At 42.2% G+C, this 237,788-nt stretch overlaps 1 protein-coding gene and 3 long non-coding RNA genes across 7 annotated transcripts; 3 read left to right on the top strand and 1 right to left on the bottom strand.

Annotated features, from left to right (window-relative positions):
• Nucleotides 1-68,198: 68,198 nt before the first annotated feature.
• VLDLR (very low density lipoprotein receptor) lies at nucleotides 68,199-90,579 on the bottom strand. Of its 2 annotated transcripts, XM_067568925.1 has the most exons (19): nucleotides 90,446-90,579; nucleotides 82,731-82,850; nucleotides 80,281-80,403; nucleotides 79,056-79,178; nucleotides 77,445-77,816; nucleotides 77,188-77,310; nucleotides 76,974-77,096; nucleotides 76,293-76,412; nucleotides 76,084-76,209; nucleotides 75,272-75,443; nucleotides 74,570-74,794; nucleotides 74,130-74,248; nucleotides 73,320-73,459; nucleotides 72,811-72,952; nucleotides 72,307-72,450; nucleotides 71,049-71,138; nucleotides 70,523-70,600; nucleotides 69,734-69,906; nucleotides 68,199-68,803 (listed from the first exon to the last, which is right to left on the bottom strand). In XM_067568925.1, exons 1-19 carry the CDS (start codon nucleotides 90,522-90,524, stop codon nucleotides 68,768-68,770), a joined length of 2,628 nt encoding a protein of 875 aa, XP_067425026.1. In that variant the 5' UTR covers nucleotides 90,525-90,579; the 3' UTR covers nucleotides 68,199-68,767. The 2 variants fall into 2 exon arrangements, with proteins under 2 accessions (XP_067425026.1, XP_067425025.1); XM_067568924.1 differs by lacking the exon at nucleotides 71,049-71,138.
• Nucleotides 90,580-90,821: 242 nt separating this feature from the next.
• Nucleotides 90,822-130,079, top strand: LOC137166992 (uncharacterized). 2 transcript variants are annotated; one of them, XR_010923910.1, is made up of 4 exons: nucleotides 90,822-91,059; nucleotides 115,255-115,493; nucleotides 116,791-118,398; nucleotides 129,593-130,079. It is a non-coding gene; the product is annotated as an uncharacterized lncRNA (long non-coding RNA). The 2 variants fall into 2 exon arrangements; XR_010923911.1 differs by lacking the exon at nucleotides 90,822-91,059 and adding an exon at nucleotides 105,709-105,973.
• A 6,107-nt stretch (nucleotides 130,080-136,186) lies between these two features.
• LOC137166993 (uncharacterized) lies at nucleotides 136,187-178,805 on the top strand. 2 transcript variants are annotated; one of them, XR_010923912.1, is made up of 6 exons: nucleotides 136,187-136,428; nucleotides 146,024-146,114; nucleotides 150,746-150,787; nucleotides 167,817-167,922; nucleotides 170,772-170,833; nucleotides 178,273-178,805. It is a non-coding gene; the product is annotated as an uncharacterized lncRNA (long non-coding RNA). The 2 variants fall into 2 exon arrangements; XR_010923913.1 differs by lacking the exon at nucleotides 150,746-150,787.
• Nucleotides 178,806-210,479: 31,674 nt separating this feature from the next.
• On the top strand, nucleotides 210,480-219,933 carry LOC137167046 (uncharacterized). The gene is made up of 3 exons (XR_010923945.1): nucleotides 210,480-210,613; nucleotides 218,706-218,783; nucleotides 218,964-219,933. It is a non-coding gene; the product is annotated as an uncharacterized lncRNA (long non-coding RNA).
• Nucleotides 219,934-237,788: the final 17,855 nt, after the last annotated feature.

Here is a 237,788-nt window from a genome sequence, read left to right on the forward strand (position 1 = left end):
TGAATGTTCCATAATAGTAATAAAAAAATAATTCACCATTAATGAGTTGATCTTACGTTGTGACTGTCACCAATAGTTCTTAAACCTCTTTACAAAGGGGGTGAGTACATTTATTCCCATTTTCCCTTGGCAAAACGGAGGTGTGGTTGGAGACTCAGCATACCCACCTGTTTGGTTAAGGGCTGAGAAAACTCACTGTACATACAAGCCCTTAATGAGTGCTCCAACAAGATTAGGGAAGCTCAGATTTGACACTCCTAATATTTCTAAGGTAAAACAGAAGGCAGAAAAAAAAATTACTTTTAACCTCCACCCCCAAAGCCCGCCCCCCCTCCAATATTCAGGTCTTTTTAATACATCATAGAGAAACAAAAGCGGTACAAGGTCATTTCTGTTTCCTGTACCAGTGACCTTTAAGTGTAAAATTAGGCTGGGTACCATTCAGGACAAAACATTCCATTATTCTGTACCTATTGAAATAGATCCTGGGCCAGATCATTGGCCCTGATCCAGCCCCTTCATATAGCTTCAGAAATGCTAACCATCCTTAATATCACATCCCCTGTTCTAATGAGGACACTCCCTGCTTTGAGGAATCCTCAGGTGGTGTGGAGCTGCTGTAATGCAGGGGGTTATGGGTGCGACTCTATATTCTGAGGGTATGGCTATACTGCTGGTGGCACTGTTGGTGCCGTGGGATCAGTGCCAGAGGATCAATCGAGCTGGCAGTTGAGACCCGCTCAATCAATCCCAGAAGTGCCCTCCAGTTGATGCCATAAATACACCTGTGTGAAAAGCATAAGGTGGCATCGACTGGAGGGCATTTCCTGTAGGCTCACAGCAGTAGAGATGCCACGGTAAGTAAAAGTTAGTAAGGCAACAGGAGATATGCAATCTACTCTACGTAACCTGCATATCTCCCATTGACTGCTGCCATCAGTGTGGACCAGGCTTGACACCTGGATGCCAGAATGGCCCTTAGGGCCTGTTAACAGTAAAGGGTTACAAGATAAGTAGATGTGATATACCTTGACTTTAGCAAAGCTTTTGATACTGTCTCTCACAGTATTCTTATCAGCAAGTTAAAGAAGTATGGGTTGGATGAATGGACTATAAAATGGATAGAGAACTGGCTAGAGCATAGGGCTCAATGAGTAGTGATCAATGGCTCCATGTCTAGCTGGCAGCCAGTCACAAGCGGAGTTCCCCAGGGGTCGGTCCTGGGGCCGGTTTTGTTCAACATCTTCATTAATGATCTGGAGGATGGGATAGATTGTACCCTCAGCAAGTTTGCGGATGACACTAAGCTGGGAGGAGTGGTAGATACCCTGGAAGGTAGGGATAGGATCCAGAGGGACCTAAACAAGCTGGAGGATTGGGCCAAAAGAAATCTAATGAGGTTCAACAAAGAAAAGTGCAGAGTCCTCCACTTAGGAAGGAAGAATCCCATGCACAGCTACAGACTGGGGACCGACGAGCTAGGCAGCAGTTCTGCAGAAAAGGACCTGGGGGTAACAGTGGATAAAAAGCTGGATATGAGTCAGCTGTGTGCCCTGGTTGTCAAGAAGGCTAATAGCATATTGGGCTGCATTAGGAGGAGCATTGCCAGCAGGTTGCGGAAAGTGATTATTCCCCTCTATTCAGCCTTGGTAAGGCCGCATTTAGAGTATTGTGTCCAGTTTTGGGCCCCCCACTACAAAAAGGATGTAGACAAGTTGGAGAGAGTCCAGCGGAAGGCAACAAAAATGATTAGGAGGCTAGAGCACAAGACTTATGAGGAGAGGCTAAGGAAACTGGGCTTTTTTAATCTGCAAAAGAGAAGAATGAGGGGGGGTTTGATAGCAGCCTTTAACTACCTGAAACGGGGTTCCAGGGAGGATGGGGCTAGGCTGTTCTCGGTGGTGGCAGATGACAACAAGGAGCAACGGTCTCAAGTTGCAGTTGGGGAGGTCTAGGTTGGACATCAGGAAAAAGTTTTTCACTAGGAGGGTGGTGAAGCACTGGAATGGGTTACCTAGGGAGGTGGTGGAATCTCCATCTTTAGAGGTTTTTCAAGCTGAGGCTTGACAAAGCCCTGGCTGGGATGATATAGCTGAGGTTAGTCCTGCTTTGATCAGGGGGTTGGACTAGATGACCTCCTGAGGTCCCTTTCAACTCTAATATTCTATGATTCTATGATTCTAAATAAATATAAAATTCTTCCAAGTACTAAAAGTTAACAAACTAGACTTGGTTCAAGGTGAAGTCCCTTACCACACGTTCCCAGTAACATTGCCGAACAAATTCTCAGGCCAGAATCTGCTCCCAAAGTCTGTTTCTTTTGTCTTCTTAGGTGAAGGAGAGAGATTGATCAGGAGCAATAACTTGCGGTGTTTTTGCCCCTCACATTTATAGTTCAGTCACCCTTTGAAATGCATTTTCTTGAAGGTTACCCTTAGATAAAGTTCATTCTTGCTGTGAGGACAGAGACAAGGTGTGGCATGGTCAACATTTCATGCTGTTTGTTCCTGCAACTTTTCCTTGCCAAAGAATGGGCACTAAACAAACACTAGCCCATAAGCTTTGATGAAACCTGGCTAGAGGTGTCAGCTTGTCCTTTGTCTTTGAGAAAACAGGTTTATCCACTCCCCAGACTTGTGTGGTAAACACACTTCAGTCATGCTGTCAGCTTATGTTTATAACTTTACATAAAATATTGCTACATACATCTCATCATGATATTATTGACCAGGAAATTATGAGTTTTCAAATGATATCTTACAAGCCATATTTTGTTCAAAGATTATTATCATAGGGTGTAGCAGAGTGTGAATACAGAGGTGCATTCAGTCACATTAATGATTTCCACCAGTTCCACAATTTTAGTTACTTTAAAATTTGGCAGCAAATATATACTGCTTAATATTATTTTTTGTATTTCATTTAAATGATGAATAGGTTATAAGTTTAGGTCTTAACATACATCATCATTGGCAAACTTAATTTTAAATAGTTTTTTGTTTTTTTTTTTAAATACCCAAAGCGTGTATTTAATTTAAATCCAAAACAAAATCCAGGGATTTTTAATTAAAAAAGAATTGATTTTTATCCACCCTCTGTGGCTGCCAGGGATCTCTCTGTTAGGGCCTTGGACCTTTGGAATTCATTTCATTCCTGAGTTTGTCAGACTTCAGGGTGTCCTTTTCTTCCTGTCTCATGAGGAGATGGATGTTAGGAAAGGCTGGGTATCGATGGCAGCAGACTTTGGGGATTGTGTTCAGGGTCAATTAATTATATTAATATTGGTGCTGTGTATTTGGTTGATGAGAGGGACCAGACAAATCTATTTATTTTAAAGAAACTATCAAGCGGGCCCAGAGCTTCACATCTCTTTCTTTTCTCTTTATCCTCTTGTACCTGCAAGTGCATAGCAGTTTCTGCCATTTATTTTGGTCTTATATGGTCTATTCTGGTTTCCAAGTGTCATGTTGATGGATTTAGCTTCTTTCTCTATTGTTCTTTGTAATGTTTCTCTAGGTCACCCTCTTTTTGTCTTTCCAGCTGGTGTCCATATTATCAGTTGACATGGAAGTCATGTTGGTGATATCCTTAAAGTATGTCCTAAATATGTCCGTTGTCTTCTTCTTGCAATGTTTGATGCTTTAAATTGGTGTGCTGTACTTAGAATTTCTAATGTAATAAACTCTTTCCAATGGACTTTGAAAATCTTCCACAGGCATTTATTTTGGGACGAGTTGACTTTCTTATCAGTTGCTGATGTGGATTTCCATGATCCTGCTCCACAAAGAACAGACTTGATGGTGTCAAAATTTTGTATCTTTGTGTCAGTGCTGATCATGTTACTTTTCTAAATCTTTTCAAGTGGATGGTCCCCAAAGATATTACCCGAATTCAGAGCTTTGGATGGGTGCTTTTTTATTACACTCTGTATAAATCTAAATATATTAATAAATACACTTATTCTGGTTTTACTGTACTGTAACTCCACTGACTTAACTGGGAGCTTCATGCATTCAGACCCACTGAAAAATTAGGTTGGTTTTATGTAGATGTCAGGATACAGATTTCAGTGCCTAACTCTAGGCATGCAAATTTAGACAATGTTGGCATTATTAATTATTGCTATTTGTTTAAAGTAGTGCTCGGTGTGCTAAAATAAAGTAAGCATGATTCGCTACTCTGACAGATTCACAACCTAGAAAGACAGATTGAACATTAAGGAAAAGGGACTTACAAAAGTTCATTATCTTAAGTTAAATCTTCACTTGTTCAAGGTTTCTTGCATCATTAGTATCTTACAGCTCTGAGATAAAATGCTCTAGAAAACACTGGGAAAAGGCAATGTTTCCCGCTGTTTCATTAGCAATAAGTGACGTAAGAGGCAGGCATAGTTGCAGGAAAGAGATCTGTATCGAGTATGCACAGAAGTTAATGTTACCTGCTGAGAGGCAGCATGGTCAGAATTTCCATTCCTCAGCCTCTGATGATGCACCCCAAACCATGTCCCTCCTAAACCTGACTGACTCCCTTTCTCCAGTTCTACTCTTCATAGCACATCTGTGATGTTATATGGGTTGCCATCACTCCGGGTTTTTCCAGGAATATCCCTTTTTGAAAGTAGCTGTCCCGGGAATTCTGTATGGGTGCTCAGTTTATAGGCTCAGGATCATCTCAGATATCCCATTTTTTTGTACTCAGATAATGTTATCCAGTGAGAGCTTTACAGCTATAAACAAGGACTCAAGTCTATGGTGTTGTTCATGGATGACCGGCAACAGTAAAAGGAGGAAGGAAGAAAACTTGAGCAGTGCTGGAGAAAAATTCAGTCTGACACAGATAGACTCAGGAACAGAATTCCTTGGAACCTCTGCCACTGCGCTGTGATGGAGGCAAAGGCAGCCTACTTCTCATCTGCCAGTCTTTCTGCTGAAAATAATTGTGTAAACTCAGTCTGCTTCTAGGCCTTTTGGGTCTCCTCCAACAGCAAATCATGCTCAGGACAATGTCATCTTTGAAATAATTGTAACCACCCTTACAAGAAACAGTGATGGCGGCACTATCCCCTGCAGCTACGATCCTGGCCACAGGCTTTTTAAAGAGTTCCAAATAAAAGTAGTATGGGTCAGATCCTCAGCTTGTGTCAAAGAAGCTACACCAATTTACACCATCTGAGGGTTTGGCTCTATAGGTCTGGGCATCTCAATCTACAGAAGCAGCTTTTTTTTGTCACACAAAGGAATTCAGGCTGGGTAACTGGAATCAAGTTCCTTCTTTTGATGCTCATTGGATATTTCATAGTCACAGTCTCATCAATAGTCATTCACTTTTATGACACTGGGAAGAAAGTCTGCAGTGAACTTCAAAGTTCTGAACCTTCATTCACATTCTTTGAAGATTCTGGGACGGATAAGAAAGATTTTTTGAAGATAGACTGCAAACCTTTGGGATCTATGTCCATGTATATGATCACATCCCAGGAGCGCATGCTATTCAAGGCATGCAAAAACAATGGCTAGGCATCCCTTCTCAGTTCAAGCATTGTTTTGTGTTGTCGGAGATGGCTCCCTACAGGAAAATGCTACAGGCTGACCTTTTTATAATACCACTGCTCCCAATCTGCATGCATGTGCATTGAACTGAATAGTTACAGTTTCCTTTACATCACAGTGTCAGGATTGGATTGTTAGCTCCTAATTTTTAGATCTGTATGAAAGCATTTTGCTGTTGGATTCTTCTTAGCTGCTAAAAAAGAGAGTAAGGCCTCTATTAACATGGACTGCCAACACCTCCTTTGTAGAAGTAAATCTACCTACCACTTTAAAACATACAGGACTCCATCACTTGACACCAGCAACCTTGCAAATAAATGCCCAGTTTCCAGGCTTATTGTTTCTAAGCCATCTGAGAAACTATCTAAAAATAGCCTACAGTGCCACCTTTCTGCTGCCAAAATCCTGCATCCTTCCTAATCAGGCTTCAGGCCAGGGCATACTACAGAGATAGCACTTATTGCCCTGATGAATGACCGCCTTTTGTCCATAGACAAAGAAAGCGCATCCATACTCATCCTGCCATTCCCCCCTGCAGCATTCAGTGCTGTTGATCATTGAACTCCCTATCCCAGCTTTAAAAGGCTGTAAGGGTGAATGGAAATGAAATGGCTCAGGGGTTTCCTCTCAGGGAAATGAGAGGAAAGGATTATTATGGGCATCTGCTCCTCCATCGCCGGGAGCCTTACAAAAGAGGCCCGAAAGGCTCTGTGCTTTGCATCATTTTATTCAATATCTATATGAATCTGTTAAGGGAGGTGGTGAGACAAGACAGGCTGTCATGCAGATTTTAAGATGATGACACACCACTCTATGCCTCCTTTACCACATCATAAACAGCACCACCACACAGCTTTCTAATTGCCTAACTGTGAGTAAGACCCAGGCAGACAGCAGCTGGCTGAAACCGAACTCAGACAAGAGTGGGGTAATGCTGATTGGGAGAGTAAGGGGAAAACACATGCTTCAAATGTTTTCATTTGTCATCACAACACCATGCAACAAGGGTATCTGCCCTCGACTTGTTAACTCAAGCCACAGACTGAGGGCTCTGGGAGCCCCTTAGATGCCATACAAGTAGGTATGATGGCAAAAAGTGCCCTTTCCCACCTGTGATTGTGCCCAACATCATCAGACACAGATCTGGCCATACTGATCTCAATATTTGTAATTCTCAGGCTTGACTACTTATCTTTATATATAGGAATGAAACCCCATGCCCTGGAAAAGCTCCAGCAGTGTACAGGCTAACAGGAAAGCATCGACCTAGGCTGCCACTTGGCTGTGGCTCCCAGGTCCAGATTTCTGTCCTGATTTTCAAAGCTGTGATAGGGATCAGATCTAGCTCTTGAGAGATCATCTCTCTCTAAAGTAACCTCACCGGGCAGCTATATCCCCGCAGAACAATGAAACTGTTGATTACTAGAGAGTGACATACTACACAGACTATAGTGAGATATTATGTCACACACTTTCAAAAAAACTACAGAACCACCTGTTCAGAACTCACCCATCCTTACCAAACTGAAGTTTCCACTTCATGCATACGATAAAGTGGGTTTCTGCCCACGAAAGCTTATGCCCAAATAAATTTGTTAGTCTTTAAGGTGCCACAGGACTCTCGCTGAATTAAAATGGACAAAGGCCATGGGAAGACAATGCTGAGCAAGCCATGAAATGTTCCTATTCCTCCCTGAAAAGTGACTCTATAAAAGTGGAATTTTTTTACTGAGCAGATCTGCTCCCTCTGTGTATTCAGAGCCAGACCTGCTTATTTTGTTGAAAGAAAGGATGATTTTGCTACTTTTTACTGCCCCTAACCCAGCACAACCAACACAGTTCTGTGAAAGTGAGTTAGATTATTTTCCAGCACATACATCACAGAAGGAATTGTTCATAGATTTTAAGGCCAAGAAGGACTGTTAAGATAATCAAGTCTGATGTCCTACCCAACGTGGACCATAGAATTTCATGTCATAATCCCTGCATTGCAGCCAATTAATTCTTGTTCAACTAGAGTTAACACAACTTCCATTAACATGAGCCATGGTGCAACTTTATGGGCTTCAAACTGTGTGCTCAGTTACACTTGCAGAGTGACATTGAAGGGCTGCTCAGGTGTAATGGAGAGCAGCATTTGGTCCACAGAACCTTTAAAATTACTGGTGGTGCCCAAACCAGAAAGACCTCAGCTTGGTTCTCAGATCCCAGGGTGACTCTGCTAGGTGGGAAGTTAGAAAAAACATTTTTACTTGTAAGTTAAACAAGGCACACAGGCATTTTTATAAAATATCACTGTTCAGAGAAGAATTGCACTTTTGAAACTGAATGTGGCAAGTAACTAAAAAGTTTAATCTGTCAAGGATTCAAGTGCCAAGAAAAGGACATCATTATCAAAATAGCTAGGGCCCCAAGTTTGCCCTCAGATATATGGTGCATTTCCTATTGATCTCAGTTGGATTTGTACCAGCATGTGAGGGCAAGAAATGGGCCTCTCGGCATAATTCTTAGTCACTATATGAGCAATCCCTCCGACTTAGTGAGTGGGAAATTCTTTGGAAAACTCACACTAAATAATGCTGCTGAACATGATACAGTGAAATTGTACATACACAGACTTTTCTGTAAGCAGTTTCCCCGCTGTCTCAGCACAGGATAATGTGCTTGGCGAGCTAGGCTGAAAGCCTGGCTCCACTGATGCCAATGGGAGTTTTGCCATTGACTTCAATAAGTCTGGATATCACCATTGGACTCCAGAGAGCATTAAGACTACAGAAATTCTACCTGCGCTATAAACACTCACCAGGCATATCAGGGAACAGGACTGGGTCTGAGCGTCTCAGGCTGATAAGACAGAGGGGTTGTGTGTGCGGTTGGGCCCTCCCCAGGGGGAGGATAAATGGTGTTCTGCTCATACTTGCTCTTTGCTTCCCCTCCTCCACAAACCAATCCTTTACAAAGAGTGCTTGTCAAAAATAAATCAATCCATCAATCAGTCCTCAACTAGAGCTATGCCAAGACTTGGACCTACTCAGTGCTGAGAACCTTCCCTGCATCCAGCTAAGTAAGGCATGAAAACAAGCAGCAGAGGGCAAGGGGACATCTGAAGCTCTGTGCTGGGGAAGGGTCAGTGTACATCCTTCCCTAGCTCCCTGCTGTCCTCAGCTGAAGACATTCTCTGCTCCCAGCCCTTTATGTTGCTGCTGACTTGGGGTTTCCTCTGTGGCCCTCCCACCTCCTGCTGCTTCCTCCTCCTCTACTCATTCTCCAGCTGCTACTGCCTCCAAATAGAGACGTCACACTCGTCCCCTCCTGGCTTCTTCACACTACACCCCCTGGAGACTTCCTCTGGGGCTTCTCTTCTCTTCCCCTCTCTGGGAACTTCCTCCTAAGCTCTACCCCGCTCCAGGTGCTTTATGTTTCTCTCACTTCGGAGCTTCATTGCTGTCTGCTGCTTCCTTTTTCTGTTCCAGCACCCACTCCCATCCGGCCAGCCCATCCGTGTCCTTATCTGTTTCCTCCTCCCTTCCCTCTCAGCCAGCCTGCTCTGTAGTGTCTCCTTCCCTGCCCCCATTCACCCTGTCCTGATCTATAGATGTTAATAAAATAAAACCACAACATACACTTTTAATCATAAAGTGGACTCCAGATGCACTTCAAACAGCCCAGTCAGGGACATATGCAGTCAATTGGTCCCTCTGCTCTGGAATATCATCCAAAAAGCATTTGTAGGTAAGACATTATCGGCAAAAGAGAAAGTGTGAGCTGGTCATTGGAAACGTGAGTAATATGAAGTTTGTTACAAGCAGAGTGCTATTGTTCTGTATTAGGCCTGGCTCATACACAGCTATGATGCAGGCTAGAGATTTGAGAAATGCTGTGAATTCTGACCAAAACAGGATGCTTGAAAATATCAGAAGGATATACGAATATTATTGTGCAGCTAGGGGAACAGAATAAAACAATTCTTTGGCAAATATATAAGAGGATTCAAAATAAGTGGGGGCAGGAAGAGATCAAACCTATGGGGAGTAGAAGCCATCAGGCTCACTGATTGATATGTGTGCTGTTGAATGTTGATCCAAACTGCATCCTGTTTGAGGGCTACATTCTGGCGATGGCAAAGCCATATGACCCCACTAAGGGGTGCTTCCCAGTGCAGGTAGACAGACACATGTTAGCTCTGCTTCAATTAGTACGCTAACAACAGCAGTGTGGCTGGGGTAGCATGGGCAGTTGCTTGTGCTAGTTGCCCAAGTACAAACCTGCTGGACCCATGGGTATATACTCAAGTGGCTCGCCTGAGCTGCCACTTGCATTACTGATATGTTTAGCAAGCAAGCTTGAGCACAGCTAGTGTGTGTTTGTCTACTCAAACAAGGAAGCATGCTTCCAGCTGCAATGTAGACATCCACTAAAACATACAGAGATGACTGTGGGAAAGATCCTCAGATTCTGGTTCACTCCTCTGAAACAGCCAGGCTGCATAAAGATGAGGGTGAAAAGATACTTTTTGTGGAAGGCCAGAAAGGGACAGAAACAATCAAAATCATAGTGGCTACAAAAATAGCCATAGTAGCTTTACGTAGACTTGGGTGAGGAGGGCTGCTTCTGTGCAAAGGATAATCAGATACGAAGGGCCACTCCATAAGCTGGATTGTCTTACCCTAAACTGGATCTCCTTCTGGCCATCCTTATACAGGCACTGCCAAAATGAAGATTTAAAAAAAGATTTAAAAAAGGTAATATGCATATGCTTGCTGTTCTTCCTCTAGTAGCCCAACAAGCCAGCCTCTGCACTAGACAGGGTTAGCCATGGGATAGCCAGTCAAGCAGTCAGGGTAGCCACCCACTAGCAATTATTGTGCACACACATTAGTATACAAGACATATCAAATCATGACACTGACAAAGCCAGTTAAGTTGGCTGCAATTGCCCAAAAATACCAAAACACCAAAAAGTACTCATGCAGCCAAAAAACGAAGCCATGAATCATGTCCCTGCAAACCACACACATCTGGACCTCAACTACACAGCAGTACAGAGAATAAGACACACATGATAATGCAAACCAGCAGAATAAATCTACATGGGATGCACTACAGAAAGGGCCATGTCAACCCCTGGGATAGTTGCAGTGATATCAGTGGGTTTACATTAGGGGCACTTACACCAGGGAAAAATCTGGTCCACAATGATTACTAAAATGCTCACATGCCTATAGCCATGAGTATTAGTTATCCAGACAACCAGTGTGAGCAGAAAAACCACTATTGAAATATATACTACATATTAAACATATGCCAGCACAAACAGGCACATGTAATTTAATGTGCTTAAGCAGCTGTGAAAGTCTGAACCCCATGTTCACCTTTTTACAAGACTATGATAAATTTTGCACAAAGTTTGCCTTCTGAGGTATCATTCAAAAACTGACAATTTGCTGATGATTATAAAACTCATAATTTGCTGTCCTGGTAAAATATGTGTGGCAATATTGCATGTAAAGTTATAAGATTACTAAGACATGTTCTATGTCTGGGGAGCAGCCACAAACTAGTTCCTCAGACATAAAAGGAAAACTGATGCGTCAGCCAGGTGTGAACAAAATCATCACCTGGTTAAGTGGCCACTCTTCCGCAGGAAAGAGGATATGAGCGAAAACTCTACAGCTTGACAAAGCAACATCTTGGGGCATCTTGTCCACACAAACTTTCTGTCTCCTGAACCTCAGCTGGAGATAATTCATGAAGAAGAAAAAGAATTATAAGAAGGGAGAGCAGACGCCCCAAAGTATCTCTCCCCATGGCATCGACAACACTTGAAAAACAAAGGAAGCAGCATTGGACTGGGGAGGGATCCTGACTGAAAGAAATTCAGACAGTAAGACTGCTGAAATACTCCAAATGCGGCCTCATCAATGCTGAATAGAGAGGAATAATCACTTATCTCGATCTGCTGGCAATGCTCCTGCTAATGCAGCCCAATATGGTATTAGCCTTATTGGCAACCAGGGCACACTGCTGACTTATATCCGCTGCTTATCCACTGTTACCCCCAGGTCCTTTTCTGCAGAACTGCTGCCTAGCTCATCAGTCCCCAGTCTGTAGCTGTGCATGGGATTCTTCCGTCCTAAGTGGAGGACTCTGCACTTGTCCTTGTTGAACATCATCAGATTTCTTTTGGCCCAATCCTCCAATTTGTCTAGATCCCTCTGGATCCTATCCCTACTTTCCAGGGTATCTACCACTCCCCCTAGCTTAGTGTCATCTGCAAACTTGCTGAGGCTGCAATCTACTCCTCCTCCAGATCATTAATGAAGAGGTTGAAAACAAAACCTGGCCCAGGACCGGCCTGGGGCACTCCACTTGTGACCGGCTGCCAGCTAGACATTGAGCCATTGATCACTACCAATTGCGCCCGATGATCTAGCCAGTTCTCTATCCATTTTATAGTCCATTTTTCCAACCCATACTTCTTTAACTTGTTGATAAGAATACTAGACTGTATCAAAAGCTTTGCTAAAGTCAAGGTATATCATGTCCACCGCTTTCCCCACATCCACAGAGCCAGTCACCTCTTCATAGAAGGCAATCAGGTTGGTCAGGCATGACTTTCCGTTGGTGAATCCATGTTGACTGTTCCTGATCACCTTCCTCTCTTCCAAGTGCCTTAAATGGATTCCTTGAGGACCTGCTCCATGATTTTTCCAGGGATTGAGGTGAGGCTGACCGGTCTGTAGCTCCCTGGATCCTCTTGTCTTCCCTTTCTTGAAGATGGGCACTATATTTGCCTTTTTCCTATCATCAGGGACGTCCCCCAATTGCCACGAGCTTTCAAAGATAATAGCCAATCGCTCTGAAATCACATTAGCCAACTCCCTTAGCACCCTCGGAGGCATTGCATCTGGCCCCATGGCTGTGTATGTCCAATCTTTCTAAATAGTCCTGAACCTGTTCCTTTGGCACTGAGGGATGTTCACTTCCTCCCCATTCTGTGCCGCCCAGTGCAGTAGTCTGGGAGCTGACCTTGTCTGTGAAGACAGAGGCAAAAAAGGCATTGAGTACCTCAGCTTTCTCCACATCCTCTGTCACTGGGTTGCTTCCTCCATTCTGTAAGGGGCGCACACTTTCCCTACTCTTCGTCTTCTTCTGTAAAAACCCTTCTTGTTCCCTTTCACGTGCCTTCCTAGCTGCAACTCCAATTACACTTTGGCCTTCCTGATTTCATTCCTGCATGCTCGAGCAATATTTTTGTAATCCTCCCTAGTCATCTGACCAAGCTTCCACTTCTTGTAAGCTTCTTTTTTGTGTTTAAACTCACCAAAGACTTCGTCATTAAGCCAAGCTGGGCACCTACCATATTTGCTATTCTTTCTGCATATCGGGATTCTTTCTGCATATCGGGATGGTTTGTTCCTGCGCCCTCAATGAGGCTTCTTTAAAATACAGCCAGCTCTCTTGGATTCCTTTCCCCCTCAAATTAGCCTCCCAGCGGATCCTGCCCATCAGCTCTTTGAGGGAGTCAAAGTCCGCTTTTCTGAAGTCCATGGTCTGTATCCTGCTGTTCTCCTTTCTTCCTTTTGTCAGGATCCTGAACTCTACCATCTCATGGTCACTGCTGCCTAGGTTGCCACCCACTTCTACTTCCCCTACCAAATCTTCCCTGTTTCTGAGTAGCAGGTCAAGAGAAGCATGGCCCCTAGTTGGTTGCTCCAGCACTTGCACCAGGAAGTTGTCTGCAACACTATCCAAAAACTTCCTGGATTGTTAGTGCTCTGCTGTATTGCTCTTCCAGCAGATGTCAGGGTGATTGAAGTCCCCCATGGGAACTGTGAACTGGAAACTTTCCCTAGTTGACTGAAGAAAACCTCATCTACCTCATCCTCCTGGTCTGGTGGTCTATAACAGACACCCACCACGACATCACACTTAGTGTTCTTGCTTCTAAGCTTAACCCAGAGACTCTCAACTAATGTAGTTAAGAAACTTGTTTTATTGTTTCATCTAAATCAGTGTGTTTGGATTGAAGTGTTTGGGAAACCCCATTTGGGATAATAGAAAATTATATACACAAATCCTATTAATAAAATGACAGACTTTATATAAACATGTATTGTCTGGGAGGGAGGTGGGCCGTACAAGACATACATTTCTGGGAAAAGTCTGGGACTGGGAATTGCTGGTATTGCTCTACAATATAATTCAGGAGTGGCTGACTATAGCAGACCAGAAATGGGTAACTCTCACACCAAAGCAGTGTAAAAGCACCCCAGGTTGAAGAACTGAGGGGACACAGCTGTTCATCAGTCCAGATTGTACCCTGGGTAATGTCTCCGAAGCCAAACAAATTGGGGAACAGAGAGGTGAAATGATATACCCAAAGCCACAGTGTAGGCAAATGACAGAGCTAGGAATAGACTCCAATCCTGAGTCTCAGTTGAGTGCTCTTTCCACTAGGAAACACTGCCTTTGCAAAATTGCTCAATGAAATACTTAAATATTCAGTGGGAAAGAGAACACTCTTTAGACTTGTAATTAGGACACTCACCTGGGAGGGTGGTGACCTGGGATGCAATTCCTGCTCCAATGAATATTTAAGTAGTTCATACAAAGTGGAACAGCTTCAACAGGAGAGACTTACCCCAGAATATCCTATAAACCAGCAGCTAAAGCACTCGCCTGCAACGTGGGGGATCTGGATTCACATTGCTGCTCCAAGTTAGGCAGAGCAGGAATTTAAACTTGGGTATCTCATCTGCGGGGTGAGTGCTCAGTATTGCAGTTCCTTTCAGGAGTTAGCCCTTTCCCTATTGGGAGAGTTAAGCAGCCACTTTTCTTCTTAGTGCTCAGAACAGACACAGACATACATACTGTGCTTTCTCATGGGGAATTTACATTTGTTCTTTCTTGTTTTGTTGCTCATTTGATATAACAAAAAGGTCAAACAGTATTTGTTTGTTTTTTGTAAATGGAAAAACATAAACACAAATAATCCTTGTGTACATAGTGAAAGCCCCTAGCAATCTTTAGCAATGATACAGACATAGTTACAGAACAAGTCAGTAGGCATATAGGGAAGGCCCTATAAAGAGAGGAAAGCAGTGCCTGTCAAATGTTAGTGTATCATTCCACAAAATGTTACCAGGCCCTTTCAAAAGGACACATCCACTTACAGGACTCTATGTTCCTATTGTGTGCTGGAGTGTTAGTATCTGGCCACCTCACCACTGTAACCCAATTTGAAAGAATCTCATGAATCCAGTCACCATATTTATCATACTGCTACTCTACATTTGCCTGCCAACAGCCCTGCCTACTCACAAACCCTGGTTTGTATCTCCTCCCACAACAGGAACTGCTCATCCTGATAACGGTCACTTGGGTATTGGCTGTAATACTGAGGACAACTGCGATAAATCCCAGGCACATTGATGAGTCATATTTTCAGGATCCAGTCCCCTGCATTCCTGCAAAGCAAACAACACAGTGGGACAGTGCATGTGATGTCAGAGGCTATGTGATGAAATGATGGCGTCATGTTGGACAGGAAACCTCAATGGTAGAGCCACATGGTACACACCTATGTGCTTTGGGTTGAATAGACATTCCATGAGTTCAGGATGCCTGTTCTCATTGTGATTTATTCCATTCTGCCTTAGCCAGAGACTAGAGGCACCAATACTCAATATAAGAGGCTGTCATCATGGAAGTTGGATAGTAATGGGAAGAAGGCAACTCATGTGGTCCGCAGTAGAACCCTCTAGGAATGGATAAAGCCTAAACAGGGCCTAGATTCACTAATATTGGGAAACTTGCTGGCAGCCTTTTCCTCCAAGTCTTGCCTCCCTTGACAGACACTTCCATCCCAGTTATGCCCCTAAGTAAGCCCTTCCTCTCAACTGCGAGGGATTGGCTCTTTCTCTCTTCAAGTGATTGCTCATATCCATTCCATTATAGGTGTGTGCGCGCCCCGTGCACAGATTCCTGGAACTTTTTTCCCCTTAGCAAGCCCCGTAGGGTCGGCTCAGGTGCCCCCTGGAGTACCGCGCTCATGCCGTGGTACATAGGGCGCTGCCAAACCCGCGGGCCCTCAGTTCCTTCTTTCCGCCCGTTGACGGTTGCTGGAACATTGCCTCTTGCTTTGCAAGTTGCAGCCCCTTAGTAGTTAGTGTTGTTTAGAAGCAGTTAAGTAATTAGGTAGTTAGGAAACCCTTAGGGGTTTTTCTTTGTGTCGGGCCATGGCTGGCTCAACGGGTTTCAAACCGTGCACCGAGTGTGCCAAACCTGTCCCTGTGAGCAACCCTCACGATCGCTGCCTGCGATGCCTCGGGGAGCAGCACCGCAGGGACAAATGTAAGATCTGCAGAGCCTTCAAGCCCCGCACCCAGAAGGAGAGAGAGGCGCGGCTGAAGGCTATCCTCATGGAGTCCGCCCTCTGTCCCGACTCTGAACCGGCGCGTTTCCCTGTGGCACCGAGTGTCTCCTCGGAGCGGAGCACTCCTCTGGCACCGGCGTTGTCGACCCAGGGCCCGGCACCGAAGCGCCACAAGGACTCCGCGTGCCGAGACTCCCCCGCACCGCCTACCCGGCCCCGGGGGAGTCAGGAGATGCCCCAGCCACGTGCCGTCGAGATTACTCCGGCACCGGCATCTCCACGCAGGGAGCCTTCCCCAACTCTGTGGAGTGGGGTAGTGCCCTTGCAAGGACCGTCGACGCCGGAAGCGTTCGCAGCGGCACGCGCCCTCATGGGCCTGCCCACACCTCCGTCCCCCCCTCGGCCAAGGGCTAGGGGACCTGCGTCTCGGGGTAAACCCATGCTGGGTGGCCCCGGTGGTTGGTGGAGACAGGAGTCCAAGTATCCCCCCAGACGGTCAAGGAGGGTAGAGAGTGCGGGCTCCCCTCCCAGCTCTGGCACCGAGTCCTCGAGCTCCTCAACACCGCGGCACCGAGGGCGGTCAAGGAGCTCACGGAGGGCTACCTCCCAGTCCTCTGTGGAGAGCCCATCTCGGCACCGCAGCTCACGGCACCGGTCTTGATCCCCGGCACCCAGCCCGACGTGGATCCTGGTGCCCTACATCTCAATACCGGCTCCACCGGTACCGACCCCTCCAGCACTGACGCCTCCGGCACCGGCTATGCCTCCGGCACCGACCCCTCTGACACCAGCTATGCCTCCGGCACCGACGCCTCTGGCACCGACTATGCCTCTGGCCCCGGCTCGTGCGACATCTCGCGGATGGTCCCGCACCTCAGGGTCCCGTTCCTCTGGTCGGCACCGATCTTCATGGTCCCGTTCTTCGCGTTGACACCGGCGGCACCGCTCCCGGCACCGCTCCTGCGGGGGGAAGTGTTGACGCAAGTCATCGAGAGGGGGACATTCCAGCTCCAGTAGCTCCTCTCCACGCCAGCACCGCACATGACAGCACCGGCATTCGCCTTCGTCGTCCTCCAGGAACCGCCCCCCCGCGAAGGGAAATAAGTGGAGGTCTAGCGGCTCCGGGTCCAGATCTTGGCACCGGGTGTCCCAGTCAGCACCGATGCCAACTTCAGCGTGGCCTCAGGGGCCTTGGCAGTGGCCATATTGGGGTCCCTGTGGTACACAGGTGGGCCAGGCTACTGCCTCACTCCACTCTTCAGTGGCCCCGCCACCACCTCCTCCTACGACCCAGCAGGACAAGGGCCACCCCTCTGAAGGGGGATCAGACCCAGAGGAAGGCCCCTCCATGTGGCCACTTCCTCAATCCTCCTCCTCATCCCCCGATGACATCACCTCCCGGGACCGTAAGACTCCATTGCCTGACTTCAGAGCGCATCAGGACATGCTAAAAAGAGTTGCTAGCAACCTGACTCTAGAACTAAAGGAGGTCTCAGAGGAGGAGGACCCCCTATTCGGGGTTTCTGGGATGGTAGGCCCATCTAGAGTAGCCCTCCCCGTCCACAAGAGGGTTCTCAGGTTGGCTAAATCCCTCTGGCAAACCCCTGCCTCGGTTCCCCCTACTGCCAAGGGAGCCGAGAAAAAGTACTTTGTACTCACTGAGGGGGTCGAGTACTTATATAATCACCCTGCGCCATGCTCCTTAGTGGTGGATGCGGTGCACCAGAGGGATAGACAGGGGGCCCAGGTAACACCCCCAAGAATAAAGAAGCCAAAAAACTAGACCTATTTGGCCGCAAGGTCTATACAACAGCGTCTCTGCAGCTGAGGATCGTGAACCACCAGGCGCTCCTCGGGAGGTACAACCTCAACCTCTGGTCCTCACTGCAGAGACTCGCTGAGATCCTCCTGCAGGTTTTACGGCAGGATAAAGCAGTGGACTTCTCGACTGTCATCGAGGAGGGCGCTGCGGTGGCAGGAGCGGCCTTGCATTCCTCCAGCGATGCGGCGGACGCTGCCAGCAGAGCGATGGCCTCAGCCATAGTCATGAGACGATCCTCGTGGCTCCAGTCATCAGGGTTGTCCCAAGAGGCCCCGCAGACCATACAAAACCTCCCATTTGATGGTGCTGGCCTCTTTTCGGACAAAACTGATGACAAGCTGCATGCCCTGAAAGATTCTAGGGCTACACTGAGGTCCCTAGGGCTCTACACCCCACACGCCTCAAGGCCTCAGTCTCAGCCTCAGGCCCAACGGCAGCCTCAGCTGCCTCCAAGGCAACCCCCCAGACCCGCTCAACCCGGGAGAGATTCCAAGGCCCCAACCGCCGTGACCGTTCAGGTTCTTCGGCGGGGGCCCAGCAAGGCCCTAATAAGGGCCAAAATAATAAAAAATCCTTTTGATGGTGCGCACGAGGGTGGCACTCTTCCTTTCCTCCTGGATCTCAACCGGCCCTTTGCCCACAGACTCAGGCCGTATTATGCCCACTGGCAAAGCATTACTTCGGACTGATGGGTCCTTGGTATAGTCCACAGGGGCTATGCCCTACAGCTGACGGCCTTCCCTACAGACTCCCCTACTACCCAGTCCCTCTTCAGGGACCCCTCTCACGAGCAGCTCCTCACTCAGGAAGTCTGCTCTCTCCTCCAGCTAGGAGCGGTGGAAAAGGTTCCTCCATGGGAAAGGGGAAGGGTTTTTTTCCCCCGATATTTCCTAATCCCCAAGGCCAAGGGGGGTCTGAGGCCTATTCTAAATCTCCGCCGTCTGAACAAGTTCATCAGACGCCTCAGGTTCCGGATGGTCTCCCTAGTCTCTATCATTCCTATCCTAGATCCAGGGGACTGGTATGCTGCCCTCGACTTAAAGGATGCATACTTTCACATTTCTATCTTCCCAGGACACAGAAGTTTCCTATGGTTTATGGTAGCTGGTGGCCACTACCAGTTTTCAGCCCTGCCCTTTGGCCTTTCATCCGTCCTCAGGGTATTTACAAAATGTATGGCGGTAGTAGCAGCCCACCTGCGCCGCAAGGGAGTTCAGATATTCCCATACCTGGACGACTGGCTGATCCGGGGCAGGTCCAGGGCCCATGTCAGGAACAGCCTGGAACTCACGTGTGCAGCGTGCACCAACCTGGGGCTGCTCATCAACAAGCAGAAATCCATTCTCACCCCGGTGCACCGCGTAGAGTTCATTGGGGCCACACTAGATGCCACCCAGGCCAGAGCCTTCCTCCCAAGGCCTCGCTTCGAGGCAATGGCTGCTATAATAGATGATCTCCACAGCTCTCCCACGACGACAGCCAGGTGGTGCCTCCAGCTGTAGGGACACATGGCAGCCTGCACGTACATGGTGAGGTTAGCCGCCTCAAACTCAGGCCTCTCCAGATGTGGCTAGCATCAGTGTATGCCCCAGTCAGGCACCCTCTGAACAGGATGGTCACATTGCCCACCCAGATATTGGCTTCCCTACTATGGTGGAAGGACCCAAGGGAGGTGTTGAAGGGAGTTCCCTTCAGGGAAGTAATACCGTCGGTGACTTTGATCACGGATGCCTCAGATGTGGGGTGGAGAGTGCACATCACTGGCAACCTGAGCACCCAAGGGCACTGGTCACCAGGCGAGATGTCCCTCCACATCAATGTCAGGGAACTCAGGGCAGTCCGCCTGGCATGCAAGGTCTTCCTCCGGTTCCTCAAGGGCAGAGTGGTACAGGTCCTAACAGACAATACAGCAGCCGTGTTCTATATGAACAGGCAGGGGGGAGCGCACTTCTCGGCCCTCTGCCAGGAGACCATACAATTTTGGGACTTGGCGGCGAGACACAACTTTCATATATCTGCCTCTGACCTTCCGGGGGTCAGGAACGACGAGGCGGACCGCCTCAGCAGATCGTTCCTTCCCCGACACGATTGGTCACTACACCGGAGGTGGTAGCTTCCGTCTTCCGCAAGTGGGGTGTTCCCCAACTGAACCTGTTCACGTTGTCCTGGAACAGGAAATGCCCGAGGTTCTGCTCGCTCCGGGGTTGCGAGCCGGGCTCCATCTCCGATGCGTTTCTTATAGACTGGATGGGGACCCTCATGTATGTGTTTCCCCCCTTCCCTTGCTACCCAGAATCCTCTTGAAGATCAAGAGAGACAAGGCGGATATCATACTGATCGCCCCAGCTTGGCTGAGACAGTACTGGTTCAGCATGTTGCTGGACCTGTCCATACCCACGCCCATGCCACTCCCGAGGCGTTACGACCTGCTCTCCCAGGACCAGGGTCGCCTGCTCCACCCGGACCTGGACTCCCTCCACCTGATGGCTTGGAGACTCTGTGGCTGACAGAGGGAGAGCGAGCCTGCTCCATGCAAGTACAGCAGGTCCTGCTTAGCAGCAGAAAACCTTCCACCCAGGTGGTGTACCGAGCCAAGTGGAAGCGTTTTACCTGTTGGGCTCAGTCCCGTGGCATCCTACCAAGCTCCTCACCAATACAGGTTATTTTGGAGTACCTCCTTCACTTGAAGCTGCAGGGCTTAGCCCTGGCCTCTCTCCGGGTGCACCTGGCAGCCATCTCGGCCTTCCACCAGCCGATGGAGGGCAGATCCTTATTTTCACACCCCGTGTCAGCTAGGTTCCTCAAAGGGGTGGAGAGGCTATATTCCCAGGTCCGTGACCCGGTGCCTCCCTGGGACTTGAACCTGGTCCTCACCATGTTGACAGGACCCCACTTCGAGCCTATGGCTACATGCCTGTTGCTCTTCCTCTCTTGGAAGGTATCCTTCCTAGTGGCCATTACATCGGCTAGGAGGGTCTCCGAGATAAGGGCTTTAACCTCGGAGCCCCCCTACATGGTCTTCTACAAGGATAAGGTCCGACTGAGGCCCCACCCGGCTTTCCTGCCTAAGGTGGTGTCTCAGTTTCATTATAACCAAGATATCTTCCTCCCCGTGTTTTTTCCTAAACCGCACGGTTCGGCGGACGAGCGGAGATGGCACTCCCTGGATGTCAGACGAGCCCTGGCCTACTACATCGAGCGGACCAGGCCATTTCAGAAGTCAATGCAGCTGTTCATGGCAGTGGCGGACTGGATGAAGGGCTCACCTGTCTCCACCCAATGCATCTCCACCTGGATCACCTGTATTAAAACCTGCTATGAGCGGGCGAAGGTGCCGCTTCCAGGAGCTGTGACAGCGCACTCAACCTCATCTGCGGCCTTCCTGGGAGGAGTGTCCCTGCAAGACAGCTGCAGAGCAGCGACCTGGTTGTCGGTCCACACCTTTACGTCCCACTACGCCATCGTACAGCAGGCAAGAGAGGATGCAGGATTCGGCAGGGCCGTCCTGGCAAGGGCGGCGCAACGCTGACTCCTACCCACCCCCAAGGTATGGCTATTTAATCACCTATAATGGAATGGATATGAGCAATCACTCAAAGAGAGAAAACAGGGTTACTTACCAGTAACTGTTGTTCTTCGAGATGTATTGCTCATATCCATTCCACACCCACCCTCCGTCCCCGCTGTCGGAGTTGGCAGAAAGAAGGGACTGAGGGCCCGCGGGGTCGGCAGTGCCCTATGTACCACGGCATGAGCGCAGTACTCCAGGGGGCGCCTGAGCCAACCCTACGGGGCTTGCTAAGGGGAAAAAAGTTCCGGGAATCTGTGCACGGGACGCGCACACACCTATATTGGAATGGATATGAGCAACACATCTCGAAGAACAACACTTACTGGTAAGTAACCCTGTTTTTTTTAATTCCCACTCTTTGATTTTCCTGCTGAGTGAGGCCCTTTCCCCCAGCAATTAGATGGCATCACTTGCCTGTGTTCTGCCCCATGGTCTGCCGCTTTGCTGTTGAATCATTCCTGTGTCCAGAACTCCTCTAACTGGAAGACACATATCCCAGGGATCCTGCCTTCGTGCCTCTGGGAGCTGCCAGCCCAACTTCCTTATTACGCTGGATGTCAAGGATACGTTTGCTTTTCCACCTCAACACCTTTGTAGACACTTTTGACTCCGCTTCAGAGCACTCTGGTGCTGCATACTTTTTATGTGGCATTTCTAAGCTCACATGGGGGATTGTGCAGTTGGTTTTTTTTTCATGCATCTGACGTATTTATTTGCAAAAACTACACGGCTTTGTGCCATTCTGTGGGCTCACACATCAGCGGCAACATAACTGCTTTTATACCATTTATTTCTGGAGTTGGTAATTAGCTTCTTATTCTGCACATAGCACACTTGTCTTATGCGGCCTGGAATCTCTCACTCCACTTGCTCTACCTTGCATATGTGCATGTGCAGCGGCAGCCAGGATTTGCCCCTTCATTTATAACCAATGATATGAGTGTATTTCAATTCCAGCTTGTCTGTATATGTATACATAAAATGAAATATACTCTATACACAGCACACTGAAGGGCTCTTCTCTCAGATTCATTAAAAGAACTGAATATGCTATCAGTGTGAAGTTCACTATGTTTAGTTTTAGCATACAAATTGAAATATTTGTCTGCAAAATTATTAGTGCTTCTTTACACAAATAAGGCTGGAACTTTTCAGAGAAAATGAATGGTATAAAAGAATTTGTGCTGCGGAAGAAGAGATTTCACTCCTGATGAAGATTCAATCAGTAATAAGCTTTGATTTAAATTGCAGGGATGATTTTCTGAGAGCAAGTAGAACAGTATACCAAAGCACTTCTGGTGACAGAGCTGGGTATTGAGGCATCCATGAGTCTATGCACAGAGAAGGGTTTTGCAACCTGGATTCCTGCCATATTTGGTGTGTGTGTGGGTTATCTGTCTCCCTCACATTCTCAGAACCATATGCCATTTGTAAATCACTTTAATAACTTGAACTCTCATCATGCATTTCATGGGTTTATAGGTGAGTGGTTTTAAAAGGTTATTTGCATTGTCTGTTATTCTCCCACACCCACTGAACACTATGTACTGCTTGTTTGATTTACAGTCTAAACCATTGTTTAAAGGATAAAAGTTCAATTTCTAATTCTGTACTCCTCTGCAGTCTCAAGGTACTGTAATTATCCAAGAGTTCAACTTCTGTTCCCTCTACTGCACTCAGAAATTGTTTCCTTACATTGTTCTGAGAGTGAGAGAAACAGAAAAGACCTTTTGCTTGTGCTGTCTCTGAAGGAAAGGAGAAGCATTAATATACCCTTTGGTAAACTTCCATTTTCTGTGTCATTTGGAAAAGGCAGTAGAACCCTTAGGATAGTCAGCAGGAAAGAGAGGCAGACCGAGCTGCAGCAGAGTGAGCTGCAGCAGGTCACTAAACGGGGAGGGAGCGTCAAATGCCTATTTAACCTCAATACTACCATCATAAAATACTATTTAGAAAAATCTTACTGAAAATTGTTCTTTTTAGAAAACACAATAGGCACCACTTTTTGGAAACAGGTCACGAATCCCGATTTATTAACTCTGAATGCTGATTTCTGAGGAAGGCTTAATGACAGGCTAATTGCATGATTCTTTCAGAGTTGCCAGGTTATCTATAACCTCCACACTGCAAGGTAATTATTCTCAGATTTACTTGGCAGACAGTATTTACCAAGTATTCTGTAGGACCATGTCATTGTTACTGCACAGAGTAATATCACTGATTCTCAGGCAGAAGCTCTGAGAGATAGGAAAACTTTGTGACCGTCCCCTAGCAGAGTTTCCTCTGAATCATACCACCACTCAAGTGGAGTTTGTCCCACTTCCTATGCCACCCCAGGCAGGGTCAACTTTATTGTATCCATACTGCCAGGACTTCTCCCAATGGGATATGTGGGGGGATTGATCCCCTCTCCCCTAAAGTGTTTATGCTCTACAAAAATAGGTGGGCTAGATCCTCAGCAGGTGTAAACAATCAGAGATCCATTAGCTTAAATAGAACTGTGACAATTTACTACTGGTGCTTTGACAGTTTATACCTGCTGAGGATCTGGCCTGGTGCCTTGAAGGCAAATATTCCCATTTTAACCTCTGTGAGGCACTACATCAACTTAAACATAGTGTTAAATATCAGGAACCAGGCAAATAGTGTCAGAAAGATAAGAGTTAACATAGAGTTTTCATCCTTCATTATGCATTTCCTTGCCTTTGGCTTCTTTTAAATATTTTATTCATTTATGTTGAAATCATGATAAAATCAAGAAAATATACCAGCTGTCTGCAAAACGAGGGTCGTGTGAGAATTCTTAGTAGATTATAAAGCTGCCAGATACAATATTAGCACATTATATGTTGCTTCCTGGACACTGGGTTAAAAGATATCAAAATTAGGGTGCCAGATACCCTAAACATACTGGAGATCTGCCACTGATCATAGTCCTAGTGGGAATAAGTGATACCAAAGAAAAACGATGTAATATAATCAATATAATCAAGTATGACTTCAGGAGCCTGGAAGGTAAGTAAAGACAAGCCAGGTCCAGGTGATCTTCTCAAATATCCTCTGGTGCCAAGTGCAGAGTGAAGAGAGAGAAAAATGACACTAGAGAGCAACTGACAGATGTGCAGATGGTGCAATCATGAGTCTATAGATTCACACAGCACTGGAATGTATTTTGTGATGGCAAATGATTGCTGGGACTAGACAGTCTCCACATAAGCAGATGGGGTACTGTCCTTTAGGATTAAAAACTGGGAGGACATGTTAGGTGGTCTTAAAACTGAGTAGGAAGGAAGGAGAGGGGAAGCTTTTGCTTAACTCAAATAATCTGGCATGTACTGCCCACACAGAAAATGCAACAGAGGTTGGAGTTGTTCTGTAACAGCAGATGAAGAATAAGAACAGCAGTAAAGTACCAAAGTGTGCAAGTTATTCACAAATGTAAGAGGGATTTGGAGGAAATAAGCCAGGCATACTAACAGTGTTAATAAATGAAAAAGACTACTGTATAATCAATTAGGCATAACTGAAACCTAGTGAAATTATTCTCCTAACTAGAATGTCAGCATGCAATCTGCATCAGGAGATAGAAAAGAAAGAAACAGTATAATTATTATTATTTGTAGAGATTATGGTATATTCAGCACTTTACAGAACATATTTATAAGCATTCCCTGCCTTGAAGACCTTACCAGTCCAATGTGGGACAAAGTGCAATAAAGGAGAACTATAGATAAGGCAGGCAAATAGGAGGATGGGTGGATGAGGTTTATAAATATAAAGTTGTGGTTATTTAGCTGTAATGCATGTGTCCTGTCACTCAATAAGTTCTACACTATGCATGTGACAAATGAAGGGTTTTTGTCTGTACCACTTCTGAATTTTGGATAATTTTATGAAATTGTATCATAAAATTAATGTGTCATGGAAAGCCTATGTATATGTAGATCCCCCATGTCATGAATGATCAGCATACAATGATCACCTATTCAAAGTAAAACACCTTGGGGCAAAAGATTTATTCTACCTGGAGGAAGACACATTCTCCTCTTGTCTGAAGCGGGTAGGGAGGGTTGGAAGTAATGTAAAATTACTCAAAGGCAAAACAAAAGAAGCCAGTGATCCCAGTAGGAGTCTATAAAGGGAATCACAGGTGGGAACTAGGGGAAAGTGTCATTTTGCACTGAATTAAGATGAGGGAGGCTGCTTCAGGGGAAGGGTAGGCAAGGGGTAGAGGACCCTGCCTGCTGGAACAAAGATCCCCCAAGGCCAAAGGCTCTGAAGAGAATCGTGAGTTAGTGAGGGACATTGTGTTTTGGATTTTTAATTGTTTTGCATGATCTGTACTCTCCTATGCTTTATGTGATTAAATATAAAGAGAATAAAATTGAAAGATTCTACGACGTGTGTATATGCTTCACAACTACCATGTGGCCCCCACTCCGCAGATGGGGCGTTAAACTGTAAACCAGAAGTTTCACATCTGTTGTGTGGAGTTCTGGGACAGGGGGATATTTAAGTAACCAGGGGTCTGCCCAGAGGGGGTAGGTGGTTCGACAGCAGGTTCCAACACTTGGAAGGGGGTGCCAGACAGAAGGTCTGCACCCTAAGAGTGTGCCTAGGGACCCTGAGACTGGGGCAGTTCAGGCTCCAGGAGCTTAAAACAGCACTGGGAATCCAGAGGTTTGTATTCCCCTTACAGCAATCCTAGTGAGTGGCCCGGAAGGGGCACTTGCTAGGATCTGTGACAACATACAAAACATTTTCACTCCCATAACCACTAGAATCCCTTTCTTGGGTAAAGTCATGGGTGGCAGGTATAAGAGATTTGGGGATGCTAAGCCTCCCCAAACAACTGCTGCAGGTGAAAGTTCCCGTTTGGCCTCACCCTTGCTCCGCCTCTTCCTGCCCCCGCTCCGCCTCCTCCCTTCTGCCCCCACTCCCCAGAGGAGCAAGCAGGAGGCTGGGGGTGGAACTTGGGACAGGGATGTGGAGCAGGGGTGAAAAAAAGTGGAGAGAGAGTGTGGGGGGGAGCTGAGAGGAGAGGGCAACGCGGGAAGGAGGGCCCTGTGGGAGGGAGCCAAGTGGGGGCGGGGCCTGAGGCCAAGTGGGGAAGGAGTGTGGGCAGGCACTCGGGTGGAGGAGGCAGAGTGGGGGTGGGGCCTCGGAGTGGAGCCAGCCTCCCCAAATTCAAGAGACGTGCCACCTATGGGTAAAGTGCTCCTTAAAAACAATCCCATGTCACCATTAGGTTGGCCACTCACACATTTCTAGACTAGTGGACATTCCGGTACTTCTGGGAATGTCTTGGGTCCACCCCTGCCAGTGTGACCTCACACACACAGTGCACCTGAGGTCATGCCACATGGGGGGCACCATTTTTAAGAGCTGGAGCGGGTGGAGTGGCATCCCCCATCCGATATCAGATGTCCTAGTACAGGACAGGGACAAACCTCTCAAAAAGAGAACAATCTGGTCTAATACCGGATGAATGGCCTTCCTAGTCACCATCTTCCTTCATGAGCCTGGCACCCTCCCCGCTCTGTTATAATGTTACAGACCAAATTCTCTGCTGGTGTAAATGAGTGCAGTTCCATTAACTTCAGTGGGGCTGTACAGTGTAGCTTATCTTTTAAAAAAACACCCAATCTTGATTTAAAAATTGCAGTTCTGCAATAAAAATGTCCTGTGATGAAAAATCCACCACAGCCCTTGATAAGTTGTTCCAATGGTTAATTACCCTCATTATTAAAAAATTGCATCTTACATTTGTCTAACTTCAGCTTCCACCCATTGGATCTGGTTATATCTTTGTCTGCTGGACTAAAGAGCCCATTATAAAATATTTTTTCCCCAAGAAGGTAGTTATAAACTGTGATCAAGTCACTCTTCTCTTTGTTTAACTGACTAGAATGATTGAGCTCCTTGAATCTATCACTATAAAGTATATTTTCTATGTGTTTATGGTTATATGTCTGTTTCTATAATTCTGTAGCTGTAAGCCTGACAGGAAGGAGACTAGGGAAGATTCTAGCTAAGCACTCTAAAGGGAAGGAGAACGACAGAGAGGAGTAGTTTTAAGAATAGCACTGTTTTCCTTATTCTAATAAAGATCCTCGTTCAATGTTAGAATAAAATAACTCTTTCCATGATTCTTTACCACAGACACATGACATAAACATGCAGAGTTTTAACTATCCAGATATTTGTTGAATATAGGCAAACATACCTCTTACTAGAGGGTCTTATGCTACACAAAAGGCAACTTTATAATCCCAAAAGCAGAGAGCAAAGCCGCAAAAGAAACCTTCTACAATTCACTTCCTTCCTGATAGGGCCAATGTGTTAAGAATAGGGAAACTTGGAACCAGTGACTGTGAACTACTTATATTCAGTATAGTTAAGGAATATGTTTACAAAATATAGCAATACAAGAGTATTAGATTTCAAGAAGACAGAGACTGAAGAATTAAAGAACGGTTGAATATGGAGCAGTGGGAGGAAGTATTGAAATCTATGTGTTTCAAAGGAGGCTGGGGAATACTAAAAAATGTCAAAATAAGGCTGCAGCCCAAAAGATACTAAAATCTATGTTTGAGACAGGTGGATATGACAAACAGATGAGGGAAGCACAAAGTAACACTGAAATAATTGTGATAACTCTGATAAGCAGCAGTCGGAGCTTACCAGCTGCTTAACCATTGTTGAGAGTTTTGTAGACGTTTCAGCAGAGGTGGGTTTTAAGGAGAAGAGAATTGTTTCCTTTCTTTTTAAAGGGAAGAATTCAAGAAACAACGACATGCGATAACAATCTGATTGCAATTTCTACTATCCCTGTCCCATAAATAGAGCGTGCATCTCTGTTGTCCTCTGAATGTTCTTTATGACCAAAATCTGGAAACCTTTAAAACATATATAGGCTCATTTAACCTATCCTTCCGAGCACAGCAAGTGTGATGGATTCCCTACCATCTTTTGTCCCTACTCAGTATAATTTTCAGACTGCCCAGCTATAGCAAAATTCTGCAATGTCTGTGTTGCAAACTGCTACAGGTCTAGTGCACCTCTGTCCCCTTTCTTGTTCCTCTGAGTGCACGTTTCAGGTCCTGTGCCTTTACCTCTTCTGGCATGGAATTTCACAAGCTCTCATTCTTAGACCAGGCCCTGAGCTACAGTACCCTGTGTATCAGTGGTACTTACCCTGAAGGTCTGGCTGAGTTCAGCCTTCTGTGGTTTTTCATAGAATCATAGAGTTGGAAGGGACCTCAGGAGGTCATCTAGTCCAACCCCCTGCTCAGAGCAGGACTAACCTCAGCTAAATAATCCCAGCGAGGGTTTTGTCAAGTCGCAGCTTAAAAACCTCTAAAGATGGAGATTCCACCACCTCCCTAGGTAACTCATTCCAGTGCTTCACCACCCTCCTAGTGAAAAACTTCTTCCTAATGTCCAACCTAGACCTCTCCATCTGCAATTTGAGACCGTTGCTCCTAGTTCTGTCATCTGCCACCACTGAGAACAGCCTAGCTCCATCCTCCCTGGAACCCCCTTTCAGGTAGTTGAAGGCTGCTATCAAATCCCCCCTCATTCTTCTCTTTTGCAGACTGAACAAGCCTAGTTCCTTCAGCATCTCCTCATAAATCTTGTGCTCCAGCCCCCTAATCATTTTTGTTGCCTTCCGCTGGACTCTCTCCAACTTCTCCACATCCTTTTTGTAGTAGGGGGCCCAAAACTGGACACAATACTCCAAATGCGGCCTCACCAATGCCGAATAGAGGGGAATGATCACTTCCCATGATCTGCTGGCAATGCTCCTACTAATGCAGCCCAATACGCTATTAGCTTTCTTGGCAACCAGGGCACACTGCTGACTCATATCCAGCTTTTTATCCACTGTTACCCCCAGGTCCTTTTCTGCAGAACTGCTGCCTAGCTCGTCAGTCCCCAGTCTGTAGCTGTGTATGGGATTCTTCCGTCCTAGGTGCAGGACTCTGCACTTGTCCTTGTTGAACCTCATCAGATTTCTTTTCGCCCAATCCTCCAGCTTGTTTAGGTCCTTCTGTATCCTATCCCTTCCTTCCAGGGTATTTACCACTCCCCCTAGCTTAGTGTCATCTGCAAACTTGCTGAGGGTGCAATCTACCCCATCCTCCAGATCATTGATGAAGATGTTGAACAAAACCAGCCCCAGGACCGACCCCTTTAGGGAGCCTCCAACCAGTGGTATCCAGTGATCAGACAGCCTACTTAAAACAAACAAAAAAAAATTGTTTATGTTTTATCAGCAGGAACAGAGAAGGATTTGAGAAAAAAGATCTTTAAAGAACAAATCATCCATACACATCTGTCTTACCTAAAGCCTTACCATCCTTTGATGGTGTCCTCAGCCAGCCTCGCTTCTCCCGACAACCCTAAAGGATTCCTGAGTCTCCCTCTGTTTTTTCCCTGAATGGCGCTCTTGAGAATGATTCTCTTTAAACCTTGCTATCATTCTTTGTTCTTCTGTGTTTGTTGGCCTTTTCTGTTCCTGATCTAAACCATTTTTGTAGCTTGGCTGGTTACAGACAAAAAAAATCATCAGAGCTAATAGTTCGGGCATTGTCTCTTAACAATCCTTAAGTGTTTGCTGAGAGGTGACTTATCTTGAGCCATTTTTTTTCTTTCCTGCCCGTTTTTCTAGACAGGTTAATATTGAGCTAAACCAACACATTCATATAGTAAACACCCCAATAACCCAGGCCAACATACAGGATTCAAACTTTGTCACAGGGCAGCTCCATTTCCATCACACCTACACTGCAAGTGAATATTTATTTATTTCACATAAATCATATCTATTGGAAAAAAATAATTCAAAGAAACAATTCTATTGACCTTAGATTTTTTTTAAACTATGCTTTTACAAAAGCTAAATTTTGATCTTAAATTGACCTGCCAATGTCAGTTTAATTTAGGAATTTATTTACTTTCCTTACCTTTTTTCACAGCTATATTTTCAGAAAATACAGGAAGAGCAAATAAATCAATAAATATCTATCCCATGAAGGCATGAACACTTACAGACTAAATGATAATGATTCTTAGAGAGATATTATCATCTATCAGTAACTGCAGAAGCTTAAAATGAATACTGTTTACTTGACTGCAGTCTAATTTCTAAATTCATAATTGAAGATACATATTATTTTCTAACAATAGTTGCTCTCATTGCAACAACAGTACTTAATACTTTTCAGGCTTGAGTCTTCTCTCATTTAAATGGGTGTAAATCATTATTCTATTATACATTATAAAAATAGCATGGACTTCAGTGGAGCTACAATAGCTCACATCATTTGAGGCTCTGGAGAAATATATTTACATCCCTTATTTAAATCAGAATTGAGGCATTCTATATATTGCATAATGTTATATGTATATTAATAGATGTGCAGAACAGATAATAAAGATAAATAATTATGAACCAGATCCCTTTCTTAGTTTTTTCTCAGGCATGATCCTATGGGAGTTTTGCTCAAGTAAAAATAGAATAAGAACCCTCAAGACTTGACTCTTCACGTGTCATTATTATGGGCCAATCCTGCTCATTTAAGTCACAGAAGTAGCCTACTTGAAGCCATTGGGACCACTGTATTTGAATAGGCAATGCAAGCATGAGCTGGCCCTGCAGGTGAAAGATAGCCCTACATATGTAGACGATGACAGAGAAAAAGAGAGGTTTTTGTTGTGACAAGATACCAGGGGGTGTGAGTGCAGAAAAAGACAGAAGGGTTAAACTGATAGTGCCTGTCTATGGCATAAAATGTCAGTTCAGCTAAGGGTTCCCCTTTCTCCCTACACTCTAGTGAGCACCAGCACAGCATGTCCAAGACACTGCCTGAGGGTTTTTCTGAGGATTCTAGGTGAAGATCCTTTAATGTCATAATCCAGATATATTTTATAGGGAAAAAGGCTCCTAATGAGATTCACAAAAAGGGGAATCTTTCTCTATGCAATTTGGAAGTGTGTAAGGGTTTGAGATTTGCTGATGGAATCTCAGCAATGTGCTGGATGGAAATATTACACTTGTCAGTTTTCATAAGTAACGCCCTGAAGGGAAGTGCCATCTATCGGGCCTGCTCATAGGATACGTTATGCCCTAACTAATTTACTGAAAAAAATGGATTTGTTTCTGTATTTTAATTTGCAGTGCTGGCTGTAAATTTAAATTATATTAATGGATTACTGTGTTTCTGAGAGCTGAGGTACTTTAGGTAATTAATCACCCTAGAGTTATATGCTGTGCACAGTGTGATGAATGTAATATTTAGTATGTTGATGAAACCAGACATAGTCTCACCTCTTGCCTGAATGAATATTGTGAAATATTTAAGGAGAATCACCTCACGATTTCCTTCTCTGTGAGCACAGTGTTAAGAAGTAAGCATAAATATGGTTACATTTGAGATAGCAGTGTATTAGAATTACATGGCCCAATGATATACGGGAAATTTCATAGCTCAAAAAGTGCAAGTGATATTATTGACTCATACATGTAGTCAATTGCTTGACTATACTTGTTGTTCATTCTTAAAAATGTTCAAGACACCAAATAACCAACCTTAGCCAAATTTATTATCTAAAGACAAAACAGTACAATATGGAAAAGAGATTTGCATACATCTGCCCCCTCCCCCCTTCCACGAAACAAACTGTTGCAGCGTGTTCATCTTACACAGTAGGCGTGCTTCAAAGATATGCATTTTCGCTAATAGAATTTATAGTATGATTTACAAAACCCTTTACAGTAAAATTAGTAATCAGAATTAATTAATGAATTTGTATAGAGAAAACTGTGTATCAGGTAGGGATCAGCTTTTCAAAAGTGTTTAGACACTTAAAGATGCAGATAGGCGTCTAGCAGGATTTTGAAAAGCACCTAAGATCCATTGATTTCAATTGAAGTTAGGCTCTTAATTTGCTTAGGCACTTTTGAAAATTCCTCTAGGTGCTTCTGCATCTTTGGGCACTGAAATACCTTTGAAAATCTGGCTCATGGTACTTAACAAAAAAGTGTGAAAACAAGCTCCCTGCCTGAAAAGTGACTAGAGCGCTGGATAAGCACTGAGAAAAGAAAAGGAAAGAAATCCTTGCAACCTCAGGTGACAACATACAGACCAAGGATAGCGGATGCAGCACAAGAAAGACCAAAGTGAGAGAATGGAAGAGTTAGCACAAGACTTGTTAGCTACGCTGTGATATTTGCTCAGATTTGTTCAGTATTGTTCTAACACTTCCCTGGACGAAGGGCAAGAGTTGACAGGCTTTCAGGAAGAAGTGCGTCTTAAGAAGGGACAGGAAGATGGCAAGTAGGGAGCTTGATGTAACTCATGAAAGAAGGAGTTCTAAGCATGCTGGAACTCATGAGATGAAGTGTGGAGATGTGTTTCAGAGGAGTACATGAAGTGTGGGTGGGTGGTTATCAAACAGTGTGGGCTAATCCAAATAAAAAACTTCCATAGTTTTAAGTTAAATTTTAGTTTCTCTGAGAAGGAAAATATCCAAGGACAGAACTAGAAATTAACATACTGTAGAGATCAAGCTTGCATTTATACAAGGCATTTATATTACAGTTCTTATTACTTAATTACTTTCCACATTTAAAACAAATGGGAAGGAAAGAAAGTGGGTAAATGTATGTGACCTGTGGGTTTGATTATTTAATCTTTGTCATTTACTCATCAGACGTTTCCATTCTTGCCATTATTTGATTTTTTTAAAAGACATCAGCCTCAGCTGCAAGATAGACATCTTGATCTGGATTTTTAACCCCCTCAGTGGTAAGGGGCATTTATATTCATGGTTTTATTTCAGTTCATTATAAAGGTGGAATATGAGTGCGACCTTTGGATTCACCCACCTAATCTGTGGTTCTGCTGTAAAAATGACACCATGGGGCTCCTTATTTTTTGTCTCACAGTGATTACCAGAGCAAAACTGCTCGGATGATAAGTAAAAGGGTATTTTCTAAACTGCCAGCCTTGCAAACTCATCCTGGGATCTGAAATCCTGAAATCCTGGGATCCCCCCTCTTGCACATCATCACCTGTAATAAAGGTTCTGCGGGTCAAATTATGCCTTCAGTAACACCCATGGCAACCCACTGCTTTTAGATTATGCACAAGGGGGCAAATCCAGCCTCAGAATTGGCTTGAACAATCATGGGTGATGCATGGGAAGGCAGGAGTGGAGGATGAGACCCTTTAAACATTCTAACCTGGAAAAATATAGAAGTTATGAGTATGTTATCCTATAACAAGTGCAAAGATGCAGCCTGTTTATTACATCATAGGACGAGGTGATCAGAATTGCATTGGATCTGCTGTATCTGATTTGATAAGGAGTCAATGATGCCAACAATATCATTCTGCACAAAGATTCAAACTGCTAATGTGAACATCAATCTGACTTTTGTTTTCATATTTATAGAGGATTCAGAAAATAAGAGAGAAAACAATAATTATCTCAGCAGTTATCCCAATGTCTGACTGTAATTATCTGGATGAGACAGTGCAAAGTTAGTAATTCTTCAGAAAAATGTTTCCAAATCATTTGTATAACTGAGAAAGGAGGTGGATCTGTTTTGTTTTGCTCTGTCAAGGCAAATAATGAAGGTAATAAAAAAAGATGGAAAAGCATGATTACTCTAATCAAGTTGCACTGATTTACACCAACTGAGGCTATGATCAAGTCGATTTAGGCCCCCACAATGTGAGCCACCCCCAGGAGCTGTGCAAATGAATTAGATGTAGACTCCTTGGTTTACTGCATAAATGAGATAGAGGTAGATACGTTTCCTTTACTGTTCTGATAATGGTATAGTACTGTTTAGCGTGGCATAAGTGGACTCCATCTTGTTAGTTTTTTGAAGTAAGCTCTTTCCTGAAACTTGTACCATTGAACCTAAAAATATCTTGATGAATTCTCTTTGTGTGTGAGTGAGGAATGTATGTGCAGGGCATAAAGGGACACCAACCTAAACTGCTCTAACAACAGAAAGGGGAGTAAAGACACCAACTACTATCCTAACCCTGAAGGCTGAAGAATACCTATCAACGACCCTAAAGTGCAAATAAATGACCCTAAAGTACAGAAGAAACCACCCTGGGAACAAACAAAGTACAGAAATAAAAGAATAGTCATGCTTGCAATTAGCTGGTGATTAACAACTATACTGAACCTAGAGACAGTATGACACAGCAAGACCCATAGACTTACATGAGAGCCAGCAAGTATAAAAGATGGGGTAAAAACATGGAAATTTTGGGTCTCATTCTACAATTGTCATCTGGAGCACCAAATTTGCGACCGACAGAAGCCCAGTTACCTCCTCGTGCCCAGTCTAGGTGGCCACTAAGCTTGCTCAAGCAATGCATAAAAGGACTGGTAATTATATCACACCGGTTTGCAGAACTTCTTGGGTATGAATGTGTGTGTGAATGTAACTGCTTTTTAATATATTTACAATAAACATGGCGTATTGCCTTGTCCCCCTGAATAAGATCCTGCTAATCTTTTCTTTTTCAAGTATAACAACAGTGCTATAGAAACTTACACAAATTATGTAAAGGGATTGCTTCACCCTCACTGAATCACAACTGCTTTCAGGTGGCTGAGAGAACTTATTTAGCTATTTAACAGTGGACAGTAACGCTATACAAATGGGTGGGATAGGACATGAAAAAGATTACAAACCACTGCACAAAGCCTTCTTTTCTTTCCTTAACTTGCAGATACTCTACAAGGAAGAACCTGCAATGAGAGAAAAACAGCATGTTGCTGACACCACTGCTAGCTCTTCCTCTGTCTGGACCCGCCCTCCACCAGACAGGACTCCTGACCCTGGAGGCTTACTCCTGGGTCCTGGTTTTGAGTTGCTGGGAGTGCGACCTACATGTGCCTGTTGACGAAAGCCAGATGGGGGGAACCACCCTGTGTGAGAGCTGTATGTTGGTGGAATCCTTCAGGAAGCAGGTAAAAGAGCTGAAAGAGAAGGTGGCTTATCTGCACAGCATAAGGTCTTCATTGATAGAATGTATGTGGAAACATCTGGGATGGAGGATGCTAGCCAACTGCAGATGACAACACTGTCACCAGAAGAGGAAGGAGAACCAGATGCTTTATGGGGAAGAGACTGGCTGATGGCCACCTGGGTGCTCCATCCTGCACCCAGCATTCAAGAACAGGTATGCTGTACTAGCAATAGGAGGTGAAGACTGTAGTAAGAAGTGAGAGCTTAAGGCCTGTAAAACAGGCTAAAGCATAAGGCCAAGTGGAAAAAGCCAAGAGAACTGGAGTATAAGTGGAAAAAAACCAAGTTAACAGAAACCAGCCTTTGAACTTATGACCTAATTGAAACTGGCATAGAGAAAGTGCTGATACTGCAAGCATAAAGATTTCCAAAATATTACTAATATTCAAATCTTACTAAAAATACACAGCAGGTGCAGAAGGCACCAAGACATCCTGTCACCAAAGAGATAACTGATTCCCTGAATGATACTTTGATGGATAGAAATGTCTAATAAGGTGACAAATAGAGTTGTTTTGCCCAAATTGTCCAATTAACGGCAAAGGGTGGTATTAGACTATGTCAAGAGGGTGGCAACTACCTACGTCGAAGGGGGCAGAATGAAATGGTCTGTAAACGGTGTATAAAAGCGGATGTCAGAGGGAACGACTTTGTCCAGCCTAGTGGATAACGGAAAGTCCCGCCGTTAAGTTGTGCCAAGTCCATTGTAACGGAGCACTCATATTTGACATGTACCAGTAGCTATTCTAAAGGTCGCTTCTCATTGTGCTTCAACTGCAATAAACCTGGCTCGGTTGTTGTTGCTCAGCTAATCCGTGATCGTGTTGATTCATTCGATCGTGAGAGCTGTCTTGGCTATCTGCAGAGCTAAGACAGTACCTGCACGGGGGGACACACTCACGCAACCTACACTGACAACCAAGCACATCAGTAATAACACCGACGACAGAGACTAGGTTGCAGGATTATTCGAGGATAAACGATGTTCACATCTGTCTGTGTATTTGTCTGATGCTGAATTTTCAGGTAATATTATAACCTTCTGGATGTGGTCGTCATGTGGTGTACCACTGGGTAAGTGTGTGGTGTTCAGTGATCTCTCAGTGGTTAAGGTGCTTGGCAGAGATCTCTTTATTCTATATCTGGTCCCAATTGGCTCAGCATAGCAATGATGACTTCACAGTGCCCTGCCTGGACTCTCTGTTGTCCCTTAAAGGCACAGCCCCTATCGCTACAATATATATGTCTGTGAATTCTGCAAGCTTGCTTAGTATTTTAGTTTATTTCCACCTATATTTTCATGCTTTTTGGAGTAAAGTTACTGTGGTACGGTGTGTTGGTCACCGATGTTTATCAGTGTAGGCTGCGTGCATGTGTCCCCATGTAGATGCTGTCCCAGCTCTGGCCAGGAAACCGAGACGGCTCTCACGATCAAATGAATCGACACGACCACGGATTAGCTGAGCAACGAAGGCACGCAGGCCAGGTTTATTGCGTGCGGCCCAATGAGAAACGACTTACAGAGTATCTCTGGGTCAGTTTCGTATAGGCGGCGTTACAATGGCCTCGGCTCAACGGTGGGACTTTCCATTATCCCCTAGACCGGGCGCCGGTATTTCCTCTGACACCCTCTTTTATACATTGTTACATACACTTTTGTTCTGCCCCCTTTGACGTAGGTAGTTGCCCCCCTCTTGATGAAGTCTAATACCACCTTTTTCCGTTGATTGGCTGATTTGGGCAAAACAACTCCATGTATCACATTTTGTCATTTCTATCCATAAAAGTGTTATTTTAGAGAGTTAGTATCTTGGTATCTCCTATACCTGCTACATATTTTAGTAATATTTTGGCAATCTTGCAATCTTGCAGTATCAGCACTTTCTTATGCCAATTTCAGTTAACTTGAGTGACCCCTTATACTTCTGTTCACTCGGCTTTTTCCATTTAGGCCTTAGCCTGTTTTACAGGCCTTAAGCTCTCACTTCTTACTACATTTACTAGTATGAAAATCTTAAAAGACTTTGCAGCTGATGCATGCATAAAACTATATTTGAAGGGCTGAAAAAGCACTGTAATTACTAATTCTGGATCAAGGCCCAGATGGCTAGGTACTGTGCAGTTTTCTGAAAATTAATATTTTTCTGTCTAATTAGAGATGAATCCATAAATTTGGGGGCAACTTCCATATGTGGATCTCTGTAAGATTATAACCTATAGGAAACTTAAGTTAAGAGGAATACAAATGGAATTCAGCATGTTCTACCTCTGGATTACTGCTTTAGGCTAAACTCTGGCCACAAGATGACTAAAAGTTATTACTGTTTGGTGATCTATGTGAAATTAGTTGGTGCTGCAGTCCATATTTTAGTGAGCTGGTATCTACAATAAAAAAAGCACTAATTGGCACTGTCAGTAGAGATGACAAAGGCTGTGTGGTCATGGAGACCAAACAACCATATTGCTAAAGAGATGAACCAGAAAGGCATATGGTATATAAAAGACGTCTGTTTTTAGGGTTACCAGGTCAGCAACTTTCACCCACACTAAATTCACTTAAAAAAAGTTTAATATAATCTCCTTAAATTAAAAATATAGCCTACAGACAATGTCTGATAACGAGTTGATTAACTAAAGACTGTCTTTCTGAAAGCAACTCTTCTATCAGTCAAGCTAAAAATGAGAGAATATGTAGAAGGGGGTGCCTGAGGGAGAGAAGTGTCTCTTGACAGGAGTTGACAATGAAGGACATTACGTGATAATTATAGATTTTCTTCCTGCCTTCCTGATTTACCTAAGGGACAACAAGGACATTAATGCAGTGTAAAGGTGGAATATAGAGGTTCCAATAATCAAGAAAAACACAAGTACGGTTACTCTAGTAACATTAACATCAGACACATTGCACATATTTTCTATTTCCTTGTTAAATGTAAATATTTGTTATTATCGTATACTATGACGTATACAGTATGTACAATGGAGAAGCATTAACGTTTTGGAAGTAGTATTAACATTTGTGATGAAAGATTAAAGACTGGGGCTTTTCAGCTTGGAAAAGAGACGACTAAGAGGGCATATCATAGAGGTCTATAAAATCATGACTGGTGTGGAGAAAGTGAATAAGGAAATGTTATGTACTCCTTCACATAATATAAGAACCTGGAATCACCCAATGAAATTAATAGGCAGAAGCTTTCAAACAAACAAAAGGAAGTACTACTTCACACAACACATAGTCAACCTGTGGAACTCATTGCCAGGGGATATTGTGAAGGCCAAAACTATAACGGGGTTCAAAAAAGAATTAGATAATTTCATGGAGGATAGGTTCATCAATGGCTATTAACCAAGATGGTCAGGAGATGCAACTCCATGCTCTGAGTGTCCCAAGCCTCTGATTGCTAGAAGCTGAGAGTGGATGACAGAGAATGAATCACTCATTAATCGTCTGTTCTGTTCATTCCCTCTGATGCACCTGGCATTGGCATGACACCCTATGTCTGAAAACAGCATCCCCAAAATCCCTTATTCACCAATGTCATATAATTATGATAAGTTCTGTGCCAAAGTACACCTTGTTTGGTATTAATTTAAAAGTCTTGATCTGTGTAGCCGGGAGGGGTGGTTCCCTTCTGAGAGGGACCCAGAGGGAGAACCAAACCCACCCTGCCTGCTACAGCCCAGAAGGGAATCACCCGGCTGGAAGCAGGGAGGCGGGGCCAGGCCTTTAGAAGCCGGACGGACCCCACCTGACCAGAAGCAGGGAGGCGGGGCCAGGCCTTTAAAACCCCGGCCTGTGAGCTCAGTCAGGCAGGGACGGCTGAGGGAGAAGGATGCCTCTTCCTGGAGGCTCCATGCTAGAACCAGGCCTGAGGCCCATGCCGAGGGGGAGCAGACAGCTTTAACCCCCGACTGGGGACTGGCAGAGAACCTACCTGACCCACCCACTTCCTGGGAGTCGGAGGGGAGCCCACCTGAGTCACCCACTTCCTGGGAGTCAGAGGAGGGCCCGTCCGGGCTACCCGCTGCCAGGAAACAGGAGGATAGCCCTGAGCAGTACAGAGCCTGGGACCCGGAGAACCTACCAGCCCTACCTGCAGCCTGGGGGCCGGAGGACCTAGAGGAGCTCCCCTCTGAGGAGGAACCCATGGAGTTGCCAGAGCTGCCGTGGGTGGACGAGGAGCGCCTGATGGGACTACCACACCCCGGCGACCCGGAGGAATCAGGTACCTGTGGGTACAGGGAGGAAGAAGCCCAGGGACAGCCCTAAACAGGGGCTGAGAACAGGGCAACCTGGTTGGCGTGTTGCGGCCGGAGCCCCGCCAACGCAGTGGCAGGCACCTCTGCCACTGCTAGGTCCCTGGGCTGGGACGCAGTGGAGATGGGTGGGCCTGCGTCCCCCTCCCCCCTTCCCGAGCCACCCTGGGAGAACCTTACCCTCCTTACCACCCCAGAGACTAGACTGCTTGTTACTTTGCCAGCCCCGCCTACGGGCCGGGCACTGGACTGCTTGTTACTTTGCCAGCCCCGCCTACGGGCCGGGCACTGGACTGCTTGTTACTTTGCCAGCCCCGCCTACGGGCCGGGCACTGGACTGCTTGTTACTTTGCCAGCCCCGCCTACGGGCCGGGCACTGGACTGCTTGTTACTTTGCCAGCCCCGCCTACGGGCCGGGCACTGGACTGCTTGTTACTTTGCCAGCCCCGCCTACGGGCCGGGCACTGGACTGCTTGTTACTTTGCCAGCCCCGCCTACGGGCCGGGCACTGGACTGCTTGTTACTTTGCCAGCCCCGCCTACGGGCCGGGCACTGGACTGCTTGTTACTTTGCCAGCCCCGCCTACGGGCCGGGCACTGGACTGCTTGTTCTTTTCCAGCCCCGCCTAAGGGCCGGGGCGAAAGACTGTTGGCTCGCCCGCCCTGCCAAGGGCTGGGGCGAAGGACTAGGCGACCTCCCGGCAGGGGAGAGCCAGGAAGACCGGTCTCCCTCTAGGAAGGACTCAGAGGGGAACCCCCCGACGCTGCCCCCAGAAGGGCACGTTCACAATCTGCTAAACAGTAATATCCTGTTAGAGTGTATGTGCTACCATAGTATGTGAAGTTATATAATATTGTTGTAAATACTACTAGAACATGTTGTGAGGTGGGAACCACCTAAACCAACTTTTCAGGTACAACTATGAAGTAGTCAGATGTGCTAATGGCCCATCAAGGAAAAATTCCACTACCAGGGATTGTTTACAGTGAAGGCTTCACTGTAGGATGCACATTCACAATGGGGTTGCTTAACCATAGGAAGCAGCTGCCATGTCACATGCATGGACTGTTCTAGCAAACTAAAACAGGCTATAAAAGGGGTAGAATGACATCATGACTTGGTTTCTCTGTCCCCCCAACTCAACACCTGAAAGAGCGACTGGAAGACAAAGAACTTTGGACTGGGGGAAGGGAGCCGCAGGCGGGGAAAGCACTCTCTGCCTGTGTGAATTGCAAGTCTGTAGCCTGCTTGTACTATCTCTCAGGGAGAGACATTGCTAATTCAAATCCTGTTAGTGTGTAGAACTTAGGCTGTGATTTTATGTTTATTTCTTTTGTTAACTACTTTTAATCTCTTTATACTTGCCACTTATAATCACTTAAAATCTATTTTCCTATAGTTAATAAACTTGTTTAATGTTTTATCTTAACCAGTGTGTTTTTGAGTGAAGTGTTTAGCCAAACTCTGCTCAGTAACAAAAGCTGATGCCTGTTCCTTCCACTTTGAGGGAGGAGTGGACTGGATAATAATCTTCACTCAAGCTTTTTGACCAGGGCAAGATGGTATAGTACTGGGGTCCTAAGCTGGGGAGCCAGCCGGAGCTTCTCTGTTGTTGGTTTGTGAGTGGCTGGAAAGCATTCATTGAACTAAACTGGGTGTGGTTCCTGCTTATGGATGGCTGTGTAAATGCAGTACCTGTCAGAGGTCTGTGGCTTGTCACAGCATCACAGTGTGAGAGGCAGCCCAAGCTGGTCAGACAGAGGGCTCAGTGGTATCCCAGTTCCCAGGTGGTACAACAGGGGATCTGCCTGATCCTGCAGTCTTAGCATTGTATTAACATAGGTTTTTTGTTTTTGTTTTTTGCATTTAATTTTCCAGTTATTTCCTAGGCAAAAGGTGGAGGCAGGTCAGAAAGGATACAATCATGGAGGTAGTTTTTGCACTTTCCTTTGTCTATCCTTTTTCAGTAATGAATATCACTGTCCTCTTTTGGATGGAAGCCAAGAGCTACTTTATTGTGTGTAATTTTGTTGGCCTCTAGCGACTGAATACAAGGAACAGTATTTTTATCTCAAAAGTGTACATGCGTCATCATTTCATCCTCTAGTGGCTGCAGCGCGGAGAAGATAAACGCCTTAATACTACTTTGCAAATGTGACAGCTTCTAGGTTACTGTTAGTAATTTATGTTATTATTTTAATTAATTATCCAGACTAGTTTATAATACCATTTAGTTAGATAAAAAAGGGGTTTTTAACCAATATTATGCTCTTTTATTTCATAAAACTTGAATTATATGTGTGTATTCTGTGCAGCAGAATTTAAGATTGCAGGTTTGGTTTATTTCTTCGTTTTCTCAGCCAACATCTTCACTGTCAGCTATGCCAGAAGGAGCACATGAACACAAAAAAATTTCTTTTAATGGGATCAGTTCATTTTAAAAAATCATGTGATAAAGATAGATAACTTTAGGCAGATATTTAAAAACTTGTAGATATGCCCTGTCATACTATTTCAAAGTAAGGCTGAATTTTGTGATGGCACCATTTAACTGTCTTGAGTCCTTTATAATATGATTTTATTAGCAGACATTCAAGTTTGGGATCCCCTATGCAGCAGAATGTCAGTGACACACATTATGCTAACAACAGATTGCTCAGCCCATAAACCAGACCAAACCTTTTTTTCTTAAAGGCAGATGGAAATTTACCTTTTATTTGTGGCATATTCCAATCTCACAGAGCATGACCTTAAAGCTTCAATAGTCTCCTTAAACGCATTAAATTATTACAAAACCCATTAAATCAAGCAGATTAAATTGTTACACAATAAGCACATGCTCCAGACCTTTACTGTATCATGTAAAGTTCCCTGTTGTACAAAGTTGTATTATATCCCACACAGAACATTCAACCAGATACCTTATAATTAAATAAGATGGCAAACTTTTTCTGGCGATTCAACTTATGTAAAACGTGTCCTATTGGACTTAATTTATCATTATGCGATGATTGTTACTGTTGTTAAGCAGCCATAGTGAGATAGCACCTAGAAGCCTCAACAAAGTTGGGGCCCCATTGTTTCAGGCACTATGCAAACATACAGGAAATGACCATTCCTGCCCCGAAGAGATATGTGTGATTTAGTATCCTATATGTTGTAACAAACTTATATGCCCTATCGTGACGGAATGCATTCCCATATTTACACCATACACACAATTGTAATAATCTTTCTACAAAATATGCCTTGTGAGGTACCATTTGAAAACTAATAACTCTTTGGTCAATAGCATCATGGTGAAATGTATGTAACAACATTGTGTGTAAAGTTATATAGTCCCCCCATATGATGTTAAAGGCACATGCTCAAACTCATTTAGCTTCACTTAGGTAGAAATGGTCAAGCAAGCCTGTTTTAAACAAAAGACTATGTGTTTACATATTAGCTGTAAACAGAGTCCTCAGACAGTGAGAGACAGCAAAGAAAGAAGACAATACAAATCCAAGTGAAAGGCAACAGCATAACACAATCAGACTCCATGTCTCCTTGCTCTCAGCTGGAAAGAACTTTATTTAGGGTCATTCTCAGGAAAATGCATTTCAAAATGGGATGGGCAAAAACACCCTAAGTTCTCTCTCCCTAAGCATCTCTTTTTTTCCACTTAAGATGACAAAAGAAACAGCCCATAGACTTTAGGTGCAGATCCTGCAGCAGCTTCCCATCCTGTTCCCACCCTTCTCAGCCTCCCCACCACCATATGGGGCTGCAGGGGAACAAGCCACACCAGCTGTTGATTCTGACCACCCAGCACTTGGACTGCTGGGCAGGTGTTCTGGGGCAGCTGGAGCCACTGGCTGCTGGGGCTACCCGGCAGGGATTCAGGGTAACATCAGAGTAGAGGACCTACCTCAGTCATGAAGCCATGGGAGATGTGAATTTCCCTAGACTCCATTACTTTAAAAAATGATACCATGTTGCTAGTTTTTTGTCGCTCTCCATTGACTCCAGTCAGGAGTGAGTTCAGGTTAGTTTACTTCTCCAAAAGTGGGATGGGAACTTGGAATGGGGACAGATTAGGTTGCTACTAGGTTTTGGGTTGCCTTTTTACAATAGCAAATTTATGCATTTTAGGGTTTTGAACTGTGACCTTACACGTGCTGAATACAGATGTAGTTTGGTATCTACATTTTAAAATGTGCATTCTAGATGGCTGAAAATTGAATATTTTGAAATGATTAATTAAATGTTTTTCAGGCAAACCAGATGCTTTAAACCCTTTGGGTTTTTTCTAGGTAGGTCTGACCAAAAATTATCCATTGAAACTTTTATCGATTAAAAAAAAGCCCTTTTTTCTATATGAATTTTTTCATGGAATTTTTTGCTTACTTTAAAATTTTCCAGTTTTTCCATGAAAAACCAAAACTTTAAAAAAAATTTTAAAAAACCCTAAAAATGTTCAGCATTTCAAAAACCAAAGATGTCTGTTTTCATAATTTTTTTTTAAACAAAAACTTAAAATTTTTACTGAAAACCAAAAAATGTTTCAGTTTTTGAACAGCAACAAATATTCTGAATTTTCCTTTTTAAAAATGAAAAATACACGTTTTTTTTTATTGAAAAACTGGCAAATTTTCATGAAAATTTGGGGGAATTTTTTTTATTTTGCTTTTCCCCCCAAAGTATTCCTTGAAAATACCATTTTCTGACACCCCTACAGAAGGTGCTCCCTCACGCTGATCTGTCTGGGCACAATTCTGCAAAGGCTTTATACATGTGAGTAACTTGAAGTGTGCCTCTTTATTTCTCTCCATCATTGGAGGGTATGCAGTAATTTTTAATAGTAGTTTCTTCAAAAAAAATTTCCCCTTGAAATAATTATTTAGTTAATAGATTATAATATGGATCTCTTTGGAGAAACTGTGACATTGTACATCAGGCACACTAAGGCCCTTATACACCATGCAAAGATACACTTCCTTCTTTTTGGATCTGAATCAATCTTGCGTTATGCACCTTGTATAGTCACTTATACCTGAAACAAAGCAAATGCAAAAGGTGAATTCTGGTTTGTTTTACCCCCACTTTTCAATCTCTTTATTAAATGAGTACTCAAAGTGCAAGACAGTGGAGAATCAGGCCCCAGATTCTGTATTTTGGCTGCATAAGTGAGTCTCCAGTTTAAAAACAACCAAACAAAACCCACTGAGTTACCTGGGTCCCTGGTGAACTGGAATGTAGTACAGAAAAAATGAACACAGAGGCTTTGATTCTTGAGTCTAGCCAGGCTGTGCTTGGCATGTGATCCAAGTGTGGGAAAAGGGACAAAGCAAATGTGACCTTTGTGCTCACTGATTCCTGGGGGCCAGTTAATCTTTCAGCATAAATCAGAACAGCCCTACCTAAACTGGTAATGCCCCAAGGGGCCATTATGCTGACCACAGTGCAGTCGTGCTCTGGTCAAATGTGGTCCCTAGCCACATGATCTTCCACACGACTCCAATTCTGGGGGACCCTTGAGCTGCCCTGTTAGAGCAGATATATGTCTCTTTTGCACAACTGGAGAAGAGCAAAGGGACCTGATATAGGCCAGGACCTGCTCACTGTCTGCAAAATGGTAGCTAATTGTAAACTTTTCATTTCCAGAATATGGTTTAACTGAAATTATTACCAAAACAACTAGAAAGCCCATGGTTGTTTTCATTAGACGGTTTACTAGTTACAGCAATTTTTGGTTATTTTAAGCAGTGCATGCTTGAAATAACCTCTGGTAGGAGGTTGCCTCCTGTTTCATATATCATTAATTATCCCAGAATGTTCACTATTCTTAATGATCTAAGAGGACTGTTGAGAGGTGAAGTGGCACTCGGGAAATTAAAAATGAAAGAGTCATGGAGGCAATGCAAACACAAGAGCAAACAAACCATTTCCATTGTGCTTGATTCTAATTTAACAATTAGAGCCCAAATCTTATGTGACCTCAGTGGGACTCTAATAGTGTGAGAAAGTCAGGGCAGGATTTGGTCTGTGACTGGCACAGTGAAAGTTAGAGCCTTCCTGAATCAGAAAGTCAGGCATGTATTCAATAGTGCAGCATTAGCCAGGGTCTAGCAAATTGCCGCTGGTTTTTAAATACCATCAAACAGTTTTCTGACATCAGATTTTACTCTATTTGTCACTTTTAACATAGCAACAGATGGTCAGGTGGATACAGTTCATCCAGCTTCAGTGCCTATGTCCTTTGTTAATAAGACAAAATGGTTCAGTAATGCAAACCATAATCATTTGGTTTCACTAGCTGTCCTCTGTGGTGAATGAGCTGACTAGCCCATCATGCAGTTTCTTGTTCCATCATCCCCTACATTTTTGCAAAGTTCCTTTCTCTGTTTAAAGACCTAGACTCTCTGTTCCTGAAGGACAAGAGGTTTTTGCACTGTGACCATAGAGAGTCATGACCCCGGGAATACTGTGTGCATCTTTATATTTTGGAAGGATTGTTGAGGTCTTCCAAAGGCTGTGTTATTTTGCTGTTTTAAATTTTCTTCTCTCAGATTGCTCCATGGAATAGAACATGAACATCTAGAGATCATCAGCTCTACTGGTTTATGCCGTTCTTGGCTGGCTGCTTTGGGAACTGCTCAAAAGCTGTAAGAGGTCAATCTATAATAAATCAAATGGGTATATATGAGTTACTTTCAGTCAACACAAGGAAAGTCTATTATTTTTGAGCTTCCTACTTATCCTGAAGAAATTTAGCAAGTTATGGAACTATTGACCATGGCTCTGATTCAGCAAAGCACTTAAGTCAATGGGACTTAAGCATATGCTATTAAGCATATATTAAGCATATACAGTTTACTGAATAAGGATGGACTTAAGGACATAAGAGCATTGGTCCTGAGGTTTTATTTACAAGGTTAGAGGCATAAAATCAACAGTCAAAATCAAAAGACGTCCCCATTTTAATTAATAAATGGTCACTCTACACAGGTTCCACACTTAAATTAAAAACCAATTTAACAGCATAATCATATGCTTTTTATGGCACTTTAAATAAACAGAGAATACTAATATTCATCATTTGGAAAAGATTTTCATTTGAGTTTAAAAATAGAAGGCAGATTAAAAATTACATGCTCAAAAAAATTTCTTTCAGACGCACATAGAGTAGCATATTCCCTACAACAAGATTTTGCTTTCCTGTAATCAAATTATTCTCTTAAAAATAAGCTGCTAGAGTATGAAGTAATAAAGCAATAGACTAGCTATTTGTAAGCTACAAAGTATCGAGGTAGAACTACTGTGGTATAATTGAGCTCAAGAAAATATATGCAATTTTTCCTATAGATAAAGTCCTCATTCACCATAATTCTTGTAAATTTCAGTTTTCTCCAGTTTAGCTCTTTGCATCTCAGAGTGGTGAAATGCCATTTCTAAGAGGCAAAAAAGTAATACAGTGTACAGAGTTTTGTTTTTTGCCGTGCAGCTTTCCAGAAAGCATATATTTTAAATAACATATATGATTAATAATGAAGAAAATGTCCAGATGGTGCACATCAAATACACTACTGCTAGGGAGGAGCAGAGCTAAATGCTAAAAGAACTCATTTAACCCTTTTCACTGAAACAATTTAATCGGAGCCACAGACGTGTTAATACTATATATATATATATATATATATAGTATTGCACAATGTGTGTATCTATATATATATATACACATGCATATACACATATATTATACTATACTAGGATATATTATCCTTTTATATATCCACATAACCTAAACAGGTATCTATATATCTAAGGATCTTGTATTCCACCTGACAACCTTAAAGTGCTTTACAAATGCTAATTAAATCATAATCACAATGCTCCTTGGAATTAATTATAATACAATTTACAGATGTGGAAACTGAGCCACAGAGAAGTTAAATGATTTGCCTAAGATTACACAGGAAGTCTGTGGCAAAATAAGGAGAAGAACACAGATGACATGACTCTCACTCCTTTAACCATAAGAGCAATCTATTGTTTCTTCCCATTTTAGAGACTAGAAATCAAAAATAATCTTAAATAAGAAGCTTGAACTAAGAAAATCCAGACTGCTACACTATCCTTAATATCTCTATTCTCCATAAGTATTGGAGCTCACAAAACAATACACAATACTAGGAGGAATATCTGTCCTACAATGCAAAATCAGGGTCAGACGAGTTAACAATTTTGTGGCAGTCTCTCCTCAGGTTTTAAGGAAATCAGATTTGTTCTGCTCTGCCATCTACATTACGAGTTTCACTGGTCATATTTTAAAGCTATAAATAACATACAGAATCTCTTCTTCCCCTATAGTTCCAGATCCCCTTGTGTCAACTGAGATGGCCTCAAAAGCCTGCTTCTCTGGAATTTTCTTTCCCTCAGTATACACCAAAGCACATCACTGGCAGGCAGTATAGAAACCTTCCAGAAGTTGATTCCCGTTTTTAGGTATCATGTTGTTTGCATAGACTATGTTGCAAAGTTTGGTATAGTTACTCGGGCAGTTGAATGTCAGGGTTTTCCATGCCTTGCTCGTACTCTACAAGTTATCCAGACAATGGCTTTGGGTCACTGCTGATGAAGGTTTAACTTGTATGCGAGATCTATGGTGGATGTGAAAGACATGGAAAGAATATCTAGTTTACTTAAAAGTGTCAAAGCCTAAAGACCCCAGGGGTAGAGAGTCAATGTACTTGGGCTCACTTTGTGCAGATGAACATAGCAGTGTAGATATTCCTGTTCGGGCTGGAGTCCAGGCTTTGAAACCTGGTGAGGGGACGGGTCTCAAAGTCCAGGCTCCACCCTGAGCAGGAATGTTTATCCTGATATTTTCAGCTCCGTGGAACAAGCCCCACGAGCCCAAGTCAGTTGACCCGGACTCTGAGACTCACCATACTTTTTTTTTTTTTTTTTTTTTTTTGAAAGTGTAAACGTACTCTCAGAATTCATGGAGGGAGTCGGAGGTAAAAAGCAAGTCATTGGGAAGTCTTAGATACCAAGTCCCAGCACTGGGGTATAATAACCTGGCCCTTCTCAACTAGTGAATTTCTGTTCTCTTCCAAAAAACGCATTGAATAGTCTCTATCGGCTCCCCTCTTCTGAGCCCACATCACCATCTCATCCCAGAAGCAGACGGCACTGACCCCCTCAAAGCTTCCACACCTGCCTAGAACCTTCCTTTCTCCCCAAGAAGCAAATGGAACTGACCATCAACCACCATCTTCTGAATCTGCCAACAGAGAAAGCAAGGTCCTTCTCTAAGACAAACTTTGGAATGGCTATTTAAAAAAAAAAAAAAAAAAAAAATCAGTGCAAGATCCAATGGCTGCAAAAATTGGAGGGAATGATGGTATCTGTGTCTCCCAGAGACAATCATAGAGTAAATTCGTATTCTTATAGGATTACCAATCTTTTACACCATCCAGATGCTATAAAATACTTTGGGCCTCATTCTTATTTACACTAAAGCCATTTTACACCACACTGGCAGTATAAAAGGCCTTAAAGTGGGTAATGCCGCTTACACTGCCAAAGTGGCATAAAGCCTAACTGTAAATAAGAATTAGGACATCTAGTTTTGATTTTTGATTGAATATGACTGTGATTTGTAAAAAGAATACAAAGGAAGAGAAAAAAGGATCTGTTATTCTAAGCCCAAACTGATTTATACAAACCATGCTGAATTCAACTTTCTATAGACCAGTTAATGTGATTATAAAATTCTCAATGACCTAGACTGTCTGCCTGCCTTCCTTCCATTTTGGAATAATGATTTAAATGCACATTCCTTTTCTAAACAGTTCCTACTATACTGCATAATAAAAGTGCAGTTTATTTGCAACAGCAAAACAGTAGAAACATTCTTTATGGATATCACAAAATGTTAAATGCAATAGCGCTATTAATATAATATTAGGGTTGCACAGTGGAAATGAAGAGAGACTGGGCATGCCACAGCTAAAGGCACAAAGAAACATAGATGTAGTGAGGATGAGCATTCTAGGCGCCTAGAAATCACTGGGATTCACAAAGCCTGAGTTAGGCACCTAGGCTTCCTATGCAATGAATAGGGGAGACAGGTGCCATAGAACAGGACTCACAAAAGCCACTGTAGTAGGTGGCTCCTCACCTAAACCAGCCAACAGGACGTGCCAAGGCCAGGGGTGTGTGCTAAATTCTGCCCCTCCCTCAAAGATAGGTGCCTAAGTCCAGGTTGCAGGAAGGAGCCTTGCTCTATTTAGGTTTCTCGACTGCAAACCCTCTCATGGCGTTAGGCACTCATCCCATTTTTTGGGAAAATCCAGTAGATAGGGTACTCAGCTGGGCTGTGAAAGACCCCTGATTCAAGTCCATCTACGTCCGAGGAGAAGAGATTTGAACAGAGCTCTGCCCCTCTCCGGTGAGTGCCCTAGCCCCTGGGCTATAGAATATTCTGATGTGGGGCTCCCTCAGTCTGGCTTGTTCAAGCTGTTCCACTGTGGATATATAATCAAACACTGCACTGGAATAGGATCCTGGGGAGTGCTCTAACCACCCGCTATGGAGTCATTCTCAGGCTTGCTTGTTCTCCTGGCCCAGTGTCGAAGCAGCTCCACTGTGGATAAATAATGAAAGAACCATTGGGACAGAAAAAGAGAGCAAGAGTATGAGAATGACTCTGTTGTCTGGTAGTTAGTGCACTCAGCTGAGAGGTGGTAGATGACTGTTCAAATCTTTTCTCCCCCTCACGCAGAGGGGAGATTTGAACTAGGTGTCTCCCACATCCCAGCTGAGTGCCCTAACTACTGGGCTAAAAGTTAGGAAGGTCCTCAGCCTTCTCCTCCTTTCCAATCTCTCATCCAGTCATTTTGTGTAATCTCATCTCTAGGGGCTTGATCCAGGAGACGAGCTCTGAGCACACTTATCAGATCAGGCCCCGCAGGTGAGCTAGGTGGAGTGCCTAACTTCCCTGCTTCACACACTGTTCTGGGGCATTCAGACATCTACTGTAGGGCTGCAGTGTACATGCCCAGAGGCAGAAATTTAGGATCCCAGGGAACTTTTACTGCAAATTCGTAGTTGTCGAGATTAGGAGACAACAAAATGTAGTGACAACTGAGTGGGACCTTTGTGAATTCCAGTGGGGTCTGCTTCTGGGATTTAGGCACCTATAGCGGCAGTTAGGCATCTAAGTACATTTGCGAATCCAGCCCAAAGTTCCTATTGACTGATGTTGCATGTATGGAGTATTTTCCTCTTCCTGTTTTTTTGTTAAATTTGGAATTTAGCATATTAATTTCTGTTTTAAAATCTTTACTACAAAGTACTCAGGGTATGCCCAAAATGACCATGCTGTCGATAAGGAGTTAAGTAGCCTCAACTTTAAACCGTACTGACCAATAAAATGAAAATAATTCTGTTATCTTAAAATTGCATTAAAGATTGTACTGCTGCAGCTGTCTGTAAACAGTTTTTTACAAAGCTATATTGCTCACATTCTGACAATGGAAAAGATGGAAGCTATCCAGCCCAACATCCCAAAACAGAGGATTTCCTCAGCTTGGAGGAACATTAGCCAGAGAAGGAGGCATTGCACTGTGGCAATCCCTAACTGGTGTAAGGGTCCCTTGGGGACTACTGCAACTGGTACAACTCAGTTGTAGCCCTGACACAGCTCCCACAAAGCATCAAGATCCGGAAGCTGCAAAAGTGGCTTTGAGATATCTTTTGTCCCAGTCCACTGAGCATTTCCACTGACCTCAATGGCTGTCACACAAAGGCTCAAAGTCTGCACAACATTGAACAGGACAGCAAAAATTGCAGTGAATGTAAAATCCTGGGTCTGCTGTTTCTTTTTTTGGTTGTATGCAAACATGGTGGGTGGATAAGCACACATCTGAGACTAGCAGTGTTTGTTAGGTTAGCCAACTGCAGCTGAAGAGTAAGGCAATGAAGGGCAGATTATATGAAACCTTGTTTATGCTCATATTCTAACTACAGTAGTTCCCAGAAGGGCCTCTCAGTGCTGGGTGGGTGCTGTACAAACATACCGGTATAGGTTCCTAGATAAAATACTGTTAAAATAAGCTCCAAGTGTGCCTAAAGTGCTGAAACAATTTTCTTTGAAAGATTCTGGTAAGTCAACAACAAGCCTCATCTGGTATCACACAACTGTACATGCCTATTGCTGCAAATTAGCCTGTGATTGTCAAAACTGCTACATAAATGTTAGTTTGTGTCAGTAGGTTGCTATTTTCACTTGGCACCTGAGTGGAGGGCAGTGGTCTTTAGGTACTATTCTTTCTCTTTGAAGTAGAAGCAATATATCAAATATTTTAAAAATCAGTGACACTATTCTGGGCTGTGTGTAAATAAACAGCTAAAAAGCGGATCTTTCTCAGTGCTCATTTAACATAAGTTACACCAGCACTGGAAGCTGGTGAAAAGGAAAAGGGGTTAGGAATTGCTAACTTTCCTGATGGCAGATTATTCCATAAATTTCAACTATGCACTTCCTTTGAAGCATCCAGTACTAGCTACTCACTATCCTATTGTTAGACAAGATATTGGCTATCTTATGTTCATGGTTTGCACCACATTCTAAATCTTAGGGGTCAGTTTGTAAGTAAGTTTTATTTACTCATTCCATTCTTTAACAAAAGAAGATTGTGGTTTTCTTGACACTTGCGTAATTAAGAATAACCAGCCCTCTTCTGACAACCCTCTGGGAATGTCAAGGTGACAGAGATGCTCCAGCACCGCAGTAAATCAGCATAATCTTAATGCATGGACAGAAATATTCATCAGTATCAGGATTTGAAGAAGGGGAATGGTGAACCTCCATCTCCATTAAAAGATAAGGGGAAAAGTCAGAAGCCTTCTCACCTTTTCTAGGATTAGGAAACAAACTTCTGGAGAGAAAATCTGAATCCTCTGAGGTCTGAACCAAAGTGAGCCTTTTTTAGGAAAGACAAATGGATACAAGCTTCAGTTTACCCTATAGCAGGGGTGGGGAATCTTTTCCCTGCCAAGGGCCATTTTGATATTGCTACCTCCATTCGCGGGCCATGTCACCGATTCCGCCGCCGAATTCCCCCCGCCGCCGCCGAAAAGGCGCAAACGGCGGCAGGGTTTCGGCGGTGGGAACTGCCCGACCCCCCACGGAACCGCGCCGCCGCCGACTCCACCCCCCGCCGCCGCCTTTTCCGTCTTTTCGGCGGCGCGGTTTTACAGTGTCCGCGGGGTGCCGTGGGCCAGTAACCACCTCCGAGCTCCCGCCGCCGCCGAAAATGGGCAGACGGCGGCAGGGTTTCGGCAGCGCACACTTCCCGCCCGCCCGCCCGCGGGCCGGATCCGGCCCGCGGGCCGGAGGTTCCCCACCCCTGCCCTATAGATTGCAGCAGCCTTAGACAAACATATACATATAAATACAAAGATTCTAACCCATCCATTTCAGCTGAGCTAACAGAACCAGGAAAGAGATCTTCTATTATCCACCTGCCCCTCATAGTCCTTTGCAGGGAGTGAGGTTCCCAGTGAATATATTCCTGTCAGCTGCGGATGTGCTACAAAGTTTTGAACAAGTTACTGGCTGTGGTGCAACACCAGACCACGTTGCAGAACTGGGTTTATTTCCCTGAGGTCCAGAAAGTGACCCTGTGAAGCACACTGGTGAGCAATTATTATTATTAACCTGTTGAGGTTCAACAAAGACAAGTGCAGAGTCCTCCACTTAGGACGGAAGAATCCCATGCACAGCTACAGACTGGGGACCGATGAGCTAGGCAGCAGTTCTGCAGAAAAGGACCTGGGGGTTACAGTGGATAAGAAGCTGGATATGAGTCAGCAGTTTGCCCTGGTTGCCAAGAAGGCTAATAGCATATTGAGCTGCATGAGTAGGAGCATTGCCAGCAGATCGTGGGAAGTGATCATTCCCCTCTATTCGGCATTGGTGAGGCCGCATTTGGAGTATTGTGTCCAGTTTTGGGCCCCCCACTACAAAAAGGATGTGGACAAGTTGGAGAGAGTCCAGTGGAGGGCAACAAAAGTGATTAGGGGGCTAGAGCACAAGACTTATGAGGAGAGGCTGAGGGAACTAGGCTTATTTAGTCTGCAGAAGAGAAGAATGAGGGGGGATTTGATAGCAGCCTTTAACTACCTGAAAGGGGGTTTGAGGGAGGATGGAGCTAGGCTGTTCTCAGTGGTGGCAGATGACAGAACAAGGAGCAATGGTCTCAAGTTGCAGTGGGGGAAGTCTAGGTTGGATATTAGGAAAAAGTTTTTCACTAGGAGGGTGGTGAAGCACTGGAATGGGTTATCTAGGGAGGTGGTGGAATCTCCATCTTTAGAGGTTTTTAAGCTGCAGCTTGAAAAGCCCTGGCTGGGATGATTTAGCTGAGGTTAGTGCTGCTTTAAGCAGGGGGTTGGACTAGATGACCTCCTGAGGTTCTTTCCAATTCTAATATTCTAAAATATTCTAGATCATTCTAAGATAATATTCTAGATAATTCTAAGATATTTTAGATTCTAAGATATTCTAGATAATATCTAATATTCTAAGATTCTATTCACTGAAGTCAATGGGACCAGTGACTCATCAATGTGAATAAGGATCATAACCTGGCTTTAAGTAAAGCAAGGTAACAGTGGAGAAGACATCAGCCGGCACTACTGGAGACTTCTAAACTGCTGCTGCAAACATTGCACCTACTGCATCTTTCTAAACAAACAGTTCTCTTTACGATCTATGTGATATGCTTTCTTGATTAATAAGAGAGGCATAACGACAAGAAAAACACAGACTCCCACTGTAGACTAGCACCACAAGAAAATAAGCATAACATTAGCTGTCATGCCAGGGAATGTGTGGGATCTGTCACAGGCTCACCTGAACCGGTGACAGCCAAGAAAACTATTGAGAAGTGGGGGAAAAAGCTCCCAGGAGACTGGGTAGTATGGAAAAGCATGTTTTGGGTTTGACCATCCCTTTTGATTGCCAGAATGAGAGCTAACCCAGTCTTGCAAAATTACCATGAAAATTTGTCAGTCCAGTAACAGTCAACTCATCCATTCTGATAATATTTTACTAACTCATGAAACAAATACAGTTGATGGATTCAATGGGGAGAGCAGACTTTCGCAAAACCGGATCAAACCCTTGTGGGCCCAATTTTCAAACTCAGGTGACTCAATATGACAATCAGATCTCACCTTGAATGCTTAGTCAGCACTTTGGAACTTGCATGTGGAAGTGAAATTGCTAAGTGCTAGTGTGAGTGTCCATATATGGGCCTCCAATTTAGGCCCATGTTCAATCACTGTGTTCATAGGCTGAGGTTTTCAATCCTGCTGAAGGGATATGGAAGCCCAGGTCCCATTAATTGGGTGTCCAAATCCCCTATGTGGCTTTGAAAATCTCATCCACAGTACATAAATGATGGCACCCAAATCACAGGTTAACTTTGTTGTATTAGAAAAGACACTTCAAGATATACAAAAACTCACTTGTCTTACTAACACATAACATGAAAACACAGAAATGAGAAACAAGTTTACATCATCTGTTCATGTTTATACAATGTGCACAGTGACAGTTCATGTGTTCAAAGGCTCAGAAGGCTTGCTTGCACTCTGCCTTTGATTGTTATATTGTTCTCTATAGCCAACATCATAAGACACTGTATGAGGCAGTTTCAACAATACGGTACACTGGAAAAAATACCATTTTTAGTTTTCATTGTATACTTTCTCAACCTCCCTTGCCACTGTGAAAGTGTTAAAACTGATAAGATGAAATCTACACACTGACAGTACAGTAAAACCTTTCCATTCCCACATTCATGAAGGGTAAGCCCAGCAAACTACGCACAGGAAAAATCCTTCAGACAGGTTTTATTAAACCTCATGAGCAATTTTCCTTTGAAGATTCTTCTACTGAAGCCTTGATTTTGCTAACCATTTGTCTCGTGCTATTGCTACACTTCCACAACATACACGAGATATTGATAAATGCCACTGATCTTAATTCAGACTTCTGGATTTAGGTTAATCTGGATTCTGTGGGTCTTACTCTCTACAACCATGCATTTTATACCCACTATGCACTGGTGTAAATGACAACACAAGGTGCAAGGCAGTGGAGGAACAGGCCTCCTAGAAAAGATGTTTTTTTAGCTACATCTGGAGTAAGTCTAAAGAAAACTATTAACCTCCACTGTTTGTTCGTTTTTTGGTAAAATTATCTTTAAACAACTACCCTCCTTCCTAAACATGATACACAGAAGATGTTTTCAGGTTCAGGACGGGGCTCCAGAATTCACAGCACATGAGATGGAATGGTGTAACTGTCTGGTGCTATCATATTGGAAACTGTAGGACTGCATCCAGTCCGGCCTGGGCGTTGCAGCCCTTCCTTGGGCCCAGGCTCTGAGGAAGGCCACTGCACCTTCCAACAAGGGGAATGTTAGTGTCTCGCACGAGCCTTAGTTCTGGCCCTCCGGCGGGGCGGGCGAGCCAGCAGTCTAGTGCCCCGGCCCTCCGGCGGGGCGGGCGAGCCAGCAGTCAGTAGTGGCAGGGGGAGAGCACATTTTCCCAAGGTGGCTAGGGAATGGGGGGAAGGGGACGCAGGCCCACCTGTCTCCACTGCGTCCCAGCCCAGGGCCCTAGCAGTGGCAAAGGCATTGCCATTGAGTCAGTAGGGCTCCCGCCGCAACACGCCAACGGAGCTTGCCCCGTCTCAGCCACTGGTTATGGCTGTCCCTGGGCCACTTCTTCCCCGTATCCCCAGGTACCTGTATCCGCCAGATCCTCAGGGTCACTGGGGTACACGGCCCGTGGCAGGCTCGCCAGTCGCTCTTCGTCCACCGGTGGCAAGGCGGGGAGCTCCTCAGTGGAGGGCAGCTCCTCTAGGTAGCAGGGTTCCTGGGGTTCCTCTGCAGAGGGCAACTCCTCCAGGTCACAGGGCTCCGGGGTTTCAGTGCTAGGCAGCTCCTCCAGGTCAGGGCCGGCCTCCGAGGCTATCCCCCAGCCCTCAGGCTCGGGGGTCTCAGTCCAGTCACTGAGGCCCGGAGGACCTGTCCAGTCCTTGGGGCCTGGTGGCTCAGGCCAGTCTCTGGGGCCTGGAGGCCTGATCCAGTCTGTAAGGCCTGGTCACGTGGGCCTTTCCCGGCGCCTCTGCTCCAGGAGGCTCTTGTTCGGTGCAACGGCCCGGCTAGGGTCAGGCCTACACGGCAGCCGGCGAGACGGCACATCTGCCCCCGGTGGCCATCTTTTCTTCACTGAGCTGCGGGGCCTGTCTTTTATACCTCCTGCCCCGGCGGAAGCTCCGCCTCTCTGCTGCCGGATAGGCCAGTCGGGGGAACCTATCCCGGTCCAACTCCCCAGTTGCCAGGCAGACTGGTCTGCTGGCCCTTTCCCTGTCTTCCTCAGGCCCAGGCTCTGAGGAAGGCCACTGCACCTTCCTACACAAACACATTTCTGCGTGTACCTCTGGAGGCACCAGACAGTTACACCAACTCCTTTTGTCCATCCTCAACTCCAGGTTCAGCAATATCTGAAGTCCCAAAGATACATGGGAGGGATGGGGGAAAGGCAATAAGTGTTACATGACTACAGCAGAACTCTACAACACAAAAAATGGGTAGATACCTTTATGGCTTAGCGAACACGCAGAAAATTGAAACGATTTCAGTAACCATATAGGCAAAGACAGCATCAGCCACTACCCTGTGATTAAATGTGCCATCCTTCACCCTCCTCCCCACTCCCAAAACCTTGACCAGTTCCAGCTCGAGTAGGACCAGTTCCAAAAACAGCATTCAAGTGCAGTTAGCACAGCTGACAATGAATGGTTAAAGAAAAGAATGGCTGCATCCTTCCCACCACACCTCAAAAAAGCAAATACTGACGATGTTGTTAAGAGATTGATAGCTCTGGATAGCAGAGGTTTGTAAATAGATGTGAACAGTGAAGACAAAAGCATTGCATAATGACCACATTACAACTCGGCTGTCACCCTCCACAGCATAACCCCAACTCTCAGGTGATAACCCAGTGGAGGCACAGTGTGTGCAGTGTCACAGGAGCAAACAGCTAATGACCTTTGGCTACTGGGAAACAAAACCATCACGCAGCTATGTAAAGTTATAAGCAACTGAAAACATCCTTATACTGTAATAGGCAGAGCTACCCCCTACCCCCTATAATCTCCTCTCCCTTCCCCACTAATTTCTCTTTTTATTCTTTCCCAGTTCCACTCCTTCTACTGGAGTAAGTAATAATTAAGGTGCATTGTGTTTCAGAAGAACATTAGAAGAGAATGGAGTTCTCCTATTATAAACACAAATGAGTTATTCTGCAAATGTCAGGAGGGATCAGAGAAAAAGACAGGAACTTGGTACCTTAAAAAAAAACAAAACCCTTTACACATTTTATTTTCTATTTCAAATTGTTTTGGCAGGTTTTTTGCTTCAGCTTAATCAAGAGAAAAGTAGGAGGTAGCATCTTTGTTGCTGGAAACCAGCTTGAATACTCTGAGTGGAGTGGGGAATTGGAGCAAAGGGATAGTAATCAGAGTGGAGCGATTTGTATATTTATAGTATACTTGAGAAATAACCAATGAATATGCAAATCTCTGTATTCTTATTGGTTTATAGCTGTTAGCCAGAATACAGGGATTTACACACTGTACAGTCAGACACATAAGCAGTGATTATGCAAATAAGCATTCAGAACCAGAAAGTTCAGAATGTAACAGGAAAACTTGTTACACGTCACTAATTCTACAGCATCCCTACAATGACTGGCTGAAACCAATCCCACTTCAGTATAACAAACTAAAATAAAATCATAAGGAAGGATGGGGAAATGAAAGCATCAAATACTATCCAAGGAGGAAGTTACTTGGTGGGGACTAACTTGTTGCTCAGGAAGCATATGCTGGTGGTAGAGAAAAGGAAAGCGATGAGTTCTGAGAACCAGAATGATGCTAAATTCCAAGGATTTGCAAAATAATTCTTGTGAAAGGGAACAGCACAGTTATGTCTGCACTTTGTGTTTTCTGCAATCCTTCATTCTTGCTCTATTACTGCTGCTCATAATAGTGTAGAGTAGATTTGTTGCCAGTAATTTTAATTAGTATATCTAAGCCTGCACAGATGAGGTCATGATGAGAAGGTTAAGGAAATCAGCATTCTTGCCATTGATAGCAGCAGAGCTTCTCTAGAGGTAGATTTTCAGGAGGTGGTTCCATGTAGACAGCTCTGAAGCAGAGGATTACAGATGAATGACTAGTTTTTCAACCTAGTTATCTATTTCCCTGCCCTCTGAGTGTCTAGTTTTCATAATGACTGTACTGTTTTATCAGTTGTATGGAAGGTAAGTTTCTCTGCTTTGACTAACAGGCATAGAATTGCAAGGTGTTTACATACGGAGGAAGTTACTCACCTTGTGCGACAACGATCATTCCTTGAGATGTGTGTTCCTATGGGTGCTCTACTGTAGGTGTGTCTGCACCCCCACACTGCGGATCGGGGAACTTTGGTAGCAGTCTGTCCCGCCTGTGCATGTGCTGCTCCTCGCCTGCCACAAGGCCAGCCAGCATGCATGGCCATTCCCTCCTCTACCACAGAATCAACTACTAGAACTCCAAAGTAGAGGAGAGGGGGGAGCATTGTGGAGCACCCATAGGGAGACGCACCTCTTCTTCAAGTAGTGTCCCATATGGGTGCTCCACTGTAGATGACTCCTGAGCAGTACCCACCACTGGAGGCCAGGACTTCAGAGACGAATCTGATACAGATAATAGTACTGTGGCACCGAATTTGGCATAGTGCTGTGCAAAGGTATGTGCAGATGCCCAGGTAGCTCCTCTACAGATTTCTGATATAGGGATACCCTTGGGGAAGGTGAGGACAAGGAGACCAACTTCACAGAATGCATGCATATTGAAGGTGAAGGAGCTATCTTACAAAATAGATAGCAGAGCCTAAGACAACCAAACAGCCACTTAGTAAGTCTCTGAGTTGACCTATGTTCAATAGAGAGGAAAAGTCTCGGAGATTTCCTGAAAGTCCTTGTCCTGTCCAAACAGAAGGTCAAGGCTCTTCTCACGTCGAGCATATGGAGGATGGCTTCCCTATTATCCTCAGAAGGGTTGGGATAACAGACCGGAAGCTGAATAAGCTGATTAATGTGAAATGCAGAAGTGATCTTGGGAATGAACGTTGGATGTGGTTTAAGTGTGACCTTGTCCAGGAAGAACACAGTAAAAGAAGGATGCACCATCAAAGCTGCTATCTCCCCTATCCTTCTAGAAGAGGTGATGGCAATGAGAAATGCTGTCTTCATGGAAAAGTAAGTTAGTGAACAACTGGCCATAGATTCCAACTGCAGTCTAGTCAGTCCTTTTAACACTAGGTTGAGATCCCATTGGGGAGTGAAGAGCCTGGGTTGTGGGAAGAGGTTTCTTATGCCTTGAGAAACCTCTTTGTAGTCAGGTGGGAGAAGATTCAGTATCCTACTTGCTGGTGAAAGGTAGCAATTGCTGCCAGATTAACCTTCGGCAAACTAACAGAGTCCCGATATCTTTAAAGTCAACAGGTAGTCTAGGACAACAACCGGCAGGATGGCTGCAGTAAGGGAGACACTCTTTGGGCTGGCAATAGATCTGGAACCTCTTCCATTCTGAAGGTAGGTACGATGAGTAGTTCCTTTCCTACTGTGTAACTGCACCTCCTAAACCTTCTCAGAGGAAGATGTTTCTGTGTGCTGGAATCATGAAGGAGCCAGGCTTTGAGTCTCAGAGTCCGCAAATTGGGATGGACAGCGCGTGTCTTGTTCTGCAACAGGAGGTAAGGACCTAGCAGGAAAACTTTAAAGGCACAAAGAAAGCCCTTGCCCTAAGAAAGGAAGAGAGCATCTCCCATCTCCATGTGTCCGATCCCTGCTCTGGAGCAGTACTGTGGACATTTCTCATTCTGGTAAGTGGCAAACAGATCTATTACTGGTGTCCCCCATTGTTGGAATAAGTTGTGTAGTAACACGGACTAGCTCACATTTGTGCTTGTGTGGGAATTTGCAGCTGAGACTGTCGGCTGTTGTGTTATGTATTCCTGGTAGGTAGCCCGCTGACATTAGGACATTGTGGGAGATGCACATAGTTTTAGTGCCTATACACACAGGGAATGAGACCTGGCACCTATCAATTGATTTATGTAATACATGCAGGCCATGTTGTTCATCAAGACCCTTATGTGCGTGTCTTTAATCAGTGGGAGGAAGTGAGCACGTTTCTGATCAATCTGAGCTCGAGCAGGTTGATGTGGAGGTGTGTCACTGTTGGGGACCATTTGACCTGTGTTGTGCAACCATAGAGATACACACCCTATCCTATAAGGGATGCTTCGGAGGTCAGGAGTAGAAATGGTGAAGACTGAGCATCGATAGAAGTTGTTTATGTTGTCTCCGTTCGGCCTGTAAATCGAATTGAACCATGCTTGAAGGCATCTCATGTGTAATTTGGCATGAGCAATAACTGATGTGCCTGCGGTCAGGTGCCCCAGAAGCTGGAGGCAATGTCTGGTTGAAATGTGTTGATTGTACTGTCGCTATCAAATGAGAGACTGAGAAATCTGTGATGTGGTAGGAGCGCCTTTGCCTGAATAGAGTTGAGGCTGGCTCCTATGAATTCTAGCCTCCGTACTAGTGTTAAGGTTGATTTTTGTTCATTGATCTGTAGGCCCAGATTCAGAAACAGGTCCCATGTGGCTGAGTGACTTGTTGGGCTTCTGTGAAGGACCATGCCCTGAAAAGGCATTTGTCCCATTAAGAATAAATCACGATGCCTGAAAGTGTAAGTAGGCTGCCACAAACAACAAAAGCCATCTACGGACCAAATTCAAATGTTATAACTCCTTTGCGATCCCAGCTCAGCTCCATCCCTCTTAAGGACAATGTAGCCTTCAAGCAACATTGGAAGCAGCATTTCGAGACTCTACTGAACTCCGAATCTGAAGTCTCAGCTACCACCATCGACTCCATTCCTCAGCCTCCAGTAATAGAACCTCTCGCCGACTCCCCATGTTCTGGGGAAATTTGGCATGCCATCACTCAGACTAGAAACAAGGCACCAGAACCAGATGGCATTCCTGTGAGGAGGTCTTCAAAGCTGGTGGAACAGCACGTGTGCAAAAATGTCATCAACTTCTTGTTAAATTTGAGTTAACGAGGCAATTCCACCTGACCCAAAGAATGCCAATATTGTGACCATTTTTAAGAAAGGGAACAAGTCAATGCGTGGGAATTACTGAGGTATTGCCCTCCTCTCCATTGCCAGGAAGATCCTTTTGAACCACCTCCTCCCTCTTGCCAAAGATGTCCTTCTGGAATGCCAATGTGTTTTCAGACCATCTCGGGGCACCCCCAACATGATTTTTGTTGCATGAAAAATCCAAAAGAAGTGTAGAAGTTTATGGCATTTGTTGACCTAATTAAGGCCTTTGATTCCAATTGTGAAATGTGGAAGTATGCAGCTTGAAGGTCAAGGGCTGAGAACCAATCTCCTTCCTCTAATGCTGGAATGATCATTGATAGGGGGACCATATTGAATTTCTGAGTTTTGATGTATCTGTTGAGCGCTGAGAGGTCCAGTATGGGTCTCCAACCTCCCTTTTTCTTTGGTATCAGGAAGTAGCAAGAGTAAAAGCCTTTGCCTCTGAGATATATGGGCACAGGTTCTATAACTCCTATGCTGAGGGGTCTGCCATATGGACTTTGGTGGGGTCCAGGAGTGCCTCGTTAACCGGGAGGGCCACTCTGGCAGAGGTGGCAGAGTGTAAAATATCCACTAATGTGTGATGAGGTTCAGTCACTTCCTGCAACTGTATTTGCAGGGTTTTTGCCACCCTCTGAGCTAGGTCCTGGAATGATTTAAAATCATCAGCCATGGATGGCAGAGGGGGCATCACCACCTCATCTGGTAAGGAAGAAGAGAAATGGGCTTGAGGAGTGTCTTCCTCCTCTGCCTCTGTCCCAACTTCCTCCTGCAGCTGTTCAGGAGGTTCTGAAGCCGCAACTGTTGATATGCTACGCTAGGGGCCTGGGAGGCTTGCTACCTCTGAGCTTACCAAGGATCCAAGTTGTGAAGGGAAAAGAAGATGGGGTCTCTGTTTCTTATCAGAACTGATCAATAGAAATGGCTGCAAAGGCCTGAGATTGAAAGTGCCTAACTAGCAGAAGTTTAAATCTTAGAATGTTAAGGGTTAACAAGATAGTTATGGAACATAGACGCCAGCAGGGATGGAATGCAGAGAAAGACCTTGTAACTTGGATAAGGAAAGTTGAAAATACTGAACTAAGAAAATTCCTAGATAAGTAATTTTTTTAGTATGTATGGCCATGGAAATTGTGACGTAAAAAGACTTGTTTGTGTGAGCCTATAAAAGCTTTTAGAATTTTATGTTTATTGAAGGGACCACCTTCTTTACGTAAAGAATAAACTTTGACTTTGCTAATCTGTTGTTTGTCTTATTCTGGACTATCCGCTGGGCAACAGACTTGTAAGTAAGGACCCCTGAGTTTGGGTTCTTCCACAAATATGGCAACCCAGATGGGACTGCCTGGAGTGCATCCTCCTTGTCCCGGCTCCACTGAACTACCCAGCCGGCACCAGGTGAATTCACCTATTGGGGTTACTTCTGGGGAGCTGAGGTGGCAGGGAGGCGATAAGGTAAGGTCTCTTGTTTATTTTATTAGCAAAGTCTACTGTTATAATTCCAATCTGTAATTCCCTGTGTGGGTGAGAGTTGGTGAGAAATTCTATAATTCCAATCTGTAATCCCCTGTGTGGGTGAGAGTTGGTGAGCAACTTCTGATCAGAAACTGCAGTTATGGGTGCAGGGCAATTTTCTCCCACCCCTGGGAGTCCTTTGGACTATATGGTTAAAAATGTTAAGTCTATTCCAGGTTTTAAGGGTTTGTCTGTAAAGTGTTTAATTTTGTTGTGTAAAATTATATGGACATAATTATAAATAAAAATAATAATATATATTATATATATTTTTTGGAGATTTTAGTAAATAATGGCCACAGGAAGGTACCTTTGACTTAGATAAACTGCAGTATTTGAAGGGGTTAATAGAAGATCCACATCCCAAGCAAATGGAATATTGGTATCTGTGGAATAAAGTAGCTTTTAAACGCTGTATGGAACGTCAGCTAGCTAGCTATAAATCAACTGTGAAGAATTTAGAAAGGAAATTGGCAACTGTTGCGCCGTTATTTGCACTGCCGATTTCTAACACCGGTGAATTTATTTAAAAAAATCTATCCTTCTCTTACTAATCCTCTGCCTTACAATGAAAAGAGTTTACAAGCAGGGAAAGCAGAGGAGGAGGATTGGCCACCACCTCCTTGCTGTGTGTTTGAGGGAGAGTCTAAGACACGGCAGGCGGCATTCTGGAGTGGAGTTAAGTTTACTTAAAAATTCTGAGGTCTCCCTGGACCCTAAGCATTCTATTCCGGTAGTGGGGGTGTCAGGAAAAATACACCATGTTTCCTAGACTAAACCTACACTTGTTTGTATAGGACCTCTTACAGAACAATATGCTTTTTTGATTTTTTCAGATTGCCCTCATCATTTGTTTGGGACAGACTTATGTATCTGTTTTTTGGCTTATTCTGGACTATCTGCTGGGTAACGGACTTGTAAGTAAGGACCCCTGAGTTTGGGTTCTTCCACAAAGTACAGCCACTGAGGGTAGGCGGCTGGTACCACAGATGGTCAAAGCATGGAAGCTGAGGGTTGGTGGATGAGATGCCTGGTGCCCATAGTGAAATTGGGTCCCATATGGCAGGTAAGAAGAGTGGTGGAACTCAAGTTCTCTCACTCACTTTCTGACTCCAATGATGAGAAAGGTGGTGCATGGCAGGGAGATGTTCGTGAGTCCAATGATCTGGGAGAGTTTGGTGCTAGGGACCCTGTACTAAGTAGGGACAAGTTTGGTGCATTGGACAGATTCATTGTGCACCGAAAATTTGGCGGTGCAGATAGTGTTAGTACTGGTAGTGAATGTCGGTACTAAGAGGCTTGCACTGCTGGAGTCAGAGATGTGGATTTGGCTGTACAGTCCAGTGGTGCCTGCGCTGACGTAGCCTTCCCCGGTGTGGATCTTCTACCGTCTCTGCTGTACTGATACTTCTTTGCCTGTGCCCAGTGGGTCTTTAGGCAGACCCACTTGCTCTGTCAGCTGGGTACCGTGCATGCCCTGCGTACCAGCATTAGGTGGCTTTGGTGCTGTTGGTACTGACACTGATGGAGCGGGAGATAGTTTCCAGTTTGATCTGGGCTTGCTACAGGGACTCTAAGATCTTTTCTTAAAGGTTTTAAGTGAGGACTCATCTCTTTGATAGTCGCTTGTCTTCAGCGTAGAAGGTTACAGTGAGAGTTCTCACTAGGACTCAATGAGCAAAAGTTTGAACTTTACCTCTGTATTTCCTGACGTGGGACCAACACCACCTTTGTGATTGTACTTTTCTCCAATGCAGTGAATGCACTGCAGCTGAGATAGATTCCTTGCAACTGAGGTACTTTTTGAAGCCTGGAGAGCTGGGTACACCCTTAACTGGGGGAGGAGGGGAAGGGGAAGGAGCGGGATGTCCCCCAAGCACTTTCTTCTTTCCTTTGTCTTGCACGGCTAACAAAAAACAAAATGAGGTAACAAAGGAAAAGGCTAAAATTTACAAAACTAAAAGGAGTTGATCTGGGACTAGACAGCTCTTAGCTCTCTCTAGCCAGGGGCCGTTGAGAAGGAACTGAGACAGGAATCCCTTGCACCTTGACTAGCCTCATGGCAGGAGAGGAGCAGTGCATACATGGATGGGACGGACTATTCCCAAAGTTCTGATAAGCAGCGGGGTGGTGCAGACACATCTACAGTGGAGTACCCAGAGGAACATGACAAACAAAATTTCTGCAAAATCTATTGTGACCAGTCCTAGTCAATGGACTCCCTCCCATGTATCATTTAAGTGGTTTACCAACTAAAAACCCATTCCTTGAGTGCAAGGCAAACTATGGCCAAATTTATATGAAAACAGAAATACCAAAGAGCAAAGAATGCTGGACTGCAGCAAGGAAGTTATTCAAAAGGAAGCAGTCCTTGGTCATGTGAAAAATACTATCATGCTGGTTTTTATAGTAGAGGAATCCCAGCTACATTCAAGTCTGTTCTGAAACAGAACATAAAAAGTAACTTTTTAACAAGAGACATTACAGCTGGGTGGAAGAGCTGCGAAAGGAAAAATGGAGTTGAATTGTACTTTAACAGCAGTGTTAGTCTAGTTTCTTAAGGTTTGAATAGAGAGGTTGTGTCAAGTTACAAGTTCCTGTGATTAAATTAGGCTCAAACCATGTTTATGTGGATCTCCAATTCAGTGTGAAGTATCCATGAACTAAGTGGGACAAGTCAGTTTGGTAGGTCTATAGAACTCCATAACATTGAAAGAACGGCTCTGTTTTGAAGAAGCCTGAACTTCCAACCATGTTTTCCAGTATTACCCATGCCATTTTTTCCAGATTAGAAGTTCCTGTTTAAGGAGGCTAGTCAAGGGACTAGATGTTATAAGTCATTCTAATCATGGGCCTATGCTCCCTGTATGATATGGTAAAGCAGGTTTTGGGTAAAAAATATGGAGTGGGTAAGGAGCCTCTCATCTAGAAGTTAGATGATTCCTTCATTATCTCATCCTTGGCTAGTAGATGACTATTTGTTAATGTTATTACCTACTGTGATAGTCCTACTTTGAGACTGTAGGACCATCACTGATGATAAGTCCCTGCTCTCTCTTGTTGAAATCTGTATTCTTTAAACTGAATTAGCTGACTGAGTACTCATTCTGGAGAAAGAATGGGATTGTCTTAAACTAAAGTAGTGGTCTGGAAAGAGTAGCTAGGCTGTTATTTGGCCTAGGCAGATCTGAAGCCATGGATCAGTTAGTCTATTTGAGTTTGCTTACTTGCCACAGTAGTAAACTTTAGGCCAAGTGTTTGCTAGAGGGGTATTATTTGTGACTAAACACAGTTAACCCAACACTAACAGCTTCTGGCATTTCTAAGTGAAGACAGATTAAAATACCATTAAGATTTGTGCCCAACAAGAGCATAATGTTCCATTTCAGAACAGGTTACAAAACACTAGTTTGAATTTTATTTTGAGTATTAAGAGAAACTATTTAGAATTTTGCAGACAATGCAAAAAGGTTATTTTGCATAGAGAGTCCACTTTGTTGAGAGGTATGGTCTCACTAGATGGAGCAGGTTTAGTTTAAGACTGTTACAGGACACCTTTCATTCAGCTCCACTCCCTGTCCAAATCTCAGAGCAGACAAGATTTGGAGCTTACTGCTAGATACCTCCTTATACAGTAGGATGCCTGTCTAGAGATAGTTCAAGGTGACTAGCCTACTTCTGCAGCTATAGATGCATGCTGGTGCTGTAGATGCCTCTCAGGCCTTATAGGCAACGTTTCCAAGGCTAGTTGCCTGGAGACAATTGAAATACACATGGCCTTGCCAAGATAGCACATAGCCTCCATTAAAACTGGCTTCTATTCAGTGCCTTTTGGAGGTCAAGTCACTTCAGAGTTTCAGGTTCACTATTCAGTAATGTAGTTATTGAATTCAGTAGCATCAAGAGATTAGCCCACATTTTCAGCAATTTTAGAGATGTGATCCATCTTATAGCTAACTGCACCACATCAGTTTAGACAGACTATGGCAAAAGACATGGAGTCCAAATTTAGGGACAAGTGGAGTTAATACTGCCATAGGATCTCATATGAATGACTGGCCTGAATCAGAAGTTGTAATGGGGCAACTTAAACAGAATTAGTGCTTTCCCTACAAGCCAGTTCAGCAGTTGGGACTGTTTAATCTAATAGTAAGAACTGGATTTAAATACAAGTAGTAAAGCATCTTTCCATCTAGCCAGATCCAAATAAAGGCTAAGCAAGCCAAAATAGGACTTGGCACAAGTCCCACTGTGCCTTAGGTCTTTAGATCTTTTTGTACAACTCTACTACAGGCTGCAATATGAACACACCAGGTTTGCTACATTCCTACAGCTTTAGAGATACCGTCGCTATGTTGCCAGAATTAGCAACAGCAGCAGCAGAACAGCAATGGAAGGCTGCCCCATGACAGATTTAGATAACTAAAACTGATTTCTGGGGATGTCCTGTAGTTTAAACAGCTTCATCTTGAACTGTGCCCTTCTGATTGATTGCTTACATTGCAGCATTAGTCCAGAGCATAAATTGCAGACATCTGGCAGGTCAGCTACAGTTTGGGGTACTGTCAAAACAGATAGTACAAAAATACACTAGGAAACTATTCCCATTTAGAGTAGCAAGAACCAATAAGTCTCACGTAAGGAAGTATTCTCATACAAGAAAAGGTACACAAATTTAAGTGACAGATCTAGGAGCCCTCCAAAATGCTGAATTCTATTGTGTTAAGTAACAAAGTCCACTGAACATGACTAGAGTCAGCTTATTTTTAATTTTAGCATTTAACTTTACAGTAGTTTTAACAAACATTCATCCTCTGCATACCCCTAGAGGGGTCAAAGGCAGGATTCACAATTCATACAAAATTACTCATGTTTACAAATTTTTGGCAATTTATCTGAATAACCCGTTTTCTCCTATTGCCATTGACCCAACCCTTGAAAAAAGAGTGTACAATAATTTACATTTGAAATATATTTCAAAGTGCTTAATGATTGTTCAGGATATTTACAAGTGGCCTATACACATATGTACAGGTGTTACACTGTAGCACAAGTTGTTGCTGGAATATGGCTTTCTATGGAAAGTGCATTATATAGCTGGTCAGTGGTACTGAAGTTCAAGGGCTACAGATAAACAGTAACCTTCAAAAGCTGACTTGTGGACAGATATTTACAGAGTTTTGATAAACTATACAAGATCTTTACACAAGCTTGTTCCACATACACAGGTTTCTTCATTCTTCCATCTAGGAAGACTCTTCAGCCACGATGTTCAATCCAAAAAAGTGTACGACACAAGTAGATTGCCAACTAGAGTATTCAAGCTAGATCGTCATCTGTGCTTACAACAGATATCTGTATGGAAGGAGCAAATGTGTATTAAAAGCAAGTCTTGTGTTGCAAGAAAAAAAGTCTAGTCACTGTGCAAGTCTGCTCACATGCCATCATTTGCAAGATATGATCTGTCCAGAGTTTGTGCCTCTGCAAGATTTAGTTTTAAATTGGCCTTTGAAAAAGACAAACCAGTGCTACATTAATATAACACAAGACTTTAGTCAGTGACAACTTAAGCTATAGTTAACTCAAGTGCAACATGCTTTACTTAAATAAAAAACCACACACCATAAACTAGGTTGAGATTTTAGTAGCAGAAGTGATGAAGCCAGGCTTACAGCTCTGCACACTGCTAGAGCCACTAGACATGGACAGCTCATCATTTCTTATAGCACCTGCCCTCCCATACCCTCAAATTCATGGGCATGGTTCTCACTTCACCTGCCAATTAATACTAGTAGATGTTTTAGAGGGACTGCTGCTTATTGTAACTAGCTTGTTGAGAAGCCATTGCCACACATTTGAAATATCCTGTTGCAGCCTTAGATTTTTCAAGGCTCATCTGGTAGCAGGCCCAATGTCTTACAACTCTATGCACCAAGTACCTGCTAGAAATGCTACATGCCAACTGGCCATGGTGACAATGCTAGTCTCAGCTACCTAAAATTTAAGTGGCATATCATAACCAGTGGTATTAATCGGTCTTGTTCAGCCCAATGATTTTGCTATGGAAATTCCTTTGGTCTCCTACTGAAGGATAGAGGAAGATTGTCAGGTTTGAAGTGCAGATCATGGCTTCCAATTGGTATAGAAAAGGTTAGCCAAGTTTGTCAGGAGTGGCTACCTTGGAAACCAAGTCAATATTTTGGCACCTTGAGACTTGGTAGTTAAAGAGCATGATCGTCAGCTGCCATTTTGACTCCCACCTAGAAACCAACTATCTGTACTTACTGCAGGGTAAGTGTGTCCTACTGAACTGCTGTGCCTCCCAATATCTATATTGAGGTCTTCTTCAGTTGTTTTCAAGTAGACAGGATTGTCAAAATTCATGCTTTTCATGTTCTTATGTTGCCAGTTACGCCACATGAAGTAGCCACCTGCTGCCGCCGCTGCTGCCAGTAATACTTCAATAAAAGACAAGTTATGAGTTTTGACATTAAGCTATATTAGAAAGCACTCTTTGCTGACATGTCATGTGGTAGTTAATTCTTCCTATAGGAAGAATTAGGCCTATTGCCAGCTAGAAGCTAGCGTCCACCTACATTTTTACTTCAGAACAAATATAGTAGTGGGGCCTGTCCTACCACTCCCCCCACCCCACAATAAGGCAAAGTGTCATGCAATGAGCATTCATTTTAGGGCTGGTGGAACATGGTTGTAGCAGCAGATTAAGTAGGTAGAACTCAAGCTACCACTCAAGAATCCAATGTCAAGATTTCACGGACTAAGCCATCATTATAAGTTCTTTTGTATTGCAAATCAGGAATAGAGAGTTTTAAATGGGCCGATTTAGTGCCCAGGTTCTTGTTGAAGTGAGCCTAAAAAAATTGACAGTGCCCCTAGTGTTGACATTAGGATAGAATGTCATGTTCTGCCTTTAGAACCCTGTTTGGCTAGTCTTATTTTAGGTTAGACTTACTCAGACTTGTCAATCCCTTGGAATGACATTCGTTGAGTTGTACCCAGCCACTAGAGGTAGGGCCTGACTCTTGTCAGACTACTGCACTCAAGTATACTTACACAGAGGAATAATAGCCCATGCAGCTGAAGTTCCTTTGGCAGAACTGACTTCTGACACCGAACTGCTGAAATTGTGTCCTAGAAAAAACACCAAATGAGATTACTACTAGGTTGGTAGAGTTTAGTCAGAGGCTAGCAGCTTCCTCATACCATTGCTAAGAGAAACCTCTTTCCACTCTTTAGTGGAAGAATGCATTCTAGAGCATGTAGGCCACTAAGTATTCTTCCTTCCACTTGCTGCAGTTGCCTGAATTTGCATGTCCTAGGAGAGTCTCACTAGTAATTTTCATAGCCTAGCATCTAATGCTCACCATTATAAGCAGATCCATACTAGAATGGGCTAGCTGTCTTGTAATGCATCACAACAGGCTTTGTCTCACTCATCATTGTCAAAGACATGAAATCTGACCAACACGTCCCCAGGTTGCACACAGGTTTAGCATGTTGTGTTAGTTATTGAGGAGAATGTGTACCCTGCTCATTGTTTGAAATGCAATGATTGAAAGTGAGTTATTAGGACCAATACCTCCAGGAACTGGTCCAACAGTTGGTGGTTTTTCTGTTGTGCTGGTATCTTTTGTCTCAATGTAAGCCACAGTAGTTCCAGTACCTGAAACTGGTTATAAAATCAAGAACCCAGTTAATCCTGAAGTTCTGAAATAGCTTGCTATTGGATGTGGTTGTTAGTGTTTAGTAGATGGCAGAATGATCATGCAAGCTTTTAGTTTTACCGGACCAACTTCTTGACTGCACAAGATTTGATGTTAGGTCTACTCTGCCAGGAAGTTGCAATCTCAGCTGATAGTGTTCTGTTTAGGGAAGTATGTTTGTACAATTAAATGTTTTTTTAGGTAGTAGCCAATAGCTTGTATCAGAAGTTTAGTATTCCTATGCATTTTTAGAATCCATCAATTTTCACTGTTAAGTGCTTTGATAGTAGAAGTGAGCCAGATTTAGTTTCACTTAGTAGTGAGACTAGTTCAAGTTTTTCCAGGGGCCAGCTGGTAGCTATGCAGAGCTAAGCTGTAAGCAAAGTAGGCACTTCAATTTGACAGCACATTTAGAGTTTGCTCATTCCCCACAGCAGTTACTTCTGAAACAATAGTCACACGTAGGGATGTGTTTTCTGGAGTGCTAATCATGAACTCCAGTGGAATGTTACACTAAGTAGCCATGTTATGAAGTGAGGCTTAGTGCCTCCCATTGTACAGTATGCACTTGAACTAGTTTAAGTTCCTCTGGTCATTTAAGGAGCTCCTACAGGAACTGTATTACATGGCAAGCAAAGCTCTTGTATGATAACTGCAGTCTGAAGGCCACCCAAGTGTATGAGCCTTGTCATCAAGATGAGCACTGCCTCCTGTTTAAATCAAACATGGAGTCATGTCCAGCTAACAATGCTAGACCTCTGCACCTGAGTCAATATGCATTACGTTTGCTAGTTTTGAGCAGTTAAGTTTGGCAAGGTGTGTGACTGTCTGAAGTACCATCTGTCTGACACTAGTAGCTGAGTCAGCTGCATCCCACCCTGACAGAATGCACAAGGTCTGGTCATAGTCTATGGTGATGACGCCTGCAGAAGCCAGGCACAGACTTGCAATGATATTTGTTGCATTACCTGCAGAGTTTGCATTTTAGTTAGAATTCCACCCTTTAAGTCCCCATAATTCTATTCATGCAGCAACAGTAAAACTAAGTCTGTCAGCTTAGCACATTACTATTAGTCTTGTTAGTGCAAGACTCCCTTAAGTTACTCTAGAGGGAACCTAACAGGGTCACTATACCTTGACACCTTAGGCCATCAGCTTGTAGTTTGTATCCAGTAGGACAGGCACAGGTGTACTTTGGAGAATGTTCATTTATCTGGGGAGCAGGTAGGCACAGGTACTCACAGCCTCCATTCTTCGTGTTATCACACCAGTTCTTGCCTGTTGGCACAAGTCAGTTTCAAAGTAGTCCAGTGCTTTAGTATTTGTACATGGTCGAGAATGTACTGACCATCCATACACAACTATTAAGTTTAGGCCATTGAAGGTAATCGGAACAGTGTACAGCTTCTCAGGGGACCTCTGAACAGAAAGTAGCAGCCCTGAAAACTCCACTTGAACCACTACCCCTACTATAGGGATACTTCTGCTTAAGTGTGCTTTTTGGCAAGTCAGATTTGAGCTCTTCCCTCACCTTACTCATCCAGAGAGCCCATTTTCTAGGTTTCCCCCATACCTACCTGATTAGTCAAATGGCAGAAGAGATTTACAGCAAGCAACATTGGAGTTTACATATGGTACCTGATGGCTGAACAAGCTCATGATACACAATGATATCCTGAGCATCGTTGAGGTTGTTCACTAGTGTAGCCAATTCAGATCCAGTAAATTTATTGGCACCATAGACTGCTTCATTCTCCCCATCAATCCAGTAGACACGATCCTAGGAGACAAGTTATTGCATCTCATTATGGTTGGAACCAGTTTGGTTTATCTAGCCCCAGGGATAGTTAAGTAGCCTACTGTAATCACTAAATCAGACTTGGCATGTACAAGTATCAGTGCAGTTCAGCAAAGTTAGGATCAATGTCATTACAGCTGAGGAAGCAATGAAGCTCTATAAAAACCTTGATGCTAGTGTAGCATGGAGGTAGTCATGTCTATTTGCTGTGCTTTGTCTTAGTATAGATGCTACAATAATCCCATTGCAATGGCTTTTCTGCACTCTTATATTAAGAATCTTTTGCTCCCTTCAAAGCCAGCCTAGAGCCAGTTTCCCTACTGGATGCTTTGAGGAACTTTATTCTTACCTCAAATATTGTTAGAGCAAGAGGATGAGCAAGGAACTCGTGTGATTTTAACACAATCCTACGATCCTGGCCATTCAGATCCACACTGGACAGCATATGCAGCTTTGAATCAAGCCAGTAGAGACGGCTTTTCACAAGATCTAGGAGGAGAGAAGTTGCATTTTAGTACATTGAATCCGAAGTGCCCATGTTAAGTTACCTGGGAAAACCCACCATCCATATTCCCTTTGGGGTACTTAACGTGCCTTTAGTAAGAGCTGGCAAATGCCATCTAGACTGCTTGTGAACTTTGTTCAGAGGGAACTCTACCACTGGAAGCAATGTACACATTTACAGATCAAGAGGCCAGTTGCAGCACCACACAATAGGAACTAAAGTGGTATATTCTCTGGTTGGAGTTTGTAGTCCTATAAATAGGACTGTTTGGTATTCCATGTGTTGAAGCTACTTCATAGATGGTGTGCTAGTCTCTTGACATAACAGATGCTGTCAGTCAGCTACAACAAGCAAGCTGTCATTAACGGAGGCCATTTGGAAAGACTGCCAGTGCTGATATCTTTATAGTTGGAAGAAGCTTGACAGCAGAGTGCCTAGAAGACACTGCTGAACAATAATGGCCACAGCCACATCCAAGTGTGTGATGCCTTCTCACTGTTACCATGTTATGTGACTTTTTTTGGAGGGGGGGGGGGGGGGAGAGAGGCATGTCTAGCCTTACAGAATTTAAGTTTGGAAGTCATCTAGTGAGTTAGTATTTCTGAAAGGCATTGTGGGCTCTCAGGGCGATAGCTTTGTAAGAACATGAAATACCTAGTGCAATTCCATTAGGCCACTGGATATCTGTTGTCACCAGATGCTGTCTGCCAAATCCATTCATTCCTGCCTTCTCTATTTTGGCTGGTTCACCCCAGTCAGACCAGTACATAAAGCTGTAAAAAGTCAAGTTGTTAGCTAAACTGTGCAGGATGCTTATATTGTAGTTTAGTGTACTTTAATATGTCAGAAACAATACTAGCTTGTATGCATGGTAGTTAAAGCTTAGAATAAATCTATATGCTATGGCTTGAGATTCCCAGAGCTCAGTCTTGGGTTACTCTTGGCTCAACTCACCCCCCTCAAACAGGTATGTTCTACAAGCCTGTTTATCACTAGCTTTTAGCTTACTGCTTTGTGATTTGATACCAATCTCTAGATTGGTATAGTACCAATCTGACTTGGCATTTTGGTCTGTTGTACAGTGTAATGCTCACCCAGAGAGAGGATCCACAGCTATGGAGGCTGGCTCTCTTAAGTCTGTATTGAACAGGATCTTCCTTTTGGCACCATCAAGACTAGCCACTGAGACACTCTTTAAAGTTGAATCAGTCCAGTAGATGTTCTTGTAGATCCAGTCAACAGCAATTGCTGCAGGACTGTGTACGTTGCTTATGATTTTTAAGTGTTTGCCCACTTTGTCACGTGTATCAAGTGAGGCACTGGAAGAGAAAAGTTAAGGTTAAGATTGGAGAATCTCCTTTTAACATGCAGAGGTTGAAGTAAAAACTGACCTCTGAGGTACACTTAGAATCCTTGTTCAAGATTTGAGGTAGCTAGCCTCATTAAAAGTGTGCTTTTAAAAACATTGAGAATTTTTGCTGCCCTTTGTTCAAAATTCTAGTTCAACTGAAGGTTAGTCAAAAAAACCACTTTGTGCTCCTACTTTGGCTACAACTCCAACTTCAATGGAGGTATATGAACAGCTTAAGAGTACCACACTGCATAGGCATGTTGATTGCAAGGCTGTGGTTATAGATATTAGGAATTACTCCTAGAGATTCAAGTTGTATGAATAAATGCTTGTATGATTTCACTTTATTTTGTAATCATGGAGTCTTTAGCCATTCACTTTGAGAACTACAACTTCAGGAAGACAAGCACTTATGCTGAAAGTTTGAACCAGGCAGGTTGTTTACCTGAAAATTGCTTTTTGGCTAAAGTCAGCCCAAAAGAGTTTTTGCTCAGCAATGTCAGCATCCAGAGCTATGGTGTTTCTTAACTGCTCTACTAGCTGGATGTATTCTCTCCTTTCCAGACCAATCTTCCTGATGTCCCGACGATTAGTAAAAATCAGACATGGTTCTTTTCCTGCAAGAGGATTTAGAAGTTACTTGCAGTTCTAGTTGGCAAGTCATTCTTACTATATAGAATCATCCCAGAAGCTTTGAGTGCCATTTGCTACTAGAACAGAAGTCTAGAAGCTGCCATGTGCTGAGATCTACAAATCTTACAGCTTCAGCCTCCATTGGGTCTCCCATGCCTTCTACACTAGCAGCACCAAAGGCTTAGAGGGGCATGCTTCTCTCATACAGTTTATAGCTCAACCTGAAAAAACTACCAGCTGTGTCCTTTTGCTCCCCCTAGACATTTAGTCTCAATATCCCAGCTTACTGAAGTGGAATAAAAGCAGGTACTCCGCTCAATTAAATGCCACTGAAAGATCCTTTACCATGTAGAGAATGATGCTACAGATGACCTGTAGCACATGGAGGTCTTCAGCCTCTGCACTTAACAGCAGAGGCCAGTTTGGCAAATCCTTGAACTCCCTAGTAAGTTGAGCAAAATTTAATTGGTCCTCTAATGTATTTGCTATGTGGCAACATCTACTATAGATCACACCAGTTACTGACATCTCATGCTCTAGTATCTTAGTCAGCCTCTTCAGAGGTAACCTTTTCTAAGACTTTTGTGCTCTTGATTGAGAGAGTGTATTCCTAGTTGTGCTTACCTACTGCCTTGCACACTCCAGTAGCTAGATCCATTTGATAGCCACGACTACATTCACATTTGTAGCCTCCTTTTAAGTTAATACAGATTTGACTGCAGATCCCAGGATTCTGGCATTCATCAATATCTAGGAAAGAATTGAAAGTTAGTCTTATTGTTCTTGTTTCAGTGCTACCTTATTTCGAGATCAAGGTGGTAGTAGATACTTGCCTCCACATGTTTTCCGGTCTACGAGTTCAAACCCAGCAGGGCAATCACATTCATACCCGATAATTAGGTCTCTGCAGATATGGGAGCAGCCACCATTGTTCACCAGGCATTCATTCAAGTCTGGAATAGAGTTAGAAGAGAGCCAGAAACAGCTGAAGCAACTTTGACAGGCATGTGTGGCATGGCATTTCTAAGTCAGAAAGCTACCAGTTCTAGAATACAGTAGAAATTGAAGTCTTAGCCAAGCTGGATTCTATTTGCAATGGACACTCGTTACAGTCTGTAGGGCACATTAGTGCTCAATTTATTGACATGGAGATATTCTGCTGTAGTTTTGCAACTACATCAAATGAGCCAGTTGCAGGCTACAGGTAATAGAAGCTTATTGCTCTCTAGAGCTAGAGACTCTGTACTATGATGTTTTATACCCAGTTCTGACCAAGCATAAAACTGCACACTAGTCATTGGAGTTGCATGCTAGCTTAAAGAGTTCCTAAAAATACAAAAAACCACACAGAAGTAAACTACTGGAGGAGACCTGGAAACAAGATTTAGTCTAACTGGTGTCACCCAACCATGGAAAGTTGCATACTGCAAATATCTTACAGCCCGATTCTTGCTAACAAAGACTCATTAACCTGAAGCCTGTTGAGTGACATTCCAAGTAGATGGCTCACTTACTGCATTCCTTGAGGGGTTCATCACTCCAGTCCTGGCAGTCCTGCTGCTGATTACACACTTTGCTGATGTCTATGCATTCCCCATTTCGGCACTTGAATTTGCCAGATCCAGAGCACTGATTGACTGTCAAGATAACCAAGATTATGGGATGGAAAGGGCCATTAGATAGAATCTCGAAAGCCCTGTTGGTTTCACCACTTTGTTCTGTACCTACCATTTTTACAGTTGACTTCATCAGTTCCATCTAGGCAGTCTCTTATGCCATTACATTGCCTGCTACCATGGATACAATTCCCATCTTCACATTTGAACTGGTCTGGTCTACAAGTCCAGGAAGCTGAAGAGAGAAGTGCTGCAGTTAGAATCATGAAGGTCTTTGACTCAGATACAGAGATAAAGCCTTCAGATGTTTTAGGGGAAGTCAGTGACTGAGGTAGGACAAAGGTAAGGGATTGTACAGCAGTTACTTACGGCAGTTTCTCTCATCACTTCCGTCCTTGCAGTCTGAGTCTCCATCACAACGCCACTTCTTGTGAATACATTCTCCTGAGCCACATTGTATTTCACTAGAAGAACACTTCACAAGAGGGGCAGGCTGGCGGCCACACTGCTCTAGAGATTCATCTGACTGGTCTGAACAATCTGCATCATCATCACATACCCAGCTAATAGGGATACAGGTAGAACTTTTACATTGAAATTCATGTGCTCCACAAGTAGGTGGTGTGCAGTCCACTTCATCACTGCCATCACTGCAGTCATCTTGGCCATTACAAACAAAGTTTTTGGAGATGCATTGCCCACTGGAGCAAGTGAACTCTGCTGGGCTACAAGTTACATTACCTAATAACAGAGTGGGAATTCAGTTAGACAGAATTTTAGAACGATGATTACTGCACCATATGATTTTATAGAGTAGGTTCTTAACTCAAGCTAAGTCAGTGAAGTTCACACACCACCTTTTTGTAGCATAGTTGATCTTAGTCTGCAAGAATTTCATAAATTCTAGTCAGCCACCACAGCTCATTAAAGCTACTGGCATTCTATTTGTCAGGCTAATTTCTCAAATTTGGATATTCTATTAATATATACTTGCATGAGCCCTTTGAGATTTGAGCACAATATACAGCTTCAAAGCTTTAGGAGACCTACTTTTTCAGGAGCAAATCAGACAGCATTTGTTTTAGAATTTGAGCCTCTGGCATTTGGTTATTTCCACTTGCATGTCCTCTGTGCATTTTACTGGGTTGAAAGTGTATTCAGAGATGCCAGTGTTACATAGATGTGATGGTTCTTGCACATCTGATTGGAGGGCACTGGGGAAGAGCAGTAAAGTTCTGATCTACACACTTTCTTTGAAAGTGCAGGCTCAGGGAAAGCTAGATTTTAGTACTATTTTCTTAATGTAGATGTTACTGAAGACTGTAAGCTGCTATCTAAATCTAGGGATAGCAGAGCCCTTTTAGTACAGTACATGTTTAGGATGTTTAAAGTCTGAATGACAGCAAATAGTGCTTTCATTCAAATGTAGCTGAGTGACCATCATTAAGCAAGTGACATTTAGTTTTGCTCTGAGCAGTATTTTAGTTATGTTGCTCCAACAGCTTAGCTTAGCCTTTTTATTGAGCCATGATAGTTTCCAAAGCTACTTTAATTCCATTGCTTGGAAAGCATCCATGTGCAGAGAGAATGAGCTACTACTTAGTGTCTTTTTATACTGGCTAGGTACTCAAAAAAGTTCAGATTTCATGTTGGGAGGTAGTGTCCTTGCTTAAACACACTTCTAAAGTTTGTCTGATCTTTGACCTGTATTAGCACTTTAATCTAGTGCCGATTGTACAAACTGAATAAGTTTGAAGATCACTTATTGTATATCCAGCTAGAAACCAGCTTCAAACAGGATTGGGAAGAGCAGTTTGAGCATACTATGTGACTATACAATTAGACACTCAAGTTGAGTTTACATATGTTATGGTTCTAAGAGCACCAGTATCATTTAGGCTATTCTACACCACTAGTTTACCTTCAGGCCAAGTAGGTTTAAAAGAAAAATACACGGCCACTATGTATTTCTTCCCTTACCACAATTCTCTTCATCTTCACCACTGTCACAGTCGTTTTCGCCATCACATTTCCAGGACAGAGGGATACATTGAGTTGATCGAGGACCACAGCTGACTTCATTTACCCGGCATGTTCTCATATCTATTGAGAGGTCAGTTTTAAGAGCTACTTAAGAAGGCTAGAGCTTAGGTTTTGAAGATTCTACTGAAAGCAAGATAAACACTTGTCTGAAGCCTAACTTCAGACACTGCAGCTATACACACTTTTATGGAAGAGCAATAAGTGGACAGTGAAAACAGCAAAGTGAAATGCAGAAGCAGTTCTATTAGAAATGGTCATTACACTAAGAAGAATTTCAGATCTCTAGGAGAGCTTGTATCTGGGCTATGACATTAGAGGCTGATATACTGCCTAATTCATAAGGTACGTCATGTCTACAGCTACACAAATGCCATACATAGTTTACTGTTTCAGTCTCATGGGAGGAGTAACAGGATAGGGTGCTAGTTTGGCTACCTGTATGCTGGATGTTTAGAAGGCAGTCAAGCATGTAAATACACATACAAACTTATACTGAAGTTCTTGCTGCAATATTAACCAAGGGAAAGACTGAGTAGTAGCTTTAAGGTTCACAAGATGACTTTCAGGTGCAGCCAAGGCCATGCTGGTTCCCTTTAAAGGGCTATTCACAATCAAGAGGGCTAGAAACTGAGTTAAGGTCTTCTGCCCCTGATCATTCTGTAGACTCCAATTTAGTTATGGGAACCAGAGTAGGAGGACAAGGTAATCCTTGGACATGCATCTAAAGGTCTTCTATTGTAGACATCACCTCTTCTTGTGAGGTTTCCACAGGAAAGGAATCTTGAGCAGCCTTAATAGCCCTTAAATTGGGCTAGGATTACCAAGATAATGGGGACTTTATCTGCATGAAGAAATATAGATATTAGAGTGTTTGATCAATTAATCTCCTATTCCTGATGGGATAATCTCCAGGAGTTAGATTATTCTTTGAAGGGGCTTGCAAGGGGAGGCTGAGAGCATCTTGTGACTTTAGAAGACTACTTCAGTTACTAGGGTAACTTGGGAAAAGAGCTCAAGTATAAGCAACAGTTACATACAAAGCTAGTTTTAAACCTTAGGAGTTATGGTGATTGGCTACAAGATGGACAGTTTTTAGTTGAGAGTTTTCAGTTTCCTGTCCAGATGTATTTAGTTGGACTATCAGCATGACCAGCTCACTTACGGCAGAGTTCAGGGCTTTCATCAGATCCATCTTCACAGTCTGGGTCCCCATCACACTGCCACCTGTTAGGGACACACTGGCCACTGTTGCACACAAAATCAGATTCAGCACATGTCTTCTTCACTGCAAAGGAAGAGTTCCAGTATGTTGGACTACAAACTAGATCTTGCAACAAGTACAATTTTAGCATCTGATAGAGAACAGCTATATCTTAGCTAATCTGACTGTCAAGAACCCTAGTCCCTAGATGCTTATGAGGGTTTTCTACTATAAGCCTAATGGATGTTTAGGAGACTGGAGAGTTGTACTAATTAATACTTTGGCTATGAGCTGTGAGATATTATGGCTCTTTCACATCTTTCAAACAGTTGAAACATTGAGCATTATCTTCACTCCTCCCACCAGAGCTACCAGATAAAAACACTAGTACTCTGAATATGCTGGACGCAAAGTAAATAGTCTTCTCAAAAAAGTCTGAGCTATTAAAGCAAGATTGGGTACAAGCAGATGTTGGTTTGTCTTGCATGTGTAAGATAAGGTGTAGATAGCAAACATGGGCAGGATTGTTGCAACAATGTGAGTTTTGAATTGCTAATCACAGTGGACATTTTAGGTTTAAATCTGAAATTTGAGTCTAGATTAGACTGAGGTACTAACAGGCAAGAATTCCAAGTTGCACACAAGAGGCACTTCAATAAGGTGTGACTGGTTCAGTGGTTTCCACCACTGAACTGCAAATTGCAGTTTAAAATGGGTACAAGCCATTTTAAGTACTTAGTTGCTTGAGTGAAAAGGAACAGCTCTTGGTATTTTTGGACTTCTCAAATTTGAGTTCAAGAGGTCAGCCTCGGCCCCATAAGAGAAGTCTACAGTTTGTTAGCTGATGTTACCTCTGCACATTAGTTCTCATCTGAAGAGATGGGGAAGGTGAAGGGAGTTGTGTGCCATATCTGAATGGCAGACAAGTGAGAGGGGCATGGTACTTATGACCTAAGAAAAATCCATGCTTATAACAAGAATTTATGTTTTGCAGCCATTCTGATCAAGATGTTAGCTGAAAAACAGCAGATTTAGTAGAGATATATAGGCACTGTAGGTTATAGTTGTTTCACAACCAGTGGGTCACAGCACACAGATGTGCTGTCAGGCCTGACCAGGTATGCCATGGAATTCTGAAAAACCCCTTGAAGAGTTCTGAATCAGCTCATGAATGTTCATGAGTTCATTTGGAGACTATATGGGGGTGTGCCTCAAAATAATTAAAGGTATCAAGGTATGCCACAGCACAGAAGAGTTTGGGAACCACTGTGCAGACTCATGTTTGCTAGCAGGTGAAATTTTATTCTAGCTCATGTGCTACTCAGATTTAAACTGTCAACTCTTGCTTTTGAAGAGCAAGGTCTGTAATAGATTAGCATGTTCCTGTTTTTGCAGAGGAAATTCAATTCAGTCCATAAAATACAATACTTGCATTTGTTAATTAGGGATTAGTCAGCATATGATTAGACATAATGGAAATTGGACACCAGGGGAATTTACTACTACCTGATTTGCTAAAAGAAAGGAAATGAAGGCTGTAATCCAGGATTACTTCACCAGCAAATATTAATCTGATATTTGTTATTTTAGAAGATACTAAAGTATTAGATCTAAGATTCTAGAAGGCAAGTTGCACTATGGTGGTAAACTGGTTTTAAGCAGAAAATTTGTAGCTAGTTAGAGGGATACTGCAGGGGAAAGGAAAAAACCATGTTCTAGCTAGTTTTCCCTTGACACATGGAGCTGAAAAGGGAGTGGTGAAGATGTCTAGACTGCACATGCAGTCATAAGGAGTTCAGGACAGAAGGAAGCTAACTAGTTCTTGTTTGTAAAGAGAAACTGACCTCTTCTAAAGGATTAGATTGTCCCTGGACAAAGCAAAAGGGCTATGGACCACCACTGAAGACAGAGCGTATTTGGAAAGATGGATGTTCCTAAAGATAGCCTAATGGGGCAGCCAATGAAGTACTTTGCTTGTTGATATTTTAGCTGTCCAACCATGTTGGTAGGTAGTTCAATCTGTCACATGAGGGCAGACAGCTTTATGCCTGAATTCGTCACCATCTTAGGGGATGTCTTATAGTGATGTGAGGGGTCAATTAATGTGGACAAGAGAACAGGTTGCTTTGAGCTTGAGTTGGAAGGGTAGTCTATAGCTGCCTGACTCAGTCCTGCAGAAGCCTGAAAGCAAGCTTTGAAGCTACATCTGTGAGAGAATATATTGTTCTTGACCAAGACCCAGAGATGAGGATTTTTCTATCCATCCTATAAACCCTGGTTTGTGACCCTGTTGACTACCTGGTTTACTCACCACTAGCCAGATATTAGCTTAATAGAAGAGTCCCACTAATGCTACACTTTCTTAACTCCATTGGTGGGGAATAAGATTTTGCATTTGCTCAAGAGCTTACCACAGGAGCGCTCATCACTGCCATCAGAACAGTCTTCATCTCCATCACATTTCCATAACAGTGTTATACAACGTCCATTACTGCACTGGAATTGAGATTCTTCACATTTTGCTCTTGCACCTTGAATTAAGAAAGTCAGTTTAGTCAAGCTACTGTAACTATGTTTCATTGATGTGTAACTCATACTTCAGTGTTGAAAGCTTTGATCAAGGCAATAGGACAAGGACTTGTTTCACAAAGGCTGAAGAATGACTACATGTTCATTGGTTTAGATCACTATCATTCATGTCTGTTGCTGTAGTCATGTTTCAGGTCAGTGAAGTGTCATGAGACAATGTTATCACCACCACACTTAAACTTCTCCACTAAATTCCTGATTCAGCTGAGTAGCCAAAAAAGCTACAAACAGACTTAATGATGCAGTTTGCTGAAGGACTGCAGTCTGCTTTACAGTTTGCAAGACCATCCTTGATATTAAGGCTCTTCTAATGTATTATAGAGTTGTTTTAGATTTACAAACTCTAGTGGTGGGATAAAGGCAATTTGTTTGTGATTTTAAGTGACAGCTTCTGAAGTATAACTGTCTTGCTTGTTTCTCAGGTCCAGGTACAGACCAAAACATAATAGCTAGTTTAAAAACAGCATAATGCACAGTAGACCTTAACACTACAGGATAATGCGTTTCCTTTTGACAGCATTTTGAACCCTCATACTAGAATCACTCATGCTAGTGTATCTAGAGTACTAGAAACTATGTGTTTCCCCTTGAAAATAGTCAGCCAAGCAGCATTAAATATCACTTACTCCAAGTTAAGCACAATTATGCCACAGATTTGGATGCTATGTGGGTAAAGGCATCTTTGCAGGTCACTTTGTTAGATCGGAGTAGAGGAGAGCCTGGCTACTAAGCCAAACAGCTTAGTTTTCTTCATTAAAGATAGAGACCAACTGTCACTTCAATACTCAAGAAGTTTCTCAAATACTTTGTGGCATGCAGCTGGATTATACCTACTTAATTACACTAACACATGTAGTAAGTGGTCAGAAATGTTTATCTAAAACATCCCTAAAATTATGTAGAATTAGAGCCTGCGTGTTTTACTCAGATGAAATAAAGCCTCATTTCATGTGCCATTTCTACTTAGAAGCAAAAGTAGGTAGAGTGTGGGAAAGACTGCCTGCTCCCTGACTTCAAGTGCAGGAATGTCTGACTCTGCATCCTGAACTATACAAGTTTCTTTTCTGACAGTTCTTCATAAATATTTATTGTCAAGGGATTATTTGGTCAAGTGTGGTATGGTCACGATTAGTGGGCTGAAACCCATGAGTCTAGGAAGCTGCAAGGACGACTTGTCATGTCCACTTATGTTCCCTATGCCAGTATCTCATATTACCTCACTCTAAGGCAGAAATAGACACTGTCTCCAACATACCACATTTGCCCTTGCAGTGACACTGACAGCTGTGGCAATTCATAGACTTGTTTCCAACTCCGTTAAGTGCTTTGGAAAAAGCCCAACCTGTTTTAAAACTGATGCATATGGGGAAGGCTAGCTTATGTTGAGACAAACACCAGATCGGAAGCTTTTGACTAGTTTCTACTGTATGGAAGTTAGAGTCTAGCAATAGTATACAAGTCATGTACTCTGCCAATCAATAGGACTGCAAATCCAGGGCAGCAGAACAAAGTCTAAAAAAAGATCACTAGGTCTCAACCATTGAGCCAAGGTAACCCCATGATGCTTTAGTGAAAGACAGACAAGGCATTAACACCAATTACAGAGGTGAGCTTCTTTACCAGGTCTCCAAGTTCAATCAAGTTTAGAGGACCACATCCTCACTATGTTAGGCTGTACTCCAGCAGCTAGGACAAGAGCCCCGAAGAAACCTTGAAGATCCAAGTTTAGTTTTAGCATGTGTTGATGAGGAAAGGTGCAAGTCCTTCTCTCAAGGAGACTCAATGCTTAAGGTGGGGAGGGCACATATGGTCTTAGTACTAAATTACAGTAGTCTTGAATTAATAGTTAGGAGTTCAAGGAAAAGTGTTGCCTCATGCAGACCTTGTCTGTGCCTGGGTAGCTCAGCTAAGTTTCCTTTGTTTCCCTAAATGTCTGGGGTTATTTTAGTTTGAAGCCTGTAGTATTTGTCAAGAGATTTGAGAGCAGTATTTCAAAGTCACTGAGTGAGAGACTATTACAGTTTAGTTTTCTCCACTGAAGTTGTTTGCCAAGTCATGTGTCTATACGAAATAGACTCGTGTGTTTGAGTTAGAGAGATGGGTGCAATGTTTACAGCTCTGTTGCACTATAGAGTATCAGTGTTAAGATTACAAATCAGCTACAGCTTTCTGTACATTTCATATTTAAAGTTCAGTTGGTTTTCCACTACAACTTGAGTTCTATTGAAGCTGAATGAACTGAAGCCTATTCCTCATGGGAGGGTTAAATCAAGCCATAACTACACTGTAGGATAGCAAGCCAGTATCAGCTTCAGAGAGGCAGACTGCTGCTGTACTAGCAGTTGCACAAGAACAAGGCTGGTCTTGTGTGCTTACATGCATTATGTTTGTCTTAAGGTCTAGAGGCGTGACTATTGCATGATGCAAGACTCCTGCTCCTCCCTTATTTTTTGCATCATTGATGAATTACATTGTCTTGGCACTGAGGCTAATAGAAAGCATCTACTTTTAGCTTTTACTAAAATACCATTTGTTTGGTATCTACTCTGATAAGTAGAAAATGCAAGCCAGTATACCAATGGTCTTGTGGTATAATTGGAGATGTAGCAGCTTGCTGGTTTAGTCTTCAGTAACTCCACTGTAGAACACTTGGTGGCCATCTACTTGCCACCAGGTGGTCCCAGAAGTACTGGTAGAACAAAGTTGGTGAGGGCAAGTGCACTCACACATGCAAAACATCCAATATAATCAATACCTGCTGTGCAGCCCAATAGAGTATTTTAAGAAGCTGTTGTATTTCAAGTTGTCTAACATTTTAAATATCTTTAACTGCTACAATATTTGGCAAGTAGACAAAACAGCTAGATTAGTTTGACTAGATCTGTCAAGACATAACATCTCATTTTATAGGAGTGTTACAGTAAAGAAATACCAGCTAAACTGAAGTATTGATTTAGTATGCAGATCTTTTGCTATGATTATCTACTCCAGTCATGTGTTGTGCAGATGTTCAACCACGCAGTCTGTTCACCCACCATTCTCATGGTGAAGATTAAGGATCTTTGACATGCCTGGAGCTAGATTTTTTGCAAGGTTGACCTATTCCATCATGCATTAAAGCAATATAGTCTAGAGATCAACACTATCACTTTGATTAGTCAAATGCTATCTTTAAAGCAAGTTTAGATGCACAGGCAGAGTCCATTGCCAGTAGTTTAGTTTGTGATTGTAGGTATCAAGCTACTGCAGAGCATTCTTTATTGCTAGATTTCAGATTCTGAAGCCTGAGGTTTATTTCTAAACCTCCATCAGGCCATTCCTAATTTGAGGAATCTCTTTTCCTCACTATTGCTTCACTAGGCTGTTTTGATTGCAAGGAAACTATATAAATCAGTGACACTTATGCCTTGTCTACACTTGGGTATGGTAGTATAGCAATGCCAACAAGCCTTTACTGTAGAGGAAAAGAGGTCCTTGTGGTGACAGCTCGTTTTACTAGGAAGAACTGATATCAGCTATAGTGGCCAAAGGCTCTTATGCCGTTACCACACTTGTTGTAGGGCTTTGGCCTGCACAGCTAAGTCAGACCTTCACTGCCCCACAAATGTGGGATGGCATGCCAGCAAGACTTAGGCCTGGTCTAAACTCACACAAGACACCTACAGATTCAAAGATTAAGGATGCTCACTCCCAAAGAAGTTTAGGGAGATTGTACAATAGTTTTAGAAGTGAAGTGTGACTATAGTTAGATTCAGGTAACATGATATTCAGTTCCTACTGGAAGTATACAAGCTATGAAGCTGCTTTCTAGTTGGTGCATCATGTTAATCTTTAGTTTTAATTTAAGATTTCATGTATTTCAGTCTTGAGTCAATACCATCTTAAGCCTTAGTTTATCACTCTCAAGAGTGGAGAGGGCAGGTAGTCAGAAGCTGCCTTCTTGTTTGGGGCAGATGCTAGATTAGAGTGATGTTCCAAAACAGTACTATGGACTAGTCATTCCCATGCCAAAATGGGGATCATTCAAGGAGAAACAAAGTTTTAAATACCACATTCAGAAAGCATATTAGTACTGTGTATTCTATTTAGATGTTGCATCTAAATCATTGCAACTCTAGTGACATCTGCATTATTCTGTGTAAGTCTGCATTTAAGTATTTAATTCCAAGGGAATTGACTGCAGCAGTGATTAAAGTTCAGGGCTGCAAGAGCATGATTTAAGTAACAGTACTTCCAATCTGTAGGAATTAATAGTTTTCCTTAAAAAAGTAAAGGTTGTGTTTTGTTCCAAAGGATTTCCAATTTTAGGGCTCTGAAACAGTTATGCTAAACAACTGCACTTTGAGTAGTTTTACCTATAGTCATTTTGGCACCAACAGACCAGAATAGAAATGGCTACACCCCATATAAGCACATTCAAATTAAGTGCCAGTATCTATAGAAACTATAGACATCTTTAGAATCAGAAGTGTTTGTCCTTAGCTCTGTCACTGACCCCGTGTGTAGGGATTTTTACCCTCTCACTTGTTGCAGATGAGATACTGCTAGCTAATACTTAGAGCTTGCATAGTACTTTGAGACCAGTTCTTCAAAATGCTATAAGTAGTTAGCTAGCAATAGTAGAAGCAGAAGTTATTGTTTTGGGGCATGTGGGTATGAGGATAAGATCATACCTTGATTGCAGCGTTTTGAGTTTAAGTTTAAATATCCAATCATTACCATTTGATGGAATCTGGATGCATGAGCCCCCTTTCATAAGGTTTGTCCATTAGTGTACATCAATACAGAAAGCATTCACACCTCTTCCCTCAAGGGAAGAGTGGCTCTCTACATGCTTGTAGCAAGATGCTCAGTGAGAAATTTTATGTACTGTTGATTTGCCTATTCCTGAGACAACTTGCAAAATGAAAATACATGATGCAACTAAGTCAGTCAAGTTAGACTATTGGCAACATCTAGCCCTATACCGCCACTCAGGAGAGTTCTTGATAGTTTCACAATCCATGTAGTAGCAGCATAAACTGTTCTGGGCAAGTCACTGCCTCTGTTCCTATCGAAGGGTCTGTATGACCAGAGACCAAGTTGTTAGATTTTTCAGATAGATAAAACTTGCTCTGCTCTTCCAAACTGAGGCTGTGATGTTGCTGTGTGGTCATACAGCTGACACCAGTGTTACTTTGATACTAGCTTGCAGTACATATTGGGAAATGCTATGGAGGCCAGAGCTCAAGTACCACTCCAGAAGAATAGCCTGTTCTCAGAAGTGAGAGAAATGAGGGCCAAATAACTTGATTAAAGGAAGAACCAGCATTGGAATACATGCACATCTTTTTAAAGGCTGCTTTGATTACCTTCAGAACTGTTTTATGCAGTTGCTCGAGTTATTTTCAGCATAAGCCACTTTGAAGGGGCTTAGCAAAGTAAAACTATACTTTTTGTATTTACCAGCTCTCTGAACAATTCCCAGGTTTTCCACTTTTGGCTTTTACTGATTTTCACCCAAGTTGTGTTTTTTTCCAGGACCCAGCTTGCCTACCAACAGAATCCCCCTCCCTGCCAGACTTCCACATGGCAATATCTGTTTCCTCTGCATAGCCAGCCCTTCAGCACAACCCCAGGCAGAGGAAGATGACAGGGTGGAGCTGATGGGCCTCCCAAACTTCTGCACCTCTCTTGACCCTTTAGCACAGCTCCATCTGCTTCCTCAGCATAGTGGGGGAGCAAGATGGCTTCCAGATTCTGCTCCCTGCCCAAGGCCTGTTGCTGCAGCATTTGGGAAGCCCAAAGGAAGCAGAAGGTCTCCTTATCTACTATCTTGAGTATTCCCTCCCTCCCCCCCATGATTATCAGGCATTCCCTTCTTTCAAGGGAAAACTATGACCCACATAGGGAGCCTGATAGGAGCAGAGGGAGAGGGCTCTGTTTGTTAGCATCATACTTTGTTATATTGCTGGTTACCCCACTCAAGATTAGTAGTTTCTTTTCACTTTGTATATGGTAGGGGGGGGAGGGGGACTATAACATGCTCTTCCCTTTATCCCTGGACACTGGGCATAGTTGTAGCTACTTATGCAGTCTCTTTGGCAAGGAGTGTTGACCCAAGAGCTGATACTGATTAAGGAGATCTGTTCTGAGATGTTGATTATGCCCCTTTTCTGAAGTGAGGAATAGTTATTGTCAGAGGCCTTGTTGACAGTGGCAGAGTGCATTTTAGAAATGCCATTCTCCCCCAACTAGCCCACCATTTCCAGATCCTGAAACTATCTCAAGGTGTTCGTTGCTATCCGGCAACTGCTGCACTTACAAACACATCATAATAGGTCTGGAGAACCCTACTTGAAGGCTGTCAGAGTCTTGACTCTATACCTATTGGTCAGTCATCTAGACAAGAGGTCATTAGACATGTTAATGTTTTGGTTTAGACAACTAAACCATGAGGTTTAGTGGCTGTAGGGGGAACAGTTCCCCCCCACTGTTTTTTTCAAGTCAGAGGCTTACCTACATGTCCCAAGTGTTTAAGCCCATAATTAAATCTAAATTGTTCTTCCAGGTTCATGACTATAAACTTGCAAGGTTCATCCCCTCCCTCATAAAAAACATTTATGCAGTAATAGAAGCTAATCAGCCAAGAGCTACAGCCACTTGAGAACAACCAGCCACCTCCTGAAAGTTCCCTATTTTATACCTGACTATTAGATAGGTGACAAGCACACCTACACTACACCCTGCCTCCCATTATACAAGACATTCAGCCCCTTTCCCCACACCCAAACATCCTCCTATAACTGGAATTAGGAGACATCCAAGTATGAAGTGTGTTGAGTACTAGGTACTTGATCCTGCTTTTCATAGGACAGAGTGAAAGTCTGGCATGGGCTCTCACCAAAACCTTCGAGTCATTGCTTCTCCCTCCAGACAGCAGATGTTAAGACAATAAAGCCCTTATCAGCCCACCACCGAGTCACTGCATGTTTCGAGGCCCAGGCTTATTAGAGAGGCATTAATTCCTCCCAGGTAGAGGGTGAAGGGATGGTCAGTTCCTCAATAAGCCAGTCCCCTGCCCCAGGACACCGACTTCCCCATGCTCTGCCATGCTCAGGAGTGTGAGCTGGTTACTAGCCATGGAGGAGCAGCTACTCCTCGTCCCCTACGTGGAGGCGCCCCAACAAGGCTCACCAAGAGCCTTCAGCAGAAAGCGTGTTCGCTGCCTTGCTCCAGCGGGAGCCTTGGGATGCAGCTGCTCAGTAACCCACATTCAGCTGACGGCAGGCGCGATTCCCGGGGAGGGGGGGAGAAGGATAATTCCCATTGTCCCCAGAGGTGCCTCCCCATAAACCCGGGATCAGGCGATACAGCAGCAGCAGGCTCCCCCCTTGTCGTCCCCTCCTCCGGCTGCGAGGCCGAGGCACACAAGGCAGGCGGGGGGGCGGGGGGGGGGGGGGGAAGCACCCACACGCGGGGGGGGGGGGGGGGGAAGCAGCCACAGACGGGAAGGGAAGAGGTGCCCATGCCCCTGGAGCCCCGCGTTGTTACTCACCGTGCACCGGGCCGCGCTCGCCGAGCAGCCAGCACAGCGCCGCAAGGAGCCAGAGCCCCCGGAACGACGACGTGCTCATCGTGCGGCAGCTACTGCGCGCACAACAAGTTAGCAGCCTCCACGGGTGGGGGGGAAGACGGGGGGAATCTCCCCTTGCCCGGCCGCCTGCAGGGGAGGCGGCTCCGGTAGGCAGGAGGAAGGGAGGAGCGCGCCGCGCACACACCGGCGGGGCTGGTGGGTGGGGAGCTAGCCAGAGACATGCACAAGGGGGAGGGCGCCCCCGCGACGCTCTTATACGAACCGCCCAGCTCCTGTGTGCGGCGGCGGTGGCTGCCTGCTGCCTACCGCCGGTGACTCACGGGGGCCCCGGCGGCCGCTGGTTGGCTCCCGAGCGCCTCCAATCCCCGCCGCCTGCCCTAATTTCCTGATCCACGCAACCTGCCCGCCGCAGCTGTGCGCGATCCAGCCCGCCCGCCGGGCGCGGCTGGGCAAGGCAATGGCACGGCACGGATTGGATCGGATCGGCCGCACAGGTGAAGCTGCTGCGAGCGGCTGAGTGCAGGGCGCTTGGCATCACCTGTGCGTGAGTGGCTGCTGCTGCTCCTGCTGCTGCAGTGAGTAGTGACTTCCCCAAAGGGGGCTCCTGGGGGGCGGGGAAAGGTATTGGGCGGCAGGGACACCTGTTCTTCTGCCCATTAAAATAGACTTTATGGAAAGTGACGGGTGTGGAATTTATGCCCCTTTGATTGTTTTGGTGCATGCCTGCGCCTTGCCCCGTGACAGAATGATTTAGAGTTATGACTGTGAATGATTATTATGTTATTATCTTAAAAAAGCATCATTAGAGACCGCTCAGCGAGGTTGCTAGTTTGTATATTTAAACGCATGCATATAAACTCTAGTGAAAACAGATTTTTCTGAAAATACAAATCCCTTGAATGTTTTTATTTGCATGCATGTGGTTTATCCTCTGCCACAGAAAACCACCCAAAATAACATATTACAGAGGAAAATTACTGCTTTTGCATCCTATCATCCACCATTCTAGTTTGCATATTAATAACATTGCATATTGAAATTCACTTTGCAAAGGGGTTTCTCAAAATAAATGTCTTTTAGACTTCTATTCATGCATCCCTGTATGCATACATGTGGGTTTCTTCTGTAATAGAATCTAACTTAAAATAACACATTCCCACTATTAAGAAAGAAAATAGCTACTTCTGCATTTTCTCATCAAGGATTATAGTTAATTGCTAATTATACAAAATTATATGTTGAAGTCCTAGAATTAAAATCTTAACCTTTTATTTAAGGGGGAGAATTGGTAGTTTTATTCTTCTTTTGTAGACTTTCCAACATTCAAATAAGTCTTTGTAAAAGAAAGGAAAGAAAAGATAGAGTCTTATAAAATATATTTTTATGGTACTTTTAGGATTTATAATTAAGTGTTAGTGCTTCTCTGTTTTCTCATCCACTTATTTTAGTAGATCTGTTATTTTATGTTAATAATACATACCAGGCTATTAATACTTTGGTGTAGGCAGAAAGCTCCTCAAGCTGCTGCACCCTAAAAACAATGGAAGGAGGTGGTTGCTATTTCAGTCTTTTGACATTAAATGCCATGCTAAACCTTTCTTAGCCTACATTTAAAAAATACATGTTTTTAGAGATGTGCCTATGAGTCCATTGATGAAAGAACATCTTTTAGTTTCTAGACTTCCTGGATTTTGTACCATTTCCCTGTGCACTGTTTTCAGAGTGATGCTCTTCTTGGATCTTATCAACTTGTGCCATCTTGCATGTTTCCCATGAAAGATACTGTACTACCACATTGGAATGGACCCTGTTCTTTCAATTGATGTAATGAGCTTATCTCCAGGCCGCAAATGGGCAGATAGTCACTGGGCTGGGTACTTGCTATAAGAGGCAATGTTTAATTTCATATATCTGGAATGAATCTAGGGATCACATCTCTAATACCCATGTGTGTGTGAGGAATGAACGCACATTGTCCACTTCCCAACACCCATGTCATTTTATGCCTTATTTAGGGTTCTGTGCTCCCAACACAGCCCATATGCTGCATTAACAGATGCTACAGAGCAATCTTAGATAAATACATATTTTATTGAGGGTTTTCATAAGACTGTACTGGCAAATTCACACAACTTCATATAAGAGGGGGATTTGGGTTTTCAGGAGGGCTGATTAGTTGCAGACAATTTAAGTGGCTATAGTAAAAACACTGCCGCTCCTTGTAGATTTTGAGTGTGCAGTATTTTCTTGGGTTAGCTGCATGATGGTGTATGATCTGCTGTGTTAAAATTGAACAACCACGTAAATATTTTATTCTCTTTCTAGACACAGTTTATATATAGTGGAAGAAACAAAGCTTCACTCTGCGTTTTAGTTGAGATCTGAGACTTTTTTATTATTTTAAAAACACAAGCATATGCAAGGGGAGAGCCACTGACAGGGTTGTCTCTGGTCAGTAAAGGGTCTCTGCCCTCAGGCAGATTTTAACATATATTTATAACAGTGTTAGAATTACAGCATTCATTCTTCTTATCATTAGTCAAGGTTACAGACATAAGCAAACTGCAATACAAGCATTTTCAGCTAAGGCAGTTGATATTTTTCAGCACTGTTTACATTCTTTTTTTCTGCACTGTCTCACTCTCTGTTTTATCCCCTCACTTTACCCATAAGACATGCTTTTCTTGATCAAAGTTTAAGGCCTAAGCATTTTACTTCAACAATACTATACACTCAATGATGTGACACAATATTAGACCCTGATCCTGCAAAGACTCAAGAACGTGCGTAACTTAATTTATGTGAGCAATCCCATTGAAGCCAAAGGGCCTGCTCACATGTATTAATTTAAGCAGCCTTAGAGTCCAAAATGTATCTTTAGTTTAAACAAACAAGCAAGCAAGCAAACAAACAGTAATTCACCTAGACTAAAACACAGGAAAGAATTAATTACAGAAAATAGTCTAGATCATCCCCTCCTGTGTTGATACCCACAGGAAAGGCTCTCAGAGAGAGATCATCTTCATGAGGACACCCTGATGGAGACCCCTCTATCACCCAAACATCATCCTGTCAGGGTTTGCCCTTTACAAAAAAAGATTGTATGGCCTGCCCCCAAAACTGGGATTCTTGGAGGTCCATGGGAGTCCAGGGCAATCTGCATGGGTGTCTTGTGCCTTTGCACCAGTTCTGGTCTCTGGTGGCCCCATTCCATGTGGAAGTGGGGAGATCCACAAGCTAAGGGTCCTCTGTGCATGGGGAACTAGGGGTTATGATCTGAGCCAACTATCTTCTGCATTAAAATATTAATGTTATATGTAAACCATAAAATACGCAGAATGTATGGAGTGCTGAGCTGCAGTTTCTTGTAGCATTTGGGCTTGATTGGCTTCTGAGAGATCACAAGATTAGAGACCTGGGGAAATGAATTCTAATCCTGGTTCTACCACTGACACCTTCTGCAGAATTTGTATAGGTCACAATATGAGTGTAGTTACACCAGGTATGAATTTGACTCTCTCTGTTTTAGATTCCTCATTTGTAAATTGGGTCAGAAAATACTTACCTTCCTCATATGTGTATTGTGATGATTAATTAGTTTATCTGTGCATAGTGCTTTAAAATCTGAAGTGGTATATAATGTAAAGTATATAGTGTAAAGTAATATGAAATAATAATTAGGGTTATAATTATGTCTTACTTATTTTTATTATTAGTGAAACTCTCCAAGGGAAGTCCTGTTTTAAACATGTTTTCAGTGGATGTTTGGGTTTTCTTCTGGAATGTTTAGTGAAATTCTATTGGATAAGCTGGAAGAGATGCCAAGAAGAAAGATGAAAATGTCAACCAGAGCCCCTGTCTTGGAAAGAGATGCAGGGAAGAACAAATGGCATCACCAGGGACATAGCCTCAGCATTAACTTTGCCATCGGGATTTGTAGTGGATCGTGGGCTTTCACATATCCTCTACCTGACAATGAGGTTTTTAACAATTTACCTGAACAAAATCTTGAGACTGTTACTCTTAGGATTTCAGTTTTGGAGGATAAAGTCTCAAAATTAGAGGCTTGATTTAGTATTTACTGAAGTTATGAAAGAAAATAAAGAAGTAAAGAACAGGCTGGATCTTTTGGAGTACAAACAATGCACAAGAAATCTGAGTAGGGTTGGTATTCCTGGCTTCTTTTGGCTTGAAAGATCCTATAGCATCCTTTTCCCAAATGGGTGCCTGCAGCACTGGGATTAACTCCCCCTGAGGTTTTTCTTCTAGAATCAGTAAGATTTTTGCCTCTCTTGTACCACTGACAGCCTACTGTGAGGATAATTCTCATTATACATTCTGCGCTTAACACAAGAAGTAGGATTTTGAAAGCCTCCAGGATCTTGGGTGAACTAAGGTGTCAAGGAAGGAAGGCAAGGATATATCCATAGTATGCAACTAATCTAGTAAAGAAAAGAAACGCCTTTGTGGCTCTGAAGAAAAAAACTGCACAGCACAGGCTAGCCCTGTGCCTTATTGTCACCTGCAAAACTGAGGGGTCCCCATGGCTGCAATAAATGTTCATTTGGACCCGTGGCTGCTATTAACTATTTCACAGATCAGTGTATGGCTAAATTGACACAATAGATGAAAGAGGTGGATTCAGATGCTTGTGCACTGAAGATTTAGGACCATATTCTGCTCTGACTTAACCCAGTGAAATGCCATTGACATTCAGTGGAGTTGCACAGCGCACGAGTCAGAACAGAATTTGTCTCTTTAGAATAATTACGTAGGTGTGCAACAACTACTGAAGTCAGTGGCGTGTATATGTGTATCTGAGGAATGAATTTGCCCCCTAGACTTTTTGCTCTGAAAAACATATGACTTAATTCAAAAGCTTCCCCTTTCAGATTGTTTGGAAGTTTCTGTATTTGTTGATGCATGTAGCATGATTCACACACTCATACAGCCCTCATTTGCTTTCTAGACATCTTCTAATATACTAATCATGCCTTACATGCATACAGCCCCTTTAATGTAAGGTTCTCAAAGTACTTTACAAACCATTAATTAAGCCTCACAAAACCTCTGTGGACTAGCTGTTATCAGCTTCATTTTACACATGGAGAAGTTGAGGCAAGGGACCCCATCAACTTAAATCAAACTTTTCTCTGAATTTTCTTTACCTATTATTGTTACAAAAACCATTGATTGTTACTATATCTGAAAGAGATTGGAGAACATTTTCTCTTTTTTGGTATGCTTTGCACATTTGACAACACTTTGGCTGACATTTTAGCCCCACTGAATTCAATAGGAATTTTGTCATTGACTTCAGTGTGGCCAGGATTTCACCTTTTGTGCATAAATCAGATAGTCATGGTTTCCTATGTCTAGTCAGTTACTTAGTCAGTTTCCACTATTTGTGTGGTTCTCTCAAGCAGTGATAGGAGAGAGCAAAATGTTTTTTAAAAGCAACCCAGGAAGATGTGAAGAAACCACAGTAATCGGAAGAGGGACTCGGGAAAGTGTAGGACCTGAAAGTATTTTTAATTTTTTTTTTAAACGTTCAAGTTGATGGAATGTGTGTGTGTGTGTGTGTGTGTGTGAGAGAGAGAGAGACTGACCAGGCCCAGTGGGAAAGAAGGTACTTTCTCTGAAATTTTCAGAAGTTCATGACTGTCTATGTGCAGATTAGGACTATAGAAAAGTGCATGCATGCGTTTTGGAAAATCTGAGACCAAGTACCCAAAATTGTGTGTATTATAATGTATTTTATTCCCCTGCAATAATGTAAGACTTATTTTGTTGTTGTTGAAAAAGTATTAATTAAAAATGTTAAAAGGTCAAAGACTAGGCTACTTTGATAGTAGAACATAGGGAGCATGTTGGAGAACAGAGAGAAATGTGATTGAGGAGTTAGGAAGAGTCCATAAAGTTCCTTATAGATCAGGAGAAAGATCTGATGTTGCATGCTGAAGTGGACAGAGAGCCACTAAAGATTTATGTGAAGAGAGTGATATGTTCCAGTTCATATGAATGGGTGGGCAGATGAGTTGCAACATGGATAGATTCAGGTGTAGAGAGTAGTATGGGAAACATAATAAGTTACATTAGTTAAGATGCAGAACATTTTGAATAGCCTTCTGTGTCCATGTAAGGCCACAAATTCAGTGGAAAGTCATGTTTCTATTGTGAAGGACGGTTAAGCAGCAGAGAACCAAAACAGGAGGACTGTGCCTCTTTCTTCTGTATGTTCCAGAGTACAGAGGTTTTTGGTGGGTCCATGCATGGAACCAGAGAGTGGTGGAATGTGGTCAGATGGGGTTGTGCACAGTATAGATGCAATGGGCCAACCTGCCATACTAAGGAACAGTGGATTGTGCTTGCTGTGTCCCACACCATCTGCAATAGTGACTGTGGCTTGCCCACATGTTGCTTACTGCATATTTGAGATGAGTATTCCATCTCTGAGTTCCAGGACATGTCTGCCATTTTCATTAGCTCGTGTCCAGTTTACTTGGGCTGCACATTCTTTTTCAGTATTTTGTTCAATGAAAGTAAATGAAGGCCTACTGTACAAGAGATTGGCAGAGGAATCATCAAGTGCAGGTGATGTTTTGAAAGAAATAGTAGGCAGATTTACAGACCTAGGTAATGCAGTTGAACAGCACTTTTTTAACTTTTAAATTACATTAAAATTGATCAGTGCTGTCTGAATATATTTGGGAGTTACTCTTTTTTATGGGTGTTCTATTGAAGTGCTATTATGCTTTGCTTACAAAGGGATTCTTCTGGGTAGGATAAAATAACCTAATAAAATTCAATTCCTTTGTCTGTTTTCAAGTACATAATATAAAAAACAGCTATTTATTTAAACAAATCATATATCTCCAACATTTCATTTTCCTGGTGTATAAAAGAAGCTTGTGTAAGGTTTGGGGTGTGTTGAGCTATACATATATGCTGTAGATATAAATATAATTATGTTCTTAAAGTGCTGTAATCTTTTTCTCTCTCAGTTTTCATGGAGAAGAGCATCTTGTTGTGGCACTTGTTAATGTTACTTGTTTAACTGCTTATACAGCACCTTGAGGCCAACAGATAAATCTAATTTGTGCATTAAGAGTAATGCTGTAAGTTCTACAAATATACATGCAATTACAACAGTTTGCGTTCTAAACAGACAAGTACTATGTCTTCATATGAAAGGATGGCCTTGTAGGGGAGAAGGATGGTCTTACAGTTCAGATACTAGACAAGGGTTCAGGAGATCTAGGTTCAATTCATGGCTCTGCCAAAGACTTTCTGCACATTCTTGGGCAAGTCACTTAATTTTTCTATGCTTCAGTTCCCTGGCCAGTCAGGGTAATAATATTTCCCTACTTCATAGGGCTCTTTGTGAGGATATATTTATTAATGACTTTCAAGTGCTCAAATACTTTCTTTGATGGGTGCTGTATAAATAATCTGGATAGAAAGTATGTAGCTTGTAATTAGATTTGGTCTAATTAAAAATCAGTTATTTGACACATTTTGACCTTTATATTTTCATAAATAATTCTCAAACCAATCCTAACATTACACACACAAATTTCATGCTATGGGTCGTTTGCAAATTATTAATTGTCTCTTTTGCTTGGGAATGTATTTGTTATGGGTGGTGTGGGATTGGTCATATAAGGATTCATCGACACAGCAACTAGACATCCACAGCTGCCTTTGGCCTCACGGGGCTTAGGCTGCGGGGCTGTTATGTTGCAGTGCAGACTTCGGGGCTCATGCTGGAGCCTGAGCTCTGGAACCATCCCACCTTGCGGGGTTCTAAAGCCTGGGCTCTAGCCCAAGTTGGGAAGTCTACACAGCAAAGAAACAGCCATGTGAGCCTTAGTTGGCTGGCACAGACATACCCTTTGTAAACATACCCTTAGTCACATGTTGTTATTCTGGCTCAGTGATTGAATGACTGACTCAAACAGGAGAATACAAATAGAGGTTTAGGAATAAGTTTGAGTATTAGATGTTGGACACATAATTGTTGATGCTAAAATGTTGTGAAGCTTTTGGGATTGGCAAACATTTTTATGAATAAGTCAGCAGTCATTAATGACTACCAATACCCCATAGATCACAGCAGAGCAAACTCAGCATGTTTATTCATGAAAATAATTGCAAATCTTTGTTTGTGTTATTCAGCCAGTTCTAACCATGTCATTCCTAATGTTTTTCTTTAAAAAATTCATATTAATTATGCATCTTCCAGGGAATAGGCAAATCAGTTTATTACTCAACCACTTACGGCCATGACATTCCTAATATTTTCATTTTTTAAAATTTATTTATTCAAGTTGAATTTGCATCTTTCAGAGAAGTATGCACCAGGATGTAATATTACATTACATTCTAGTGCTTCACACTTTGGAACAGAGTCTTGAAATCTGCCTGCAGATTGCTTTGGTGTTGGAATGTTCCCATAAAAATACACCCAAATTTGGCCAAGTTATAATCAGGGTGCATTGATGATTTAAAATCACTGATTTTAATCAGGATTTAAATCAGCAAGCAGGAATGCTTAATTTAAATAATCAATTTTAATCTTGTTTTGTATTTGTACTTTTAAGCTATTTTCCTAAAGAAAAGTTGATTCTCATTGGTCGATAACCATTAAAACATGTTGATTTGTAACTAAATATAGGCTTTACACTAAATGCTGATACTATATCTGTACATATTTCTTTAAGCTTTACTTATATTTATTTGGATTCTTAATTTTTAGGTTTTGTTATGGTAGAAAATGGTGAATAATGCATTTCTGATCTACTAGATTAATTTTTTTACTCATGATTTGTATGGAACTCTGTTTAGATGGAAACTGAAATTCAATTAAAAATGCAAAAAACCCAACATTTATTATTTTCATTAAATAAAAGGACCTTAAATGTTTATTAAAAAACGTTTTGCATTGAAAACTGATTACTAAAAAAAAAAGTATTATATACTGTCCATGACCCAAGCTCCTAGGTGCTATGATAATATAAATAAATAATAATAATCTGTAATTATAGAATTAAACTAATGTTTCTGGTCTCCATATCATTCAAGATTTAGAACTAGTAGATCTCCTCCTCTCTTACTTTGTTTTATTAAGAGATTAGAAGAGGAAAACCAACCTTTCTCTTTTTTCCAACTACCAGTCAGTTTCTTAACTTTGAATGAACTAGTCATGGAACTAGCTGAATAAACTGAAACAAAGAAAATTCTCTTATCTTCCGAAAAAGCATTTGTAGTCAAAAGTTGGATTAGTACTTCAACAGCTCAGGTTTCAGCTGCTTAGTCAGTGGCTTCCACCAGTTCAGTGATTTGAATTTCTTTAAAATTTTGGCAGCAATCATGCATTGCTTAATGTTTTTTTTATTTAATTTCAAATATTTTAATAGATTGTAGTAAATTTAGGCCTTAAAAAAGTTTGTCCTAATTTCAATTTAATTTTAAATAGATTTATTTTTAAAAAGAAAAGTATATTTAATTTAAATAAAAAATCCAATTTAAGAAACTGATTTTTTTGAAAACTATTGATTTTTATCCACCTGGATAATAATATAAAACTATGGAGGTAATAATTCTGCTTTGTATAGCCCTGATGCAGCCACACATGGAATACTGGACACAGTTCTGGGCTTCACAGTTTCGGGATGGTATAAAAAGACTAGAGATGATACAAAACTGGTAACAGGTAGTGAAGATGAAGAGATATGGTATGAAGAGAAACAAAAGTAACACTATTAAAGAGAAGACACAGAGGATTTATGATCACAGACTATAAATACTTTCAAGGTAATGGTATAAATGAAGGAAGGGAATTATTCACACTTTTGGATGATGGAAGGACAAGGTGCAATGGCCTGTAGCTAAAGAAGGAAAATAATAGTCATTAGGAAAGGTTTCTTAACAATCAGAGCAATTGGGCAGTGAAACAGACAACTGAGTAACCCTCATTGCAGATATGTTAGATATGATGTCAATGAGAATAATGTACTTCTTGCAAAGTGCAGTTGGTCAGAATAGATGACCTATGTGGCCTTTTCCATCTATCTATGATTTTATAAACTTATCTAATAACACTAATAGAAGTCAGGGGGTGAGAGTTGCCAAAAATACTCAATATCCTTTCATTACGATGAGATACATTAAAAATTGTAACATTATTTCACCCATAGGTGTCTGAAATGCTGCTTTATATAATAAAATGGATTATATCGAGCAAGATATTAGAGATGTAGCAAATTAATATTTAATTTGGGCACTGTATACAAAGACCACTTGTGGAATAATAATGTCCTAAGGAAGAATATCAATTATTTCAGAGAAAATACCAATACTTCTTGTCCTGTAACTGTTAGAAACTATAAAAGTACAATATTTATGTAAGTTTCTCATCTTATTTTTCATTACAGCAAGAAATGCAACTGTAATTTGTACTTTTACTTTTATTAATGACATTTTCATAATATAGACATTACTGTGATTACAGTAATTACTGTAACTGTGGAATGTGTTCTCATGTGGTGAGAGGCCAGTGCCTTCCTAGCTGGAATGCGTGGCATTGGCCTGGGACCAGACCGCTTTCTAAATGTCATTGTAATAAGGGACAAATACAATAAAGTACAGTAATTACAATAAAGGCTGCAAACAGAGAATGTCTGGTACAATAAGTAACATTTTACGTTTCTGATATGCCAGAATTTACAGCAAAATATTACTCTGAACCACTGAGATTGCTCTTTTTTTAATTGCCAGCCAGCCTCAGCAAATTGTCATTGTTAGTTGAAACTATTTTCTGAAATAAATCCTTACAGCTGAATTTTGACAGTCTGCAAGATTCATTAGAATTATGCCTACACAATTATGGAATATTTCAAAAGTTTCAGTTTTTAAGGTGCTGTTTGCCTAATGTCCATAACTTAGTACAAAAAATTGCTTCCCTATTTCTTACTAGGCTGAGGTCTATTCTCATGGTGCGGGTGGGTATCCGGTACCCAGTGCTCTCGGTGCTGTCATGCAAGAGGGGCATATGCACACAACAGCCCTTATATTACTACTGGGCAACACAAGGCAACTGTGATATTAGTTACCTTCATCTTGTTGTGGATGGTAGTGATTTACTGTAATTGAATAATAGGTCGTGATATTTCATAATATTTCTCCTTATCTGACTTGTTTTTTAATTTTTATGTGAATTGATTGATGGTAAAGGGTGGCAGATTGACAGCACTGACAACGGACTTTGTCTATTTAACTACAGAATAGGTACATACAGGCATACTCCCCCCACACTATATTACAGCATGATCTAAAAGGACCATCTTCAGTGGTGAAGAGTAGTGCACTGTTACTCAGTCTTCAGGCTCCCTGCTGGTAAGGATGGCAGTTAGTGTCCATTGGGATGTTTGTATTTGTTATTAATCTTGTGTAGGGTCATTTCTGTGGTGCTCATGACCATATTATACCTCACCAGCATTATGAATTAGAATCAGAGAATCAGAGAATATTAGAGTTGGAAGGGACCTCAGGAGGTCATCTAGTCCAACCCCCTGCTCAAAGCAGGACTAACCTCAGCTATATCATCCCAGCCAGAGCTTTGTCAAGCCTCAGCTTAAAAACCTCTAAAGATGGAGATTCCACCACCTCTCTAGGTAACCCATTCCAGTGCTTCACCACCCTCCTATTGAAAAACCTTTTCCTAATGTCCAACCTAGACCTCCCACCCTGCAACTTGAGACCGTTGCTCCTTGTTCTGTCATCTGCCACCACCGAGAACAGCCTAGCCCCATCCTCCCTGGAACCCCCTTTCAGGTAGTTAAAGGCCGCTATCAAATCCCCCCTCATTCTTCTCTTTTGCAGACTAAACAAGCCCAGTTCCCTCAGCCTCTCCTCATAAGTCCTGTGCTCCAGCCCCCTAATCATTTTTGTTGCCCTCCTCTGGACTCCCTCCAACTTGTCCACATCCTTTTTGTAGTGGGGGGCCCAAAACTGGACACAATATTCTAAATGCGGCCTCACCAATGCCAAATAGAGGGGAATAATCACTTCCCGCGACCTGCTGGCAATGCCCCTCCTAATGCAGCCCAATATGCTATTAGCCTTCTTGACAACCAGGGCACACTGCTGACTCATATCCATCTTTTTATCCACTGTTACCCCCAGGTCCTTTTCTGCAGAGCTGCTGCCTAGCTCGTCGGTCCCCAGTCTATAGCTGTGCATGGGATTCTTCCTTCCTAAGTGGAGGACTCTGCACTTTTCTTTGTTGAACCTCATTAGATTTCTTTTGGCCCAATCCTCCAGTTTGTTTAGGTCACTCTGTATCCTATTCCTACCTTCCAGGGTATCTACCACTCCCCCCAGCTTAGTGTCATCCGCAAACTTCCTGAGGGTGCAATCTACCCCATCCTCCAGATCATTAATAAAGATGTTGAACAAAACCGGCCCCAGGACCAACCCCTGGGGAACTCCGCTTGTGACCAGTTGCCAGCTAGACATGGAGCCATTGATCACTACTCACTGAGCCCTATGCTCTAGCCAGTTCTCTATCCATTTTATAGTCCATTCATCCAACCCATACTTCTTTAACTTGCTGATAAGAATACCGTACAAGTCTCTTGTGGAATACAGAACTATGTCTAGACAGGGAACTGAGGAACAGACACATCACCGAAGATGTGTTGGTTTTGAGGGAGCAGGGTATTGGCACTGGGCTAGGCTGGGGGGGGGGGGGGGGCACTTTCTGCTGTATCACTGCCTGTCAAAATCCCCAGCATTATCTTATGTGTCCCATCCCCCCCACCCATACCCTGTGGAAACATCTTCAGGGTGAAACTGGGGCAGCTGCTGTCAGAGTCTCCTGAAGGAGCAGGCCTCAGAAACAGAATGAAGAAATGGACCTTTCTACAAGCATCCCAGGTCTCTGTGGACTCCCTGAAATTTGTGATGTTTCCCTACCAGTTTCAGGACATCTACAGTTTTTGAGGATCAAGTCCTATCCCTGCTTTGGGCGGGGGTGAGGTGGTGAACTCCACACACAGATGGCACAATCTGAAAGAAACTCAGAGTTAATATCCCTTATGTAAATTTTTCCTGGCCCTATTTAAAACCTTGTTAAGAAACCATGCTGGTATGTTTGTTAACAAAAATAAAAACACCTCCCCCCACGCAAAAAAACCCCAACCAAACAACAAATAAACCACACAAAAAAAACCCAACAACCCCAAAGTGGTCAGAATTTTCAAACCCAGGTGCTTAAAGATAGGCTTTGAACTTCAAATTCAGAATTCTACATAAAAAAGTGTCCTGCAACTCACATTGAAGGCTGAATAGGTTTAGTATACTAACTCCAGGCAGCTGGGTTGATAAACATGTCCATATTCCCAATCCACCTAACAGTAACTCAGCTAGCGACAACTCTATTCAAAATTGATTGTCAAATACTATTTTGCCAGAATCATGCTTGGCAACTGTTTGAATGGAGCTTGCAAGCATAGTTCTGCTCCCAGTTTGGGCAAGCTTAAGTGGCTGAAGGCTTTCTTCACTTATTTGCCAAAGGCATTTGCCAGGAAGCTTCACTTATTTGCCAAAGGCATTCTGTTCAGCTCTGAGTTAGTAACTGGGGAAATAATCAAGTTAAGAGTTTGTTAGCCGATTACAATAAACTTTAGAGGAGGGTAGCCATGGCTTCCGTCCATTATTTTAACAACAAACATGTAAATATCTGTAAGTTGAATCTTTGTGTAGGAGTACAGCAAACAGGCTGGTTGGTAATAGTCTGAATAAATAGTTATCCAGAATAAATAGTTGGTAAATGCCTGAAATCAGGAAGCACAGAAACACAAAAAAGCTACTGAAACTTTTTGACCCTAAAAGAAAAAAAGATTCATTTGTGGGGAGGGGGGGGGGAAGAGTATTGTTACAAATTCAGGTGAAGTTTCCGATTTTAGTAGCACCAATTTGCCGTTCACAAATATAGATTATAGGATAAATTCAAAACTCTTAACTCCATTTTTAGTCAACTCCAGTGGCAATTTTACCAGAGTGAGGAATGAATAGAAACTGATGTGGACTCCAAAACTTGGCCTTACATTTGAACTCTTGGCTCAGTGCACCCTGAGTTGAGCTCTTTGGGACACAGACTCTGTCCTCTCCTATGCAGACAGTACCTAACGCCTGGTGGGCTCTGCTGGCATTAACAATATGCGGTAGACACAATTTTTGTTGTATTAGTTGTATAAGTACAAGGTACACCCTTGTCAGGATGCATTGGGTGTAGTTTGCAAATTTAAATTACAGTTCTATTCATGGTTAAACAAGCCTGCTGCTGCTGCTGCTTAAAGCTCTTATCTTTCTGTATGGGAACTCTTTCAAGGACACTTACAGAGTTCAAATCTTCAGTCTTAGCTGTTTTGTGAGGCAGAAGAAACAAGAATTATACACCGATTCCTCTTATGCATCAAAGTTCTTCTCTGAAAAGTGACTGTGCAAAAAAGAGTCTCTCATTAGCTCAACAGATCTACTCCCTCTGGGTGGAATACACTGCATCATGCAGGTAAAATGCACAGGGGGTAGAGGAGTGTGAAATCTACCACCCGTACTCATTCTGGGGCCAGGGTACAGTGCTTCTGGGATCGCAATCTGGCTTATGGGCTGGAATAGCAGCTTCTATCTGCCCATGCTATGTGTGCATAGGGTTGCCAGGTGTCCGATTTTTTGACCGGATGTTGGGAACCTGGCCATGGCCAGTGACTGGTTGCTAAAAGTCCGGCTATTTGCAGTAACCGGCTTCCACCACTTTCGGATGGGAAGAGCAGTAGCTGCTGCTGGAACGTGGAGCAGTAGCTCCGCTTAGCAGCTGCTGCTCTTCCAGCCTCCCAGCCTGACAGAGAGAACTGATTGACTCCCAGACCGGACTGCAAAGTAGGCACTGCTGCTGTCTGGGGTGGGGGGTGAACATGGAGTATCTCTGGAAGGTTTTTCAGTGTGGCCAAAACTCTTCAAGGCATGGTCTAAACCTGGTAAGTAGCTGCCCTTGGTCTTTTTTCCAAGCTCACTGTTATTTTCAGGTGCCTTTCTCTCAGTGATTGCAGCTGCTATAGGCTGAGGCTGAGCCCTTGGCTGCGTGTATGTAGCTGAAATACAAGATGCATTTGTCTGGAATTAACTTGTCTCCTTTTTTCTCTAGAGCATGGACATATGGAGTGGTGTCCAATGTGAGAGTACTGAAAAACCACACTGCTATCACAGTCTTCCTTGGCAGCAGATATCTGCACTCCATGCAGTGGTTGCAATCCCACACGGCCTGATGATTTCATGTTTCATTCACTTTCTTTTGAGGCTCTTAAAGGGGTGAATGAAAGACCATCTAGCACCATCTGGTGATGGCAATGTTACACTCCCTGAGTTCAGGGTCTTATGCAAGTACACAAGAGCTCTTTGAGGAAGTCAAGAAGCACATGGACAAAGGTGATTCAGTTTATATAATACTTGGAATTTCAGAAAGTCTTTGACAACGACCTTCACTAAAGGCGCATAAGCAAAGTAAACAATCATAGGATAAGAGGCATGGATCAGTAACTGGTTAAAATCAGTAACTGCCATCCCCCATTTCGCTGTGCCCTGATTTCCCAGCCTCTCGCTCCAAGGACAGACCCCCTCCTTTCCATGTGCCCTGATTTCCCCACCCCAATCCCTTGGTCCGGAGACCGACGCCCTCTCTGCCCCGGCCCCTTCCTCCAAGGATTGCTCTCCCATCCCTCTATGCCCCAATTTCCCCACCCCAGCCCCTTGCTCCAGGGACTGACCCCTGCTGTGCCCCTATTGGGCGAGCAGGCAGACAAGCTCCATGTCAGTTCCCCCCTCCCAGGCCAGCTCTACAGGTGGCAGGTGAGTCCTGCGGGATGGGGGTGCAAACGACAAGGGCAGGGATGGAGAGTGAGCGACAGGGGAAGAGGTGGGGCAAGGGCGGGGCCTCGGGGATGAGGTGAGGCAGGCCTGTTTGGTTTTCAGCAATTAGAAAGTTGGCAACCCTATGTGTACATGGTATTAGGCCCCTCTCCACACTTCCTTCACCTGTAGCTCCCAACACAGCAGGGAGAGAGTGAGCTGAATTCTATTTAATTGTTAACAGGTTTAAATTACAGGGTAAAATTCTCCGCTCCATTACAGCCTTGTAATTCTAGCAGCAGACACAATGAAGTCATATGACAATTGCTGTTGCAGGATACTTGTCAGCTGCTACATCATCATTTTTGGGGAGGCCGGGGGACCTACATAATCACAGATATACTGCCCCCCTCTCTACTCCACCATAAATCTCCTGCTACACAGGACACCCCCAGGTGAGGTGCAGAAATCCCCAAATCCTTCCTGCCCCAGTTCCAATGCGTTCAGGTCCTTGTGGAGACAGGAATTTTTGTTAGCATTCTTAAACTTGCTCAAACTTGTGTATCCAAAACTGCACGTGCAGTTACTTGTTTGCACAATTTTAAAGGCTAGATGCAGAGATCTCTAAAATGTAGTCCAATATGTTCTCATATTTTTTTCCAGGAGTCCCAAGTCTTTATTTTGGATGGGTAGGTGTGAGAGTGGTGGTAAGCTAGGTCCTGGGTGTATACACATCTGTCCAAAGTTTTGCTTATCAAACTCACCCCCAAGACAGTAGATTCACCAGTTAATGTGAATATTTTTATATTAAGGAACACTTGACATTTTAAAAATGTGTGCTGTATTTATGCTTTCCTTTATTAGATAATTTCACATAACAGTATTTCAACTTGAATTTCACAGACTGCGTTGTTATCAATAGTAGAATTGCACTGGAATGTACATGGTATGAGAACAATAGCTCCATTATGACCTACTAACATGCTAATCTAATTTGAGCTAAAAAAAAAAGCTTCTGAAATGCAGCACAGTGACATAGTTGAATTAGTTTCTGTAATACCAGAAACTGTGATCTGTGACATCTTTCTTTAAAAAGAAATTTAATTAAATAGTATTTATATTGCCATTTCTAATTAGTGCAGAGTTTCAGTATCTTACAAAATTATTTTTTAACATGCATTGCTTAGCTTTCACTTTTTAAAATAGCCAGTTAAAAATATTTCCCTACCCCTTCCTTGAACATTGAGAACAAACAGAAAAGTCTTATGACATACTGGTAACATGTTAAGAAAATTTGGTGTACAATGATCTGTGGGCTGTCATCACAGGGGTGGCTATCTCACTATCTGGCTATCTCACTACCGAAGGTAAATTACTTTGCTCACCCATTCTCACCTCCTACTCAATGGTCGTCATTAGGTCTTAAGTACCGGACTCCACCTCCCCCATTGCTCTCAGTGCACCTGGATATCTATAAGATGCCTCTGTGTTACCTATTTTCTGTATTACTGCATCTGAAGAAGAGAGCTGAAGTCTCTCGAAAGCTTATGTCTGCAAATATTAAATTTGTTAGTCTTTAAAGTGCCACAGGACTCCCGTTGTTTTTGCTGTATACAGATTAACATGGCTATCCCTCAGGAACTAATCTTTAGTGCATTTATCCTATCCTCTGAGGTAGGGAAATGCTATTATTTGCATTTTGCAGAGGGAACTGAAGCATTGAGAGGCTAAGTGACTTGCCCAAGATAACACAGGAAGTCTGTGGCAAGGCAGGGAGTCCCAGGTTCAATGCCTAAGTCCTAGGCTAGTGTCCTAACTGCTGGACTAGTCTTCCTCTGTCAATGATATAGCTGAAATGGCAAACAGTAGGGTTTATGTGGATGCAATTTATTTTGGTATGTTACCAGATTAACTACACCAGCATAAGTCCTGCTTTGTGCTAATGCAGCACATCCACACTGGGGATATGCACTATATTCTATATATATATGTGTAACTATATTGATGTACTTGCACTGATGTGAATTTCCTTAAAGTAGACAAGACCTAAGAGTACTTCTCAGTAAAAAAATGCAATGGTACTGTGTGAATCTTGCAAGCAGCATAAAGGATACAATGTAGCATACATACACACTCAGGACTTGATCAGGAGTTCATTGACTTCAGTGGGTCTTGGATTAGGTTTACACTGTCTCAAGGCTTGATCCTTCTCTCATTGAAGTCATTGCCTCTTTACAGCCAATTTTCAAAGGTATTTAGGTGCCTAAAGATGCACATAGATGCATAGTAGGATCTTCAAAAGTGTCTTAGCAGGTTAGTTTAGCTCCTATTTGAAATTAGGGTGGCCAACTTTCTAATGTGTGAAAACTGGACACTAAGTGCCAGAACCTCCCCTGCTCCCTGTCCACTTCTTCCCCCCAAAACACTCCCCATTTCTCACTGCTCTCTCCACCCTCCCCTCCCAGCTGAGCAGGGCTCTCAGGGTGGAGGGGTGACTGGGGCAGGATGTTCAAGGGAGAGCCAGACTCCAGGGCTGAGTGACTGAGGCAGGCGAGGGAGGAAGAGCTGTGCTCCAGGGGTGGGGGTGGGGTGACTGGGACAGGATGGGGGAGGGATTGTTGTGCTCTGGAAGTGGAGAGGCGACTGGGGCAGGATGGAGGGCAGCACCCCAGGGGCAGGGAACAAAGGAGGCTAAGAAGGCGACACGAGTGGCAAACTCAGCCACTGGCCCTGCTTCTCAAATGTGGCGTGCTTCAGGATCCCTCCCCTGAGTGCTGGCACCTCTCTCTACTGGAGCCGGGCAGTTCCTGAGTGCTCTTCCCAGTTCCTGCCCTCCCCGTGGCAGAATGGAAGCCAATTGCAGACAGTTACTCGGGTATCCGGACTTCAGGTCCCCTTTTTGACCAGACTTTTCAGTCAAAAATAGGACAACCCTAACTGAAATCAGTGTAGGCTCATAAGTCACTTAGGCACTTTTAAAAATTTACTTCTTGTCAGTTTTAATGAAAACTCAATACCTTCTCTTGATAATTTAATGTAAACAGATTCAGTTGTACATCTAATATAATGTTGTTAGCTTATATGTTATTTCCACTGTCAGAGAGAAGAAGATATTGATTGTTTCCTTCCCTATACTGGATCCTGGGTATTCAGCTGTCTCCTTCACTGCAAGCAAACCACATTTACTCATTAATTTCAGCCGCTTAATTAAATCAGTTGAAGGTTTCTAATTTCATTATGTCCATTCAAATGCTTAAAAACATTTATTGTGCTCGTACAGCTTTTCCAGCTGTTTAACGACACATTAGTAATGGCATCTCTTAAAATAGTTTTTGCTTAGTATATCTGGTTTATGAGTCACATTTTCTAACTCACTTTAAAAGAATCTGTTATTATTGTTATTATTTATTAGGAAGGTTGCAAGATACATAGCAGCATGTAATATACATGCAATATAAAAAGAAGCAGCAGCTACATAGTATATAGGCAATGAAATAGGTACTGGCATCATATTAAAAAAACAAGCATCTCTTAATACTGTATAGCTGCTGTATAGTATATGTAAGCGTACCATAAATCAAATGGAAATGTTGAGCTTCATGAGGGTATATTGGATATGTGTCTGTTTAATGTATTTTCCATTTAAGAACAAAGATATCATGTGTGGGAGTTGCCAAATAGATATAAGTTGACAAGAGCGCCTCTATAATTATAAGACATTGTATCATAGATAGATGCTACGTTGGTATACCCATGTTCAGGTTTGTACCCAGCCTATAAAACAATGGGCCTATTTCATCACTGCCTTGCATGTTCTGTTGTCATTTAACACCTGTGAACAATAGGTGTAAAATGTTTTGCATCCACATTGCTCTCAGTTTGCACAAGAACAAATGACTGCACAGGCAGTGAAGAATAAAGGCCTTATCAATAGTGCTTGGTGGTAGACAGGGAGGCTAAATTCCAATCATATATAAAGAAATATAAGTAATAAAAATACCATTAGAGTCTTGAAGATCAAGAAACCCTAGGTTAAGAATAAAGTTTTAAAAATACATAGTAGAAAGTATAGTAATGCAGGTTTTAGGTTCTTCTAACCTTCCATGGACTCTGTAAGGGAATTACAGATTGTCAAAGATTCAAAAAACAATCCTGTCAGATAACTCCATCTCTACTTTCCCAAAACATGCTCAGAGGAGAATATGAGTTATCACTCAGAACAAATGAAAAAACTAAACTTGGAGTTGACCAATCCATTTTTGACACGACATTCTAAAATAATTAGAATCACTTCACTTCAGTCAAAATTCTCTAAATTTCCTTACTCTCATGTCTCACAAATGCCTTTTCTGATAACCCTCAAACTTACACCCCAAAAATTCCTTTGGCAGAAGACCAAGTATGAGAAATATCAGTCAGCTGGATTTTGTTCTGAAGAAAAGGGAGTGTCTGTCAAAATCAGCTACAGCTTTAACTGTGAGCTACTTCTGTGTCATCATAAATGGCTAGAAACTTTTGTTTGTCTGTTCCCTAGTTCATAGGTATGTTAAGTGGTATGCAAATCCGGCATTATATATGTTAAAAATAATCAAACGGGTTGTCCCGGGGGTGGTTTGGGGAGACAGAACCCTTTATTGCCTGCTCGTTCCACCTCAGCACCGCGAGTGAGCAACGAGGGGTTACTTTACAATCCTTTTATCCATAACAGTATGTAAAAGTATACATTTCCAGCAACTCCCCATAGACCCTTATTTGGTTACATTGACACCTATAAAATGAATATTAACAACTACATAATGAATATAATCATACCTGCCCCTGTTTGTTGTTTACAGGATTACCATACAGAGGTCAGGCACATCACCTTAAATCCTATAAATTTTACACTAACATTCTTTGAAGTAAAGGCATGCCAGAGGGGAAGGAAAATAATGCTTTCTTCCCACCAAGGCCTTGTGCAGGAGTGGTGACAGACTCAACCCCTGCGCAGATGGCCAGGAAGGGAGGAGAAGAAGAGAGATAACAGACTCTAACTAGAATTCATACCAATTAACAGAAACAAGGTTTGCCTGTGCCTTGATCCTGTTCCCTGTAGCTTAGGCCTGACCACTTGTCCAGCTTTTAACTCTTTACTCTCCTACAATATATTGTTACAATTACTATTACAATTGACAGAATACGATTTAGTTCAATTAAAATACCGCTTGAGAAGTAGGAGATGGAGCAAAACTAGAATTTTTGTAGATTTTTAGCTATGGTTTTATCTGTAAATAGACAAGCAATTAAAATGAAAAAAGCATTCATTGAAGCTGCCATCGATGTCAGTGAAAAGAGAAATGGATCATAGGTCTGCATAAACTCAAAAAGAATGAAATTTGCAACACATAGTAGCATCAGAGCAGTGCTCCAGATTCCACATCAGGTTTTTTTCCAAACTAGATTTGAGTTTCTACTGTGATTTTTAATCTAATGTCATGTATATTATAATACATGGAAGCAAAAAGACATGATTAGTCGTGTATATGGATATTGATTGGCCTCAGATAGCAAATCTGATTGACTCTGATTACCCAGGACATGACCACATACATAAAAATACATGGAGCCTGATTTTCATTTAAATTAAGGATATGTCTACACTGCAAAGAAAAATCTGTGGTGCCGAGTCTCAGAGCCTGGATCAATTAACTCGGGCTTTTGTGGCTTGTGCTGTGGGGCTAAAAATAGCAGCGTAGATGTTCCTTGCTTTGGCCGAAACCCAGGCTCTGATACTCAGTGCCATGGGTTTTTCTTTGGGGTGTAGACATACCCTTAGGCCTCTTTACACCACTGTGGCTGTGTAAAGTGTGTGTACATTATATTTAAAGTTAATTACATGACATTTACACCCACTTTAAGGCCCATTTACATTGCCAGAGCAGTGTAAAGAGGACTTGGTGTGAAGAAGAGTCAGGCTTTGTTTACACTACAGACCTTACAGCGGCACAGCTATTCTGCTGCAGCTGTGCTGCTGTAAGGTTTCCCATGTAGCCGCTCTATGCCGACGGGAGAGAGCTCTCCTGCTGGCACAATTAAACCACCCCCAACAAGCGTCGGTAGCTATGTCGGTGGGATAGCGTCTCCTGCGGACTTAGCGCTGTGCACACTGGTGCTTTTGTCAGTGAAACTTAGGCAGGGGTGTGTTTTTTCATACCCCTGACTGACAAAAGTTTTACCAACAGAAGTGCTAATGTAGACAAAGCCTTAAGCTCACTGAGAAGAAATAAAATCCCCTAAGGAAGGGGTGGAGAATGGGAGGGATATTAGCAATTGCCCACAGCAACTAAAAATCTGAATAACCTAGCAACTAGACATTCGGTTAACATTTGGAACATGGACTGCATTAAGGTGCATACTGATAGTGAGCTCATATCAAACTAAAACCAGTAAACCTTAACTCTAGTATCAAACACTTAGTGAAATATCAGAAGGGAGAAAGTAAAAGACTTTTTTTTTTTTTAAACTAAAGGCCTGATCCTATAAAGTGGTAAGCTTTGTTGTTAGTTTCAGTGCAGTGTACTTTTATTGCCACAACATTTTGTTCCAGGATGGAATACTCAGAAAATATTTTTTGCCTACCAAAAGTGCAGGTTATGCTTCCTATACAAACAAATCAGTGTTGAAAATACATGTAACCTACACTTTTGATTAGGAAAAAGAAATGATTAAAGGCCAAAATGCTGACATTCTCTATTGGCTGAACATGCACAATTTCCATTACGATTAATGAGAGTTATGAAAGACTATCATGAATGATGAGGAGGTACTAGATCCTATAGAAGGATTTTGTAAATATACGTAACTCCAGGGCAGGAAAAGGCCATCTATATGACTAAACTCAGAGAATGCACAACAAAAACTTTATATTATCAAAAGCTTTGAAAAATAACTATTTAGAATCAGCAGATGAGATATAATCTTACTAGCATATATAGAGGCATGTCACTCATAATGTGGTCTTCAAAATCCAATATAAAGTTTGAAATATAACAACTGATGGTTTGATGTTCCATATTAGAATATTGGTCCAAATCTAGTGTCCAGCATTCAGCAATACTCAATATCTGATGCTTTTGAGAAAGATAACCATACTGGCCTGCCAAAATGCATCTAGTTAATTGTGCAATGTGTATATATAGGAGGGAAAATTCCTTACTGAGCCACATGATCAGTTTATTCTGTGAAGCAAATAATTTTGTCATCCTTATCATCATTTTAGCTTGCATGAACAATTTAGAGATTACAATTTGGTATTACCGCTCTGGACTGTAGAGAGATGTCTTAACAGCTTAATTCCCTGGAAGGAGAAGTGTAAGCTAAATAAAAACTACAGCTAGCTTTATCGCTATTTTTTAGTATCCATATAGAAACAGAAAAAAACCACAACACTAAATAAAGGGCCTAATTCAAGCTGAGTTAAAGTCAGTGGGAATCTTTCTATTGCAATATTGTATTAAACGTTTACCCAGCAGGTATTAAATTGTCCACCATCTCTGGAATAGACAATTAGATTGAGTTGGATAACTAAAATAATGATCAATATTTTAATAGACAAACGTAAATTACATTATTTTTGTACATGAGAACTCCACACAGTTCCCTCCCACAGCCACCCTCACTACCACTCTCACACATGAAAAATAGAGAGAATTTTCTCATGTCTGTTATTTTTAATTCATGATCCCTTTTTTCTTTTTTGTTATAATCAGATTCCATATTAGTTTTTAATTGTTCAAGGGCTAGGGATATTAATAAAGAGACGAGAATTTAATGAATAGATCATTTTTCCCAGTTGTGAATGGTTTGAGTAATGAAAATACACCAGCACTAGGAAACACTACAAAAATGTAGATTGAGTAGTTTTACTAATTAGGACTCAAAGGAGTGAAAACAAACACTGGTTTCCTTACTTTGTCTTTCAACCTTCAATGTGGTGACCGTCTTGGTAGATGGAGCCCACAGTTAGTTGGGTGGTTAGCTTAGTGGCCTAAGCATCACATTTGAAATATTTGCATTTAAAGAAAGCCCATATTGGAATGTTCCATAGTCTTCCATCCTCCCAAGGTGATAAACTGAGTACCACAACGTTTACTTCGTTAAGTCTTTTGAACAAGACTTTATTAATTGGGTTTTTGCCTGCTATCTCTGGACATTAAAGACTCCAAGGTATTTTTGGTAAAAGCAGTGGCTTATCCTTAATGTCCTCGCTCAAGAATTTCCCTTTCAACTTGTTATCTGTTCGTCTTGGTGGGCACTGGATGTTCACTCAGCTCCCTCTCCCCATCCCAAAGGTGGCTCCATTTTAATCATGTCATGTTTCCTTCATGTATACGAAGGACCAAATTCTGGCAGGTTGACTGCCTGAAAATCCATGTACTTTGAGGGAGGGTTAGGGTAAAGATTTCCATCCCATTTTGGACTCCCATCAAAACTTACAGAGAGGCTGCTCTGTAGGTCATCTACCACAGGAAGTAAGGAAGTGCATATGTGGTAGGGTTCTAGGATATAGGGTGTTGTCCATATGTCAGTGTATAAACTTCCCATGGTGTGGCAATAAAACTGATGCATACTGCCACTCAAGCAGATTATTCCTTCTCAGGGCAGGAATAATCTGCACATGAGGACCCATCTGCCCAGAATCCATTCACAGTTTATGGCTACTTTTGCAGTATATGGTGGCATTGATGCATTAAGCCGAAACTTGGTTCATGGTTTGTAAAATGTTTGTTATTTTTGCAGTAAAGGATGTTATGTACATTTAAGATACTATCAGTACTGTTTATTACCTGTAACTTGAATTCTCTGAATTTTTTCTTATACAGGTCTTCTGTCTTCACTGTGTCTCAAAGATCCAGAAGCTATTAAGACAGTTGACACTAAAAAAGGGGTTGCAAACACTGCTATGCTGCGATTCTATCAGTATGTGAGGGGGGAGTAATGGACTCAGCCTCAGATTCTATTCCCTGGACCTGCTTAGTATTAGGGAGTTACGAAAGCCCATGGAGAGAAGAGAGAGGGAGAGTGTAACCATCCAGAAGAGAAATTCAGAGCCTACTTGCAGGTGAGTAATAATAGTTTCTGTCACAAGCTGCTGTGGGCACAGTGTATGACAAAGCAACATAAAATATTGGTGCATGTTATGAATGCGTGTGATGCTCTAGTCAAGTTTTCCTGAAGGATACCATCCCTGGTATCCTTACAATGATGTAAAATAATAATTAGTCGTGTCCTAGGCTCACTGAATAGGCAGTGTATATACCATCCACTTAGCAGACTTATAGCCATTATGACCTATGAAGTGAATGCTAGTGACAATTGAATCAAAGTTTTCCTGATGTCAGACTACAGCATGGCTAAAATCTTGGTTCTAAATCCAGCGCAGACCTATGCAAGCTGAAAGCAAATGTACATTACTTAAATGTAATTCTCAGATAGCAGTATACATGGTGTTTGGGTGAATATAGGTTGTTCACTCTGCAGAAATATTTACGCATGGGCTGAAAGACAGAAGGTGAAATCCTGGCCCCCATGGAAGTCAATGGGAGCTTTGCCATCAACTTCAAAAGGGCCAGTAGTTCACTTCTGGTCACATGGAAAAGGGGAATAATTACCCTAAAATATGACCAGCAGCCACACCAATCGCACGTATGTTGCCATGAGAGAAGCTGCAGGGACTAGCACCCTGCTAAGTGATGTGATGAGCTAGCCTAACTGATGTGATCTTGGCCTATGACAACAGGATTTCTATTGCACTGGATACAGCTCATACAAAATAAAAGTACATATTGCTGTCTGCACCAAACAGGCTTTGTGGGATATTGCCAGGATTTGGTGAGTGCCTGAGACAGTTGCATAATCAGTAAGTGACTTCATATTTAGAGAGGTACCTGGTGCTCACATCTCCTTCATTTAGGCCTGATTCAGCAAAGCACTTAAGCACAGACTTAACTTTTACCTTTGTTGAACAGGGATGAGATTACTCAAGTGATTAAAGTCATGTATATGCCTAAATTTACCTAGATTATAAAGTCTTTGGGGCAATGACTATCTTTTTGTTCTGTGTTTGTATAGCACCTAGCACAATGGGGTGCTGGTCCATGATTATCATTAGGGCTCCTCGGCACTATGACACCATGGTAATAAAATAATGAATAATAATAATAAATAATAATAATAAGTGCTGAATCAGGGCACTATGAAGATCTATCTGATCTATCTGAAGCATTCCACAGGGCTAGAATCTCCAAGCAACATCCGCCACATCAAGGGATAGGAGAGTCATCAGGATTGCCATAATTGAAATTAACTGTGTGTTGTTTCAGTTAATTGTTCCAATTAGTCTCTCTGTTTCTTTTCAGTTATGCCTTTCTACAACGTCACCTGGGATGCTGCTAGAAATTGAAAATGCTCTAATGGCCAAGCGCTCTTACTCTTACTATTTCTAATTAGCTCCCTGCCATGTTTTCATTGTAACACTGAACATTTTTATAGGTGGAAGGGATGGGGAGTTGTCATCATTACAAGAATGACATTGCATTTAGTGATTCCATTATTCCAGTGGCAAAAATGAAAATTAAATATAAAAAAAGAACTAAACTGGTCTGTTTTAGCTGGTGAAACTTTCTGATTCTCTCATATTATGTCAGTACAATGATATGATGTTTGGGCTGCAAACAAGGCAGTAGAACTTTTAGCCCCCTGGTCCCTCCACCCACCCATCCATCACCAGCCATTCATGCACATACCTCTACGAGACAACTAGCCAAACAAAGTCCAAAACCTCTTTTCTGACGACAAGATCCATCTCAGGTTTTTACTCAGACTTCGCCTGAATAAGGATTGAGTAAATATTGAGTAGAGACCTCAGGGTCTTCACCCAGTTAAAACATTTCAGTGTTTACTAGATACTTATTTTTGTTCGTTTATGTACAAAACCTAAATATAAGCGTTAATTTCAAATTTAACTTTTTTTCTGCAACTCAGAGCAAATGTACATAGGAAATGGATACACTTATGAAACAGTTTTTAGCAAAGGGTCCCCCTGAGTTGATGCTGAAAATGGAAAAGAACTGAAAAAAACTGCCTCATGGTGTGGAAGCATGTGGTTGAAACTAGATGCTTTGAACCAAAACTTACAAGTGTCCATGAATCCTGGTATCCATACCCACACTGTCATTTACATTGCAAGGCTGAGAAGCACCAACATTTCAAGAGAATCTGACTTGTCGCTACCTCTCATATTCAAGTTCAGGAGACCGCTCAGAACTAAGTTTAGTTCTTGGAAGAATGTGTCCTCCTGAATGACAAGAGGTTGCTTTCAACCACTAGCACTGTGCAAGAAGCAGACATTTTTCTCCATCCTCTCCACTAGGACCCCAGACCCAGATTCTTGAAGATAGTTAGGCATTTATCTCCCATTGAAATCAGGAGGAGTTAGTCGTCTAAATACCTTTGAGGACCTGGACTCCTGTGCTTTGGTTTCTGTTCCTGCCCCTTGATATGAAATAGTCCCGTATCCATTGACTTTCAGGGCACACTATGAAAGTCGTCTCTATTCCTATGCTTTTGGGCAGTTTAGGATGCAAAAGGGCTGGGATCAGTGGTTTGGATGTCTCTTTTCCCCATCCTGGTTTTGAGAAGGCTGCTGCATTTGATATGTGTTTTAATTTCATTGTATTTTTTTAAATACTGGCAAAGGCACAGAGATGTTTAATGTTTTATATAAATGTAAATAAATAACATTATTACAACCTGTACATCCTGGGGATGAATGCATGGCTATGCATACAATGTCGACAGGTGGGCTTCCTCAACCATGGGATGCTGTTCTGGGAAGGAGGACAACTGAGAAGAGACGGGGTCCACCTCACGAAGAAAGGGAAGAGCGTCTTCACATACCGACTCACCAACCTAGTGAGGAGTGCTTTAACCTAAGATCAAAGGAGGCAAGTGACAAAAGTCCACAGGTAAGCATAAAAAAGATGACCTTAACAGAGTGCTAAATATTGGGGAGAACATGGAAATTACAGTCGGGTCGTAGGAGCAACAAGAGAGAAGTCAATGGGGGAATCTGTTCAACATATTAGATGTCTATGCACAGTATAGTGGTCCCATCAATAATTAGTGATAAGGAAAACAAAATGAGAGCCCCACCAGTACAGAGAACCAAATCTTCACTCAATTATTGTATTTGCAATGTCTCCCTTCTCCCGCAGAGTTGGCGAATAGGCTTTACAAAAAACAAGTTGTACCTGAGGTATCATGTCACCAGATCCAGTTGTTCACTTCCCATTCCGTTTCCTTCCCTCACAATTCCTTAATATATCCCATTGCCAGTGCTACTCCCATTCCCACTTGGTTCAGAGGTTCCTCAACTGATCCTGCTCCTCATTTCCTCTGCAGTATTCTATTCATATCCTCAAGCTCCGATGGCTTCCATTACTCCAGGCTTCCATTATTTCCTTCCTTCCTTCCTTGCCTGAAATTCCTTAAGTTTCCACTTCATTTGCAGCTTCCATTCCTAACTGATTCTATTGCATGAAATGGGACTTGCCTAGCAGTTGTTATCAGGGATGGAGAAAAAGAGGGGTAAAACTTTTACCAGTCAGCATTCTATGGTAAATATGTTCAGGTGGGGGGATGAGAAACAACAACAAGGCCAAAACCTTAGATCTCTGCAAATATTATAAATCAATGGCCAAAATGCACACTGGGACTAGAGAGAAAGGGCAGAGACAACATCCTTTATCATGATAGTTTCTAGGTACTTTGTTATATTTATTTACCATTAGGGTCTCTTTCAGGGAGTTTAAAGAATTAAAAATAAGACATTTCTCAAGGTAAGGTTGTTTGCTCTGTTTTGTACGTGAGCCAGAAACCTTACAACATGCACATTTTGATAAATCATTATGTAAATACTATACATTTTCAAAAAGAGAAGTACCCATTACTTGCAAAATGTTTAGTGTTGTGTGTCCTGATCCAAAATATTATAGACTAAAGCATAGATCCTCAAAAGTATTTAGGTATCTAACTCTCATTTAAATCACTGGGAGTTAGATGCCTAAATATCTTTCATGATCTGGGCCTAAAATATCAAAGGACCCTCCTAAACTCCACCTGTAATACCCACACCCATAGAACAGTTCACTGCATGCATAATGCTTGTTTGTATGTACCAAGGTGATCTTTTGTGCATGCAGAAACAGTACCATACATGCCTTTCTCACAGCTCTTTGTCCCTTGTTGCTGTTGATCTTGGTGTGCTGAAACCCACTCATCACTTTTAAAATTCGAGGTTATATGGCCTCCCTTTGAAGCTCTGAATTGAGTAAGAGCCTTAAGGGGACATGATTCTTCCTTGAAACCCCTGGGGCACAGAATGGTTGTGTAGGTTGAACCGCTTTCATGTTCAGTGGGGCCATGGCTCTGCCTCCTAAACCCCTTTGGGGTGATCTAGAGCTCCTGTAGGGAACAGTCCCTGTGCTCCCCTGGGTCAGACATTGCAATTGTGACTAGTCTTGGTGCAGAGCATACAAAAACAAGAGGTTCCAAGCACTCTCCTATACACACGCTACCCAGCAGACGTGAGCTGGACGATGATAAGAATCGCAATTTTATAAAAATTAAAGGGAATTAAATTGTAGTACACTTTAATGGCTGTGAGAGTGTGGGATAAAACCCCAACACACAATTAGCAACATGCATTAATAATTGAATTCAATAAGGGTTAAGAAAGAAGTTTACTCTTACAGACACGCCGTGCAGAGACAATGAGTAACTTGATGGTGGGAGGGCACAATTTAAAGCTTCTGGGGGCATGTAACTGCCCCCATACCTCGCCCCCATACCTACCTTGGGCGGAGGAGCAGCAGCAGAGCCAGGATTGCCAGGGCAGTGGCAAGCGAGCATCTCGGGGAGCATCTCATGGCAGCTGGGCAGGCTTCATGGATGGGGGGCGGCACCAAGTGGCACCAGGCTCCTTCAGGAGAGGGAAGAGCACATCAGGTGCAGCTTGGACCAGGGCTGCCCACCCTGCCTGGGGAGTGCCTAGCCGTGCAGAGGTGGCCTCACTCAGGGAACAGGCAGGGCAGTCAGCCAGCACCCCAACTCTCACTGTACGGAGAACCAGGGGCCAGGAGGCTCATCCAGCTTCCAATCCCAGGGGGCACGCCCCACAGCTTGAAAACCTCTGTGCTCAATGGAAGGCATAAATCTGGGGGGAGGGCATATGACCCCCACATTCCGCCCCACCCCTCACACGTGTCACCTCTGACTCTGTGCTTTTACAGTGAAAGGGCCAAAGCCACTAGGTGCCACCCAAAAGCTTTTGCTGAGTGGCAGCACAACATGGGGGAAACTGGCTTCCTATTCCAAAGCACATGGAGCCAAATTCTGCTCTCAGTTACACTGGTAACATTGAGATCAGTCTGCATTGCAGAAAAGCCACTCTGCAGACCTTCTGCAACAGGAGTCTTAGTTCTCGGGGGCCTTCAGGTGAGGGCCTTAAGGGAATGTCTTTGGACTAAGCAACAATCTGTGCCTGTGTCCAGGCATAGATTATTGCTGTGTGTGTGGTGGGAAGAGACTGGGCTCTGTGGGGGCTACTGCTGGCCAGAATACGGGATACACACTAATGCTGCTTTTCACCATATACTGTTTGTGTGCCTGTTTTGGGCACCACTTCTTGTAGTTTCAGAATCTGGCCCTTGATTTAAAATATGAAAGTTGGAAACTGACCCTTGATTTAAAATAGGAAATTGGCAAGTGATTATCATGTACTCTAATGGCTTTGAATATTTCAGCGGGAAGCAGCAGCCAAGTTTGGTTTCTTTTTAAAAAAAAATTATTTACCCATAATCTCGAGAACAGTACATCATTACAGTGAGTGCCCGATAATGCCTGGCACAGCTAAACCAGGTGTTTCATTACAGTCTTCTCTTGTCACATCATCACTTTTTGAAAAACTCTCCTTCCTGGTTGGAATTTTGCATGCTTGGTGTCAGCCCAAAGGAGAACTTTTTTGTTTCCTTTTGTTAACTTACAGTAAATAAACTAAAATATCTGCAGCTGACCCTTTTGGAATAAGTTTTTAAGAATTTCAAGTCAGAAGACTTGGTATGGAGAAACACGGATATTCATTGTACATGCTAGGCTTCAGCTAGCTCAAAGTTGCAAGATCAGCAATTCTTTGTTCAAGAAGTGGCTAAATAAGGATTTGAGTGCAAAGAGTAAGGCAGAAAGCAAAGATTCTTATTAAATTTTACAGAAGAGGTACTTAAAGAACTAGTATTGTAGACACAACGTGGCTGAAATGGGTTACTGTATACCTACCTCAAAACAGAGCAAAGGGACCTGCATCAATGACATTTTATCCTGCATTTCAGACTATAAACATAGGTTGCCTGCACATCCAGTTTGGTCAAACTGGCTACAGGCTCAGTGTTTCTCCTGAATTTGTTGATCTTTTTAGGAGTCCTGTAAAAAAGTCTTGGGCCCTTCAGCCCAAGACTGAAATCACACCCCTTTTTTAAACTGAATCGTCCATTCACATCTCCAGCTGAGGAGGAAGGGATGCCTCAACTGCAGAAGCCAGAACTGCCTGGGTTCTATTAGCAGTTGTAGAACAGCTCTGCTGAACCAAGCCCCAACCTTCTTGCATCAAAACCTGCCCATCTTCCACTGTCCCAAATGCACATAGTGCATGTACTCAGTGTGTGTGCAGAGATTAGGATTTGGCCCTGATTGAAGACTCCAGATCTTTCTAAAATGAGAAAAGGCGGAAGAGGATGTACCTTTGTAGAGGTTGTGGCGAAGCCAGAGCTGGCTGGAGAACATACTGTTGTGTGTGATCCTAGAGGCAGAGGTGGGACTGCTCTAAAGTCATTGAACACACTGGGTTATCTCAGCCATTAGTTTTGCTGTTTTAGTATTGGTTACAACTGTAGCAGGCTGCTGAGAGCAAACTGGCCACTTTTTCAAACTAGAGGGGTAGCCGTGTTAGTCTGTTTTTAGCAAAACAGCGAGAGTTTTGTGGCACCTTAAAGACAAACACATTTATTTGGGCACAAGCTTTTGTGGGCAGAAACGCATCTGATGAAGTGGGTTTCTGCCCATGAAAGCTTGTGCCCAAATAAATTTGTTAGTCTTTAAGGTGCCACAGAACGCTCACTTTTTTTCAAACTAGTAACTGAAGAAGAGCATGTACCCCCTCCTAATGAGTTTGTTTAAATAGTCTTATCTCCCTCAGACAACCCTTTGCAAGAGTTCAGCACGAAGTACGATAAATCATTAAATTGTGAAAAATACTGGAAGAGAGCCATCTAAAACGGTTGGCCAAGAGTGAAACTACACACAGTGCTCTCATAGGCCATTAGCTAGAGATCATTAGTTCTTTTGCAGATTCACATTGTTAATGTATCCATGGTGTATCTAAACATTTTGGGCCAGTCCCTCAGCACCCGCTCCATGCCCTTTGTACTATTCCCATGAAGCTGGGATGTAGAAAGATGACTAAATAGAAGTAGGGACTCTCCTTGCACAGGAGAATCTCTGGATGGGGTAGGGCTGATGACCAAGCTCTACACACCATGTACTTTTTAACCCCTCTGGATTATAGGATGTTCTTGGGTTTGCCATGAGTGGGAGAGGGCATGTCCAGAACACGCTGCGCTCTAGCTATCCTGGGCCTGTGGAATAGCACAAGTTAGGGAAGCCCTCAGGCTGCTTTAACTTGTTTTTGGGGATGGTACAAAGTGGGCCCAAGCTGCCCTCATCATAGGGGCAGGGGGGGAAAGAGTTGAGGAAAAGCCAGCTGTACTGTCTCCTCTGGTGTTTCCAGTGGAGCATGGGTGCATTGGAGGACCTGGTCAATAGGACCTGATTGTCCTACATCTGCTGGCCTAAATCCAGAGTAAATCCATTTATATCAACTGAGTTACAGTGGCATAAAATTATTTTGTATGAAAGGAGAATCAGACCCAGACTTCACACTATATTAAATATACTACTCTGTCTGTGTGTGTGAATATATGATAGTGGTGCTATTGCATCTATCCATTATAAACTGCTTTCATGGGTTTATATGCCACTCAAAATATTATTTCAGCTTGGAAATTATTGGTCCTGCAAGTTTTAGCTCCAGAATTTTGGTTTTAATTTTCTTTAAGTCAGATTGGTATCGTTTTTGTTTTATTTTGCTTTTAGTTAGAAATATTCTTTAAAATTAAAATATTAAAAGTGTTTAAAAGAACTCTGCTATCAAGCTGTGAAAATCAGAGGCTGCATGAATACTCACGTTTTCATGACTTACTTATTCTGTGCATATTAACATCTCGATGGCTGTGCAACGTTTTATGCCTTGATTTAATACACTGTATGGGCTACAGTGCTTGCTAGAAAAGGAGATGGGCAGGAAGGGAAAGTTTATAAGACACAATACTGGAAGCCCAAAGGCTAAGAATAACACAAGGAAGTATACAGTACAAAGTAAAAATATAAGGAAATATTTTTTAAAAATTTTGCTGAAGGGAGGGTGACTTGAAATAATTGAAACACAGAAAAATTACATTGGAAACAGAAGAGAGAGGATATTGAAAGGAGCCAATCACCCAGGAATGCATAAGGAAATAGTGCTGGCTAAGGCGTGAAAGGCAACAAGAAAGGTAAAGTGTTCAGCTCCTGATCACTCTGCTTTGGGAAGTGCCCTTTTTCACATGAGACATAAAACCAAGGTCCTAACCATTCATGACCATCAAAAATGCTACATTTTGTAAGAATAGGGGTCTGGTGCAATATGAAATGCTTTTGTGACTTTTTCTTTAAGTGTATCTAAAATGAGAAATTAAATTTTACATCTAATTTGATTTCTGATCTCAGATAAAGATAAAAGGCTGGATATAGGCTTTGGATGGGATGTTTGGCTCCACAATTGTGAAGGGGTTTCAGCACTACCTCCACAGACCTTTGACCAAGAAGATAATGCTCTCAAGAAGTCTTGCGTTATCTCAGTCTCAATCTATTGTGGGGCACTGAGTTTGTAGCTTGCAGACAGAAGGACAAGGACTCCCTTAATGACGGGTCCCTGCCAAGGGCTTGAGATCAAAATTCTTTGTAGAGTTCCTGGATGTAGGGAGGAGACTGGCTATGATGTTACTTTCCTCAAGATCATGGATAAGACAGCGGCAGACTTCCTCATAAAACTATATGCCAGGTGAGGAATTTAAAGTCTGCCAGAGTAGCCAGTGAGGGGTTTGGACAATCTTATCCTCAAGAGAACATAGGGAATAGCTTTGTAGAGTTAAGAATCTGAGTTGAGGAAAAGCCAGCTGTGCTCTCTCCTCTGGTATTTCCAGTGGAGCATGGGTGCATTGGAGGGTAACACACCTGAGCACACCCCTTCGTGGCCATGCAGGTACACGGTCCTCAGCCCCCACTTGATGTTTACAATCATTTACTTAGACCCACATACTGAGAACAAGATACTCTCTTTGGGGTGGTGGGAGGGTGTCTCATTAACTCTTTACAGAGTATAAAAAATTCTCCTCATTAGCCCCTGAAGTCATCCCTTCTTCTGGTCCTGGGCTAAGGCCAACAGATATCCTCTTCTGAGTTCAGGAGTCGCCAACCTCCATCCAGTGCTATAATTCAAACTAACAATCTTATTCTCCTTAGATCAGGAGTCCACAACCTTCCTCCTGGAGCTGGGTAATAGTTCAAAAGAGTCACTTTCCTGATGCCTGCAGCTGGGTTATAATTCAGACCAGCTGCACCCCTGCTGGCCCCTTTTAATTTATTCCTTTCACCTGCCCACTTAGCAAGACACCAGTCTTCCTCCTGCTGCTAGTGTCTCTCTGTTATAAGGGAGAAGGCAGCACATATGCTGCCCTCCACCCCAGGATTTGTCTCAGCTGGCTGGTAGAGAGAGGAGCACTGCCCCCGCCCTGCACTAAAAGGCTCCTGGTCCCAGGCCTGTAAAGCAACAGTATCATGGTTTCCCCTAAGCACTAATTATTCCCCTGGGACCACTTCCTCTCTTCCAGGATGTGCCTCTGCCCCTTCCTACAACTCATGTACATCCAAACTCTCAAAACTTGAAAGTGCCATGCCACAGAACAGGGGTGGCTGACCCTTAGCCCCTACTACTCTTAAAGGGGATGGACCACCCCTGTCACAGTGAGATAAAAGGGTCAGAGTCAGTCACTGTGAGTTTCTCTCACAGACTCCTGCATGACTGCAAGCTCCTAAGGCTAGGATCGCTAAGAATCCTAGTTTTTTTTGTGAAGAATAGCCAGTGTTTTGAAAATACATCAATTGTAAGGGTGTATCCACTCAGAACATCTCATAAAGCATATTAGCCAAGCAACAATCTGCATTTTATGGACAAACTGTTCCAACCCACTTAGCTGTGCAGATAGTAACATATTTGAATCATAGATCCTGGCATATAGCTAAACTCTTGGTCTCAAGAAACTGGAAAGACTGTAGCACCAGGGTACTGTTGTCAGTGTCTCAAAGTTTTAGACTGCATTATAGGGCTGATCCTGGATGATACTGAGTGCCTTCAAGGCCAGTGCTCAATACCTAACACCTCACAGGATTGGCCCATAGATTGCTAGCCCTCGATGTTCATACCATTGAGTTATCGGGGCAAGGCGACTGTAGCAAGGAGCATTTAACCACAATACCCTGGATATATCCCAATGTAGATAATTATATCCTGTCCACCTAAAGTTGATTCAACCTTTCTAAAATTGTCCATGAAGTTTCAACTAGTGAGGTTTCCTTCCTGAAAAAACCCAGTAGTATTACTAGTACAAAATAGCTGCCACTTTCCATCTCACAGGTGACTGCATTTTGGGGGTGAACTGATACTAAACTGTAAAGGGCTTTGGGATGTTTCTGAATGAAGGGTAATATATAAATATACTAGGTCTGATTCTCATTTACACTAAGCCTGTTTTACACCACTCTAGCAGTGAAGGTTTTGAAATGTTGCCTAAAAATAGTCAGTCTCTGGATTCACCTGGCTTTTTCTGGCAATTTATTCCATAGCCAGATCGCCTCAGCTGAGAATGCTTTTTTCCCAGCTCTCATAGACTTTGTCCTGGCCTTTGTGATCTGAATCATCCCAGAGAAGTGTAGCTGTCTCAGAAGTTCAGAAACTTAAATTTGTTCTTTAATGAAGCTGGGGCTGATCTATTAATTGCTTTGAGGTATAGGACTAAGGTCTTAAACTGGCACCTGAAACTGATTGGGATCCAGCGGAGGGACTTGAGCACTGATGTGTTATGCTCACCGCAGCCTAGAGACCATAGAGAAAGTGGGCAACCACACTCTGTACCAGGTTGAACCAGTGCATCATCTTCATATTTTGCTTTAGATAGTGAATTACAGTAATCAGTCTGAGTAAGATTGAATGAATTGTTGTGGGCAGGTCCTTGTCTGGGAGGAAGGAATGATATTTCCTAGTGTTAGACTTGAAGCCGTTTTCAGCCCAACCAAAACCCACAATAATTAACAAGCATGCATAACAAAACTTCAAGGCTGTCTTTCCATGAGAACAGCACATTCCATACCCCCTCCCCTTGTGGTATATTCTCTTATCTGTAAAGATTCCACCCATCCCCGCCCCCAAAGATAGTCAAAAATTCTGTTCAGTCTCTGTCTTTATCACCCCTGTTCTTTCTGAGAAGAACAAGGTCTGTATTTGTAAGTAAATAGATAAATAATTCATTTACATTTCTTTTAAGTGATAAAAAAAACTGTACATAAGTGATCTTTGTAACACCATAAAGTTGAAGCTGATTTTTCAGACTTCCCGATATCATAAATAAACCTCTTCAGTATTGTCTGTGTTGCCTGATTCTTAAGAAAGAATCCTTCTTGCTTTACAATTTGGCGCAGCGAGCAGGGTGCAACTGGGATCCTCGGAGTGTTTCCCACAACCAAGCACAGAGGTGAGTACATTTTATACTTACCACCTCTGGTGCGCACCTTGGTCTGGGAATCTCTGAGATACCCCTTTGCACCCTTTTTTTAATAAAACGAACCAGGCATAAGGCACATAGACAAGAGGACTGAAGAGGGATTGTGTTTTGGGGTTGTAGTTTTGGCAACGTTTTCAGAGTGCAGGGATCACTTCGGTGAAGACTGCATTGCCAAGTACTGAGCACCAGAGTGTGCTTTAGTAAGTGCTGAGTACAAGGTGTGCTTGGTTAATTCCCCTGAAACACCATTTAAGTGGGTTTTAGGAAGCTGGGTGACAATGTTGTACGAATTGCTTCAATGATGTCCTCAACGGGAGGAAAAATCGTTGAATTTCTAAAAGAAAAACATGCAAAGGTTCAAAAATCTATGGTAAAAGATGGCTGGACTGGTATAAGTGTGAAAGACAGTTTGTTATGATAGTCTGGTCAGACAAAAGGAAAGCTAGAGAAAGGAGTGGTGATACTTTACTGTGAATATGCAAGAAAGGTAAAGGAGTTAGAGGAACTTAGCTTTCACATCAGTGCAGAGCCAAAAGGCAGATCTGAACCATAAATTAAATGAACTCCAAACAGAGAATAGTGCTTTAAAGGTTAAAATGAAGAAATGTAACTCCTCTGCACATCGTATTACTGCTATCATGCAACAGAAGGATTACAACGATTTTGGTTCAGATAATAATAATAAAATAACCAAAAGAAATTAAATGGAAGTTGGCAGACACGGAGGGAACTCAGGATAATTGGCCTCTTCCTCCTCCTCCATTTAACCCAGAACCTGATGCCAGCGCTCCCTTGGCCCCATTCCAAGTAACCACGTGATGGACGGGACAGGGAGATGACAGAACAGCTCGGCATACTTATAAGTATACTCCTCTCAGTACCAGGGAAATGAAGGGCTTATTAAAGGATCTCCCGGATCTAAAGCCCAAATCCCTAGTCAGGGACAGGACCACGGCCAATTGAACCCCCACAGTACTCTGCCTTTTCAGTCCGGTCCTGGCCCCGCTCCTATCCCCCCTCCCCCCGCTTTGCCATGTTTTATCTGTGGAGGGACTGGACATTGGGCAACTAAATGTCCAATCCGGACAGCCCTGGGTTGATAGAACGGTGAGTAAAACTCTCAGATAGGTTTGGTTTGGGATATAGGAAGTCAGTGAGGCAGTGATGATTCTCGAGTTTTGCTTAACCAATAAACTCTTTATTCTATAATAAACAATGATAGCAAAAGGAACTCCATGCGCGAAAGGACAAAGTGCGCCACCCAAGACTTCTGCATTTGTGATCTCTCCAGATGAACGCATGGCTGCCAGCTTGTGACACTAGGGTGCCCGGTTTTGGAGTTCCCCGAAGGAGTTACAGCACAGACGCAACAAAAATAGTTACTTTATACTTACAAACACCATGTAAAAATATACCATGTTGGCCAAATTCAGTTTGCCGTTTGCTTTAATTCCTGGAGACGGGAGAGAGCCGCTCCGAGTGATCAGTTCGCAGCGAAGCTGGCCGGGGAAAATGCGTCAGCCTGCCGAACCGACACGACTAGGGGATTCGCGCAGTGCCGGGTAAATCCAATTCCTCTCTGGCCTCTGCTACCTGATTTTAAACTTTTATAGTTTCCCGCGGCTAACAGAGGCTAAGCCCCATTGGCTGTTATTTGCTGCATGACCTTTTAAGGTCATGCCTTGGCTATCAGCCAACCAGGTGCTTGCACTTTGCCAGGCAGTCGCTGACCACGCACCGGCAAGGCGAGGTTCCTTCATCCCCTTATAAGGTGGTAAGTACATGTGGGTCGTGCAGTTCATGCCGCTGAGGCAACCCTCCCCAGGCTGCTTCTTTATCCACGTGGGGGGGAGGTGCGGTGCTCGTGGCGCTGCGGACGCCACTATGCAATTTTGTCTCCACACAGGTAACCAACCCCAGCTGGCAGCTCAGCCCACTGCCAACCCCTACTCACACCTGAGCAGGAAAGAAATGGCTAGACTTTTGAACTCCATGACCTACTAGGATTCAGCAGCCCCCTTATCCGTCAGTGCTATGAAGGCAGATATAAACCTCTCGAGACCACATTTGCAAGCATGGATAAGGGGCCGGCCATGCACAATTCTTGTGGACATGGGAGCGTCTGTTTCTCTTACTGACCTCCCCATTACTAAACAACACATTATTATTTCAGGGGTAGAAGGCACACGCATCACTGACTACAGAAGCCACCCCAGAGCAACAAGGAAAAAAAAATTAAGAAAACATGTTGTGAGCCCAGAGGGACATTGTGGCAGGAGCCAGGAGAGGAGTAAGTGCAGCACCTGTGGATTCAGATCCCTGGGACAGTACTTAAAATAACAACATCTGGGCTAATAAAAATGTTGTTTTGGAAACTTAAAAAATGATTAAAGGAAAAAGAGTGAGAAATTAACACTACAGAAGCTGGAGGGAATTGAATTCAAATGATTCTTGGTTTCTTTGCAGCCATTCTGAAGGAAAAATGGGCCCTTTTCCCAAAGGAATGGTCTGTAAATAATCCTGACTAAAAATAATTTGAATATGGATGATTTAAGTTTAAATCACTAGCTGGAAAAAGGAGGTTTCCATTGGAACTTAACTGCCTCCAAATGCATAAAAGGGAATGTAATTTGTGTACAGCTGAGTGAAAATAATTAGAGCAGTGCAAGAAAAAAATTTAAAAAAAAATTTGTGTGTGTGCAAATATGTTGTGTAAATCTGTATGGTTTTAAAAATCTAAACCAATACTCTTGGTTTGTAAAAACCCTGTTTTGTAGGTTTCAAATAAATTGGTTTGGTTAGCATTTAACCCTTTGGGTACATCCAGGTTTTATAAAGTTCAGCATCTTCTAAGACCAAAATTGTGGCTGTCGGAGAGGCAGCCAGAACCAGAAGAATGGGGAAAGATTCTGGATCCTTTTTTGGTGATAAAGTAGCACAAAGGAACTGCAAATAATGGACATACCTAGGCGATAAACAAACTACTTGAAACCAAAAAGCTCAAAATTCAACCATCCAAGAAAGAAGTATTTTAAGCAATAATCTGCCACCCCCAAAAGGGGGTAAAAATGTTATTTTTGTCTTTCAGAACTTCAAGAAAAGCGAGTGCCAGCAAAACAGCTAAAAAACAATACCATGAATTTATTATTGCAAGAAAAATTGTTTTGTGTTTTGTGCAGTTTGTCTTGTTACTAACATTGTGTATATATATATATATTAAGCAGGAAAAAAAATCAATAAGCACTGTAAACAAATACATATATATTAATGTGGACTTAGTCCAAATAGGGTTGGGAAACCTTAAAGCTATATAAAATATGTGGTAACAAGTTAAACACTGTGACATGAAATGTATTGGGTTATATCTGGGAATATTAAGGTACTAGCCCACTTGTTAAGGCAAAAGAAAAGATCCTTGTCTGATACATATGAACTATTCCCCTTCGCAGCAACAAGTCTTTTTCTTCTATTGCCAAGGCTAAATTTGTGACTCTCATCTGGAATACCGCTAACCCTTTTCAAGAATTATGTTCCAGGTTTCCTTCCATCTGAGGACAAGTTATCTTGCGGCTTAGTGCCTGCTCATCTCTGCCCACCCATCCAGGTTACTGGTCAACTTCCCCCACCTATCAAACAATAACCTCTCAAGCCTGAGGCCTTAAATGTAGTAGGTGACATTATTCATTCTTTACACCAATGAGGCATACTTGTTCCCTGTCCCCCCCACCAACTCTCCTATCTGGCCAGTTAAAAAACCTGATGGCTCCTGGCACCTTACCATCGACTACCACACCATTAATCAATATGCAGATAAACTTGCCCCCATTGTAGCTGACCCATCAGTCACCCTTTCGGGCCTTAATCATTCTTACTGCATCTGAGACATTGCAAACGGCTTTTGGAGCCTCCCCATGCATCCAGAGTCACAACGCTGGTTTGCGTTTACCTTTGGCCCCACCCAGTTCAGCTGGACTCGTTTGCCCCATGGACATCATAATTCTCCCACCCTCTTTCACCGGGTTATGGCAAAAGCTCTCTCTTCGGTAGACTGGGCTTCTGCCAATTCTACTTGTTTGCAATATGTTAATGATTTATTGCTTGCTTCCTCCACTGTCTTTGATCACCTTCGTGCCCTTCAGATGCTACTCCAGGCCTTAGCCAATGCAGGCTTAAAGGCCAACCCACGAAAAGCTCAGATAGCTCTACCTACGGTTCAATATCTGGGTTACATGGTCTCCCAGGACTCCAAAGCCCTCACTTCAGATCGCCGGATCGCAATTGCTGCAGCCCCAGGCCGACAACAGTTAAAAAATTACATAAGTTAATGGGCCTCCTTAACTTTTATAAACAATATATCCCATCATTTTACACCTTAGCACAACCCCTCAATGACCTTCTTAAAGGGGCCCAAGCCTCCTCAGACCCCATCTCTTGGTCAGCAGAGCATGACCACTGCTTAACGCAGCTTAAAACAGCCCTCCTTTCGGCTCCAGCACTGAGGTTCCCCCTCCCGTCAGTACCATTCAAGCTCTGGACCCATGTACAGAATGGCCATGCTATCGCTATACTTACTCAAAATCACGGTGACAGGCACCACCCTGTGGCCTACTATTCCACCTGCCTTGATCCAGTAGCGCTGGCTTTTAACCACTGTCTTCAAGCCATAGAGGCAGCCTCCTGGGCCGTTACTGTTCCTCACATTTGGTTTCTGAAGCTCCCCCTTACAATTTTCATGCCTCATGCAGTTCACAAAATCTTGGACGGGGCTGCTTCTCAAAGGTCACCTCAGCACGATGGTCCAAGTGGGAGTGCACCCTTCTAAGCCCCCACATTACAATTGCACATTCTTATCTTCTAAGATGGCTGTGATTAAGATCAAGACACTCACCAAAAACAATGACCCCCCTCTCTCTTGCAAATGCAGCTGTAGACAAGGCTGCAACGATTCCACAGAAAAATCTCCAAGTGGCAGCCACTCCAAACTCCTAATGGTATTATTCATTTGGGATTTAATAGACACTTCTACATGATGTAATTATGGTTTCTGTTAAAGTTAAATATGATTTGTCTAAGTTTACTGTACCATTAAAAAATGTATGTTTTGACCACCCTAATTCTTTACAATGGCTACAAGAACAGTTAAAGTTACTAGTGCACCAATATACTGTCCGCACCCACTCAGTAAAAAGACAAAAGCAAGGCATCCTAGGTGACATTGGGGGAATATTTGAAAACTCAGATTCCATAATAAACTCGCTTAATGCCAATGCAAATAAATCTTACAATGCCTGGGTTAAAAGCCAGACTACCCAGGCCCTAAAATACACTGATGCTGGCTTATTATACTCTTTCACTGCTATTAATGCAGCCATGGATAAATCCTATATAGCAATTAAAATATCCTCTGATATCATAATCAATATGACTATATCCCAATTTAAGGGATGTGCTTGTGATATGTTAGCTCATGATTTGTTCAGTATGTTAAAAGAAGATATGTTAGATATATGCCTTGGTTTTCCCCCACTCCCACACCCTCTCTTCCTCTGCCCTTGCAAACTTGGCAAATATATCTGCTCAGTTCATTGTTGCCTTCCCCCCACCCCCTGAAACCTCTTCCACCCCCTCTTCTGATTTTCTTCTTACATAGCCTTTTGTTATCCCCACCCATGTTTTTCCTTCCTCTCTTCATTTTAAATCTATCATGTGTGGTCTAACAACACTGCCTATCGGATAGGACTTTCTGGCTTTATGTTTCCTTCTCCCAGTGGCGGCATGCTCATAACAACTTCGGATTGTTGTACAGAAACTGCTGACTATATTTACTTTTGTCCTACCCTCTGACCTTGAATACTTCTTCTTCTACAACTATGGCCCACTACAATGTCCAGCCAACTCCTCCATGTGTCTACAGACTACAGACTCCTTCACTCTGGGTGGCATTTATTTGCCTGGTTGTATCTTCACTGGAATGACAACACTTCCTTGGTGGCATGGCAATCTATATCCGGACAATATCCCTGTCCAAGTAGCAAAGGAGTTGCTGGCTAAAGTGGTCCTTGCTGCTGCCTCTGTGTCTGCCACCATTCATAAAAACACTGCTAAAGGCCGTGTGAAGGTCCAACTCTCCACCCAGATTGTAACCCGCTTGGAAGATTCAACTTCTGGCCCATCGTACAACCTCATTACCTGGTGGACTATCCTGCATATAGCTGCCGCTGCTGTTTCTCTTTTTGTCCTGTGTTCATCTTTGTGAATGTGTTCTTACTTTAAGCACATAATTAATAACTTCACTATGCTTTTTACTCTTGCCTCCACTCCCCGTTTTCTTCCCCCCTCCATAACCCTTCTTCCCTATAATCCTAAGGTAGATCACAAATATCAAAGTATTTAGGTGTTGACTATATTTTACTTATAGGTTCAATTTGTCAAACAGGAGGGAACTGTTTTCAGCCCAACCGAAACCCACAATAATTAACAAGCATGCATAACAAAACCTCAAGGCTGCCTTTCCATGAGAACAGGACATTCCATACCCCTCTACCCCTGTGGTATATTCTCTTATCTGTAAAGATTCCACCCATTCCCATTCCCCCCCACCCCCCACCCCGCCCCAAGAATAGTCAGAAATTCTGTTCAGTCTCTGTCTTTATCACCCCTGTTCTTTCTGAGAAGAACAAGGTCTGTATTTGTAAGTAAATAGATAAAAGAAATGTAAATGAATTATTTAAGTGATAAAAAACTGTATATAAGTGATCTTTGTAACACCCATAAAGTTGAAGCTGATTTTTCAGACTTCCTGATATTGCAAATAAATCTCTTCAGTATTGTCTGTGTTGCCTGATTCTTAAGAAAGAATCCTTCTTGCTTTACACTAGTGAGCTGGAGGTGAAAGAGGGCATTTTTAGAAATTGATGCTACCTGGTCATCCAAGCATAATGAGGAGTCTAACAGGGCTCCTTGGCTTCGCTCCACTTTGATGAATGGCAGCTTCATGTCATCAGTGGAACAGTAACTTGGTTAGTTTTTTTTAAAGTAGTACCCCTTTTCACTGTTCCAGATGTCTACCACATACATGCACACGCACTACAGTCTTATCACAGGTTAGAGTTAACACTCAGCCATTATATCAGGGGACAATACAAATTATCAGGATTTCTTATTACATTTGCTTATGATCATCACTTCTCCATTCTTTAGTATCTATCACATTTAACACACTTCCAAGGATACACTTGTCTTCAAGGCACTTAGAAGAGTATGGTTAGTACAGTGTGAATGGATTGGTCCAAAAGGGACAGGTTTATTATTATATTATATATTATATGTATTATATAATTATATTATATATATTATATATTATTTATTTATTATATTTATTATAGAATATTAAAAGCAAGTGGTTAAAATAATTTTCAATCTCTTGTAGACCAATTTTCTTGGAGTTATAAAGGAGTTAAAATCTAAAATTCATTATTTGAGGTCTCCCTAGAGAGCGTAGACTCAGCAAGATAACCTACCATTATTTATATTAAAGAATAGAAGGGGAAATACAATCTTTGAACTTAAATCTCACCACTTCTTCTTGTCCTCTTAACCCTTGGATGGGGGAAAGTCCTTTCCACAGAGTTGGTCCTGGCATCAGTCACACTTAGGATTCTTCAACTTCTTGGTGGGTTCAGTCAATGAACTCTACTGAACACATGTTAACTTCAGTTTATATTCCTTAGTTTCAGGGCTTGTAGGAGGGGGGCCACCCTCTTATTTCCATTAGTTTCAGTTCTTTCATTTTCACTACTGCTTCCACTGGTAGATGATATTGGTGTATAACAAATTTCTTCAATCCTTTTCTTATTGGAGGCTTTTAAAGTTTGATTCATTTCAAGGATTGTATTTCATTATTTGCCCCTACTCTCAAGTGGGATTCCCTGTTTTAAACCATTTTTTTTATATCTGAAAGTTATACCCTAGTTTATATCTTTTAACATTTCTTCTTCCTTGTGCCAGACAATTCCTATTATTTCTAGAGTGCAACCATTATTTACAATGAAAACCAATAAAAATCCTTAGAATCTTTTAAAATTGGAAGATATACTCCATACATTCTTTTATCATACATAAGGAAAAATGCTTATTTAGGACTTAAAATAGAACAAGAGACATTTTTTCATATATAGAAGTGTGTAGATCGGACTCAGAAGGCAAACAAATGTGCAGATTCTAATTTAGGGTGAAAGATTACACACAGTATATTTGATTTACAGGAACATAATGTATAGTTTATACTTCGGGGTGAAAACACTGTGCATAGGAAAGCAAGGTGTGACCCTTGCCTGGTAATTTGGAGTTCTTTTTTAGCTGGGTTGGGAGGGAGAAAGAGGTTTTGTCCATATGCAAATTATGAGAGATACTTGCCAAGGTGATTAAAAATACCCTCATTTAGCCATTTTAGTTTCTATAGTTTCTATTCTTGGGGAACTCCCATCCTTAGCAGATCTGTAGTTCCTTAGACAAAAAGTGCCTCATGTGATGTGAATGTTTTTATTGTCTTTATTTCTTAGATGGATCCTATTTTGGGATAAACAGAGGTGAATAGCTTTTCTAATTTTACCTGGGCCAGAAGGAATCAGCAGTTATTAATCATGCAAGGCATATCTGTTTCATATATCACTTACAAAGGGGTGTCATGTGTCATAAACATTTCAACATTCACCACTCCATGTACTACAGCGATGGGGGCGGGGTGCCATCCTGTACTTAGGAAAGACACAAATGCAGGACGGTGATCATGGCAAATGTTGAGTTTTTAACAGTCCACTGTACAGTTCACATCACAGGCATTCTGCAGTTGTTTCAGCATGTGTTCTGATAGCTTGTATTTCAATGTATTATCTTTCAGCATATTTTAGTAGTGATCTTCATAGCACTGTTTTCTATTTTGGAGGTGGAGATCTAGAAATGAAAATCCCAGATTTCCCCAATGAATGTGGCAGATTTCCTCATTTCCAGGTAATATCATTTTTATTGTCATAGACCTGCATGGCTGCTGGACAAAGAGAACTGATTCTAGCATGCAGAAAATAAATGCTCTGAATGAAATATTAGATATGGGAATGAAAGAATTATTCACCTAATCAAATCTGGTTTTGTTTAAATCCTGTCTTTAAAAGTTCATGTAGCAAACATGTTCTGTAGCAAGTGGATGCCCTTTAATTAAATATATAAAATTCTTTCTGAAGCATTTAACAAATCCCTAAAATATGCAATGAATATGTTTTAGAGAAACACTTTCTTTTTTACTAAGAAAGTGGCATTTACTCATGTCTTTCAGCTGTAACCAGTGAATCAAATACATGAAACAAATTTGCTGGTTTCAGCACAATTTTATTGATTCCTGCAGTTCCTGTACAATTGGAAAAAGTGCATTGTTTCATTCTGCATACAGATACTTCCTATTCCATATTAGTGTAAGTCAGCACAAGCATCCTATGTATACGGTGTGACTGCACTGCAGAAAATGGCTCAGGGGTTTAAAAAGGAGGAGAGGCTTTCTGTTTTTTCCAAATATGGAAAAATAACTAGGTCTCAAAATGTTTACATGTTTTGACTCCACAGCAAATGGAGTCAAAAAGAAAACTGGACAAAAGTATCTTTTCTATTTTGTAAAAGAATTATTACAGTCAGGTGCCTTGTAGGTAACATTCTCTATGTTATATCTCTCTATCAATGTCACATACAAAACATACAATCTGTGGTCCCTCTCTTTATATAACATGGCATGTTTGGTAAGAATTGGACCCCATACAAAGGAATCCAAAGATACTGAAAAATAACACAGAAATAAAAGGGTATAAACATTTCAAATACACTTCAATCCTGGACTTTCTCCCTTCATTTATGGTGGTTTATTTTGTAGAGGAGAGTCTTCATTATTGTTCCACAGCTATTATCAATGCATTCCCCATCTACCCAATGGGATGGAATCACCACAGAGATTTCTTCACAGAAAGACCCTCTGGCAGCTTTTAATACAGGAGGAGACATCGTAAATAATTGTCCTCCTGTTACGTTTTTTTCAACTGAAACTCCCAATTAAAAGGAAAAATAGGTCTCAAGGGAGTTGAATTTGAGTAATTCTTTATATAACAGAGGTTACTTGCTGGATTATTATAAAGCTCCACCAAATATGTAAGAAGATACCAATATTAACACAATTACTCCATCATTTATTGGAGGTCAAATCATATATATTCTGAATAGAGTCAAATGCATAGATACCTAAATGTATAGTAGCTTTCTGGGACTTAAGAAGAGATTGCTTTTCTCCATACAACTCTCCATTGTATATATATGAATGGGGTTTCTAACTGTGTATCCCATATATTAATATTTTTATCTTTGTAAATAATAAAACCTATAGTGGACATGACAGTAACATATTGTATCTTTGGGAAATTATTTTCTGCTAACTGAATTGAGGATCAAAAAAGTTGCTGATTATGATGAAGGATTTTGTCTTAACTTTTGCAAGTAATTGTGGGTGCCCAATTTTGGACACCTTAAACTGGGATTTTCAGATGGCAGGTAATTCGTATTTTTGGAAAACCAGGTCTCCTGAGATTGTCTCAGGTTGGGCATCCAAAAATTGAGGCATCCAAAATCACTAGTCACTGTTGTTGATTATTTATTTACATCTTTATATCCAGTGAGAGAAATATAATTTTAATAATTTCCTGAGATGCAGGAAATCATGAATTTACTATAAAAGTTTCCACTGATTTAGTCCTACCTTTTCCCAGGGTTTTTATTTTAATATTCAATTCCTTGATTTAAAACAGGAAGTAAGGGAGAGGAGGAGCATGGCACCATCCCATAATATTCTTGGTAATCCAGTTAGCCTTATTATGATCAGTTTACTACATAGAGTGTATTCTGAAAACTCTTAGGCCTGGTCTAGGCACACCTTCTGTTCCAATATAATTATTTAAGTCAGCTGTGTGATTTAAAAAAAAAAAAAAAAAATCAAAATAGTTATATTGTACAAAATAAGTTATATTGGCTTAAGGCATTTTAAATTATATTATATGGCACCTTAAGTTATATTGGCTTATGGCATTTTAGGAGCTCAAATCAAAGAATTTAAAGAAAAATCTGCTAAAACATTATATTCCATCTAAACCCAGGGAGTGGTGGGAGTTTTACCTCCTGCCATAGAAAATCTTGTAGGATTAAGTCCTAGGGGAAGGAAACTCTGAAAGTTCCATTTGGTGGATGGATTCTTTGTGCAAAAGTGCCCATGGATTCTTTGTGGAAAAGTGTGCAAAAGTGAGGTGTGGATCTGTGCACTGGGATGCAGGGACATAGCTGGCCTCTCCATGTCTGGTTTGCTCTTCTGGCCTAGCCAGTCTATTCCTCTCTGACCTGTTTATTGCCTACCTGAGCCAGGCGGTTCTCTAAGGCCCCCACTTCTGAAGCTGAATGAACTTACTGAATAAAAAAGAATTGGCTTGAACTTTTGCCTGATATTGACCTGATATTGACCTCAATTTTGTTTCAGCATTGAAAAACTGAGTGTAACTTTTAGTTCTTTCAGTTTTCATGCATTGAGAACATATTGCACGTAAATGGAAATCTCAAATTATGGTGGGATTTGCAGCTGCTTAGGTTCTTTAAAGGATGAATAGGCCAGTTGGTGATTATGTAAATATTACTCACTGAAGTAAAACATATTTAAGGCATTATAACAGAGTGAAACTGTGTATTGAAGGGGTGGGGAATGTCAGGTCTGTAAAATAAATGATGAATTATGCATCCTTTTGAAGTCTGGTGATATGACCCAGGATATGAACCAAATGATTACATCAAGTTGCTTCTCACTAGAATGGAAATTGAAAATAAAATATATTGGCTCAGATCAACCACTCCTATGGAAAGAAATGCAGAAGGGAAACCTCCACAATCATGAGTTTCCCACATAGCTTCCTGTCAGGGGCTGCAGAGCTGTACTCTCAAAGAATTGGCCTCAGGGTCCACCCACTACACTGGCAGTTCCCCTGAGATCTGTGGGATCCCAGGGACATCCATATGGAGGCTTTGTGTGTTTGCAGCAGTTCTGGCATCCAGTAGGCCGCCAATCCTAGGCACTACCGTTCCTGGGGCTACCTCTTGGACACCAGGGGGCTCTTTGGAGAAGATAGCAAAGGCTGAGAGCTGGGGGTGGCTACTCAGGCTGTCGCCTGACTTCTTTTTGGTTTGGGCCAAACCTGAGCTGTGCTGTGACTCCTTGTGCCAGGTCGCATCACCACGCACTCAATTTTTAAGGGGGTGGATGTAGGGGCTCATGGGCTAAGGGGGGGTCAGGCTGCAGCTGGGATGTGTGGTGCAGCTGACAGGGTAAGAGGAGGGTCAAGGTGCTTCTGGGGCAAATCTGTGCCCCACAGCCCACTTTAAATGGCACTTTGCAGCCCTTGGACAGTATTGTCTCTGGCTGCGTTATCTTTGGTGGGGGGATTCTCCAGAGGCACAGAGGGAGAACAATGTGCACCAGCTTCTTCCATTCCGGCCCAATATTTGCCCCCTCCCCATGCATGGGCAAAACTCAGCTTATCTCACAAAGCAAGGTGTTGTATTTCCTAATTAATTCTCTAAGTGCTTTAGTGAAGTCTGGCTGAGTACAGTGATAAGCACAGATGAGGAATAGAGTGGAAATGTACCTATAACAAAAGGGTGGTAGGGCTGGTCTACATACAGATTTAGTACCAGTAGTTATTTCAGTTAGCAGTGTGATTTTTTTTTAAACTGAAATAGTTATACTGGTAGAACCCATACTGTAAATTCCAGAGAGGTAGTCGTGTTAGTCTATTTTTAGCAAAACAACAAGAGTCCTGAGGCACCTTAAATACCAACAAATTTATCTGGGCATAAGCTTTCGTGGGCAGAAACTCAACTTCGTCAGATGCATGAAGTGGAAACTTCAGTTTGGTAGGTATCTATACACATGCAAGATGGGTGAGTTACATTACAGTGAGGAGTGCGAGTGTTAACGAGGTTAATACAATCAGGGTGGATGAGGTCATTCACAACAGTTGATGAAAAGATGTGAATGTCAAAAGAGGGAATATTATTTTTTGTAGTGGGCTAGCCACTCCCGATCTCTATTCAGACCTAGTCTGATAGTGTCAAGTTTGCATATGAGTTCCAGCTCTGCAGTTTCACCCTGGAGTTTGTTTTTGAAGATTTTTGTTGAAGTATGGCAACTTTCAAGTCTGTTACTGAGTGTCCAGGGAGATTGAAGTGCTCTCCTACTGGTTTTTGAATGTTACCATTCCTGATGTCTGATTTGTGTCCATTTATTCTTTTGTGTAGAGACAGTCCGGTTTGGCCAATGTACATGGCAGAGGGGCATTGCTGGCACATGATGGCATATATCATATTAGTAGATGTGCAGATGAATGAGCTCCTGATGGTGTGGCTGATGTGGTTAGGACCTGTGATAGTGTCACTTGAGTAGATATGCGGGCAGAGTTGGCAACAGGGTTTGTTGCAAGGATACGTTCCTGGTTTAGTGTTTCTATTGTATGGTGTGCAGTTGCTGGTGAGTATTTGCTTCAGGTTGGGAGCCTGTCTTTAAGTGAGGACTGGCCTGCCTCCCAGGGTTTGTGAAAGTGAGGGATTGTCTTCCAGGATAGCTTGTAGATCCTTGATGATGTGCTGGAGAAGTTTTAACTGGGGCTGTAGGTGATGGCCAGTGGCGCTCTGTTGTTTTCCTTGTTGGGTCTGTCCTATAGTAGATGACTTCTGGGTACCCATCTGGCTCTGTCAATTTGTTTCTTCATTTCTCTAAGTGGGTATTGTAGTTTTAAGAATGCTTGATAGAGATCCTGTAAGTGTTTGTCTCTAAGAGATTGGAGCAAATGCGGTTGTATCTTAGGGCTTGACTGTAGATAGAGGATTGTGTGGTGTGTCCTGGGTGGAAGCTGGAGGCATGAAGGTACGTATAGTGGTCGGTGGGTTTTCGGCACAAGGTGGTGTTTATGTGGCCATCACTTATTTGCACTGCAGTGTTCAGGAAGTGGATTTCTTGTGTGGACTGGTCCAGGCTAAGGTTGATGGTGTGGTGAAAATTGTTGAAATCTCAGTAGAATTCTTCGAGGGACTCTTTTCTGTGGGTCCAGATGATGAAAATGTCATCAATGTAGCGTAGGTAGAGGAGGGGCACTTTGGGATGAGAGTTGAGGAAGCGTTGTTCCAAGTCAGCCATGAAAATGTTGGCATACTGTGTGGCCATGCAGGTACCCATAGCCGTGTCACTGATTGAAGGTATAAATCATCTCCAAATCTGAAATGGCTGTGGGAGAGGACAAAGTCCCAAAATTCAGCTATCAGTTGTTCCATGGCATTATCAGGGGATACTGTTCCTCAGGGCTTGTAGTCCATCTTTGTGTGGAATGTTGGTGTAGAGAGCTTCTACATCTATAGTGGCCAGGATGGTGTTTTCTGGAAGATCACCAATGGATTGTAGTTTTCTCGGGAAGTCAGTGGTTTCCCGAAGAAAGCTAGGAGTAATAGTACTGTAGGGCCTGAGGAGAGAATCCACATAGCCTGATAACCCTGCTGTAAGAGTGCCAATGCCCGAGATGATGGGGCATCCAGGATTCTTGGGTTTGTGGATTTTGGGTAGCAGATAGAATATCCCTGGTTGGGACTCTAGGGGTCTGTCTGTGTAGATTTGTTCCTGTGCTTCTTCAGGGAGTTTCATGAGCAGATGGTGTAGTTTCTTTTGGTATTCCTCAGTGGGATGAAAGGACAATGGCCTGTAGAATGTGGTGTTGGAGAGTTGTTTTGTGGCTTCCTGCTCATAATCCGACCTATTCATGACGACTGTCACACCTCCTTTTGTCAGCCTTTTTTATTATAATGTCAGAGTTGTTTTTGAGGGTGTGGATGGAGTTGCATTCTGCATGGCTGAGGCTATGGGGCAAGTGATGCTGCTTGTCTACAATTTCAGCTTGTGCACGTCAGTGGAAGCATTCTATGTAAAAGTCTAGTCTGTGATTTCAACCATCCAGAGGAGTCCATGCAGAGTTCTTCTTGTAGCATTGGTGGGAAGGTATCTGAGGGTTAGTGTGCTGTTCAGTGGTGTGGTGGAAATATTCCTTGGGTCACAGACTGCGAAAGTAGACTTCCAGGTCACGGCAGAACTGTATCATGTGCATGGGGGTGGTAGGGCAGAAAGAGAGTCCCCGAGATAGAACAGACTCTTCTGTCAGGTTAAGTGTGTAGCTGGTTAGATTTACAATATTGTTGGGTGAGTTAAGGGTATCACTGTTGTGGTCCCTTGTAGCATATAGGAGTTTAGATAGTTTAGTGTCCTTTTTCTACTGTAGAGAAGCAAAGTGTGTGTTGTAAATGGTCTGTCTTGTCTTAGTAAAGATAAACCACGTGGAAGTTTGTGTGGAGGTTTGGTTTTTTATAAGAGTCTCCAGTATTGAGAGCTCTTTCTTGATCTTCTTCGGTTTACTGTACAGGATGCTGATCAGGTGGTTTCGTAGTGGTTCATACTGTGAATGCAATTATAAGGGTATAAAGGTATTTTTTCACTATATCTTATTCCCTTTCCCATTTGGGAATAGCTATATCAATGCGAAGCACTTTTATACAGTATATCTGCATCCACTTGAGGGGGTGTTGTACCACTTTAACTATATTGGTATAATTAAAGTGATACAACTTTTGGGTGTAGACAAAGCCTGAGTTAGCGCAGCTGTACTTCCTGGTTATGGGCAGGTTTTGGTTTGGAAGTGGACAGATAACCATATTAGCACAAGCAGAGAGCAAGTGGAATGGTGTTAATATTAAGTGAAACAGGAAGAACAAAAATTCTGGTACACAAGCAAAATTATAATGCAATTGCCATCACATAGACTTGGTGGAATATATCTCATGACTGAAATATTGGTATAGAGTGATATAGCTTGTTCAGGAAGGACATTCAGGGAAAAAAGGGAGGAAATGTTGCACATCAAAAATGTCAACATTTATTGTGAGATTCAGAAGGAGGTTTGAGGCAGACCATTGAAAGTCTCTGGGTAAAGATAAGAACAGAAAAAATACAGAGATTAAATCACAGTAGGGTTCTACAATAGACCACTAAACCACAAGGAGAATGTGGAGAAGGCATTTCTAGGACAAATAACAGAAAAATCCAAAACACAAAATGAGCAGCAGGGTACTTTAATTATCCAGACATCTGTTAGAAAAATAATAGGGCAAAACACAAAATATCCAGTAAGTTCTGGGAATGTGTTGGGGACAACTTCATGTTTCAAATAGTGGTGGAAGCAACCAAGGGAGCAGCCATTTTAGACTTTATTTTGACTAACAGGAATTTGAAGGTTGAAGGCAATTTGGGTGAAAGTGATCATGAAATGATAGATTTCATTATTCTAAGGAAAGGAAGGAGTGAGAGCAGCAGAATTAGGAAAATGGACTTCAAAGAAGCAGACTTTAACAAACGCAGATAACTGGTAGGTAAGGTTCCATGGGAAGAAAATCTAAGGGGAAAAGGAGTTCCAGACAACTGGCAGTTTCTCAAAGTGACAATATTAAAAGCACAACAGCAAACTATCCCATTATGAAGAAGAATAAGGGGCTGATATGGCTTCATCAGGAGCTCTTTAATAATCTGAAAATCAAAAAGGAACCCTACAAAAAACGGAAACATGGATACATTGCTAAGAACGAGAACAAAAGAATAGCGCAAGCATGAAGGGACAAAATCAGAAATGCTAAAGAGTCAACTAAGAGGAGATATGATAGAGTTCTATAAACTCATGAGTGGCATGGAGAAAGTGAAGTGTTATTTACTTCTTCACATAAAACAAAAACTAGGGGTCTCCCAATTAAATTAATAGGCAACTGGTTTCAAACACAAACAAAAGGAAGTACTTGTTGACACAACACAGCTTATGGAAATGATTGGCATGGGATGTTGTAAAGACCAAAAGTATAACTGGGTTCCAAAAGAATGAGATAAGTCTACGAAGGGTAGGTCCATCAGTGGCTATTAGCCAAGATGGTCAGGAGAGCAACTCCATGCTCTAGGTGTCCCTAAGCTTCCAATTGCCAGAAGCCATGATTGGACGACAGGGGACGGATCACTTGAAATTACCTTGTTCTATTAATTTCCTCTGAAGCATCTGGCACAGGCCAATATCGGAGGACAGAATACTGGGCTAGATGGATCATTGGTCTGACCTAGGATGGCTGTTCTTATGTTCTTACAAAATGCGTTACAACTAGGAAGGAACATAAAGGGCAATAAGATGATGTTCTTTAAATACAGTAGGAGCAAGAGAAAGACAAAGGAAAGTGTAAGTCCATTACCTAGGGGGAAATGATATCTAATAACAGATGACACCAAGAAGGCCAAAGTGTTTAACACCTTTTTTTTTCAGTCTTCACCATTAAAGTTACTTGTGACTGAATACTTAACAGCAAGGAGGAAGGAACACAAGCGGAATAAGAAAAGAAGTGGTTAAATACTATGCTGTATAGTTGTAACCATGTTAATCCCAGGATATTAGAGAAACAAGGTGGGTGATGTAATATCTTTTATCTATTATCTCACCCACCTTGTCTCTCAGGTTAAATAATATGTAGATAAGTTAAATGTACTCTAGTTGGCAGGAACTGATGAAATTCAGCCTAGGATACTTGAGGAATGAGCTGAAGCAATCCAATAGCAATTATCTCTGAGAACTCATGGAAGATGGGTGAGGTCCCAGAGGACTGAAGAAGGGTAAGCATTGTATCTTTTAAAGGCAGCTATCTTTGAAAAGGCAGACATTATATAGGGAATTATAGATCAATCAGCCTAACTTTGCTTCCTGGAAAGATATTGGAACAAATTATGAAACTATTAATTTGTAAGCATTTAGAAGGTGCATCTAGAGGGTGATAAGTCGGGCTGCAGATTTATCACATCATTTTTTAATTAAAAAACATGTAATAGTCACATTAAATTTAATAAAAGTCACAGGTTTCATGATTTTTGATAAAAAATGCTGTGACAAATAAAATTCAACTATACCTCATTAAAATCATAGACCAGTGTCATCGTCATCCTCTGCTGCTGATATGTCCTTGCCCTGCCAAAGGGGCACAGACCACGTGCTCTGGTGCACAACCCTAATTCCAGCCTGATGAGGGGGAGAGGCCCTGGGAAGGAGTGGGGCTGCAAGCCCATCTCACACTCACCTCACAGCAGCGGTTCCTTTGTCCCATGGGGTTGGGCCCAGCTCTCCCACTCCAGGCATTGCAACCTGGCACACCAACTTGCAGGGTTGCTGAGGGTGGCTGAGCCAAATTGAAATGAGTGGCACTGTGATCCCATGTACCAGGTCACAACACTACTCCCTCAAATTTGTCGTGGCTGCTCCCTGAAAGTCTTCTGGCATGGAAGTCCTGGACAAACAAAGAAGTCACAGTATCCATGACATTTTCACTTCTGTGACAAACTTGCAGCCTTAGTGACAAGTAATAGTCAACATGGAATTGTCGAGAATAAATCATGCCTAACCAACATAATTTCCTTCTTTGACAGAGTTACTGGCCTAATGGATAGAGGGGAACCTGCCTTACAAGAGAAGACTTAAGGAGCATGGCTTGTTTAGCCTAATAAAACAAAGGTTGAGGTGAGATATGATTGCTTTCTATAAATATATCAGTAGAGGGAGAGGGGTTATTTAAGTTAAGGGCCAATGTTGGCACAAGAACAAATGGATATAAACTGGCCATCAACACGTTTAGGCTTGAAATTAGATAAAGATTTGTAATGATCAGAGGTGTGAAGTTCTGGAACAGCTGTCCAAGGTGAATAGTGAGGAGCAAAAGACTTAATTTGTTGTAAGACTGAGTGATAAGTTTATGGAGGGGATGGTATGATGAGGTTGCCTACAATGGCATATGGCCCATCCGTGACTGCTATTAGCAAATATCTCCACTGGCTAGAGGTTGGTCACTAGAGGGGAGGACTCTGAACTACTACAGAGAATTCTTTCCAAGGTGTCTAGCTGGTGGACCTTACCCACGTGCTCAAGGTCTAATTGATGACCATATTTGGGGTCAGGAAGGAATTTTCTCTCAGGTCAGATTGGCAGAGACCCTGGTGGTTTTTTTGTCCTTTTTCTGCAGTGTGTGGCACAGGTCACTTGCTGATTTGAACTAGAATAAAGGGTGGATTCTCTGTAACTTGAAGTCTTTAAATCAGGATTTGAGGACTTCAGTAACTCAGCCAAAGGTTGTGGGTCTATTGCAGGAGTGAGTGAGTGAAATTCTATGGCCTGCAACATGCAGGAGGTCAGACTAGATAAACATAGTCTCTTCTGGCCTTAAAGTCTGTGAGTCTTCATGATTAATTGTTATTTTAGTGAAGCTTTTGTTACTGTCCCAAACTACAGAAATGTGGCTAAAATGAAATTTTTATAAGGTGGTACAAAACTGATTTCCCAAAGAGTAGTTATCAGTGTTTCACTGTCAGACTGGCAGAACATATCTAGAGAAGTTCTACAGGAATATGTTCTGGCTCCAGGACTATTCAATATTTTCATTTATTTCATAAGAGTATGCTTATAAAATTTGCTGATAACCACAAACTGTGAGGGGTTATAAGCACTTTGGAAGACTGCATTAGAATACAAAATGACTGACAAATTGGAGAATTGGTCTGAAATCAAGAAGATGAAATTCAATAAAGACAAGTGAAAAGTACTTCACTTAGGATGGAAAAATCAAATGCACAACTACAAAATGGGGTATAACTGGCTAGGTGATAGTGTTGCAGAAAAGGATCTAGGGATTATAATGGATCACAAATTCAATATGAACCAACAATGTTAATTAGTTGCAAAAAGGCTAATATTCTGGGGTAAGACACGGGAGGTGATTGTTCTGCTCTACATGGCACTGGTAAGGCCTCAACTGGACTATTATGTCCAGTTTTGGACACCACACTTTCAAAGATGTGGACAAATTGGAAAAAGTCCAGAGGAGAGCAACTAAAATGATAAAAAATTTATAAAACCTGACCTATGAGGAAAAGTTAAAAAAACTGTATATGTAGAGTCTTGAGAAAAGACGACTAAGGAGGGACCTGATAATAGTCTGTAAGTAGGATTGACAGAATTAGATTGATGTTTATTTTTAAGTATTTTTAAAATTTGTATTTATTTAAATTTTCACAGTTGTGCAAAATTATGGGGGGAGAAAAAGTCAGAAAACTATTTAATGACAGTTGTTTAATGACAGTAATTTCTTAGCCCTTAAAACACAAATTGTCAACATCACATTAAAATATGTTTTATACACATTAAGGTTGGACTCTAAGTTCTCAAGCGGCATTTTTCTTACTTTGCCTGTCTGTAAATGTTTATTATCAGTGGAAATATTTTTTCATCAATTTGTGTGTGTACAGTGAAATCAACATTTACCAGTGAAAATCAAATCCTTCTAAGCCTATCTTTAAATATGTTAATTGCTGTTATAAAAAGGATAGTGATCAATTGTTCTCCATGTCTAATGAAGATTACACGGTCTTAATCTACAGCATGGGAGATTTAGGTTAGATATTAGGAAAAACTTTCTAACTAAAATAATTAAGTGATGGAATAGGTTACCAAGAGAAGTTGCATAATCCCTGTTATTGGAAGTTTTTAAGACCAGGGTTAGACAAACACTAGCAAGGGATGGTTTTGGTCCTGCCACAGTGCAGTGAAATGGACTAGATGTCCTCGAGGTCCTGTCCAGTCCTACATTTCTATTATTCTGTGATTCCACCAAACACATCAGGCCTACTTTACAGATCAAAGTGAAGATGCAATTACTGACGGGCAAGTGGTGAGAGATACTCATATTGTAAAGGCAAGTGGAGGACCAAAATCCCAAGGCATATCCATATGGTGTAAGGCTTCCATATCCAGCTATATTAAGAGGGATCCCAGTGTAAAAAAGCAAACAAAAAACTAAAAGAATCAGAACATTTTTCTGGGGGGAATGAGGGGAGACCAGCCAGAGAGAGTCCTGAGAAATGGAAACAAGGAGCTGTGGGAGCAGTCAAACTACTTGTAAATCAGAAGATCATGGGGTGGTACGAAAACATGAGACCAATTGGCTGCAAAAGGAAGAAGAGTGCATTAAAACCATATTTGACTTACATATGCACTCATCTTAATTGCTAAAAAAGGATATTTTGTTTTAATGTACAATAGGGTAATTTCATGAAGGAGAATTTTTTTAAATATCTGAAGAAGAAAAAAACAACAGTGGAGAGTAAAAATTATAGAAGGAAAACTACAAAAGGAGAAAAATCTTAAAAAGGGACAAATTGAAAAATCAAATGTTTAAAAAAAATTCCATATCTGTGTAATTAAAAATAACTGAGATTATTATAATGGAAAACTTAAAAAAAAAAATTAATTTATTTTTCATCAGTAATGCAGTTTGATTACTTTTTGCCTTTTACTCAGTTCAGAAAAGGAAAATAGATTAACCATTTTCACTTTTCTATGCAACTGTTTTCAGTTTCACTTTCCAGATCTTATGTGTTAGCAGAGTCCTGCCATGTTTGGATTGTAAGCTTTTGCTTTGATTGTAACTCTTGGGGTGTGGACAGTCTTTTTATTGGGACTTGTTCAGGACCTAGTACACTGGGGCCATCAATTCCTTATTAGGGCCTGTAAGCACTATTGTAATGCAAAAATAATGATTAATAATACACAGGAGAATGTTTCAATCCAAAACAAAAACTGTTTTCATTTAATTTTTTTTACTTAAATGTTAGGAAAACATTGTTTTAATATTTAGGATTTGGACTCCCCCACCAACACTGAAATTTTGGTGCAAAACTACCTGACATTCTTCCTTTATCAGTCTATGAAGTGTTCTTTATCAATACCTTTGTACATGTGAAACCCAAATTTGTTTACGCTAAATGGGCAGCCATACTTGAACCGACTAGATTTGCATTCACAGAAAAAAGACAAGCTGAAAAATGGGCCCCAGAGTTTTATGTATTGTGGCTAAATGGAAGCAAATAATCCCGTTCAAAAATAAAATTTCATCAACCTTATGGGAAATTGTAAAATAAACATAGCATACCAGAGTTGAAACAAATGCACTATCCTCTTTTCATCTTGCTGTGTTGCCTTCTGGACTTGCATATCACTAACACATACCGAGCCCAACTTTCAAAAGTAGGGTGACCAGATTTCCTGATTTTATAGGGACAATCCCGATATTCGGGGCTTTGTCTTATATAGGCCCGTATTACTCCCCACCCCCGTCCCAATTTTTCACACTTGCTATCTGATCACCCTATTTAAAAATGACTGTCTAATTTGATTATATTTTCACATACAGCTTGGCACTTTAAGAAGCTAAAACCAGTAATTACTTGGCTGAGTGCCCAGTTGCATATATAAATGCTAAATTTGCATTATATAGACATTTGCTTTGGAAAATTGGGCCAATTATGTATATCCCAAAAACTTATCTAAAAAATCTAAATGGCTGGGTATCAGTTTGGGGGCATGATATGGTACAGACTGGAGGATGGCACAAGAAGCCTCCATACTCCGTGCAATCTATGGAAGGGCTGTGTAACTGGGGGAGTGCACAGACTGCTCCTTCCATGCACACCTAGGTATACACATCAGCCCATTGAGGGCAGGGTGGAAATGAGGAACCATTCCTCCTCTCTCTCTTTTGGGTACACTCAGCACTGGGAGGAATAGGTGGCATCTTAAAAGTTGTACATCCCCAAACTCCTAATGGCACAAACCAGGTCCATGTGAACAGCAGTTGGATTTAGCTTCTGGCACTCTTTTTATGAGACTCAGACATATGGAAGGGGTATCGGCACACAAAAAAGGGCACTTGATGCTTGAAACCTTTTCGGATACTTCTTATCACTCAGTCCTGCCATTGTTGTGTGTGCAAAATTAGGGAACTAGGGCCAAATTCTGCAGGGTAGTGAGCATCCTAAGTTCCCATTACCTTTAATGGGAGTTGCAGGTGGTGTGTAATATTTTACAGGATCATGCCCCTAATATGTTCAGTGGGGATTGTGGCTATGGATTGATGGTAGAATCAGGATCAAATATTTCTGCAGTAGGAAACCACCAAGGATTTCCCACTTGCATCAGATTCAGCGCTGGTGCCAGCAGCTCTGATTCCAATCACTAACCCCAAAGGCAGAATGATTGCCTCTTTCAGCTCCTGCTTCATTTGATAAGAGATTTGTTTATTCAATTTAATATCATTGTTACAGAGCTGTTACTGTGGTTTGGATTACAATTGTTCTCCAAGATTGGTAAGTGAATACATTTTCTTCAAGTGTTTACTGCTCTCTGTGCTTTGTACTATGTTCACATCTCCTGGGGCCTTGCACAAAAATAACTATCACAAATGAAGCTGAAGAATATTGGCTTTTAATTGGGCTAGGCACTTTGTTTCCAGGACCAGTTTTGACCAGCTGTCTTCCTCCCTCCCGACTCTGTTTGCACTATCACAGTTCGCATAGCTCATGTAAACAAATCCTTCCAGTAGTTTTATATTAACAATACATTGAAAGGCACAGCCACATCTGATATACCCTTCTCTTCTTGAGGAATAGGATTATTATAAACTTTGAGCATCCCTTTGATTCCTTCAGTTTTTGTAGTGATCATGGACCCTTGAGATGTACAACCAAGACTTACAGGAATGGAATAGTGCTTCTTTGAGACAAGTGCTTCTAGTTCTTCTATGAATCCCAAAGGAGTCTAGAAAATATTTCTTCTGTCTACAAAGCAAGCTCTACTTAAAAATAAAGTGTCCAGAATAACATGCTAGTCAGTGAATTAAAGAGGTAAATGTCCTGTTAGGTCAAGTAATTTAGACCAATGCAGGGTTATCCACAATATATTTTTCAGGTTTTTTTTCTAGTCCAAATGTAAATAATTCATGGGATGGAGCTCCTACATTTCTTTTGGGAAACTATCTGACAGTCTAGGAGATCTCATCTTTGTGGATATCAACCCCTGTAGACAGACTCCTAACCATTTGTGTTTTTCTTTGAAGTCCATCCCACAGTTTGTGAACATCTTTCTGGCACTGGAGTGCTTAGAAGTAAACACAATATTCTAGATTTGTGCTTCCTAAGCCTGTATACAAGGAGGGACCCTGATGTGTGAAGGAAGATGCTCAGCCTATGCATTCCCAGATTGCACAGGCTTTTGCTGTTGTTGTTGTTGCCAAATCCCATTGGGAACTTGCATCTTATTCACTGCAATCACACTTAAATCTCTTTCAGTATTATTGCTATCTAGCTTTCTCCCTGTTAAACACAGTATCTGTATTCCAGATAGTACACATCATGATAAAAGCAATTAGCTTTCATTTTTCCAAACTGGATCTCATTTTACTTCCTGCTGTATTTCTAATCTCTCTTGGTCCCTTTGTATTATTTTCTCTATCCTCAGTGGTGTTCACAACACCTGCCAATTTAGCATCAGGTATGAACTCCCCCCTCCCTTTTCCAATCTATTAATGCAAATGTTAAATGAGACAACTGGCTCTAATATTATCCCTAAGCATAAGCTTTCATGGGCTGCAACCCACTTCGTCAGATGAGAGAAATAGAAATCAGATAGGGGGTATATATATACATCCAAGGGTAAGGAACAGCAATGGGGAGGGTAGATGTAAATAAAGTCCATTCAGTTAGAGTAGATGAGGCCTATTCACAACCATTGATTAGAAGGTGAGAATGTGTGAACAGTGACAATTACTTCTTGTAATGAGAGAACCATTCCAAATCCCTGCTCAGACCCAGTTTGATTGTGTCAAGTTTGCATATGAGTTCCAGCTCTGCAGTTTCTCACTGAAGTCTGTTTTTGAAGTTTTTTTGTAGAACTATGGCAACTTTCAAGTCAGCTACAGAGTGTCCTGGGAGATTGAAGTGCTCTCCTACTGGTTTATGGATGTTACCATTTTTTATGTCTGGTTTGTGTCCGTTTATTCTTTTGCATAGTGACAGTCCGGTTTGGCCAATGTACATGGCAGAGGGGCATTGCTGGCACATGATGGCATATATTACATTAGTAGATGTGCAGGTGAATGAGCTCCTTATGGTGTGGCTGATGTGGTTAGGACTTGTGATGGTATCATTTGAGTCGATGTGTGGACAGAGCTGACAACGGGGTTTCTTGCAGGGATAGGTTCTTGGGTTAGTGTTCTTGTTGTATGGTGTATGGTTGCTGGGGAGTATTTGCTTCAGGTTGGGGGGCTGTCTGTAAGCAAGGATAGGTCTGCCTCCCACAGCTTGAGCGAGTGAGGGATCATCTGCTAGGATAGGCTGTACATCCTTATTGATGTTTTGGAGAGATTTTAGCTGGGGGCTGTAGGTGATGGCCAGTGCTGTTCTGTTGTTTTCTTTGTTGGGTCTGTCCTGTAATAGGTGACTTAGTTCCTTAGCCATTTCTTCAGAGAATAAGTGAGGTGCCTGCCTTGCTCCACACAAAATGGCCACCAGGGGAAGCGATGGTAATGGTGGAAGTGATGCCAGTGTCTATCTTATAACTTTTAGTACAATAGTTAGAGCACTCACTTGGAGTGTGAGTGACCCAGGTTCAATTCCTCCCTCTCAGCCACAGGGCAAGAAAGGATTTGAACAGGGGTCTCCCACTTCTCAGGAGAGTGCTCTAACCACTGCACCATGGGATATTTGGAGGTGGGGCTCTCTCAGTCTCTTCTCTTGAAGCTGTTCCATGGTGAATTAAAAAATGAAAGTGATAGGAGCAGGAATACTAGACCTGGGGTCTCTCAGCTCCCATATAATCCAGAGGCAATTTCACACACTCTGTGTCTCTCTCTCTGACCCAATGATTGTTCATAAGAACATAAGAGCTGCCTACTGGCTTAGATCATGGTTCATCTTGCCCAGTACCCTGTCTCCAACTGTGGCCCATGCCAGAGCTTCATAGAGAATGTACAGAACAGGGCAATTATGGAGTGATCTCTCTCTGTCTTCCACACCTGGTTTCTGGTAGTCAGAGGTTTAGGGTCACCCCACGCATTGGGTAGTATTTCTGCGATCTTAGCTAATATTTATCCAGTGTTGATAAACACTTAAATATTCATTGGGCGGAGAGAGAGAGAGAAAAAGAGAGAGAGACTCTGTACACTGGTGGTTAGGGCACCTATCTGAACGGTGGGAGACTCAGATCCAGTCCCCCTACTCCAATCACTCTTTCATTTCTGGGTGCCTAAAGGGAGGCAGCAGAGTACATGCCCCCCAACCTAAAATTTAGGGAGTACGTCGGGAACTTTTATGAAGGAAAGTTAGGCGCTGAGTGAATGTAGGCACCTACAGGGTTAGATGGTAGCCAAGTGGGAGTTTCGTGGATCGCATGGTGCTGCATGTGGCTACTTAGTCTAAGTGGAGTTTAGGCACCTAAATTGCTTTGTGGGTTGCACCCAGTGGGTTTAACTGAATTATTTACTTTCCTGCCTAAGGAATTTTGAAGTAAGTCTGTTTAGGAGAGCATCTAACACATCTGTTGTTCCACTCTAGACAATTTACTTGTGTACACAATGATTAAAGAAACAGTAAGTTATATCAATTCTGTCTAAAACTTGTAGTGTCAAAAAAAATGTAGTGTGGGGTTCTACATAGGACAGAAAAATGCTTTGGCAGAGGGTCACAGGACTGAAAGGGACCGCCTGCATCACTGTGTCCAGTCCTCTACTTTCACAGGTAACCCTGTCATATAATTCCATTAATAAATGTATCATGATTCTGATTTCTAAGGTGCTAAAGCTGTTGTCTATTTCTTATCTTGATTTCTTGTTCTATCTTCTTTCATGATTAGACCTACTCTAGAAAGAGTTCTATTTATGTGATTATGCACTGCTTGTTTTTCCCCTTGCATGTATATGATTGAAACAGGTTATTACTTGTCATTATTTATGGAAGGGTGTGGCTAGGGTGGACAAGGAGGGAAAGTGGGGATGGCAGAGGCTCTCGGGATGGAGGGTGGAGCTAGGAGGAATGAAGGAGGGGGCAAACAGATTAGGGGCAAACAGAGATTATAACAGTGAAGCTAGTGGGACAAGGGACAGAGGCAGGATGGGGGTAGCAGAGACTAAGGGGAGATAAGGGAGGGAGCAGCATGAGCAGGTTTTGATGTAAGGGAAAGAGACCTCAGAGTGAAGGGATTTGGGGAGGTAGAGAAGAGTGAGAGGAGAGAGGAAATGGGTTGGGACAGGGAGTTTAGGGAGATGAGGTGGTTACCAGGGGAGAGGTAGGAAATCCTGGGCTCTTGGTGGGCAGGAAGGAGAGTGAGATAGTTTGTGGAGGAGAAAGACACTGTAGGACTTGGTGGGGGAGAAGAGAGTGACGGGATGTGGAGGAGGCATGGGAAGGAAGGTAGTGACTGTGTTTTGGAGAGTGAGAGGTTTCTGAGGGGAAGGAGAACAGCATGAAGGGAATTTAATAGATGTATTTATGAATGAGAAGCAAGGCTCTTGGAGACTAGAAGCACCAGACAAATTCTGCTGCTGGGGAAGCGTGGGGGAGTTCCTGGGCGAGCACAGAAGAGGATTTGTCCAGAGAGATCTGGGGAGCCTGAAGGGGGCCAAAGCCAAACTAACCCTACATTCAGATACAAATGACTCCCGTGATCTCCCCCAAAAGTTTCTTAGTGACTGTGCCAATGGAGCTTTACTCCTACCATGGCTGGCAGAAATATAATGATTTGGCTAAATTAATAGAAACTATCATAGGTACCCATCAGATAAATGGGTTTATTACTAATGTACAAATCATTGGACTTTGAGGTCATAAATCAAATAAAAAATCTTACTTCAATGCTAGGAAAAATTACATTTCAAATGACATACCAGAGGTATGAACTTGCAGAAGAGTTCAACCATTCACACATTCAGAGCCCCCCTGTCAATACTGTAAATACTCTGAATAATCTGACAGGTTCTGGATTTCTATTTTATTTGGATTTTTAAGCTTGTTAGTATATTACATTCCACTGATATGATAATGAAAATTGATTTCTAGAAACAACTGTTTAACTGTAGATGCTTCTCGCCGTGTAAATGCAATTTTTAATGGTGTCAAAATAGTTTTTTCGGGGGGAATAGGGACTAAATGAAAATACAATAGATTTCACTAAGAAAAACAACATAAGCAATTGTTCTGAAGGGAACATTACATCAGTTTGCCACAATGAAAACTCTTCATATGTAGTGAAATTCATCCTTGTGCAGAGAAAGAGAATAAGCATCCAACGAAGTGGGTTTCTGCCCACGTTAGCTTATGCCCAAATAAATTTGTTAGTTTTTAAGGTGCCACAGAACTCTTGCTGTTTTGCTATAAGCAGACTAACATGGAACTCATAAGCCAATGTACCATTTCAATTCCATTTATGCCCTACTTTGAAGATTTAAGTTGTGCTGTACCACTGCACAGAGCTGAACTTTACCCTAAGGGCTTAATTGCACTTGAGTGATGTCTAGGGATTGAAGCTGGCCTTTTGCACAGGGATGAATATCACCTACTGATTTCTAGTGACCACAGCAAGGAGTTTCCAAGAGCCTGGGGATTCCACTGATAAACCTTGTGTAAAGTTCACCCATTTGGCCACACCTCTGCATTGCTGATGAGATTGTTTCTGCAACAGCATAAAAAGGGTTTTAACTCAGGCAAAATTTGATTTTGTTTTAATTTCTATAAGGCACTTAGGAAGCAAGACAACAAATGTCATTTCTAACCCTTTAAATAAATAGAACGTGTACATTTCTCAGACAGCCTTTGGGAAGACAAAAATGTAGAACTAGAAGATTTAAGTTCTTTTGACACTTGCTCTCTATTAGCTGCAACGTAGATTATGCAAGTTGGTGCCAAACTCATTAGCTAATAAGAAGGCATTAGTTTTCTGGCTGGTACCTTTTGCTGACTGTGTTCAGTGTGACTCTGTATGGCATTCCAGAGAGATTTCCCAGCCTCTCTTGAAATGAAAAACTGGATCTGATAAGATTAATGTAGACTCTGACTACATAATCCACCATGATTTATCCCTCCTGAGACTTCTAATCCTTTTTAATAACAAATTATTGTTAATTTTGTTAAAAAAGGCAATCCATCGTTAATAGTAACAATAGGAGAGCAAGAAACAGAAAAAAATGACAAACACAAAAAAACAGCCCGGAAAAAAATTCCAGATAATTAAACGATAGCAAATGGGGCACTGCTTCTGCAATTTGTTGCAGGTTGGTGGACTGTTGCACTTGTGCAGAGACCTGTTGCAGTTGGTGGGGCTTGGTGTGGGTGCAGCTCTCTGCAAGCATGCAAAAATTTTCAAGATGGAGGCCTAGGTTTGGTTCATGGAGACCGAATTAATGTTTTTGGTCTAAGAAATGTGGGAAGTTCCTTTTGCTGTGGGAGTGGGGGTATTCTTCCTAGATATGAACTTAAAGGACTTTAATCAAGAACCTGACTTGTGTTTTTCAAGCCAGAATACCTGTGAGCAGACTGGCAGAGATGCATAGCGTTGCCTCAAGTCTTTCCCTCTATTTTCAATGTTCTGATCTCATCAATGGTATTTTAAGAGACAGATGCAATCCTTCGATTATTTGGGAGGTTAAACTATAGTTATCAAAACCCACCCTGTATCACGTGCATGAGTATTTGTATACAGACTCATTATTTCCAATAGTCTACTGACTATTTCAAAAGAGAAAGAGAAAGATGGTTAATATTATTTCATCAAAATGAACATGTTTTGAAAAACACAGAACAGGGAACTCCCATTGTGCATGCAGCATGTCAGAATCTGTAGATGATTGCTACAAAATAAAATGAAGCTGGTTCCCCATGGTTACAGGTGGACTAAAATATTGTTAGAGAGTTGGCAACGACAGCAGATCTTTCTCTCAAAACCAACTTACTCTTCTCCTTTCCTCTCCATCTGCTCATTAATCTGCAGTAAAATCAGGGAAGGGCACAGTGAGATTCATCTGCCACTGCTAGGTATTTCAGCAAGGAAATACAGGCAAAAATATATTCAGTGCAAAATCTATATTAATGCAATGCTATGACTGAGGATTTAAACACACAAGGCCTGATTCTCACTTACCCCAAGGTCCCTTTACACTAACCAGAATGGTATAAAAAATCTTAGTGTGAATAAGAATCAGGATGTCAAAAGTAAGGGAACTGACGGTTATGATTCCCATTGCAATTCTATCACATTGTGTTTATAGGAAACTAAGAATGGCCATAGTGGATCAGACCTGTGGTCCATCTAGCCCAATATACTGTCTTCTGACAGTGGCCAGTGCCAGATGCTTCAGAGGCAATGATCAGAATAGGGCAATTATCAAGTGATCCGTCTCCTGTCATCCAGTCCCAGCTTCTGGCAGTCAGAGGTTTAGGGACACCCAGAGCATAGGTTTATATCCCTGATGACCTTGGGTGATACTCATTGATGGACCTGTCCTCCATAAACGTATATCATATTCTTTTTCATAGCCCAGTTATATTTTTGGCCTTCACAACATCCTCTGGCAACAAGGTCCACAGGTTGACTGTGTGTTGTATGAAGAAATATTTCTTCTGTTTGTTTTAAACCTGCTGCCTATTCTTTTTATTTGGTACCCCCTGGTTCTTGTGTTAAGTGGTAACATTTCCTTATTCACACTCTCCACACCAGTCATGATTTTATAGACCTCTATTACATCTCCCCTTAGTCGTCTCTTTTCTAAGATGAACAGCCCCAAGTCTTTTTAATTTCTCCTCATATGGAAGCGGTTCCATGCCCCCTAATAATTTTTGTTACCTTTCTCTGTACCTCTCCCAATTCTAATATTTTTTTTCTGCGATAGCCTGACCAGAACTGCATGCAACATTCAAAGTGTGGGTATACCAGGGATTTATATAGTGGCATTATGATATTTTCTGTCTTATTATCTATCCTTTTCCTAATGGTTCCTAACATGCTGTTAGCTTTTTTAACTGCCGTTGCACACTGAGCAGATGTTTCCATAGAACTATCCATAATGACTGCAAATTCACTTTCTTGAGTGGGAACAGCTAATTTAGACCCCATCATTCTGCATGTATAGTTGGGATTCTGTTTTCCAATGTGCATTACTTTGCATTTATCAGCACTGAATTTCCTCTGCCATTTTGTTGGTGAATCACCAATTTTGTGAGATCTCTTTGTAAATCTTCTCAGCCAGCTATCAACTCATCTTGAATAATTTAGTATCATCTGCAAACTTTGCCACCTCACTTTTTCCAGATCTTTTATGAATATGGTGAACAGCACAGGTCCCAGTACAGATCCTTGTGGAGCCCCGATATGTATCACTTTTCACTGTGAAAACTGACCATTTATTCCTACCCTTTTTTTTTCTGTCTTTTAACTATTACTGATCCATGACAGAACCTTCACCCTTATCCCATGAGTGCTTACTTTGCTGAAGAGCCATTGGTAAGGGACCTTGTCAAAGGCTTTTTGAAAGTCCAAGTACACTACATCCATTATATTACCCTTGTCCACATGCTTGTTGACAACCTCAGTGAATTCTAATAGATTAGTTGGAAGGATCACCTTTGGACTCTTTTTAAAAAAAATCAACTACCTTCTAGTCATCTGGTACCAAGGCTGTTTTAAATGACAGGTTACATACCACAGTTAATAGTTCTGCAATTTCATATTTGAGTTCCTTCAGAATTCTTGGTTCCTGGTGACTTATTACTGTTAAATTTACCAATTTGTTCCAAAACCTCCTCTACTGACACCTCAATCTGGGACAGTTCCTCAGATTTGTCACCTAAAAAGAATGTCTCACATGTGGGAATATCCCTTACATCCTCTGCAATGAAGACTGATGCAAAGAATCTATTAGCTTCTCTACAACCGCCTTATCTTCCTTGAGTGCTCTTTTAGCACCTTGATCGTCCACTGACCCCACTGATCGTTTGGCAGGCTTCCTGATATACTTAAAACTTTTTTTCTGTTCATTTTTGTCTTTTGCTAGTTGCTCTTCAAATTCTTTTTTGGCCTGCCTAATTATATCTTTACACTTGACTTGCCGAAGTTTATGGTCCTTTTTAGTTTCCTCAGTAGCACTGACTAATATATGCTGGCTAACACATGAACACACACACACAATCATATTAATAATGTGTATTATCCTCACCATATATATTAGTATGCATTAAGTACAACTAATATTAAGCACAAGTGCTGTAACAGTGATATAGCCTAAACTAGTTTATACCATAATCCTGTTCACTTGTGGTAAGTACCCCATAACATTTTGCATTTTTTGAAGTAAACATTTGCCATAAGGAGATAGGAAACTTGTCAAAATCAAGATACATTCATTCTATGTCTTAGTACAAGCTAGGGAAATATCTTCATAGACCAGTACCTGAAATGCTAGTAACCAAAACAAAGATAAGAAAGGAACAGAACCACAATTTAGGGACCTGGGACAAATGGGTTGGGTATCAGTGACATGTAAAGAGATGTGTAACTTGTAAAACCATTATATAAGCAATACCTGCTGAAATGTATAACTTTGGGAGCACACCTTCTTCATAATGTGACTGGAACATTGCTGCCTGAGATGGCTTCCTGGACAATGGTATCATCTGGAACCTTTTTCCTGTACTATATTATTGTTGGCTTACAGCAATTAACCTGACTGAGATTCGTTATTTGGTCTCTTGAATATATTTCATAAGTAACCACAGTGTGGCCAAGCAATTGACTATGCAATTTATCAACAGTAGGATTTGACTTTCAATTTTTAAAGGATGACTTTTTGCCTCTAACCACTTCTTTTACTCTGCTGTTTAACCATGACAAAAATTTCTTTTGGTCCTCTTGCTGTTTTTTATTTATATGGGGGTATACATTTAGTTTGAGACCCTGTTATGCTGTTTTTAAAATACTTTCCATGCAGCTTGTGGGCATTTCACTCTTGTGACTGTTTCTTTTGATTTCTGTTTAACTAGCTTCCTCGAGATAAATGCTACTGTGGTGGGTTTCTTAGGTATTTTCTTCCCTATAAGGATATTAAATTTAATTACATTATGGTCGTTATTACTGAGCAGTTCAGCTATATTCACTTCATGTATCGGATCCTGTGCTCGACTTAGGACTAAATCAAGTATTGCCTTTCCCCTTGGGGGTTCTGGGACTAGCTGTTCCGAGAAGCAGTCTTTAATCGTCTCTAGAAATTTTATCTTTGCGTCCCCTCTTGAGATGAAATGTACCCAGTTAATATGGGGATAGTTGAAATCCTCTTTTGTTACTGGGTTTTCTGGTTTTGTAGCCTCTCTAATGTCCCTGACTATTTCACAGTCACCTTCACCATCCTTGTTAAGTAGTCGGTAGTATATTCCTACTGCTATACACTTATTCAAGCATGGAATTTCTATCCATAGAAATTCTATGGTGCAGTTTGATTTATTTAAGATTGTTAGACTTCTGCCTGCATTATTTTTATTCTTGCAGGTTTATTTTTTGTTTGTTCTCATGGGGGAAGGGAAAGGGGGGGTGTTATTGGCCTAAGTTTAGAGTATGTTTGCTAGGCATATCTGCCTCTTATACTCATTCTCTAAACTCCCTTGCAAAACTCCCATGTTCACTAGCTCCTCTGATTGCTTAGGAGTTGGTGTTTTAAACCCCCGTTCTCCTTGAGTTAGCCCTCCCCCTTATCCAGGAACCATAAAAGGATTGGAGATCTAAAGATAGCAGGCTAGAACCTTGTTAATAAACTCAGCCTTGAGTAGGCTGTATGCTTAGCACACAGCCCTCAGAACAGACAACAGTATAAACTTCAAGCAAGCAAGCACACAACAAACAAACTAACAGACAGCAAACTCACCCCAGTGGTCATATAGTCTCTCCTCCTTCACTTGGAGAATTCCCTTGCAAAACTCTCCTTTACTGTTGATGTTCACTATACATAGCTTATGTATACAGAGAGATCACTCATTATTCACTGAAATGCTTTGAAGGTGGAAGTTGGTGGCAGCTTTGCAAAGCAACACTACACATCAGTCCAGTTTAAAGCACATGTAACAACTTATCCAAATTAAACTAGAGGAAATTTTAAGTAAGTAGCTAGCAATCTGCTATCTTTAGCCAGGACACTGGGGCTGTCACTAATATCCAAACAGTGCAAGGAACAGCAATGCAGGTATCACTATATGCATGTGACAGTATCATGTAGTAATAGTACTGTAATATGAACACTGCTAGATGTAAGTGATAACTACTGTAAACAAATGACCGCATAGCTGGGTTTGAAAAATGAACAGGCAGGGAAAGAATGAATACTAGTTGAATTGCAGGTGCAAGTTTATATGCAAAGTTATTTACTGTAAAAATAAACAAATAAATAAATAGAATATATATATATATAAGAGAGAGAGAGAGACACACACACAGAGAGAGCTACGCATACATTCCTGACTTAGGCTATATTGAAATCCACTTGATTAAGGTTAAGATTTTGTCACGGTTATTTTTAGTAATAGTCAGGGACAAGTCACAGGCAATAAAAAAAATTCACGGAAGTCGTGACCTCCCCCTGACTTTTATTAAAAATAACTATCTATGACAAAATGGGGTGACTGGAGGGTATGATGGGGTGTGGGTGGAATGAGAGCTGTGGGGCAGAGTGTCACACACTCCTGCCCTGCCTGCACAGCAGGGAGCTGAGGACCATGGCTGGGAACTCTAGGTCTGTAGGCCCCCCACTGCCCTGTGGGGTCTGTGGCTCAGCACTATGGCAGCAGCTTGGAGCTGCAGGGGTCCACCCACTCCCCTGTGATGGCTCTGAGCTCTGGGTCCCCCACAGCAGCTCAGCGCTTTGTGGGCTCCCAGCCACCTGCGGCAGCTGGGAGCTGCAGGGGCCACCAGCAGCAGCTGGAAGCCTTGACTGCTTGCAGTGGCGGGGAGCTGCAGGTGCCATGGGCAGCAGCAGGGAGCTCCAGGGATCCCCCACTGCTTGCTGTGGATTGGAGTTCCGGGTCAACTTTTCTTCCCACTCCTGAGGGCAGGAAGCCACCCGGCTCCCCGCTGGCAGACAGCTTTTGCCCTCCCCCCAGCTGCACGCACACAGTCTGAGGGTTTCCTGACAACTAAAAATTTACTAACTTTTTATCTGAACAGTGAGAGTAATTCACTATTGGAACAATTTACCAAGGATCATGGTGGATTCTCCATCAGTGACCATATTTAAATCAAGATGGGCCTTTTTTTTCTTTTTTCTTTTTACAAGCTCTGCTCTAGAAATTATTTTGGGGGAAGTTCTATGGCCTGCATTATACAGGAGGTCAGACGAGATGATCCTTTCTGGTCCCTTCTGGCCTTGGAATCTAAAAAAACCAGGGGCAGATCTTGAGCTGGTGTAAATGGTCAGAGCTCCATATCTGGATCTGCCCCAGAGTACTGGAGAGTGCATGAGCTAATTATGAGACCTGCCTTGCACAATATGTTCACCTCACAGCCCATTAGCATTTGTCAGTGTGGCCATTTGCTCATGCAAATACAATCTGAGATCTCAAGAACACTGTTCTCATAGAGTTTAGTGAGAGTTGACAGAAGAAAACACATAGCAACCATGGAAGAACTTGCTTGTCAAACTCTGTTTTGCAAAGAAATGCTAACCAAAGACTGAGCTTTTAAGATCAGTCCTCAATAAAGACACAGAGATAATAGGTTCTGGGTATTTAGTTTTAGCTGAATAAATCAGTGTTCAATTGCTACCATACTTTAGTAAAATATTGAGCATTATAATGCAAACAGAATTCAAATTATGATGGAGATTTTCAAAGGCGGAAAGGATAGGTAGGTGTCCAGTTCCCACTGAAAGTTTCTGTGCCTTTGACAATCCACATCCTCCATCCTTCCTTCCTTAACCTTTTCTGCTTGAAATGGAAGGAATAAAACAGAAGATAATTTTATGGCTCACCTTGTTTCTTAAGGGTTTCCCAACGCATTTTACAAACCAGTAAGTTGCATACTAGGATCATAATAAGTAAATATGTAAGACAATATTGCTACTGATGATGTGCTCAGCAATGGCTTTCAAACACAGCCACTGATTTTTTTGTGTGTGTTGCAATAGTAGATGCTAAACATATCAACATTCATCCTCCTGATAAGAAATAAAATTGAGGTCACGTCTGATTATCTCTAACTACACGCGAAAGCTAAAGAGTCAATGATGCAATCTGTAAAGAGGAAAGGGATTTTTAACTTCCACCTGGAAAACTACAGCCTGACATTATGAAGAAACAAAAAACAGCATTAATACACTTAGGAAAAACAATTTATTTGAATCCTTTGTAAATTACTGATACAGGATGGCCCTGAAATTTTTTCTGCCTTGAGTGTAATTTAGTTTTCAAACACTTTGGCACCTCTATAGTTATTGTTATTTATTGCTTATTTCTCTTGGTGCTCATAGTGTGCTACTTGCAGGTGCTTTCACTCAGAGAAGGGGGCCCTGCCCTTTCACTACAAAACTCAAAATCTAAAGATTTGTACTGTCTGGCTATGTCAGCATTGAGTATAAAACCAAGGTTTGAAACAGGCTCTGACCCCTACAGGATTTCCTGGCCCACAGGTAATAATGCTATCAAATAAATAATAATATTTACAAAAAAAAAAGTGAACCTTTTTCTGTGCTCTCCCACTCCTAGCTGGAAACAGACAGACATGTCAGTCCAAGATTCCGTACGGAAATCTAATATTTCCCAGTACTTCTTTCAAGTTGAGTGCTGCTCCTTTATCTCTTTCTCTTTAACTAACTTTTTCTGAGCGTGACCGGGAGCAAATTGGAATGCTTAGTGATGATGAACCTAGACGACTCCCCCTCTCTCCCCGCCCCCCCACAAGAGGGGAGTAAATCAAAAGAACTCTAGCAAGTCAAAAGTCTCATTTGCTAGATTCTAAGTCTCTGAGAAGCAACTCATTGAAGTTGTCAATAGCTTGCGTTTAAGGAGACTGGAAGACTACGGGGATTAAAGTTGGCATGCAGAGTCTTTGACCTCCATGATTCAACTCCAGCCTTTGTCAATAGTTGAAGTCAGATGGCTGCTCAGTGGCTCGTGTGAAAAAATTGGTAATTTTATTCCAATTCCTAGTAGACAAGGGTCCACATTACAAAACCTGCCTTCACTATTAGCATCTGTGTTAAGAGGCCAAGGAGGGAATGGGAATGGAAAATGAACTACCCTGTCCCTCTAAAGGGGATTCTTTCAGGTCAGGATTGAAATTTGTTGGCAAGATAGTGTCGGGAACTGCTTGTAAAACTGCTTGCATTTTACTTCTTCCCTGGTTGAATAAAGGAATTTAGGTTCCAGATCTGTAAATCCAGCACTTTTCAGACACACTAAATTCACCGAAAACAATAATAAAATTTCCAACCCAAGTCTTAGCTTACATGTGATTCACAGAACCCATGAAGGATCATGTGCATGGGAAAGCACAACATCAGAAAACAGACAGCAGCCTGAGCTGTTAATTGCTGTTTCTATATAAATAAAAATAGGCAGAGATGGCAGTGACACACATTTGCACAAGATGACAGCCATGGTGCAACAATAGTCACATAACAAGAAGCATTAAGAGACAAATTGAGTTCTTACTTGAAGTAGCACTTCCTGGTTTGTACTATACACCCTGGCGACATCCCTACCTACTCACAAGTTACAGTACAATTTTTAATTTGTATTTCAGTAGTGCCAGCCAAAATCAGTGCCTTGTTGTGCTAGGAGCTCTATGTACACAAAGTAAGATTGTAAACTCTTTGGAACAGGGGCTATTTTAATAGACAAGATAGACAAATGTTGTGAGAAAAGCATTATTCCCATTTTACACATGAGGAATTGAGGCAGAGAGAGATTAAGGCCAAGATTTTTTAAAAATAGGTGCCTAAAGTTTGGCTATAAATCCTTTTTCAGGTAACTAAATAAATGGCCTAATTTTCAAAAGTGCTGAGCTCCCAGCTGCTCCTATTCAAGTCAATAGCACAATAGTACTTTTGAAAAGCTGGCCATTTATTTAGGTGTCCAAATAAGAACTAACTTAGTAGCCTGATTTTAAGTATCCAGTTTTGAATATCTAAGCCTAAACTGACACAGGAAGTCCATGCTGGAATTAGAATTGAGCTCAGGTCTCCCGTGCTGCAGACCAGCATGTTAAATACAAGACCATCCTGCCATCTATTTAATCTATGTGATGTTCATGGTGAACAACAATATGGTGTTTCCAAGAGTGATACACTCAAGTGGTCAGTCATAAGGTCAGAGGAAGTACTCTTGGGAGCGAATCGGAGACAATGCTGGGTGTCTTTCGGTATCAGGATGGGTAACCTACAAAGCAATTAATTTCTAGCTTAGCACTTGCTATCAAAACCTGTGTCCTTTTTACATTCCCCCACACAAATGGCCTTTAAAAACCTGGAATTTAAATAATAATAAAAAAATCTCTCCATCCTGCACCAAAAAGCAGTTGCTGTCATTGAATCTGGCGGGGAAGCTGCACAGAAGACAGCACTTGTGTACGTCAGCAGAAGATCTGACAATAAAACATTTTTTTTTCAATTTTTGCTTCCTGCTCTGAAGATGGTTGCAGTCCAGATGGTTTATTTTCACTCTTGTATGAGTGAATTTTATGTTCTGGGACTCAGACAATGTCCCCAATTAAGGCCAGGGCTTACAGGAAATGGAAATGAAAGTGCTTTCTTGTGCTGTCTTCTCCTTTACCCTGTTGAAAATGTAATCATTTAATTCTTTGCAGCAGCAAGAATCTTTTCTTCTTGCTGTTAGGCTAGCAGCAGTCAGAGTTGTAATAAGTTTCGCTAAGGTAATAATATATTGACTGTTATGTCCGTAGACATCACTCAGAGGGGTTCTTGGGATTGTATTCTGCAGCTAAACTGGGGGGAAAAATATCAGTCAATCAATCCATTACATAAACTTATATCTCATCTCTAAACTACACAGATAGTGGCTACTATTTCCCTCTTTTTATTCATATTAAATCTCTTTTTGACATGCTATCTTATGCTATTTCTGCACTAGCAACTTAGGGAGATAGGTGCCAGCCAGGAGCCAATCATCAGGGATGAAAGTAGGTGTGTACATATGCAGAGTTGAGTTGTAGGTGCTATGAATCCCATAGCCATGAGCCTCCCCTGATATGGGGGACTAAAATGTTAAGGCAAAGCTTAGCTTTCATCAGATGAAAAATCAGTTTCTAGTATCCCCACCCTTGAGGAGACAATCTTATAAATGTAAACTGATGTAACCTAATTCTAGGGTTGAAAGTTTGTCATGGATTGAATTTTGCTGATTGAGTTTCTCATCTTCCCCTTCCCTCATACAGCCTTTAGGGACCCACATAAACCCATCAATTGATTTTGAGAGTTCCCCAGATCAATCTGAACCTGTGTAGGGGACACTGCTACCAAGGCTGCTGAAGTTCCTTCTCAGATGAATCTGAGTTGGCTCCTTAGCTGAGCAAGGCGTGACTTCAGGTCACAAGGAGGGACTGCTCAATAGAATGAGAGGCAGCATGGACTAGTTAACTAGACATGGGATAGAGAACAATGGACTCCCATTCTTATCCTGACTCTGACACTCCTTCCTTGGCCTTGGGCAAGACACTTAACCTCTCTCTAATTACTTTATATAGCTGTACAGTTACCACTGACATCAGTATTGCCCTTGCCTCAGAAATTAACTCTTTTGTGCTCTGTGGTTCAAAGGGAACTGCCAAAGAAGTTCAGGGAAATATCCAAACTCTTCTGTGCTTAAGCTGGTTTCTACACCCTTTGCAATTCACTCATCACTACTGTGGGTAGCGGTTCGAATTTGGGAGAACTGAAAATAGAATTCAGGTCCCCATTGTTCACATTTTACTAGATAAGGATGCACAGTCAAGAGTTATGCTCAAAAAGACTGTGAGAGTGGAGCATGATGTACATATGACTGCCTTCCTGATAACCATTTTCAGCAGCATCTGCTCTGTCAGAAATAGGAAGAGTCAACTTAAATGCACACTGGTCACATAAGGACATGATTAAGGCTGTCTGAAAATTTTCCATCAAAGAACTTTCAGTGGAAAATTGGGGTTTTGATTAAATCTTTTTCCCCCAAAAGGTGTCTGCTTTCCATGGAAAATTTCAATATTTTAATGAAAAAATCAAATGTCCCCAAAATAATGTTTTGTTTTCATCCAAAACCCAAAATATTTCCATTCAGATATGCTTCTGTGGTGCTTCATGTCCCCATTCTTTTCTATCCACAGCTCATCCCACCATCTCTGATGATGATGCTCATCCCACCCCTCATCTCTGATAATGCACCACAACCAAGCATGGAGACCATGATGCATCACTGTAGATGTGTTCCAGGTAGGGAGCTCATTCTTTATAGGAGAATGGGAGCATGAGGTACCCAAAACCTTGAGGCACCACAGTGGCATGGTAAATCCAGAATAGGGAGACTTGGGTGAAGTGTCAGAATCTGGGGAAAACATGGGTACTCATAGCAGGGACAAAGGAGAAATAAGAGAATATAGAGGGGAAATCTAATGAACATCTTAGATGGCTGTATACTAATGCAAGAAGTATGGGAAATAAACAGGAAGAACTAGAAATACTAGTGAATAATCACAGTTATGACATAACTGGCATCACAGAGACTTGGTGGCATAATTCACATGGCTGGAATATTGGTATAGGAGGGTACAGCTTGTTCACGAAGGACAGGAGGGGAAAAAAGGAGGCGGTATTGCCTTGTATATCAAAGATGTATAAGCTTGCACTGAGGTTGAGATAGAAGTAGGAGCTGACCTGTTGAAAATCTCTGGGTAAGGATTGTGATAGGGTGTTCACCTCACACTAGCCAAGGAGGGGTTAATGAAGCTGAGACAGGCCAAATTAAGCGGATAGGCCACAGCTGGGGGGGGGGGAATTAGGTGACCTAGGTAACCCCTGAATGATGATGGAGCCCAGCTGAGAAGGAACAGGCAGAGCTTGTAGAGAGCCGGGAAATTGGCAGAAGAAGGGAGCTGCGATGAAGGAGCCTGTAGCCATATTTTAGACATTAGAGAGGGAAGAAAGGAAATCTAGGAGACAGCGTGTAGGGAAAATCCTCAGGGAAATAGCAGCAAGCTATAAAATGGTGCAAACCTTGGCTACTGAATCCTTGAGCTGGAATCCAGGGTAGAAGATTGGGATTGAGGTTCCCCTACCAGTCACTGAGATTGTGGCACAAGCTGGGCAGTGGAGCAGAACCAATAGGACTTTGCTCCCCGGAAGGGTAGTGACCTGGCTGGAGGGTCAAGCCATAGAGAGAGAAGTGGTGGGGCATGCAAACCAGCTGCAGGAGAGACTGTTATGCACCCGCCTTATGGTAGCTCCATTAAGGTTGTATTTCCCTAATTTGTTTATTAGGCTACCCCATGAAGTTTTAAATATAATCCTTGTAATTTAGTCTGGCTACTGCAACTGCAAATATTCTCATTTGTATGTGTATTTCTTTTTTGAATCTTGTTAAATTGCTTTTACACAACATCTTGCAGAAGTGAGTTCCACAAGTATTTATGCATGTGTAAGCGGGGGAATGGGCCCGCTATTGTGGGGAACTTTCCTTGCTTGTACAATACCCCGGTAGAGTTGGTTAGCAAAAGGATCTGAGTCCCTGCTCCCACTCCCTTTACCCAGAGGCCCCACTTGACCTCGAGGGCTCCCCTACCACTTCGCTGTGTGGTGGGGTGCCTGTAACCCTGACAAGGCTGGGCCCAGGATTCCTGGGGCTCCACCCCCAATCTTGCCGTGGTCCCTTAGGGCAGGGGCTAGGGTGTCCCCACTTTAACTCTGCACTGAGCACGTCCCTGACCCACTGATCAGTGCATACAATACAAAGCAATACAATTTATTACACAAACAGCAATCAAATCAATTCAAAATTAAGAAAAGAGTAAAAAGGTTAAAGTAAAACATCCCAGGGCACCATGCACAGTGTCTCTGGGGTTCACAGTCTGTCACACGTTGCAGGCCCACTGTCCAGGCCCTGGCTATGCTGCAGGAATGCAGAGTCAGCCCCCTGCTCTGCCAGTAGCCACACACTCCCAAAGTCCCTTTTGTTCTCCCCAGCTGCTCACCACACCCAGCTCCAGACGGCTCCAGTCCCAGCTCGCTCTGCTCCATGCAGCTGTGCTTCGCTTTCTGGGATGCCCCTCTGCTCTGCTGCTGAAGGTTGGTCAGCTTGGCTCCATTCAGCTTTCTGTGCACCTCTTCCAGCCTTCCAGCTGCTGGCTGCTTTCTCCTTAGCTCGGTCAGTTCTGCCTTGCATGCCCCAGCAGGCAGCCCCAGCTCACAAGGGCTGGGCTCCCCCCACCCTCCTGGCTCTCCCATTAGCCTGCCCGCCCTGTCAATCAGGCTGACCTGAGTTGGCCTCTCTCCACTGGCCCTGGGGACTGTCCGTTCCAGGGTCCTGCTTTCTCCAGAGATGGCCAATCAAAAAGACCCACTAAGTTTCAGGGGCTAACAGACCCCTTACACATGCATTAAAAAAGTATTTAATTTTAAAAGTACTTGCCTTTTAATCTGATTGAGTGCACATATAAACTGGCATACAGGGTCAGACCATAGTCCTTTTGCCCAGTGTTTCGTCTGTGACGGTGGTTGGTATCAGAGCTTCACTGGGAGTATACAGAACAGGGTAATTATGGAATGATCCACTCCTGTCTTCCAATCTCAGATTCTGGTAGCCAGGTCGCGACCCTGACCATCACAGCTAATAGCCATTGATGCATCCTTATTCTTGAATCATGGAATGCTATTCTCCATTGCCAAACTGACACCCTCAGCATTACCAGTTGTGACTACAGTCCTGGAATATTTTCATTTGAAGATATCCTGCAATAATACAGTACTGAACCCAATCTTAATAACTCAGCCACCAGAGAAGAAATCCTTTTCCAATGACACTGAGGAGGAAATGGCCTTTATAGGTGGCTATAGAGGGACCAGATCCCTGGCTGTACTGGAGTCAATGGAGTTAAGATGACTATATGAGCTGAGGGTGTGGCCTGCGAAATAGGTCTAATTTTTACTATCAAAGAACCACCAACATGTATAAGATTAATGCCTGTGAATATGAACTTTGCGTTTGAGTTTTTGTATGCTGCACTGGGCTGTAGGTCACAAGAAATGTTCAACAGCTTTGTTTGCACAGACTGATTAATGTTTTATAGAATCTGCAAGAACCCGTGTCTTCTCCCAATGAAGTGAAGTGTTCTGACTCAGGTTCCAGCTGGTAAGTGTGACTGAAACTCCTCACCAGAATTAGAAGAATTATTCAGGGCATTTATCTTCACAAGCAATAAGCATGGTCCTGTAACATATACAAAGCAATACAGTATGTCTGCCTTCTGGGACAGGAGCTGAAGATAAACCATGTCACTTGTAATGCATTTGGAATTTTCTCTAATCGTTTTGGGAAAAATGCTGATTAAAACCAAAATGTAAATATTAGCGGTTGAACACAGATTATTGCCTGTTTAAGAAACAGGCATCTTCTCCTAGAGGGCTCGGACAAGTCAGCACAATGTGGCTTTCAATATATGTGCATTCAGCTACCCTAGCTTCCACTCTTGGCTGATATCTATCATAGAAATCTCCTCCTTTAACCATCAGGGCTTGTCCCCAGCTATACGTAGTGTAATTCCAACACCAGTAATTATAAATATGTTAAAAGCAAGTGTAGGCAACCCACTCCGGTTTCGTGAAAACCTTGGTTAAAAGATCATGAAACCTTCCTGGTTTTGAATGGTGTTCTTCCATTTTTTACAAGCTCTGATTTATCATAAACTAGTTTGTTTTGGTGTTAAATCTCCCAACATCTATATCTCTGATGTTTGCTGTGTAGAGGATTATATCAGCAGCCCTATGTCTTGGATAGGTTTCACTTTTAGATGACATACTGAGCAATCTAGCACTTGTTTTAGGTTCATCGTTTCAGATCCAGGTCAAAAAAGCATTCAAGCATGTGGTCCCACTGCCAATGAGAGTTTTGCCATTGACATTAATGGGACCAGGATTGGACCTTAAGAATTCAGTCCTGCAAACATTATGCACGTGAGTACAGTTACTCACATAAGCTGTTGAACGGGACAGCTCATGTGAATAAGATTATGTGCATAAAGGTTTTACAGTGTCCGTGCTTCATGTACCTTCACTCTGCTCTCTACAGCAGAGAGGCTCTGGCCTTCTTCCATTTGGTTGCCAGCCTGAAGAGCAGCAAACTCTGTAAAAGCTTGTTTTTATATTAACATAAATTCAATATGCATCAAGGCTTAGCCTTTTGCTGAATGACCAGTTCTTATAAATGCCATTCAAACTTCTTTGACTTCTCATGGGACAGAGGCCAGGTTAGTTCCAGAGTGGTCCATGGTACTACATTACTATAAGTGCCACTGTAGGACGGGAAGAGGGTGTTCCCTTTTACCACCCCACCTCCTTCCCCAAATAACTGGGTTCCTAAATTGATTGGTTTACTTCTCCAGCTCTATGATATATTCTACCATATATGTATATGTCTATAGAAGATGTTGAGCAAACGCAGCCCAACCATATTTCTGATATAGTATTTAATTAATTATACTCTATGAACTAAAAGACCTCCCTAGCAGAAACTCCTGGATAATCTCTCTCAGACAAGTTCATTGCCATCATTTGGTTAGGGTGAATGTGGGACTAATAAAGCATTAAAATGAAAGTAATGAAGAAAATGGGAAATCCAAATTGAAAGCCAATATGTTTGTTTGTAGTCTCTTAGGCCAGATCTACCCATATCTATGCCTCTGTAACCCTGTAGCACAGACACAGACTACAGTGACAGAAAGGGTTTTTCCATTGCTATAGGAATTCCACCTCCTTAACTGACTATCTAGGTTGACAGAAGCATTCTTCCAGTAGCCTAGCTGTGTCTACACCAGAGCTTAGGTCAGCATAGCTACAGCATTCTGGGGTATGGAATTCTCACACCCGTGAGCATAAATTTCAAGGGTAGACCAGGCCTTATACCTTATTTAATTACATTTTAATTAGTTCCTATGATACAATAATGCTTCAATTAAATGATAGGCGTGCTCTTCAAGCACACACACTAATCCAAACAATGTGTTTGGATCTTTCTAATCTTATGGTTAAAGGGGGAAGGATGTTCTTGTGACTAAGGTACTGGGCTCAGGTGATTTAGGTTCAGTTCCAGACTCTGTCACAGACTTCTTGTGAGAGCTTGGACAAATCTCTTAATATCTCCATGCCTCAGTGTCCTACCTCTAAAATGGGGATAAGACTTTCACTCTCCCACCACTTTAAAGGTGCCCCTTTTAAAGGATATTCCTCTAATAATGGAAGGAGAGATGAGGTGGGTTTCTCTGTCTCCAATGGATTCCAGGTCGTTCTCTGGATACTACTTAAGCATCCCTGCCAGAACTTACTCTTACCTCTGGCTCACAGAGATACTGGACTTCTAAAGAGCAAAGGTTTGTACTTTAAGTGCACAGATTGGGCAAATGGCTTTAAAAAAAAAAAAAACAACAGCAAATATTCCCCATGGAAGCCTTTTTTCCTGAGTAATGAATGCAAAATGGGTAAAGGGGCTTAGGATCCTTCAAGGTGATAGGCATTAAAAATTCTGCGTTTACCAGCAGTGAGACAAACGTCAAGACATTTTTCATAAATATTCAATCATAACTAAAACTGCATTCCCTGCATTCTCACTTTTTAGGTTTTCCAAATAATATTGTAACTAATGAGTTCCCTGGAAGAAATTCATGGCAACAGCAAATTTTAACTGATTATATGGAAATTGATTTTTGAACTTGTAAATGTATTTGTACCAGAAACTGCGTCCAGCAAGGGAACAGAAATAATACCATGCAATCCATATATGCAGTTAAAACTCAAACTTTTCGTTTTGGATTTCCAGTACAGTAATTGCAATCAACTGCTGCAGAACAATTTACCCATCAATAAATATTTGAAGAAATTATTCAATAGATAATTTCAAAATTACCAGAGACAAATATCTGAAGATAGCCTCTCATTCTACTGACAAGTTAGTTCTTTCATTTATATCATTTATTTGCTCAGCTCTGGGTACCACACAGTAGTATCTGAGAACCCAATGAGAATTTTGTATGAATAAGGACTGCAGAATTTGGCCTTTAATATGTAGGAATCAGTTATTCGCACTAAAATGCAGCCATTCCTGGAGTGAAGTACAGCAACTGTTTAACAGCACTCAGCAACGGATTAGGACAGAAAGTAAAGAACACTGGGCTTGATTCTGATCTCATTTACTCTGGTGTGAATCAACAGTAGCTCAACTGAAGTTGTACCACTGTAAAAGTAGAAGTGAGATCAGAATAAGACATAGGGTGTCCAGTAGAAACTACATATGGAATTATGGTGAATAGGTTCCAGCCTGCCTCTATTATTGGAGCTAACACTGATTCTCTTGCAAAAAGCTTCAGATCTTTAATTACCAAAAGTAGTTTAGACCACAGCTTTATAGCTCACTCTGATGATGAAGGAACCATCTGTTTGGTATCTCCTAACATGAGACTGAATCACAGGTTACGTACTAATTTAGAGGGAAGAGTGCCACCTACTGAGTCAACAATACAAATAGATTCAATATATACACATAATTATATACTGAAACAGAATAATATAGTGATGTGAATTGTGCCCTTAGAAATGTATCTGCAGACCCTGTGGCAGTAAAAGCTATGCTTGTATATCGGAGGGATGGATTTAGACTATACACCATGGCATTTGCTAAAGCATGCAGTTTATTACATAAGGGATGTAATTTCCATATTCTCTCAGTTGTGTGCCTCCTTTCAGTTTCATAACTAATATTAGACATTTAGAGGCAAATTTTAAAAGGCTCAGACCCATTTGTTGGTGCAATAATTGCATGGGTACACTTTCACCAGCAAATGTGGATTAATAGATGTGAATCATGCATATTCATGGATTAAGTGCATATGCAAATAAGTACATGGGCACCTACCTATTGATTTGTACACACAGTTACCTCATTTCCACATATAAAGGTGGTAAACCTGTGTGCAGTTGCAGGGACACTTATACATGTGGACCCCAACGTCCTTTTTTTTAATTGTGGTCTCTTGATTCTGTGGTTTATCAACAATAGAATATTTTAAACATGGATGCTAAATTACATTCTCCTTCCATCAGATAAAAATATAATAGGCACTTATGCTTCAACCCTTACACTTGTGAATAGTCTCCCTGTGTCAGTAAGGATTATTGATTAGTAAGGGTTGCCTCGTGGAGTTGGAAGCTTAATACAACACACTACAAAACTGGAGAGAAAGTCTTCCATCCTTCTTTAATTCTTGTGGGAGAAGGGGATGGGGAGGCAGGAAATCTAGACAGATTTTAAAAAATCCATTAAATTATTCAATCCCACTTCTTTACACCTAGAATACCAAGGTGACTTTGGTGTCATTTTAAAACAGAGCATCTAAACTTTAAAATGGCACCAACCTGTTACAAGTGGCAGAGAGGAAAATGGGCACTGGTGCAAGGCCAGCATAGTAGGTCTGAGGGTGCAATTTGCTTTCTCAACATGTTTGGGCTGTACCCTGTACACTATACATTAGGAGAGCTCATAGGGTACATAAATCAAGCATATTGAGAAACTCCAGCAGAGATTACTTGTGCCTCTTGAGACACTATCCCTCCAGACCTCTCACCCAGGGGTCATGCTGTTCCATGCTACCTTCTAATTAGAGCTGTGCATAAATTGCACAATCTAGCCCATCACTATCAAACTTATTGCTCTTTGAAAAGTGATTTTACAAAGGTTAATAAAAATAACCATTAGGGTTCAGTGATGAAACATTTTTTATTAATATTTCTATTCATTCTGAAAGTTTCTAGCTAGTTAATCTACCTAGTCCTATCTTCTGCATTTTATATACAGCCTATCCCTGTGGTATGTAGGCCAAAATTAATGAGTACAAAAGCCCAGAACAAAGAGGTATCTTTCTCTTTCCATTCTTTCAGGGCACAAGTATGCATCTGTGTGTGTTTCAGCTTTTAAGATCATCATTTCTGATAAAGGCTTTATTGAAAAGATGCATTGGACACACTGAACTGAATGCTATAAGACTTGAAGAATTAATTATCAATTTTTTGTTTCAGGCCTGCTGAGTCTATTTTTCTGTTAATATATAATTAGGAAAATGTTTAGATTATATATGAAGAAATATGTAAATGCAAGGCAATGCAAGTGACTCAGGATCCTATGCCATGCTTAGTCATACCACCCCCAACTACACATTTTGTTCAATGAAGAAACACAGGAAATTGGGCCTGAGAAATAAATGGAGGAATAGAGGGAAAAACCAAGAATGATTTTACAAGAAGGTAAACAGCATGAAGGAGGGAGAAGGGACTAGATGGAAAGAAAGAGAGAAGACTGGGATAAGGAAGTCTAAGAAGTCTTAATTTCTCCTGTGGTTAGAAGTGTTCACAACAACCCTGTTCATGTTTAAATCATGTTTTTTCATCTGGATGTTTATACCGAGGCTTACAATATGCCTAATCCCTTTACCCTATGGGAGCAAAGGATTAGCTCTTCAGATCTAGCAAAGATTGATCCCTTCTGACAGACACATCGCAATCCCTCCAGCAGAAGTAAACCCACCTCCCCTGCATAGACAGATGCCCAGCCTGTGTGAATAAAAATGGATCTGAGATTGTGGCTGGGTGGCATGAGTGGAGCAAAAGAAAGCTGGCTGTGGTGCTGTTAACTTTTAACCTGGCACCAAGAATTTGAAGATTATAGCACAGGACATCTTAATGACGTTGTATCTTTGGTGCAATTAAATAAGACAATAACATATTTGAAGAGAAATTCTGTGTGTGTGAAATCACTGAAAAATTTGCACTTTCAGTCCATCCCTCTCTAAACTGGGATTGGGAGAATGTACCATACATTTTAGACTTGAAGGAAATAAAAAAAAAAAAACATGTACATAGGGAGGGAGGGAGGGTTGTAGAACCTTGAGCCAAACAAGGATTCTATCTTCCTCATTTTACAGGTCTTCACTTCGTAGCAGTGTGCGTGCTGTGACATCCTCCTACCTGGAAATCTGTTCCAGATGTAGTTGTCCAATGCACTACAACATTCAAAAATTGTATTAAAGATCTGCATGCTTTAGTGATTGGATTAAACTTATGAATGGCAGAGTTTTGGAAATATAGTTTTAACAGAAAATGTTAACTGAAGAAGAGCTCAGTATAAACTTGAAAGTTGATCCAAGAAAAGACAGTACCTCAACCATCTTGTCTTACTGTCACACAAGATCACAGTCTAAGGTGGTTTGGCAAGAAAAATACGTTAAAAATGCAAACTGTAAGATAAACATTATAAACAAGCTTCTGGATAATGCTTAGAATTTTAATGCAATAAATGTGGTTTTTCAGCAATCAAACTACATTTACTAATCCTCTTGTGAACTGGTGAGCATCCTCTTTCTGAAAGAAGTTTTCAAACTATTTAGTCTTAAAACTTTAAGATCTTTATGTACATATATATACATACACATAGTATCAAGAATAATGGGGGATTTTGCTATGAAGATGGCACAACCTCGTTGGACCAGTTCCTGCCAATGCTGGAACTGAAAGGGGAGGACATCAAAATAACAGAGAATTGAAACATTGAAAATGAACTGTTTAGGAACATATCTTTATGTCATCTTAATCAGTTCAAGCTGGCATCATGGCATTGAGAAGAAACAAAAATACTAAAATGTAGCAACAGCAGCATCAGGGTTTGTCTACACTACAGAAACTATAGCTGCTCTCAGTATAGTTATATAATTGTAGCTTTGCCACCATAACCCCCCAGTGTAGACACAGACTACACCAATGGCAGGGGTTTTTCCCATCAGTGCAGGACCACCACCACCCCAAGCAATGCAAACTATGTTGATATATTCTGTCAACATAGCAGTGTCTACGTGGGAGTTAGGTCAGAATAGCTGTGTCTTTCAGGGGTGTGGTTTTTTCACACCCCCGACTGATGTACCTATGTCAACCTAACTTTTAAATCTGGACCGAGCCTCAGGCAGGCCAGTGCTCTAAATGCATTAAGATTTTATCTTATCTATTTATTTTAGTGCCTAATCCCGCACATACAATTTAGCATCGTGCTTACCATCATGAGTCCTGCCAAAGAGTTAAAAAACAGTAGTTCTGATAGTAAGAATTATGCCTGGTAATATTTACTGGATTGGACCCACTGATATTTATAAAGTGCCTATAAACATGGCACCTAAGCACTAGTCCCACTGAAGTGAATGAGATTTTGCAATTGACTTGAGTCAGTCCAGGATTTGGCTCATTGTATGTATTTAAATGCTATACAAGTACAGTTGTGCTGACTTGTATAAGTAGTAACTTTTCAGAGATATAAATTAATTTCACTATCCCCTGTGAAAACATGCTTACTACACTTACAGTCTCATTACAATTATTCAGCTGGGATGAGTAGACCTTGAACAGAGAGAAACAACGAAAATGAAATTATGCTGAAAAATTAAAAATTGCTCATGGCACACAGATTTGATGACTGGGGCACGCAGAGTTATGATGTCAATATCTTACCTCAGGTAGCCTTTAAATTTATTTCTACATCTGCAGATTCCTTACTGGGATTACAAGTCAGCTGGGAAATGGACTCCAGTACTATTTTATCTCAAGAGGCCTAGAACAACATTTGAAGGAACTTTTTCCATCGATATCCATCTGTATCAATGCTCCAGTCACTTTTCTCTACTGAATGAAGCACTAACTACTGCAGTCAGGATGTACAAAGCTGATGTTTAATATTGACTGTAGCCGGTCTTATTGAGTGGCAAGTGGTACCCTTTATTGTACCATTGTAGGTCCTAATTCAGGAAAATCTCTCTATTTAGGACAGCATTTAACTACCTGCTTAAGTTCCTCTGAAGCTAATAGAACTTAAACACATATTTCATCTTTCCTGAGTCACAGACTTCATGTCTTTTAGCCTGATCATTCTGGTATCAAGTTATTGACAAATCTAAAAAATGACTAGGCTAAAACTAATTTTAACCACGCCATTAATACTTTTTAAATTTAGCAACTTTATCTCAGCATTTTCTGTGTGTATGTGCCAAAAAAAACCTATTGGATATTAAATTTGAACTTCAAAATAATCTTTCAGCATTAGAACAATATTTTGGAAATTGTATAGCCCATTGGATTGATTTCATCTTAATTTGTGAATATTGGAGACAATAAGGTTCCATGCATGACAAAAATAGAATTGTTCTTCAACATCTGGAATCTTATAGTATAGGTAGGTCCCTTATTTAGGGCCTTGTCCTGCTTCCATTGATTTCAGTAAAAGTTTTGCCACTGACTTCATTGTGAGCAGGAATGGGTCCTTTATAAGCATGTGTAACAGAAAACCTCTGTCTTATATTCCATTGGGACACTGTGCATTATGAAGTAGTTCTTGGACATTATAAGTTGCAGAAGCTAACCCATGATCACACTAAGTAGTAACTTACTCCATGAATGGTACTATTTACCCCAACAGGACAGCTCAGAGTGAGTTAATACTCAACATGAGTGAAGTTGGAAGAATCATCTGGCCTGACGTATCTTGGTGCTAGATTGTGTCTTGGACATCATGCCCACAGATGGAAGTTAACCCCCCATTTTATACCTCTGTGGAGCATAGTATTAATTTCAATGGAATATATTGGCCCAAAGAGCCAAATATATTAACTTTGTTACTGTCATCCATTAAACAGTATTAGACAAGGTTCCGGGTTCGGTATTCAGAGACCTCAGTCTGTTTAGTATCATGGCAAACACCATTAAACATTCTTTTAGCCTTTTATTAAAAAGAGAGTAAAAGAAAGAAAAACAGTTAAATACCATACATTTCAAATGCTTGTAAGTAAGACCTTTATTTTAACACACCTTGTTCCCTTTAACTGGAGAGAATCTTTTGAAAGAACCCCTCTCCCTATTTGACAGTCTCTTAGCTGGTAATAACTGCCTTTTTGGAGAACAGAGAAGAAGTTGGTTGAAATGGGCTAGAATTGTTGCTGTTAAAGTCCACTCTCATTTCCTAGAACACACATCAACAGAGAGAGAGAGAAGAACAGCAAAGTCAGAAAATATGACCTCTGTCTTTGATGTTGACTTTTACTTGCCACCTCACTGCTGGAAAAACACATGCATGGCACTTAGGCCTTGTCTACACCACAAAAATTTGTCAACGTAAGATATGTTGACTTTCAGCCACCATTATAATTATAGCAGTGGCTGATGTCCACACTGCTGTCCTTGGGTCGGTGGAGTGCGTCCTCACAAGGACCACCCCCATTGAACTAAGGGGAAGTGTGGGGGGAGCTGAGAGGCTCATTTCAGGCTCTCTGTGGGCTGCCCCCCACCACTCCCGATCGCAGCTGGGGCATGGGGACTTTCCCACTCCCAGGCTGGGAGCCAGCTGTGGCCCCCTGCGGCTTGCCCGGTCCCAGCTTGCAGCCAGGAGCTGGGAGGCAGCCGCCTACACCCTGGGTCACAGCCAGGTGGCAGCTGCCTGTGGCTTGCCAGCGTCCCAGGCTGCCAGCAGGGCTGGAGCTGCCTGTGGCTTGCCGGTGTCCCCAGCTACCAGCGGGGCTGGAGCCACCTGCGCCCTGGCTTGCAGCAGGCGGCAGCTGCCCATGGCTTGCCCAGTCCCAGCTCGCAGATGGGAGCCGGGCAGCAGCCTTCCCAACTCCGGGTCACAGTGAACAGCAGCTTCCCGTGCCCCAGCTGGCAGTGGCTTGCTGGGTCTGCTTGTCAAGTATGATAGCCCCTCCACTGCTCTAAGGGGACGCGGTGTCTACACTGACACTGTGTCGCCTTAGCTCTGCTGACAAAAGCTTTACGCCTCTCGTAGAGGTGGTTTTATTTTGTCGGAAAAACAGGGCAGTTTTGTCAGCCGGGAGGTGACTGCAGTTGTGTACACTAGCTCTGTTTTGTCGATAAAAGCTGACCTTTGTTGACAAAACTCTCTAGTATAGACCAGATCTGAATCTTATCAGCCACTGGGAGACCTGGCAAACTTGTACCAGCATTGGGCTGTTTAAGGCATTGCTTTTCATTGCCTCTCATGGCTGACAGCCATGTTGCAAAATATACCATATTGCCCAACTAAGCCAGGCTCTTATTAAGCAAAAGGAGAGGGATAGGAAAGAAAAGAAATAAAGTGCAGGGGGAATTGGAGAAGGACACACAAGGAGGGTGGGGCAGCAAAAATCTCACATCCCAGATGGTATTTGGGATTTAGTCAGAGCCAATGGAGATGGAGGCATTATTTGGGTCCCTCTCTCTGGCCTGGTCAGAACACTGAAGGCATAATGGTGTCATGCTGGATTCTGAGGTCTCAGGAGAGGGTGGGGGTGGCAGCTCTGGTGGTGAAGCTTGCTCCTTCCCCTTTTTTCAGTTAGCCAGTATGGTGATAGCCAGCTTCCCCCCCACTCCCACCCCCAGTATCTTTCTGAGAGCCTCAAAAGGGAGTAACGGACAGAATAGCCGGTCCTCTCATCATTTTGCCCACATTAGGCATAATTTCTGACATGCCAATTTTGGTTTACTGAGTTCCACTCTGTAGAAAGGCGCTGTGGCCTTCCTCGGAACCTGGGCCTGAGGAAGGGTCACGACGCCCCTGCTGGGCAGAACAGGGACCTACAGGCCAAACTGCCCGGCAACACAGGGGCGGAGTCAAAGCAGGAAAGGGAAGTATAAAAGGATGGCTTAGCAGCTCAGTAGGGGGGAAGCTGTTGCTGGAGGCACATGTGTCTTCCTGGAGGCTGCGGTCTGATTCTGACCGAGCAGCTGTTTGGAGCAACTGCCCCACCGAACAGAAAATCCAAAACCTGCCCGGATTGCTGGGCCCTAGTGATTGGACCAGGCCACTGGGCCCTGGTAGCTGGAATGAGCCACCGAGACTCCTGGATGGGAAATACCTCTGAGGCTGGCCCTGACCTGGAGGAGCTGCCTGATGCCAGGGGACCCTGGGAGCTGATGGAACCCTGTGGATTGGAGGAACTCCTAGGACTCTGTGACCTGGAGGAGCTGCCCTCTGCTGACGATGCTGAGGAGTTCCTGGACCTGCCACCAATTAACGGGGAGGGACTTGTGGGCCTGCCACTTGCAGGGTACCCCAGTGACCCAGGGGGAAAACTGAGGCATACAGGGACCAGGGAGAGGAAGTGGCCCAGGGACAGCTGGCTAGCAAGCAGCTGAGTCAGGGGCTAACCCCCATCAGCGTGTTGCGGCTGGAGCCCCACTGATTCAGTGGCAAAGCAGTTTGCCACTGATATGGCCCTGAGCTGGGATGCAGTGGAGATGGGTGGGCCTGTGTCCTCCTCCCCTAACCACACCAGGAGCTATCCTCTGTGGTTGCAGACGGAGGATCCCGAGCTCTACTGGCCCTACCTGCCTGCCAGGCCGGGGGCCCCAGAGTATTGCACAAGCCCTGCCTGTGGGAAGGCCAGGGGCTGCTGACTACCCAACCAGCTCTGCCCAGCTTGCGGACTAGGGACTGCAAACTGCTTTAACTGCCCTGCCTGTGGGAAGGCTGGAGGCTATAGATTGCTTGTCTGCCCCACCCTGCCTGAGGGCCGGGGGCAGCAGACCGCTTGTCAGCCCGCCCTGCTGGGGGCCGGGGCTAAAGACTTGTGAATGGGCACTGATTATTCCTCCTAAAGGGAGACGCTGTGGCCTTCCTCGGAGCCTGGGCCCGGGGAAGGGTTGCGACGCCCCGGCTGGACGGTGCGATCGGCTTACACACTCCCACACTTCTCTTGTTTACCCAGCATGATCTTCACACAGTCCTTGAATTATATCAATAAGCCTTTCTGTTTGGACTAATTTAGTCTGTCTCCCTTTTGCATCTTCCCCTCCCCCCCATCAGTATTTGTCATTATATGTGATTGGAGCATGTCATATACTTTTATTTACTTTCCCACAGTTGAGCTGATGATTGGGGTACATTTGTAGGCCCAACGATTGCAGCAGGGGGATACCCACACTTTGGATCTAGCCACACAGCAGTAAGTTGGAGTTTGTGCACATGCTTACTCCCATTTTTGGCATAAAGTCAATGGATGAATGGCTCCCAGACGCATTGGTCAGAACAGCTAAGCTGACAGGGAAGGTATAGGCTACAGCAAAATGCTGACCTGCTCCCCAGCTTTTCATGTTGTGCTGAAGCAAGGAGGAAGCAGAGAAGGAATTGTGCTTCAGATGTGGGCTTCTAAAGGTACATCTACTTTTCATCCGGGAGGCGTGATTCCGAGCTTGCATAGACATAGCCACCTTAGCGATGCGCAAGCTAGCATCTAAATATAGCACTGTGTCCATGGCAGTATGGCTGGCGTCTTGGGCTAGCCACTCGAGGATGTACCTGGCAGTTAGCCTGAGTGACCACCTGTGCCACTGCAGACAAACTTAGTTTTTAGGCCTTAGCCCAAGCAGAGCTAGAGCAGGTACATCTCTGAGTGAGAACCACATCTCCCAGCTCGAATGTAGACATACCATAGTCACAATTCCTCCCTGAGTTATTCTTAGGTTGGTGGAACTCATTCACCATCCTATGCTCAGGACTGGCCCATAAGCACAATCTAGCCCCTGTCATCTCCTTTTGTGTGTTTAATTTTGTATATTTGCATTACACAAATCATTTTAAAAATAAAAAATAGGAATTATTCAGAAGAATCTATATTAAAGTTTAATAATATTTCCAGTTGAACTAGAAACCTTTTCATTATTGCAGTGTTTCTCAACCTTTTAAGTAGCAAGTACCCCCTAACTTAAAATTTTAATAAGTACAATAAGAAACAAACTGCCCCTCACTGCTCAAATCCCCTTATTCCTATTCCTTCACATTACCTCATTAGTTACTTTAACAGATACGCCAACACCTTTTTGGTTCAACTATTAAGAGGATGAAGTGCTGGGATTTGACTCACTGTTACACTCACAACCAGCTCAATCAATTTGCTAATGAGGTTTGGTGTGAAAAAGAAAACCAAAGAAGGAAGTGTAATTTACAACACCACATGTGCAATTTGTAATTTACACACCAATAAGTGGCATGTGCTTATAGCAGCTGATAAACTATTTATGACAATTATGTGAAACTGATGATTTTCTGCATTAGAGACAAGTTGATGGAAATTAAGTGACAGAGGGGACAGGACAGCAATGGACTGGCAGAAGGAAATAGCCATTCTTGGGAATCAACACATTGTATCGTATTGCCTTGATGTTACTCTGGCCTTTTGCCTCTAGAAATTTGTTTTAAGTGTGGTTTAGCACAAATCTGCCACAAATCAGCCATGTTCATTATAAGAGGCCAGAAGTGAAATGAGGTCATGTGTGCTGAAGAGCAAATGACCCCCAATGCTTTAAGCCATCAAGAGCTGGGCTGTTAGATCTTCAAACTAGAAATGCTTCTGTCATATTTATACTGCTCAGCCCCCAGGCTTCTGTAAAGTAAAAAGCCATCACTTCATTCCCCTCCCACAATTCTGCCCATTGGCATGTGAACAATATTTTTAAAGCTAAATTAATGCAGACACTTTGTGCAGTGGGGCTTGCTAGGAAATGTTGAAAACAAGAACTTACTGCACCACAGCTGTACTTTTATATGCAACAGACTTAAGATGTAATGAAAGCACATGAGAGAATATTGCAATTTCCCCTAAAGGGGGAAATTATATCTTCATTAAAAGCACTACTGCCATTGTTGAGAATGCTATAGATTACAGTAAGTTTAGTACAAAGTTTTTTACTCTTATTATAAACTGCCGTAGCCTCAGTGTCGAGTGGATAGGGCTTTGCACTAGGACTCAGGAGATGTGGGTTCTGTTCCTGCCTCTGACACTGAGCTGCTGTAGGTAAGTCACTTCACTTCTTTGTACTTTCTTCTGTGCTTCCCCTCTTACCTTACAATCTGAATAGACAAGGCAGACTACACTCGAACTGAGCCTGCCTCACTGTGTGTGTACTCTTTTCTCATTTGGGGCCTCTAGGAGCTCTTGAAATACTAACTGCGAAGAACAGATATACTCATGAAGTTCACAAGAATGGCTGGAGTCAAACCCAAGGAAGCTTCAAGACCCTCTATTAAAAAGGATAACCATATTTTTCCCCTGGCTTTAGAAATACTCTCAGTACACAGAGCTAGAAGTTACTGCCCTTAAGACCTTTCTTTGGGTGTAAAATCTGTCCATCATTCCACATGTGAGGAGGACTCCCTGGCAGCCGAACCCATACTACTGTTCTGCATACAAGGGCAAGATTTGAAGGGGACATACACCCCTCCAGCACAGCATGCAACATGCCCTTTTCCCCAGCATGCCCATGTCCTTCCATTACATTAACTCACAAGTTAAAAATTACTTAGATAAGTTAGTTGTCTTCAAGTCACCAGGGCCTGATGAAATGCATCCTAGAATACTCAAAGAGCTGACTGAGGAGATATCTGAGCCATTAGCAATTATCTTCAAAAAGCCATGGAAGACAAGAGAGATTCCAGAGCACTGGAAAAGGGCAAATATAGTGCCAAACTGTAAAAAGGGGAATAAGACAACCCGGGGAATGACAGACCAATCAGCTTACCTTTAATATCCAGAAAGATAATGAAGAAAATAATTAAGCAGTCAATTTGCAAACACCTAGAAGATAATAAGGTGATAAGTAACAGTCAGTATAGATTTGTGAGGAACAAATCATGTCAAACCAACCTAACAGCTTTCTTTGACTGGGTAACAAGCCTTGTGGATAGTAGGGAAGTGGTAGATGTGGTATATCTTGACTTCAGTAAGGCTCTTGATACTGTCGCACATGACCTTCCCATAAACAAACTAGGGAAATACAACCTAGATGGAGCTATTATAAGGTTGGTGCATAAGTGGTTGGAAAACCATTCCCAGACTTACTTACTTAGTGGTTCAGCATCAAGCTGGAAGAGCATACCACGTCTGGTCCTGCAGGGATCAGTTTTGAGTCCAGTTCTGTTCAATGATTAATCTTCATCAATGATCTAGATAATGGCAGAGAGTGCACTTATAAAGTGTGCGGATGATACCAAACTGGGAGGATAGGATTAAAATTCAAAAAGATCTGGACAAACTGGAGAAATGGTCTGACGTAAATAGGATGACATTTAATAAGGACAAATACAAAGAACTCCTCTTAGGAACAATCGATCAGTTGCACACTTACAAAATGGGAAATGACTGCCTAGGAATGAGTACTGTGAAGAGAGATCCAGGAGGGGGGTGGTCATAGTGGATCACAAGCTAAATATGAGTCAACAGTATAACACTGATGCAAATAAAGCAAACATCATTCTGGGATGTATTAGCAGGAGTGTTGTAAGCCAGTCACAAGAAGTAATTCTTCCACTCTACTCCATGCTGATTAGGCCTCAACTGGAGTATTGTGTCCAGTTCTGGGTGTCACATTTCAGGAAAGATGTGGACAAATTGGAGAAGGTCCAGAGAAGAACAACAAAAATTATTGAAGGTCTAGAAAACATGACCTATGAAGGAAGATTGAAAAAAATTGGTTTGTTTAGTCTGGAGAAGAGATAACTGAAGTGGGGCAGGGGGACATGATAATGGTTTACAAGTACATAAAAGGTTGTTACAAGGAGAAGGGAGAAAAATTGTTCTCTTTAACCTCTAAGGATAGGACAATTGGCAATAGGCATAAATTGCAGCAAGGGCAGTTTAGTTTGGACATTAGGAAAAACTTCCTAACTGTCAGGGTAGTTAAGCACTGAAATAAATTGCCTGGGGAGCTTATGGAATCTCTGTCATTAAAGATTTTTAAGAGGAGGTTAGACAGACACTTATCACGGATGAACTAGATAATGCTTGGTCCTGACTTGAGTGCAGAGGACTGGACTAGAAGACTTTTTGAGATCCCTTCCAGTCCTCTGAGTCTATGATTATGTGATTGCTGGCATGGAGAATCTGTCTTTTATAGCACTGCATAACACTGAAATCAGTCCAAGACATAAGCATGATGAATCAGAGCTAAAGGAAAATGTAGGATTGCTTTGCCCTTGCAAAAGTTAAGGTGTCCACTCTTTTTGGGTGTCTCTCATGAAGCGCACCCAAAAACTGAGCCACCTGTAATTAGTGGATACTCTTGAAAATTTGGGCCTAAATCTTCTGTGTTTAATCTGACCGTTCCACATCCTAGCTGTCAACCTCAATGGGAGAGCACCATAGCTAGTTTCACACCAGTAAAGCCCCATAGTTATAGTCAGACTGTGAGGTCTTCTTTATATTTCAAAGGCAGTGCATTTGAATTCTGTATTTATCTAAGGGAAGTGGTGGTAGGCAACTCTCCTGCATTGCAAGATGGTCTAATGCGGTAGATCTTTTCTATCTTTGATTACCACGGGAAAAACAAATATTTTTCTTTACTGGCAATAACCATAGCAAGACAGTGCTTTATTTTAATTTCTTAAAGGTTAACCTGCTTCCTTTAACTAAGAGGCAAGCATTTTCTGGAGGAACAGGATTGGGCAAAGGAGGATGAGAATCTCTTTATCCCTTTATATCTCATATTATTTTGGCTAGTAATCAGAGGCAGTCTGATAGAGAACAGCAATTAAACTGCATTGCATCCAAGTAGCTCTCTGTGATAAATACATGGAAAAGTCCTTGGAAATTAAAGGTCCTTTTGTCAAGTTGAATAATGCTTTGGATAATTAGGGAGGAGACAGCCATTCATCTAAGTTCCTAATGAAAAACAATATTCACACTACAATCCAGAACAGACAGCTTAGATAGCATGGAAATCACATCTTGCTGGATAGTTACACAGTACAGTGGATTTAATACTCCCTGCATGTGGCAATCCTCGTGCGTGTATGTTCAGACATTTTAGGGATGTAAACAGAAACTAACCCTCAGTGAATTTTTACTGTTTGTGCTTTTGGGATGGTGTTGCTTTATGCAAAGTGTCAGCAGCATCTCCACAGACAGCATAATGCTGTACACTTCTTTCTCCATTATAATAACCAGAGACTACCTGCTCTATTAACTGTGCAGTAGGGGAGAACTGTCTCTGTGCATCTCACAACATGCCAAGGCACTACCAGGATACAAATATTTGCAGCTGACTGCTAAGCAAGAGGCCTTTTTCCTCTCGCTCTCCTGTTGTTGGCTTTGCATTTGACTGAAAGAGTTATAGGCTCACAACTGAGTCATCTGCCAGTCTTCCTCTGTCCAGCTGGCAGGACAGAGTGAAAGCTTCACAGACCCAGTGCCAGGTCTGATGGCAAGTCATATAACAGATGCCCCTTTTGTAGTGTAAAAAGGGCAACAGAGATGAAACAACATAAGCAGCTAAGACCAGAATACTGATCTACATTGCTGTCATGCGACTACACCATTGTGCTCATCATGCCTAAATAGTACAATACTTTTGTGAAATCTAGAGGTCATTGAAAGGGCGAATGATAATACTGTAAAGCTTAGCTTGTAATAACATACTGGCTCCTTGACTTATGTGAAATGGAACAATGATCGCAGTCTTGTTTCTAGTGGACAGGTCATACAGATTGGCCCTCACTGCCCTCCTTTGGCAGCAGAGAGACTAATGAATGAATAGTCATGGAGAATGAAACACCCTCTCAGCCCCAGAGGTGATCCCTCCCAGTGAGGATCGAGACACTTTGACGGTGGAAGCTTACATTGCCAGTGCCCATGCTGTCCCCTGTTCAGTCCTCAGGGTGCTCTGTCTTTCTCAAGCACTAAAATTAATTTTAAAAATAAATAAAATAAAGGGAGACTTTCAGATTTTTTTTCACACTTCCCATTGCATGTCATTGTGTGTTCTTCAGTTTCTTAGTTCAAGTTAAGGCCAGATTCTACAAATGGAACCATGTGCCTGGACCCCTGTGACAATGTGGGGACCCACTGACTTCAGTGGGGATTCCCGCAGGTGAATGCTTGCACTGATATAGATCTGATGGTAGGAGTAGGGCCCAAGGGCCCATATGTCCCTTAGATCCACAGCCTGGCACTGAGGGAAGTACAGAGCTGCAGTGGCAGGTGCTCTAGGAGAGTGCCTGGTGGAACCTTCTTGCATGCCAGGGGAGCATGTCTACTGCTACTGCTCTAGGTGCTCCCTAGGTGGCCAGCCAGCTTTGGGAGCTCAGCAGCACCTTGTAGAATTGGGTCCTTGGTAAATTACACATTCAGGTGCAATTCAGCTCAGCACATCTGTTTACATCCAACAGGATGCACAACTGCACATTTTGTCATTTTAGAAGAGGCCCCTTTTTAGATATGAATACAAATTTCATTGCTTGTAAATTAGTCTGTGTGTGTGTTTATAAATAATTGATGAAGGAATTCTCATGAGGGAAAACCACAGAATTTATGTAAAAGAAAGCTGTCAAAATGTGTGTTACCTTTAAGGTTTTCCCCATACTTCCCCCCCCCCCCCGTAGAAGTTATATTCCTCACTTCTGCCTTGTTGCTTGTCTGAAAACGGACCCTTTAAAGAGCTAAAGATTTAAAATGAAGGTAAACAAACGTATTTGTGACTCACTTTAGCTGTTAACATGCACCCAAACGATATGCCTTGTTGGTTTGCAAACTACTATACAAAAAGCTATTCTTGTGGTACTTCTGGGCTGACTAGAAACACTAAAGAATGGAAATCATTGATGACAAGAGGCTATGAGATGGTTAGAACAGAGGATTGTGTTCTGTTCCGAGCTCTGTCACAGGTTTCCTATGTGACTTTAGGAAAGGCATTGAATCTCTCAGTACTTCCGTTTCCCCGTATGTAAAATGAAGCTAATGCTTCTCTACTTTATAGGGGTGTAGTGTAGGTTAAGCGATATTAGATGTGGCACTGTAGTCCAGTGAAATGGCACTGATCTAGCACTTGGGAGACTTCACTTCTATTTCTGGCTCAGCTGTGTGATATAAACAGAGATTTACTAAAGTCTCTGTGCCCGTGTCCCCTCCAATGTTTTGTCTATAAGCTTTTCATGACCGGGGCTGTCTATTACTATGTTTCTGTACAATATCTTTCACAGTAGGAGCCCATCTTGTTTGATGTAACTAGGCCGTATACATTTTTTATTATTTGCATATCTGTGGAGTGGCCTGAGATCCAATGTAAGTAGGTGTAGTAATCCAGACTACTGTATTAGGATTATTTTAACTGAAAACAAACAGAGTTTTACACATTTAATTGTAAAGCAGAGTTGGAATTATAAAATACAAGGAACTGTGTGCTAGAAAAGACATCACACCCATTCATTCAGAAATGTAGAAGCTAAGGGTAATTACACCCTGGGCTCGGGTCCAGCAATTTTTAAAAAAGCTTTGCAGTTATTTTGTAAAACATCTCTGAAAGTACTCAGGGAAATAGATTCAGTATTATACAATAAAGCATTCAAGAAAAACAAACTAAAATTCAAAGAGAAAGATGCAATTGCAAAGTTCTCTGGGAAGTCCTCCAAAAAGAAGAGGGTGAACAATATCCTTAGCCCTATATAATTATCCTTATTTACCTTCATCATTCAAGATGGACAGGTTGAAAATATTTAATGATTTAAGACAATCAAGCATTGATTAAAAGTTTTATTTTTAGATCTCATTCAAAAAACTAACAGCACAAACAATTTATCATCAGCTACAGGGAATATATCAATGATCTAATAATTTTAAAATGTGTAGGGCCTAGCCAGTGCTTGGAAAAAATTGTAAAAGAGTAAAAATCAACAAAAGAATCTGTAACAATGCCTTCCCTCAGAGGATATATCAGGGGCTATTCAGCAAGATCTGGGGTAGGAAGGAGGTTATTGGTCAGAATTCAGAAATACTTTAGGGCCTTTTCACAATAGTAATTTATATACTTTATCTCACTAAAAGGTGGCTTATTGTAGGAAAGACCATAGCAGCTTATCTCCAGTTCAAGTAAATTCATATTTAAGCATTTGGGGCCTGATCCAAAGTCCACTGACATCCCTGGAAAGTCCCCCATTGATTTCAACATACTCTGGATCAAAGCCTAAAAGTTTCTGCCGTCTCTTTATGGTTTGCCTTGACAGATTGTGACACATATGTGTACATTTCTGATCATATGACATGCATCTTAAAATTCCCATCCTATTCCTGGGGATATAAAGGAGGCTATGCCTGGCTGGCAAAGCTTTTCAGAGAGTTTACCCCACAAATTAATCTGATGATCCTGTTGCATGGGTGAATATTGCAGAAAAAAAGTGTTCTTAAATATTCATTTTAATTTTTGAAAGGATGTCAGTCAGCTGTGTTCACATCCCTTTTGCATAAACTTTCCATAATTATTCTAGTGAATGAGTTTGCTGATTGGAACTGGAAGTGTTTGCTGAAAAAGTACATTTTAAACAAATACTGTAGAATATTCTTATAAAGTGAATTTTGTATTCACACTAGAAACTTGATACATTCATCTCATCAGTATTAGACAACACGGTGGGGCAAATAGCTCTGAGCACTGTACACTAGAGCTCCCACTGTTGATATCACCTGAGGAGATGCATCCGTCCTACTGCAATGGTAAGCGATTTATCTAAAATTGCCAATATTATAAAGGCGCTATGGTCAGATTTTCAAAACACCTAGTGAGTTTTTCAGAAGAACCCATATGAATCTTTAGGTGCCTAAATTATTTTGAAATTTTGCCCCCCGTCACTAAATCCCAGTGTACGTCCTCAGAGCAAGGCCTTTCAAAGGAAACATTAGCCTGGATATTTGATACACGTGCACATATATTTTACATGAACACACTTTGAAAAGACCTTTTCCTCTAGATTATTTGTTTTAAGTACATGGATGTGATGAAGCATAAGCTAGTAGCTTCATGGATTCCAGTAATATTCTTATGCAGTGGGCAATTAATCAAGCTATTGTAATTCATAAAATAGATGGTGCTTCAAAGGCTCAGACCAGTGATAAAATCTGAGCATAGAGGAAGGATAGTCTTGTGCTTGAGGCACTGGATGGGGACTCCAGAAATCTGGGCTCTGTTCCTAGCTCTGCCACAGACTTTCTGGGTAACCTTGGACATGTTGGCGGAATCTCTTTGTACCTCAGTTCCTTATATGGAGAATGGTGATGATAATACTTCCCTACCTTACATGGGTGATGCATGGAGGATAAATTTGTTACTGTTTGCGAGATGCTCAGCTACTTCCGTGATGGAGACCCTGTAAGTACATAGTTAATAGTTGTCTTTTCAAATCTCCATCCTTGGAAGTTTTTACACTCCAGGATCCTGACACTGGGCCCTAACACACATTGAAGTCAATGGCAAAACTCAGAGACTTCAATATTTACACAACCAGGCCCTACATGAGGGAGACAAAACTGTCTCATTGAAATGCACTGCAAATCCTCAGGGAAGTTATTTTACCTTAACATTAGGAACAGGAAATGAGTGTGCATGGGAAAAAATGATGGCTCATGAGTTAGGGATTCTCAATAATTTGTGCTGTATTCTAAATAGTCTATGCAAAAATTTCCAGACGAGGCCACTAATTTGGGGGTGTCTCTCTTTGGCCCTAATTATCTATCCTTCATTGTAAAGATGCAGCCATTGTAATATAAGTCAATCTAAAGCTGTCTCCAGGCAGATACTAGTAATAAAGGTGAGAACTCACCCCATTTATCTCAGGGAACTGTGAATTTTGGTGAGCAAAAACCATCTGAGATTTAATACTGCATCTGCTCTGACTCTCACCCTTGAATCTTCTACCACCAAAGCAGTTGAACAAATTCAAACTTGAACAAATTTTATCCCAAACTGAAAAATATTCAAAAACAAGAAACACTTTCCTCTATTTCTGAGGTGAGGCAGCCTGGATTTACTAGGCGACCTCCCTCCTGGAACGCTTCTGCTGATTGGTATCTTTGCCTCCATCACAGCCATGGCATGTTAAACCAACCTTGCCTGGGATTAATCTGATCCCTGGCTCTGGCTGCCTTTTATATTAATGTCCCCATCAGATCAAGATAAACTTTCATTTTTAAAAGACTCAGACTAGTAGTTCTGGTTGCTTTCACTGGAACAATTTTCACTAAGAATCTACATGTCTTGGGTTAGCTGCAACACAGCAGTACTGTGCCAGTCACTTGTTAGCCATTGCAGAATCCATTTCTCTTCCTCTGAGTAGTCAGTGGACTAAAACAACCAGATTTTGTGTGTGTGCGCATGCGCGCCTCTGCAGTACAGTGCAGTGACTGGCTTAGGACAAGAGGAGTCAAGGTGTGGGTCCTTTAGCCTTCCCTGTCTCCCTTCACAAGTGAATTTCTCTAATTTTAAGTCTATGTGGCAATCCTTTTTAGCACATAGGAATTGAAAAGATTTTTTCCTCCAGTTTTGTGTCTAGATTTAGGCAACAGTACATAAGAGATTAACACAGGTGTAATAAAAATACTTCTAAATAGCAACATTTTACTTTCAAAACTCTACCAGCTTGCACCAAATGGCACATTATCAAAAAGCCCTTCTGAATCTTGATATCCCTGCACTCCACCTCCACAAAAGCATTACATGACATTTAGGCAAGCTGGTGTTTGGATCTGAAGACTACGGTTCATGTTCAAGATTGAATCAGGGCTAGGGCTAGGATTCAGGTTCAACAACATCAGACTCTTTTCACTGCAGTTCAAAGTCTGGTCTAAGCAGACAGCCTGAATAACTGGCCTGTGCTCTGGGGAGATCTTTGGGGAAAGAGGAAAGGAATCATTTCCCAAAGCCTACTATAACTTGTAGTAGCCACTGTGTCTGTTATGTCCCCTTGGCAGGCAGAAATGGCCAGTAAGTGGAGGTATTCACAGACCAATCAAGCCTGCACGCCTCAGCCCATCCCATATACCTTCCACTATGCTACATGCAGGAAGTTCTGAAAAATTATGTTATAGACGCATCTGCCATTTGATGAATGTCAAACAAATATTTACTAAGACAAAGCAACTGTGGTTAGTTACTTACTAGTGGGAAGGACATCAGGATGATCTCACCATAGTCACCTTCAGCACTGGATAATTCTCAGCTTCCCTTTGTTAGGCTGACATACATACCTACACACATATCTTTTTGTTATCTTTTCTTATAAATAATATGTATTAGTGTCTGATTTCCCTATCAATTCCCCCCTCCTGTCAGTACAAGTTTTGTGCTAACTCTGTAGTTGCTTGCATCCTCACTAACATGGTTACTCTGCACCTTTCTCACACATGCGCAACACTACATATGCTTAAACTGTAAAACTGTTAAACCACAGCAGGCTTCTGTCAGGCCTAAATATGCCTTTAATCCCAACAGATTGGATTCCAAGCACTTTGGAGAGTGCAAGTCCCAGGGGCAGGCTTCTTAAAAACAAAACAAAACAAAACAAAACAAAAACACACCATTTTTGTTGTACGCATTACTCTGTGCACTTTGGAAGGGAGAGTAGTAGAATTTGCTTCACATGAGTAACTTACTCTTTACAGCTCAGACCTAGCTCTCGATAGTCAGCATTGGTAGTGTTAATAATCCAGAATGAAAGGGGTATTTCCAAGAGCCTGATATACACGTGTAGCTTGCATCTATCTGTTATTGTTTTCTCAGAGGAAGTCGTAAAAGACATATCAGGCAGAGATACCAGCCACATCTGTGGCATTTCTACTCATCCCACCTGCTTTTTATTTCATCAGCAGGGAAAGCACAAGTCTAGTCCTCTCATGAGACCATTTTATAGGGATTAGTGTGGATAATTTGGAACTGATAGGAGGGAAAAAAAATGTATCCTGCTTGGCCAGATATTTCCAAAATGAATTTCTACTGGGTTTGATTACAGTGTAAAGATTTTTTTTTATTATTGTTGCTAAGACATTAGAATAGCTACAAGCTGCATTTAAGTATCCTCATATCTATTTTACCTAAACAATTGCTTAGACCACAATATTAATAAACATTAACCAAACGCTGGATCTCTAATGTAACATGGATCTAATTTCTTGCACTTCCACTTCAGACCAATGTCAGTATCACTAGCAGATTGAGGAAGGAAGCCAGGAAGGAGGGTCTATTAAGACACACGCAGAGTTTAGTGACATGTCTGTTATTTTTCTGTTTTATGTGGTGATAGATGAAGCCTATAGGGTACTGAAGTTCAAAAACCCAGAGACTTTCTGCCCCCACCATGCAAGTGGAAAGAAAAAACACTGCTGAGCTACTGGGGAAAAAGAAGGCCTAGAAGCCAGGCCTATTCCCCTTGTCCATGCCCCCTGAGCTTCTTAGAGCAGGAGGGAAGTTGAACTGCACAATGAAAATACTGGGAGGAGGTGAGGTCGGAGGGAGTATGTGGAAATTGTGGCTTCACATTTTCTAAAAATTGATTGTATGTTTTGTGAAATCATAACCAAAGATATTAATTTCTAACTTTCTAGTTTTATTAAATCTAAATTGTCATACTGTGACAACCTGCATCCTTTATATGCCTTTATACTGCCTTTATATGGTTATGATGTATTTTGTACAAAGTATACCTTTGTGAAGTATCATTTGAAAAAAACTCATAATTTGCTGAATATCATTGTCCTGTTAAGATGTGTATAACAACATTGTGTGTAAAGCTATGAGATTTTACTATATGATTGTTACTGAAATATGTTGTTGTTCTGGTTAACACCCACAAACCAATTTCTCAGAGACAAAGACACAATACCACACCAGCAAGGTGCTAAAAGGTGCAACCTGCTTAACTGGCAATTCACCAGCAGAGAGGAAGTTGTAAACAAAGAATTTACATTTCATCCCAGAAATGCTTCAAATCTCACATACACAGGAGATGGTTTGTCTGCACTCCGGTGGCGAGTAATCCTTGAAGAGGGGAGTGGGATATAAGAATGGGAGACAGTGACCTGCAACTCACCTCTTCTCCCATCTCTCTGCTCATGACATCAACGACTCTGAAAGAACTGAATTAAGGGAGTGCGGGGGCAATGGTCCCATGATGGAAAGAGATGTAACCTGTGAAATGTGTTACGGTTTATGGTGAGATGATACTTTTTTGCTTTAAAACCTGTTAGCCTTGATAAAATTTAGGAATTAGCTTGCATGTTTATCCTTTTATTTCTTTTGTAATCAATTGACTTTTATGCCTTATCACATAAAACCTCTCTTTCTCTAGGTAATAAACTTTTTTAAAATTGTTTTTATCTAAACCAGTGTGTTTGGTTGAAGTGTTTGGGAATCTTTCCTTAGGTCAACGAGGCTGATGCATAATCATTACCCACTGTTGGAATGAAGAACTATCTATGAACTTGTACTGTCCAGGGGGCTCTTGAGCAGTATGACACACATTTCTGGCTGGGACTGGCTCTATTCAGGTGTCACCCTGTATGTAATTCATGGATGGCTGGACACACCATTCATGTATTCAGCTGGGAGAGATTTTACATGCTAGTGGCTGTGTGAGAGCAGAGCCTCAGGGGTTGCTGTTCACCAGCAAAGCAGTATAAAAGGTATCACAGGTTGGAGAGCTAAGGGGACAGCAGTCCAGAAGTCCAGATTCTACTCTGGGGAATGTCACACATCTCATTTCCTCCTTTAGTTATTATGACTGAGCAACAGTGAGATAACAGTTGTTACAAAATGTTATGGCAGAGCAGTGAAGGAAACTCGTAGACTGGATTAAGCTAATGGTACACCCTAAATTGTCACTATATGGACTTAATTGTATCCTTGTTTAATTTTTACATGCATCCACAAGCTGAGAACTTTGATAATTGGTCAATAGGCAAACTTTGCTTTTTAGATGGTATAATTATATTTTTATACAAGATAAAAATTGAGGGATTCTGGTTATTGCACCTGTATCTGTCAGTCTAAGTTTACGGGCCATATATAACTTGGAACTGTAACTAAAATAGAGAGAGAGTGTGTTCCTTCCACCTCTGCCTGTGGAAGGGGAAAAAACCCATTGGATGCCTCGTGGTATGGGACAGTGCTGTCTTTTCAGCAGGTTCTGGATCCAGGTTTGAGGAGGGAATGGGCAGTTGGAGGAGGGAGTGCAGCTGAAGAAATGACTATTCTCCATGGCATTGTATCACACAATGCCTGCAGGAATTCTACACAGAAATTAACGCTAAAGTTAACTTCAGTGTTGTCCCTCTGTATGCTGTGGAATAAATCCATGTGTGGGATTTCAGGACAACTGACCAAGGGGAAGGTCATAGGAGCATGGCTTCATTGGAGCTATGCAACCAAGGGGCTGGGAGAGGGCTATAAGGGTCTGGAAGGCAGCAAAGAGGCACAGGGACTCTGTAAGGATGACTCTCCCTCTTGTAGATCATCCTCAAGTGGCATATGGATCTCAGGCAATCTACAGATGGGGGTGCAGGCTCAGCTCATTGTGCATGATGTCAAACACCATGGAGTTTCTTGTCCCTTCTGCAGCTTATTCTGAACTCAGGGATGATTTGACCATAGTTATTTTTCAAAGTTATGTAATGCTTTAAAAAGTTTGTTTAGATACATTGTACATACATGCGTGCGCCAAGATCTGAACCCATTTCCTTGTCTCTAAATAAAACGAGTTGGTACCTTCTGCACAATGCAGGCCAGAGAACCTCACCCATCCACTCCTGTAATAAACATGATTGAGTTACTGAAGTTCTCAAATCAGGGTTTAAAGACATCAAGAATCCACCAGCAAGTGACCCGTGCCCCATACTGCAAAGGAAGGCGAAAACCCCTCAGAACCTCTGCCAATCTGTCCTGGAGGAAAATTCTTTCCCAACCCCAAATATGGCGATCAGCTAAACCCTGAGTATATGTGCAAGACTCACCAGCCAGACCCCCAGAAAGAATTCTCTGTAGTAACTCAGAACCCACCAATCTAACATCCCTTCTCAGGCCATTGGCATATCTACCACAAGTAGTCAAAGATCAGTCAATTGCCAAATTAGGCTGTCCCCTCATACCATCTCCTCCATAAACTTATCAAGCTCAGTTTTGAAGCCAGCTAGGTTTTTTGCCCCCACTGCTCCCCTTGGAAGGCTATTCCAGAACTTCATTCCTCTGATGGTTAGAAACCAGTGTCTAATTTCAAGTCTAAACTTCCTGATAGCCAGTTCATATCCATTTGTTCTTGTGTCCACATTGGTGCTGAACTTAAATAATTCCTCTCCTCCCTGGTATTTATCCCTCTGATGTAGAGAAATCATACCTCCCTTCAACCTTCTTTTGGTTAGCTTAAAGAAGCCAAGCTCTTTGAGTCTTCTCTCATAAGGCTGGTTTTCCATTCTACGGATCATCCTAGTAGCTCTTCTCTGCGCCTATTTCAGTTCAAATGAATCTTTTATAAACATCAGGGACCAGAACTGCACCTTGATGGTGTGATTCATGTGTTCCATCTGCCCAGTGGCCTGGAGGTGGTAGGGGATATGGAGTTGCTGCTTAATGCCCAGTGGTTTATAGAGATGGTACAGCAGGGAGCTGTGGAAGGCTGGCCCTCGATCTGAGTCCATCACTCGGGGAATCCCCCAGCATGTAAAGACCGGGGTAGCAAGCAGTGAGGCAGTAGTTTGGGTGGTCTGATCCCGGGTCGGGAATGCCTCCACACACTTGTTAAATGCATCCACTGTAACCAGCATGAAGCGATACACAGCCTTAGTATGCAGGAGGGGGCCCACATAATCCATTTGTATCTTTCCCAGGGGCCGGTTAAAGGCCGTTCCATAAGCTTTCCCTTTGGCCTGCCGGAGCAGGCTGATTCCGGGCACATTCCAGGCATTTATTCACCCACTCCTTAACAACCCCTTGCCATGCAGGCCACCAAACCAGACTTCCTACTGTACCCATCATTTCCTCTTCCCTTGGATGCCCACCCACCTTAGATCCATGTACCCACCGCAGCAGGGTATCCCTCCACCCAGAGAGTACGTAGGGAATGAGGAAGCCCTGCTTGTTTTCTTTAACCCACAGACCGTTTTCCTATCATAAACCTAGGGGGTTTGGGCCCTCCCAGTCCTGTTGCTCCCATTCAAAGGCAGCAGCCCACTCCATTTGTTTTTGGGACAAACGGCTGCCTCTAAAGGATCGTTAGGGGACACTTGGTACCGGATGGGGAGTGGTTATTTTGCTGCTTTGTCAGCTGCTTCTGCTTGTGCATTTCCCAGTGCTCCAAATCCAGTCCTTTGGTGAGCTTTCACCTTAACCATTAGAACTAGATTTTATCCTGGATTGTCCTCCACAGGTAATGGTGACATATGGGGTTCCCCACAGTATCCTGCTAGTCATGGGAAGCCCACCACCCCAACAACTGGGTAGCTCCCCAAAACACACAGTCACTATCCAGAACTGCCACTCTCCATCCTGCGAAGGGAAAGTCCTCCCATAATTGGAGCAGGACCCAGAGAGCATTTAACTCAGCCCAATGCGCACTCCCTCCCTGTAGGGCATACGATCAGCTTTGCTGAGGGCTGGCTATACCTATTCCAGTAACTCGCTTTCCAGCAGGGCTGAGGTGGCAACTACCATCAATGAACCAGAGCCCATTCCCGCTTTTAACCTGATTAAGAGACAGGGCTTGGAATCAGCTGGTAACCTTTGGGGTTTCTGGAATTTTACAGATGTGGGATATACCCTTGATCAATAATCCTGAGACTCGATGTTCTGGGTTTTTTAAGTCCTGCTGCTTAATTTGACTGTTTTCCAGAGCAATAGCCCACCGACTAATCTGGGTGTCAGTTACACGCCCCCCCCCCCCCCTCAGTAGGTCACCAGACCGTATTAATGGCCCTGGAGTGTGAAAGGTTCGCAGGATAACTTTTCCTCCCCCGATTACATATTTTAGTTTTTGAAGAGCCCAGTAGCAGGCTAACACCGTTCTTTCACAGGGACCATACTTGCTTTCACAGCTGACAAGCGGCGGGAGGCAAACACCACAGTCGCAGATCAGATCCTGACTGCTGACATGCCACCACCCCAATTTCTTCCCCAAAAACTTCTGGGTACAGAATAAAAGACTTTTCGGGGTCAGGGCTGGCCGAGCTGGGAGCAGAGGCAATGTGCTGCTTTAATGCTGTGAAGGCTTTTTCACACTCAAGGGTCTACTCCCAGTCTGGGGCTTGGAGCAGGGCTTGTAAGGGTCGCAGCAGAGTACTGCAGCGAGGGATGAATTCTCGGCAGAACCCAGTTAGCCCAATGACTGAGGCTAGAGCCTTTGCATCTGTGGGTTGGGGCAGTTGGGCAATTACTGCTGCCTGATTTGAGTCAATGGACCGCCTGCCTGGTTCAATAGTTACCCCTAGAAAAGTTACTGAAGTCTGAACCAGCTGAGCTTTCCCTTCATTTAGTTTTAATCCTGCCTTCCCCAGACCCTGAACAATTTCCCAAGTAGCTGAGGCAACTTCTTCCTGCTCCCTCCCCCGAATGAGACTATCATCTACATACTGAATACACTGCTGGCTCACAGGTCCTATTGCCTCCAGAACTTGCTGGAGCTCTCGGGGAAACAGGGTGGGAGCATTACAGTAACCCTGGGGTAAGATGCACCACTGGAATTGAGACCCCTGCCAGGTAAAGGCAGTTTTCCAATGACTACCCTGGACAAGGGGGATGGACCAAAATCCATTTGAGACATCTAGTACGGAAAACCACCAGTCCCCCGGGTTGGATCCAGGCAATCATTTCAGGGACGCAGGTTACTAGTGGAGTAAGGAGGAGGGTAACCCGATTTAATTCCTGATAGTCAATGGTTAATCTCCAGGACTCATCCAGCTTACGTATGGGCCATACCGGGGCATTGGCACAGGAGGCTGCGGACTCAGTGAGTCCTCGCTGTTCCAGGGCTTTTATAGTAATAGAGAAGGCTGGGATTGCTGCTCGGGGAATGGGATACTGCTTGACTACCGGAGGAGACCCCCTTTTTATGCTCACTGATATTTGAAGCTGCCCAGCATCCAGACTGTCAGCTGCCCATGCAATTAAATCCTCTCAGTCAGGGAGAAAAACCCTTGCTTAGGTCCTTTTGCTACACTGCTTACCAGTCCCATGGGGATTACTTGGCCCTGTCCGTTAGGGATAGACCACAGCTGGCAATTACACAAATCAATAATCACATTTTAAACTTGGCACCCCTATTATGTTTAGTTGGATATTGGGTCCAATGACCCACGGGGTGGCATGAAAGGGTTCTCCCTGGGCAGGGTGGAATACTCCAGTTTGTTCGACTCCCCAATTTTGACCTCCCATAGATCCCCCAAATGAGATTGGCTGTCCCCATTTTGAGGCAGGGCCATTTTCCAAATTTAAACTTGATCCAGAATCCAAAAGGTATTCCCCCTCAGGCCTACCGTTCACTCACCCCTGGATTACTGGGAGGCCAAACTGATCCACGGACAGGGGTCAGCTCCATGGACTGGCCTGAGGGCTTCCCTAGTCAATAGCAGCCATCCTGGGAGCTGGGCCTGTCTGCATTTATAGTGCACACCCCTGCGGGCAAAATTATTAGCTTGGCATCCCGAGCACAGCCAGTCTCCTGTGTTTATTGCAGGGCCGGCCTTGGGGTTCAGGGAGGTTGAAGGGCCAGACTGGGACCCCTGGGGCTTTGGCCCATGATCCCTAAGGAGGGCATTAAGGGGCTCCTCCAGCTGGCAGATTTGAGCAGCAGTGCCCTTGCCGGAGGGTCCATCGGGCTCAACGGGTATTTTGAGCATTATTGTTCTGGCGCATATAGGTGGAAGCCTTTTCTATCAGCAAAGCTAGGCTGTCAGCACAAAAGCTGTAGCTCCAGCCAGTCACGAACAGGTGGGCTTAGGCAGTTAAGCCAAGAGTCCAGTAAAGACGTACCGAAACCCACACCAGGAGGCATTTGCCACCCCTCTGGGAGAGGATCCTCAAAGGCACGGATCCATGCTTGAATACGCTGTATAGCAGCTTGGGGATACTCCCCGTGGAGTGGGGCGAGTTTCACCAGACCCGCCGCTTGTGAGTACACCCCAAATAAAATTCTAGCCGTATCCAGGATGATATTTTGATCATTCTTGCCCTGGAGACCCACAGCTCCTGCCAGGAGGCCTAAAAGGGTTTCCCAGGCTAGGTCTAAATCTTGCCCAGTATAACGGATCAACCGGCTCTCTACCCATACTAACCATTGCAAAAATAAATTCCACTCCCGTGGCGGGGGACCCAGTTCTCTATACAAACTTTCACAGTCACTGTCCGTCAAGGAGGTGAGCGTAACTTCATGATGGATGGTGGGGCCCTCTTCTCCTTCCTGGCGGGGACCAGCAGGAATTTGGATACCAGACTGACGGATAAGATCCACGTCAGGAGAGGCATTGGGAACACTGGCAACTGTCTGAGTCACAATAGGACAAACAGGGTTAGGGTCATTGGGACCAAGTTTATCCTCATAGGCTGGGTGGGGGAGAGCAGAGGGACCAGACGCAAGGGGAGGATAAACAGGGGACAAGACAACAGAAGTTTGCTTTAAGGAGTCCACTTGACCCTTCAGGGCCAGGTTCTCTGACTTAAGGTGGTTAAACTTTTCCATGTGGCGCTCAGCCATTCTAACTGCAAGCACACTATGATGATTAATTGTGCGCTGATCCTCCATGATTTGTTGCAAGGTTTCAACCTTGCTTCTAAGATTCTCATTTTCCTCCCATAACCCAGACAAACCCTCACAAAGGGCTTGCAGCAAAATAGCCCTCCCTCATACCAAAGGCTAAATATACTACAGTTCTCCCAAAGGAATTATTTTGAAAACACCATGAAACATCAGTAGGAGATCAAATTAGAACTGCATTAATTAACTGCATTATTAAAACATTGTGTTACAAATGTTATATCAATTAGAAAATATCTAACAATGGAACATTCAGGGAAGAATGCAAGATGACCAACCCAGTAGGAAATATTACTAAAAAGAACACAAAGATATCAAGCAAAAAAGGGTAAAAGTGGAGGCCAGTAGTTTTATAAATCACCGGCCAATGATCAGACAATTAATTGCTCTACTGCATAATAGTTTAACGGAGTATTGAAAGACAAACTTTCCTGACCTTCACTGTCTTTGCTGGCATTCATAATTTTTCAGTGTTCATTGTCAGTTTATGGTTGCCTCATCTCCTGTCCTTTCCCTTCCTGTTACCTTCCTTTAAAGTCTGAAGAAACTGAAGCGAACACAAACCATGTCAATGCTAATGTATGGAAAAGATCACACAAAAAGCAGCCCCAGTTAACAGGGTGACTTGACTTGAAAACATTGACGGCTAGGATCATAGAGAAGATACAAACCAGCATCCTTGCAGTCCTTTTGGCAGCAGCTATTCTTGCTAGCTGGGCAAAAGAGAGCCTGCCCTTGGCTGAACCAGTAGGAAGTATGCTCTACTGTGCCGCTCTCAGTAAGGAGCTGCTCTTTATATAGTTTTGTGCGTAATGTGTCACCCTTTCCCACTTCTTCATGCTAGAACAGGAACTGGAAGGGAGTCTGCTACATGGCAGCACAACAGCATCACGAAAAATAAGCCATCTTGCATGTTTATGAACTATTTTAGAATGGAGTGGGATTCTGTAACTTTGTTCTGCTGATATTTGGGGTTCACGATAGACTGTGAATAAAGTTAATTGGACTACTTTTGTAAGTAAGGCAAGCTGGCTTTGCTGTTCTGGATTTTCCAATCTAAGGCTTGTTGCTTAAAAATATGGCTCTCTTTACAGCTCTGTAAAAAGGACAGGTGGTTGCAGCCCTCTGAAGCTAGTTTACCACTGGCTGGAAGTCTCATCCCAGGGTGAAAAGCAATGCATAGGTAAGGCAAGCAAGCATCAGGACACACCATTCTTCCACAGTGGTTCTGTCATTCACTTCAGTGGGAGTAATAACAGGACATTGACCTTCAGACTGCCAGCTATTAGGGGCAGAAGAAGTTAATATCCCACGGCCACCTTAAATCTCTGCCAGGGGCTTCACAGGAGCAGCATTAACAAAAGAAGCAGTGGATTCATATTGAAACAGCATGTTCCCCAGCTGTCCTAGTTACACCCCAGTTCAACCAGAGCAGCCCACTTGTGGGGTAGTGCTGTGCATCTGCAAATGCGTACATTAAGGGTGCCTTGTACTGCTGAACCCATCTCCCAGAGCAGACTTTCTGCTTCTGGGGCCCTTTGCTAGCATCTACACTGGCATCAGCTCCAGGCTGCATTTGACTCATTGGCTAAGGGACGCTGGGATGATTTCCTTTTAATAAATGCAGGCACTTTTCTAGAGTTAATGAACCTTATATTTGGAAACCCTGCAACCTCCCAAAAATGACATTCAGTAATACAAAGTTAGCCATGGAACATCTTAATAGTCAAAGGAAGAGTCTATTTTGCAAATTATTTGCAGTGCTGTTCACTAATTGACAGTAACTGAGTATTGATCATTTCATTTAGGGCGATATTCTGCCATTGTCCTGGGCACAGAATTCCCATTGAAATCAATAGACATTCTGGTAGATCAGTGGCACTATATTATATATATGGTCTTCAGAGCTTGATCTTGCACCCACTGAAGTTAATGGAAAAGCTTCTAATGACTTCAGTGGCGCAGAAGCAGGCCCTAACTCAGCAATAGAGTCTGTTTATCTGGGAGTGTTTATTCCCATCTTCTCTTGTTAAAAATTCTAATGATTTTTCCATAAAAAAGGCATGTACAAAGATTCTAAACAATGGAGGCAATGGAAAAACAAACAGGGCAAACTAACTTTTTTTAAAGTCCAATTTATCATTTTTAAATATATAGATTTACACAATGGGTTGTAATCAGCACGTTAGAAGACATAAGACTTAAACCACTGAAGAAAAAAATATAGGCATATTTCAAGAGTGTTAGTGTCCATGGCTGGGTATTTGGCTTAAGGAAAAAAACTAGACTCACTCCATAGCCAGCATATCTATAAAAAAACATTTAAAGTATGATCAATTCTAAATCAAGCTGTGACTTATTCAGAAATGAGGAAGAAATGAATACTTAGTGGCTTTAAAATAATTTATCTGATGAAATGTTTGTGGCACAACTGAAATTTGAGAGGGATGCTTAGAAGACAAAGAACTTCATCATCATTTTAAAAGCTATATATTTTTTAGAATTGTAATTATGTTTTGCTGAATAGAGTGTGGCAAATTGAGTGTCTGTTTTCATAACATCCCTTTTCAAAGATTTAAATGGCCTGATGTCCTTGATATAAACTTAATTTTTTTTGCAAATCACCAAGAAAATTAATGTAGACCAGTAGAGTCCTACAGATTTCTTACTCTTGATACTTCCCTGTCTCAAAATGACTAGAAAGGCACACAACTGAAAATCCCTTTATATGGATAATTCAGGGTCAAACTTTTACACCTAACAAGTCCTGAAGTATCTCCCCCAGCAATCTCTTTTAAGCCTATTACACAGAAGTGGAGCCACTGATCTTATTTTTCAGGGTATCCAAACGGCATTGCAATATGGCTTTACCTTGTAATGTTATTCAGTAATATTTAGTGCTCTTTAAATCCAGCTTAAGTTGATCTTGACCAATAATTATATCTTTTTTTATTCTTTTCCTTCTGTTCTACTGAAATGTCCAGTTTTTGACATTTAGGACAAATGGTATTTGCCTTTTCAAGGATAGCTAACCTAATCAATTTTTGTGATGAGCTGATATAAAGTATTGAAAATGGTCTCTCCTGCTAAAACAGAGAAATCAAACTTACAGATGCACTACATCTACACAGGAAGACCTCTCTCACATAGGGAATCTTTATCTCTGAGGAGTCCCTTCTTTCTTTGCTAACATTAGATTATATATAAATAGGTTTAAGGTCCGGTTTGTAAGGTCCAGCTTTGCAAGGCGTAAGAGAGGTATAGACAGCTAAGTCACAGTTTTAGAAGTGACTTAGGCATTTAGAAACCTATGTCCCATTGACTTTCTACGAGACTTAGGTTCCTAGGGGCCAGATTTTCAAATGTATTTGAGCACCTTAAGATGCAGATAGGCACTTTGTGTGATTTTCAAAAGCACCTGAGCATATTAGACACTCAAGACTGAATTGTTTCAATAGGAGTTAGGCACCTAGGTGCTTTTGAAATCCCACTAGGCACCTATCTGCATCTTTAGGTGCATAAATACTTTGGGAATCTGACTCTAATTACCTAAGTAATTTTGAAAATAGGACTTAGGCCAGATCCTCAAAGATATTGAAAATGGAAGTTAGATACCTATATACCTTTGAGGACCAGGGCCGTGCCCAGCTGATGGAGCAATGCCTAAATGCCTTTAAAAACCTCGGCCTAAATCATCTCTTTGGCTCCATTGTATCACAGAATCTAATATTGAGATGCATCACCCAAGAAGCTGCAAAACAATTCCTGGATAGAACACTAATAAAAATAATGGAATAGACATATTAAAAATAACATTGCCTAATAGTAGTACTACATAGTACTACTATGGAGATTTACAAAAATCATAAACCGGAAAAGATATTACATACATACATTACATTTTCAACTGATTAAAAAAAAAGTTCATTTTTATAGTTTCCCTCCTGCTGCCTTCATCAAAAGCATCATCATCAAGGGCAAAGTTCCAGCTACAACATCAGACTCCAGCTGTAAAGCTACTTTTGCAAAATCTTACCACTCCACTCCTTTGCCTCCATAGGTGATGACTGCAAAGGTGGGGGACTCAGTAGCAGAGTTCCCAAGAGACCGTTCAGACAAGAAGTTTGACATGAAATGACATTGCCTATTCCACAGGCATTGGCAACTTCATCTGTTTTATATAAGGATACTGATAGAAGAGACAATGGGAAAGAGGAAGAACACTAAATAAGAAAAATGGAATTCATCCTTATATCTAAAACATGGACCTCTTAATTTTGTAATCTCTATAGGATTTTCTCATAGCTAGCTGTCTGCGTTAAGGGTATGACCCATTCTCTTTTTGCTGTAATTGTTTCAGCATTCTGAAGCCAACTATCCCTGATGTAACTATTAAAGATACAGGGGTAAATTTAGCCCTCAGTAATACAATAGCATTGCTTTAACAGCCATTAGACTTGTTAACATTTGTCTCTATATAATACAATATGTGGCTTTCCAGCTGTGGCCATGCTTTTTCCACCTGATATCCAGTGACATTCATATAACTATATGGAGAAAAAAAAGTATCTGCCACTGAAGTATCCCCCTATTGGCTTCACCCACCTCTGACTTTCTGTAAGAGACATAGCAAGTACATACTTTCAGGGACTATTCTACATTTGATCCTAACTCCATTTCAGTTTCCTGTGTCAATGATGGCTCATCAAAAGAAGACATCAGGGACATCACTAAAAATCAGTGAGTGGCAAATGAAGGGACAAACAAGAAGTTGACAGAAATAAGGAGAAACTATTGAGGATAGATGCTCAAAGGGGTGAGATAAGTGCCATTCTAGGCCTAGTCTTAATTAAAGATGGTGAAGAGAAAAAAATGTTGGATGAGTGTTTGCTTCTTTATGAGGTGTCAAGAAAGCCTGGATATCTATTTTAATTCTGCTTGTTTTTCACCTAATATCACCCCGAATCTCTGCTGAGGCTAAGGGGGAGAGAGGGTTGCAAAGATGACCTTAAGCCAATTTTGCATTCCCCTGAGCTCGAGTTGGCTATCTGCCAGCCCAGTTCCCCAGAGCAAGTTAGAGCAGGTCATATACATTTTGCAGATTTTGATAACAACCACTTGCACTTTTCATAGCCCTTTATAAAGGCAGTGACTATCATTATCCCCATTTTACAAATGGGAAAATGGGGGCACAGAGAGGTGAAGTGACTTGCCCAAGATCATCCAGCAGGCCAATGGCAGAACCAGGACCAGGAACCAAGGTCTCCTGAATCCCAGCCCAGTGCTCTACTCACTAGGCAACATTGTCTTCCCCATTAGAAGTGTCTGTTCTTTTTCCATTTCAAGTGGACCATTGTAATCTCTTAACCAAATAACAAAGGGCCAGATGTGTTTCACTCTTACTTGAGTTCCATTATACCTTATTCTGTACACAGTCCATTTGAGTTCAGTAGAACTACTTATGGCATAAGGTACCACTTGGTGGTAGAATCAGAACCAAGGTTACTAGAATTTGGGTACCAACTGAAAATTGCAAAGGGCTTGATTGGAAGTTTACTCTTAGCCCTGCGTAAAGGGTGGCATGTAGCTGCATCAGTCTAGAAGGAGCTCCAGAAAGGAATGATGAATCAGATATACCCTGTGTCAAAACTCCTCTGGGTGAGTGGGTGGCTGGAGTATGTTGCATTACCAGACCTAGGCTAATCCCTGCTCACATCCAGACAACGCAGATGGATGGAGACATGGCTCTCCCCACTCTCTTGCCCCCAAGGATCGGGGTATCAGGCACTACAGTTCCTGCTCTTCCTCTCCCTTATGCCCAAACCCATGGGGCAGGAAAGTCCTGTGCAGCTTTTCAGAGTGGCAGAGCCTTGCATGTGTAGGGATCAGTCACAATGGAACCACAAAGCAGCATTTAATAGATTATCTAATAACCAACAAAATGGCATAGCAAAAAGGACATACAGATATTAAGATGTGAATTTATTTAAATAATCTGTGGTGAGTGGTACATAATACATGTGGTCCTGGTGGTTTTTAGGTCCCCCAGTAATGAATGAGTTAAAAATATTTATTTTCCTGTGACAATTACCAACACACCCTAGATTGAAACTGTGTGCCCATCTGGAGTCAATTCTTTAGTAAAATCTTTAAATAGAAGTAAGCCATCTAACATAAACCCCAACCTGCTCCGTAAAAAGCTCTGCAGCAAAGAAAGTACAAAAATATACTAGTTGGAGTGGGTCAAAAATTTTCTGATGGAACTTTTTCTGTTGGAAAATGCTGTTTTGTCACAATTGAAACGTTCTGCAGGAAAGTGTTGATTTTGATGAAATTTCATTTAGAAAGAAAATTATTTTTTGTTATGATTGGAACAGAACACTGATTTTTTGTTTTGAAATGACTTGTTTCAAAGTGTATTCTAGATTATAAATTAATATGAAATAAAAAGTTGAAATGGGAACAAAATGTGTAGGTTTTTGTCAAAACAGAACATTTTGATGGGCCTGAAATAAAAAAAAATTTCAAAAGTGTTATGTGGTGGGAAAATGTGAAGGCTTTTGTTTTCTTTCTGATCTGAAACAAAAACAAGTTTTGCAATGTCAAAATTCCCCATGAAATGGAAATTCCGAGTTTCAATCAGCTCTAATACTAGTATATTCTTCATTTTCCCATTCAAACAGATACTATGGGTGTGGTCTTCATTTCACTTTACACTTCTGTAAGTCAAGAGTAAATCCATGTTGCTGAATGGAAAAATCAGGGTCATGAAGCTTTCAGTGTAAACAGGCTCAAAAATGGAACTGTGTGGCAGTAATTCAAAATGAGGAATAACTAAAAAGGAGGGCATGGTACTTTGGGAACTGGATCAGGCCCTAGTTCTCTCTGAAGTCACCAGGAGCCCATTGACCTTAAAGGAATTGAATTAGGCCCTTAGTTGAGGAGAAATTGAAAACCGGACAAAAGGCTCTCAACAAGTCTTGCTTTTCTACGTTGCATACTTATTAGCCTCAGAAGACACTCAGCTGATGTAATTTAGAATTAACCCTGCTTACCCAGCTTCTGCTTTTTTAGCACGATGAGTATCATTTGTATTGCTTTGGATGCTGAGTGTATTGTATTTCTAGTCAGAGAGGTATGAAGCTAAACATTTTGCACTTGATGTGTGAAAGCATAAATCATCATCCATATTCATATATTTTAGCTAGGGTGCTCAGCTAGGATTGGCAGAGATCTCCAGTTTGCAAGCACTTGAATTCTGGCAAAGGATGAATCCTGGAGAGAACAAATAGGGCCTGGACTAGGGATTGGGAAAGAAATTCAAAGCAGAGGGAACTCATTTTGCTAGTTTTTACAGTGCCTTCTGGAGAATGGATATGGCCACGTTTTAGTCAACTACCACGGTAAAAAAAAAAACCCCAAACCCATCATAAAAAAATCCCTCTATGGCCTTATACAACTCAAAGATCTAAATTAGAAACCAGGGAAGTACATAAATCAGAGATGAAAGGTGATCTTATCATTAAAGCACAGGACTAGGACACAAGAATTCTGGATTCTGTTCCCAGCTCTGATACAGACTTGCTGAGTATCTTTACCTAGGTCATTTAGAGCTTGACTGTGGTCTAGACTAAATATACATGAAGGTGACCAAGAACCTCCTTTCTTATACCTTGGATCTAGGCATGCCCCACTTTCTCCCCCACCAAGAGCAGAGGAGAGAAGAGGGTCAAGAAATGAGTGAAGCTTTACCCTCCACCCTAACCTCCCCATGCCAGCCAGAATGCTGGAGCCATAGGCCAAAAGAAAATTTCAGACCAAGAGGAAGCAGAGAGGGGATTGTGCCTCAGAATCTTGTGGTATATTGCCTCAGAGAGCTACTTCTAGCACAGCGTAACTTACACTCCTTTTCATGCTCAGGGCTGTGGCTAAAGGCATGATCTAGACCTCTGTCAGGCCAAGCTCCCACCTAAGCATGGATTAACTTTCAGGAACTAAAACCCCAGAAGTGTGTGGTAATGAATGCCAATCTCTAGACAAGTAAACAAGTCTGCAAATGTAGCACACCTGAGGTCTGGTGTTGAGTGGGTTCAAGAAGCCAGCAAACACCCAACTGAGAATGGTATATAGAACCCAGTCTGATACACAGGAGTCACTCCCACTTGATCCAAGAACTGATGTGAGCCTGTAACCAGGAGGGACAGACTCTACTGAAAAGGTTTGGAGGATTTTAAAACCTACCAGGTCTCTGTGCGGAAGGTGGTTAAGACAGTCATACATATAAGCAGGTTTGTTTTCAAGGTAAGTTATCTGTAATGCTTTTGTTCTGTGCTTTCTGAAGGTTAGCAGGTCATTGCCTCAGAGAACTGGACAGCAGGTGCTGAACTAAACTCAGACTTACAAAAGTGATCACAGGGAGTGACAGGAGGAATTGTAGACTAAATCCCCAGTGTGGAGGGAGAGGAATGTAAGTTCTTGCCCCACAAGGGGTGACAGCTAGAGGCCTGAGATCTTCAAAGAGTCCAGGAAGGCATCAGAAGTGCAGTTACCTGGGAACTGTGAAATACTATTTGTACACTTCAAAGGATAGCTCACTCATGTTTATAAAGTGTTCTGGGATCCCAAATTATTCCTTTTTATTTTGATATTGCACTGATAAGATCCTAAACAAGTTAAGCACATTCACTGTCATTTAATCTCTTTCTGGGTAGTCTTAAGCAACTTTTCTTTAATGCAAATAGGTTACTGTTAAAGGATAATGTTTCTCTGACTCCTACTAGTGATTTGGTCTAGTTGACCAACAACTGTTGAGCTTTATGTAGTCCATTTGGGCCCATATTATCCCCTTATGTAGAAACCCTGCAATTAAACTATTCAGGAAATTCCATGTATGAGGTTTTCACTGCATTATCCTCCCAAGGGAGAAGGGTTTGCAAATATGATGCCCTGAGCTCTGCTGGCAAATTTTTTTCCAGCCCTGCCTACACCAAGGCACCTGTATGCAGAGCCCTTCCCTCTGCGTCACATCCTCTATTCCTCCAGTAGCAAGTTTCCTCTCTTTATACGGGCAGCATGTCTCCTTCCCTTCCAGTCCTTCTCCAGTGGGGGACCAGCTGTGGCTGTGAAGTAACTGCTGCCTTGAGCAATAGTGAAGGATTTTCTGCTGTGAGCAACATTAACTTCCAATGGGCTTTCTGCTGCAAACAGTGCAGGCTTTCTGGGGGATAATGCTGCCACTCACACAGGAGCTTGGGGGAACGATTCTACCTTGGCTTCACTTCCCCATTCGGAGTTTACCAGCATTATTACCACCAATACCTGTGCTTCCTCCCATATTTTCCTCTCCCTGGAGGAGATGACTTGGCCCAGTGTAGTCAAAAGGGAATTGGAATGTTAGCTAACAGAGTTCACCCCACAGATAATTGCCTCGAATGCCAGTTCCGTCATCATTTCAAGAAGGAAGACAGCAAGAGGAGGGAGGCCTCAACGGGACAATGGAAAATGTAGCTTTTAGCGAATAGTTCATGTTGGATTTGCAAGTGTCTATCAACTGTGCAGAGAAAGCCAAATGACTCCATTTTTCCAAGCTCACATCATCTGTCCTTTGTGAGCCTTTTATCAGACTTTAATGCATTTTAACAATCCTATGAGTTCATAGCATGTCATTTTTAACAATACAACTTAGTCATCGAGACCGAAACAACTTCCTGGAAATTCACAGTGTTGGTTAAGATAAAGAAAATGTGTGTATCTGCATTGGCAGCAGGAGATGCTATTCAACAGGAGGCCCCTAAAACAATTAAAAAACCCAGTATGTTTAAGTAACACTCAAGTTGCTGCTGGCACCAGACTGTCAGAGCAAGAAACTCTATATACTGTTAATGTGTTGCTATTAATTCTCCATACAAAATGACTTGTATTGTACCATCACCCATTGAGCTCAAGTCTTAGAAGCAAATAACAGTGTCAATTAACAGTGGAATTCAGCTCTGTCTTTGAATTTCCTTGCTTTTGATGACAGCCTTAAGGTTACTTAACCAATGGATTTAATTTCCCTTCCCTTTGTTTGAAGAATGGAGCAAACAAAGCACAACTAGTGCCCTCGCTGGCTATCTTGAGGCTGAACTGCCTCTCAGCCATGGAGGCGGTACATAGACAAGGCTCGACTGTGCAATCTTTACTGTGTACAGTAGAGCAGGTCAGAACATTTTTGACCAGACCTTTGTTTGGCCTAATAATGCTGTTTCATTGAAGCCTAAACAATTCACAAATGCATTGATTTTGATGGAGTTTTCCTTGGGAAGGTTTCTGAGGCCTAGGTTTGACTCTCCGGTCACAGAGACCTGAATCAATAACATTGCTTCTATCTTTTTCCCTCTCACTTCGATCTGCAGGCCAGGGTAGCAGCAAGGTCATGGTCTCACCTTAACTTCACCTTTCTGAATTACTTGCTTCCTGCCAACCAATACCTGCTCTAGGGGTTTGATACTGTTATCTGTCCTTAAGTGGGCTGTGCAAGTGGATACAAATTTCCTGGCTCCTTTATTCTCCCTCCACACCTGCAGAAGGGCAGGTCACAGCCTGGTGTAGAACACAGCCAAATCTCATTGGCAGGGTACTGTGGGGATTTCCTGTCCTGTGAATGAAGGGACAAACTGAGCTCTCTCATTTAATTAATCCTATATTTTTACCAGTACTAAGTTAAATTTCAGAAAGGATCCCAATATTTGTTTTTTTAAAACCTGGATAATTTGCAGAGCAGAGTATAAACCTGCTAAGTATGGATTATTGATGCACCTGTCTAAATAATTTACTCTGAGTGTACACTTGAGTGGATTTTTAAATATCCATGGTTCAACACCTTCCTTTTTAGTCTTTTTTTAAATGAAATGTCAGAGCATGGACCTTGCTTGTAAAATAAGAGCATACCTCATCTGAGCTCAGCTACACATTAATGATCTGCTAATTTTAAAAGGAAAGGCTAATTCTGAGCCATGCAAAACATCTAAAACAAGCACAAATGTATGTTTAGCATTCAGATTTCTTCAGAAGACAGTGTTACATTTTAGATAAACAAAATTTCATCTCAGTTGATCCAAGTTCTGAGCCCAATCATGTAGACTCTCAACATGTGTGACTCTCATTGGTACTTCCACAAATGTGAGGCTGTAGGATTGGTACCTTAAACTTAGAGGTCTAATTCTCCATTGTGTTAAACCAGTTTTAGGCCAGTGGGGTTCCATTGGTCACACGTGTAAAATTGGTGCAAGACAGTATAGAATCAGGCCCAGAATGAATCCGAAAACAGGAATTGAGGCAATAGAGCCATTAATGGGAGCGCTCAGCACCTCATAGCACTGAACCATACAAATAGAAGTATCACAGCTATTTAACAACACGTAATTCTAGTAGTTTAATGGTTCATTGGAGTATGCTACAAAAGCTATTTATAAAACAATGGGAAAGGGGATGGTTGATTTATTGATCTCCTGTTGAGGCATTTTCTGATTGAAGTGTTTTAGAATCAGCTTTAAGTGAAATGAACACTAAGGACCAGACTCTGGTGCATTTAGTCTAGTCTAGTTTAGCACTCTAGGAGTATGCCCCACACAGCAGCTTGGGAGGTATAACTTTCAGTTTGCGTAGACATACACGTGCTAGCTTTGCTTGAGCTAATGCCTACAAATAGCAGCTTGGCTATGTGTCACAAGTGGCAGGTCAGTCCAGTCACCTGAATACACACAGTTTCAGGCAAGATGGTACTCAGGTAGCTAGTCTGAGCTGCCTCTATGCTACTTCTGCCACCACACTGCTATTTTTAGAGTGTTAGCTCAAACAGAACTGGAGCAGGTCTGTCTACCTGCACTGGGAATGACAATTCCCAGCTACCGTATAGATCTACTCCAAGAGTAGTCTCATCTGTTTCACTGGGACTACTCCAGGAGTTAGGTATGATTCAGCACAGTGGATCAGAACCCCAGGAATTCAGAAACAAATCAAAGCATTTTCACATCATCTGAAGTTCGGGGGTTGAGAGAGGAAAGTTTTTTTTTTTTTTTTTTTAAAAGATGTTTGTTAAAGATTAATCACCAGGCAACACATTTCTGATTACCCTATTTCCCCAGAATGAGAAGCATCCATTTCTGTGGGCCCCTTCTGTGAACTGATCATTCGTTCTAGTTACTGATTGCCCCCGTCAACAGTCATGTTGCTGGCATTGTTCCTCTCTCTAGACTGCTGCAACATTAATATTTCATAAGCAGTAATAAAGCAGAACCAAATGCTGTCTTCTGTAGAAGATTAGGAAAGTATTAAATTAAATGGATCTGATACTTAGAGGAAACTGATAAACACACAGCTATTCTCTCAGCAGCATTACATTGTATGTGTGTGTAATGAATTTATCACACAACTGACTTTTTTATTTCTTCTATTTTTCCCTCCCTAGCATGTGAAATTTTGTTTTTAAATTAGTCAGTTTGATTCATACATTAAGGCACTTGTGTGTTCTAAACAGGCTGCTTGCCAATTTTTCTGACATTTTGGACTTAACATCTTAATCCAAAATCATTACAGTAATGAATAGGAATAGGCTCTTTCCTGGAGGGTTCTCTTTGGGTTTCAAGTGCTAAAAAAAGGTTATACTCACTGAGGACCCGATTGTTCCTGGGACTTGCACACGTTTGCAATAGGAAGGTGTGTGGGTGGAGAGAGAGCACAAGAGTTGTTCCCACTTGCGCAACCCATGCAAAAACTCATGGCAAGCCAAGTCCTTGTACTCCAGGGGTTCTGTAGCTGGGGGTTGGAACCCCTCAGGGGGTCACGAGCTGTCAGCTCCCATGCATGCTGTGGCTGTCAGCCCCGTGCATGCCTGACAGCCAGAGCCCTTCAGATATGGGTGGTCGGAGAGCAGCGGCTGCTGACCAGGTGCTCTGAAGGCAATGCCGCCCCCCAGCAGCAGTGCAGAGGTAAAGGTACTATGGCATAGGGGTGTGGGTAGCATGACATGGGGGATCATCACTTTTTTTGTGGGGGGAGGGGAAAGGGGTCATCACAGCCTGAAATATTTTCAAAGGGGGTCCCAGAAAAAAAAGTTTGAGAACCGCTGTTGTACTCAGTGTCCTCAAATCTAAGATCAAACAAGAGGCAGTCTCAGACTCCCGACCGTTCAACTTTAAATGTTCATAACATAAAACCACTGAACCAATTTTCTCCAAATGTGGTTTGTTTTGTAAATCTCAGCAAGGCATAATCGAGGCAAGACTGAAGGCTGAAAGTATTGCACTGCACTGTAGTATATTCAGGTTTTGTGTAAAAAATTCCAGCTAGTTTGTATTATACATATTACTTGACAAATTATTCTTCATTTATAATGGTATAGGAGATGCACAGGCACAAGGGAACTTTCTATCTTTACTTGGAGTATTCATGAATGCTTTTTCCAACCTTAATGTTGCAAATATAATAGATTTTTTTCCCCCGCCACCCCTCTCTCCCCCACTATTTAAATACAGATTTGTTGTTATGGAAAGGGAGAGCCTTGTAAGCTAATGTGTGACCTGGTGAACTTTCTCTAGTGGAGATGACTGAGTTGCTAATGTTTATACAGAGTGACATGGTTTTCTATATTCAGCCCTCTGCCAGTGTTCCCCTGGGGTTTTGCAGCCTAATGTTAGTTATTGAAGCTCACTTTACCTCCGGAGTTATAGGCAGAATAGAGCAGCATTAGAAATCTTATGCCATCTTGAAAAATTGTAATCTTAAAACCATATCAAAAGGGGATGAAAAGATGTATAGTAGATTGCTCATAGAGGAATCTCAGCATGAGGAGGGCAAGTGGAAAATTGTGTATACAAATTAAGACATCTTTTGGCGCCTCAACTTTTTACTTTGAGGGAATCTTAAAAAAAAACAACCAAAAAAGCCACAACACTTGTCTAGCCAACGCTACTAAAAAGGTGGAAAAGAAGCGTGGTACATCACATAATTTGTGAGGCTTTACAGGAACTCACATTTCCTATCAGGAAATGTAAGGAACCCTATTAAATCTCCAAAAAAGATGAGGCATTGAAAACACTCCCTGCTGCTCTGATATCACTGGCAATGAAAGCCTTCTTTTAGGCCTTCAAAATCCCTTTCTCATGGCTGTCATAGGGAAGGTGGCTGAATGCAACAGAGGGCAGAACTGGGAAAAATGACAAGGAAAGGGGATTGGGGGAAACAAAGCAATTGGCATGCAGATATGGATAAAGGAGCCCCAAGATTTGCTATTTTTCCCCAAAGACATTTTCTTGGTGGCTATTACTGAAGTCAGCTTCCCAATACACATCAGTGCACAGTACAGTCAGTGCACAGTGAGATTAGTTCACAAATTCTGTGAAAACAGTCCTATGGAAAGCTTTAGACAAACTTTAGCCTTAGGAAAGGTATAATTAATGAATAAATGAAACCATTAAAATGGAAATATCAAGATAAAAGATTAGATCTATCACTCACCCCTCCTTTTGACTACTTTGTGACACTCTGGGAACAGCCTTAATAGGGCAGCTGGGGGTTTTCTTTGCATTTAGTTCAATAGAGCTATGCTGGTTTACAGTAGTTGAGTTGAGGAGTTTACAGTAGCATTATTGTGGACAATTCAATGAAAACTACTGCTCAATGGCAATCAAAATTGTAAGCAAGATATTTTAAGAAAAGGGAAGAGAAAGGGTACTGATGACATTTTATCTAGGGATACAGTACTGCCAACTCTCATGGTTATATTGGAAATCTGGCTATATTTAGCATTTGGTTTTGAAATCCCAGCTGCTGACAAAGATTGCATAAGAATCTCAGCTTTCATTTAAAAAAAAAAAAGTTTCTAGACCTCATGGTTGCAGGTCTAGAAACGCATGAAGCAAGTGAACTCTAAAGGTTCAGAAAACAGTAGGCAAATACAAGAACCCAACATTTAAAAACAAACAAAAAGAAAAATCCACCAATCACATGATTTTGGGAGCCTCACTCATGATTTTTGAATGCTTCACTTTGGCAATGCTGACTGATATTGTCCATCCTGTTGTATGATGAGCAGAACTGGGTAAAGAGGGTAAGGCTTCAGGAGAGACATGGTGTGTGAGACAACAGGGATGCAGGATACAAGCTGGTCTAGGTTACTACTAGATAAGGACGGGCCTCTCAGAATGCCTGCATGGCTTCTACAATGCATGCACAATAAAGATCACTTTCCTACAACTGTCTGCTTGCTGTACCACTTATTACTAATGAAGTAAACTCCTCTCCCCTCAGAGTTTAGAGGGAAAGTCTGAGGTGATGATTTTTTCTTGATTTATTCTTTGAAGGATTGTTGGTTGGTTGGAGTTTTTTTGGGCCCTGGGGGTGGGGAAAAAAGGAGAGAATGGTACTTGTTTCTAGACACATTTTATATGTTTCTAATGGCCTTTGGTTGGGACTTCTTATTTCCATGCAATCCAAGAACTGGCTGCCTGGATTTAGGCACTGAAATAATATAATTAGCAGTGTATATTACTAGCTTTTTTTGTTGCTTGTGCACAGTTTAAAGCTATTTTGTGTGTAGTTTTGTATTATTATTTTAATAAATGGCTTTGGCAGTAAAATTCAGAAAACAGAACAGGAAAAGGGAAGATGGTACACCCTCCCTTTCAATACTATAGTCAGTCTTAGCATCACCCTATTTCAAAAAAAGATACAGCAGAAAAGGAAAGGGCCAGAGAAGGGCAATGAAAATAGAGTCCCAGAAAGACTTTTTTACGAGCAGAGATTTAAAAGATTAGGATTAGTTAATTTAGAGAGGAAAAAACCAGAGGTGAAAAAATAAAGTATATAAATTAATGAATGGTTTTGAGAAGGTCAGCAGGAGGCACCTACTTAACCTCTCTTAAAGTAGACCCAGGGTCAACCAATGAAATAAAAAAAGGCAACACATTAAAACGTGATAAAACGATTTTTTTTAAAAATGCATAATTGACCTCTAGAACTCACTACCACAAGGTATCATTGAGGTCAAGAGCTTAGTAGAATTCAAGAGGGTTTGGGCATTTATATGAATAAATGAGAACATCCGCAGTTACACTAGCTAAGATAAAAATGTACATACATATAGTTAGGTATCAGATAGCCATTACCTGCCTGGAATTAGGAACTTCCCAAATAAGATTATTTCATAATGGTCTATTACAGGGACTTCCTCTGAAACATCTGGTATTGGCCACAGTAAGGCGTTGGGACTACATAAGCTATTGGTCTGATCCTGTATCACAATTCCTATGTTACTGTGTTCCTAAAATTTAAATAGCATTTGAAGTGTGTTTTTAAGTTACTAATTTACATTTTCTATATTGGCTTCAACCTGTGTGTCCTTGTACTATCCTAGCTGTTTAGGTCAAGGCTTTGTCCTGGGAGAGAGAAGGGGAAATGGAGCTGAACAAAGCATCAGACCTTCCAGAGTCAGGTATTAATGTCTTTAATTTTGATAAAGTGGAATCCCCTAAGGAATATGTCCAAAAGGGCCCTAAACAGTAAAATGCTTCTGGCTTGTAGATCAGGTAAATGGTAAAGAAGGCGAGTGTGAAAAGAAGATTGTTTGTTTGTGTTTCTGAAAGGCCATAACTGTCTTATTCTGTCTCTACAGCAAAATACACTGGCACTAGAGGACCCACGTACAATATGATTTATGGTTATAAAGGGTTCTTCATCCTCTTCAGCACTATATGAACCTCCAGATGCAGCAAATCCTGGAATCTTTCTATCTTCCACTGAACGAAATATAAAGTAGAGGCCAAGATTGACACATTTTTGTTCTATTACAGAAGAGAAGTATACATTTGGAAGCCAAGACCGTGGAAGTCCAAGTCAGAACGCAGCCCATTAACTGTGTTTTGTGGCCACATTGCTTTACCAGCCAACTGAGTATCCCCTTAGTAGAGGGAATCCTTCGTTGGTATCCAGCCGCCAGAACAACTCCTATACCCCTCTTCTGATTCCTGGCATAAGGTGCATAGCCGGGGAAAAGGAGACATGGCCAGTGCTCCTCTTCACCTACCTGATCCCTGGCTGCTCTAGGGTGCCCCTCGTGGGCCACTGGCATCCAGTGTAAGTCAGTATCTTATTGAAGAGATGGACTGGGGACCAGTCCATTGCCTGCTCAGCCCAGAATCAGAAAGCAATGAAAGTACTGACTATCTTTATCCCCACCTCTTCCAGACTTGCACTGTAAACCACTTGAATGATCTGAAAAATCTGAGCCGCAAGCTTGAACTGAGTCCACTGAGCAGAAATGTGACCACCACACATGAAATATAGGCCCAAGCTATGAGACAAAATGTACCTATTGTAAATTGTACTAATTAGGAAAAAAAGGTTTACGTGATCATAATGAATTATTAGAGAAACAAGCCTTGAAGCATAACCACTGCATTCTCATTCTTCTATCAATACGTCTATACTGTGCTCATCTTTTTAGTGCCTGGGTGCCATTGGTCCTGATGAAGAGGAACTCTGGTGTTTTTGAGCAATGGCTTACAGAGAACTTTAATTCAGAGTCCCACTCATTGTAAGTTAATTCTGTCAGTCCTATCAGTCATAAAAGCCCAAATGTTAGAAGATAGAACAAAATATTTTAAGACTGACTGAAACGGGGGGGGGGGGGGGGGGTGTGTGTGTGTGTCAGGAGAGGAAAGGGAAGAGGGAATTTTAATGGCTGCCCAGAAACCTAGAGTTCTGGGATAAAAAGGCCAAAAAACCCTCATCTCCTTGACTTGGGGTCAGCAGCTCAGATCAAGAGGAGAGAGTTCCAAAGCATTCAAGGACCTAAATTACAGACAAGCACCTCTGCACTTGGCAAAGCTTCACAGAACTTATAATGCAAAATGGTTTGGGCCGGATTCTCCTCACACCCCCCTTTACATCCCCTTGACTTCCTTAGAGTTACTTCTAATACGCTTCACTTCAAGTCAGAGAAGAATAATTAATCTTTTGGGCTATAAAATCAACTGAAGTGTTGCTGGGTAAACCTGTAGTAAAGAAACAATGCAGAAGAAAGGCTTAACCCATAATTATGGATATTTATTCATAAGCTATATTTAACTGGTTTAATTTTTATTAATCAGGAGTTACACTTTTGTTGTGGGAGGACACAAGGCTGTTAGATCTTAGTGTTTTCGCCTCCTGCTCCCTTCCACATACAATTTGATTTGGTCTGAACAATGTGTGTTACTGATACAGGAAGCAGAAATTGAAAACATTTTTCTAATTTATTAGAGGAGATTTATTACCAAGAGACTGTCTTGGCATTGTGCCAGTCATCCCCCATTAGTAGAGGGCTAACTTTGGTGTGGTGTATATTCCACACAACAAACACTGACAAAAACTAGCAACTGTATTGAGGTTTCTGATTTTTTTTTTTAAATGTGTGACATTTACAGACTCAAAACTACACCCCATTTTACCCCACCCCATGCCCCAAAATCCTACCCCAGTTTTTACCCTGAAAAGGTAGATGAGCCAAAGGGTACATAAAGTGCATTAGGGACCCTCCTATTGCTAATTGATTTACGTGAGAGGCTCTCAGACACTACAGTGGGGACTTTGTACTGCTGTCCATAAGAAAGATAAGCGAGACAGGGTACTGATACATATGGATTTCTGGCCTGTATCTGATCTATATCAGGATGGTGAACAGGGTAAACAGCTAATGAGGGTATTGGCAAAATATGGTTGGGTCTCCAGTCTGTGGTGGGATCATGTTTGGGAGAAGGATGTTTTTCTTGCTTACACGTACAAACTAAGACGCATACTCTCGTACTTTTAGGGGAAACCTGGCCTGGTAGAGGTTCAGTTCTTTAGCCTGTAACTGGTGGGCTGTTAGTAGTTTTCAGATTAGGTAGGGATAGTGGGGGGCTGTGGTCTAAATGGGAAAGTTAGCTAGGAACAACCGGGGGGCCTGCAATAGGTGAAGACTGGGCCAAGAAGCTCAGTGTTAGTACCTTAATAGCATATTTCCTGACTATAAAATATACATGTTTAGCTGTAACTGCCTTAAAATTAAAAAAATTCTTAGGAAATGTCTGGGTGGTTCTTCCTCCTCCCTCCCCAATAAAAACAACTGCACCCAAGAATAGTCCCAGGGAATAATCAGCTAGTTAGGATACAATAACTTAGTTGCTAGACGGATTCTCCAGGTGCGTTTTCTTTAAAATCAGCCACAACAACTAATTGTCAGGTTCAGACTAAGTCAATTGTCAGGACTAATTGCTAAGACTATTGTCAATGGAAAACTGTCCAGTGTCTTATCTTATACTATAGCTGTTGTTAAACCCGAGGAAATAGCAAAATAGATTTTGACTAGGGTGAGGGGACTTGAATTCAGATTGATATGTTGGTTTTGACTGCAATTACTTCCCCCAACTCTCCCACATCAGTCCTCACACAACCTCCATTTCCAGCTTTTTTTTTTTTTTTTTTTGGGGGGGGGGGGGGGGGGAAGAGGGTTGAGGGGGTGACAATTTATGGATGAAGGGTTACTGGATCTCCAATATATCTGAGCTTGCAGTCATGTAACCTATGCTGGTCATCTTTGAATTCAGTCACCTTGAGAAAACAAATAGGCAGATTTGCACTGGGCCAGTGGAATTTCAGGTGTTTATGTCTCAGTGGAGCAGAAGGCCTGTGATTTCCTACAGAGGATGTACACAGACAGCTTGTCTCTGCTAGAGTCCCCAGCCACAACATATGCAGTATGACATCTCAGCGCTCTGTTGCTGTACCCTGTTGCTCAGTATCAGAGATGAGAGCTGATACAGCCACCAGAGCAGGCATCTGTGGCCCACCACTTCCACAAATCTTCTGCATTGGACTCGTTTGGGCCTCATCTCACACCACACTCAGCTATCCATACGAGTCTCTCTGTACCATTACATTCTATGGGCCACAGTCATCATTGCCTAGTGGGGAGCAAGAATCACTATCCAGGCCTGAAGGAGGAATAAAGAGCACTATAGCTCTGATGACCCTCTTCCTAAAAATGACAGAGAGGAGAACTCCTAGAACCTTTTATGGGAAAGTAGCTCCTTCCGGTGCCCTACCTTAGCAACCAAGGCATTTAGCACTGAAAGCAGCTACCAAATCCTCTCATCATTCCACGGTTGGCAGCATGAATCACAGGAGTAGGTGATTGCAAGGGCATGAGTGTGAGTGGCTGTTGGGTAGACCTCAGACAGTGAAATAGATATGGAGTAGAAGAGACTGGAGAAATAGTTAGAAAAAAGAAATAAAGTAGAGAAGTTAGGAGAAATTGTTACAATGAGGAGATGCCGGGAGTAAGCAGAAGGGAAAGATTAAAAAAAAAAAAAAAAAAAAAAAAAAGAGCAATGCAGGAGAAAGAAGAGGATGCAGCACACAAAAAACAGGGAATAATAGACCCTGAAAATTAGAATGGAAGAAACAGTGGACAGAAGGAAGAACAAAAGCAAGACAATACATTTAAAAAAATATTTCACAGGTAAATAAATGTCCCCCCCCCCACACACACCACATTTAAATTGGTGTGATGTTGGATGATATGAAATTCATTCTGCCATTCCCCCTCCCCGGTGAAGGTTTTGGACCCAAATACCTACATAATCAAATTACAGGGGGATATAAATAAGGGGTTATATAATAAGCACCATCAGCATAGCAGGTAAAGTTTGTAGTTTTGGTGAGCCCTGTATTTCCCCCCCATATGGTGTTCACAACAGTTGCTGGGAGAATTTGTAATTCTGCAAAGCCTCAAATGCAGGTTTTCCATCTGGGTTATAGCTATTAGGAAAGAAGATGAAATCATCAATTCTACCTGCCTAGCAAGTAATATTAGAATTCCCACAGAGGACTTGGAGACCCATCATTAAGGAAACTGATTAGGAGTAGTTAAAAAGTTTGGAAATTAAAGTTTGTGATGATATACACTTTAATACTTGGATCACAATAATGTGTTTATTACATGAGCAGTGTGAGATTATGATTCTTCTTTGCTTCTAAGTGCTTGGGATTTGTACATTATGTGATATATAAATATACAGTCATCACTTAGCAATATTAACTGGACTTTAACATGAAGTTGTGTGTTTTTAGACAGACGGACAACCTTTCAAGCACTTGGCTTCCACAATTGCGGTGGGGCAGGGGAGAATTAAAAACAAAACCCAACAAACCCCACACAGCAAAAAAGCCACAGTAACCAGCATGCTCTTTTGAAAACATGGCCCCTTGTTTACTATTCTACTCCATTTGCCCCCCTGCAAATGGACACTGCTCTACATGTGTTATAAATACACATATTAAGCTATAGTATGTACAGAAAGATTTTTTCCAACAAAAGTAAATTTGGGGGAAAAAATCCAGAACACTACCAAAGAATCCTGGCTAGTCCAATTAACTTCATTTTTGGGGGGCCAAAAAAAAGGCCTCTGGCCTGAACCTGAAAATTAAAAGGTGTCTAAACTAGACTGGCTTTAATTACACAGTCACTGAGAAATAAGTGTTAGCAGTTTTCATCCACAAAGCTCCAAGATGGGAAAATAACATTCTCCCCATTTTATAGTTGGGGAAAATAGTGCACAGAGAAGGTAATGCAACGTTTCCCCAAGGACACTCAAGGCAAAGGCAGAGAAAAGAATAAATTTTATTAAAGGTAATATTTAAGAGTACAAACAATTCACAGAGTTTACACAAAGTTGCTGGACATCTGGGTATAGTGTACAGATTATTGATGAGAGCAGAGTTTGGTTAGAAGTTTTAACAAGTGCAAGGAATACATAATCTGCAGTAACCTGGATACAGGGGGTCGAGGGTTTGATTTGGAAAAAAAAGTGATCAGTAATTCAGAAACATCACTTATTGCAAGGGTTACACAGGTACTAGACAATGAACATCTCTAGTTAGTACAAGCTGTGGAACTTTGCCCTTCTGAAAAAGGCTTCAGAAATTTAATTCAGTTCTGCACAGTAAAGTTTTGCTATCAATCTGAACTGAACTGATAAACTAGCATTGAAAGGCTCCTTATCCCATTAATAATCTCCTTGGCTCTCTAGTACCAGGAATTTTTTTTTTTTTTAATTTTTTTTTTTTTTTAAAAAGGCGTTTTATTATGTGAACCACCTATAAAATCTCTTGTGCTCTAGTAATTAAGCCATTTCCTTCTGCACAAGATGTTAATTAAGCTGAAGAGTTGATGGCTTGACAGGCTGAAAGCTGTATTTGACCCAGTGACTCACTGCAAAATGTTACTACCATTGCTTAAGAGATTGGAAGTGACCTGGGAAACACCTATCTCCAATACATTTTTCTGCTTTTATATTGTTCGGTACCGAAATTAGCAAGAGCCTCAGGATCATGCCATTGGGGACTGATCTGAACATATTGTGAACATAGAGATTCCAGTACTATCATTGTTCCTTGATAGGCTACCTCTCAGCCAATCTTCTCAGTAAGGACAACCACTTTATTACAGTGCAATCACCATCTAGACAGATGCTGCTTGTTTGAAGGTATATTACAGTCCTCAGAGCATCAGTGTAACAAATGCCTGATGAACTAATGAGGGAATTAAGGCTTTGGCTATATCCTAAGGAAGTGAATTTCTTCTTCTAATATGGAGCACATTATATAAATTGTAGATTAGAAATTTACATAATATTTCATTCATTTGCATAAATCCAGGCACAAGTCATTAGAAGCATGTGTCTTCCCACTTTATATTGATACTAGAACAAAATACACTGGTGTTAAATACAATTATAACGCTATTTCCAATAGTGTTCTGATTTTATATGGCAAATCCTTAGAAGGTCAGGGACAAGTCTTTTCATGACGACAAATCCAAGGAGGTGGGGAAAGGTGGCAGGAGAAATGCTACCTTTCCAACAGTAGTGGAGGGGTTACTATGGATTTCACTGAGGCGCTGCGTGGGCAAAGGGTTTGTCTGTACATACGTGCTTGCAGAAGTAGTTTTAATTATCCTTAACCTCAGAAATGTCAATGTCATGCCTTAAAAACACCCCCCCCACACACACACACACACCCACCCACCCCACGGTAGTGATATTGTTTATAAGAAATGGTAACAGCAGATAAAATATCAAGGAATAAAAATATCAGGGAATAAACAGAGTCCAGCAGAAAATAATTATTCTTTGAAGAGTTTCTCTTCTCAGCCCAGGGTTTAAAAAAAAAAAAAAAAAAAAGAACCACTTTAATTTCTTACATTAACAATTCCCCCCCCTCAAAGGGTAAATATACTCTATCCTCATTCATACCCCTTTTCTTTATGCTTGCCTTAGATCAAGTTCCTTGGGGTAGAGATTGTGACTTCCTTTCTGTTTGCACGATGCCCAAGGAAATAGATGATGAAATATTTTAATATACAGAAGCAACTCTAGACCCAGTCCAAAGAAAAACAGTAGTAGATTACTGTAAAACCCAACCAGACATTTTGAAAGACCCAAAAAGCCAGAGTCTACTTGGGAAAACAGTGAACTTTGTAAGTCTATGGCTGGTGTGGTTTTACTTGTTTTCAGAAAACATTTCAGGCTTTTCACAGTATACCTTTATCATAGAAGCAGTGCTTGCACTGATGAGGACTGAAGAATCATATTGGGGGGACAGGGGAGGGGGAAGGGGGGGGGGGGGAGTCCCTCTCTCTGCTGAGATCAGTAGTGAAGGATTTTCAGGGAATGACCTTGGAGTTTCTGTCTCTTGAAACCATGGCAACTAGCATTTCTTCCTGTAAAATAATTTCTTGTCTCTCAGTCAGCCACTACATGCCCCTTTCAAACTCTGAAGTTGATTCTCCTAAAAAACAAAAGAAAAAAAACCCACAACAACGACAAAAAAAATTGTTCTAGAAGGTAAATACTTCATTGATTATTCTTAATGTTACAGCCTGAATTATTCACCTGAACAACATTACTTGCTAAGAGCTGAATAAGAAGCCACAGACCAGCCTTTGCACTATGGACCCTCATTTTTTCTAGATTGCCATGATTAAGTCTGATATAGATGCAGACATTCTTGGTGAAAGATTCTAATTAAAAAGACCAAACAGTCAAACTGCTGGTGAGAAACAGCATTCAAATGCTACACAGGATGCTTTTGTTGTTTAGCTTGACAATCATGAACACTTATGTCCCTTTTCTTGAAGGCATTTTAAAGGGGCAAAAGGTCATTATTTGCATGTTATCTGTTCTTTGGTTAGTCAACCAGTTTAATTCCCAGTAGTTTCCCAAACTAAGGGGCATATTGTGCCCTCAACCCATGTGAATAATTCCCACTGGCATGAACATAGCACTTGTGGAAGTAAAGGGCACGCTATAGCTCTAAAAGTAGAAAACTGAGTCTGTAGCAAATAATTGATCAAGAGTTGTACAATCTGAGCAAGGTACGTGATACACAGCACAGAAAGCCAATCAACCAATCAAAGTGAGTGAAAGGAGATTATTTTCTTGTTCTTGTGTATTGCACCTTTAAATGTAATGGGGTCACCTTGTCTGCTGCAGGGCAGTCTAAGTCCTCTGCCATTTTGTGTTTCAATTCACATGCAGGAAGTTACAAAGGAAATCACTGTGCTCTCTAAGGTTTTATATTTTTTAATTTCTTTGTTTTCATTAATCTGAAATAAATTGCCTAGATTGAAAATTACATATTTTGCACTGCTGAGTGTGCTACTGACTTCCCCACCAGCCACAGTTTCAAAAATACACCACATACACCCAACCACAGTTAAAAGTTGCCATCCTGCCCCTTTTGCCACTCACCTCAAAATGTGCATCCTAACCAGAGCACCCTGTCTTTAATCCCACTCCACCCTATCTGATGATTCTGCCCTCACCTCCCCACCCCATTTACTCACTGGCTGGTCTGCCCATTTAACACATCCACTTTTCCCTCACTTGCTCTCTTTGCCAACCATCTAAAGCTTCTCATCTCATTTCTCATCGTGTCCATACTTGCCTCTCAACTCAGTTTGCCAGCACTGCTACCTTTTTCTATTTCTTTTCTCATGCTGCCTTTAAAGCATAGACTGACATTCCACAGCTAGCATGCCAGGCCCCCATCTGTTCTCATCCAAATTTCTCCATCCACAAAACCCATAAACACTAAACCAGGTCAATCAAATGTCTTTTCCTCTCCAATGTTACCAAGGCTATGTCTACACTGATGGTGGCAAACTCGCTGCCATCAGATCGACTTATCTGGATCGCCTGAGCAGTCAGTGAAGACCGGCTCAGTTGATCCAGAAGTCGACATACTAACACCATCTCCTCAAGTGGCATAGTGCTGCGCCAATGGCAACACGGTTCCTGTCTGTGCAGTGAAGACAGCGCGCAGAAGAGAAGCACAGAAGTCGACGGGAGTTACGCAAGTCTGTTGACTGCTGCCGAATTGCCAAGGTAAGTGTAGACCAAACCCTAGTTGAAGAATGTGAGTAGGGGGATGCCCTAGTTTAACAACTTTTTCTGGGTCTATCCATGTCTGTCTTTTAGATTGCAAACTGCTTGGGACAGGAGTTTTACATTTTTTCCTCATGCATTACTAAGCACATCTCTGGCATTTAAATAATAGCCTGTTAATCCCCTCTTCCAAGGGCCATCATAAGAGCTAGGCAGGCACTGCACTAGTCAAACAGATGGGACGGTGGCTGGGAGATGGGAGGTAAAGGTGGTGTCAGGATCAACCTGACACCTTCTTCACTGCCTGGCAGCAGTGGGAGCACATCGGCACCATGAATAAGTGTTTGGCAACTTTCCCCACCTAGCATTGTCTGCTTGCCTCATTTCTACCCCATTCTTCTGTGGACCAACCAAAGACAAAGGGAAGGGGCATGCGTTAGAGACTGAGTCTTCTTGCTGCAGCAGAAAAGCTTCTGCAGAGCCTCCAGGGGCACCTGAGAACCACTGGAGCTGCTGACAGTGCAGAGATAAAATTTATGTCCAGGAGTGTGAGTGCATTGCAATATCCTTATGGCTAATTTAATTTGTTCTCTTTTATCAGAGAGAAACCTCTCCACAGCAGACAGTATGATTCACAGTATTATTAGTGACAATTAAATGCAGTACTTAAAGAGACAAAATAAACTTCCATTTTATTGCAAGTCTACCCTCCCAGTGGTTTGGCACTAGTGCTGACTTGTCCTTTCAGTATTAAATCATCATTAAAAGGCCTGCAGCTAAACAACAATACAGTTATTCTCTCAGCACTCGGGCTCTCCCGCCTTATCAGACTACCAGAGTCTTCAAAAAGAATTGCTACAAATAATCAGTTCTTCCTTCAGGAGGGAAGAATAAGACGTTAACAGAAGATAAAGCTCATGTATTTTATCATTTTCAGGGACACTCGTGTGCTACTAGATATATTGGCTATTAAGAGCAGGGCTAGATTAACCTGTTAGATCACCAAGTTGCAGTTAAGGCAATGTTGCAGAGTCACAGCAGCACCATGCTAGTGTGATATTTGCTGCTTGCGGTCATGTGCTGCATCATGTAGATAACATATTGCCTTGTACAGACAGTTCTGTGGTGAAAATAACTTTTGCTCTACAGGGAACTGTAGAACCTCAGCATATAGGGCGTTCTTGACTGGGACACACCACAGATTCAGCCCTCCTCTTTAACAGAGTCTCTCTCTCTCTCTCTCTCTCACGCATGCACATGTGCACGCGCACACACTCCTGAACCCATTCCTTTCCACAGGCTTGCATGGCCTGAGGAGAGTCACATGCTGAAACTTCGTTCTTTCCATCAGAGTGGCCTCAACTGAATAGCTTTGCAGAAGGCCAGAGATCTGCTAGAAATAGCCCCCAGGAACAACTACACTATGGTCAATACAGTTATACTAGCAAACAACTAGCATCACCAAGAGGAGAATCAGAGTCATTGACTCACTGACTGGCGGATTTACCCTAGTGGCTCTCAAGGGGGGATGACAGTTAACTTGAATGATACAGAGGGAATCACAAAACAGTCTGTGAAGTCTTCAGTAGGACAGATCAGACAAACGCTTTTTACCTGGAACTATCACAGATAAATGTTTGATTAGATTTTTGGGCTCACCTGAAATTGACTGCAGCAACATAATACTTGTAAATCAAACAGAGCTAAAAAAGAATGTAGAATAGTAATAGTGCAGATAGAGGTACAAAACCAAAATAAGGAGAGGAAAAAAAAAAAGTCCAAGACTACAAAATGTAGATGTGAAATGAAAAATGAATGTTACAATGTTATCATGGACAGGTTGAATAATAAAATAAAGAAACATATGGAGATGAATAGAATATGATAAGGGAGGGAATGAGGCAGGTATGTTTTCCCCTCATTTCTACTAAATCTACCGAACAATATGGAATAGTACAGTAGGAATATTATGTATGGGAGGTGGCAAGAACAGATATGAAAATGGATATAATAGATTAGCGGGTGACGAGGGGGGGGAGAGAGAGAAGAGATGAGAACAAATAATAGATTCTTTAAACTCAAGAAACCAGACTTTAAACGAAAGGAATTATAGTGAGTATAATAATAGAAACAGGAAACGATGTTATATTAGACTGGGGGGAAATTAGTAAATGTTATACAATATATTCTCTCTCATTCTGTATTGGAGGCAGAGAACAAGGTAGGTTTTGAGGATGAGATGCTAAGATAACAAGACAGAAGAACTTCTGACAAGAGGAGAGATGGATAAAAACAATAAAGCTGTGGAGGGTTAAATTTAATTCTCACATTATTTTACTAACCACTTTTGACCAGCAAATCTTTAAGATGCACTGACGCCTCAAATAATTAGGTCAGTCACCTCTGGATACAGAGTCACCTCTTGCAGATCAGTTCAAGCTCTGCAGCACCACATCGGATGTTTCACATGGATGTCATGAGACCATATGGCCACTACACTGCGTCACTGACAGATTCAGGACAGACTGGGTTGAAATAAGCTTAGATCTAGAGAGATGCTGAGCACCCCCAGTTGTCATTGAAATTAATGGAAGATGAAGGCACTCAGCATTACCTTGCAGGATCAGACTCTGAGAATCCTCCTCTGCAGTAATTCTCAACGTACATGAATCAAAATTCCATTGACTTCAGTGGCCAACGTGAGTTAAGTGTGCTACAAATGAGCATTTTGGCCCATTTAAACACATGCTGAAGTCCCTGTTCAGCAAAGCACTTAAATGTGTTTACTTTAGACACAGGTTTAAATCTCATTAACAAACAGAAGTTCATACATCAGTGCTTCTCTGAATGGTGCTGGACTGCTGAACCTGGGACCTGAATGCCTAGTAATTCCTACCCCTTCCACCAAGCCAAAACATCCTTTTGTGTTTCTTAAAAGAAAACCCTCCAAATAACATGCCTTACCAAACAGTTTTATTTATATGCAGACATAGATTTATTGGGCCTCAATCTGCACTTATTTACATTGGTGTCAATGAAGAGCAACTCCATCACAGTCAATGGAATTATACCAGTGTAAGTAAGAAGCGAATCAAGCCCTTTAACTTACCGTCTGGAGGGTTTTCCCCAGTGCATGAATCAAAGGCAAACTATCAGCCTCACAACTTTCAGGCAGAAAAACTGAAGTCTAATTCAGCCTAGGAGAAGGAAGCAGGCTGAGTTTATATTTGCAGCAATTTAAAAAAACCCACTGCTATTAGGTTTTAAAGTCACTTCACAAAGCCGCTGACCGGGTCGTGCATAAGGGGAGGCAAGCCATAATCAACTCCACCATTGCCCCCAGCTTCTGCCCAGGCCCCCTTCTCCAGGATTCCCTCACTGAGCCTCTCCTCCCCACTTTCTGACAGATGGGAGTTGTCCCTTCAGCCACACTCAGCCCATGTCTGGGAAAGGCACTGCAGCTAGCACGGCCACTGAGCCCCACTGGATAGTTCCCAGCACAGGGAAGACTGGTTGGCACAGGGTTGCCATGGGGTCACTTTGTTCAGGGAAACCATCTTGATTCTCACATGGTGCAGGACCCGCAGTAATTGAGGTACATACATTCTTTGAATGGGCTTCATCTTTCTACCATATCAAGGATGCATTTAAGCTCTGTATCATCCTCTCTCCAGTGTTGGAAGCCACGTCATTGTTTATTAAATTTAAAGTGAAAGGCTAGGAGACTTGCTAGTTAGCAGCAGCATAAGTGGAATTTAGGTGATGTTTGACACAAAATCATTTCTAAACGATGGACATTCACAGATTTTATCATCTCTATATATAAAGTTCTCTGGTCTTGGATGTAACGTACTCTGTACAAGCTCTAAAATATTTAATACATGTGGTCCTGGTTAACGTTTTCCAGTTTCACCTTAGATCACAGGATCTCAGCATTTGTAATATTCCCTATATTTATTTTATATCTTGTCTATTTCAAACATTTCTTGAAGTGTCTAGAGCCAAGGATAGGTGCTTAAATTTTAAATTGAAACAAACAGAAAAATAGTTTGGGAAATAACTCAGGAATACTGCACTTACAGAAGTAACATTATTTAGTTATCCAAGACAATTGTCAAGTTTTTATGCTCAGCTGCTGTACATCTGCTTATTTAGAGGCAAGGAACAATATCGTGCTTCGTTATTCATATTTTCCCCACACAGGATTTATACTAAATATAGAAATACTGGTTATTTAAACACCTTCACTTGTGATCTCAAAGAACTTTACAAAAGATTAATAAATTATGCTTCACAAACAAACTTACCCAGCTTACTAAGTGAAATTTACTATACTCACAGACTAGGTAAGGATGATGTTTTGAGATCACAAAATGCAGCCACCTCATAGGTGTAACAGGACAGCTATTTAACAATGCACAGCAAAACTACACAACAGTTTAGGACAATTGAAGGAGAATATTGTACCCAACTAAAACCAAGGGGGAATGAGACTAAAAGTGGTCAGAACATATCTAAAAGATAGCACCCCCAACCCCACAGTATTTCCTACCCCAGTACCGAGTCAGAGGAAGTTTGTCACCTAAAGCATCACCAGCATTACTTCCTGCAGCAAATGGGTGTTCATTGGCACTCAAAATACTGGTTCACATTTCAAGGTTTGCTATAATCACACTGGGACCAACAAATACCAAAAATCCTTTCTAGTCCAAGAAGCCAGTGACAGATTAACATTTATTTGTAGCCCTGATAGTTTATAAAACAGATATTTACTCTACATAATACTTCATGCACCACAGCATTCTTGCTTTAGACCTTAAAGAAAAAAGTCACACCCAACTGAAGATTAATTTTTAAACTTGAATTTCAACGTCATTTTTGAATCTATTGTAACATCTGCTACAAGTAGAAACCAATGCTTTCATGCAAGAGTCACACAGTACAAAGCATTACTCTAGCTGTTAACTGGTTGAGAAACGGTTTACTAAAATGTCACAATTGCAGTAAAATAAACTGAGATGCTAAGCAGAAAGTAGTAATTTTTAAATCATGGCTATTCTGTAAATGATTAAAATGTCTTCAATTTTTTGTTTACATCAATAATCCTACCAAAAAAAGAGAAAAAAAACAAAAACAAAACACACACCCACACAAACAATGGTTCAGTGAATGAAGATGTTAGAGACACAAAAATCTCCCCTTACTTTCTTTGGATCACTACAGTAGCATAGAACCCTGACAATGGAACTGCTTAAGAATTTAGTATTTTACAGGATTGGGGCCTTTATAAACCCAGGCCTGTCAGCTGTTTTGTACTAGTAGATCCCCATACCTATGCAGAGCCCCATCAACCTCAACTAGGGTCTGTGAGAGTGCAGGGATTCATCCACCTGGGGAAGTTTGAAGAATGGGGCCCAAGACCACTACAACAGACTGGGACTCAAGCAGCCTTTCAGATTTTGATGGGAGAGGGAATCACAGCAAAGGCCCCAATAGTCATAATCTAACTTCTAAAACTGCTAAGTATTTGCACAGTGTTTAAATAAAAATACTGAGCGTGATTTTGTCACCTGTCCCTGATGTTTTAAAAATCTTTTGGCGGAAGCAGAACAAATATTTCCAAGATAAATACACTTATCTAAGCAATAGACCTTGACTTCTGATCAGAAAGAACAAAAAAGAGTCAATTCTGCTTTCCAGGGCAATGGATGTTTGGTATCTTTTAACTATGGATTAGCAGGATGAGGACAAGACAGAAAAATAAATCAGACTCAAATGTTAAGAGGAAAACCCAAATATGCTGCCTATTCCTTGAGTGCCTCTGCTACTTCTACCCTGAGAGGCTGATATTAAGCTCCAGTCACAGTACCTGTAATAAGCTCCCTGCCCTTGCAGGGCTGAAGCAAGGGCCATAGCCAATCCAAATGTTCTAATTCACAGGGCTGATGTCATGGAACAATTTTTGTGAGGTCTCCACTGTCTTGCTGCTACCCTGGTGCAGGGCTGATGCTAACCTCGGTAAGAGCTGTGCCCTATTCAGACTGGGCCTTTCTGTGGGATTCCCTACCTTACTCACCCATAGCCTTCTGCACAGCTTGGCTAATGCCAGGGCACAGACCTCTGTGAGGTTCCTGTGTGGCTAACATATTCTCCTTTTTAGCTAATCTTAGAAGACAGGTCTCTGGATGTTCAAACCTCACCCAGCACCATCCATCAGAGCCAAAAGCAGGGCAACAGCCTCTAAGATTCTTGGCTTGCCTCACCGCTAGCCAGCAGGGCTGCTGTGAGAGCACAGGCCTCTATGCCATTCTTGCCTCACCCTCCTTTGCCTTGCTAGAAGGTTGATGTTACGGGTGATGTCTGCTTCTCCACATGTATCTTCTCATAGGACTGATATCAAGCACAGGCCTCTAGAAGTTCTCTATTTCTACCCTTGTGAACGGTTAAGGATGAAGTTTGTACTCCAGGGATAACACGGGCAGCAGCTCGGGCTAGCTGCGTGAATACAAACCTGCCTGGACCTCCTGGGTACGTACGTGGGGGGCTCCCGAGCAGTCACCTGTCACACTACCTTGCCTACCCTGCTATTTTTAAGCAAGCTAGCACGTTTCCCTACTCACATTGGGAAGTGCTCTCCCTGCTGCAATGATTGCAAGCCCTGTGGTTATGAGTGGAGTAAGCACCATCCAGAGACACAGAGGGCACTATTTCCAAAGGAGTCAGACAAATGCAATATTGTGTACAAATCAAACATTCTGCCAAAGCATGTCAGTCAATCATCACTATTGAAAAACTACCCATCAATCATGAGGGCATTGGCAAAATACCTTACAATCATGGGAGCCTAGAAGGGACTTTACCATGCTAATTCACATAATTTTAAGACAGACACATACTGATCTTTCTACTTTGGCAATTTGAAATCATTTTTTTCCCTTCAGCTCTTGACTGTGTTTCCAGCTAACCTTACTTTTAACCATACCCCGAGATGCACTGTTATCTTTTCAGCTCAAGTGCCAATTGCATTTTGTTAGTGTGAGCAGGACTCAGAGGGTGCCTAAATTTGATCCATTTTTGGTACCCACTCTGGGACTCAAGTACAAAGCTGTATGAGATGCCAGGAGATACAGTCGCTTTTGTGAGGAAGACAAGTCACATAGGAAGCATGAAGGCACAAAAAATACTGTAGAAGACTGGATGTGAAGCAGCAGGCACAGCTGCTTACACACCCAAGAGAAAATTTGTATTTTTTAACATTGTTTAGGTGAACAGTTTGTCAAAGTTGACAACTTCTTTAAAGAGCAATTTGCCTATATCAGCCTAATAAGGGGTTAAGCCCCAGCACTGTTGTTCCCCAAGGCAGTGTTTCTCAACCTTTTCAGTAGCAAGTACACTCTAACTTATTAAAATTTTAGTAAGTATCCCAACACTCAATTTTCCACTCTGAGAAATTGAATTTTCCCCTCTTTTACTGCTGGATGACTGTATTTCTCGTAAAGCAGAGGAGTTCTGCAGTGTTGTGTGGCTGTGTCAGATCACAAAATCCCTTGCTGTTTCTCCCCTCCTTCCTCCTCCCCTTCCTCCATATAGGAGCAAAGGTCAAATGCCAGCCAATCACTATGGCCTGATGGTGGTGTCACCTGGTGTTCTCCCCACACAGGCAGGAACTTGTGAGGTATAACCAGGCTCTAGCTGCTTAGAGTGGATAGCAATGCTCCCCATGGCCATCCCTATGGGGGGTGCGGGCCTGGAGCAAATCACACTGTGTAGGCCCCTCTTAACATTTTTATACTGGTAAAATCTGGGTCTGTCATAGTTGTCAATTTCACTGCTCAGCTCACAGGGCTTTGGAGCTAGGGAGGAGGGCTGCCACATGGGCAAGTTGCAGGTGGCTGTCCCCTGCCTGCCAGCCCAGGAGGTGGGCGACTGCCACCTGCTCTGAGCTGGGGCAGAGGAGACTTCCGCGCAGGCTAGGACCCAGGGATGTGGGCAGGCGGTGGGTAGCTACTGCCCATCTTCAAGCCAGGGCACAGGAGGTTGCTGCTGGACTCCCACCTGGGAGCTGAGTCCGGGCGGGACACGGGCAGCTGCCACCCAGCTCCCAAAAAGCCAGCGGCTGTTGCCCGGCCTCCCAAGACTGAGCCAGCTGCCATCTACCTCTCAGCTAGGAGGTGGGACCGGGCGGGAAGTGGGCGGCTGCCACCCGCCTTCCCCAGAAGTCTCCCTTCTCTGCGTTTTTCGCCGTGTACCCCCTGCCTGTGTCTCACGTACCCCCAGGGTACACGTACCACAGGTTAAACTATGCCCCAAGGTACCATGGCAAATTAGGTGGGCTGCATTGGCAAAGCTGTACATCAAGCATTAAGTTCTTCTGTGGACTTTTCCCTTTCATATAGAGGGATTGTGTACTTTAACATCCCCTATTTAACAGCAATTTGAGAGTTTGTTTGCCAAGAGAGTTTTACCAATCTAGCATCACTTTAACAATCCTATGTAATCAAGTCTAATGGGACTGACAGAAAAGAGCAGGGCTAGAAAAGAAATCCTGGGAATAATTTATAGCCACTGGCCCCATTTCACTCCACTAGCAGAATCCAGGCTGCAGGCCCTGGTGAAGCAATGCCAGCCTAAAGGCAATGAGTAGGGGTTACAGCAGTTGATTAAGGCACTTGCAAGATTACACCTGGTTTTCCAGTGTGTTTAAAAAACTTCTTCTCTTGTAGTGGAATCCCTGGGAGAAAGCAATGAGTCTAAGGGATGCAAACTGAACAGACCTGTGTGTGTGTGGGGGTGGGGGGGAGCAGATAGGGAGGAGGATCTAGCATTGGATATGGTAAACTGCATTCCTTGGGCCCATCCTGCCCTCTGATACTCATAGGCAACTCCTATTGACTTCAAATAGAAGTGTACCCATATACCAGAAGACAGAATTGGACCTTTCAGTATTCTACTACTACTCTCTCACAACCAGGTGAAAACAATACAAAAACAAGTGTTTGGCATTTAAATGAGGAACCAGCAATGTAGCTGAGAAGCATTTGAATAAACAAGTTCAGTTTCCTACCAAAAAAAGGAAGCGGGAACAATCCACAACATCTTTATCACAATCAGACAATACTTGACGGTTTGGGGGCAGGGAAGAAGATAATTTCATTGTATTATTAGCGAAAGATTTTGAGCAGTGGGTGCATCAGACAACACAGCTATCAGTTTAACTAACTCAGTAAAATCCTAGTGTCTACTTTTAAAAATAGATCATTTCATAGATCTGGTATCACAGAAGGTTATATATGAAATATTGCTAACATGAAATAGTGTTAATCAATAGAAGTAGGATATGCAAATTGATTCAAATTATATTCTGATTGATGGAGTAACTATTTCTCACCATCCACTAGGGCGACCAGATAGCAAGTGTGAAAAATCAGGACATGGAGTGGGGGGTAATAGGCACCTATGTAAGAAAAAGCTCCGAATATAGGGACTGTCCCTATTAAAAAAAAAAAAAAAAATCAGGACATCAGGTCATCCTACCATCCATTAATGGCAATTCCATAAATGTTGTGAACTCAGACTATATTAGTTAGTATTGAACTAACTATTCTTCCATCCACTGTTCTGTGAGATGGTAGCATATGATGCTGCGTGGGTGTACGTATTAAGCTCTGCAAGACTATTTCATCCCTGGTATAATTCAGCTGGCTCCAGTGGAGTTATACTTCACCAACGAATCTGGCCTAATATTTATTTACACTTCTCAAAATGCATATTTTACATTTAAAAGACGGAAAAAGATACTGCTTAATGAAAATAGCATGAAATACAAGACCAAACTTATAATGGTGCTCCTTTTCATTTTGTTTATGACGATGAAAATAAAGCATGTTAAGAACCGGCTCACTGACAGATCTCAAGAAGTAATGGGGAATCATCATCAAATGGGGATTTTTCTAATGGGTTCTACAGGAACTGGTTCTAGGCCTGATATTAGAACCAATTATCATCATTTTCATCAATGATCTGGGAGCAAA

This window comes from Emydura macquarii, unplaced genomic scaffold (genome assembly GCF_026122565.2).
Source record: "Emydura macquarii macquarii isolate MOO-44397 ecotype Brisbane River unplaced genomic scaffold, CSIRO-AGI_Emac_v2 contig_2897, whole genome shotgun sequence".
Taxonomy (NCBI): Eukaryota; Metazoa; Chordata; order Testudines; family Chelidae; genus Emydura; species Emydura macquarii.

What these genes read in the sequence shown, in the direction of transcription:
- VLDLR (XM_067568925.1), bottom strand. Translation starts at nt 90,524, where the DNA reads ATGAGCACGTCGTCGTTCCGGGGGCTCTGGCTCCTTGCGGCGCTGTGC. An exon ending in TTGCTCTAACAATATTTGAG is followed by an intron (nt 72,953 to 73,319) that starts GTAAGAATAAAG and finishes CTTGTCTCCTAG; the next exon opens with GATCGTGTCTACTGGATTGA. An exon ending in TGTTGGACCAGTTCCTGGAG is followed by an intron (nt 70,601 to 71,048) that starts GTATTGGTCCTA and finishes TGTTTTTTCTAG; the next exon opens with GACACAATTTCAGCAGTTCG.